Source organism: Rhamphochromis longiceps, linkage group LG7, assembly GCF_057381845.1.
Source record: "Rhamphochromis longiceps isolate RC_006_pf linkage group LG7, R_longiceps_female_GT1.1, whole genome shotgun sequence".
Taxonomy (NCBI): domain Eukaryota; kingdom Metazoa; phylum Chordata; class Actinopteri; order Cichliformes; family Cichlidae; genus Rhamphochromis; species Rhamphochromis longiceps.
Genome location: NC_140563.1, coordinates 32,296,387 through 32,540,179, shown reverse-complemented (window position 1 = coordinate 32,540,179; position 243,793 = coordinate 32,296,387). Strand labels below are relative to the sequence as shown.

General features: G+C 40.3%; 10 protein-coding genes, 1 long non-coding RNA gene and 1 pseudogene across 19 annotated transcripts; 5 read left to right on the top strand and 7 right to left on the bottom strand.

The window, feature by feature from the left end:
* Positions 1 to 292: 292 nt before the first annotated feature.
* Positions 293 to 9,419, bottom strand: sowahb (sosondowah ankyrin repeat domain family member B). Its single transcript, XM_085413389.1, has 5 exons — positions 7,661 to 9,419; positions 5,320 to 5,556; positions 4,702 to 5,081; positions 4,330 to 4,517; positions 293 to 4,117 (listed from the first exon to the last, which is right to left on the bottom strand). Exons 1-5 carry the CDS (start codon positions 9,180 to 9,182, stop codon positions 3,661 to 3,663), a joined length of 2,784 nt encoding a protein of 927 aa, XP_085269515.1. The 5' UTR covers positions 9,183 to 9,419; the 3' UTR covers positions 293 to 3,660.
* A 202-nt stretch (positions 9,420 to 9,621) lies between these two features.
* Positions 9,622 to 92,449, bottom strand: shroom3 (shroom family member 3). Of its 3 annotated transcripts, none has more exons than XM_085413385.1 (26): positions 91,841 to 92,449; positions 85,344 to 85,498; positions 52,048 to 52,236; positions 38,765 to 38,890; positions 34,636 to 34,848; positions 32,925 to 33,250; positions 32,600 to 32,828; positions 31,354 to 31,403; positions 30,812 to 31,214; positions 30,015 to 30,248; positions 29,508 to 29,901; positions 29,267 to 29,406; positions 29,033 to 29,182; positions 28,470 to 28,945; positions 28,117 to 28,344; positions 27,789 to 27,987; positions 27,371 to 27,674; positions 24,522 to 24,598; positions 21,775 to 21,860; positions 20,925 to 21,642; positions 20,588 to 20,816; positions 19,586 to 19,731; positions 16,846 to 16,945; positions 16,494 to 16,659; positions 16,084 to 16,205; positions 9,622 to 13,727 (listed from the first exon to the last, which is right to left on the bottom strand). In XM_085413385.1, exons 1-26 carry the CDS (start codon positions 91,997 to 91,999, stop codon positions 13,341 to 13,343), a joined length of 6,006 nt encoding a protein of 2,001 aa, XP_085269511.1. In that variant the 5' UTR covers positions 92,000 to 92,449; the 3' UTR covers positions 9,622 to 13,340. The 3 variants fall into 3 exon arrangements, with proteins under 3 accessions (XP_085269511.1, XP_085269512.1, XP_085269513.1); XM_085413386.1 differs by having other exon boundaries at positions 32,925 to 33,184; XM_085413387.1 differs by lacking the exons at positions 52,048 to 52,236; positions 85,344 to 85,498; positions 91,841 to 92,449 and adding an exon at positions 43,533 to 46,981.
* On the bottom strand, positions 67,551 to 68,717 carry LOC146665667 (uncharacterized; annotated as a pseudogene).
* A 5,268-nt stretch (positions 92,450 to 97,717) lies between the features above and the next one.
* On the bottom strand, positions 97,718 to 104,176 carry LOC146665665 (uncharacterized). 2 transcript variants are annotated; one of them, XM_085413383.1, is made up of 7 exons: positions 104,041 to 104,176; positions 102,995 to 103,114; positions 101,537 to 101,911; positions 101,284 to 101,397; positions 99,192 to 99,767; positions 98,805 to 98,921; positions 97,718 to 98,719 (listed from the first exon to the last, which is right to left on the bottom strand). In XM_085413383.1, the coding sequence occupies exons 1-7, from the start codon at positions 104,120 to 104,122 to the stop codon at positions 98,118 to 98,120; spliced, it is 1,986 nt and encodes a 661-aa protein (XP_085269509.1). In that variant the 5' UTR covers positions 104,123 to 104,176; the 3' UTR covers positions 97,718 to 98,117. The 2 variants fall into 2 exon arrangements, with proteins under 2 accessions (XP_085269509.1, XP_085269510.1); XM_085413384.1 differs by lacking the exon at positions 104,041 to 104,176 and having other exon boundaries at positions 101,537 to 101,864; positions 102,995 to 103,113.
* Positions 104,177 to 104,937: 761 nt separating this feature from the next.
* On the bottom strand, positions 104,938 to 123,495 carry slc71a2a (solute carrier family 71 member 2a). Its single transcript, XM_085413382.1, has 12 exons — positions 123,185 to 123,495; positions 117,046 to 117,144; positions 114,483 to 114,545; positions 114,094 to 114,221; positions 113,523 to 113,637; positions 113,116 to 113,334; positions 111,367 to 111,480; positions 110,063 to 110,134; positions 109,652 to 109,764; positions 109,417 to 109,514; positions 109,103 to 109,266; positions 104,938 to 108,175 (listed from the first exon to the last, which is right to left on the bottom strand). The coding sequence occupies exons 1-12, from the start codon at positions 123,200 to 123,202 to the stop codon at positions 107,903 to 107,905; spliced, it is 1,476 nt and encodes a 491-aa protein (XP_085269508.1). The 5' UTR covers positions 123,203 to 123,495; the 3' UTR covers positions 104,938 to 107,902.
* A 9,250-nt stretch (positions 123,496 to 132,745) lies between these two features.
* Positions 132,746 to 148,846, top strand: LOC146665663 (uncharacterized). Of its 4 annotated transcripts, none has more exons than XM_085413378.1 (19): positions 132,746 to 132,837; positions 134,564 to 134,636; positions 134,748 to 134,790; positions 135,460 to 135,537; positions 135,644 to 135,722; positions 137,044 to 137,132; positions 137,417 to 137,563; positions 137,692 to 137,743; positions 138,647 to 138,747; positions 139,113 to 139,198; positions 142,371 to 142,452; positions 142,542 to 142,627; positions 142,729 to 142,816; positions 146,119 to 146,167; positions 146,318 to 146,408; positions 146,546 to 146,646; positions 146,817 to 146,901; positions 148,171 to 148,275; positions 148,641 to 148,846. In XM_085413378.1, the coding sequence occupies exons 1-19, from the start codon at positions 132,776 to 132,778 to the stop codon at positions 148,743 to 148,745; spliced, it is 1,602 nt and encodes a 533-aa protein (XP_085269504.1). In that variant the 5' UTR covers positions 132,746 to 132,775; the 3' UTR covers positions 148,746 to 148,846. The 4 variants fall into 4 exon arrangements, with proteins under 4 accessions (XP_085269504.1, XP_085269505.1, XP_085269506.1 ...); XM_085413380.1 differs by lacking the exon at positions 132,746 to 132,837 and adding an exon at positions 134,090 to 134,408 and having other exon boundaries at positions 148,641 to 148,844; XM_085413379.1 differs by lacking the exon at positions 135,460 to 135,537 and having other exon boundaries at positions 148,641 to 148,844.
* A 3,450-nt stretch (positions 148,847 to 152,296) lies between these two features.
* On the top strand, positions 152,297 to 153,373 carry LOC146665662 (uncharacterized). Its single transcript, XR_014912403.1, has 2 exons — positions 152,297 to 152,500; positions 153,116 to 153,373. It is a non-coding gene; the product is annotated as an uncharacterized LOC146665662 (long non-coding RNA).
* Positions 153,374 to 155,775: 2,402 nt separating this feature from the next.
* Positions 155,776 to 171,430, top strand: LOC146665661 (spindlin-1-like). Of its 3 annotated transcripts, XM_085413376.1 has the most exons (8): positions 155,780 to 155,929; positions 161,536 to 161,639; positions 163,140 to 163,235; positions 166,280 to 166,328; positions 166,438 to 166,573; positions 167,407 to 167,524; positions 167,633 to 167,866; positions 169,393 to 171,430. In XM_085413376.1, exons 3-8 carry the CDS (start codon positions 163,196 to 163,198, stop codon positions 169,590 to 169,592), a joined length of 777 nt encoding a protein of 258 aa, XP_085269502.1. In that variant the 5' UTR covers positions 155,780 to 155,929; positions 161,536 to 161,639; positions 163,140 to 163,195; the 3' UTR covers positions 169,593 to 171,430. The 3 variants fall into 3 exon arrangements, with proteins under 3 accessions (XP_085269501.1, XP_085269502.1, XP_085269503.1); XM_085413375.1 differs by lacking the exon at positions 161,536 to 161,639 and having other exon boundaries at positions 155,776 to 155,929; XM_085413377.1 differs by lacking the exons at positions 155,780 to 155,929; positions 161,536 to 161,639 and adding an exon at positions 156,076 to 156,240.
* A 4,168-nt stretch (positions 171,431 to 175,598) lies between these two features.
* On the bottom strand, positions 175,599 to 180,745 carry dnajc25 (DnaJ (Hsp40) homolog, subfamily C, member 25). The gene is made up of 5 exons (XM_085413374.1): positions 180,341 to 180,745; positions 177,997 to 178,149; positions 177,546 to 177,916; positions 177,359 to 177,458; positions 175,599 to 176,491 (listed from the first exon to the last, which is right to left on the bottom strand). The coding sequence occupies exons 1-5, from the start codon at positions 180,728 to 180,730 to the stop codon at positions 176,369 to 176,371; spliced, it is 1,137 nt and encodes a 378-aa protein (XP_085269500.1). The 5' UTR covers positions 180,731 to 180,745; the 3' UTR covers positions 175,599 to 176,368.
* Positions 180,746 to 186,916: 6,171 nt separating this feature from the next.
* On the bottom strand, positions 186,917 to 188,670 carry LOC146665659 (GTPase IMAP family member 5-like). The gene is made up of 3 exons (XM_085410952.1): positions 188,605 to 188,670; positions 188,143 to 188,217; positions 186,917 to 187,558 (listed from the first exon to the last, which is right to left on the bottom strand). The coding sequence occupies exons 1-3, from the start codon at positions 188,668 to 188,670 to the stop codon at positions 186,917 to 186,919; spliced, it is 783 nt and encodes a 260-aa protein (XP_085267078.1).
* A 45,912-nt stretch (positions 188,671 to 234,582) lies between these two features.
* LOC146665658 (GTPase IMAP family member 7-like) lies at positions 234,583 to 235,498 on the top strand. The gene is made up of 2 exons (XM_085411186.1): positions 234,583 to 234,610; positions 234,684 to 235,498. Exons 1-2 carry the CDS (start codon positions 234,583 to 234,585, stop codon positions 235,424 to 235,426), a joined length of 771 nt encoding a protein of 256 aa, XP_085267312.1. The 3' UTR covers positions 235,427 to 235,498.
* A 6,312-nt stretch (positions 235,499 to 241,810) lies between these two features.
* On the top strand, positions 241,811 to 242,953 carry LOC146665657 (GTPase IMAP family member 7-like). Its single transcript, XM_085411184.1, has 2 exons — positions 241,811 to 241,922; positions 242,077 to 242,953. Exons 1-2 carry the CDS (start codon positions 241,895 to 241,897, stop codon positions 242,793 to 242,795), a joined length of 747 nt encoding a protein of 248 aa, XP_085267310.1. The 5' UTR covers positions 241,811 to 241,894; the 3' UTR covers positions 242,796 to 242,953.
* Positions 242,954 to 243,793: the final 840 nt, after the last annotated feature.

Genomic DNA, 243,793 nt, shown 5'->3' with positions numbered 1-243,793 from the left:
CAAGCTGTTGAATCATGGGGTGTGCTTCATTTTTCACAGGTTAGGTTTACTGTAAGGATTTGGCACTTCACTGAGGGTTAAACTTTGGGCTGAAAAGCTTGGGAATGCATTAATGTCAAAGAAGAAACATGCCTGTGAGTTTATTTTGTCAAAATAAAAGTACCACTGATCCAAATGATGTCAATCTTAGCACCAAACTTACTCAAGTCCCCACCAACACACTTGCTGAGTTTAAATTTGGATAAACAGGAATGACGTAGGGAAGGACAAATGGAGCATGATTTCACAAATTTATAGTAAATAACTTTGGCAATAACATATCCCAGCTGGGTGTATTATGAGACACTGAAATGGAGTGGAATAATGCTACAGGTCAGACCGGTTATATAGGAAGGGACTTTCTGCTGCTGAGCTTGTTCAGACAAAAACCACACATACACTTACATACACACTTCTTTCTACTGAAATACCCACATTACATAATCTAAAAGTCATGTTTTGAATCCTCAAAGAGGATTTAAAAAAAAATTGCCTTTACAGCTACAAGAACAGCAGCACCCTGAACCCTGACTAATATTAATTTCCTTTAAGTCCGCATAATGTGACTGTTAAGCAGGTTTCAAGTCCCCATTACAGTCATACCCACCCAAACACAACAAAAACACAACAAATCAGGATTGAACATGCCCACAAGCATGAAGAACAGTCTTGAAACACAGAAACAGAAACCCTCACACCAATGTTTCACAAACACACTCCAGCATGCGATCTGACTTGCAGAATTTATATTTAATTGCAACATTTCAGACTCGACCTTCATCAGGCCTTTCAAATATAGATACAAAAAACATATATCCAACTGTGAAACATATTTAATATTCAGTGGCATTAAAAATATAATGTGCATCTGTCAAAGTAAACAACAGACAAATTTACAAACAAAACAGTCAAATGTAATGTACCCTGGTGGTTGTGAAAGGATAATACTTGTGCTTTTACATGTTTTACACCGCCTCAACTTCAAATTCCTCCTCAGCATTTTACAAATTCTCCATCAGTTTTTTTTTTAAATTTCTTGAATAGTTTCTTGAGTTCCTCTGGAAGGTCTGCTAAGAAGCATTTAAAAAGGGTGTAACACAAAGTGTTTATGAGAGAAATTGTGATACTTGGTGGTGGTGCACATATAGCAAAATGTCAAAGATGTCCAGTACAAATTTTACATGTTTACTTGATAATTGTAAACTTTTTTTTCACATTTAACATTCACTCATTCATACAATCTGTTTTTTTGTAACGTTACATATTCACGATAGAAATTGGGTAAAATAATAATCAGTCTCACTTTGACAACTGATAAACTGAAAAGAAACAAAGTGGTGACATTGATTATAATTTGTCACAGTAATTAATATAAAAAATAATAATAATAATAATTTTGTCCCCTATCCACCAGCTACAACTTCAGTTCAACTGTGACAAAAGTATAAACAAATGCAGAAAAGTGTAAATTTAGATAAAAGTACAACTTTTCAAAGCTTTTCAGGGACTGTAGGAGAGAAAGTTAGCTAATGTTAACTGTTATTGACTACTTCAGGCTAATGAATATATGAGCAAGTATTAGCCATCTGAAGCTAATGGTCGCATCAAACCCTGGGGTCAGCCAAAATTAGCTCAACTAGTAGTAGTAGTCAGCTCAAGCAAATAGTTATATCAGGCTAGCAGCTGAAGTTAGCTGACAACAGCTACTATTAGCCACCTCAAGTTAATGTCATGCTAGACTAGTATCCAAAATTAACAGACATTGAATAGCAATAACAATTTCAAGCTAATGGTCATTACTAGGCTAGTAATCAAAATGACCTGATAATAGCCAATTTTAACCTTTTCAACCAAATATAACACTAAGCTAACAGCCAAAGTTAGCTGACATTAAATAGCCTTACCCACCTCAAGCCAGTGGTCATGTTAGACTAGCATTAGCAAGTGACATTAGTAATTTAAATTGACTACCAGTAGCTATGTCAAGCCAATGGTCACCAGTCAAAATTGGCAACCACTGAAAACCAAACTGCAGATGTTGACAACAACATAACATGAAAACAGTCAAATTAAAAAGGTGGAAAAAATAATGCAAATGTTAATTAAATGTGTAGATTATTGGCACTCAGAAAATACAGACAAAGTTGTAAGCTAAAGGAAGAATTTGACATTTTGGTATATGTGCTTATTTTTGTTAAACATTATTATGGGTTCATATCAACAACACAAATGCATACTCCCTAGGAGGCAGTTAATTTGTGCCAATCTAATTCACAAGTTGTTTTCCGAGTGACTTTAATTCTTGATTTGTCTACAATATCTTTATGAAGTCACACTAAACACTGGTTAAAAGAAAGAGGAGGGGGGGGGGGGGGGGGAAATCACTGAACAAACTGATGGATGATGTGTAAACAGCAGGAGGAATGTAAAACAGACATTAACAAAGCAGCGGTGTGTACTCCAAACTCTAAATAAGTATCAGTAAATGAATCACGGCTGAAACTGGAACTGTCTCTCCTGTTAGCCTGCAGCTTGTAAACGTACACCTTGTATGTTCTCCTGTCACAACTGCAAGATAATAAAGTCATGCTGAAAACCAGTCAAGCGCTCGCAGATCAGATCCCCGCTTAAACAATCGCATTCTTTAGATCATATTTCAGCTTCTTTGTGATACAATCTCTTGTTAGGCATTCAAAGTCTGCCATGGAAACTCATGATTCTCTTTATTGCAGTTGTTTGGCCTGAGCTCAAGGTTTTGGCCTTCAAAAAACTAATCTCTCTTTTGTTATAATAAGAAGTGGTGAAATATTATACGGCATATTTATCCAGTTGGAGAGGCTTCCAACAATCAACAGCAGAAAAGGACCTACAAATGAGGCTTTAAAAGCAAAGCTCACAGCTGCTGTTGAAAGAGCTGATTTATCTGTTTATAGGGTTTTATAGTTCAGAAAGGTCTTCACAGAGGAGAGAGGAGGCAGTCAAGTCCTACATACCCTGAAAATGTGCAGTTCTATATATCCACTGTGAAGAAATCCTGTTTATCCTGTTGCATATTTTCAGTTTCACTGAAAGAAAGGGCGATTATTGGTATGCCACTGCTCTTTATGTAAAACAAGATCATTCTTAAAAATGCGTGTTTAGGAACTACCAGCATTACCACCAGAGGGTGTGTTGAGTTTTTTTCTCCAAAAGAGGTTTAACCGCTCCCCAGGCAGGTATTGAGGTTTTTTCACATGATGTCATGCAGTCATTGTCATGTCATTGTGTCTATTTAATACTTGTTTCTGTGTTAAATAGCTAGATAATTAATAAGGTGGTAACATTGACTGCTACTGTGAACACTGTAAAGTTATATTAAAGTGAATTATGCAGTGGCCTAATCAGCATGGCTTGTTCTTTTAATAGTTTCTGGCAGTTTTTGCTGGTTTCAGGAAAGGAAATATTTTTCACTACTGTATGAGAATCACTGCTGGTGCCCAAGCATATGACAAAGGAACAAGTGTGACAAACAGTTAGCTGCTTCTTAATCTCTGTCTTGGTAGTTTTTAAGACCCGCGGACCAGCTAGCTGTTCTGACTATTCCATGTTGCAAGACTCTTGAAACAAGCTTAACCCTGAAGTTTAAGCTGAGGAGTTCACCTGATTTGCTTGAAATCGTATTAACGATTTGTGTTTAAGCAACGCAGCGAGTGAGGTTGCCCGTTTCACCTTCGTTCTACTCGCAATTGTCAGCGGGCTCTCTCTTGAAGCTGAGGAGGCATGGTGACGCAGGTGGCGGCTTTGCTTCTGCTGCTGCTCCCAGCTGGTGTTTGCCATCTCGACACCTTTCTTTCCTGACATAACGTCCTGCATCGGCGCTGCGAGCAAGTGGAACATTTCCAGTGGCGCGTCGAGGCTCAGGTACTGCCATGGTCTCTTACCTGCCATGTCTCTCTGCTTCACATTAGCTTGGAACTTCTTGATTAGCAACCGAATGATGTTTTTGTGACCATGCATGACAGCAATGTGGAGAGGCGTGTGACCGCTGTTAGACCTGGCGTTTACGTCGAAGGTAAGAGAGTGCTTTTCAATTCCATACCTGAAACCGAAAATGGATGATGGATGAGTGCCATTTATCATCTATAAACAATAAACACATTAAAGATTTTATAACGCTGCTGTCAACACAAGAGAGTCATGAGTGGGTCACTGGTCTACCTTCCACTATTAAACCTGAGCAGACAAAACTAGCACTAATCCGCACAAGTACTTCAGACGTTCCTAATTATAGGTCACAAGTTTGCTGCGTACCCTAGAGTGTTGAGGACTCGGTGGTCGCCGTGTTTGGCAATCCAGTGCAGTACAGTGAAGCCTGAGATGAAGTCTTTTTTGTTGAGGAGGGACGGTTCCTCTCTGAAGAGGGTGTAGATTTCCGGCCAGTTGCCCGCCGCCGCCTTAACCAGCCAGGTATGTTCCCTCGGCTCCAAAGGAACCAGCGACTGATGACAGGAGCACATAATTTTAATTAATGAAGCCTCATCATGTATTATATGATATGTGTGGGGCAAAAGGAGAGTATAGGTTTAATAACCTATGCTGAAAGCATGTAACCTATGAACAGGTGAACAGTAATTAATACTTGTGATTATGTTAATCACAGTTGTTAGTTTTAATAAGTCTTACATGTCGACCGTGGTTGTCACGGTGGTTGGAGGAGGGCGAGGCTTCTGTAGATAGATTCATCTTTTCTCCTTTTGGCTCGTCCAGACTGGCGAGGCTGTGGCTTCGAGGCGGCGTGGAACAGGATGATAATGAGGAGCACGACAGATTGTGGCGGAGGCTGAGCGAGGAAGAAATCCGGTGGAGGCGGCTCCTCCGAGCCTCCTCGGTTCCTCTTCCTTCCCTTGCCTCCCCCTGAAGAATCTGGTCCAGGTCGGCTCCCATGCTGAGGGACATCCTTTGTTTGGTGCTCATCCGGTTGGTGGCACCAGGGCGTTGCCGCAGGTAAGGTGAAGAGACGGAGTCATCGCTTGACACTGCGTCTTCACGATCACAGAGATCACCTTTTAGACAGAGGGAAGCGTTCAGTGTGGTATAAATCATCGATTCCCACCCAGCGATAAAGGACACCAGGCGATGGTTATGGTGCAGGTGGGAAAGTAAAGGCAAGTTTGAAAAGATGTTACTTAAAATTTTGTTCCAATTAACCAATTTGAACATGAAAAACAGGGCTGATAAAGGACAGAAACTGCTGTTTTAAATGCTTAGAAGTGAATAGGGAACTTAAACTTCGGGTCAGACCTGTGGAAAGATAAAACGGCGCCACTCGGCCCGGAGAGGATTGGTTCTCGTTGAGCTGGTCAGTGGAGCGACGTAGCGGTGACGAACGAGCTGAGGGCTCCTGCTCGTCATAGAGCTGACCGGTGGAGCGATGCCAAGGCACTATTTTAGTGTCAGCACGACTCATCATGGAGTCCGACATACCCTCTTTGGTTTGTTTGACAGTTCCCTGGATTCTGGGCACGCCTACAGGCACACCTGTTTTCACGGAAATGTTACAGAGACAAGTCAACAGCTGGATTACCACTTTTGCTTAATGAACCTCGGGCAGAGGTGCATACACAGGAAACCCAAACTAAGGACGCCAGCTTATTTAAGTACATACTGTTCATTATGTGTCAGGCATGAGTTGGACTCTATTACTGAGATGAACTTTGACGTAGCTAAAATGTATGGAGGACCAAAACTGACAAAAATCTGTCATTCATAAATATAATAAATGTAATCATTTTCTTATCAATTTGCGAAAATGTACTATTAAAAGCCCCATAAGTGTGTCTCAGGCTATAATCACTTATTTTATGTTTTAAGTTTTAAATAAATAAAAGACTGTTGGATTAAATAAATAAAGCTTTAAAAAAAATTAAGTATCACTTCTGACTATTAAGCTGATCATTTTTTTAAATTTCTTTTTAAATTTACTCTTCTCCTACCAATTGAACAGTATGGAGGACCACAACTGTCAGAATCTTAAATGGCCTAAATGAATGACTAGCTCAGGAGTCTTTACTTAATTAAAAAAAAATAAAACATCCCCTTGTGATTATGGTAAATGATATAGATCAAATATGATTTGTATAGTAACATTTTGTAACAAATAGAAGGACAATCTATCATTTTCACTTGTTTGTGTTAATATACTCTTCGGCCACTTTGTCAGGCACACTTGTTTAACTGCTTGTTAATACAAACATCTAATCAGTCAATCAAGTACAGCATGTAACATGTTTAAGCATGTAGAAACGGTAAAGTCGAGCTGTTGAAGATGAAACTGAGGATCAGAATGAGAAACAAAGGTGACTTAAGCGACTTTGAACGAGGCCGGTCTGAGTATTTCAATAACTGCTGATCTAGTGGGAGTAAATATCCAGTGAGCGGCGGTTCTCTGGGTGAAAATGCCTCGTTGATACCAGAGGTGAGAGGAGAATGACCAGAGTGTTTCAAGCTGATAGGAGGGCAACAGTAAGTCAGATAACAGCATGTTACAACCCAAGTATGCAGTATGCAGACACGTCAAACCTTGAAGCAGCGGCAGAACCAGAGTCATTCCCATCAGCTAAGAAAAAAAGAAACTTCACACAGGCACACTAAAATAGGATGAAATTAGAGGGGGATATCTTCCTGGCACAGTTAGGGCTCCTTAGTACCAACTGATTTTCATTTAAACCCTATGCCCTACCTGAGCATTGCTTGCCCTTCCCTTTATCACCACAATGTTCTTATCTTCTGATGGATACTTCCAGCAGGATAATGGACCGTGTCACAAAACTCATTTTCTAATATATAACTGTACTCAAATTGCCTCACTCATCACCAGACCAATCCAACAGAGAACCTTTGGGATGCGGTGAAATCGGAAATTCACATCATGGATGTGCAACTGACAGTTCTGCAGCAACTGTGTGATGTCATCATGCCAGTGTGAACTGAAATCTCTGAGGAAAGTTTGCAGCACCTTTTTCGATCTCAGCCATTAAAAATTCAAGCAGCTCTGAAGGGTCTGGCCCAGGTGTACCTAATAAAGTGGCCGTGAGTAATTTTACAATAATAATTTCTAAAATGTAACAAACAAAAGCAAATGTATTAGGTAATGAAATAAATTAAACATCAATAAATGAATAAATACACAGATCTAGATGCTTGTTTACATACATATAAGTTTTTCATGTGTCACATAAGAGCTTGACTTTTTCATCCAGTGAAAATTCATAATGTAATTAAATGCACCAAAATTAATATTAAAAATAAATAGAGGCAATAATCTATAAACTGTGACATAAGTTGATATTTCTTTATTTTATTTTGTATTGAACTTTCAGCTATATTGATTTTTAAACTGATTTAGTAGTCATTTATTTTGACATATTCATTTAATTTCATTTACTTTCTGCATTAGTTTCCACATTTCTGCCTGTGTATGACAGTGAGGAGGTTCTCCTGAGAACATTTATCGCTGACAAAGTCAGGGGGAGTCATTGAGACCGGGGAAAGAGTGATTTTGATGGGGGACCATTTTCAGTGGTGGATTAATACTGACAAGCTTCTAACCAGCTAACATTAACAAAAAGACCTGCTAGCGTACCTGCTCTGATCTGCAGATCCGAGGAGCTGCTGGTCCATCCCAATTCTCTGGTGGAGTTAGATGGCGGCCACTTGGTGCTGTGGAAGCCGCCAGCGGACGAGGGCGAGTAGATGCTGCTGTGGCTGGACGACATCAACGGTCCGTCGCTCTGATTGGTCCCTGGTTTGGGTTCCCTTGAGAGTGGTGAGTATTGGTGGCCCTGCTGGATGTTGTGGTGGAGTGCCGTCTCCAAAGGCAGGCTGCGTCTGGTGGTCTCGCCCAGTTCCAGCCTAGGGCCTGCAGTTTCCTCCCTCAAACCTAGATAGTGAGGGCTGAGCTTTTCCCCTTCAGCGCCCTGGATGTAAATCTGTGGGACAGATGAAGGTGCAGGCGTGTCTATGATGCATGGCGATGAGGAAGACATGGCCCTCACTGTGTCACCGAGCGGCACATTCAGTGGCCACGCTCCTCCTCCTGAACCTCGCCTCATGGGGACCTCCTCTACGTCATCTTCATCATAACTCACAGCAGTTTTATAGCTCTGTCTGTGCTTCAAACGCCTTTGGGTGAGCTGTGGAGGCACAGGAGGCTCCTGATGAAGACCACCTTCTGGAGGCTGGGGCCCCCTTCTGAGGGCCTCAGTACCCTGAATGTAACTCCTCTGGACTGAAGAAGGAGCAGGCGTGACCCTCCCCGGGGCATTGAGCAGAGCGCTCGGGGGCCGCGTTCCTCCTGCTGAAATCTGCGTCACTGTGATCTCCTCCTCTTTCTCCTCTTCATCATCTTGGCTCACAGCAGTTTTGTAGCTTGGCCTGTTTCCCGCCCGTCGGGGGGCACGCTGAGCATGAACACCCACTTCTGGCTGCCTCTGCCCTGTGAGGACCTCTGACCCTGGGCTGGTTGCTCTGTGAGGAGGTGCAGGTGTGACACCAGGAGGTGGACCAAAACCCACTCTCCGCTGCCCCTGCCCCACTTTAGAAGCCTGATCGAGAGCAGGAGGCGTGGGCAGACTTGGTGTCTTCAGCTGTGGTGTCTGTGGGCTGTGACTCACTACCTGTGCTGTCACTGGTTGTATAGACTGGTGTACCTGCTGCTGCCTCAGGTTTAAATTCTCCTGCACGCTGTTGTTGTTGGTCAGGACGAGGCCAGCCACAGGTAGGATTGTTTTCGTTGCAGTTTCTCCCGACGGGGCGGGTGCAGTCGCTTCTTTCTGCTGCGGTTTCTGTCGCAGCTTGTTAGGAGCGGCAGTTTCGGCGTTCTTCCCGACCGGGACGCACGGAGGGTCGGAGGAGCCCACTTCATCCCCCTTACCTGGGACATATCCTCTGAACTTCTTCCTGAGGATCACATGAGACACTCCGTCCAGCTGTTTGACGGTGGCCACGGAGTTGACGAACTTCTTGAAGAGCTCTCGGTTTCGGTCCTGGTCCGCATGATCCCGAATGAAGTTTTTGAAGTGCAGAACCAGGTCGGAGTTTTTCACTGTGCCTCCGCGGCTCTGGAGGAACACCAGCACCGCGTCCTGAGTGAACTCCGAGGCCATTGCGCTCCGATTAGTGCCTTATGCAGCTCCTCTCTTTCTCTCCCGCCCTGTTAGTCCCAAAGGTCAGGAGCTGTTTCTGTCAGACCAGAATAAACTCCGCCCACCCCAGGTATTTAACCGCATTCTCACCTGCTGCATCCCCGCAGGTAACCCGGATGTGTGTTGAGGATCTAAATGAAGTGAAGATGTGAGCTCCTATTTCAGGAAGCAAATGTGCAGTAAAGCCGTGATAATAATCATGTGTTTATAGCACTGCAGACAGGGAAGCGCTAAAACTTCAGCAGGTTTCTGTAAAAGGTCCGAGAGCTCGCCTGCTGCTGTTTTACATCATTTAAATATCCCGATTCTTTCTAACTTTATTTCCACTGCAGTGATGATATTCATCTATATGTGTGTGCGTGTGTGCAGGTCAACAGGATGAGAAGAAAGAGTCTGATAGTATTTACAAAAACATTTATTTAGCAAAAAAAAAGTTGTTACTTTTTATTTATTGTTCTTAAGTCTTTCAGAAAACAAACATTGAATTTCATTCAACAATAAACCAGAATCTTTTCGAGATATTCTTTAGTGCCTCTGAAAATAAACAGTAATCAACAGTACAACTGGGGTTATAGAGGAGGGCATGCGGCAGTGTGTGTGTGTTGTACTGCTTGGAGAATATTTAAAAGGTGCTCTCAAAACTAAACACGTAGGCGTGGAATAAAAGTCAAAAACCTTCCACTGATCAGAAGCAAATAAATATCATATACTGCAGAAATGAAACCATTCGGAGTCTGTATGAAGGGACGGGAAGCCAAATGGTGCCTGTTATACAGCAAGGTGAGAAAAGTTTATAAACCTGATCCTCCAATGAGTCACAGAGGACCTATGGAAGCCTAGATATGACAAAAATGTATCAAACAAAGAAAAAATTTAAGGATTAAAAATAAAAAGGTCACCATTTTGCACTTGTTTCCTTTTGTACTTTACTCACCTGACAACACATTTTCTGTGTTTAAAAAAAAAAAATTACCTAAATTTATTTAAGTAAGAAGTCAGTGGGGTCAACTGAAACAGAATTAAAGGGACACACCACCAATTTTAAGTCAGTTTTACCACCATAATGTTTTAAATCTGAACATCTCTGTTCAGGTACGTGTGTAAACACAGCTTGAGAAATAATCTCAGTGAGTAACCAAACTCATATTTCAAATTTTTCCAGGGACGCCTGGCTTCAAAGGCCAAAAAAGTTCAGGTCCTACATCCTGACAGTTTTAGATTAACAATTAAAAAAAAACAGCCACCAGTTGAATTTGTGTCAAAACGTCAGCACAGGGATGTTGGATTCGACACAGAGTAAGGCTACGGGTATTTTCAGTATCAGGCAGAGAGGGAGAAAGAGCTGAGGTTAAATGACATACTACGATGCCTCCTCCACCTAAATGAGGTGTTTTATGTTATGTCCAACTGCGAGGAGGCCTGGTTCAGACCCGGGATGCACTGGAGAGATTAGATGTCTTGGCTAATAGAAGAGCTGGAGGAGGGGGCTAGGGAGAGGAGAGCTCAGACTGCTACTCCCACAGCCTGCACTCAGATAAGTGGCAGAAAACGAATGAATGGATGGATAAGAGAAGAAACTGATGCACAGGCAAATCTGGCATCTAAAGGTTTTACAGTGTGGGTCTTTCTTTTCTCTGAGAGAGCTGGACTGAAAGGAGTTTAAAAATATGTTTCTCAGTTTTCTATGAAACTGAAAGTCGTTCTGAAAGAAGGATAATTAAAATAAAATGTCATGTTACATAGTGGGAAACATATTGTTAATTTAAAGGTTTCCTGGAACTGAAAATGTTTCTATAAATGATCCGAAAGTTAGAACATTACAACCTCTCAACTGTAAAGGTTTGCTTCTTCTCAGCACCACAAAGTTAAATATCTTTGGGTTATTTTTCCGATTATTCTTTTTTAAGTTGATATCTGTTGGAAATCAGTGGATTTTAAGGTGACTACTGTAGCTGGCAACATTTCTGACATAAAAACCCCCTCCAAAGTCCAAAATTGAACCAAGATGAAATCTGGAAGAAATCTCAGCCTGTGAAAGTCTTTGGAATCGTGAAGCGTCAGACTTGATGAGAGGCATACGACAGTGTTTATGGGTCAGTGTGATTTCTGCTGCAAACAGCAGTGGGACTGCTACAAAGTGCTACAAGCTGCAGATGTGCAGACAGCAGTGGCAGTAGTTGTGTTACAGTTTAACATGACAGTGACGATTACAGTTCGTCTTCAGGATTTTTTTGCTTTCTGTCCAGTGAAACGAGATCATAGTCCCTCTGATTTTGGTGTTCATTAAGGTTAAGGTGATGTGAGAGTGAGGCAGGCTCTGTGGAAAGATGGAGAAGATGATGATCTTTTAAAGATGGTGGTGCTTTCTCTTTGGGAGATAACTGCTCACGTGCACCAGCTATCAGATAGAAAGACCTCATGGAGGAAGGTCTGAATGTTTGAGGCTCCTGAAAGTATCACCAGTCAGTTAAAGGACAATTCCAGTGTAGTAATATTTAATTTACCTCCATATGATTTATTCTTGGGCTCTACTAGAGTAGCTTTGCATAATTCACAGTTTAAAATAATCTTTATTTGTCTTATACTGGGGCAACTCTGCCTGTAACAAGTGGATTTAGCTCTTTCTCTTGCAACAACTGCAGGTGGTGGAGTTTAAGCCCATCTAAACAAAGGATAACACCCTTTACAGAGAAGCAGCTGAATGAAATCAGAATAGAAAAGCAAGGAGATTGTCCACTAATAACTATACCATGGATGGTATATTAACTATACTAACCCTAACCTGAGTACACATAGTCTACAGGGTTTTTCATTGCTCTATTTTGTGCATTCTCCTCCTGCCCTGACCTGGAAATCAGTCTAACAGAACCATCTTGAAGAATGTCCCAGTTTCTAAAAAACATCTGGAGGTCAGAGCAGAGTGAGGATACACAAGTGTTTTATGCCTGAAAGCTCCACACTGAAGCATTCATTCATAAATCCAGCGTGTTATTTTCCTGTTCTTTCTATGTGTTTCTGCTTCAGTGTTCTTTATGTAATTGGCTATGACCCGTTTTCTGTAGCCACCGTGGTGTCACATGTTTTGAAGCTTTGATTTTTTTTTTGACTGAGCCCATAAACTCATCAGGAAAATGTTTACACAGGTCTCAGCAGTTTTAAGGCACTTGTGTGTTGACATTACTTTTTAAACCTGGAAGCTACGTCTGTCTTTTGTGTGTCTTTGTGTGTCTCGTTGTGGTTTTACTTCCACTTTTGAGATTGCCTGCCCTGCACTCATGAGTTTCACCTGTGTGTGACTGTTCCCACCTGTGCCTCAGGACTATATACATTTGAGTGTGTATAAATAGTCCTGTTTGTCTCTTCATCTACCTCGCATTACTTGCACTTCCAGCACTCCTTCTTTTGTGGATTTTTTTTGATAAGAAAATGAAGGCTTGCTGTGTAAAATACATCAGTATGAACTATATGCCACATTTCATGTGTAACGCTTTAAAGCAGCAGTGCCTCATTTTGTTCTTCCCCTTTCTTTGTGTCTCTTCCTCACTTTCTCTTTTCGGTTCTCTGGTGGAAGGAACTAAAATGCAAGAAGAAGAGGTGAGGAAGTACAAACTGAGAAATGGGTAAGAAGGATATGTGTGGGAAACACTGGGTATCCCGTCTTTATGACACCATACAGATCCCAGAGTAGAAAAACCTATGTGAAAGTGAAACTTTGGCCATGTTTAATCCATCACTGAAGCAGGATATATATAACAAGACCCCCCCCCCCAAAAAAAAAAAGCAGAAGAGGTCTAAGTGTTTAAAAAAATGGAGAAAATCATCCACCATGCTGGAAATGTCCTTTGAAGGATTTGATGATAAACTTTCCTGGTAATCCTCTGACCTTAAAATCACTCAACCAGCAGAGTGTGGTTAGAAATATTGTCTAGTTGCTGGCGTTGAGGTGAACAGAGGCCTAATGTGCAGTCAGGCGTGAACAGAAAGAGGCACATTAAAGGCTTTTCTTCATGTGTGAAGTCTGCATAGTCAATTCAAAATGGGCGGAGCCTGTTTTGGGGCATCCTTCGTGTAAAGCTCCTTCAGTTTTTATGGTGCTACCTGTCCTTCGTGTTCATGATGTCACAGTGATGTCACAGTGGTAGATCTGACCACGTGGCTAGGGCTTATAATTGCAGCGGGTGGAAGCAGTGGTGGAAACAAAGAAGAGCAGGGCACGGGGCTTGCTGCGGGCCAGCCGTTGGCCTCTGCCAGCTCTGCTGGTAGGCTCTCGGCCAATCGCGTCAGCTGCTCCTCTCCCCGTCGTATGAGGTCGTCCAGGTGTCGCTGGCGGATCAGAAGGGAGGGCTTGGTGCTGACGAAGCGCCGGTAGTCTTGGAGTTGGGGTTCGCTGAGGTAACTGGACAGGATGGCGTGGACCACGCGCTGCCGCCGGTCCAGGTTCTCCTTCAGCTCTCGAGCGTCTTCGGTTTGGCGAAGGAGGAGAGAGCGCTTGTGATTAAGGGAGTCCTGAGGAAGAGGAAAACAAACACATATATCAAACACATACATCTATATATCTTCTTTGAAGGCTAGCTCTGTGGTCGGCATGAAGCTGGACACTCTGGTGACAGTGGCAGAGAAAAGGACACTAAAGAAACTGATGGACATTATGAACAATGCTGGGCATCCTCTGCACACGGCCATAAACAATCAGAAGAGTCTGTTCAGTGACAGGTTGCTTCTCCCCAAGACAAGAACTAACAGACTTAAAAACTCCTTTGTCCCACACGCCATCAAACTGTTTAACTCCTCTCTGGAGGGGAGAGGGAGGGGAAACAGGAGGACAAAGGAGGGGGGAACAACTAAGCTGTAGTGCCTCTTCACCTCACTGTACAATACCTTGTGCAATACTTTTTGTAAATAGTCAACAGTGCAATAGACTCAATACTTGAAATGTGCAATTCACTTGTATTTTTATTTTTTATTCCTATTTATTCTATTTATCCCCTTTGTATATTTTATTTATATTTGTCTCTGTATTTATATATGTGTGTGTGTGTGTGTGTGTGTGTGTGTGTGTGTGTGTGTGTGTGTGTGTGTGTGTGTGTGTGTATGTATATATATATATAACAATTCTGTAACTGTAACTTCGGTCGTTGCTGTGCTTTTTTTGGAAGTCGAATTTCCCAGAGGAACCCACCCGAGGGATTAATAAAGTTCTATCTTATCTTATCTTATCTTATCTTATCTTGTTTATATATTTCAAAATCACATGCCAATAATGCTCGTCCTCGCTCTCCTGTAGCTTGCATTTTTTCCTGTTTATTTGTTGCCTCTCCACAAGGAAGGGAGTTCTTTCTCCCTACAGTCCCCAAGTGCTTGCTCACAGTGGATCTCCTGATTATTGGGGTTTTCTTTCCAGTGTTGCAGTCTTTACCTTATCTTTACCAAATGCTTTGAGAGGACTGTTGTTATACAAAGAAATTGTCTCTAATAACTGCTGTGTTTGTGTTACCTGGGGAAATGAACTTAATGCAATAAGACATTGCGACTTAATTCTTTAAATCACTACCATGTACTTTATAACAGTGGCACTGGGTAAACAAGTGGATAGTACTTCAGCTCCCCCTTGTGGCTACAGATGGGAAAACTTCTTTCTTTTACAAAGTGTTCTTAAACGTGACTGCAAAAAAAAAAAAAAAAAGCTCATTAAAGTATTCATAAACAACCGATAAGATGTATAAAATCAACTGTTTGATCTTCTTAAAAAAACAACCACTGAACACAACTGACTGCTTTTATAACACATTTACCAGAATTGGTCTGAGTTTGAGGCCAGGGCAGCAGATAACCACGAGGTAAAAGTTAATATGTCATCTTTGAGTTGACTCAAAAGTTTAGACCTATTATGTCGTCGGGTGAGAGCAGATAAAGATACAGCAAACATTAACAGAGTCAAACATCGATTGTCTTCACTGATTCAAGCTCATTTTTTTTCCTGTGTGCTCCTTTGTTCAGAAAAAGGGGTTGAAATAAACTCTCATATATCAAAATATTTGGGACTGAAATCTTTGTTGGGACTATTTTTAATATCTGAGATGATACAGACACAGCTTAAGTCATACAGCAGAACTGCACACTATTGAGATCAGGGTTATTAAACACAATTATTCACAGACCTTCCAAAAAAATGAAGAAACTTTTTTTTATATATAATTTGGACTGTCTTCCTTTGACTATTGAATTTGAAAGCATGCAGGTAAAGGGAAACAAATAATAAGGAAAACAGCAGGGAGGCAGATAGTGTGGTGCAAAAGTTAAAGTCCCTTTCACTGTCAGTTTTGGTCCTATAGAGGACCAAAACTGACAATATCAGGATTCTGATAAATATTTATATGTATTTAAAATAGTCAAAAATGTAAATAAATATAGAAATTAATTCATAAAATCTGGCAGAAATTTACCATCTTGTTTCAGTTTAGCTTTGTGTTACTTTTCCCATTTGCTTACTTAATTTTCTGTTTTATTTTAGTCATTTCACCTCTTCTGGAATTTATCCATATTTATTTCCCCAAATCTAATTCTCTATTATTCTTTTCACACATGCCTACATATACTTCTAATAAATCACATAACTCAGTCTGAGATGGTTTGACCCCCAAGAACCTTGATCTGGATATCAGGCACTTAGTATAAAGACACTTCAGACACTGAAGTGTCAATGTGCCAAAGACATTAAAGGTATATGGAGGAAAACTGTCACCGTATGAAGGGCAAAACTAAACCTAAAATGAATTGAATTTAGTTACTGTCCCATTTGTTTTACTGCCTGAATCACAGAACTGCAGGTGTGATGCAGGCAGGTGGACTCTGCATGTCTCACCCTCTCTTCAGCCGCTTCTTCTGGCGACAGCCCGTCTCTCTGCAGAGCGAGCAGAGATCTGTCAATCCTCGACAGCCGGCTGCACAGAGACAGCAGCAAGTTCACGATCCTCTCCAGATCACCTGCAAACAACAAACAGGTCAAAGACATTTTTCTTACCTTTTAGAAAGAACCTATTTCCTTGTCTGCAGCTCATATTACCTGCGGTGTTCCACAAGGCTCGATTTTAGGTCCTATTATATTTTTTTTATATTTGTTTATTTATTCTCCAAGGTCATTAAGCCTCTTTCCACTAAAGATAGAAATACTTACGTCTGAAACTTGGGGTCCCTTAAAGCCTATCTGCTGTGGAAGTGTAATGAAAATGACATATTTCTGCTTTTTGTCACAGCATCACTCTGATGTCATACCGATGAACACGCTGTACTTGTCCTTCTCGTTGGTTTTGAGGTGGTCCTGCACCATTGTGTCGATGCTATCCCCCAGCGCCTTGTGATGCTTCTGCTCCTCACACAGCGCCTCTTTCTCCCGCTTCAGAGCCACCACGCTGCTCCTAAGAGCTTCACACAGCTCCACCTGGTGGACAGCAGGAGAAATGTGAAAACAGTTGGCAGTTTTACCTTCTGCTGCTGGGATTTTAGGCAAATATTTAAAAATAAGACTCATTTACAGATTTATTGGTTTGTGCACCTACATTATATCTTAACACTGTTAATTATTCACATTTTAACGAGAAATTATTATTTTTATTTTTTATTTTACCTTCCTGGTGTTGAGATCCTTCTCTTCTTCATCCAGATTGGGCTCCTTCTTTTGATCTGCCGCCGTGCTCTGAGCAGGATCGCAGATGCCAGCCTGGGTCCTACAAAGATGACAATACTATTTAAAAACAGATATTTTTGATGTGACAGCCCTGTATTTTATCCATTTTAAAGCATTTGAAAGAACAGAAACACTTTTTCAAGGTCGATTTAAAAACCAGGCTGATGAAGTGGAGGCTCACATTAAAGAAAAAGCTATTTTACTGACCAGATACAGTCTGTTATGCCAGCAACACAGTACCACTAGGTGTCAGTGTTGCTGCAGGAATAAGCCTGAAGGGCTGATTAGATGGAAAATGTAAAAAAGTTGTTTTATTCCTACTTGTGGCCTTTCCATTAAAACAATATAATCAGATAAAATATGAAGAGCTCTTTTGGATCAGAGAGATGCAAGAGTTTATAAAACAGGCAAAAGAAACCCCACCTTCATCAGCTCTAGCAGTTCATCCTCTGGGTGAACTCATTAGTAATAATAATCCAGTATTAAGACACATTTTAGGTACATTTTTTGCACTGTGTCAAAGTGTATTTTCATATTGCAGATTTCTGAACTTTCTAAATGTAAATAGCGATGAACACACTCTTTGTTTCACAGAGTTTAAAAAGTCACATGCATTAGGTTCATTTTTCTACCTGTATGACCATCCTGGTTATTAAATAACATTAAAAGGCACATGCAGTCCCTCAGTTTGGTAAAACTGCACCAATATGGAAATGCCAGATTCCAGACAGCAGGAATGAAGAAGTTCCTTTTCCTCTGATGAAATCAGGCTAGGGAGGGGCAGCCCTGCCCCAAGTGGTTGGGGGTAAGTGGGTGACTATCGATTTGTAAGTCATAGCACACCACTATACAACTCATTTTGAGTTTTTTTGGGCGTCCTTTCAAGTCCACTAAAAGTATAAAAAAAAACAGCTGCTTGGTTTTCTTAGTTGTGAAATCCCTTTTAAACCTTGCACTTAACTCACTGTCCTTTTTAAAAATATATATTTTTAGCCCCTATACATACCATCCCATTCAGGTAATGATGTTTAAGAAATTCTCATGTAGGTTGACAACGCTGTCCAAACTGTGCTGCTCTTAATCAGGTTTGTCTGGTCTCACCTGTCTGACTTTGACACTCAGTCAGCAAAGGAAGCTGATTTTGAACCCGCAGGTTACCTCATCCACTCGAGCAGGGTTAAAGACCTCGAGAAATCGAAATAAATTCGATGCCGGGTTCACTCATGACCCCTAAGAGTACTTCACAAGGAGTGTGGCAGCAGAGAAAATCAAAGAGGTTCAAAAGCACAACCTCTACAATAACGGCTGTTTGTCTTCTCATTCTTTCTGTGAACAACGCGTTCGCCAGCGAACCAAAACACACTTGAGATGTCACTGACATCACAGGCTGTGACTTGCAGGGACAGCTGAGGCTCCCAATGTTCCTCCTTTGCTTTGACAGCAGCAGATAAGAGGAAGGAGGCTGTCAGCATACACAGCAAGGGTGATAAATGCTGGTTTACAGGAAGTCCATTACCCCCAAAAATGTTCGTGTCGTGCTTCAGTCCCATAAAAGTCACTCTGTGCAATTTTGCTCTTGAGGCTAAATAAACAGAGTCATTGTGGAGGCCTTTAGTTTTGCCTTACATAAAGCACTTTAAACAGCATCACCAGACTGTTTAGTGCACTCCAGTCTTGTAATTATCCAACTGTTTGGAACCAACTATCTTTGATTGTAAGCCTTTGTTTGTTCTGTGTAAGTGGATGTATCAGAGTGGGAATGATTCTGAGTGAATCCGCCGACACAATAAACAAACTAGAAAGGTTACACCAGCGCGCTGTACTATGAAGCAAGTTCTACATACCCATTTTCATAATTGGCTTAACATACACCGATATTGGGCTAAGTGGTCACATGAAGTTGATTATCAACTTTATATGCCAACCCAGTCTTTCTTAATCTAGCTAGGAGCCCATTCACGTGAATAGATGATTTGACAGCATGTGACCAATCAAAGACATGGTTATTAAAGACATTATAAAAACTCAAAGCACTTAGAGTGTGCTGTCATTATGCAGATGTGCACAGATCCTGAAGTAGAAAGCCTGAGTAAATAAAATAAATAAAGAGAACAAGCAACATTGTGAGATCCATTATGAATCAGATTTTTAGGTTTTGTCAAACCAGCTAATGCAACAAAAGCTTACATATGTGGGACCCTCTCAATATTCAGAAATAAGAAATCCATTGTTGGTTTATGATAAAACTCAGTTGAATGACCTCAAGGACGAGTCTTGAGTCATGTTAGCTGAGAAGTGTGACTTTTGTATCAAAGAGGGAGGCAGCTGTTGTGTCTGGAAAGTGCCTTAAACCTGCATTCTTTTAGATGACCAGCAGGGGGCAGCTACTCTGCCTGTCAGATTATATAGACATCTCTTAGAAATTGAGCCTCCTTCTCCTTTGATCTATGACCTCAGTAAACACTTTCCTGATGAGTTTATGGCCTTGATAGGTAGTTTCAAGTCTAATTTAATAGAGTTTGGTTTTCTTTTTGTACACTTGGGTCCAATTTAGAGTCAAATAGATGATAAAGCAGGCTTTGCTTTAGGGCGCGACCGCCCTCAACCCTGATTCTGTACAAACTCACTCCCCAAAAGAACAAATTAGAAAATGCAGCCAGAAATAAAAGGGTTTGCTTACCTGTCATCCTCTTGGCTGCTGCCTCTGTGGGTCCATTGTGATTTCCCAATCAGTTTGCTGTTTGGAAAGATCTCCTCCAATAGCTCTATAGTGGATTTACCTCCCCACGTGTCCAAGAGGGGCGCTAGAGAGGGGTCCTGCAACACCTGGAAAAAAGAAAAGAATAAAAACTAAGCACAAAAAGAAAGGTAGTCAAAATTAAACAATTTCTTGTAGTTCAAAATCAGTCATAGCATTGCACTGGAAAAGAGGGGAAAGGAGTTGCAGTTGAAGACCATAAACAGTGCAGTGAACTCCAGACCCAGGAATAAATACTGGCTGTACCTTTTTACACTGAAGAGAAACATTTTCTGACAAAGACAAACTTAGATGTATTGTTGAATTTTTTGCACTTGTGTTTCTTATATAAAAAATCTCAGAGATTAAAAGTGTAGTTAAATTTCTTTACACTGACAAAAAGGGGAGTTAAACTGCTCTGGCCCACTTAAGATCAAAGTGCACTCTATGTGGGCCATAATGTGAAATGAGTTGGACATCCCCACTCTAACCCTTTAGAGAAAAGTGAAGAGGACTTGTGTGTGTGTTGGTTAGAAAGATTATTTTCTTTGTCTTGTGATTGCCATTGTAGAACAATTTAAAAACAGAGTCATATTCCGCTTGCCTAGGGTTAGGTTTGAGGTTGTCACTGATGCTATTAAGTTATGCAACTTTTTACATTTGTAAAACCCTTTTTATCAGGTAAAGCTACCACATCACAAGCCTGCCAAAACTATTCCATGTCATTTGGGAGGCTAGGTTGGTATCTTTGAAGAAAAGTCAAACAGTTCCTAGTAAATGTCCAATTGTATATTTACTTGAAATCTCATCCCTATTAAAAAATGGGAACTCTTGAAGTAGATTTCCCCTGTTCTCTGTCTGCTAAGCCCCAAATATCTGATGATTCCTCCACACACAAAGTCCCGAGACTCTCCAGCAAGATACAAATTGACTTCAGACACTCACCAACTGCTGAGCCAGAGCCTCCACTCTCAGCTCTTCAGATGTCTTCTCCCTTTTGGGCAGCGGCTGGTACTCAAGGCTTAGGTTGTCCTCTGTGGTGGCAGATGTGGTGGTTGGAGTGATGGTGGAGGGTTGCATTGAAGGAAGTTGACTGGGCACAGAAGAAGAGCTGACTGGTAAAAACTGGGGGGAAGACTTTCTTGTGGAAATGGTGGAGAACTCCGAAGTGGAACTAAAGTTGGAGAAATGGGAAAATTAACGGAAGAAGAAAATAATTTTTAAAAATCAAAACAACAGTAATGACATTTCAAATAAAACACACAGATATTGTAAAACAAACCTTCCCACTGTCTCCTCCTTAGCCTCCAGCTCCAGCTCCACAGGAGGAGGTGGAGGAGGGAAATCCTCAGTGATGTTTGTCTCCCTGATTGGAGGAGAAAAAGGTGGAGAAGGAGGTGGTGCAGGATTTTGGAGGAAGACCTCATCATAGTCCTCCAGTGGTGTGCCTGTGGAAGTTTTGGGAGGTTGCTGTTGGCTGACGGAGCCAAAGAGGCTGGTCTCTGAGATTCGCAGTGAGGACAGGTGGACAGTCGGATGGGAGAACGGCAGAGGAGAGGATGTGCTGCTTCCGCTACCCTTCCTTTTAGGTGAGGTTGGTGTCACTGGGGAAACTGGTTTTACATTTTCTTCAGAAAGTCCGCCTCTTATCTCTAAACTGGAGGCTCTGCCTCTGTAAGTGTGCTTTGCGGTGTCCTGTAACAGGGTGGCGTCACTCAAACTGTGTCTACTCTGTTTTTCACGTTCAACACCAGAAATGTTACTTTCTTCACCACTGCCTACGCTCACTTGCTGGATGCCAGGGAAAGTGATGCCATCCAGATTGGCCTGGCTCAACCTCTCGCTTGATTGCCACTCATCGCTGCCTCTTTCCTGAGTCCTGGGTGTTGACAATGGGTAGGGCAGGCCAACAGAGGCTGCCAAGGTGGAGGTGCTTTGGGCACGCTGGCGCTCGCTGTTCCTCTGCCGTTCCTTACGAATGACCGGTGTTTGGGAGAAGCCTGGGATTTAAAAACAAGGAGGCTAGTGAGTTAAATTCAGTGAATCCTGGAGTGTGTCATAATTGAATAATAATTAAAAAGGCTGCAAATTTCACACTTTTTAATGTTGTTTTTTTTTTAAATTTCACTCACCTGTAGAGGGTCCTATGGGCTGAGAGGTGTTCATGCTGTTCTGGGATGGAGAGATGAAGCCTTCTGGTACATGGACGTTTGCAGGTCTTAAAGGAAAACATGAAGAAAAGAATAAAGAAAGTGAGGAAAACAGTGGTACTGAAAATATATCTACAACTAAGCACATTTTGTTGGTTTAAAATTTGGACAGCAATGGGATATCTTATTATCTGACAATAAGTGGCTCCTGGTTAGCGTTCAGCTCTAGTAGGTCAACTGACCGTCATCGATTCCGTTCATTATAGAAAGAATTTCTAGGTATAGCCCGGAGCTTCCGGTTCAGTGGCCTCAGGATAATATATTTGCTTTTCGTGTATATATTGGAACCTGCGGATGTTGAGCGCGGATACAGAAGGCAGAAATGAGTTTCATCTGAAGGGTGTTTCGGACCACTGTTAGATAGGAAGAGAAGCGCAGTCATTTGGGAGGGATTCCAACTAAAGATGCTTCTACTTCACATCAAAAGGAATTGGTGATGTGGTTCAGCATCTCACTACAATGCTTTCTTGACTCCTCCTACATGGGATGGAGGACCCTACAGAAGAGCGAGGCAAACGTGAGAGACTATGTTTCTTGCCTGGGTGGGGAATGCCTTGGTGTTGAACTGGAGGAGGTGGGTCAGGAGAGGGAGGTCTAAGTAACTCTGACTGCAGAAGTCTGGGTCGCAGAGGCAGACTCTGCGACCCAGACACAGGTAAGTGGTAGAAAAGCATTGCATGGATGATCTCATGATTTAATTATTATTTTATCATTTTATGTCATTCCTATTCCCCAGAGAGTAAACCATAGATTATTATGAAAACTGGATGCCAAACTCACTGATGTTGGATTCACGGAATTTGCATTAGTGGGTTTTTTAATTTGACAAAACTTCTTGCAGACATAAAGTAATCGACTTTAATTAAAGTTCCAGGTCGACTGAAGACCATTAGAGAAAATTCTTCTCGGTCTGCAGTGGTTTATAGCTGCAACATTGTTTCTGGCAGCTGGTCAGAGTATTGACTTGTGTGTGTTTCATGTTTTCTTAAAGCATGTATGTGGGTATGTGATCAGGATGCCTCTTGGGCGTCTTCAATTGGAGGTTTTCCAGGCACTTTTAACTGGTAGGAGAGTCCTGGCTTAGACTGAGAACATGCTGGAGAGACTATAGATCACACTGGCCTAAAAATGCCTCGAGTTGACCTGAAATAACTCGCTTAGCTGGCTGGAACTGTGACCCCAGATAACCACAAGACAAATGGATGGAAACTAGTACTGCTGCTTTAGGAGATGTTACTGGCTGTCAATCCATAAAGTAATATAAAATATATGCAAAGTGTTGTTTTCAGGTTTAAATAAAGTGCTATTGACCTTTAGTTGTTCCTAACATCCAGTGTCCTAACTGTGATCTAAACTACTTTTGATCTTATCAGCTGTTTGTGCTCAGTTATCTGGATTTCTGCCCTCGTGTTCCTGGTTATATCCAGACACCAGACTGATCTGTGTAAACACACACTCAGAATTCCTCAGATTGACTTTTCACCTTCACATTTTAAGGGCAAACATATTTAAATGTCTGTAACTAATAAATCCCTGCAGACAAGAGTTGGTATTCTGTTTATTTTTCCCTCTCAGTGCCAGGGAGTTTTTCCTGCTTCTTAAAAACTCCTCATTCCTCCCTTATTTAACTCCTTCTTCTCTTTCTTTCTCCACCCTGAACTCCGAGAAGGCCAATCTTCTGCCTCATTTTGTAACTTTATACCCTTTCTTCCCTCCTCTCAACTTTAAATACTATACCTCCCCTTGCCTGTTCTCATTTCATATAACAGATACTCCCTTCTTTTTCTCTAAAAGCTTTTCAGAAAGCTGCCTGGAGTTTCATTTCTAAAGAACAGAAGAAGTAAAGCTGTAAAACCTTCTTACACCCTCCTTCCTCTTTTTTTTTAAACTTTTACTGGTTCTCAGTTGCTCCTCTTCTTTCCTTCTTACCACCACCTTCCGTATTCATCCTTTTCAACTCTTGCATGTCATCTGTTCCTCCTTTCACCCATATCTCCTTTCACCTTCTCCTTTAGCTCTGTGTCTCCTTTAGCTGTTGCCCCTGTGCCTCCATCACCCCCAATCCCTTATATCCTTTATATCCAGTCCTCCTTTCCTTCTTTCTCCCCCTAAATGTGTCCTTCTCTCCGTGATGCCAACAGCTGGGCACAAGATGATTTTAAAATAGCAAAGAGCCTAAAGCAAGCACAGTCTGAGAGTCCACAGCCTTTTATGGAAGAGAGCTAAAATACCGCATTCAGCAATGAACCTGAATTCCCACGATCCCTCAGTCCTTAGTCACATTTTAAACCTTATCTACTAAACTGAACGAATCGCCAGAGAAAAGGCTCTGCAGAGAGACGTTCAGGATCTTAACTTTTGTTGATTATGCATCGATGAAGACTGATTAAACTTTCAGACACTTCAAATAGCAGAATTCTTGTCTTAGCAGAATTCTTTTTACTCATTTACAAGCAAAGTTAGGTTATTATGCTTTTGTTTTACTGATTGTCTGACCCACTTGAGCTCACACTGGGCTGTATGAGGACCAAGAAATCACTTGCATGGTGCTGTACTTGTAAATAAAGTTATGGATCCTTGATGGTCATATGACAGGAAGATAGTAATGAAGGACCAGAAGAACCCACCAGGTGAAACCCAGACATGGTGGTCATAGAAACGCGGCGTACCTGTCGGCAGCCAGAGCACAGCGTTCATGTTCCGAGATGAAGACGCCAAACATCCGGACATCGTCTGGAAGGAAGTCCTGAAACACAAAGAGAGAAAGTGGAATAATCAATTTCTTGTAGTTTCATACATATTAATGTATGTATGTTTAGCCAAATCAAAGCTTATAACCTCTAAAAACCCTTGGCACATTAAGGTCAAGTACAAGAAGTCAGTTTTACTTCTTGATATCCAAGGAGTCACTGGCACCTTAATGTCAAAATAACCTTTTATATATTATAGATTTTTCCACTTTTAGGGTCACCCAAATGGAAATATTTGAAAACAGAGAATGCAAAAGCAAAAAAGCAAAAATGAAATTTTCTAGTTTCTATGTGGGTAAAACCTAACCTTAAAGCAGGCCCCTGGTGACCTGGTGGAACTTAAGACATTAAAATTCCAGAAGATGCTTTCTGCAATTTCTTTCTATGATTATCCAGGTTTAGATGCAGATGGAGATGATAAATTAAAGGGTTCTGCCTTGATCTGGTTGCTGAATAATAATAATAATAATAATAATAATAAACTTGTGGCATGGTCTGCGGTGCCACTGCAGGAGAGGCGGAGGCACCCGAGCGGCATCTGCAATCACGCATCACTGGCAGAAAGAGTCCTGTCCGGTGTTGTTGTTGGTGATGTGTGTTCGGCTGGTGGCTGGAAGCTGCTGTGAACAGCAAACGTGTGTGTAGTAATAAAGAATTCTGAAAAGCATGGAAATGTCATTGAGTCTGCCATGGTTTAGTTACAAAACTGATTACTGCAGTCGCAGTAACCAGGTGTAATGTGTAATCACTTTATTTACTTTAATGAAATCATTCTGTTCTTATAAATCACAGTGTGTGTACAGTAGAATTATCCTTATCTGAATCAAGGGGTTTCTCTCATGTTTAACGCCATTCTTTGAGCTCTTGGGCTTTATAAATCAAGACTAGCAAGAAACACTAAATACTCCTGTTCCTGTGTCTCTGAGCTGTTTGAAAAACCCAGACAGCGCCATCAGCGATCACAAGTCTGACCACAGACCTTATCACACATTAAGACCACATGCACTGATGTCTCTCCAGCAAGCCGACTTTGACCTGTAAACTCTCCTTTGGCATGTTTCGGCAACGATCCGGGAACATAAAGTTCTTAAATTTAACCCCTTAACATCCACCACTTAAAGGCAGGATTTAGGGTTAGGTTGCATTTTAGCCTCTAGCTTCAGTAATTAGAAGATGTTACATTTCAGATCCAGCCTTTGGCTGTCATTAAAAGATTTCTGGAAAAAAAGAGGTAAATTTAACTCAAACCCTCAACTTGGACTGAGCTGTAATGATGTTTATGTGACACGGGCAGGTCTGATTACTGAAGGAGATAAAGGATGAATTTATCCGTTACAGCATTCCTTTAAGATGCATGTAAGCACGTGTGTGTGTGTTTGTGTTTCTTATCATCTGCATCAGACAGCGCCCAGTCACCATCCCGGCTCACTGGCACCTCACAGGAAACCCTGAGGATTTGGGCTATTTCCTGTGTGACTCTGGTGCAAATGTGATCAAATAAGTGGAAATACAAACAGGTCCATGAATGCCTCTTTAGGCCAAAGTGGAGGAAGGGAACGAAGTGACAGACTCATGAAGGTTTATCAGACACCAAAACACTGCAGTGTTTTATTATCGCGGCGTGAATTATCTTATCTTTCACTGTGACAATCTAAAAGTAAGCTGCAGAAATACTCAGTTTACATTACAAAGTAATGCACTCCTGTTTCATTGGCTTCTGCAGCACCGGGCTGGGTCACATGACGCTGAAGTCTCTGTTGGCAAAGGCTGAGCTGCTTGTTTTCCCAAACCCTTTTTTATATTTGGATTATAGCGTGCTCTCTGAGTCGCTGGAACACAAAAACCTCTCTAGGACAGACGCTGATTATAGCTATATTATTTGTATCATCTGCAAACATTGACTTAAACAATTCTAAGTAAAAATGGCTTTGTTTCTCTGTTTCCTAATAGTTATGTAACCAAAATAACAGACAGTTTCACTCCTGTTTGGGAAATATTATTATTTCTATTTTGACATATTGGATTAATATAATGTTTGACATATGGACCTTCAACACTTCACTTACAGTTTAATTATCCTTACACTACATTTTCAAATCACTATCTCACAATGGGTTAAGTTGGCAGCTGCTGCCTTTTGAATCTTGAAGTTTGAAAATAAAACTTTGTTTTATTGTGATGTCACAGCTGGTGGCTGCATGCAGGGCGCTTGATGTGCATCTTCTGATCTTTTTAACCTGACGCTTGATGGTCGGCATGATCGACAGAGTGATGGGAAAAAGCTGGAAAAGGTGAGATGCTGTGTTATTTGTTATTTCTAAAGTCCCAATGTTATTAGCATATAACTGCAAGATCCTTCCTATTACAGAAATGACAATCAATCTCTAAAATGATAATTTTTTAAGATATACTTATTACTGTAATTTTATTTATTATATGTTCATTATAGTTAATTAAGGACCACCATATAAATAAACAGGGAAGGCATAAAGAAAGGAAAGGAAGACCTCCCATACAGAACCGAGCAGGAAGCAGATACGACAGATAGCTCATGAAGAGGAGGAGGTAGGGTGGAGGTGGCTTGTAGATGCACTGCAGCTTCCTATGTGAGATTTGGCAAATGGATGAGTAGAAGGCTATCTGAACTAGAAGCTGGTGTGCTGGCACGAGATTGGCTGCTTTTTCCTTGTCTGCCTGAAAGAATGATTTCTTGCCTCTACATTCACGACAATAACCGCTGTGAGCACCGCAGCGGAGCAGAGCGTTACCTCATTTAGTCTCTCCATGATGGGGGATGAACGAGAGCGAAAGTGCTGAGGGGGGGCTCGCGTGTCCTCGGATCGCTCCAGGAGATTCTCAGCTGAGGCTGACTTCCCTGTTTTGTGAACTGACCCAGCCTTCTGCAGAGCAACATTGAGCTGCTTAGACAGTCCCCGGTTGACTTGAGGCTCTGCAACTTGCTGTTCACGGCCCAGGCTCGGCTCTCTGATGGATGACTGGCTGTGTCTCCTGAGCTCTGCTTCAGGAACAAGATCCTGGTAGATCTGATCAAGAGTTGAGCCAGAAGGAGTGCTAAGAGAAGAAAGCAGGAGAAGATTTAACGTTTTATAAAATCGGGAGCCACCAAAGTGTCCTAAACAATGCTACTAAGAGAATTAGATTCAGCTGGGGCCTGTTCTTGCATACCTTGATGGTGGGTGAGCTGGTCGCCTCGGTGTGGTGACCCTGCCTGGGTAGAAGAAGTTAGACTGGTGGCTCCGCAGGTCAGGAAGAAGAGTTGAGTTGGGGTGCTTCTCCCCCTGAGGAGAAGCTGGACATGGGTCTTGGAGGGAGAGCAGGCTGGAAGCGGAGGAGAGGCTGAGGGAGTCTGAGTAACAGGAGGAGGCTGAAGACAAAGGAAAGGAGGAAAAGTGATTTGCCTTATACCTCTCACTTAAACCTTTCATTTATCCATGTATCAAACCTCACTGCTCCACCTTTCTGCCTGGATACTTTACCAGGCACCTGCACCCACCTGCATGGTTAACATTTTCAGGCTGAAAATAAGCACTGCGAGGCCTCGAGATGCTCCTCTGTCCTCCCTCATCTTTCCTCACGCCTCTCTTCCTCTCTATGTACTTAGCGAGAGCTTCTTGCTGCACTTGTCGCAGGTCGGGCCTTGATATGGCATTCTGAGAAACTCCACTCCCAACAGAACCTGCAGCAGGTTCAAACACCTTCCGACGGTCTGCCACACTGGTTTCTGGAAGAGAAAGAAAAAAATGGATTTCAGCATTTCCAGCAAAGTAACTAAACTGGAATCATTTGAATAATTTGTTTACCACACAAGGGCAAAAGGAGTTTGCTTTTAAAAATTGGAAATCTTACCTCCTCCACGCCGGAATAAGGACATGGTCTCTGGGTCAGAAATCCCAACCTCATTCATGTTCTCTGGTTCTGAGTATGAGCGCTTCTTCTGGTCTGCCGTCAAACGCTTGCGGCCACAAATCCGCCGTGAAGGAGGCTGTCCAACGGGTGGGACGCTGGGGAGGGGTGGTGGGCTAGAGCCTCGAACATCGGGAGTAACAACGTGCCTCTCCTTGGGTGTGTGAGCGGAAGTGACCAGAGGTTGTGACTGTGGCGTGATGACAATGCCCCGTGGCTTTGGCATGGTCGTGGGGCCTTTTTTCTCCAGTGAGTGGTATTTGGGAGGGACGGGTGGAGGCTGCTGGCTGCCAGGGGAGGAGACAGAAGGAGGAGCTGGAGCAGGCTGGGCACTGCCCGATGAGGTGAGGTCCCTCCGTCTGAAGGAGGTGGATCGTAGGACTTTAGACTGGGCGTCTTTCAAGGAGTCCCTGTAAGATCTGTTTGGAGAGACATTTCTTGGATCAGGATCATCACACTGAGCTGTTGGATGTTGGATGTGCCATTGTGATGACTTGTTAAAGGACCTGTTTGTGGATGTGTCCTGCATTGGGGCCATGATCTCTTGGATTTCCTGTCTCCAGGGTAAGTTCTTGCTGCTGTCCTCCTCCTTGGATCCATCTAGATGGAAGCTGCTGCGACTCCTCTGCAGGGCTGAAACTGTATCTGTTGGAGTTCTGAACATCACACGGAAATTTAACCAACACTTTTTAGACCAGTAGTTAGTTATATACTCATCTGTATTTTCAGAATTACTCTACCTGTGTTTCATATGCTCACTGCTGCCTCCTCTGTAGCTCGGAGTCCTTTGGACTTTGATGCCCTTGGTGCTTCTCTCCAGCATGTTTCTGAGGTCCTCTGTTCCACAAGGAGCGCTGCGGCCTTTGTCTGTGATCTGATTCTGAATAAGGAAGCATAAAGTATTGAAAGAAGCTAAGCATAAGGAAGCCTTTTCACTTCTGAGATCATCAGAAGAAATATTTTAATCTTGTTTGCAGTTACCCGTAGATGGGCCTTGTTGTGTGAGGTGCTGTGACTGCGCTGCTTTCCGTTGCGTTGTTGACGTTCGAAGCGACTGACTTTCTCCAAAACAGAGAGGCTGCGAGCGGGCCCTTGGGGGGCATTGCTTTCAGGGCTGCCGCACCGCTGGACCTCGGCAAGGGCGAGCTCCAGGCGGGTCAGTGGGTGCTCTTTGTCTTTGTCCTGCTCTCCGTGGTCCCAGTTCTGGTAGTGCAGAGCGGATGAGTCGCTGAGGTGCTGGGGAGAATGGTGTGAGGCAGAAGAGGGTGGAGCCTGAGGCTGGGCCTGACCAGGTGAGTGGTTGGGTGGAACCTGTCCAAGGGTGAGCCTGGAAGATGCTACAGGCTCTGAATGAATGCTGGACTGGTCTACTGATCTGAAAAGAGATCAAAAGACATCACAGGCGTGAAGCGGCCATTGATTTGAAATCAGACTCTGATCTCTTGAACAATCATGAACTTTCGCAGACCCCACCCACTCTAACTGTACCTGTTTTGGTCTCCCAAGGACTGGACAGCTGCGTAGGGGTCGCTCCTCTCCTGTGATGATGCGCGCCTGACTTCAGGGGCTGAGTAATTTTGGGGAATATGGAAATCCTGTTTCTGCTCTTGGATGCTCTGATGATTCTGGGCTCTTTGGACCACTGTCTCGCTCTCTGTTCCCCCTCCAATAGTTTTGATGCGTGGGTTGTAGGGTCCAAAGCTGGACTCTTCCTGTTGATGCCTATCAAAAGCATGAGACTGAATTACCACCAAAAGCATTTTAATGCTGGTTCTATCCAAAAACTGCAGTTCTTCTGAGCACCAAAATCTGGCTCCAAAAGACTCACAAAAAGGTCCAAATTAGATGTTCATAGCCTGGTACAAAGATCAGCTAATTTCCCCCTTCATTCCTGTACAGAAGGGCCACCTGTTTGGATTTCAGTAAGGTTTAAAGTTAGGGGCGTGGGTGCTGTAGAGTGCACCTCCACTACTGCATCCACTGAGCTGGATCATGATGGATGCAGTTTGATAACCAAGCTGAACATTAAGGCCCCCGCCTCGAGCTAAATATGGTTACTTCTGACTTAATGCAATAAATGCTAATGTTGCTTCAAAACTACCAGAAAGAAATGCATGATGTCTATGACTTTGGCAAAACATGACTGTTGTGGATGTATTGGGAAAAACAAAACGATTAAAAGAGGGGGTTATTTCTCTGAGAAGCAAGAACAGTTTTGCTAACATTTTTTAGATGTTAGCTAAATAGAAAGAAAAAGAAACACAGAAGCCTAAACAAACCATCACCTGTCTGTTGGGTAAGAGCTGTGGGGGTAGGATGAAGTGTTAGTTTGGTATCCATTTTCTGTGGCTGACATCCTTCCATCTCTCTGCCCCTCTGTTGCTCCTTCATGTTGCGTTTGCCGGTTGCTCTCCTTGGCCAAGGCTGGGTAGACTCCACAGGGGCCTGGGCTGGGGGAGTTGGGCATCTGTGCATAGTGTGGCTCAGGCTGGGGAACAGGGTAAATGCTGGTAGGAAGGATAAACCGGCTGGCCTGTGGCGTGGGGCCTGCAGATCCAGAGGAAGGCCCGGTAGGGGACGGGGGTTGAGGAAAGCCTCCACCCTGACGGGGCCTTGTGGTGGGGCTGCTCTCTGGACTCTTCTCCATCACCGTGTGGAGCTGACCCTCAGCACCATACGAGCCTTTAGCTGAATCAACAGTCAGAGTTAGTCAGTTTTCTCATCTATACAGTATAAAGCTACTAAAAAGTCATGTCATATATCATTGTCTTTGTTTGAACCTGTGTCTACATGTTTAATTCTCGGAGCACGTAAATGCAGTCATTACCTAAGGCAACGTTACCACTGGAGTGATGCCAGGAGCCTTTCTGCAGAGAACTAAGAGAGATTGAAAAACTTTTGATTAGATAAAATAGTTTAAGTGACTTACCAATTTACACAAGTAGAAAATATTTCACAACTAAAGTACACTACTGCATCGGATATGGCTGCTTTACAAACACATGGCGCCATTCTGCACACTGTCTGTATTATACAGTATTACATAATAACACTCTGCATTATATTGACTCATACTGCAGCTTATAGTGCAGCACCAATCTATTGTGTTGTACCAGGATGTGCTATATAAAAAGCAGATGGTTCTTGGGTACAGCATGTTGAATTGTAGAGTTGTATATTTTAATATGTTGTACTGAATATCATAAAGCATGGTATCATATTGCGTTGTATCACTCCATGTCAGTTATTTTAGATTATTCTAGATTTAGATAAATTATATCACATTGCATTACACATTATTGTATCATAACAAAGCACACCATGTTACCATTACGTAGCATATGATATCACATTGTAATCACAATGTATGAACACAGTACTGTAGTGTGGCAAGTTGGATTTTATAATGTTGTGTCATAACATAACATATCATATTGTGACACATGTTTAGTTCATCTTTTCCCACTGCAAACTGCAAGTTATTGTAAAGCATTGTAAAATCAAAATAATTAAATTCTTACTTGGCAAAGCTTCAAAGAAAAACACTTCTCAATAACTTGGTGCCCCAAGTTCAAAGGAAAAAAAAAGTGAAAGTGAAATGGACTTATTCTATCCAGTAAGCCACATGGCTTGATACAATATTGTATTAAATAGAAATATTGTGCAATATAGTAAATTATTATACTGAAATAAAAGATGATGACACTGGATTTCTCTGAGAAGTCAGAAATTAATCAAGCACACCACTAAGCCACTAAAACTATTTTTTTCTGTTCAGGAATGCAAGTAAGTAACTGTAATTTGACATTTTAATCAAAAAATGTGATTTTTTTTTATTTGCTAAAGCAATACATTTGAACATGCATTATTAAGAACAATAACTGTATTTTAACATTAAAAACAACATTTTCATTAAAGAGCCTTCTCATGCTGCTGGATTAACCATTAAAATGACCAATACGGTTAATTTAGGGTTGCTGTGTCATAAACCATACATTGGGTGTCGCTCAAATAAATTTGTGAAGCACTGAATGAGAATCAATGTTCACTCTAACTTCATGGAACCTGGTTACCGTAGTGATCTGGCGTGCTCCAGACTGGACCAGGAGTTTGGTCTCTCGTGGCTCCTGATAACGGCATAGCTATCACTGCGCCTTGGTGGAGCAGGCGCCCCCTTCAGGTTCTCATAGGAGCTGCGGTTGGCTGCCGGGGCCCATATTGGTCCTACACTGTGTCTGTTTGATGCCGGTGCACCACCGCTGCTGCTGCTGCTGCCACGGTAACAAACCCCGCTAACTGAACCTGAAACCAAGAGTACCATGGACAAACAATGACGTTACTGAATCAAAGTTACCATACCTGAAAACATGAAAAACATTCCAGTAACAGAAACTTTACCTTCCAGATCTCGAACTATCCCTGACCTGGCTCCGCCCCCACTTCTGGAGTCGCTGTTACGTAAGAACACGGCAGAGTTGGAGCTCAGCTCGCGCTCCTGAAAGATGCCCTGCTGGGTGTCGTAAACTGACGGGGCGTAACGCATGTCAGCCTGGTGCGTCTCGCCACTTCCCCCTGCTCTCTGAGGGACGGTGTCCAGTGAACTGGAGCGCTCTGTGCTGATTGAGGGGGTGGAGGCGTGGTATTCTTGGATGCTGGAGCTAGTGGAGAAAGAGTAATAGGCAGAGTCTCTCTTGCTGTGCAAGTGTTCAATGCTGTTGGACGACCTGGAACACAACAAGTAGTTCAAGACTGTGACACTAGTCCCGATCTCACTGATTAAGGTTTAGTTCAAAGGATAAGCATACAGAGATTTAATGTAATATCCATCAGGTTGTCAGTAACATGTTTAGAGTTAGGGAATATTTCTGGAACTTTTTTTTCCCCATTTAATATACCCAGACAGAGCTTTTAACCCAACTGCACACCAAATCCCTGTAACTTGATTTGAAAGGCATTATCTTCTACTTTCTGGAACTAGGCTGGTTTACCAAGTGGCTTAAATGTAACCTAAGTTTAATTGGTTCAAAGACAACCTCTTTAAAACCACCAGGCCATCAGTGACTGAACCAGGGACAGGTCCAGGTTTAGGGTTAAGTTCTATTTGGGCAACATGCTAAGCAGGTAAATTTTGAAGACCTAGCTATTCAGTTTCAAAAGACCTCTAAGGCTACGTTCACACTGCAGGTGAAAGCGCATCAATCCAACTTTTTTGACGATATGCGACCCATATCCGATCATGGTATGACAGTGTGAACAGCACAAATCCGATATTTTCAAATCCGATCTGGGTCACTTTTGTATGTGGTACTGAATCTGATACATATCTGATGTTTTAGAAAGCGACTGCTGTTTGAACGGTCAGGTCGCATTAAATCCGTCTTTTACGTCACTGACACAAGACAGACGCCAATTATCAGCGCCGGAGAAGCGCCCGAGAAGACATCGTGAACGCTTCCTGGGCATCCAGTGTAGATGTTACTGAAACTGTTTGGAAGACAATGTTGGAGAAACGTGAACATTTTATTTGTACTGTATAATCTGCAGATTCTGACAGAAATCTGCAACTATCCTTTGAAGCACCGCTCCTCTCTAAAACAGCAATAAGGATAATTATTAGGCCATATGTAAATAACAAAATAACTTTACGTTTCCCAATTTTGCTTTAAGTTGTAAAGTCCGAAACAAGTCTTTATAGTAAGGGACATCAGTCAAACAATACTGTTTGGTCTGGGTCTAAAACAGAGCACGTGTGTGACGTCTTCTTTTACGTATGCGGGCCACTTTGAGGGTTCACACTAGAGCGCATTTGCTGTCACATTTTATTTGTAGTATGAACAAGCAGACAAAAAAAATCGGATTTGATCAAAAAATCCGAATTGAGCATTAAGACCTGCAGTGTGGCATTAGTCTCACATTTGGATGTTTCAAATAAGTAAAAATATATAAAAAGGGCTGGATGCCTCTCTTTGTGCCTTCAATGTAACGTCAGTTTTACATTCTGAAGGTAAAACTGACAAATGATTTATATACAAATTAGTATTGGAGTTGCTGTTAGACTGACTTTTCAGCTTATACCTAACAATTGCTGAGGAGTGTTTGGTTTATGCACCTGGCTGAGGACAGCTGGTGGCAGGAGGAGTAGGCCGGGTGGGGTCCACTGAGTCTGTGGTGGGCCAGTGAGTGCTGGTGCTGAGCTCCAGAGTGAAGCTGGGAGGACTGGGGATGGTCCAGACTGTCCATGCTGCCCCTGGAGCTGTACTGGTCCGGACTCTTCCTCAGGTAGCCAGAGTCGAATCCGCCGGAGAGATCGTTGGTCGAGACACTGAGAGACAACAACTCTTACATTTAGTGCTTCATTTCAGTAAAATCTAATTAGAACCAATCACAAAGGACAGCTGAGGCTGGGGAGATGTTGCTAGTTTGTAGCTATTTTGTCAAAATTTCCCTTAGTGGGACAATGACGATGACTTTGAACCATGAAGGGCATTTTAGACATCCCAGCCTCAACATCTGGACACCGCATTACATCTCAATTTCTTTTTTATGCACAAGAGTCACCACTCCAGTGGTCAATAACATGCTTCCATCTCCTTATGAGACACTTTCACACAGTCCAACAAATGGGCTTGCTGCCTCTGATTCAGCACTGTTTGTAGTGAAGCCAAGCCTCTCTTTGAAGAGATGTTTGATTTCCAAGTGTCTTTTTAGCTTTCTTGGTGTCATGTTTGCCTTAAACAACTGTGGAAAGATGACTCACTCGGGCTCACGCTTTCATGACATGGTCTCCTGACAGTTTTGTCTTTCCTAACCACCAGTGCAGCTGTGGATTAACTGGATCAGCTGCGCTGGTGGTTAGCTGTGGCTTGATGTGCCACAGTTGTATGATTCGCACCATCTGCCTACTGCAGAATTAGACTTTTTCTTAAAGGACTTTCTGGGAGAAATCATATAGTAAGGGGAGATATACTGTATAGTGCTGTAGTAATATACTGATGCATGTAACTACTACTAATGAGATAAAGAGTGAGTTTAAAGGAAATTATCCCAACAAGAACAAATGTTTTCTCACAGAATGCATGAATCTCTTCAAGTATAAGAGACTGTCCCCCCTCACAGTGGCGTGGATCATCATTTATTTTTTTAGAAACATATAGAAAGAGAAGATGGTGTTGATAACGTTGGAAATCTCATTGAATGGCTCTTGGTAACGATACATTTCTGTGATGGTTGGATTGTTGTTGAAGGTGAGATGAAAGCTTTTTTTCTCCCCTCCCCCATATCATCCATTCTAGAGCTTTAGTTACTGCTTATATTATAGATAAAGTTACCCAGTTGTACATACGTGATTAAATCAACTCCAAATGCTACATTAGAGTGACATAAACATTAATAAATCAATAACTGTGATCTATGTTAATGATTCTGTGTAATGAGCACTTTTGCTTTAAGTATATTTTGAAGCAGAAAGGTTTGTTTCACCACTTTGCAAAATACTTGAAAAAACTTTCCAGTAACATAAACTCTACTCTGCAGATCTTGCAAACTTTCCAAAAGTGGCACTGCAAAACATTCACTGTATGAGTGCACCCAGCTGCACAAGCCTGAAAACGTTGGCCTGTGTTTTCTACACCAGATTTCTACCCTGAATTTATTTAGGATCAAATATTCTGATTTCCCGTGCTCCCCTTACTTTGTTCGTGCCACCCCACATAAAAAAAAGCATCCTGAAGAAGCCCCTGTTGCACAGCACAAATGTTCGGTCTTATGCTCGAGTGGAGAGCTGACACACTGCTCAGACTGGCATTGTAGCATCTCTTTGAAAGTGACTCAGGCTCTTAGAGAAAAAAAGGGCCAGAACGCCGACATGATGAGGTGTGCGTTCTTTACAACCAGCAGTTGTAAAGCTGGTGATCCGCAGCCGAATGCACCGCTACCTCACTCTGAATGACTGACTGGAATGTAAATGTGCATTGACGTCACAGTTTGACCCACCAAGTCCTTCAACCGAACACAATGCGATTACGACTGTGGAAAAAGAGGACAGCGTCTGGTTGTGTTCACGGACTTCTGTGAGTCTAACTTCACTTTCAGCATCCATCTCTTCGTCAGCTGGATGTCTCATTCTCTGTGTTTTAATCCCACCTCTACTCAGGGGATTAAGGAATGCAAAAAATATTATGCTACATCAGGACAACCAAGTGTGTGAGTGTATGTGGGTTTGTGTTTGTGTGGGTGGATGAGTAGGGGTTTCCATGGGACCTAAAAGAGGGGGGAGGTGGGCTTAAGGAACGCCAATGCTCCGTTCTCCCTCACAGCCACATCAGAGGCTTTTATTTTCCCTCTCACTGGTGCTTCAAAGAATCAGTGATGTAACTTCCTTTGACCAGCAGGTCCACTTCACATAAAACATGTAAAGTTAACTGGCCATGGTGCCTGTGACCTCCAGTGTCAACTGTGATAGGCTCCAGCCAAAGGGCAACCTCTGGGGGATGAAAAATTCAGCCAATGTGAAAGTGGCAGTGCTGGCTTCAAATGTGAGTCTCATGTTAAAATGTCCAAGTTCAGCCATGTCAGCTACTATCACCATTCTTCAGAAAGGACTAAAGTGGATCCAAGTATGCAGACAGATGGAGAAAGGTGGATGAAAAAGAAGGAACTTTATTACTCATAAACACCCTGCATGATGAGGCAGGCTGTTGCTAATACAGTAAATGATATAAAACAACAAAAATGCAAAAGAAGGGAATCAGGGTTAGTAGAGACCACCACTTGGTAAAGACTGAGGGGAAACATAATAATTAAATACACAGCAGTGAAAGAAGGATAATAAGAAACAGGTGAACTCAGGATAGGAAAAAAAAACCCCAAATAAAACAAACAAAGGAAGAAGTAAAAATACAGAAAGCCACGTGAGGCTCTAACTTTCAAAATAAAACAAGAACTGAAGGACAACGTTCTGTTTTGAAGCCTCAAGCTTCAAAATGTCTTTTTTCTCCATCTGCTTGTCAATGGCAAGTCATTCATCACTGAACACACCTCATATAATTCTCCTTTAGAAACCTCAGGGTTAACCAAAATTTACCAAATACGCAATGCTTTATTCACTATGACCCGAAATGAGTGACTGAGCCCATGAACTCATTAGGAAAGTGTCGACCGAGCTCAAGTCCAAATGTTGCATAGGTTTCTACTACACATTTCAGAGTGTAGTAGATCATTAAGCATGGATATAAAAGGAACTTCAGAGGCCGCTAGTGGTGCAGACAAACTGGCTTTTAGACACTCCAGGATTCAGGGGGTCAAAGTTCACATCCTTTGTGAGACAGCAATAAGCAGCTGTGTCTCTTGTCTGTTCTGTTATGCACCACAGGGTCTTAAACATTAAGTTGGTCATGACAAAAAAAGAAACACCAACATTCTAAGGCAAAATTTATAAATAACATTTTGTAAAATAAGATTAGCTTTTAAATAACACAAAAATGAAGGAAGCGTGGCTGTATCACACGGGGTCTTTAGACTAGACTATGCATGTATATTGGCCTGAGATGAGACACAAGACATCACGTGAGTGTCTGCAACCATGAACTTTGACCTTCTGAGTGACTTACAGATAGTGGTGTTGAGTAAACCTACAATCCAGACTTCTAAACATGTCCTCAGACTGTGCTGGAAATGTTTGAGGTCAGGCAGGTCTCAGGCTCTTATTTTGACAGCAGATCGATAAGTGCTATTACCTGCAGGGTGCGCCTGTAAGGAGGGTTATTTGCCACAGCTGCTGGTTGTAAACGCAGTTCTAAAGCTGATGATCAGCAGCTCAAGTGCTGTTATCGCATTTACTGGAATGAGCATAAATGTGTATATGTGTTAATTACCACAATATTATTGCCTTCCTACCTCCAAGAACAAGCATCCACTGAATCTACAAGTCAAGTTATCTTTGACTCTACTGACTTCTCCAGTTATTAACTTCTTTAATGTCTGGATGTTTGAAATGTTAAAAGAAAGGAGATTTACTTTTTTCATATGTAGTGATGACCAGATATCTGAGGCCAGTAATGAAGATGCATTTGTTTGAAACAGGAGGATGTTTGGTTTAATGACATATCCCAGCATGAACTGACAATATTCAATTAAAAATCAAAACTTGAGCAAAATCTCACTCAGGAAATGGTGAAAATGATAATATACTGAACATCAGGGGCTTAGATAATCATTAGATATATATAAGAAACACTAACCTGGCGTGGTAGTTGTGGTGCCACGTGCTGCTCATGCTGTCCATTGCTCCCGGGTCCAGCTCCTGCTGGCCTTCATCGAGCTTCGATGAATGCCATGAATGAGGACGAGATGCCGGCTCAGTGCGTCTGTAGGGTGAAAACAGAGAGAGGGATTTAGAGTGTGTGAAGTACTGGACAGTGTGACCTCCATTTCTAAATGCTGTGATTAAGAGTGTGTTTTCAGGGTTTAGTTAGCTGTGAAGGATAGTGCAGGGTAAGCCAGCCTCACCTCTATTTCTGACCAGACTTTAACATCATCAGCCACTATCATCCAAACCCATTCCAACCCAAACCCAGGTATCCCAATCCAAGCCAGACTCCAAGACTTATCCGCAAATCCAGATTGGCCATTATCATCTACACTCACCCCAACCCAAACCCATCTGTAATCCAAGCCGATCCTAATCCAGGGTCCAAATGTAAGATAAAGCTAAAGATAAAACCTAACCAAAGTTCCAGCTCAGCCGCTATCAACCAAACCAAAAACTATTCTAACTTAAAACCCAACCCACCGCAACATTCAACCTCAGACCCGATTGTGACCTAAATTCCGATCCAATCCGAGCAAAGCCCTCAAATTCAATATAAACCCAATCCTAATCTAACCCCCAGTCCAAGATAAAGCTAAGCACAAAGCCTAATTTAACCCAGTTCCAGGTCAACCACTATCATCAAAAATCTAACCCAGCTGTTACCCAAAACCCCTCAAATCTTAACCAAACTCCAGTCCAATCCAAGCCTAATGTACGAATTCAGGTAAGACACCATTATCAAAATCCAGCCCAACCCTAATCTAAATCTAACTCAGACCAATCTTAACCAACCATAACCTGAGCCCAACCTCCCTGTGGGTAATGCATTTAAAAGCAACACAATACAGGAATCACATTACATTTCACTCTAATCAAACAATGAATCAGCTGCTCAGCTGCTTGTTACACATGTGTTACACACGTTTTTCAAGCATCTGCAAAATGGACAGAACAAAAAGCTTTCTTTTCATACGTTCTTGCACAACAATCGTCTTGCTGTATGGAGGATTAAATGTTCTTTTTCAAAAAAAGAAAAAAAAGAAACATCATATGATTGAGAAATTCTTCCAAAAAGTCATGACAGATAGGCAAAACAGGCAACTCCCTCGGGGCTCTTGTTTATATGATATCATAATTTGATTTGTAGCATCATATTTAACCAATCAACTAAATATTTCAGCAGTTCAGTTGGTTTCTGGATTCTTGAGGATCATGAATCACTGGAAGGTTAACAATGATCCAAAACAGCACATTTTTTGCCCAATTTTCTCTGAGAAAGTTGAATCAGCTATGGATAAACTGATGGATAAAACCAGAATATTTCTTTTTCTTTTTTTTTTTGTTGCTTGGGGGGCCTGTTAAACATTTCTTGGTTCTGTTGAGTGAATCTGAATTTTGGTTCTTCTGTAGCGGTTTCACTTCATGCGACACTGTTAGGCTGACCTCAGACAAAGTTGACAAATTCATCTGTACTTTGAGCTAAACAGATGTTGGTGTACTCACACTAACTGCAATTTTTTTTTCTAAAACTTTAATTTTAATGTAGCACAGTGACAGTTCTTATGTAATTCTCATATACATGCTGTGTATTAGGTAGTAGTGAGGATTTTTACAAAAAGCTGCACCACATACAACATTAAACCACATTCCCAGTTTATAATTTAACCATATCTGTCCCCTTTCACTCTGCACATATCTTCATTCATAGAGCCATTAGATGCTTCAAATCACTGCAGGGATTCAACCCCTGAAAAGAGATTATTATCAGAGATGGAACCCCCCCCGATCAATTCAGCATTAAATATTATCCCACTGCGTCCTCCCACATGCGCACACAGCTGCACGGCCTCATTCCACTGAGATCTGACTCACCTTCTGCCTATCTCTGCCTCTTTCTTCCATTTCCAAGGAAGGAAAAAAGTTACTGAAGTGTTTCAATGAATGGACGACAACACCAGGAAATTTAATAATACACATAAAAAGTAATAATCACAATGAAATGCTTTAAGACACAGCTTCCAAGTGGTCATTCATTACAGTGTTTTAATGTTTAACAATCCAGTAGGTGACTAGCTCTCTAATATGTGTAGTCACATTGTTATAACTTCTAGATAAGATATTCAATTTAGCATTCCTTTTTAGGATTAAGTTTGGGATAATTTCTGTCCTCCTATGATATTTTAAGTATATTTCAAACCGAAAGGAAAATCTTGGAAGAACTGTTAGATCAAATAACACAGGACTTTATTTGACAGGCAGCACCTTTCTAACATGTGGCTAAATGCAAGCTTAACAATACCTTGGGTGGTTGTTTAGAGGTTAACGCTCTGGGCTCAGATCAGTGGCAGTACCTATGATGACTTGTTTTATGTTAGACAGAGTCAAACTGAATTAAGAACAAGTGAAAACTAAAGTTATGTGGATGTTTCATGATGGCACAATCTTTCATTTTAGTAGATTTCGTTAGCAAAGTAATCTTTTCTGCATCTACATTTATTTTAAAGCTTTGCATACCTGTTACCTGGAGGTTACAATATTAATAGTTAAGTTTGAAATGAGAGCAGTTAAAACAGCCACAGAGTCAAAATAAAAGTTTAGCTCCTCAGTAGCATATAAAGTAGTTAAGGTTGAAAAATGCTATAATGGACTCCATCACAAGCCAGAATGTAAAAATTATAAACCGGTGTCTTTACTGTCGTGATTTCCCACAACTTATTTTTGAATCTCACATGCAAACACACTAAATCGGGGTAAATATTGAAGCTGGTTAGAAAAAACACAGATATTGTTTCAGGGATAATTATCATATTTTTGTTTGCAGGGCTAAACGTTATCACATCACCATCATCATACTCTGAACGTGTTGGCAGACGAGTTATGATTACAGGGATACTGACGTTAAAATAATTTCCACCGATACTCATATTTGACATATCCTCCTGCTCTGTATTTATGCTCACAGATAAACAGGAAATGATTTTATCTGACTAAGTAGGAGACAGAGACATGAAAGCCTGTATGTCTCTGAACCACAGGAACCTGGATAATGACAGGACATGACTGGAATACCTCAACACTTTATCATCACCGATGTACATATACACATTTACACCCTTTCTATTAGCTCTGCAGAGAATGTACTGTTTACTCTTTCTGTGAAGGTTCTCAGTCATCCAGGTCATCGTAGTCAAAGGAGCTTGCAAAGAAAAGCGTCTGGACTTCTTTAAGTTACTTGAAGACGTTTCACCTCTCATCCGAGAAGCTTCTTCAGTTCTAAGGTCAAATGGTGGGGAGTCCCAGATATAAACCTAGTGGGAGTATCCCCCCCACCATTTGACCTTAGAACTGAAGAAGCTTCTCGGATGAGAGGTGAAACGTCTTCAAGTAACTTAAAGAAGTCCAGACGCTTTTCTTTGCAAGCTCCTTTGACTACTGTTCACTCTGATTCTAAAGTATAACAAAGTGTATTTTTATCTTCATTTTGGCCCTGTGTTCACAGTAAGACGGTATCATCCTTGTCCCATACAATTTACAAAGTCAGTTGCAGTTAATTGGAAGATTCAAAGCTCACACACCAAACATTATTTAACAAATCCCAATATTAGGTTTAAAACCTCAGGAAAGACATTCTAGTTTAGTCGTAGCTTAGAGAAGGTCCTGCTGGTTTTGACTTATGGTTCTCATTTTAGTTGGTCTTGATAGATTTGACTTGTTGGTGGGGGCTTCCTTTGGGATGTGACTGTGACACTAAGCATGAATGCTCCACAAAATAAAAGCATTGATACAGTTACCTATTTTCCTCATATTTGTGACCATTTTTAACCAGAAATGATGACCATCATTAATTAAATTAAACTCCAATAAGAGACCAGATAAAATAACTCCATTACTATGTTACTGAACAGGGAGGTTTTCTTTTTAGGGTGGGTTCCACCAACAATTTCTGTATGCAGGAATTCAGATGGAAAATCTCCAAAAGGAAGATTCTGAGACCCTAAAAAGGTCACTGGTGAGGTCGTCAATGTTACTGCAAGTCATAAACATTTCGACAGAGGGTCTAAAATTTGAAAATCTGGCTGCAACCTTTATCCAAATTATCGATGCGTAGCCCTGATTGTTTGTTTGATTTCTGAGATTCTCTGGGCTGTGGCTAAAGGTGGCTACAGTTTTCTTAGATTTATCAGCAATTAACAATTCAGGCTTCCTGCAACTTAACACAAGTTAGATTAATGACTTTTCTCTTGTCTTCTAAGTCACTGCGTTTTTAAGAATTTTTATAGATGGATTAAGATGTTCTAATATTAGTTAAGGTTTTATTTTACAGTTGTCAACTTCAATATTTTTGAATAAGCAGCACAGCAATATGAACCTAAGTTTATCACAATCTCTCAGATGCACTTCCTGTTCTTTCTCCTCAGTTTCCTGTCTGTTTTCACTGCCACGCAATCCAATAAAGCCAAAAAATTCCAGAAAACAATCTTTAAAAATATCCATTCATCCTCTTTGACTATTGATTGTGGTTTGCAAGTACTGTGTACGTGCAAAGCTTGAATTTTGTTTAAACTATACAAACTTTTAACACAAGTCTTTTAGCAAACCGCAACCATTCCTAACCTCAAACAAACCAAATTCTGGCCTGTTTTCATTAACCTGTCTTTCATCTTTGAGGACATAAATTACTCATGTCCCTGTTTTACCTGGAGGTGAATCTGAGGACTTTGGAGATGAGGCCGGTCGCCAGGCTGTTGACGCTGGCCTCCGACGGTGACCGACACAGGGCCCCGTCTGACCGGCCCAGCTCCGTTTTCTTCTGCTTCTTCCTGAGCTTCCTTCGATAGAATGCCTCCAGCAGCTCCATGGCTTCGACTTACAGTCCAGGTTATTCTAGTTTCTTCTCTATTGCTTTCTCCTTAAAACTTCCCGAGGTTCTTCTTTTTCTTTTAGAAAGTCCCGAGAAGATCCATTTCCAGACAGTTTATCCTTTGCTCCTTGGAACTCTTTGATGTGTTCCCTTCTAAAAAACGTCTTTCTAAAAACCAATTTCTACTGAACTCCACTCAACTTCAACTACATGCTTTGCAAGACTGGCAAAATGCCATATTCCGTACAGAAATCTACTCTCAACTAAAATCTACTTTACTGAACTTTAATTCATTACTCCAACTATTGGTTGTCCTCTCCTGACATACTTTTCTTTAACTTCTAAAGTACTTTTTAGCTTTTTCCACCTTTTACCTCCATTCTACCTTGCTTCTATTCATAACTAACAAAAATAAATTTTTTCAGTGTAATCTGTGTGTTTAAAAAAGCTGCAACATAAATCTATCCAACGGCTCTGTTTTGGAGGGTTTTTTTGCTCCTGTTTTCCATCTAAACTCCTGCAAAAAGTCTTGCGTCTACTGTCTCTATTGCCTGTCTGTCCCACTCTCAGATCTGCCTCTTCGCTCAACTTTCAGTTTGATGATGGCAGATCAGGTCGAGTCCGGCTGTGTCGGCCCCCGGCTCCCAGCTCGTTAAGCAAATGAAGCAATTATGCGTCATTAGGCTGCCGTATGATAAAAGCATGAAATAAACATCCCTGGCAAAGCTCGGTCTGGACAGTAGCTGTTGATGTGGTATGAATAGAGAGACACTGAGAATCTGAGAAGAGACAGAGACAGAGAAAGAGAGAGAAGGGAGGGAGGAAAAGGGAGAGGAAGGCTGAGAAACGGCGAGATGGAACGAGTAGCAAAATGGGAGGGAGGATGGAGAGAGATAAAGTTTGGTTAGACCATCAGGGTGGAGGCAGTAGGTATGAAAACGAACTGATAGGAGAAAGAGGGCTAGTGAGCCAGATAAGTAGGGAGTTTTGGCAGAGTCAAAGGCAGGAAATAAAGGATAATAAAATTAGGAGCAAGTCTGGGACTGAGAAATAAACAATAACAAGTCCAAAGGTGAGAGAGGAAGGGAAGAGGAGCAGAACAGTGAGGAAGAGGATAAAGAAAGGCGAGGAGACATAAACAGAAAAAGAGAGAATTATTGAAAACAGTCAATTGCTGAGAAACGGATTTTGAAGCCGCAGGGAGAAAGATGTCTCATGATGCTGCATGTGGTCCTAATGTGAACAATAAACCGATTATTGTTGACTGCTCGGGGGACCACTTTCAGAAGGACTGGTGACGTACTGAAAAAGGTTAAGGATCACCAATCGGAGGTTAGGGAAAGTTAAAAACATAAAAGACTTTTTTTCCCCCCATTAAGCATGTTATCACACAACAGGTTTGTTAATGTTTCAGCCTTGCAAGCTGAAACATTAACAAATACTTCACCAATCCAAACTGGGTGAGGTAAAACAGTAATAACTCTGACGTACGCAGACATATGTTGGCGTTTCCGGTCCAGTCATAATCTCTTAAAAGGAATGAAATATTCATAATGTTACTGCAGTAAAAGAAAATGCACATATTTGTTTTTGTAATGCTATATTTATGCATTTCTTGCATTGTTACACTGTCACATCCACTAACTCTTTGCTCCTGATGGTGATGGAGCTTGGTGAGTTACTTCACGAGGATAAAAATGGAGGTTGCCAGTTTCTGTCTCCCTTCTGGGGAATTATGCTGAGTTTGTTAATTTTCTCAGGAGGATAATATTTCAAGGATAATATAATTACCGTACAAAAACCTGGCATTTTGTTTTATCCTTGGGATTTAAATGCTAAATAACAAGTGTTAACAGTAGTTGTAGCAGTAATTTCTTTTAAGACCAGTGAGACTTCTTTATAGACATTTGACGGATTATTGATGACCTAGGAAGGTGACCTTCCCTGCACTATTGCAAATACGTGTTTGTTTCGGATCCCTGATGTCATTCTGTATATTGTTGATTTAGCTTTCATATCTAAAAGATGAGTATAAGCTGCTGCAGGTTTAACCAAAAGGTGAAAGTGTAGCTCCTCCCACTTCAGTAGCAGATGCCTACAGCTGGGTTTCCTGGGAGTCATGTGTCATCGGAATGGCATTAAATGTATCTGAGATCACAGAGAGAAAGGGACGATGAGGCGGCGAGGAAATCCTCTCTCTTTGTCTGAATCAGGTGCCGAGGATGGTCTGACCTGCAGCTCTGTTCTAGAAAAATTAACTCACCTTTCTGTCCTAATGCTGCAGAGCTGTGTGCATGAGAGAAGCTACTTGTATTATGGAAATCTTCAGTGATATCTGTATATTTCACCAGTGCTTCAGATTCATATGTTCAGTAATAAGCCATTCCATACGTATAAAAAGGTCAGTCAATCAGAAAGTAGTGGAATTCAGCTCCTCACGAGTAGTTATTCATACAAAGATAGAATATAAAGCAGACATGAGCTTGAAATCATATTTAAAATTGTATTTTAGATATAGTTTGGATCAGTAATACAGCATATAGTTTTATCAAGATAGCAAAACTGACTGTACCACACACTACATGGCTATTGCCTCACTAGAACCTGTGGGGGCTGCGTACCTAAATATAAATGTCTTGTGTGCATCAGGATCTAGGTGCTAAACTAACGGTTTAAAATATAAGCTAAATAAAAATAAAAACTGAATCAAGCTAACTTATATAAAAGCAACTTTAAGATTTAGAGAAAAATCTAATAAAAAAAAGATGTCAACTTTTATCTAACAAGCACTCTATAATTTTAACCAAATGGAACCAAGAAGCTAATTCTAAGCTATTAAGATAAGCTAAGCTAACTTTAATAAGACCTAAAAGCTAACCATACGGTAATTAAAAAGAAAAAAAGAAAGAAGCTAAATCTAAGCTACTATGACAAATAAACCAATTTAAAACTGTGAGGATCCAAGCTAACGGGATGTGCAAGCTAATTCTAAGGTTATGGGCCCAAAGACTCAAATGTAGCATATTCAAGAGGCCATAGTAACACTGGTTTAGGCAATCTATATGTCATTAAGCTAAAGCAGAGGCCCGGATTTAATCCATCCCAGAGGCCATTTACTGCACTTCTTTACCTAGTCTTCCTCTGAGCTTTTTTATCTTTTGTCCACTTCCCTATCACAGTGATGGTTAAAAAGAAGCCGTGGTTATAAGACCGTTTATAACTAAACTGTGTGTTTGAGGAAGGAAAAATGAAACAGATAATTTAGCAAGTGCTCTGATTCCACAATTTATTTACTTAGCTAAGTTTAGCTTAGCTCAAATATAGAAATGGAGGGAAAACTGTTAGTTGGTACCATCCCCCCATTCCCCACTCTGAAATAATTATAATACTATGTGATTAAGTAAATACTAATATGTTCGCCAACCATAGCTTGAAGGATAGACTACAGGCAGGTACATTTTTAAAAGTCCAGTCTTATAAAAGACTGAAAAGTTCAATCAGTTTGCAGTATATATTAGATCTGTTCACTTAAAACTACTAGAAAAGCATCTGTTTGGTGTAGAACAAATAAATGTTTAATTTTCTCTTGTGCTTTTCTGTTGTCGTGGGAAACTGTTCCAGCCCATAATTATCTGTCTCCCTTGCCCAAAATCCAAAATTGGTTTGTGTTACTAGTGTGTTTGTGTCAAAACACAGTTGTGACACACACACACACACACACACACACACACACACACACACACACACACACACACACACACACACACACACACACCTTAAACATATGTGTGTGTTAAATATATATCTTCTTTATTCATCTTTAAAATCAACAATTTAATCACTGTTATTTAATCAAAATACTGCAAACCACAGAGTAAGAATAGCAGTACACAATATCTCACCAGTTAATGTGCTCACTCAGGGACCACTGGAGCTCCTTCCATTGTTTTGGGTATGTCCCTATAGACTATTAGACCCCTAAAAACTATTCCAGTGTCTGTTTAAACTGTATAACTGAACACACTATGCAAGAAAAACAATAATACGGGTTTCCACTCAGCTGAGGTGCGTTTGAGCCTATTAGAACACCTGAAACCTACTCAGAGATTGGTTTGATGCCTCTGAATTAACGCCATGCCAGTTCAAGTTATGGATAAGGAAAATCTGCCCTAGGTTTAAAAAAAGTTCAGTTTGCTTAAGTTGCATTTTCAGTTTAACCCCTTGAGGTGTAAGTCATTATCAATCAGTGATGATACCAGTCCTAATCCTATATTTCAGAGAAAGGCAAAAACAGGGTTAGAGAGGATACGGGTCATCACCAATAAAGTCCTCACAGGTTAATAATGTGATGGTGGATGCTATTTACACAAGTCTGCTGTATCCCAAAGATGCCTTATACCTTCTTCACACCTTTTCTTTACTCCCTTGGTGCTTTCCATTGAAGCTAAGGTAAAGTGATGAGGAAAACGAGTTATGAGGGTTTGCTTTTATTTTTTTTATTCAACCACAGCAATAGACAGAGTCAAAGACAGGTGTAGTTCTCAGGCCTGAAGACTGAAGCCCACATTTAAACCTTCTATGGGACCTCAGTAAACACTTCTCTGATGAATTAATGAGCTTAGTCGCTATCTTTGTGTCAGATGTGAAGTCCATTTTGTAAATTTTAGCTTATCGAGCTTATCGAAAGGAAGATAGACTACACAGTCAGATCGCCCCCTGGTTCATCCAATCGTCATAAACACTCATCACGAGGCTTCAGAATAAGACTGCATGACATCATGGTAGACCAACCAAAGATTTCTATTCAGGATGCTTTGAGTGCTGTGTCTCTTCCTTATAATGCCTTATTGTAATCCCCAGCAGTTAACCTAAGTAAAGTAAACCAGAGTGAAGCCAAATGGAGATTAGGAGGTATGATTAATCCTCAAATCGATTGATCGAGGTGAACGCATGCACTGACTGGCCTGCTCGGTTTGTGTTTGAGCTGTGCCTGAGAGGGAGTTGTTTGTGTTAGAGTAGTGTATGTGAGTAACTATGTGATGATGTTGCTTCAGAAAAATGTGGTGATTCAACTAAAGAAACATTCTGAGGAGGAAAAAGGAGTGAAGAGAAAGGGAAAGATTGTAGGAGAGATGAGGGAAAGAGGGATGAAGAAGGCATAGAAGAGCCTGTGTGTTTATAAATCATTCTGTCTGTCCTCTCCAGATTAACACCCAGCCTCATGGGACTCTGATGGCCCACTTCCTGTTTCTGGATGACCAATAAGACACGAGCACCACTCAGTGGCATCTGATAACCACCCAGGGCCCAGGGAATTGTGGAAGAATGGAGTCACTCTGCTTGTTTATTTGGCTCCTTGAGACTACTGCTGGAGTACATTTTAATGACCGTGTTGTTGCAGGCACCATGCTCAAAAGCATGTGCAGGAAGTTCGCTGTGGAGCCCCAGCCACCCTTTCCCAATGAAAGTCTTGGATATGTCGTGAAGTTATGAGTTTCACACGTTGCAAGGCAAAAAGAGAGAGAGAGGGAAAAGCAGTTTGGTGCGCAGGCTTGTGCTTAGTCACACTAGCACCCCCTTGAGTCTGTGACGTTAATTACAGACACACAAACCCTTCCAGAACATGAGCTGAGCTCTGTATTAGGATGAACCCCTGGTGCAGTGGTGTTAGCATTTATAGACTTTGTCGCGAGAGACTGATGGATGTCCACACCGCAGATAATTCATCATTTCTTTAGTTTACCTCAGACTAAACTAAACACCTTTGACTGCAGAGCTAAATAACACTAAAACAATGAGGCAGTTTCAGCGTCAAAGGTCCTTGAGGTCTGCAAATGAAAAATTTAAGAGATAAATCTATTTTTGTATCGGATTGTGAAATCAATCCCCAATTATTTTTTTATCATATAGAAATAAACCAAATGATTATTATTTGATTCATAAGTGATATATAAATGGGCAGGAGGTTAGCACTGTTGCTTCACAGCAAGATGGTCATGGGTTCAAATCCAACACTCAGACCAGGACTTTCTGCATGTTCTCTCTGTGTTTGTGTTCTTTCCTGGTACTCCGCTTCCTCCAACAGTCCAAACACATGTAGTTAGGGAATCTAAATTGCCCATATAGGTGTGAATATTGGAATATCTGTGTGTGCTATCCCTGTGACAGACTGGCATCCTGCCCAATGTCTACCCCGACTTTTACTCTATAACAGCTGGGATAGGCTTCACGCAATCCTGAATTGGATACGCGGAAGTAAATAGATGGATGATATTAAGTTCAGCTTATCTTAGAAGTTGTTCCTGCAGATTGAATTCAAGTTCCAAAGAAATTAAAATCCTGTAAGAATCAGGAACATCGTTTCAAGTGTTTATTGTAAATGAGCTCTTCAACACTGTCTGAATTTTGGGGAAAAAAAACAAAAAACGGTCAAAGCTGATGACATCACAGAGTTTACGCAAATTACAGGAAGCTATAAAGATGATGCTGCTGATGAAGTCACTGGTTGGTGGTTACCATAACAACACAGTTTTATTTCCTGTTGAGCTGAGCTTGATTTTTAAGGTCACAAACACACAACAGGACATCGCAATAAATATCACACCCAAAGGAAACACATGCAGGACATCCTAACACCGGTGCCGAAGACATCCTCAGCTGACCGCCAACATCACTTCCTGTTTTAACCTGCATGGCATAAACCCAACTGACATTTAGGAAAATAAAGGGAGAATTATTGACTCTGGAAGGAATTGTTAATGAATAGTTGGCAGGAAATCCCAGTGAGCAACACAATGGCTGTAACCATAATTACATGCACACTGTCATCCTCTCTTTTTATGGCCCTCTTTGTTTAAATGTGTATGATGTCATTTACATACTGACATTAAAAAGCTTCTTATTCTAAATTTCTGCATTTAAAAATAGTTTCCAAAGTTAACCAAAGCCATCAGCTCTAACATGTCCTTGTATTATGTTGAAGAGATATCAACAGAAGTTAAACTTCGTCCAGACTGTACTACAATATAGTACCAATTTCTGCCACAAGATGCAGCACTGAGTCAAGTTAACCTTTATTTAACCAGGCAAAAGAAAACATTCTTGCTTACAATGGAGGTGTCCAAATTCATAGGCTGCATCCTCCTGAGGCCGGATTTATAGACCAATTACATCACAGCAGCGCGATGAAGGCTGTCCAAATTCGTAGACTCCGACAAATGCAGCCGACAAATGCATCCTCCTTTTCCCCAGATTCGAAGGATGGGTCGGGTGTATCCTTCATGGCCCACTATATCCCAAAGTTCATAGCACGGCCCAGCCAGTTCTAGTTTCCAACAATGGCGGCAGCTACTTAGGTTTAATATTACTCTTATTACTCTTTCTGGGTCTGTTACCCACCAGCTCAATAGCTAGCCGAAGCAAAAACAGCGAACTCCCAGCACAGTGTTTTCAAACGCCCCGCAGTCTTTTAAACATGGTTAAACATGGTATATAAGTTACTTAGATAAAATAAAAATGGATTGTTTTTTTGTTTTTTAGTGTTTTATTTGTTCATGAGTAAATCGATTTGGCTGAGATTACAGCTGAATAAACGTCAACTGAAAAATCGATTAAACAGAAGCGTTAGATGATCGAGAATTTACTCCAGTGTCCTGTTATATTTTCGATAGCAAGGAGCAGGCGGCCTAGTTTATTAAACTCCACCGAGACAGCTGGTGACGCAAAACTGAAAGTTAGACCGTCCAGGTTCACAGCCCCTCACTTCTGGCCTACCCGGCCTTCGGAGGACCTGGCCCACGTAGACCACGAAGGCTGGGTCCTCAGGAGGATGCAGCCTCTGGATTTGGACCCCTAATGACAAACAAACACCAGCACATATCTAAGGCAACACAACACACCCAGTGGTAAAACGTTGCCCCTAGTGGTGAAAATTTGATCTTTTCCTGCAGTAGGTAATTACAAAAAGTACCTTTAAATATATCTTATAAATTAAGTTTCTTAGTAATTTTAATGCAACTGATTTTAAAAAGTGAGAGCTTGTGTTAAAGTACCTTTTTTGTCTCTCAAACAGCTCCTGATCCTAAGAGCTTGAGCAAAAAATCCTAAAATGTAATCGATGGCACGCTAATTTTAGCCAATTATATCATAACCACATGAACACAAACTCTTCTCCATGGTTATATTTCTTGCCTAGAAAGGCAGAAAAAAGAAACCACGATCTAAAACCCTTGTATACTACAGCCGCATGTGGAGAACTCCAAAGACAGACAGGTGGCAAGAAATGATTGGATAACTGCCATTTGAGGACACAACTGATTGGAAGGTGATACAGGCTTTCAGCCACCTCCTACCGGTTTCTGATGCGTAGTTGGACTGCCGAACATGGTGGGCTGTGATGTAATGACCGGTGCGTCTTTTGTTCCTGTTGTTCTTGTGGTGGTGGCGGCGATGGAAAGGAAGAAGGAGGAGGAGGAGCAGGAAGAGCAGAAAGAGAAACCGTTGAAGGCATAAACTCTTCGATGTATCCCGGATCAAGCTCCCTGAGGAAAAACGTAGACAGAAAATTAAAGTTAAACAAAATTTTTGTTTCATCCATCTGCAGCTGAACAAGGAAGCCAATACGGAACTGCAGTTCTTCTAATGGCCACTTGAGGCTGGCTCAAAAAGTGAGGCAGCCTTCACAGACTCCAATGCTAAAGTGTTCAACTCTACATTAGAAATAAAAAGGATTAAAACCTGCTATGAAAAATAAGTTGGTCTCTATGATTAGTTTCCTGCTTTAGAGAAAATTTTCAGGGGAATTTTCTAAATAATCGGTCACTTACTTAGATTTTGTAAAGGCTTAGAATTTGGGGGTTGATTTGATTAACAGGAGTAGAGGCACAGAGAGCTGTAGGCCTCACCTCCTCTAATTAAAATCACCGAAATTCCTAGTCTTGGTTTTTGGGCCATTTTTAATGGAATTATCGGACATATAATAAGGCTTGTTTTGTCATACAGCATCCAACTTAGCACACCACCCTCTTATCCAAATATGGTTACTTTGGGCTCCAGAAACCATACAAGGCAGCGGCTAATAAAAAAAAAAAAAAAAAAAAAAAAAAAAAAAAAAAAAGGCCACTGGTTGATCCACATCCATATATAAAACCAGTCTATGATCCTTTCAGAGATGCTCATTTCAAAGAGCTGCCTTTATGACCACCTTCATGTGATGAATTAAATGGAACTCTGGAATTTGTAGCTCTAAAAAAAAACTAGAATGTGCATTTTCTGAAGAAACTGCAGTGTGAATGCTTGAATCTGAATGTATGCACTGAAATGAATTAATTGCTGAATTCTAAGTTAAAAATGTTGAATGAGATGAAAAATACAGAAATTTGCACCTGAAAACACAAGTGCTGAAGTGCTAAAAGCTGACGTTTACACAGAAGAAGAAGTTGGAAAATAGCTGAAAATGTTTTAAAGGTAAATTAGAAAAACCTAAGTAATGAGAAAAGAAAATTTAGAGTCAGAAAACATCTGAATGAATATTAAAAGTTCATATTCTTTGAATCACTGAATGACTAAAATGTGATCCCTCCACTTGGATCAACACAATTTAAAAAGTTTACATCTCTGAGCTTTGAAAGACACAGTGTTGGAAAGAGAACAATAATGGCGACATTTTGAGGGTAAAATGATGGCTATAACACTGTGGACACAGCAGCAGTTGAAAGAGAAGTGTTTAAGATGAATCTTGGCAGAGTGAGAGAGAGCTCGTTAGGCAGGCAGGTGTCAGCCTGGTTGCTATAGAGCAGGGGTCACCAACACGGTGCCCGCGGGCACCAGGTCGCCCGCAAGGACCACATGAGTCGCCCGCGGGCCTGTTCTAAAAATAGCTCACCATAACAACTTACCAGTAAGCTGCATCTATTTTTATTTTTTCTTGCTATTTTTTTTTAATCACAATTGCATTGGTGTTAATTTGTTAGAGATAATATATTAAAAAAAAGTTTATTATTAAATATTAGATCATGATCTAATATTTAGTGCTAGCTGGTCTCCACGGAAACAGTTGCCGTGAAGACCAGCAAAGGCAAAGGTGAGGAGATGAGGAAAACATGGCGGAAAAAAGGAAGAAAACATATAATTTTCACAGTGAATGGGAGGAAGAGTTCTTTTTTACCACTGTGAAAGATTCATGCATGTGTCTCATTTGCGGGGCAACTGTGGCAACGGCAAAGCGGCACAACGTGGAGAGACATTTCCGAACGTGTCACACAAGCTACCATGCTAAATACCCAAAGGGCAGCACACTGCGAGCGGAAAAGGCCCGCGAATTAAAGGCAGGTTTGAGCAAACAGCAGTCTTTTTTCACGAGACCGGTGAAAAACTCTCAAAAAGCAACCGAAGCCTCATTTAGAGCTACACATTTCATGATTTAGAAAAAGAAGGCATTTTTAGACGGGGAGTATTTCAAAGAAGCAATGATGATAATTGCAAAAACTGTGCTTAAAGACGAGAAATATGGAAACGATGTAATCTCCACTCTCTCTGATGTCCAGCTGGGGGCAACTACAATTGTTAGAAGAGTGTCGGCTATGTCCAGGAACTTGGCCGATCAGTTGGATCAGGATCTGGCAAAGTGCAGTTGGTTTAGCATCCAGTGTGACGAGTCCGTCGACAGCAGCAGTACAGCACAGCTGGTGGTCTTTATCCGGATGGTATTTGATGGTTTCTCCACAAAAGAAGAACTTCTGACACTCCTGCCGCTAAAGACAACTACGAAGGGAGTTGACATCTATAACGCGGTGAAGGAGTTTTTCGCGAAGAAAAAGGTACCGTTGGAAAAGCTGGTATCAGTGACTACCGACGGGGCTCCTGCTATGATCGGCCGACATACGGGATTCATCGCTCACTGTAAAGGTGACACAGAGTTCCCAAACTTCATGCATTACCACTGCATCATTCACCAGCAGGCGTTATGCGCAAAGGTGATCGGCTTCGAGCACGTCATGACTCCCGTCGTGAAGATCATAAACAGCATCCGCTCCAGAGCTAAACAGCACAGAACATTCAAGGTGCTATTGGAGGAGCTGTCAGCTGAATATGGTGACCTGCTACTACATACGGAAATCCAATGGCTCAGCAGGGGACAGATTTTGCTTCGTTTTTTGTCACTTTTGGGTGAAATCAAGGAGTTCATGCAATCCAAAGGGGAAGACACATCTCTGCTGGAGGACACTGAGTGGACACTTGACCTTGCGTTTTTAACAGACATTACTGGGAAACTGAACCATTTGAACTGTGAGCTGCAAGGCAAAGGTAAGACTGTTGCTGACATGATAAGTGCTTTAAATGGATTTAAAGCCCAGATGAGCATCTTCTCTGTGCATTTACAGAGAAAAAAGGTGCTGCACTTTCTCTCTGTGCAGATGGTGCTGAAAGACAATGCTTCTGCATCTGAGACTTTTGACAAAGTTGCAGAAAAGTACACTCAAGTCATAAACCGACTTGGTCAAGAGTTTGAGAACAGGTTTTGTGACCTTGATCAGCTTGAGCCATGTGTCTCATTTGTTTCCAATCCTTTCATGAATGTGGACACAACATGCATTGCTGAGCAACTAAGTTCAATGTTCAGCTTGGATGCTGGACAGGTGGAAATCGAAATTGTAACATTGCAAAATGACGTCCACCTCAAAGCCTATCTGGGTGCACCAAACTTTTGGTGCCTTGTTGACACAGAAAAGTACAGTGGTGTGTGCACAGCAGCTATGAAGGTTGCCAGCCTGTTTGGTTCAACCTATCTTTGTGAATCAGCCTTTTCTGACATGAACTTCATCAAGAACAAACACAGAACACGCCTCTCCGATGCACATCTGCAAGACTCACTCAGAGTTGCAGTGTCAAGTTATACCCCAGATTACAACACACTGGTGAACAGCATGCAATGCCAGGTTTCCCACTAACAGACAAAGAAAGCCATATTAGATGTTCTCAGTGGCAACATTACAGTGTCATGTCAAAGTTGAATTTAATTATTGAAAAACAAATGTGTTTGTTAAGTGTAACATGTGACAATTTGCTTTAAAATGCTGCCAATTTGGTGAAAAGTTCTGTAAAATTTGAAAGTTGATTTTTTGTATGTTACATACATACAAAAATAATGTATGTAACAGTGCATGATTTGTTAAAATTTGTTAGTGGTAAGTGAAAATGTTGTAGAAGTGATCACTTCAAAATGTAAATACTTGCAGAGATATATAGAAATAAAGCGTTGCATATTGATATTTATGTTTCCTACCTTGTTTCCTACTTGCATTCTTTATAATTATGGTGAAAAATAATTAACATAATTAGTGTCCGTACATAGATGAATATCATTAATTATTAATGATAACACATAATTAAGTTAAACTGAGGAAATTTGTTATTTGAGAAGTGTGTGTCAAACTGGTAGCCCTTCACATTAATCGGTACCCAAGAAGTGGCTCTCACTTTCAAAAAGGTTGGTGACCCCTGCTGTTGGAAAGGCTGTCAGCTGTGTGTGTGTGTGTGTGTGTGGGGGGGGGGCCCTTGTGGCGAGAGAGCACAGTTGCACTATTGAGCACATGTTCCAGTGATCAGAGTTGGAGCTAACACATAGCAAGAGCCGGCTGGCAGACTGACTCTGCAGGGGATGTCTACACACGGTGGGAGTTGTGTGCGTCGCTAAAGAACTACCACACACACGCACCCACACCCCTCACCACTCTGTAAGCCTGCGGTTGCATTACTGTGTTGCTGTACTGTGCTGTTAAGCTGAGGAATCACAGTAAAGACGGTATAACCTTTATCTGTGCGTCCTGTGTGTTCTGACCGACACCCCAAGGTGAACACCACTGCTATTCAGCCAACGCCTATACAGTCCTGGGTTCAACCCAAATTAACATTGGTCCTTCGAGCCGGATGGTGCTTTCCTTGGATCCTAGAGATGCAGCCTAGTTTCTTCTCCAGTGAAGATGTCTCAGAATCAACTCGCCCAAGGCGCCAAGTACAACCTCCCCCCTACCTTGCAGACTATGAGGTGAGCTTGGTGGGCCACCAACGAGACATGACACCCTACCGTCACTCGTACACAGCACAGTATGCACCCGGGCTAGAAGAGCGAAAGCAGTACGCTCCATCGGCAGTGTCTGTACAGACCTCCCGCTCGTCTAGCCCAACAAGTCAGCCTGGATGGGAACACACCGTGGATGAATGGACCGCTTCTCCGAATGATCTGCAGGATATGCGGCAGCATGTGCCCGGTAGGGATGGCCTGAACCATCAGCCTCCTTCTCCTTTCCATCGACCATGGGAAATGTCTGCAGTTTCGGGTTCGCAGTATGGTATGAATGGCAGACCTCAGCCTTACGCCCAAACACATGAACCAGACAGAGGTGGTTACCTGTCGGAGCAACAGGACCAGAGATCACCCCCAACACATGTACCCCCTCTGTCTTCCTCCCAACGTATGCAGCCCATCAGTGTCCCCACAATTAGTTCCCATACACATAGAATAGATGCACGAACGAGTCCATGGCCGCAGTATGACAATAGGCAGGACATCCATGCTCAACAAGAATACCAAAGGCCATACTTTCACCCACCAACAGCTCAGAGTATTCCACCCAAGGATACTACAATGATTGATACATTGGATAGGATGATGGGTGAACTACAGCTGTTAAAGGAGCAGACACTGACAGCTAGTCGGCCAACCCCGCCATTCCCCAACAGTGCACCTTCCTTTCAGTTTGAACATCCACCTATCATTCAGCAACATTTGAAGCCTCCTTGGCAGGAGCAGTTTTCTGCTAGGGCTTATCCCAGCTTCCAGAGTCAAGCCCCCACCAACATCTGGAGCCAGCAGCCCGTCACCGAGGTACCAAGACCTATCACAACATCATCGCAATATAAACCTCATCCATCCCCAGCCTACCAGCCACCACATGTAATGGCACAAGAGAAAACATACAGGGGTCCAATTCCGAGTATTCCTGATCTCATTAAGAAGGACCCAAGCGAGTTTGCCCGGTTAAAGATGGCACTTGACAATCTGCTGCCACCGGATGGGACAGAGCTTTTCAAGTTTCAGATACTGATGGATCATTTGAAACTAGATGAAGCCCGTCTCATAGCTGATGCATATCTCAATTCTCCATCCCCCTATACTGACACTATGGCAGCCCTATCGGAGAAGTTTGGTCAGCCCCACCAGTTAGCCCTCAGGAAGATTGCCGGTGTTATGGATGCACCGGACATTCGTCGCGGAGATGTGGAGGCTTTTGAAAGATTCGCACTGCAGATTCGGGCTCTCGTTGGTATGCTGAAGACCCTTGGTCCGGATGGCGAAGTGGAACTGAAATGTGGCTCTCACGTGGCACGGCTCCTCAGTAAGCTGCCAGCTGAAATGAGGTCTGAGTTCCGGAGACACATGTGTCGCCATCCAGGGGTAGTATACAACCTAACAGACTTTTCAGACTGGTTACAGCTGGAAACATGGTGCCAAGATAGCAGTACCCAGCTTGGGGCTACAGGGCAGAAGGAGAGGGCCATCCAGAAACCAGAGCGCCTGAGAGAGGCGAAGTCAGTAAAGCGCATGGCCACTATCCTGCATGGCTCAGAGAATCTGCCGACGAAGCAGCCTGTCGAGTCGGTGAGCAGCAAACCAGCTGTCCATAGCAAGAAGAAAGGCCCGCTGAAAGCTTACTGCCCCTACTGTGATACGGAGGACCATTATCTGAGTCAGTGCCCTGTATTCCAGTCTTTTGATAAGGCTCAAATCATAGACTGGATTAAGACAAACCAGCGTTGTTGGCGATGTGGCAGATCACATCAAGCAGCACAGTGCAATCTAAAGAAAGCTTGCAGCCTATGTCAAGGCAAACACCTTCAGATCCTGCATGAGGTCAACGTCAAGAGTGTGAAGGAAGGTACTTGCCTGGTGAGCTCTGCAACTGAAATACTCCACCTAGATAAACCTTCAGATCCTACCCGTGTTCTGCTTAAAGTGATTAGAGTTCTCCTGAGAAATGGTGACAAAACTCTGGACACTTATGCCATCCTGGATGATGGCTCTGACCGCACCATGCTGCTCTCCTCTGCAGCTAGCAACTGGGCCTAACAGGCACACCTGAAGACCTCGCCTTGAGAACTATCCGTCAGGATATCCAAACGTTACATGGGGCCTGCGTTTCATTCACACTGTCCCCTATCATGCAGCCCCAGAAATCCTTCCACATAGCTAATGCTTTCACTGCTCAGCGGCTTGGCTTAGCTGAGCATTCATATCCAGTTACTATGCTCAAGAGAAGGTACAGGCATCTGAAGGACTTGCCCCTACAAACCTTCAGCAGAGTTTCGCCCCTGTTGCTAATTGGGGCTGATCACCCACATCTCATAAACCCTATAGAGCCTGTGCGCTTTGGATCACCAGGAGGGCCAGCTGCGATGCGAACCCGACTAGGATGGACTCTGCAAGGGCCTGCAAAGTCGCTTGAGTCACAGTTACAGTCTCAACAGTGTCTGTATACCTCCTGCAGCCCCCTATCTGTTGAACTCCAGAGGAATGTGGAGAAGCTGTGGCAAGTGGATGTTCTACCATATAAGAGTGAAAAGGAGGTGACAAGGTCGAGGGAGGATCATGAAGCCCTTCAGATATTGGAGGCCAGAACAAGGCACGTGGAGGTTAAGGGAGTGCTCCGGTATGCCACACCCTTATTGAGGAGGAAGGATGCACCACTTTTTCAGGCCACCCAAGAAGCGACACTGCCCAGCCTGAGGAGTATGGAGAGACGTCTGAGCAAAGACCCGGTTAGGGCTGCTGCATATATGGACGAGATTGAAAGGTTGGTGACCTCTGGGTTTGTAGCCAAACTGCAACCGGAGGTTGCCTCTCAGAGCCAAGAGAGTTGGTACATACCTCATCACATGGTCCAGCACAATGGCAAGAATAGAGTGGTCTTTAATTGCTCTTTTCGACACAAGGGACTTAACCTGAACGAGTCCCTATTGCCTGGCCCTGTCCTGAGCCCTTCTCTGGTTGGAGTGCTCCTGCGCTTCAGAGAACACAGCATTGCCATCAGTGGTGACATAAAAGGGATGTTTCACCAGGTGTGCCTACTCCCGGAAGACAAACCGCTCCTGAGGTTTCTTTGGCGCAATATGAATCGGGATGAGCCCCCTCACAGCTATGAATGGCAAGTCCTTCCCTTTGGGACAACATGTAGTCCCTGCTGTGCCTCCTTTGCGCTACAGCGGCATGTCCTCCTGCATAGTGAACCAGGAGAGGAGGTGAGGTTCTCCATCGAACGGTGCTTCTATGTGGACAACTGTTTACAGAGTGTTCCATCGATTGAAGAAGCCCAGCAGTTGGTCAAGAAACTACGGCAGCTTCTGGCTTCCGGGGGCTTTGAAATTCGGCAGTGGGCTAGTAATAGGCCAGAAGTGATTAGTCATCTGCCATCCGAGGCACGGTCAGACAAACTGGAACTCTGGCTGTCACAGGACCGACAAGAAGCGCATGAATCAACCCTGGGACTGAACTGGAACTGTGAGACGGACACCCTCAGCCTCAAGCACCGACCCATTGACTATGAAGAGCCCACTATGAGGAACATATATCGAACCCTGGCTAGTCAGTACGACCCACTTGGGTTCATCATTCCCTTCACCACCAGGGCCAAGATTATTGTACAGCAACTCTGGGACAAGCATCGAGATTGGGATGACCCCCAGTTACCTCATGATTTGCTGCACCAGTGGAAGACATGGAAGGGGGAGTTGGTGCATTTATCAGAGTTAACATTGCCACGATGTTACACACTGCCGCACATGGATCTGTCTGACGTTGCAAGAGAGGTACATATCTTTTGCGATTCATCAGAGCGAGCCTATGGCTCTGTGGCTTACCTGAGATCAGAAGATCATTATGGTAATGCGCAGCTGTCATTCCTCATGGCCAGATCACGGGTTGCTCCAAGGAAGCAGATATCTATTCCCAGACTCGAACTCTGCGCTGCACTCACTGGAGCCCAGCTCGCAAAGCTACTTCAGACTGAGCTAACGTTCAAGGTGACCACATGTACGCTGTGGTCTGATTCAACCACTGTCCTCAACTGGTTGCATTCGACATCCTGCCATTTCAAGGTGTTTGTTGGCACCAGGATTACAGAAATTCAAGAGCTTACTAACCCCAATGACTGGCGATATGTGGATTCTACAAGAAACCCAGCTGATGACATCACAAGGGGCAAAAGTCTCACTGAACTGGCCAGCCCAAATAGGTGGACTCAAGGACCAGATTTCCTCCTCCTACCTCCTGACCGGTGGCCCTCCTGCCCATCGTTGGGTACATCAGACCCAGAGGATGGCACCGAGCTAAAACGCTCTGCCATATGTCATATGGCTAACACGACCCCGGGTAATCAAACCCCAGAGGCCCAGCGATTCAACACATGGGCAGAATTAGTAGAAGCCACAGCTAAGGAGATTCAAAATGCAGCGATGCAGGGTGACCCAGCTGGGAGTAACTCACCTACTGCAGGGGCCTACACCGAGGCAGAGCAACGGATCTTGAGACAGATTCAGATGGACTGTTTCCCAGAGGACTACCACCTACTACAGGCAGGCAAATCTATACCGGCTAACAGTCGGCTGCTATGCCTAGCACCGCAGTATGATGCCAATCATAGACTGATCCGGGTCGGTGGCAGGCTGCGGCGAGCAGAGAGCCTTGATCTGTCTGTTGTACACCCTGTGGTCCTGGGTCCCACCCATGTGTATACCAGACTACTTATTCAAGATGTGGATGCACGTCTCGGTCATCCTGGCCCAGAGAGAGTATTCGCTGAGCTTCGGCGGACTGTATGGATCCTGCGAGGTAGAGAGGCCGTTAAGCGGCACCAACATAGTTGCATGGATTGCCGTAGGTGGAGGGCAAACCCAGCTTCCCAGCAAATGGCTGACCTGCCGCCTGCCCGCCTCAGGCTGTTCAAACCTGCCTTCTATTCGACTGGTATGGACTGCTTTGGTCCTTTCTGGATCAAGATCGGCAGACGCAGGGAGAAGCGATGGGGCATTTTGTTTAAGTGCCTCACTACTCGGGCCGTCCATATAGACCTCCTGACATCCATCGACACTGACTCCTTTTTGATGGCCTTCCGAAGGTTCCTTGCGAGAAGAGGGAAACCAGCAGAAGTTTACTCAGATCAGGGGACAAACTTCAAAGGAGGGGAAAAGGAGCTCCAGCAGGCGTTCTCCATCATGAGTCCAGACCTCCAGCAGAAACTGGCTAAGCAGCAGGTTCGTTTCCGCTTCAACCCACCTGCAGCACCCCACTTCGGAGGCACTTGGGAAAGAGAAATCCGCTCTATCAAAAACGCCTTATACACCTCTGTTGGCTCTCAAACAGTGAGTGAGGAAGTACTCAGGACCGTTCTTACGGAAATCGAGGGTATCCTGAATGCCAAACCCCTAGGTTATGTTTCTGCGGATGTGGCTGACATCGATCCAGTGACCCCTAACTACTTGCTCATGGGGCGGCCTGACAGCTCCCTACCTCAGGTAGTGTATCCCGCAGACGAAGCGCTAGGGAGGCGAAGATGGAGACATTCGCAGATCCTGGTGGACAGATTCTGGTCATCTTTCATCAGACACTATTTGCCTAATCTCCAAACTCGCATGAAGTGGCAGAGACCCATGGAGGACATAACAGAGGGAGCAGTTGTTCTGCTGGTGGATCCACAGCTACCCAGAGCATCATGGCAGATTGGGAGAGTGACGAAGATTCTTACTGGTTCTGATGGCCACACCCGAACAGCAGAGGTGAAGATACGTGACAAAACATACACCCGGCCTATAGTACGTCTGATTGTGCTTCCGGCGATCAAGGATGAGGATGACCAGGTGGGGGAGCCCTCGTCTGTATAAACAGCCTTTCCATGGGGCCAATTTGCACCGCAAATTGGGGGGCGGCTATGTTGGAAAGGCTGTCAGCTGTGTGTGGGGGGGGGGGGGGGGGGGGGCCCTTGTGGCGAGAGAGCACAGTTGCACTATTGAGCACATGTTCCAGTGATCAGAGTTGGAGCTAACACATAGCAAGAGCCGGCTGGCAGACTGACTCTGCAGGGGATGTCTACACACGGTGGGAGTTGTGTGCGTCGCTAAAGAACTACCACACACACGCACCCACACCCCTCACCACTCTGTAAGCCTGCGGTTGCATTACTGTGTTGCTGTACTGTGCTGTTAAGCTGAGGAATCACAGTAAAGACGGTATAACCTTTATCTGTGCGTCCTGTGTGTTCTGACCGACACCCCAAGGTGAACACCACTGCTATTCAGCCAACGCCTATACAGTCCTGGGTTCAACCCAAATTAACACCTGCTATAGAGACTGCACCCAATGGCTCCATACACACGCACACAGACATGCACCTCACTTTTGCTCCTTAAAATGAACAGTCAGCCCAAAACAAATCGTTCCCAAAAGAAAACGACAACTTGTATTGACAAAATTCTTTCACCGTGAATGCCAGCAATGTCCAGTCTACCAAATTCTCAGTTTTCATGCCTGTGGAGTTTATTATATGGACGTGGTGACAGTGTAAAGACAGCCTGTACTTCTGGTTTTCAAACAAACCTTCTGAGCCATTTTAACAGAGTCTATGGAAGAGTTGGAGGGAGGAGGCTGTGCATTGGTGACATTTATGAAAGAACCATAACACATATTACAATAGTAAACACATTGGATGAAAGAGGACAGCGATGGCTATGTTTTGAGGGTAAAATGATGGCTGTAGAGCAAACGCTGCGGACACAGCAGCAGTTTTAAAAAAAGATTTTAAGATAAATTCCCCCCCTCCTCTCACTCTAGCAGTTGAGCTGTCTCACTCTAGCGGCAACATTCCGTCCCATACACACCCATTATAAACTCTGAAATGGGTGGAAAAAAAGTATGAAACTTAAACTGGAACTGAAGAAAAAGTATAATAGATATTGAAAAGATAAATACAAGTTGAATAGTTGAAAGTCTTGTCTTCGTTTTAAAGTTTGAATGGTGGCTCTATGTCAATGTATGTGGAAGTATATACAGTTTAAAGAGGAGGAAGTTGAATGAGAATTTGAAGGGTCTCTCCATTGAAATACATGGGAAATATTTGTTGAAAAAACTTGAATAATTTTAAAAATATAAATGTTAAAAATGAGAAAAGTAGAAGCAGTCATGTCCAAAAGAAGAGGAATCTAACGGTGTTTGAACGGTTTTTCTAAGTTGAATGGTTTTGATGGAGTTAGATGCCAAAAAGCATTCACACTAATAAAGATTAGAAGGACAATACTGTGAATGCTTTTCAAGCATTCACACTAATAAATCTATTTTAGCTGCTTCCTCATTCATAAACTGTAACTGATTGTCTGATTTGGCAGGTTTTTTTATACCCTTCTTTCTCAAGAAGGGATTTTTGCATCTTCCTGGGTTGAATCCAAGAGATCTGGCTTGCACTTACACCAAGGAGCCAGTTGTACATATAAAAAAAATAACCTGGCATATTCTGTGCCCTAACAGGCTCTGAACCAATAGCATTGTTAGAAAACAAAAGATGAATATTTGAGTGATCTGTTGCGGCACAGCTACTTAAACCATCAAACAAAGACCAATCCCTGATAAAGCTGGGTAATAAACAATGAAGAGACACTATGAGTCATGTCATAATCACTGCTCTGCTGTTCTAAGGTACTATTTTTAATGCCACAACTGCCACACACGATCCATTCACTGCCTTTTTCAGTCACTTATTGATCTCTGTTGGGTTACCTTTAGTAACCTTTATATTTCACAATAAAAACCTCCCATGAAAGGGAAATGGGAAGAGTTATATCTTTTTGAGTTAGCAAAGGAGAAGTGAAAGTGTCAAAAATGCATTTAAAGTTTTTTTTTTTTAGTTTTCTGACCTTGTTATTTTTGACCTGAACCGAGTTATGCTGTGCTGACTTTCTCCCCCAGAGCAGATCTGGCTAATCTGCAATGAATCAAAACTTGACGGCTAAAATAAACCAAACCCCACTGTGTTCAGGTCCAACAGGTTCAGACAGGACGGTTTGCATGCCTCTTCTCTGTTCTGATCACATTCACAATTCAGACATTCATCAAACGCCACAAGGGGTCGGACAACAATAAGAGAGCACGCTCAATGAGCTGCAGTTTAAAGGGTCAGCTGTGGCGTTAACAACAGTGGGGAGGTCGGAGGTCACATGATCTTGGAAGATGAAATACTCCTGTGAGTCCTTTTGTTATCTGAACAAAGAGAACACAGAAAATGAGTTTCTGTTTTTACTCTGTGGGCCAGTGAATCATCCATCTGCTCTCACACACAGACACACAAATGGGAGCCACAGATGAACCATCACGACTGTTTATTTGTACATCTGTACTTAAACAAAGTCCAGTATTTAACGTCTGCTATCATTTCAATAAGAGTTCAATAAAGAGACAAAAACAAAGAATAAAAGTCTTTATCAGAAGAGAAAATCACTCACCTGACCTCTCTTCCTCTCTAACGTTTGCTGTAGATGTGTGATGCAGAAATAAAAATGCAAAAATAAGACTGTGATTTTGTGACAAGCTTCCCTCTTAGCCAAAGACATAACTAGACTGATAAACTAAAAATTTGGAACCACTTCGTTTTCAACTCTGGGTTTATTTTGTATTTTACCCAAAATAACTATGAGTGTTTAGCTTAAATGAGGCCGCATTCATCTATCCATCCATCCAACTCTTTCCCCAGCATAGAATCAGAATCTCTGCTGTGTATCCTGGGTCTGCCTCATGGTCTGTTCCAAATATTGATTTTCAAGCTCATTAGAACTGTAAAAACTTGCTTTTTACCTTATATAGTGTATTTCCATGTACGCTTGCATATGTTTCAATAAAATTATGTACCTATTTTCCCATTTTCCTAGCAAAATATAAAGTAATGGCATATGGCTCATGATGTTTGCATCGTTCTGAATGTTTGGCCTAAATCTGGACCCTTTGTAGTTTTCTTAGGTTCATCTGACTCGGGGTGAGTGTGTTTGCCTTATATGGGCCAAATATAAGTATGTTGTGGTATTTAGGACACATATGGCCTACAAAATCTCAACACAACTAAATTCCAGTGTAGCTCATGACCACCTGTGGTAGATGCAACACTTCTCCATACAGTAAGTGTTAAAAGCAGCACACATTAGATGTGTCTGCTATCTGGAGTATCTGTCTTGTACTGATATACTCCTGACTGCAGCAATGATTCTCTCTGATTTAGAAAAAAACAACTCAACTCAATTCCACAGGGAATCATTTTAACCCTCTGATGCATGAATTATGAAAGCCTTGGTCAAGCTTTTTTTTTTTTTAATTGCTTTTATTCTTCTCAGGACATGAAAAAAAATGTTCAACTCTTTTTTTCCCAAAAATATATAAAGTTATAAACTTGTCCACTCCAGTGGACTACATGCGCCCCAGCACTTAGCATGAAATGCTGTGAATTTACTATAAAAATGAATTATCTTGTGTTCTATTGTAAATATACAAACCCTTGTTTGCTTGTATCCTTTGAAAAACACCTCAGCAATTTTTTGGAACTTTCAACTCATATAACCCCAATGTTTAGATGTAAATAATAAAACCAATCAACAGTCCTAGCTGTGACTCCTACACCTGAATATGGCAAACTATCTCCAACAAGAAAATTTTTTGAGTCTACACAGTTCTATAACGATGCAGGACAGTATTACCAAGCCCTTATTAGCATGCTGGAAGAAAACACAAACTGACATCTTAGTCTCTGCATCTTCTATGTTCATCACACCTAGGCTGTGCGAAAGTTTGCAAAGCATCCAGGGCACAATGGCACACAGGTATATACCACCTCTTGTTTCGACGTCTGTGGGGGTACATTGCCAGACATTGGTCAACAAGATCAACCCCACCCATGTGTTGATTAAAAAGGGCCACGGAGAAGGGCTTTTGGATCATCGTCATCTTTTTTTCCTTCTTGACCCATCTGTTGGCAACATCTTCAGGGGATTGGCCAGCACAGGACGAGATCATGTGGATGACAGAACTGTCGAACCATATAGCCTGTCATAAAGCCTAAGGTTCCTGCTCTCACCCATACCTTCACTCTCCAGGGTTTGGGCTTTTTTGGTATGAATTGCTTGATGGACAGTAGGCCTTTGAAAGGAATTATCTGCTCATCAACTGACTGAAATTCCTCAGGGTCTGCTGCTGCCTTGAATGTCTCCTGAAGAGCACGTATGTCAATGGAAAATTGTATTTAGTAGTCAGTATAATCTTTTAGTGATATAAGTTTGCTTATGGTAGGATGCTGTTTGTAGTTATTTGTATTAGGAAATGTTTAACCATGTATACTTAGAGGCATATAATCAATTGTGTAGTGACAAGATGTGTGATCTCTAGCAGGCTGCAGGCTTGGTTCACCCCACATCCTGGGAGCGTGGGAGAGGTCGCACCTTGTTTTATTGTTTTAACGTAGCTATGTCTGTTTTAGTTTAAGTGCTTTAACTGCTGGACTTCCTCACCGTGCCATCTAGGGTGGGGGAGACTACCCTCTTTATGACCAAGGATGTACCTTTTGTGTTTGTATGTTATATGACCCTTTTGATCAGCAGTGACACACACACACACACACACACACCATACACACACACATACGCTCAAGAGTATAAATAAAGATCAGGGCAGTTCTCTCGCGGGAGTCTCTCAGTGTGGAGACTGCCCTTGCTAGCAAGAACTTCTGTGTTTCTCTTCTCTGAGTCTTTACTGAAGAAGTGTTTTAGAACATTTTCCCTAACAACGTATGATTGGTCTTATTTTGAAGAGCCTGTCTGTGTTTGGTGGCTGGTAAGTCAAGTTATCCACAAAGTGCAGGTATCTCAGGATTCGCTCATATCTGCTTACAGACATGGCATTTGCAATTATTCCAAGACGAAGACCGTCCTCACTAGACCAGTACATTCGTGCCCTAGGATACCGAATGTACCCCATAATCAGTTTGATCCCTAAAAAAACCTGCATCTCTTCTCCTGTTACTGACAGTTCTTTCCCTTTTTGTAGAGCATACAAGTTGGTGTTGTATGTTATATTATCAATTAGATCTGCCATGTACCCATCTCCCACAGCTCCCTGATAACGCTGACCTTCCTCTTCATCCTGCCCCGTTCTCACTTTCTGCATCCTGACTGTCTGTGTCTTCATCATCCGTAGCGCCTATGTCTCTGTTCTGCTCTGGCAGCCACTCATCATCACTGCACTCATCAATGAAATCATCATCACTGGAGCTGGATGGAATTTCCTGGACTATTCTTTACGCTGCCTTATTCTTTGCTGCATTTGAAGTCTACAAAATATGATAAAATAATTATTATAGTAACTCAAACTACAGCTGATCTGCACAAAAATATATATTTTAAATATATATATATATATATATATAATATTTGAGTAGCTTATAAATGTAACAATTATACGCTTACTTATAACCAAAACAGTCCCAAAAAACAGTGAGACAATTTATGACTTATGTTAAAAAAATATAGTGGGTAATGCATGATGTCCACTTCATTGGACACATGGTTAATCGTAGTTTTCTACATATTAGACATAACAATTTCTTATTCCAAACAGATAATATCCTTCCCTAGATGTTACTGCATATCATCTTTTTTTTTTTTTTACCTGCTGGGCTCTTTTAGCAGGATATGCAAGCAGTGGTCGGCAGGGGTGACAGTTTGTCTGCCATCTTTGATTCAGAGGAAATTTACTTGCAGTTGCACTAACTGAACACTGAACTGACCTCAATGGAGCATGGCAGCAGAGAGCACTCTAGACACTCTAGAGGCTAATATGCAGTTCCACCATAGAAACCAATGCATTAAAGAGATATGTACGTTTTAGTAGCTGTCCACTCCAGTGACCACTATGCATCAGAGGGTTAAAATCTTAATTTTAATCATCAGACTTTCATGTTAAAATATCTAAATTTACAGCAAAAATACAGATGCTTACAGCCTGTTAAGGTCTAGTTAACTATCCCCATTTAATATTGTATATATTAGACAGCATTAACTCTGAGGTATCTGTGCCTGTGTGCAGTTCATGCTAACTAGATTTTGATTAATTTATTGTTGTCCCACAAGATATGAAACCTCACCATAAAACCCATCTGAACATTATTTATCGTTTAGTAAGGATAAATAAGTAAGTAGTGTGTGTTGAATATGGAGCTGCCAGGCAGGAGGAAAAGAGAAAGACCAGAGAGAAGATTCATGGATGTAGTGAAGGAGAACATGCAGAGGGCTGGTGTGACAGATGAGGAAGCTAGGGTCAAAGTCAAGGTTCAAGGGATTGTTTTTTGCTGGGTACAGGGAGGAGGTAGAGCTCTGATAATGTGTTCTTGTCCAATATTTTCACAATGCTGATGTGTGTTTATATATATATAATATTAATAAATACATTTATAATAATAATAATAATAATAATAATAATAATAATAATAGTAATAATAATAAGACATGTAACTTATGATGTAATTGTAATGAGGTATTTCTGATTTCTGTAGTGTATTGATAACTAAATAGTGGAAAGGGTGTGGGTCAGACGGGCCTGGACATGCACTGGCTTCAGCAGCGGAACACGTCTGGCACTGCGGGATTTGATTCCCTGCCGTTGTAGTGTGTTACTGATGGTGACCTTTGTTACTTTGGTCCCAGCTCTCTGCAGGTCATTCACCAGGTCCCCCCGTGTGGTTCTGGGATCTTTGCTCACCGTTCTCATGATCATTTTGACCCCACGGGATGAGATCTTGCGTGGAGCCCCAGATATAGGGAGATTATCAGTGGTCTTGTATGTCTTCCATTTTCTGATGATTGCTCCCACAGTTGATTTTTTCACACCAAGCTGCTTGCCTATTGTAGATTCACTCTTCCCAGTCTGGTGCAGGTCTACAATACTTTTCCTGGTGTCCTTCGAAAGCTCTTCGGTCTTGGCCATGGCGGAGTTTGGAGTCTGACTGTTTGAGGCTGTGGACAGGTGTCTTTTATACAGATGATGAGTTCAAACAGGTGCCATTCATACAGGTAATGAGTGGGGGACAGAAAAGCTTCTTACAGAAGACGTTACAGGTCTGTGAGAGCCAGAGATTGTCCTTGTTTGAGGTGACCAAATACTTATTTTCCACCCTGATTTACGAATAAATTCTTTACAAATCCTACCATGTGAATTCATGGATTTTTTTTCACATTCTGTCTCTCACAGTTGAAGTGTACCTCTGGTGCAAATTACTGACCTCTGTCATCATTTTAAGTGGGGGAACTTGCACAATCGGTGGCTGACTAAATACTTTTTTGCCCCACTGTATTTGTGGTTGCTTTGTTTTCCATTTGTTTTGCTTCATTTGTTTGTCTCTTTTATTTCTATGTGGTTGTATTTTTTAACATGTTCAAAATTAAGATTCAATTCAATTCAAAGTTGAGATGGGGGCAAATGATTTGATTAAAACTGTGCTGGGAGACATGGCAAACCTTCTAGCAATAGCACACGTTGAGGTACCATCCTGTGGGAGTTGGACTACCTGTGTAACCTCTGTAGGGGTCCAGGGTCACGCTACCAGTAGTGACACCACCCTTGCTAAATGGAAAGCTAGTGAAAAAACCTTATTCTGAGCAGTGTATTCTGATTGAAAATCAAATCAAAGGCAGTTCTCCATCGTTCCTCCACCCAGCAGAGCCATTTATATCTACAACCCCTTTAAAAACAGAGAGAGAGCACAAAACACAACACACCCAGGGTTACACTATGAACTGCGGACATTCCACCACTGCATTATCAGAAACACACACACACACACACACACACACACACACACACACACACACACACACACACACACACACACACACACAGGTGCATAGATAAAGGCCCATTAAAATAAAACCTGTTGGGCTGGTCAGAGGAATGCAAGGCAGCCACAAACACCCAGAAATCACCAGAACAGGAGGGACTGCGTTGTCACATTCCACTTTCCATCTCATCACACACACACACACACACACACACACACACACACACACACACACACACACACACAGCATTTTGGCCCTGACCTCACCTGAGTTCATCAAGTTCAATAGCAGTGTGAGTCACAAATAAAGATGAAAAAATCAATAAAAAACACCATAAACAGTAGTTTTATTTGAAATTGGAGATGGTCTAATAACATTTCTCAAAAAAGTACCAAATCTGTCTGAATATGACTGAAGTGGAGGAAATATATTTTGAAATCATTCACAGGAGAGGAAACAATCAGTCCACAAACTGGTTTTATGTCACACTTCAATCATTAGAGGTAAAAATGACTCATCCAGCAGGTGAAGATCAGGTAAGGATCTCTGCTGTTTCTGGGTTACAAACAGTGGTGTTAAAGCACACAGAGATACACAAGAAAATGTTAAGTAAGTAAATCATCACTAAGTTAAACTTGCCTTATGTCCAACTTATCTGTTTCTGAAGCTTTTATTTTGAAACCTTCCTCAGCAGAAATGTTTTACCAAGCTGCCATGGAGACAGTTTAGTGTCATGTGACCTGCGTGTGGAATTTTGTCACATGATATGGTTGCATGCACGTGTAGAGAAGGGTGAGATGTGAGAGGTTACATTCACTCCATTACATGAACTAAAGTTACTGATTTATTGAGTAAAAATACTCAGTGGAGGGGTTTTTATGCATTTGAAACAGAAATTTTACTTGCTGGGTAAATTTTAATTTGACATTTTAATGTTTTGACATTTATAGCTAAGTTAAAATGAACATCAGTACTTTAAATCAAATAGAATCATGTTACTTGTTTCCTGTTTAACAAAACAAGGCTCATTGTGCTATCTTATTTATTCTTTGCAAACTCCAGGCCAATAGAAATAATAATAATAGCCCTGGAATTTACGCTATTGAGCTAATTACACTCTTTCTAGATCAAAATATGTGTGAAAAGATTCAGATTTTATAAAAAAGTGAAAATATTGTGCATTTACATCATAATAAGGGCTGTAACTCAAAATAGTTGGGATTTCCTTCAAAGAGTTAACAAATGTCTTTGGAGACCTTTTAAAAAAAATATTGTAACGGAACCAAACTGGGTTTTGTGTGAACTCAGAGTGATTTTTTTGTGTTGTTAAAAGTGTCCATATGGGTCCCCACAAAGTCACTGTGCACACACACACACACACACACACACGCACACGCACACGCACACACACACGGGTTGCCTGGGAAACTCTATTGAGGCGGTTCATCCCTGTAATGACTTCCTCCTCGTCTTTTTTTGAGCAGAGAAACTCAAACATTCATTCAGCTCGATTACGTCAACTGACAACAAAAGAGCACAAAGACAGAGAGTCAGCAGAGATGAATGGATGAAGACAAAGAGAGAGAGGGACTGGGAGAAAAGAGGCGGAGGGGACACCTACAGACAGCTACGCAACTATGATCGAATGTTTTCAAATTCCTCTTGGCCTCCTTTTGTCATCAAGTTTCAAATTCAGTCCATCTGATTTTATTTACTTTGTAACTGCAGTGATCAAGAAACCTGAAAGAAAAACAGTTTATCATCATTTACCCAGAGGTCAGAGCACCTAAAAACCTAAATCTGAATATTTACATGTTTTAATCTTTAATATCAGAGCTTTGGTCTTACACTGAGAGTGACTGAGCTGGATGATGACTCAGCAGTGGGGCTACTGGTTAATGTGCCAATTTTCTGGGTGAATGTACACATTATATTAAAGGACTGCAGTTCCTCTAATAGCCACTTGAGGCTGCCTCTAAATATGAGCCAATCCCATAGACTCCCACGTTTAAATGTCCAGCTTCACAGCAGAAATAAACATGATTGCAATAATCCGGTCTTTAAGCGATGACATATGAACTCTGCTTCCGGGTCCAAACTACTCTGCCTTTATTAAGGGTGTTGTATTTTTAACATGTTTAATGCTTTGTATTTTGTTCTATTTAATTTGAACAAGTCCCTAAAAAAGGCAGTGATCAGCTCAGTTTTTAAAACCTTATGATGTAACTACAGCCCAGCCCATGCAGCAGTAAATTAATGACTAACCTCACATTGTGGATGGATTATCTCAGTTGTTCTCCTGGCTGAAGTTTGGTCCTTTTACAGCATCCTGCCATGCGATTACATTTGTCCCTAACCATCAGGAACCTTCACGCTAACTTTTATCGAGTGGAAAAAAGTTAGCGTTCATCCTCCAGCTTCACTGTTTATGTTATGCTAACATAGCTGTGTAGCTAGCGATTGCGTAGCACATCATTATATATCAGCTAGCCCAACTTCAGTAACCCTACAAACGTCATTTCTGTTTAGTTTTCTGTCTTAATTTATGTTGGAAGTGATAGCAGAGCTGTACGTTTGAATCTTTCAGAAATCTCTCAGTCATGCTATATCATGTTTAGGTGAAAACTAGTGAGCTAACTTCTAACTCCGCTAAATTTAATACATTCTGTTTTCATGGATGCCTGGATGTTAAACTTAATTGTTACACCTGGTAGAGCAGCCACACTGATCATTTTATTAAAGATGAAAGAATTTAGACAGTTTGTAACTCTCAGTGATGCTGCAGTGTTCATTTGACTTTGGGACCTGAAGCGGTGTTTGGACCTGGAAACAGCTAATGACATCAGACTTAAAGACTGGATAGGCATCCCGGTTTTAACTGGGCAGTGTTCTGAAAATGTACTCAAAATTTGCTCAAAATGAATTGGAATAATGAAAATGGACTGGAATTTATCTATTGCTCTCAGATTTTAACCCCTGTCTCATTTATCTATTATTTTATACAGTTTAACCTTTTGAGCTGGACATTATAGAATCAAGAGCTAACTGATGTGTCTGGACTGTGGGAGGAAGTCGGAAAAACACATGCAGGAAAAGAAAAGGGAGGACATGCAAACTCCAGCAGGTCTGAACCTCAAACCTTAAAAGTGTGAAATAAACATTAATCATTGTACCACAGAAAGAATGGTATGATCTATGAGCGGGAGCATGGGCGCAGCTTTTTAAATGAGGTGTTGAGGAGTTGCGGGGAGGCAGGCAATGGACGAAACCAATGGGAGGCATATGAGGCAGATTTTTTTTAACTTAAATTTACAAATGTGTTAAAAATGTAGAATATTATTACAATATTTCACGTTATAAAAACCTGGATGCAGGAACACCCTAAACCCCCCTTTAAACACGCCTCTGCTGCTATCATTTCAGTGAAAAATAATATCATATATGCTAGAACTACTACGGACAAAATTATTTAAAATCAAACAAAAGTTTTGATTTAGACAATCATCAGTGTTTGTTAAATTCAGGGGAGCTCTGTTGTCAATGTAAGAAAAAAAAAAGTAAGTTAGGAACCATCACTCCACCCCGATCTCCTCCCTACATACACTTTCTCTGCTCTCATAAAACCAGCCCTTTCATCCCTCCATGTGAAGTGACAATAAAGACATGCAGGACAAATAAACGCTATTAAAAACTAGAGGTACTGACGTAAATTACTGGACGTAAATTACTGGATCGGATATCGGAGAAAAATAAAAAAAATGTAATCCAATCCATTAAATATCAAAAAAGCACCTCACAAAACTTGCGACATGGCGTAACTCTGCTCATAACCATAGCAGATCGCAGCAGTACGGGTCACGTGATAGAGCGGCTGTGTGTATTTGTAGCCTCGCTAGCAACCTGGCATTTCATCTCCGAGGAAGTTATCCCAGAGAGAAGTAAAGCAAGTGTGTAAGTTCATCTCTGAATGTTTGTAAAGCATTCCAGCGTTAAGCTTAACAACCGATATATGGAGCGACTGCCTCTTCTCTCTCCCTCCCTCTCCTGCTGTTACTTCAATCATGAAACTGATCAATGATCAGCTAATCGGCTTTTCTGTCGCGAGTCTGTCTCTCTTGTTTGTTTATCGCCCACTTCGCGCCAGAAAGAAGAAACCAGCGGCTGAACGACAGCAGCACGTTTAACCTTGATAAGCTGTTGTTAGAATTTATTTATTATTACTTTCTACACCAGGATCCTTTTCTAGGTAGCTGACGGCTGGTAACTGTGCAGGGGCGGATCTAGCAAAGTTTAGCCAGGGGGGCCGATAGGGCATGAACAGGGAAAAGGGGGCACAAAGACATACTTTTCTTTCTTATTGTCATTTTAAATGTCTAGCTTTTAATAAACAATTATCTGAATCTTACACCCAAAGTTTTAATCTGATGTAAAATGTATAGAAGTCTATTACTGTATATAGTAACTATTAAGTCCAATATACCCTAGTAAGCTATAGTACTTTTTCCTTTGGAAAGATACCATTTCAATCTGCAATTTTGCTGAAGAACGATGTTGAATCCATTTAATTATTCTTGAAAAATAATTGATTTCTGTGTATTTTTTCCCCCACACTGCATCAAATTATAGTTGATTACGTCAATTAAGCATCATGAGGAGGAGGGTGGGTGGTTCCCTAATTATTTTTTTTTTGCTGGGAGCTTTAGAACCCTATTAGTTAGGTTGCTTAATATTTCTGCTAAGTTCTCTTTAAAATACCAGAATAGGAAGGATGAAGTAGGTTTAAGTTTATTAGATTGATCAGTATTGCTGAACTATGAAATATTTTGGGTGCAGTGTATTTTTTGCATGTAGGTATAACAGAATAGGTTTAGTGTTTTGTTTTTTTTACTTGAGTATAAACTTATACAAAAAGCAGCAAGATATTAAAAAAACTGTTTTATTGATTAAAAAATACACTATATTGGATTCATATCGGTATCGGCAGATATCCAAATTTATGATACCGGTATCGGTATCGGACATAAAAAAGTGGTATTGTGCCATCTCTATTAAAAACACAACAAGCAAAAGGCTGTTGCAGATTTTATTATCTCGTGTTCTGGTTTATGTCCCTCCCAGAAGAGCAGGATTTTGTTTTTCTCCATCGGTTTTGAATTCAGTCTAAGAGACTCAATCAGCACGAAACAAAGCACATGCAAATATTACAGAGAACAACAGGAAGAGACTGTGGCCAAACCTGCTCAACAAAGCACCGACCAACTGCAGCGTATGCACCAAGGAAGACACTGCCAGAACAAACGCATACAGAAAATACACACTCATCCACACCGGTGCTGTCACTGATAACACTGAATCAGCTCTGATAGTATCAGGACTGAGAATCGAGCACCATGTTATCCCCCTGAATGGATTCTGCTGTGCAGCATAAAGGCCCTTTCACAACGGACGCGGCATGCGCTGCGCTCACCGCTAACTCAGAGCGAAGGATGCAAAGTTAGTTGCGCTGGCCGCAGAGCTCTGTCATTATTTTGCGGCACCTCTGTGTGTACTAGATGCGCCTGCTTCTTGTCGTTTCAAAAGATGTACATCTCTGGCTTTATATCCTCTACAAGAGTTTGTGTTGAATTTTGTTCAAATGTTCAATAAAAACATATCACGTATCACTCATTCAGAACGAAGAAAGCTTTATAACTATCCCGACTAGTGAAGAGTGTTTCATTTCCACAACACTGCTGTCCCCCTGATGTCCACAGATCTGTTGAAAAGGCTCTGGAGGTCCCTGTATAAGCACGTAAACCTGTGACAAAGAAAATCACCGAACTCAGACACGCACAGACTGTTTTCCTGTGTGGTGATGAAGGAAAACGCTGGCACGTGAAAGGGCATTTACCCTTCCAGGTCCTGAAGCTCAGTAAAACGCCCCTCCGACAGCCAAACGCATCTGTTCTCAGATTGGATTGTTACACTTGTGATTGACATGACATTGACCAATCAGCTGAAAGGAAGAAAAATCTGGTCAAATTCGTTCTTGCAAGTTGAAACTCACACACAAGCGAGGGAACTTGAGCGCATAGTTTTACAAAGAGTTTTTCGCTTTGTATCTGTAACCAGAACTTAACAAAAAATAAATAAATTGTAACTTGTGTAAATATTTTTTACAAACACACAAACTTTCATCGATAGATGCACAAACATAAAATTTTCAGATTTCTGGTTTACAAGGTTACAAAACTCAGTTCACAACTACGCATTTGATTTACGAGTACAGAATATTTATGACCACAATTTGAGTCCACAGGAAACTGCAGAAACTATTGGATGTGAAGACATGTACAAAAAGTGGAAAAGCTTAATAGACAAAAGAAGAAAAGAATAAAGCAAAAGGCCACAACAAAAAGCGGGGACCCAGCGGGGGGAAAAGTTCCAGGTTTTTATTGTTTCTGTCGTGGCTGCCAATGTGTACAAAACACTACGACACAACCACAAGGTAATTAACACCATCAACTACCATGAATGCTGGCAACAGTGTTGACCACTTACAAGGGTCACATCGCAGGCTCTACAAAGACTTACCGCAGAGGTAAATCAGCCGTGAAGTCTAAACCTCAGAAAGACAGGCCTGACGGTCTAAGGCTATGAACCAAAAAACTGTGGTTGGGTTAAAATACACTAAACTAAAGCCCTTCATGTAGACTGGCAGCGTGAGACAAGCAGGTGGGACAGATGCCGAATCAGCAAGGCCCAGGCAGTATTTGTAAGGTCTGGCCTTACAAATCTGGCCTTAATAATAAGCAGCATTAAGTTGTGGCAGCAGATCTTGAGAAGGAGATGGGGGCAGCTCAGTTATACCACGAGAAAGCCAACAACCAACATTACAATACAGGCTCTGACCTGGAACCCACAAGGAGAAATAACAAAGGAGACGACCACAAAGTACCTGGAGTCACAAAGACGTTGCAGACATTAAAGCAACAGGACGGACAGTAAAGGCGGCTCAGGACAGACACAGCACTGCTGGGTCGTTGTCCAAGAGTACCCAACTGTCTAACAAGAGTAACCATGCATGTTAATGCTAAGGACGGCTTCATCATTAACACTGCAGCAAAAGGAAAAATCATGAGTGATCATGATTCTTCCTCTGGCCAATGCAGAGAACAACTTCATTCATATCTATCTATCTATCTATCTATCTATCTATCTATCTATGTTAGTTATCTTATAAAAGAGACTTTAAGGACATTGCAGTTTGTTATATTTAGCTTTAACTGTAATTTAAAATATCAGCTATGTAATCAGTTCCTTTAAAAGTACTCCAATCTATTAAGTCTGTGTTTCTCTGATGTTTTCTGGCAGACAATGATGGAAAATATGCTCAACTTTATGCCAAGAAAAAAAAAAATCATCACAGAGCTGCCACTAGGCTGTAGATTATTAATCCTGTTGGAGAAGCACAGATTTGGCATTTTCCTGAATTTTCCACAGAGTAAAGATTATTTTAGGAAAAGCAGCCATAGAAAAAGACACACCTGCAGTGGCCTTGACATTGTAGCATCCAGCAGGAATGCAACTAAACAGTGACTAGAGTTTTTTTCCCCCTTTCTGAAAAAGCCCTGAACATGATCGATGCACTTCACCCAGCAAGCGCCTCCTGTATGCACTCTGTGTTTTTTTTGGTTTTTTGCCTAAGGGGAAATAAAAGCTTTTCCTCATGTGTAATGTAACACTGCTTAAGTGCACGCCGCTGCTTACTGGAGATTAGAAGACAAAACGCAGGTACAGCAGCTGCAAGACGTAAGGGGAGTAGTAGTAAAGGTAATACAGGTAACACACACACATAAACACACACAGCAGGGGTAAGCCCCGATAATATTACCTTACTCATGAGGAAAGCAAGTGTCAGGTATCAATTAAAAGAAGAACAAAAAATATCTACACACTCGCTACACACATGCTCCACTGTGGATGCACACGCACAATAAGGAAGTTCATTAAGAAAAAACCTTTGAGTGGCCAGTGTCACAACCTTCACAACCCACAACCCAAAGTTGCTTGTCCAATCCAAACTCAATCCAAGAGCAGAACAAGCTCCTCTGGGTTTAATGTGTGGAGACATTAAACTTCCTGGGAAGCTAAACTAGCTCCTTTTCTACACAAAACTATAAAGGAAAATGACAAAAATGACACAAGGCTAAGAATTTTTACAGTGTCTATGTGTCAAATACACAATAGGAGTCAAGCGAGCTCAGCATAAAGACTGGAATTAGGGGGACGTTAAGAAAATCAACTTAATTAACAGACAAATTGTCACGTATTCAGCCAAACGTCCATTTTTTAAATAGAGTCTACTAGAGGTACACGCTGGCACTATGTGTCGACAAACACCAACATATTCACCCGCTCAGCACATTGGTGCAGTTCGTTTCCCAGCAACCCAGTGGTGATGACAAGACTCTGTGATGTCACTAGACCCATCTGTTGTTTGCTGAGAAATACTTGAAGTACCTCCCTCTGAGAAGCGCTACATGTGGCAGTTTCGTACGGCCTGGACCCAGCTCGCATTCAGTCTGATCTACATCAGTTTGCATCCAGGGGCCCAACATAGAGGAGGACCCTCACGTGTAAACGAAACTGTAGAAAACAAATCTTAACAAAAACAGCCCAGTCACCACAATGCACCATTTCACTGGTATATTCAAACAAACCTGTTAAGATTAGCCCTTTTTTCTTTCATGTATATCTATACTGTTGCATTGATGGCTGTTCATATTAGGCATGGTCAAAGATTCAGTTAATAACATCAGCATATATGCAAGTGATCCCATTTAGAAGCAATTCCTGCCACTCTAGACAGTGATTCTGACACCAAAATGAATATTTTGATGAATAAGGAGAGAGTCAACTCCCCCAAATCTGTAATCACCAGTAAAATGTGACAGAAAAATGCTTAAAAATCGATGACTTTGACTTATATCCCTGCAGGTTATACTTCTATATGCGTAATTTAAGAGAATCCAGAGTTCTGAGTCAGCAACCAATGACCTTAACAATAATTCGTAAGTTTTTAGACATAGAAGTTAAGCTTTTGGAAAGACTGTGGATCTTCTGCAAAACTACCACTAGATTCCTTCTAACATTATCTCTCATCTACTGTTTGTGGAAATTTACAAGAAGAAAAGCTGTTGAATAAACTGTTGCATGTATGCAACAGTTCACACAGCTCAGGAAGAAACAGAGAATACATCGCACTGACTGAGAGACCAGAGAGACAAACACTCCAGTTGGTTGTTGGTAATGTTCACATAATCGAATGTCACTATCTGCATGAACCAAGACAAAAAACAAAACAAAACGATAAAGCAAAAAGAATATTTGGAGACAAGTCCCAAGTGCTACTAGTGTCAACCATGGCAACTTGCTAGCAACCAAAGCAATTGTCACCAAGCAGTCAGGAAATTCTTCCAGAGGTCACCAACTGGTCTCAAAGCCTGCATAAATGAGGCCTCAGCAACTGATTTCATAGCAATTACCTCTGGCAACCACTTGCTAACTGTTGCTAAATAGTTTTCCCTATTGATCAGTGGTTGCCAACGAGTCTCTAGGCCTCACGAAGGCCTACGTGTGAACAAAAAAAGAACATAAAACAGGAACTGACAAATACAACACAGGTGAGGCTGTCCCAAGAAAACTACCAAGTGAAGAACCAATGAATAGAAAATAAAACAGGAAATAACCGAACAGACACTTCACATCATGACAAAAAGATTTTTCTCAAAGATCTCTACTCACGATTCTTTACTTGCCCGTATTACCCACATCTGGATTCCAGGTACTCTCTAATAATTTAACTACAACTTTCACCACTAGGGGCAACATTTTACTAGCAAGATGTCTATGGATGTTTGCTGCTGTTTAACATTCATTATCTCTTTTTAGCCCCACCCATTTGACTCGCTGCACCATCTTGTGGTTCAAATTGGTATTGCACTAATGTGCAGTACAGCCCTGCTTTGACTTCAGGGGTTATCTCTTCGATACAACAAACATATTTTGCATAGGTAGCTTTCGATTGCTTTAGTTAGTATCAGCAGGTTTTAAACTATTTTTAAACACAACAATGTACAAGAAAGTACCTTTAATCTGAGAAATCTCCCAGAGCCAAAAAACATTCCACTGAAAACAAACACCCTCCAGGCATTTAAAGGCTTTTCAAGTTTCCAAGTACAATAATCTGGAATGGGCGTTACCTACTGAAGCCTGTCAGACTGAAAAACAATTAAGTGTTGTCTAATCATGTTCCCCAAAGCTTGGAGAACATGACACTATAACTAAGGAGTTAAACTACATGGATTTAAATTAAACCCTCATATGCTGGCTTTATATCACAATAGTCACATTGAAACTCTAAAGTTTGAAATGACATCAGCCATCTTTACTTAAATACAAATTTAACTTAAAGTCTGCTTCATTTGTTCTCACTACTTATAGAAAACACACTTACATACACTTACAGCTCTGATGGGCAGCTCCTCTGAAATTCTTCTGCTTTGTTTTCAGCTTGTTGTGAGTACACTAATGGCATGATTCCCTCTGAATGTCTGTGCTTCTGAGTGTGTGTTTGCGTGTGTGTCTCTCTTTGCTTTTATGTCTCCAAGCCAATCAGGGCTCACCTGAAGGCACCAATCAGATCGAGCACAGTCAGGTATGGAGGAGAGAAAGTCGTAAGGAGAGACAAAGAAGGCGTGGTCTGACAGGTGCGTTTGGTGTCGACATCATGCGCCTTTTGTCTGACTGACACCAAGGATGGAAGACACACACACACAATACCAACAATAAAAGCAGCTAATACCCGCTAAAGTCACACACATAGTTTTATAATGCCTTCCGGATAAAGGACACGCATACACACAAACAGAGACTTTGGTCTTCTGCGGTAATAACCATCAGTTCAGCTCAATAAATCTTTATTACCCCACCGAGAGGCTGTTGCTTTGCAGCTGGAGACGATGGAGGAGCTGCAGGAGGAGGTGATGAATGCTTCTCCCAAAACAAGACAAACCCTAATCCTAGTGTTAGGCTGAGAAAGAATACACATTCAAACTTTTCTTTCCTTGGATCAACATTACGGGAAGTAACACAAAGAAAGAAACCTACACAAGTCATGGCAAAAGGTAAAGGTGAAAAGTACCAACCCCCCCCCCCTCCCCCGAAAAACGTGTCCAAAATCTGCAGTTCCTCTAATGTCCACTTGAGGCTGACTCAAGGTAGGCTTCACCTGCTCTGATGAAAATCACTTTAGTAGGTTTTTCAGTAAAGTTTAAGGTGCTAGACCATTTTTTATGGGATTATCATTCAATCCCTTGTCTCTAAATATGGTCACTAATGGTTCCAGAAACCTGGCAGCAGCCAGAAGGCCGGTGTTGAGGCTTCAAAACTGGTTGGCATCACAGTAATCCAAGTAACTGGACTGGATTTCTGGACTGTGTTTTAATGCAATTATATGAAAAATATTATAGCTTTGTGTCATATAACACCGTTAGCAGCTATGTGTCTGTTTTGCCAGCTTGCTAACTAAACTTCCCAGTAGTTAGATGATAACCACCATTTTGTGGTGATAATGTTGAGGCTTCAAAACAGAGACTCCCATAAGACAGAAAAGTTCTAAAATGATACAGCTCCTTCAGACTTTATTACATTATTAGACTAAAACTCCTGACACCTGCAGAACCAGCGAACTTTAACACTTCTCAGGCCTATAGCCAGAACAGCCAAGACTCAGGTGGGTCCATCTGACGTAAACGCACAGTCCCAGCCTTTTATCTATTTTTGATTTGTGTTTCTGGGCATGACTTTTTTGCATCTCTGGATGACATTTTTCTTCTGTTTGAGCTCAGATGTACTGATTTGTGTCCACATATAAAGGTTGAAGGGAGTGATGGTGGAGGGGTCATATCAGAGACCCAAGTTTGGCTCTGTTTGGTTGCTGCGGCTGCCTAGATAACCCTCTAATGTATTTAGTACCCTGTCATGTGTCAATCACCAGTCTCATCGGTAGCTCCTGTTGCATTAAAGTTAAGAAAAACCTTTTTGGGCCTGCTGATTTAGCATTCCCAGTGTGGGAAGGGTTGCCTATAGTTGCTTAAAGTCACTGAAGTCCATTGATTCGTAAGAATGACTTTGGTTTGGTTTGGAACAGATCATAGTCTGGGTAAAAGTAGAACAGTCAAAACTTGTTTTACACTTTCTTGCTTTCTGTGGACAAAATACAAGCTGCAAACATGAATATGCTTCGTGCCAAAGCAGAGCACTTTCAGAGCTGTGCTCGTGAAAAAAACGTGACAAATTGTGTCTGTGGTATCAAATGGATTGCTGGGCTGATCCATGACACTAAAAAGCATCTAAAAAAAACAAAACGCTGACTGCACATCAACATGCAAACCAGGGTCCAATGTTCAAACCTTCTAGTTTGCCTCCGTACAGCCCCATCACAATAGAGTAGAGCAGAACAGAATCGAATAAGGACTAGAAATGAAATGTTGAACCTGTGCAGTGTCCAACTTTTACAGTTTCAGATCCAAACAGGAAGAAAATCAGACCAAAACACACACACAGCCTTCCCTTGTCACCACGCCTTCCACAGTCCTGTGTGTGTGTCTTTACACCTGTCCCACAGAGTGTGTGTGTGTGTGTCTAAAGTCTAAAGTCCTGCATTGTGTTTGGCGTCTCACGCGTCTTCCAGTAAACAGAAGTTGCAGTAGCGACAGTGGCCTCGCTCACAGTCACACCCCAAACACATACCTGGCAGTGCATCAACCTCAACACTGATGCTGGGTGGCACGACACGCCCTCTGCTGAGGTCTCCTGCTCCTTATTTTACGATTAAATGGGTGATTGTTGTTTGCTTCTTAGCAGTCTTATGTTTTAATACAGCCTAACCTCAAAACCGACTTAGCTTTAAAACGCTGGACAAAGTCTGAACATCAGCGCTAATCACACAATGAGTGCTGAAGTTGGCACCCGGGCATGTCAGAGGTCATAAATGGGTCTAATCAGCATGTGATCCTGGTCTGATGAACCTTTAACCGGATGTGAAGAAGTGTTTGATGCCTTCAGGAGATTGTAGAAGCTTCACCTACAGGACCCAGGAACAGGCTAGTTTAACCACTCCAGTACTGTCATAGCTTCAAATGCGTCACTCTGATACATATTTGAAACAAGACTCCTTAAGAAAACAAACTGCAATTTCAACAAGACTTCTGTTTTCCCACATCTGCTCAGTACACTGCTTCTCCTTTTCATTAAATGTTTATGTCATATCTTTATGATCTAAAAATCTAGAGCTCTAGAAGTAATCCAAAAACAAATTTCTATATATTTTCCCTACTTTACGGTCATACAGGTATCACAACAACGGGAGTACGCTGAGCCTCAGGTTCAGCTCAGATTTGGAGCCAGATGTGTTGCACCAGCCCAAACTGGATTCAGGCATAAAAAAAAAGTACTGTCAGGTATTTAAAAAGAGAACCCAGTGACAGGATTGCCTGTGAGAGAAGGGAACCTTTTGCAACTGACTCTGTTGCATATTTCTGGAGGTGCAAAATACCCCAACCATATTTAAATGTGGTTGAATCGATTTATCTTCATTTGGCATGTCAAAAACATGAAATGATGACATTTGTTTCCCAAATAAGAACAAATAGAATAAACAGAATAAACCTTAGCGGTCAACATAATTATAACATGCAGTTTACTGCTAAATATGTCAATATTTAACGTCAAAGAAAACAAGCATGTCTTATTTTTGTGCTTGATATTTGAATGAGCTTGCAGACCCTCGTGTTGAGAAAATGGGGCAACTTTTATACATTGCCCATAAAAATAACCACACCTATGAGAGCTATTTAAGGTGTGCGCTCACGTGCTATTTTGCCCTTTTGTTTGGCCCTTGGTTTGGTAGTTAGGTGAGTCTTTCATCCTCATTTTGGTTTGAGTATAAGAATGTTGTAATTAAGCTTCCTGAAGTTTGCACTCTGGAGGTGTATGGAAGCAAAATGACAAAATGTGTCCTTGGCCAATAACTTATGAACCTCACTGTAAGTGTAATACAACATAATACAACATAATAAATAATCAGCACGACATGAATGACGGCTCCTAGAACACAGGCTGCACTTTGGGCTAAAATCCTATCCCCAAATCAAACTGTGTGCTGGGCACGCTGGACTCAGCTGTTACTCCCAAAACATCTATACCGGACATCCAGTAATATCATTAAAGTGAATTCTATTAATCGCTGACATGGTGACAGCCTTTAATAACACACAGTCAACTGAGTCAAATCCCCAGCCAGTCTGTGCTTGTCTGAACTGTTATTATCATAGATAATAATTAATTATTTAGGGTAAAAGTCTAGACGTGGGCAACAGATTGCGCTCACTCCAACCTTGTACTACACTGTTGGTCACTCATTCCAGATTTTCTTTAATTTAATAAACTACTGCACTGAAAACTCACAGCTGAAACCAAGTGCTGGAATAAAACCAACATTTACAGCAAGTAAAGCTACACTCCAAACACACTCACCCACCGCCTGCTGGGATTATCAGGTTTCAGGCTGTTGCTAGAAAGAGAAATATCCACCCTGCGTGCTTGCAGAAAGCTCTGAGTCGGTCTCAGAAACAGACGTTTGTGGTCCGTTTGCCTCAGTTTTGTTGGTTTGAGCTTTAACAACTGGCGTGTGTACCTGCGGACGGTGAGATGCAGAGTCTTGTACGATCCTTTTATCAGAGCGACGGCCTCCTGACGGTACCCGGTCAGCTCAATGTCGTTGATGATGACAATCTCATCGCCCACCCGCAGAGGCTGCTCCAAACTGTCCGCCTTGCCGCCCTCCTCGACCTGTACAAACAAACACACAACATCAGCTAATGCAGTCCAAACATGCGGCTGCAAAGTGTGAGTTCCTAGCACCCGAGTTTGTGGGGCAGCAGCTCGTTACGCAAGGCTGCTCCTGGTACTGACCTCCAAATGAAAGGTCTGAGAGCTGAAAGGGGCCAAGGTTTAAGAGGTTTGTAAGATCCAAGACCTTGAACTTCGACTGGTGTCTGTGCTGAGTTAGGCTGAACATACAAAATGATGAAACATGTTGGGCTACACTTCCTCTGGCAGCTGCTATCAGGCCATCTATTGTTCTGGCAGGACTCGCTCCCGTGTGTGTGTGTGTGTGTGTGTGTGTGTGTGTGTGTGTGTGTGTGTGTGTGTTATGGACAGGGTCACTGCAGGGAAGAGCAGGAGGTCTTGGGTGTTTGTGATCCTTACATCCTGTATGTCTCTCAATTCTTCATAGGTTTCCTTCCTCTAGACGTCAGAGTTCTCATAGTTTTGTCATTTCTAATCAGTTTTTATTCCTATTTCATTTGTTTTGCTTTTATTTCCTTAAGACGGAAATATTCTAAAATGATCCTAAACTAGTCTAAAATAATAAAGTACTTATATTTAGAAGGGAATCAGCACTAATGACACAAAAACAGATTAGATGAGTGTTAACAGGAAATGCTGTTGTTGAGGTTCTTTTTGTAAGTGAAGTTTGGTTGAGTCTCTGAATGAAGCATCAGTGTTTTAATCCTCTCAGTCTGAGTGCTGCATACTGGAAACTGCATACGTGTTTGGAAAGCCTGACAGGGGTAGCAGTAAGCAGGGGAAGAACTTGGCATTTTACCAGCTGCATACAATACATTTTTCATGTCATAGCACACTGAAGTAAACCTTCACTTTAATTACAGCACAAATCAAAATCAGAGCAAACCCAAATGTGACTCGAATGTCTCTGATCACTCCCACACGCTCCTTCTCTAACACACACACATACACACACACTGTAAATATCAGTGTGACCCTGCTACTTTATCATTGCTGACAGTGATGACCCTTAGCAGCCTGTCACTGTGTGTGCATCAGTATCACAGCACACGACTGCCTGTTTATCAGTGTGTGTGTGTGTTTCCTCTTAAAGTCACATCATCTTGTTCAGCACAAGATAAACTCAATCAAATCCTGAGCTGCTCATCAACATATTTCTGGACAAGCGTCATCTGGTCAAAGTGCACTGATTGATTAGAAGTAGTGCACAGTTACAGAGGACGAGCGTTCTGGTACTGAAAGCTTCTGAAAGTTTCCCTTTGTTATCCTATAGGTACACGGTGCATGTGGTGATCAGGAAGAGAACTGGGTTTGCCTAAATGTAATCTTAAAACCCCTGCTTGTCATCTGAAGACCATTTTGATTTTTATTAGCTGCATTTCTAAACTTTAGGTGATACACGGAACAGGAAACAGGCACCGGTCCACTTGCTCCCGAGGCTAAAACCAGCAGTGTAACTAGTGAGTTCCCAGATGGGAAAGATGCATTATTGATAAGATAAGATGCCTTATTGTCCTGTTGATTCCTGTTTTAGATCGTAATAAGTAAGCATTAGAGATGTCACAGCAACATTTACTATAACATTTGGATATCAGGCATGAAGTGAGCAGCAGTAGACATTTTTTAGAGCCTAAACTCAGCAGAGTTGTTTTGGAAAACATATCTCATCAGTTTGGTCCTGTTGAGGCTGCTAAGCTTTGCACTTGGAAAGGTCAGATTAACCACGATGGGTAAAAAACACACGAGAATGACTCTGTTTGTTTTGCACATATTTTCCTGTGATCGACAAAAGTGTCTTGCTCTGTTCTGAAACAATAAACCCCACCCACCTGGGACTCTTTAAGTTTTAAAACCACTGCCAAAAATGTCTTGCAGGGAGTGTCTGAAGCTCTTCTGAATTACAACACGTGTTACTTCTCAACAAAAACATGATGCGTCTTCACCCACATGCTGCAACTGCAGCATCGGGAAAATACAAAGTTTTGATGAACATGTACCATCTGCGCTAGGCGACTTGAATCACCGACTCTGAGGAGATAAACATTAGTGCGCGGTTGCAGGTGTTTATCTAAACTAGTGCTGATTAACACAAAGGAGTAGTATCTAATGAGCGTTACTGATGTGAGGGAAAAGAAACATCCTCTCAGAGCTGTGAAGGAAAACTGTGTTAAAGCATTCCCGAGCTCTGCAGAACGATGCACATGCCTGCACTGTTTGCCTTTTTCAGGAATAAATATACCCAAATAAGGCCCACAGAATCACTCAGTAACTCCACGAGTGTGTGTGTGTGTCAGTGACTGTGGTATTCCAGCTGAAATTCATTATCCTGCAGACCGAGATATCTAAACAGAGTGGCTCAGCCCGCTCATACCGTGACTGAAACAACATACCTCCTCTAATCAATAAAGACTGTGTGATTTGGGAAAATATCCTCTGAGAGCGATGGGGGGCCTCGGCCAAGGAAAAGCACTCTCTCTCTAAACTAGAGCTGGACTCAGGTTCACTGCCTCTCTAGCTTGTGAAAACCTGAAGTTTCCATACTTTTGACCTCTCATTAGAGGTTAAAGATTAGGCATGTGCTCTTTATTTATTAATCTGAGGGATATTTAGAGGTGATTATAGCCAGTGTTTAAAAAAAAAAAGAACACAAATAAAACATCCTGAAGATATAATATGCTGACTTTTAGTTCCAGGATTAAAGGATACAGGAGTGTAATATAAACGGGTAAGCCAGTTCACTGTAATTGCATGAAGCTGGTGTACTCCCAAGAGACATATTTAAAAAGAATTATGAGGATATCCTGATGCTTTAACTCTAAAACACTGGATCCTACATTTACCACAGTGGGATACTACAACATCTATTCATCAAGGACTTCTCACCTCTTTATTCACATTTCCAGCTTTTAACACTGTGGTTCTGAAATAAATCGAATAGCCATCATTATGACATATTCGAGGTTATGTTCTCATGCTTCAAAACCGATACTGAACCTGTTTAAAAGAACCAGTGGACTAGTGTGACACTTAATACACACCATTAACTGGTGTGTATTTTGCTTGGCCACAACCAGCATAACCCTTTAGATTATAGATTATAATATATAAATCTTCAGCCCTGAGCTGGGTCTAAATGAGTCCACTGGTCTTTGCTTTTCTGGAAAATCTCAATATCATGTCATCTAGGTTGTTTTGTTCAACAGCTGCGAGACTGGTGAAAACACTGTGAGTGTAAAGGAGGCTTATCAGCAGATTAGAATTGACGGTAAAAACACATCTTTGCATCACCAGATTAATACATGCATATTCCTGTGATTCACTGGGTGGTTTTTAAAAGTTATATGGCTTAAAAACTGGGACATATGAAACACATCCGACCAGCAATCATCAAAACAGGCTGTAAATAAAAGAATCAGTGAAAACATGGCACTTTCAAATGATCTCAAACCAAAACGCTGAACATAACCTGCATTTGACCAAGTTATGTGTTCAGCCTGTTACCATGGTGAATTAGCCAGGTAAAAAAAAAGAGCAACTTTCATGACACAGAAAACTCTGACTATTACCTTGACACAGATTGCCAAAAATGTAATATCCTTTTGGAGTACAGGCCTCAGATTTTGCTTAAGGTTAGCAACCAAAGTGCAGTTAGCCAGTTTATCAAATTATCCAGGCAGGTTTGTGACCTTAATGGCAAGTTTGGTTGAATTGCCCGACTTATTCTTTCAAAACAGTATTTTGTGTAAGCTAGGTAGCTTGTTAGCTACCTTTAGCTCAAACAAAGCTAGCTTTGATCCTAAAAGTGCACTTAAAATGTTTGAGTCTTTTATAAAAAACAAAGTTTTAAATTAAATCATAATAATAAATTTTCAATAAATAGCATTTTAAAAGATGCACAACGCAAAACTAAATAAAGCCCTGGATCTTTTTCAGGTTGAGTAAACATTTCAGTCCCAGCAAAGACTTTGTTCACCTTTACACTGATGGTGTAACTCTGGCACACACACAGGTCATGAGACCTTCAGATTAAAACTCATTAAGTTTTAATCTGAAGGTTTAACTTTCCTAGAGCCATCGCTGTGACCTCTGACCCCAGTTCAGCACAGCGTTGATACAAAACAAGCAAAGTGTGCCAGGTCTCTTTTACGGTTGGTTGGCGGAAAAAAGAAGAGAATGAGTGAGACACACAAACAGAAAAGGAGACAGGACATAAAGAGAGACGCAAAAAAACTGAAGCGCGACATCATGCTGGTGTTGGGGTCAAACATGGAGAACTGTGCTAACGCCAGCCAAAGTACAGCACAAAATAAAAGCATGATTGTATTCAAAAGCAACCAGGAAAACACATTATTCACATTCTTGTCCTATTTTACAGTGTTTGGCCTCCATCCCAGAATAACCTTCACAGAAAGACACACACACACACACGCACGCACGCACGTACCAGCCTGGCGATTTGCATTTTAATAAAATGAGGCCAGGATGGTGGCTGTAAGGATGGAAGTGGTCATCTACTAATGATGATATCAAAGGTTTTGGGCTTTTTTCTTGGCTTTAAAAAGAAGAAGAATTAAAAATCCATCACAGATTTCACTGACTCTTTGGCCAAAGTGTGGCTCAAACCTACAGCTTTCATTGGGCCATATTTGATGGTGTTGACTCAGGCTGACTCAACTTACCCAGAGGTCCATCTTATATGAGCTAGAGGTCAAGTATGTTGTGATGTCTGGCTCACACAATACTAACCAGTGCCATAACTAAGCCATGACTGCCAAAAGTAGCCAAACTTGGGCCCATATTTCTCTGCCGTCTGGGATGATTCTGGGCAATGAAGCGGCTGGTAAAGAGTAACACTTTCATTACTGACATAGTTATAGGGGTTACTGATTATTGGCGCATCGAGTGATTTATTTATTTTGAATTTGTTTAAGGCAAAAAGCCTCAAAGACAGTGAAGCTTGAAAGCAAAGACTACATGTGAATGGATATAGTCACCAGTAAAGTCTTGATTTTGAAGCCTCAAGCCAAGTGTTTTCTTTCCTTTTCTGTTTTTTGCTCAGGTTTTCCCCAACACAGGTTGCACAAGTTTATTTTGCAATCCTTCTCATCTCATGTTTCATATACTCTTGCTGGTCAGGTTTCTGCTCTAGCAGCCGATGATGTCACTTTGCAGTTTCTAGTCTCGGTTCTGGGGGTCAGACAGACTTTAACTCCACTTCACAGACTGCAGCTGGGAGCAGGCAGCGGTTATTGTTCTGCAGCAGAGTTAAAAGCCCATCCAAGAGATGAGGAAGCTACTGAAGAGGCAGCTGATTATTGCTCCTGAATATATCGTTTTATCTGTTTGTTTATTTTATAAAAGCAAAACGCACATACGCGTGTCTGTACAAACATAATCATTCTCAGTCCATGAGAAAAACTGCCCACATGGCCTTCTTGATGTTTTGAAACCAGACACAATGAGTGAGATGTGGATCACACCATTTTATGAGCCTGTTACAGATGTATGTGTTTATTTTGTCCTGCCTCATCCTCCTTTCTGCCTTTAATGGGACCATAATTTATCAAATGAACATCATAATCTATTTAATAAAACTTAAAACGAGCAAATGAAACCATAAAATCATCAGTAAAGTGTGTATTCAGATCATAAATCATTCGAGAATTAGGCTCAATTACCCACAGACTTCTATACAAACCGACTTCAAACCAGAGTTGTCGCCCCCTGTTGGTCATTAGAAAAAGAAAATGCAGAATTAAAGCTCTTCCACATTGGCTTCATCTTCCAAACCTCTGTGGTGTCTTTTAAAGCCTGCCCCGTGCTAGGATGTAAAAATCAGAAGATCTCGGCCTCACCTCCATAGACATTGTCCTTCTGTTTCATGCAGCACATTAAATTAGAGGCAAGTGCTACTAAAAGGCCTGACTGCCCCTTTGAACTGCAATCTGTGTTGATCAGGTGTTCGCAACAACAACAACTTTAATAACTTTTCTGCATATATTTAAAATACATTTAAACTTCTGCCACTGATATGCTGTAGTTACAGATTAGATTTGTGCTGTGTGTTTTATTATTAATGTATTTTATGTATTTCTGTTTTATATTACTGTGAAGCACTTTGTGGTTTTTATCCTGTGAAAGGTGCTATATAAATAAATTGATTTGATTTGATTTACAGTTTAGAAATAATAGTATTCACTGATTCATGCAAAATCAATCGATATGATTGGAATAATTATTCACTCTTTCCCTGTTTCCGGCTTCCCGTCATGCGCAGAACAGGTCACAAACACAGCAGGCCTCACACGTCCTGTCTCCTACCTTGGAGATGATGAGCGGCTCTCCGTGCTCCAGGCCACCCTGCAGGGTGAAGCCCCACGGCGCTCCTCCATGCAGCCGGGCCTCCACCAACACCCAGCCGCCTCCTTCTCCTCCACCGCCCGCCGCCTGCTGGAGCCCCGCCCGGCCACCGCTCTCCATGCCTGGCCAGGGGGAGCGCACACTCCCGGCTCCTATGTCCTCAGCCTGAGGAGGATAAAGTGGAGGTAGAGAGGGGACCGGTGTGAAGAAAACGAGCTGTCCTTCACGAGTGCATTGCCGTCATTCATTTATAACTCCTCGTTAAGAGCGAAGAGAGCAGGAGGTGTCCGTGCGTTTCCTGCAAAGTGCATTCCTGGAGCGCGCAGAGCGGCGGTTCCTCCGCCGGAGAAACTCCTAAAAAACACCCCGTAGGAGTCTGAAAGGAGTCCTAAAAGTTTACGGAGAGGAGAAGGCCATCAAATTTCCACATGAACGAGAGGCAGCCCGAATCAGATCTGCTCAAACACAAATCCAAACCTACTCTCCCTCTCTCTCTCCCTCTCTCTCTCTCTTTCTGTGTCTCGTCCAAAAATCAGTTTAGCATCACAATAGAATTTACTGCGACTCACTGAGCGAGGAGAAAGGAAAGAGACAGGGGGAGGGGGGAGAGAGGGAGGGACAGGAGAGGTAGAAGAGGAAACAGAAACTCTGAGAGAAAGGAGAGAGTTTTAAAAAAGGTGTGAATTAAAAAAGGACACTGGGATAAAAAGCTGAGTGTTTCCTCTGTGTGTGTGTGTGTGTGTGTGTGTGTGTGTGTGTGTGTGTGTGTGTGTGTGTGTGTGTGTGTGTGTGTGTGTGTGTGTGTGTGTTGATGAGCAACAATCCAATCCTTCGCAACTGAATCTGAATCCTTTCTATTCACACTGGAGCCAGATTACTGGATTTAAACTGGATTAAACTTCCTGGTGGATCAAATCGTTTACACGCTGAACAGTAAACTGACAAAAAGCCAGAATATAAGCTTAGTTTATTTATCCCCCAAAAGTTGGGGGATTCCTTTCTTAAAACACATTAAAAACATACCATACGGCTTAAAATACAAACAAAAATTAAGATAATCTATATTTTCTCCCCAAGTCTGTAAACTTCTTTGTTACAGCAGTTAAAAAAATTAAACACAACAGTGTAAGAGTAAGACAGAACAAATGTCCCAGCGAGGTATAAAACCAACATGGACTGAATGGACTTCTTATATAGTGCTTTTATACTTAAATGCTCAAATCTCACATTCACACATTCACACCAGCACTTTTGCTTAAGTGCTCTCTATCTAGCATTCACACTCCCATGGATGCTTTGGGTTCAATATCTCGCCAAAGGATACTTTGGCATGCAGACTGGAACAGCCAGGGATCAAACCACAAACCCTCTGATGACCTACTCTACCTCCTGAGCTACAAACACCCCTAAAATAAATACAATAAGGAAGGGGGGGACTTTAACAGAAACTTCACAAACTTGCAAAGTCATATATACTTCATTGGTATCACGATCACGGTTTTGTGTTTTGTGGATGATGTGGTGTTTTTTTTGGCTTCATTGAGTGGTATCCTCCAAGTCTGAGGTCATGGTTCTGAGCCAGCAAAGGGTGGTGTTCCCACTCTGAGTGGGGCAGAAGTTGCTGTCCCAAGTGGAGGAGCGTCTTTGTGTCTGTCCTTCTTCTTCTTGGGGTGTCTGCAGTGAAATGCGTTCTTTGCAGCTTTGTTGCAGTGAGTAGACAGCTGTTGATTTACTCGTCAGCATATATTCCTACCCTCATCTGTGACCACGAGCTGTGGATTGAAGTCGCAGAAGTCGCTTCTTCTAAAGGGTGCCTGGGTTTGGGACATAGAGGAGGTTGTTCACTAATCGGAAGGTTGCTTGGCTGTTCTAGTCTGCATGCCAACGTATCCAAGGTAGCTAACTCCAAATTGCTTTCATTCATCATAGTATGATGAATGTTAGCTAAAAAGAATCTGCACAAAGTAAATCAAGCCCTTATTATTTGGTTTACTGCTCTTTTTGAGCATTTTTTTTCTAATGAGCTAATTCAGTGGCTTGTGATACTAAAAAATAACACATTTGAAACGTTTGAACGTCATTAGCAAAGTTGTTATGATGCCATAAATCTATCCTGTCAGTCCATGAAAGGGATTTCACAAAGACACTTTTGTGTTCCACATTTTGTTTTCTCTCACTTTTATTTGTTGATTACATTTTAATCACTAAAAAATTACAAATTTCAGTCACCTCTCACATCATTAACACCACATGTTGAAAAACGATGTATCCAACGTGTTTAAATGTGACGCCAAATGGTCCTTTATGTCCATATGTTTGTGAGTTGGTGGGTGGAGAGCTTTGGCTTGAGCTGGGTGTGTTAGCACTTAGGAATGCGGTTTCAGTGAATATCATCAAGTGTATCATCTAACAAAGGGTTAGAGGTTACAGGGTTACTATCGAGAGTAGAGAATGAAAAGGCTTTAGGTGACACAGTGACGTTTTTCACCTGAAGCTCAGCCTGCAGGTCAAACAGGTGGCAGGTGAGTCAGACACAGGTGTCAGTATGACTCTGTCCTGCTTCATTCGCAGGTAAATCTTTTAAATTCGAGGGTATTGGATACTATTTAGTGTTTGCATTGTACAAATACTGTGTAATACATTCAGGACAAACTCCACAGGAAGAGACTATCATCCAAACAGTTGTAGTTTCTGAGGCATGACAGATATATGGAAACTGAGGCCGGTGCTGAGGAGGCTGCAGTATGTTAAGAGATTGCCATCTAGTGGATGGCAAGAGATTTACAACCAAAAGGCTGTAAAATACCAGCGTCATTTGACCTTTTTTTCCCTTATCAATCTTGATAGTATGGATTGGGCATCCATCCATCCATTCGCTTCCGCTTATCCTTTTCAGGGTCGCAGGGGGTGCTAGAGCCTATCCCAGCTGTCATAAGGCGAGAGACGGGGTACACCCTGGACAGGTCGCCAGTCTGTATGGATCGGGCAAAATAACTGCCCATGAACTGAGAAAAGTCAAGCGTGCAGCTGCCAAGATGCCACTTGCCACCAGTTTGGCCATATTTCAGAGCTGCAACATCACTGGAGTGCCCAAAAGCACAAGGTGTGCAATACTCAGAGACATGGCCAAGGTAAGAAAGGCTGAAAGACGACCACCACTGAACAAGACACACAAGCTGAAACGTCAAGACTGGGCCAAGAAATATCTCAAGACTGGTTTTTCTAAGGTTTTATGGACTGATGAAATGAGAGTGAGTCTTGATGGGCCAGATGGATGGGCCCGTGGCTGGATTGGTAAAGGGCAGAGAGCTCCAGTCCGACTCAGACACCAGCAAGGTGGAGGTGGAGTACTGGTTTGGGCTGGTATCATCAAAGATGAGCTTGTGGGGCCTTTTCGGGTTGAGGATGGAGTCAAGCTCAACTCCCAGTCCTACTGCCAGTTTCTGGAAGACACCTTCTTCAAGCAGTGGTACAGGAAGAAGTCTGCATCCTTCAAGAAAAACATGATTTTCATGCAGGACAATGCTCCATCACACACGTCCAAGTACTCCACAGCGTGGCTGGCAAGAAAGGGTATAAAAGAAGAAAAACTAATGACATGGCCTCCTTGTTCACCTGATCTGAACCCCATTGAGAACCTGTGGTCCATCATCAAATGTGAGATTTACAAGGAGGGAAAACAGTACACTTCTCTGAACAGTGTCTGGGAGGCTGTGGTTGCTGCTGCACGCAATGTTGATGGTGAACAGATCAAAACACTGACAGAATCCATGGATGGCAGGCTTCTGAGTGTCCTTGCAAAGGAAGGTGGCTATATTGGTCGCTGATTTGTTTTTGTTTTGTTTTTGAATGTCAGAAATGTATATTTGTGAATGTGGAGATGTTATATTGGTTTCACTGGTAAAAATAAATAATTGAAATGGGTATATATTTGTTTTTTGTTAAGTTGCCTAATAATTATGCACAGTAATAGTCACCTGCACACAGATATCCCCCTAAAATAGCTAAAACTAAAAACAACTTCCAAAAACATTCAGCTTTGATATTAATGAGTTTTTTGGGTTCATTGAGAACATGGTTGTTGTTCAATAATAAAATTATCCCTCAAAAATACAACTTGCCTAATAATTCTGCACTCCCTGTATAAAAAAGATCTGGTAGCTGATAGTAGATAGTGAAAACTGGAACTTTTCTGTTTGTTATTTATCTCTTATTTAATTACTTTGGTGTAGTATGAATGTCATTTGGAGATCTTAATCAGTAGGAAATTCTGTGAAACTTATGAAAATACAGCTAAAAGTCCGAAATCTCATTCAGGCTGATTGTGGCCCCTGGGCCTTGTATTGACGATGGCATGATGTTTTTGCTTCAATCGTGTTCCAATAAATATTTACTAATTACATTTTTTTTTCCAGCTGCATCTTTAAAAATGTTTTTGTGTTGCTTTGAGCCCAGTGCTTCCTGACTGTTATAACTCCAAAACCTCTTCTTATAAACTGCTTGAGCTCATTTTAAAATGAATATGGACTGCTTGGCTTAAATGTACTTTTATAAAAAGCTACTTAACAGCAATATATTTCAAATTAAAGTAGGTCTTAAACACATCCCTTGGATGGGAATCGCTGCCAAGTTGAAAGGTCGACTGTAACTTGTAATATCGTGTTGTTCAAATCAGAGCTCAAGTTAAACCAGGTTTGATGTGTCAAAGAACAAAATGAATAAAGGTTTGTAAATGTAGGTTTATTTGAACAAGAACGTTCAGTTACTGTGATTCTGATAAGGCACTGAATCGAATTTAAACAAACGCCAGCCAAAAAGAAAAGTAATTACATAATAATAATAAAAATAATAATAATAATGATAACTAAACTGTTAGTTATAGCATGTGCTGCAATTGTTCAGTATTGCATCAAAACCATTTATACTTTCCAAAAGGGAAAAAAAAGTGTTTTTTTTAACTCTTTACATGTTGACATTTTTTCATTTTAAGATAAGTTTATACAATTTTAACAAAAGTAACAATTCTGGCTTTGTAAAAAAAAAGAAGCAGCAAATTATTTAAATATTATGACACAATAGGATTAGAACAAGTTAAATAAAGAGGACACACATGAAAAGTTTGATTACATTTCTACAGGATCTGTGGTCAGTCACTGCCAACAGCGCAGCTCTTTAAGATGTCGGTTTGTTGACAAAGTGCTGAACCCATCTTTTCCTTTGGCACTTTCAAAAGGACTCTTGATCAATAAAGTCTTTATACGTGAATGTCACAACCAAGTCTGAAATTACACAGCACTGAGCGTAGTTTCACTGTATCTCTGTAAACACTGAATATGGGCCTGGTGATGCTGATTTTAAGTGGTGGATGTACCAGTTTGGGATGAACCTCATTACTTTGGGATAAATCTGTACACAAGAAAGACGCCTCAGCTTGCTGTAGTGTTCTCAAACTATTTGTAAATAAAACTCAGTTTGCTGTTATCTATGACATCCGTGCATAATCTGCAAGAAGGGCTTGCAAAATTTCAATAAAGTGCAGAATTAGGGAGCCAGGAAGTGAATTATATACATTTAATTAGTGTTTATATAGTATCTGTTCACAAATCTGTGTTTTTGTTTAGAAATTTTCAGGACTTTGTCCTTTGCATAAAATGCTTAAAAGTGTTCCTGTCACATTAATGCTTATCAGCTATATTGCTGCTTTCAGTGTATGTTACAGTATTACTTACATAGTTAAGTTTTCCCCCCAGAAATGTGGGGTCATGTGTTTATTGTTAGTTTTCTTTTGGGGGGGGGGGGGGGGGAACGACTTTATAAGTTTTCTTGCTGACATATTCATCATGTTTGTGATGACAGCGTTCAAGACAGTTCTGAATTGCGGTGAAACAGTTTTCTGTGACTTTTAGGTCACTTTATGTCACAGCATCTACGTCTACATTGAATCTAAAGCCGAATGCCACAAGTGTTTTATTTAATCTACATTATCAATGCTGTGTTTTGATAAGCATGAAATGTGGGTTTCTCACTATTTAAGCTGTTTAGCTCAGTTCATTTCTATTCTGCATGATGTGGATGAACAGGAAGTGGAACAGCTCCACGTTGGAAGAGCCCCTGAAAACTGAAATCGTGGTTATTATGATCATTGTACCGAAGTTTTGAGATTAAAGAGTCACAGCTATTAGAAGAGATGATCATGAGATCTAGACTCGGGCTGAAATGAAATGAATGAATAAGCACACTAAACATCCTCCGACATGCTGTGAATCGTCTCTATTATCTTCTTCTTCAGCTTCCTCGCTTTGTCAGGCGGCGTCTCATTCAGACACTCCTCCACATACCTCAGGAACCCTGCGTGTGGGGACGCTGCTTGAGTCTGACATAGTGTCCTCATGAGGTCCAGCACCTCGGTGGTGGTTGCCCGGTGGCTCGCGCGCTTGCGTCCAGATACTCTGCTGTCTGTGTGGGAGGAAGATGTGGAAGGGGAGGGGGACGAGGAAGGGGAGGAGTGCTGGGAGTCTGGGGGTGTAGGTGAGGGGGGGGCTTTGAGACCCCGCGTGTTCAGCTTGGAGACAGTTTGGTTGGTGGCACGGTAGTGTAAGGGGGGAGGTGGGGCTTGGCTGACCATATGGAGGAGACCGGTGTCCTGCAGCTGGCAGAAGTGGACGTCCTCGGGCTGCTCATCCTCGTCGCAGGAGTCGCAGAGGAACATGAGGTCACGGTAGTGCTTCCACTTTGGGAGGTAGAAGTCCTCCGAGCCGCACGTTTTGTTGGAGCTCACCGCCTTGTGTTCACGCTGGAAGATGGTTCGCAGGTTCCTGAACTTCGTCTTTATGTCTTCCACTAAAGGATGAGAAATGACAGAGATGCTGTGAGTTCAGATTAAAGGCTCCGTGTGGTGACAACATTAAGGCGGCAGGAGTGTTACCTGTGAATGAGACCGGCTCGTTGTTTGACAGGATGCTGCTCAGTGTCTCCAGCAGGCTCTGTCTCAGCAGACGGTTCCTGTAACTCTCAGATTTGTGGTTCCACAAACAGCTGTGCTCTGGAACAGAAGAAAACCATCAATTCTCACATCAAACCTGGTCGTGCAACTTTTTTAACCATGCATGGCAGTGGCTGAGATGTACAGCGACTCTCTCAGCTGCCTCTAACAGCTGATGACCACCATAACCAAACACGCAGCTCCCAGCACATCACTACAAACACAACAGAGGAACAAAAATCTAACATCTCTCTGTTGCAGTGATAGATGTAACATCCAGGGGGTAAGTCTAAAGGGTAACAAGCATTCATGATGAGTGGTGCCACCTACTGGAGTAAAATGAGATGAGCTGCTGAACTTTGGCCTCGCTCCAGAGGCAGCGGGTGTCAGCACTCAGTCTGTTGTCTGGCTGAGCCGAACTGGCTGTAGAGAAATTTAAAGGGGAGGGGTTGGTACAGGATCTGGTGTCTGGCAGTGAACTGGATGGAGAAGTTGGCAGCGTGGAAGTGGCTGATTGGCTGCCTAGTCTGAGGTTATCCGGAGCTGCAGGGAGGAACATTTGGTACCCTGCGCTTGTTTTGGCGTCGCTCTGAGTGGAGCTGGAGGGGGTAGAGGCGGTGCTGAGTTTGATGCTGCTGGTTTGGTTGGAGCTGGAGGAGAAACTGCTCAGGGTGGAGGACGGGGTCTGGTTTCCGTGCTCCCGATCCTTGTCTTCTTGCGGCGTCAGGATCTGCAGATCTTCAGAGCCGTCGTCTTCGTCGCAGGACTCGCAGAGAAAAAGCAGCTGCTGGTAATGTTTCCATTTGGACACGTAGGGTTTGTCAGACGCCCTGCTTGCCTGGACCGCCTTGAACTCGCGGTTAAAAACAGTTCGTAGGTTCTTGAACTTGCACTTTATATCTTCAACTGCAAAAACAGCAACACAGCATCACTTTATGCTGGAAAACTGAAACATTTAGCAGCTCAGAGCTTCTGGAGATTGAAGAACACAAACATGACTTTATTATTTTGAAAAAAATGTATTTTTCTTTCATTTTCTATGCAGACATCTAACTGTATGAAATCACTGTGTGTGTATATTTCAGCTTATGTTAAAATAACGTAAACATATATAAAGGAACAGTTTCACAATTGAGCTGTGGAGAGTGATAATTAGTATTTCCCAAAGATTTACAGTCTGTGCTTTGGATGAGTGGTACTCATACTGTTAAATTGCTCCAGTGCAAATCTTTTAATTACAGAGTACTTTGAGACACACAAACTATGGAGAGGTATGATAAGCACAGCTCACAGGGCTATAACTGCTGGGAATGGTGGTCCATTTCAGTAGAGCAAGAGTACATCCTGTGAGCAGGGGAATGGCATTTTCTCTCAATAACGGCAGAGAATAGGGTAAAAATAACACTATTAAACAAAAAGACCAACATTTGTCCAAACGGAAATAAAACAACATTTATATCCTTCAGTTTTTCCTATGGTGAAGCTATAAGAAAAGTAAACAGCACATTTCTTATAATCAGCACTGACTGGTCAGTTAAGGATTTACAATGGGACGTTCTGTCCTGACGGTGCCACTTTCCAAACATTAACTAGTGGTTAGAAGGATAGTTAAATCACAGCAGAGACCTGCATGGTTTATAGGAAGCTGCTGGTAGTTGAAGGTGTCTGACTTTCTGCCATAAAGGTTTATAAGGTGCTGTAGCGTCACTAATGCACACAGAAAGAATTTTTACTACAATCAAATCCTCTAAAATTCCCCAAACTGAACTCTATTGTTCATGTCATCATGTCTATCAATAACATGGTGGAAATTTCCATAGAGCCTCATTCACTCTTTACGAACTGCAGCCATTTCTGTACAATGGGTTTAACAGGATGTGGAATAACTCTCCTCGACTGACTGAAAGCCCAATCCAGGAGAGCCATTCAAGGTTTATAAAGAAATCTTACCAAAATATTGAATTATTCCTTTAAAAGCTTCCAAAATAACTAAACTTATCAAGAGAATGTGAAGAAGAAACTGCCATTCAAAAAAAGTGATGTTGAGGAGACATTAGCTGAAGCTGAACTGGGATTGGGCTCTGCTTTCATGTAATACCAGTTTGTACCACAAGATGGGGCAGCCAGTCAATGTAACCTTTATTTAACCTGTCAAATTTCTTAAAGAGGAAAGGGCAAGGCTGAAAAGAACTACCACACATCAGAAAACAATACAGCCACCAGTAAACCGCCCCCTAGTGGTGGAAGTTTTAGCCTAAATTCACATACACTAAATAAAAAAATAGCTTTAAAGCAGGGACTGTTCAACTGGGGGACAACAAGCCCTCAAACAGTCTGAGGTATGCAATTAGGTGAAGAATCCTGAGTTTGCTACTTCTGTAAGAAAACAACAGAAAAAAAAGTGAAAAACGGTGATGCTTACCTGAGAACAACACTGTGTGGTCAGACAGCTGGCTCCTCAGCGCCTCCAACAGCCTCAGTCTGAGCTGACGGTTGTTGTGGTTTTCAGACTTCTTGTTCCAGAGACAGTTGTGCTCTGTGGAAAAAAACACACAGGAATCCCGTCAGCTATGAAACTACTTAAAACGTTACTTAATCTGAGGTTTTTGTCTACGTATGTACTGCTCTTCAGTAAAAACACATGATTTTGAAGATGAAAAAGATCTTTTGTTTACCACAATAGAAAGAAATCAGAGCTCGCTCCCTCTCTTCAGTCCAGTAACATTTAATCATGACACTGGAGGGAACACAGGTGGACGAGGAGGAGGCAGACGAGGTGGACGGGGTGGGGAGGAAGGAGATGATGAGTCCTGGGGAGGTGAGGACAGGCTGGCCCTCTTCCTGCAGAGGGTTCAGTGGTGACAGCGGCGGCTCACCGGCGGCGGGGTCGTCCTGGTCCCAGCAGCCCTGCAGGAACATGAGCTGATGGTAGTGCTTCCACTGCGGCACAAACTCGTCGTCCGGGTTGCACGCCTTACTTGCTTTAACCATTTTGTACTGACGCTGAAAAGTCGTACGGAGATTCTTGAACTTGTTTTTGATGTCTTCCACTTGGGAAAAAAACCCATATAAATTAGTTAAAGGGTACATCTGACTGTCAAACCTCACACTCGTCAGCTGATGAGCACACCCCGGATCATGTTTTCTCACTTTTAGAATAGCAATAATTTGAAATAATGGACTTAATATTTTACTAAAAATATTCGACTAATGACTGAGCCATCAGGAAAGTGGTTACTGAGGCCACAGAGACTCACACAGAAGCTTGAATGGGCTTATCCTCAGCCCAGTGCTACAAAGCGAACTCAACATACCCACTGACAAGCAGCATAAGCGGTTACACAAAGCTGGTTAACAACTTGTTAAGTTTACCCAGGGCTTCCCCTGTGTGTACACATGAAAGGGGTGCTGGCAGTGCCTGACCACAATTACTGATAAGTGTACTGGTAACAGAGCAGCTGATTTTTCAAAGTAAGATGAAACTTGTACTATGAGACGATATGAAGAGGTTAACCACACAATACAGACTGAAAGAAACAGCAGTGTGTGCAAGAGAGGAAAAGCACGATACAGTAATATCGTATTAATGGTCTGTACTTAAAGTGCTTTGATCAGTAAGACTGGAAAAGAGCAGCTATCTGACACCATGTTTAAATGGTTTCATTCTTTCAGCTGCAGTTCAACAGCCAGGGTAAACAATAAATATAAAAACAGAATTTAAACTTAGGCTGAGACTAAGTGGAAATAAACCCGGAATGTACAAACAGCTGTCAAAGCTGTCACATATCAAAAATTATATATAGTTTTGTCAAAAATCATCTAGCCTTTTTTATTCTTTTCAGATGCTGCCATCACCACCCTTTCATGAGAACGTCCTCTTAGCTCAATAAAGCCGGTGTTAACTTACCGACTTGATAACCACCTGTGTTACTGCTCTGCCTGATTGCCGTTGTTAGGATAAATGAAGCCAGATAACCAAAATATATCCTGGGAATTGCTGAGCTTGGTTCCTAGTACTGGGCACAGAAATTCCCCTGCTAGCCATTAATGAGAATGCAGGTTTATGGTTTTACTTTTATTACACACATAGTCTATGAGTTTGACAGATTTGGTTTATTTTCCTGCTGATTTACCTGTGAATGGGACTGGAGGTGGGAGAGTTGACAGCAGGATCCTCAGTGTTTCCAGGGTTTTCCATCGCAGCTGCCGGTTCTTATAACCCTCAGACTTGTGGTTCCACAGGCAGCTATGCTCTGAGAAATGAAACAAAGAAGATATAGCTAAAATACCTGCAGCTTCACAGGGTCTAGAGTGTGATAAATTAGAATAAAATCAAAACGAACTTGTACTCTTAGTGTGCCTCTGTCTAAGGGACCAAACCAGGCAGGAAAAATGTAAAACAACATTTGCAAGGTCCAAAAATTTTAATTTTTCCTTTAATTTGGCACCTATCCCAGTAACATACACATCAATGTTGCGTTCAATTTCATCACTGTGGTTGTTGTTTAGCTCTTGTGGTGCTATCTAGTCTCTATTAAAGTTAGTTGTTTTTCTTTGGCCATGTTATATACACGATAACAGTATTTTAAAGATATTCCTATGTGGAAAACTGTGGGAACATCTGGAGACATTATTCATTACTTCAAGAAGGATATTTCATTCACCAATTTAATTATTCTAACAACCTGTAATTATTAACAGCTACACACTTATTAATAACAGCCATTTTTAAAATATGTTTAAAGCTGTTATTCACTATGATAAACGCTACAGATCTAAAAAACAAAACAAAACAAAAAAAACCCCCACTGGAGTAATGTTAGATACAGATTAAATATAAAAGTCTGCTCTTCTCATTTAAATTAAATCAATTGGCTAAAAGTATGTTTTTATTTAGTTTTTTTTTATTGAATTGTGCAGAAAATAGCTCATAAAAACATGCAGAGAACTGATTTTTTTTTCAGCCGATTTCAGTTGAAAAACAGCTAACTTGACTTCAGTTGCTGGTCGCCATTGCTCGTCTCTTTCTGCTGTCGCTCATTGCTAACAGCCGTTGGTCTCGTCCAGCAACCGTTGCCCACAAATGTTGCAGCTTCCGACACATCAACGAAAAGGGCAACTTTTAAAAACGTCTTTACACGCGGTGTGAAAAGAGTCCGCCAAGGAGAGTGGCACTTACTGGAGAAAAACGCTATAAGCGCCCTCTCTTTCTCCTCCGTCCAGTACCTCTCCGGAGTGAAGCTGAACGGGGACACCTCCATGTTTGATGTTGCCGTTTGCTCCTTCTTCTACGCGGCTGCACGGTCACGTGATACAGAATCCGATTGCCGATTGGACGATTTCTAGAGATTCCTGAATAAATAGCCATATTGCCCGGTAGAGGTCGCTGTCGGTTAGTGTTGTTTTCCTTCAACAAACAAAAACACTATTTTATGTATTTTATTCATTTTTCAAGTTTAATTAAAATTGCTGAGCTTAGTGATTAAAATCAAGACGACTGACTTTTAAAAAATAATTTAAATACATTTATAGTAATTCATTATAACTCTTTAAAAGTAACATTAAAAGGTAAAGTTAAGTTAAAATATTAATTAATTCTCACCTTATAGCAAAGGCAGCCAAACACTAAAAACTGCCAATAGCCATAGAGCTTCAATATGGTGGAAACCTGAAAAATATAGCCTAAAAAAGAAATCAAACTGAAAAATTATTACATAGACGCTCAAATCACATTGGAGAAAAATGGGGAAAAAGGATGTGGACAAAAAAGCTGCATATGATAATAAAAAAAATGCTCAATTAAATAGAATTAAATTAAATAAGATAGAACAATGAGCTCAGTAAGTAAAATAATAAGTAAAATTAATTCCAAACTGCTGTTATACTCTTAACAGCTGACTACAATAATAAATCTATTAAATCACTGGTCTGGGTGAAATATCCAGTCATTTAAAAAGAAATTTTAAAATGATGAGCTGCAGCTGATTGGGGTAAAGAGAAGCAGTTATATGGCTCTTGGGAAAACAAATGACAGCTGGTGTGAGTATGGAGAAAGGACTAAGAAACAAAGTGTTGTTGAACTGCTTTTATTTCCAATAACCAACGACTGGCTTGTACACTTCCAGACAAGACGATAGACAATGTGTATTTACAGTGTACGACCCATGTACACGTGTCCTGTCCATGTACAATATTTACACTGTAGAGTCAGCTGGACTGCTGGTGAAGGAACTGAGTGTATGCAGTGGAGGATCAATTAAACCTCAGTGTTCACATACACACTAATATCCTGGCTAGGATCTGGGCTCTGTTTGTACTTGAAACTCAGTCACCCTGAAATGAATTTTAGAGTTCATTTAATGAAGAAGGCTAAAAAAAATAGCAGATAAGGTAGCTTTTATCCAGCACCATTTGATTTCATTAAGGTGGACCTATTCTGCTTTTCTGTTCTTCCAAGTGACAAATGTTTAGAATAAATAAAGCCAAATTCTCAAACATTGAGGTACAAACATTGTATGTACAAGCAATTTTAAACGGCTCTAAGTGTTTGGTACATATGTTTTTTTCTGCTCTTCGCTCTGTATGATGTCAAAGAGAGGGTCCTTATATGGTTATCAGCATAGAAGCCCCACCCACGTGCTGGTCAAGTTTTTGTTAGTGAGGGGAAGCCAATCAGAAAAAGGCTGGCTCGCTCAAAGACCTTGGTAAAAATAAGAAAAATGATTGGACTTCCCAATACGATTTAGCCATAAGTTTGGCTAAGATTTAAAGTAAAATATCAACTTAGCTGCACAAAGGCCTCGTATAAGATAAACAGGGACTATTTTGACCCATGAATCATGCAAAACTGAAGTTGAAGAGTAATACATACAGAGCTGGAAATGAGTAGAACAGGCTCAGGTAAAATAGATGCTTCATGGTCTAAAAATGACCAAATATATGCTTAATGGGAAAGTGCGAGTTTTATCTGTTTCACACTCGATGCCATGAGAGGAAGAAAATACTTATCCTTGCAATGTAAAAATATTTCAGCTTTAAGAAAAAATATGTTTGATCCCAATAAGCTGACTTTCTCCTGTAGGGTGAGGACATTAGCCAGAAATGGAAGACAAGCTTATTGTTAGCAGAGACAGAACAAAAAAAAAAAAAAAATAGGAGCAAGGACTTCCTGGTAGATTCAGAAAATGTGCCATTTTAACTCCACTCCAGGTACTGGTCGTACTCCTCTTCCTAACTTCTGCTGTTTGGGTGAATATTTGTGCCTTCGTGTGTGTGTGTGTGTGTGTGTGTGTGTGTGTGTGTGTAGGGGGGGTTTACGCATAAGAATGACTGGTCTGCAGTGGTTAAGGCAAAAAGTCAGTTTTACTTTTCTTAACAGGAAGTACTTCCTGTTAATTTTAAGTTTGAGTAAATTAAAAGCTGATGTGTTTTTGGGTTGGTTTTTTTTGCAGAAAGTCAAAACCTGTTTGGTGGGTGAAACTTTGAGTTTCACATAAATACTGATCATTGGGATACTAGTGTGCAGGTAAATATACTCAGGTGTAAGAACGAGAAAATGGACTGGTTGTCCGTGTGACCTGAATGAATTTAAAAATGACTGTTGGTCTTGTGTAACAGTTAAGCTGCGTAGTCGAACCACCCCACCCTCATCCCACTGAGCTACCACACAACCACAACAAGCAAGCCAATCCCACAGCTCAGTGACAATATATACAAACCATAATATCTTTCACATGTACATTTACATTTTAAGGTCATAAAGCCAGTCACTATGTACACTCTGTGCCATTTATACACTTTTAAACTCCTCAGCATACGTTGGAAATCTTCTCTAAAGCTCTTGTAGAATCTCTCTCCGGTGCTTCAAGTATAAGTTCATTCACAGGAATTATCACTGCTGCCAGGGGAAACACATACACCTCGTGTCGGCAGTATTTTTGCAAGTTAAAAGTAAAACTTGCATGAAAATACAGGGAGGCAAAGCACCCAGTTGAAGAGAAGAAGACAGGCAAAGACACTGGGTGGCCACAGGTACAGCTGTGTGAGGATGTTCCCACTGCCAGCAGCCAGCAGCACTTTTATAAAGTGACTTTGAAAGATAAAAAAATAAAACACAAGTGATGGAAGATAAGAAAAACAAGGTTGATTGTGAGGTAGAGTCACAAACTGGTACACTAAAGTGGGAAAAATAAAGGTAAAATCTATGTGGTGAAGAGGCTCTGTTGAGAATAAAAAGTTTTTAAAAAATTATCTGCATCTTTTGGATCGCCTGAGCTTTAGTTTTGCTCTGGTTTACATTTAAAGAAGGAAAGAAACAAAAAGATTAAATTGATATTTCAGGTGGTTGACTCGTCTCTCAGCTTGTCACATTCACACCTCAGTTAGCACTCTTAGTTCATAGCAAGTAAGATACTGTACAATTAAAAAAAATTTAAAAAATAGCATTACCTGTAACTAAAAAAGAAACCTTAACAACAACAACAATAAAAAGAGAGAGTATAAATCAACACAGATGTTTTGGCTGCCTTAAATACGATGCAGACGTGTTTCTTTTGTACGAGAACCAGAGAAAAACACAGCGTCAGAATGATACAGCTAAAAGGTAAAAACACCTTTTCTTAAAGATTAAAGATAAACAAAAACCCTTCAGTGAAAACTTCAAATATACTTTCTGTTAAAGTGGGCAGATCCTAAACCAGCCACGCCTCCTTCTCCATTAAAAAACCCCCAAAAAACCAAAAAACTACACAAAACTTGGTCCCTCCTCTTGTTTCCTGTCAGGCAACTAATCGTCTTTGATTCCTCTCTCCGATCGCATGATGACATCTTGTCCGCAGCTCTTTGACGAATCATTACCTCACTGGTCACATGATGTCACAGATCTGTGAATAAAAATGTTAGTCCCACCTTCCAGCAAATAGCTCCCTCCAGCCAATCAGTAAAAGTACACTTAGTTCTGCCGGACGGCAAAAAAATGTGTTCTTTGTTACAAAGCGTCACTCGATCAAACCACGCCTTTAGCCCCGCCCTCCACCTGTCCATCAAACGATGCTGTCGTGCAGCAGCGGCTCAAAGTCCGCGTCGCAGGCTGCGGGCGGGCTCTCCTCATCGCTGCCTGGCAGCGGCGTGTTGATGTGGACACCGGCCAGCGAGGACATGGACTCTTTACTGTCAGGGTGGGGCTTGTCATTGAGGGACAGCTGGGAGGAAGAGGAGGAGCAAGAGGTTTTCTCAGGGATGAAGAGAGCGACAAGGAAAGCGATGACCACGGTGCATGCCCCTAACAGGAAGGGCGGGCCTGGGATTAGCGCTCGCTAGGAGAAAGGGAGAAAAATAAAGCTAATTTCAACAACAAAGCACATTTAAGTGCAGTTAATTACTGACATGAGGATGGAGTCACCTGCTAATTTTAAGCCTAAAATAGCCAATCGTGTGAATTACAAAAAAAATAAAAATCACTGTAAAATTGGTATGAAGTGAGACACTATCCTTACAGACCAAAACCACTTCTCTGTAGCAGACTGTAAACTTGTTTACTTTTGCTGTAAAGTTGCATTTTGCAAGCCGCCTCAAGTGGCCATTAGAGGAACTGCAGTTTCTGGCATATTCAGTTTACAGCCCTTAAGACTTCTCCTTGGCTTGTGTTACTTTTAAATTGTTGTGGAAAACACATCTAAAAACAATCAATGACTCCATGACATCACCGGAACCTAAATAAAGGTTCAATAGGAAGAAAATGTCTTTATTTATTTCAAATGGCTGTATGGAATTAAGTTCCTTCATCCCGCACTTTTCCTGTGAATGTTGAAGGTGACCACATCCCAGTTTTAAAGCCCCAACTTTATAAGATGAGTAAGGTCATTTTCTCATTGGCTTCTTTGCAGTCAGACTTCTTATTGGGACCATATAAGGCTCACCCTGCTGGCTACTAAAGATAATGCTGATTTAAGGCACTACAGCACAGACCTGGAAGCCATAACTGTTCCAAAAGCGACAGGCTTCTCCAGTAGTACCTACTTGACTTGACTGTTCCCAGTTTTGGTGACAACAATAGAGAATGTCGAGGAGATGGTGTACCTGTTGCTCTGTCTATGGCTTTTTGTCAGACTCAGGGACCACAATGCTGTTTTTTTCAAAAATGCTGGTTTTGAATTTTTTTTCCAGTAGTCACTAGTCACTAGAAGTAAGTAGGCACTAGCGAAAAAGAGGCATTACTGTCAGGATTGGAGTGCATGCTGTACCTCAGTGGGACTGTCCAGTGGCAGGGGGTCGATGTTGTAGTCTCCCTGGATGGGGTCCATGGAATTAAACTCGACGTTGAAGAGAAAGAAGATGAATCCATACAGAGCTGGGCCGAGGCCGTTACACAGACCTCTGATGCCTGTGATCATCCCCTGCACCACGCCTGCAACAGGGCGGAAGAAGAAAGGTCATGAAGGCGCAGCAATGCAAGAGTTATTTTACTTCCTGGTTAAGTAACAAAAACCACAATCTGAAACATCTATTACACAACAGTGACCTACTGAAGTGAGAGAGGACAGATTTTATTTGTCACCTTGTTTATCGGGATCAGCAGACTGTGACACCAAAGCAGAAACTGCTGGGAAGGTGATGGAGGACATCGCTGCTACAGCACCAGCAGCCCACATCATCCTGTTGCAAATATACATATTTATACTTGGTTAAAGATGTGCATATCTGGTCTTTTTGTGAGTTGGAACTTAAAGCAAATACCAAAATGTAGTGTAAATAATTGCCTGCTACACAAGCACACACTCAGCAACTCTCACCATGGCTCTGATCCAAAGCCGTACCAGGCCAGCTGAAGGATCTGGAAGCCCAAACCTAACAGAACAGTGTTTTTAGTACCCAGAGTTCTCATCAGCAGAGTGAGGAAGAGAGTCTGTGGGCAAAGAGGAGACGAGAATTTACAATTATTTAACAGTTCACTAGAATTTATTAACATCTCTTATCGTAATAAGCAGTGTAAGTATAAAGTTGACAGAGAACAAGTCACCCAAGTGTGTATGTTAACTATCAGCCTAAATATTTACTGATGCACTGCTTATGAGGGTGAGTTGTTCTTCTTGTTTATGGAAACTAAAATAAAACAGCGATTTTTTTCAATTATATCCTAATGTGTGTGTAAAATAGGCTTATATTTAAAAGGAGTAATAAATAGCCTCTAACGTGTTGGTTACCTGAGCTACAATGGACAGAATGCCCACAACTCCTATAAAAACAGCGAGGGTCGTTGAGGAGAAGTTTATGACCTGGAAAGAGACAAGAAATAATTTTTATTGATACTATATAAGACAACATAATTTTGTTCCACATTTTTAATTGATAAAACAAGAGAATTGCAGCTCAACATGGGTCAAGTGGGTAGTGAATTAATTCTGAACATATAGTTAAGATCAAAGTAAGCAGGTATTCACACATCAAAAGAGTTGCAGCTTCATGCCCTGCCAAGAGCTCCACTTAATAAATAAGATGATATCATCTGCATAAAAACTAACATTGCAATGTTCAGTTGAAAAGTAAATATTTATGTACAGAGGAAATTGCAAAGGCCCTGATCTAGGCCCACAAATCTATGATTCGTTAATTTTGTCTTACCTAAATTTGTTTGTACTCTATGAATTCATTTATGACTCCCTCAGAACATGAAGGTCTAGCTGACTTAGAAAATTAATTCACACAACATTCAACTAACTACTGCTTATAATGATTATGATTATTTTTGCAGTTTGGTCATTTACAATTTTCCAAAACACCATAAGCCATAAAGTCTCAGAATTAGAATTAAATGCATAAAATAAGACATAAAATATACATAAAGAAAACCTATTCTTACAGGCGTTATCCAATCCTATCTTCTTCATTCATTAAAAACTTCCATCCTTGCTGGATGTCATCACTTATAGTCAGATTTCAGTGAATTTCTAACAGATCAGTTGCGCCTATTCTGGCATCCTCCTCGGACACTATTGTTCCAGTTTATTCAGTCAGGTTTTCTCCTGGTTTTTTAGCTCAGCGTGTGGTCTTCTGTCTTATATCGCCACCTCTTTCTCAATTTCACCTCAAGGTAAACACGTCTCAATGTGAAGAGACATGTAAGTGTGCAGATTGCACATCGGGTTTCCACGAGTTCACTGATTTCAAATAATTCACTAATATATGCACGGTAGAATAAACAAAAATGGCCTGTGAAAGGTTTATGAATCTGTCAGTTACTTTGCACATATACTTATTTTTTGTGCAGGTAAGAACATTTTTACACACATATTTCAGAATGAGGAAGATTTAATGTAAAGACAGACACAAAAGAATGGCTGACCGTCGATGCAGCAATGTGATCCGTGGCTTAAGTGTTTCACGCTACAGCTAATGACCCTGTCTGCTGTGTGACTGTTGGTAGATTCGTGGTAATAGTATTCTTAACAACATCAATACCAGCATTGACGCTAATATTCTTGGAAAATGAGTGCGTCAGGTGGCTCACCTGTCTCAGGTAAAGGAAAAAACTGGAGTACTGTCCGGCCTCAGGTAGGTAAGACAGGAACACGGTGATACAGATCAGTAAGACTGTGGAGTCCTGGCCCACCTTCCTCAGAGACTGAAGGAGAGAGATAAAGAAAGAGAGAGGGAGAGAGAGACAGGAAATACAACACCGAGGCTGTCAGATGATCAGTTAGTCTTCAGTTAGTGTCTGGGATTCAAAGGGTCAATGTTACAGGTTCTGACGTGCAAATGACTTGCATCTCATTTCTCTTTATTCCCCCCCCCCCCTAACAGAAATGAGCTGTCATGCATTATATAATGTTATAGCATCATTAAATTATTAAAATAAAGTTACTGCGTTGAGGAACATTTACATACTGTGTCCGAAAACAGAGAAGAGAGTCAAATCACTGAGGAAAGGCTTCATGCAACTACAAAATACACTATGACTTAGGGCTGGGCGATATGGCCTAAAATCCATATCACGGTATAATTTGAAGCACGTGCAGTAACGATATATATCGCGATATATTCTTTTCTTCTGTATAACGTATTTTCCACACTATAAGGCACACTTAAAATCCTTTAATTTTCTCAAAAATCGAGAGTGTGCCTTATGTATGAATTCTGGTTGTGGTTACTGACCTCGAACCAATTTGGGCGTGCAGAAATCTGTTAAAAAATGTTTTAGTACAACTTTGGTAAGCTGCACTGCTTGATGGATTGTCAGAGCATTACGGCTGCCATAGTGAAGAGCTTCGGAGTAATCTGGGTCAAAAACTCCGTCCTGTTCAGATCCCAAAGTCAAACGAACAGAGTTAAAAATGGTCTAAATTCTTTCATCTTTAATAAAATCATCAACGTTGCTGCTTTTCCAGGTGTAACAATTGAGTTTAACATCCAGGCATCCATGAAAACAGATTTATTAAATTTAATGGAGTTAGCAGGTTAAGTTAACAGGAAGTTAGCTCGCTAGTACCACTTAAACATAACAGACCATGTTCTGACTGAGAGATTTTTGAAACGAATTAAAACGTACAGCTCTGCTACCACTTCCAACATAAGTGAAGACAGAAAACGAAACAGCAGTGGCGTTTGCAGGGTTACTGAAGTTGGACTACCTGGTATATAATGTTGTGCTACGTGATTGCTAGCGACACAGCTATGTTAGCATAACATTAGCACAGTGAAGCTGGAGGATGAACGCCAACTTTTTTTTCCACTCCATAAAAGTTAACGTGAGGGATTCTGGTGGTTAGGGACAAATACAATCACATAGCAGGATGCTATACACGGGCCAAACTTCAGTCAGGAGAATAACTGAGATTATTCATCCACAATACGAGGTTTGTCATTAATATACTGCAACAACATGGGAATAGAGCAGCTGCGAGAGAATTCAACATTAATGAATCAATGTTACAGAAGTGGAGGAAGCGCAGTTTTTGGCTTTCCCCATATTTCAAAAGTGCTTCATCTCTTTGCTATGACTGTCGCTCGCCATAATTTGCAGAGGATAATGGTTGTAGCCGCTGCGATGCTTTCGACCAAAACAGGCGCAGCTTGATGACATCATCAACATGCGCTATCACGGTAGAGCGGTATAGTCAAAATCTCGATCGTTGGCCAAATTTATATCATTTCTATCGTATATAGTTTTTATCGCCCACCCCTAACCAGAGTAATCTGATTTGAGCTCATTATTTAACCAGCTAATCAAATATGGTTCTGTAAACGATTAGTTACTGACAGCAAATGGGTCGGCCTGCTCCCAGGAAATGGGCGTCCCCCAGCTGCTGAGCCTCATCTTGTCAGGCAAAGACTCGGGCACGGCCAGCAGGATGAAGCAGATGTCAGCCAGAGCGATCAGCGTGGCCACCAGAACCACCAGATTGTCCCCGTACCAGGCAGAAAGGTACGCTCCGATGGCCGGGCTCGTCACCAGGCTGGCTGCAAAGGTGGCCGACACCTGAAGGGATGAATTTCAACAGAGCACAGCTCAGGTATTTTTCTGTCCTGAGTCATGTCTGCACACAGATTAAGCTGATCTGTCAGTTTCTTTTCGTGTAAGATTCAGTTTCAGGAATTCAATACCATCAACAGTCTGTCTGCCTGATGCACTGTTTGATTTTAGGGGTGTACATTAGGACTCCTTACCAGACCATAGGCTGTACTCCTCTCTCTCTCATCCGTAACATCGGCAACGTAGGCGAAGATGACTGAGAAAGTCACGGAGAAAGCTCCAGACATGGAGATCATGGCGAAGTACCACCTGGAGGAAGTGAAAAATAGATTCAGTTTCAAGAAGACTGATACGAGAATTTAAACTTCTCTGACTCTCTAATTGACTGAAATCCAGCAGTGAATTGATTTTTGACAGGCACACTGAAATATTTCATTAAAAGATTGACTATTTCACTCAGGTCGGATCCATTAGAGCAGCAGTTCCTAACCTTTTACATCTGATGTAACTGCCCAGCAACACTGTTTATGTTCAACTGCATAATGCTGTACACATTTTAAACTCAATATCAACTAGTTTGAACTCTTTGTGTCTCAGTTTAATCAACAATGTTACTTAAGATTCTAACTCACATTTCAATTGCTTGAAATCTTGCTATTTCAACTATTAATTTGTGTTAGCTCAGAAGGTAAATGCTAGCCATACTTTCCGATGTAACCTTTTTTAGTCATAATATTGTTGCAACAGAGAATATTAGAGTCCTACCAGGGGCTGAGCCTCATCAGAGGGATTGGAGCACAGGTGAAGAAGACGGTGACCAAAAGGAAGGACCGCCTGCCCCATACATCTGACAACGCACCAATCAGAGGCGCAGACATGAATGACAGCAGACCCTAGAAAGGCGGAGTCAATGATAAAAACTGTTTAAAAAAGTTGCAGCAACAGTGAAATATATCTGTGTGGTCATGCCATGCTTGATTCATCTTTTATTCATGACGGTTTTCTGTCATTATTACTTATCACGCCTAAAGTCTAGATATCGTTCAAAAATGACCCATTTCATTGTAGCTATTTTCCTAAATCACTGTTACACCCGTTTAATCTGTATAGCATCAACAGAATGAGTCACAAAATGGAAAAGTTGAGTTTCTTACCTTCACGCCCTGAATGAGTCCATTCATCAGGAATGTGTGCTGGGGAAATGTTTCATGCAAAACCTAAGAAAAAAGATACAACACCATCACGGATGAAACAGTATGAAGCAAGGTACAGAATGTATGCAGTTAGAGCTGGAAAGTCTTGGACAACTTTCACAATTTTTCATTAAAAACTATTAAAAATAAAACAATCAAGCCACTGGAAATAAGGCTGTGTATAAAAATAACAGTAATTTCTCATTGGTTAATGCAAAGGTTTTTTTTAACCCCTCAAATTACATCTTATGATCTATACTTCATTCACACTCTGACATCCCTGGACTCGCACCAGTTTGCATACAGGGAGAACTGGTCAACCGAGGATGCGATCGCCACAGTGCTGCACACATTACTGAAGCACTTGGAACACAGGAACACCTATGCACGGCTCCTCTTTGTAGACTACAGCTCGGCTTTTAATACCATCCGGCCATACAAACTCCGTCCCAAACTCCACCAACTGGGACTTAACTCCTCTCTGTGCAACTGGATTGTGGACTTCCTCACTAACCGTAGACAGAGTGTCAGAGTGGGTAAGAACACCTCTTCCACCCTTGTGGTCAACACCGGTGCCCCTCAGGGGTGTGTTCTGAGCCCTCTGCTATACACTCTCTTCACCCATGACTGTATTTCCTCCTGCGCGTCCAATCTCATTGTTAAGTTTGCAGATGACACTACAGTGCTCGGACTTATATCCAACAATGATGAGACAAACTATAGGACAGAGGCGCAACAACTAGAGTCATGGTGCCACGACAATAACTTGGTCTTAAACACCAAAAAGACCAAGGAGATCATTGTAGATTTCCGGAAGAGGGGTCATAACAACCATCTGCCTCTCTTCATTGGCAGTGAGGCGGTGGAGAGGGTGAGCAGTTTTAAATTCTTGGGGGTAACTGTGACCGAGGACCTGTCCTGGGGCAACCATATCACCTCAGTTGTACGGAAGGCCCAACAGCGCCTCTACTACCTGAGGAGACTGCGGAGCGCACACATTCCCAGATCTCTGATGTTGAACTTCTACAACTGTGCCATCAGCAGCGTTCTGACGTATGGATTTCTAGTGTGGTTCCCCAGCTGCACCAAGGCCGATCAGCAAGCACTCCAGCGGGTGGTGAAAGAAGCTGGCAGAATTATTGGAACAAGTCTGCCAGAGATCAGTAATATCTTCCCCACTCGCTGTCTGAGGAGGGTGCACAGTATCCTGCGGGACCAACATCACCCTGCGCGCCACCTTTTCCATCTGCTGCCCTCAGGGAGAAGGTACAGGTCTATACAGGCCAGAACATCCAGACTGGCCAACAGCCTGTATCCACAGGCTGTGAGGCTCCTGAACTCTCTGCCCCCCTCTCACGGACAATAACCATATCCAACTTCTTAATAGCAATGAACTGGTCTGCATTGGTGCATCATATCTTTATTCTCTTCCCCCTCCTGCCCCCCCCCCCCTCTTTCTTAAATAGATAACTATCATATCTGATATCATATCTCACAGTACAATAATATTGAATGGGTTGCATTGTTGTATTTTGTCATGTTTCTCAGGTCTTTGTCTGAATTTATACGAACATTATTGCTAAGGATTGTCTTATTGCATTGGAGTCACACTGGGTTAAATATGTACACTTGGGTTTTAAGGGGTATTTATTATTTTCTTCTTTTTTTTGGGTTGTATGGAAGCCCCAAACGCAATTTCATTGTTCTTGACAATGACAATAAATAAATAAATACTAAAAAAAAAAAAATACATATTTAATTTCCAAAGTTTAAAATTTAACTCATCTTGATCTGCAACATATATTTTTGTACTTTGGAACACAAAGGACTAAGATACACCTGCTGATCTTACAAACAATCACAGCCAAATTTCCCAGATTAAGGTTTAAGTCTAGTCCCAAACTTAAAGAAAGACTCAGTGGAGATGTCCACTGAAAATATTTATGGTCTAGGACTGGGAAACACACATAATCAAAACACATAAAATTACTCTGATATTCTTTTACCATATTTAGATTTGTATTATTTTAATGCTTTCAAATGCATGTAGATGAGATTTGTTAATACAAAATCACTACTTTTTCTAATGCTTTACATTTTGACAAACCTACATTCACAAAACCAAACCCTCTTCCAGAGAACAGAATAAAGACTGGATTACTACCAAAGGGTTCATTTTGGTTGTAATAGGGGTTTTGTCCCATATTGATGTAAAATAGCCATATAGTGCCAGTCAGATTTGAGAAGGACAATCCAATAATATAGATTTTTCAACATCTTCTTCTAACTATAAACAATATAGCTCAGTCTTAATTCAGTAAGTGCTAAATCCATTGTAAAATGCAAAGCAGACCTGGAAAAACGGACTAACAGTGAAAAGGACACTGACATCATCTCTGCAATAATGCTGCCTACACAGCATGACTAATTTTCATTTCTTGTTCGGTCTTATTCACACGGAGGCTTTGAATGAACCGGGGTAGTTATATAGATGTTAATGTAAAAACCAATCGGTGTTACTCACAGTGAGCATGGGTGTGGTGAGTAAACCCCAGGAGAAAAACTCCAGGAAGATCACCACCACGGCATGATACACGCTGGGCCTGCCAATGCCCTGCTGGAGCTGAAACGAAAGAGAAACAACACAGACATGTGTCATATGATCATGAATGGATTTTAAGGTGGTATTTCAGCAGGACTTTAAACAATCATCCATTGAGTTTTAATGGTTTCCCTTCGTTCCAGGCCCTTATTTTGTGTTTTTTGGTACAAAAAGTCAACTTTCACAGACAGACGCTGGTTACCTGCCATTTTTTGTCTCAACATGACATTATCATCATCACATGGTAATGTTGTTGAGAGCGGGGACTGTTTCCAACATTGTCCCCTAGGGTCTGACATCTAGGATTTGCCAGTGAATACTGAAATTATTGACACACCAAGTCAGAATTTATGTGCAAAATATTTGCAAAAATTCATGGAAAATCTTTTGTTTCTTCTTGCGTTCCAGAGCTAAAACGTCACATGATAAAAAAATGATTCTCGTGTCTTCCAAAATTAGGTTTTACTAATAAATCCGTGTCTACTTAATAAGGTTGCAACATGCCGGTGAGAGACAGCAGCCTACGATTGTCATCTTTTCTCCACCTACCTGGTACCCCTCTTATTTAGCGAATTATGTGAGCCATCACCACAGGTTGAGGCCACCATTACAACAAATGCCACCAGATAAAGGTGAACCACTGGAACACAAACGAATCTTCGTCGCACTCATACGAACCAAAGATTTTGCGTTCCTGCAAACAAATAACAGCGTTACAATCCTTCCTCAAACACAGTACCAGCCGCGGCCATTTTCTTCTCGCTTCGCCAAGGCTGCATGGCCAGAAGCATGAAAAGCAAATCATCATTGTTGTCGTTAAAGCTTGGACCAGCGTGACTATGAACCAGACTTGGTGTGAGGCAAGATTTACATTTGTTTTTAACTGGATTTCAGTGTTTTAGAAGCATAAACCGAGGTAATGGTTTTTTGGAAGGGATAAACACATAGGGTTAAATAAGACACTTTTTATGGCAGACAGGTAAAACTGCAGTCTCAACTGAACCCATTTTCTAACACGTTTTAAAGATGATTAAAACACAGCGAGTATTAAAACTGGAGCACAGCACATGAAGTGATTACCAGCCGGCTGACACAGATACACAGGATTTAGGTGGCAAATTGGACCATTTTCTATATTTAGTTTGACTAAAAGCAGGTTTCACTAGCACACATTAGAACCACATAGATTATGTGTTACTCTTGGCTGTCCTTCTGTACAAATAATTTTCACAAGAGCAGGAGTGATGTGGAAAAGATTCCTGTACGACCAAATACAACATTCTTCTTTAGTGACTCCATAAAATGACACGATTAAGAAATTATATTTGCATAATTTAAAATTATGGGTAATAACTTTTGTTTGTTTGTTTTTTGCAGGAATTAGCCAATTTGTGTGGCAGGTGTTGTGGGAAATAAATACTTCTAATTACCACACTAACATGTACATCATGGTTATTTGTCTTTTTAGTGTTTGTGCACAAAATATTGGAAATATTACAAAACTATAAAACTAATATCCCCCATGTGTTATGTTTATTTAAATGTTGTTGTATTTCATTTATATTACGGTGTTAAAATCATACTAGAATACCCTAAATACATAACTCATTTAATAATTCTTTTATTTTTTATAGTATTATTGAAACAAATAAAAAAATTTTTTAAGTACTAACAGGAGACAATTGTCTACATAAATGTAATGTTTGTACAATTTGTGTTTAAAAAAATTATAAACAGAAATGAATGAAAAGTATAAATAATGAGATTAGAACATGTCAGAAAAGTTGTCATATATCACCATCTGAGGGCAGCTGGAGCTGAATGGTTCAACTGCATTTTTATAGAGAGAAATAGAAGAAGGCTTGGAGAAAATTGAGCAAAAATATTTTATGATTTTATGGTAAATTCTGCATGACACAAACCATAAATTGTCTATGGTAAATAGACAATAAATGATCAAACAGTAACTAAATATGAAGCTAATGCTGAGCCCAGCTTTTTGGACTTGCCTGGACTTTGTCAGCATCCTGAAGTGATAAAAGGTTTAGTTTGAGGCTTTGCAGAAAGATCTCTGCTGAAGCCAAAGCACATTTACTCCATAATGCTATATTATTACACAACGCACTTAACCACCTACCTGAGCATTACACAGTGGGGCTGTGTTTTTACAGATTTACTAGAGAGGTTGTAATGCATGTACCCAGATGAGCTGCAGAGCTGCAAAGCTGCCACTAGTGCTGTTGTCCTAAAGGCATTTACAGGCAGTTTCTACTAGACATGCATTAACTATGTACCGTACAACCATGCTTTCACCTTTCGCTACAATTAAATATTAAGTGACGCTTTTAAACTGCATTTGCTGACCACATTAACAAACAACCCATTACTAAAAAAGCTATTGGTCTCTTTTAGTCTTGCTACCTTTGTTTATCTAGTTCCTGCTGTGATTTAAGTTAAATATAAAATTTAATTCCCGCCTCTCCTGTTTCCCCCATATCTTATTGTTAAGCTCTGTCACTGTGTTAGGTGTTCCTCTTTTATTTTGGTAGTCTTTATCTTTTGTATTTAGTTTTACTTCCTCTGTTATCATTGATTCGTTTCAGCTGTCTTCCAGGTGTTTCCCCTTCCCTTGATTAGCCCCAGTGTGTCCTGTGAATATGTAAGCTTCAGTTTCTTTTTGTCCTTTGTCATATTGTCTGCTGTATTGTTTGCTCTAACGACTAGTTAGCAAAGTGCTCTAACAGTTACTTTGCTGATGACCTCATGGTCTTAGTGGCTAGTTTTAAGTTTTTAATAGAACAAGATGTTCTTTTGGTAGATTTTGGTCACTTTCAGAGAGAAACAGATCATAAAGCTACATATGCTTTACACTATAGTTACCACATGTTTAATGTCACTTCACCTCCTCACTTGTTTTTCTTGCAAGTTCAATTTAAGCCTCTTACCAATTTAGTTTTCCATTTAATTGTAATTGTAGCAAATGATAGATGCATTTTGTATGTTCCCCAGGAATGTGTTACCTAATGCTTGCACTAGCATAAAATCAGTTCAATATTAGGCTGGGTATTTTGCAGACATTTTAAGTGACAAACATGACACTTCAAATAATCCAAAACTGAAACCACTATGAAAATTTGCTACAGCAAAAATAGTGGCAGAAATATAACTTAATATAACTTAATCTTAACTTGGGGCAAATTCCGCAAAATATGTAAGTAAATAAGTAGACAAGTGTCCTAACCAATCAAATTTGAGTTCACGTAGACCAGAGGCTCCGAAAGTGTGGGGGGATGCACAGCCAATATTGTGGGGGGGGAGTGCGGTATGAAAGGAAAAAAAAACAAAAAACACATCGGGAGCAGCGCTGGGCTCTCCAAATCACAGACAAACAGTATCCCACATTCTTGATTTTTAGTTCACAAACACTTGTTGTAATGACTAACTACTCCTGACATTTTGGAGATGTTAGCTCTTTATACAGGAAAGTTACAGTGAGATACAAATAATATCAGGCTGATCCTGCCACGATTTGTTCCCCTGGTTCAAATCACAGACAAACATTATCCAACAGCTGTTTATGTTTTTAAACCCATTTTGCACAGAGAGGCATTTTTTGAAAAATGTATTGATAGCAATGTTGAATATTATTACACAGGAAAAAACAACTACATGTAAAATAATCACACCGTGACGCCTCTGCCTTTCTAAATGGAGGACCAGTAAATCTGTGTGTATATGTAAGTGTGTAAAACCTGAAGATAGTCAGATTGTTGTATGTTGTCTCTATCTGCCATTCATCTCATGTAAACAATAACGTGGCGCACAGCATGACGTGAAAAAAGGCACATACCTTTGACGAACTCTGTATTCCTCGTCATGTAATACAGACGTAAACGCAAAAACTGAGTTTTAAACAATCTCAATTTTCGGTGATTCGAAAACGCCGTTTACGTGTGGACGAAAGGCCCAAACGCATAGAAACAGCTGCGTTTTCAAAAATACCCGTGTAGGTGTACCCGCGATCATTTTTTCAAAAAAAGTTTGGGAACCACTGACTTAGACAATGACTTAAAATAACTAAATAAATAGGTGCCCTGAGGCAATTGAAGATGGCAGCCGATTTGCAAGACTTGTTTCTAGAAGGTCTCGGGGTCATTTTTGTGAGAAGAAAATCATAGAGGACTGACTCTGTTTGCTCCATCTCTCCAAAACTTGGGAATTTCTTTGAGTTAGGTCTCCCACAACTGCTCCCGTTGATGTCAGTGGTTTCACCTTTGGACTCAGCAATTTAATTTTTTTTTTTTTTTTTGAGTAAGGCAGCAGGGATGTGCAGCTTTATTGGCTGAAAATTGGCTATGTTGACTGCTGTCAGCTTATAGGAAAAAAATATTCGTATTTTGTACCACATATCTTGGATTCAACTTAATGAACTTGATAGTGATTATTCAAAGATACCGATTATTAACAAGGTTAGGATTACGACAGTTATTAATTATAACAAAGACTTCTTTGTCTCACTCTGGAATAAACAACAAAAAACCCCAATAAACTAACAACAAATTTTCTCTCATGACAAAACCGTCATTTGAAACAACCCCTTAATGAAGCAATCTTAGCTAATCTTGTGCACCACATACATTTAGTCGTTTCAGTGATTTCCACTGAGAAGCAATTTAATCATTCAGCTTGTTAAATATGAAAAAATAGTGGAAAATTATACTGTCAATTATAGGTGACGCATTCAAGCGAAAAGCTTAAATCCAAAAAGATTATTTCCACTTAATGGTACCAGTTTAAATTAAACTCATTTATTATTGTCTATTATTGTTTGTGTTCAGAGACACTTTGGTGATAAACCACTAAGAAACATATTTATGAGGATCGCTTTATTTGCTTGAGATAAATAGTAACAAACAAATTGTAGTCTGAAATATCTGTGAAGGCAGATGCTTTTTCCCTTTAAGGCAGAGGTCCTTCTGGCCTCTCAGTACTCTTAATTTTGGCACACCTTGATCACCATACTTCAAACAATTATTCCCATTGATTAAACTTTAATCACCTGGCCAGGAAAATATCAGAAAACAGTGAATGTGCTGTCCATCACAGGTGATGTATTTATGCACCAAACAATACTACTGCTGTTTTATTCCTGGTTTATTATTGTCTTAAATCTTCTCATCAGATTTCTCCCAGATATCTTCTTTCCCTACTAAATCTGAAGATATTCATTTCACCGAGGAAGAAAAGCAGCAAATCTCAGAAAATTGTTCACACTTGCATCACAATCACTGGTGGCTATGGTGGGGGTCTTCAGCTTCTGTAAATGCCTGACTCGTCTTCATGAGGGATGTTAAAATGGACGCTGAGGCTGCGGAGCGATGAGTCTGCAGTGTGCGCCCTCCCCGGGTGAATTTCACGCATGGAGCTGTTATGTAACAGCTGATGGATCCGTCCTGACCACAGCAGCATGCACTAAGCTGCAGCCGTCTGTGTGCCACATTAAACCTGCCCTGTCCTCTCCCCGTTACTGTGCACTCACCTCCAGCCATTTTGGACCAGACCTGCTCTGTCACGGCTGATTATTATTATTAATATTATTATTGCTATTATTATTTTTAAAATAACAACACTGTCACTACTCAAACATCCCATTTTTGCCTTTTCCCCTTTTAGATTTGTTACGTTTTAGGTTTTTAATCATTTGAACAGTAAACACAGTAAAGTATAAATGATTTAAGCAGAAATTTCCACGTTTTCTTGGCATTTTGCTGTGAAAAACACTAAAAACAATCTTTTTAAAGCTGCACTGATTTGATAAACCAGCCTTACGTCATGTGTTTAATTCCCTGTTATGTCATAAACATACAGCCCTTTAATTGTTTATTTATTTGCTGAGAATTGAGTATTATTATGGTTGCGTGGGTGATTGAACTGGACTGAATACACACGTCATTTATTGTCATTGATTATCAATATCTAAAAACACCTGCTGGACAAACAGAGCTGTGCGTTTATAAATGAGCAATAAAATACGAGTAAAAATGGCGGGTCGTGCACCCACCCCAGCTCCGTCCTTCATGATGATCTTCTTGACCAACAGCACTCGGCCGGTGGCTGCCGCCGGTTCTCCCGACGTCTCTTCGCACCTGCCGCGGGTCACGAAGCATCCGTGCCGCGTGGATATCCGCGGTTCTCCGGGCGCTTCCAGGGTGTCTACTTAATGAGTCCCCACGCAGAAGCTAAAACCGAGCTAACGGAGGATAACGATTACAGAAACGGTGACCGGTAATATCCACAGCACCTCTTTCTCTGGATCCTCCGTTCTCTTCAGCACCGAAACGTCCGCAGCAGCTCGGAGACGACGTCACTGACACTCAACACCCAGAGGACTTCCGGCTGGTGCTCTTTTCACAATAAAAGCCGAACATAGTCACGTCATTCCATAGACTGTATATAAAAGATTGAGCCCTCACTGTAATGTCATAAAGTTCGCATTTTGGAGCCTAAACGGCAGAGGTGGGTAGTAACGAGTTACATTTACTGAGTTACATTTACTTGAGTAAGTTTTTGAAAAAAAGTTACTTTTAAAGTACCTTTTTTGCACAATACTTTTTACTTTTACTTGAGTAAATTTGTGAAGGAGAAACAATACTTTTACTCCACTACATTTGCAAAATTCAACTCGTTACTTTTTAAAAAAGAATTCGTTTAACACATTAGATAACATCCGCCAGTGGAGTTTCCAGTAACTCTTTTACCAATCAGATGTGGCCATGCAGTCACATGACCAGTTTGAAACTGTGGAAGGCAGAGCGGGCCAAGCGTTTCAAAGTAGCGGACACACGGAAAGAAACACATGAAAACATGGCATGCGATTTTTTTTTCAGTCGCGTTATTCAGCTCCTGCTCAAACTGTACAATTGAATCTCAGGGGTTAGAAGTTCAAAGGTCACGATGCAGGGTCTCGCACTATACGGCCTGATGCTCTGATGCGACTTGAGTGCTCAAACTGTGCGTCCATAACATGAAGCTTATCATACAAAATCTGTCTCTCGCTCTCCCTCTCTGTCTTTCACTCACACAGACACACACCACCACCATCAACTTTGCTAAATTACTAATGAAACACATTGACCAGGCAGCTGCAATTGAGCAGCAATGTCCATCCAACTCTTTTCATGGAATACGGAAGCGTAGTACGGATGCGTAGAGCTGCCACCCAGGCAAAAGAAAAATAGAGCTATATCACGTTATAACGTGAAAAGTATATTGTTCTAACAACATTATTACAATATACATAATTATCACGTTCGTACAATATAAATATTATATTGTACGAACGTACAATATAATATTGTACGTTTGAACAATATATGTTTGAACAATATCAATAACGTGATATTGTTCAAACATGAAAGGTATATTGCACTAACATGAAAAATATATTGTTAGAACAATAAACTTTTCACGTTATAACGTGATATAGCTCTATTTTTCTTTTGCCTGGGTGGCAGCTCTACGCTTCCGTACTCGGATGAGCTTGCCACAGTTCTACAAGTTGTGCCTCCATCTCATGTCCACTGCCATGCTGCTCCGCCTTTTCACTTTCATTTCTGCTTGTGCGTGCGCAGTGTGAGAGGCTGCGTTGAGGGGCGACAGGATTTCAAACAGGTTTGATTTTCTTGCGACCATACGATTGATGATTTGGAGCTGGTCGTGAGGTGTTAATCGCTTTTCGTTACCCCATGTATACTACATGATGCATGACACACAATTAAGGCGAAACTCGGGCCGATCCCCAAAAAACGGTTGCGCGACTGAAAAATCGGCTCAAAATGGGCCAAAAAAATTGCACAGTGTATGCCCAGCTTTTGGAGGCTAGCTTCATCCAACTCCCTACCCTGTGGTTGGAAGGGGTGTTTTTCATAATTTTGCAGCCACGCAGACTGAGGTGTTTATCTTCTCAGGAGGGCCATGGAGAGATTAGAGGCTACATCGCAGCTCCAGTCATGGCCAGGGCTGGACTGGGACAAAAAATCGGTCCGGGCATTTTGACTAGAGACCGGCCCACCAGGTATTAGGCTATAGGAAAAGCCATAAAGCCTTTGAATGAAAACAGATGCTGTTGTGACAGTGATGTACACTGTCTTGTTGGTATATGTATGATTTCTATACATTTTACGTCAGATAAAAACTTTTTAAATGAGAATAAGAAAGAAAAGTATTTCTTTGTGCCCCCCTTTCCCTGATAATGCCCTACCTGGCCCCCCTGGGAAAACTTTGCTAGACCCGGCCCTGTACAGTTACCAGCTGTTAGATACTAAAAAAGGATCCTGGTGTTATTTGTCTCTCAGAAACAGTTCATAGCTTCCCTTCAACTCATTCCTGTCACCTAAAAGGTAAACCTGTTTCTCCATCACCTGTTCAGCTCTGATGATTCAGTAAGAACATCTCCTGGTTTCATCTTCATGTTTCCCTCTCACCAGATAACCAAACCGACATCATGACCAGCAGCTTTTACAGCCCTGGCTCCAGCAAACATCAGCTGATACTCGAAATTAATATTAAATAAATGCTAACAACAGCTGATCAAGCGCAACATCTTTCTGGCACAAAGTGGGTGATAAACAAGAGAGAAAAGCCGATCAGCTGATCATTGATCAGTTTCATGATTGAAGTAGCAACAGGAGAGGGAGGGGGAGAGAATGAGAGGAGAAGAGGCAGCTGGCAGCGTAAAGACAGAATAACTCCAGCTTTGTGTCTTTTTCCATTGTAGCTGAAGTACAGGACAAACTCTGTTTGTTTTCAGCTCAATACGAAACGCGTAATATTTTTTCTGAATGCGGGACGATTCTGTTTGTACAGGATGGTTGGAAACTCTACTAACCTTATGAATAAAATAAAGTTCACTATCAGTAACATCATAGCACCCACCAGCTGTATAGAAACTCTGTCATGCTAGCTAGTAAGAGTTATTGTAACTGACTGTAAAAAGTCAGCACAACGAAAATAAACTACACCTGAACTTGGTTTATATCTGACCCAGATAGACTGCAGGTCATAACTTCTTACCTGAAGTTCATTTCACCTGCAGCCGCCTCGGGTCTCTCCTCCTCTGGCCTCACCTTTCCCTCATCCACCTGCTGGCTTCTGTGGAAGCTCCGCCATAGCCACCACCAAACAATTGAGTTATTTTTTACACATGACCAGCATCTGGCCAATCCACCACCTCTCATTGTTTATACTCTTACAAAAAAAAAAAATCATCGGCCCATAAAAACGAAAAATTACCCGGTGGGCCGATGGCCAGTCCAGCAATGGTCACGGCTTCCATCACTGTCTTTCCCCAGAGTAACAGCCAAACAGTGCAAGGAGGATCTATTGGTTCTTATTTTAAACTTAATCTGGAATTCATTGCAAACTGTTTGTGTGGGATATGAATGACAAGATTTTGTTTTTCAACAGGAGTTAGTAAAAAACATCTCCAGTGTGATCAAATGTTCTTGCCAAACATCTGCAGCTTGGCAGTGTATACATTACTATAATGACCAGACCTAATTCTTTTGAAAACCATACATCTTTCCACAGGTCTCAACTTCATCAGACATCACCTAGACACAGAGATGGATGAGTCCAGCACAAACAGCAGCCTAACTGGCTAAGATGATGGGTCCATGGGGTCAGGAAAGCCAGAAGCAGGGGAGCTGGAGAGGTACCTTTCATGCCCATTCACTGGAGGTGTGGATCTATTGCATGGCTTTCCTCACATCAAGAAGCTTTCGATCAAAATCAGTACAGCTCTTCCTGCATCTGGAGCTTGTGAAGGACTTCTCAGTCATGCAGGACCCCTGTTCACTGCTAAACAGTTACAGCTTCACAGAAAGAACCTTGAGAGCAAACTGCTGCTGAAGCTTAACCATCACTTCACTGAGTGAAGAAATGGCCCGTTTTTGCTAAATATGCAGTAATAGATGCACACCCACACAATTTATGGTAAACTGAGCTGCCTTGTATGGACATATGTTGAAGATGCCTCGTTCTAATGGTTTCTCTGAGGCTGCTGTGCCATTTGGAGCAAAAGTGAATGTAAAGTTTACAGCATATCTTGTCACTGGAAATTGTTTGCACTGTTTATATTATTTACTGTAGGCATTGGTGAAAAAAGCCTTATGTTGTGAAAAACTGAAATCTGGAAATTAGAATTGTTGTGCCTTATTCTGTTGATGTTTTTACATATATTCCTTTTGAAAATACAAAAATTTGTATATTTATTTATTTTTGTTTGTCTGATAGCATTTATTTAAAAAATAAATCGGACATTTCAAACAGTTACTCACTGAGTAGTCTTTTCTCCAAGTACTTTTTTACTCTTACTTGAGTAACTTTTTTGAACACTACTTTTCACTGTTACTTGAGTAATAATATTTTAAAGTAATGCTACTCTTACTTGAGTACAATTTTTGGATACTCGACCCACCTCTGCTAAACGATTCAGATATTTTTCTTCACAAGCAAAGGGAAAGTTAACAGATTACATTTCAACAGTATGGCTCAGTTTTCCTACCATTACCTTTTCAGTAATACAGTAACATAATGGATTACTGTACTAACTATTAGGGCTGGGCCATATCATACCGTTCATGGTAATACCGGTATAATGTTGGGCAATGATAAGAAAATGAAATATTGCAATAGAATATCGGTAAAACGCGCATGCGCAGTGCCTTTGTTTTCATATGCACATGGCCGAAAAAGCATGGTTGCGGTGACGGAGAATGAGAAGGGCGAAAGCGGATCGTTATTTTTGGTAGAGCATGCTAGCGAGCCGTCGTTATTACCGTGTTTTTTGGAAAATACGGCACACTTAAAATCAATCCTTTGATTGTTCTGAAAATCGACAGTGCCCCTTATAATCCCGTGTGCCTTATGTATGAATTCTGGTTTTGTTTACTGACCTCGAAACGATTTTATGTCGTACACGGCGCTCGAAAATCTGTCAAATGTTTCAGTACGACTTTGCTAAGCTACGAAGCCGCACCGCTTGATGGATTGTTGGAGCATTATGGCTACCGTAGGCAGGAGCCTCGCGGAGTGATATGTACTGTGCTTCAACATAATATTACAGTATTGTGTGTGTATAACCTCTTTTTAAGTTTTGTGGATATTATACATGGTTATGCTGAGGATATGTCGGCCAGTTTCCACTGGAAATGTCTTTTGGTTAAAGTGTCAGCAAGGAATTTACATTCGCACTGTTACGTTTTTATATAACTTTAATGCAGATTAAAAAAAACAGCTGCTTGTTTAAGTGAAAATACATTAATGTTTTTTTTTTGCACTAATAAAGTTGTGGAGTTGTAAAGTATTTTGTCTAGTGTCAATTATATCGTCAGTTATATCGTTATCGCAAATTTTCAAATGTATATCGTGATAAATATTTTTGGTCATATCGTCCTGCTCTACTAACTATAGTTACAACTATGCTGTTACTCTCATATCAAAGAAGAAAAAAAATGCTCTTCAGTCGAGTGGATGCAGACTCAGCATCAAAGAAGGGTTACTGAGGCACTATGTCTTTTGGTAACGTTTATTCTTGGAGCATATCAACTCATAAGTCATCCACAGCCAGTCACAGTTAAATACCAGGCCTGGGTTTGCAGTCAGTCAACTTCTATGACAAAGTAATTACCCCTAGAGACTGCTAGAATTAAAAAGGCAAGGGGCATAAATTTCTAAACAATTATACACAAACTAAACTGAAGTGTATTATTAGAGCAATAATACAAAAGTATCTGAAAAACAAACAAACAAACCTAGATTTATAATACATCACAATAAAATAAGCCGCAATTGAAATATTAAAATGGACATACTCATGTACAGTACAGAAAAGCAATAAGCAATTGTGTTTTCCTAGCTAATATCTAAAACACAGGACAGAGTTAGCTACTACAAAGAGAAAATGAACATTAACAGCCTTAGAGCATCTAGCATGCCTGGATAAAATCCTCAAAAATTTAAAAAAGAACTACAAGAGAATTAATTATTGTTTTTAAGCTAAAAAGACCCAAAGAAATACAAATGTTTATTTCCACATTTCACTAACAGAAACTAATCGGTAATTTCTTTTACTTTGAAAGCCGAACTCTATTTCCTGTCTGATAAACTAAACTTGACTGATGATCAGTTGAGTACGGTTCGGTCCATTGGAGATATTTGTGTCTTAGAGCCTCCCTGAGCCTGACGGGGCCAGAACAGAAACCGGACCATCTATTTGATTTAAGCCATGAAGAAAGGGACTGAAAAAGGACTGTGAGAGCGTCTGCTTGGCCAGGACCCCCATGGATAAGCACGTTTTCAAGTCAAGTTGGGACAATAAGGTCTTATATAAGGCAGAACAATAACACAAGACCGGATATAATCCTTTCACAATAAAAGTGCTGCTAAAAGTGAAGAGGCGGAATAGAAAAAAAAAGAAAAATCAAAGAATCAGTTTTTATTCGCAACATTTAATTAATTAAAGATTTAAATACATAATTTATTCAAATCAGTAGATTTTCATCAGCCTTAAGACCAGTACTGAGAAATTGGGGGAACGTGTGTGTATTATTTTGAAAACGAGGCTGGACCCCGGTTGGTTTTGACAGTGGCAGACGGAGGTGAAAAAACGAGAGACTCACGTGTCTGTGGCTGTGGTCGTTATGTATGTGTGTGTGTTACTGTCTGTATGAATAAAACATGACAAAAAAAGAGTGGTGACGGTGGGATACGTGACCGGCCGACTCGCATCATCAATCAGGAGAGAAGCAGACGCAGATTGAAACATTTAAAGTGATCACCATCTTATTTTAGAAGCATTATTCTGCCTCCACACATAAAGGATAGCCGTGATTACACTTTTTTAGTGCCTTAATCTACCCAGTGAGGCCAAAAAGATCATAAGAATGATGTACACGGACATGAAGAGCCTCAGAGGCAGAGATGAGCTGTGATCATGCTCCAAAAAAGAAAACAGATGTGAGGCAGTGTCTGGAGAAATGAAATCAAAGATTTTCTCTCTGGCCCTGTGTTTACCTGCAGCAGCTGGTGCACTGAGGAGAAACCAGGCATCTTGGAGCTTCCACCAGTTAAAAGCAAATCATATTTCCATGGATACATTTGAAAGAACACATATTTATACACTCCGGAGATAAATGCAGGTGACTCAGCGTCTCTCTGGCAAAAACACATGTATGTACCATTTGATCTGTTTTCAAGTCACCAGAAGCCCAAATCTTTGGCTTTGGGCAATTTAAAGGACATGCTGTATTTACAGAAGCCTTTAATCTTTCATTTAGACCTTTAAACGGAAACCACATCCATGTGGAATTCCTCATTGCCAGCCAATGCAAGAACACTTTTGCAATCAAGAATTAAATGATTAACTGATCAGAGTTGGTTGAACTTCATGGGTATTAGTTGGTTCAGAAACAGAGACCAGTGAGAGTCCATTTCATCTGCTGTGCTGAAAATCAAAGCGACAGACCCCACTCCAGACTCTCTCACATCTGCCACATGTGTTCAGTGTGAACCTGTTAAGAAAACAGGGCACCAGTGGCTGACCTGCCAGTTCTGCTGTTCTTTGGTGACTCCCAGCTGATCTGGTGTGCTGGTCCGTCACAGAGTCTGTCTCTGACATGCTCATAAGTGATGTGGTGCAGGTCGTTTTGCTGTGAACTTCCTGTTCCATGGAGCCCAGAGTTGTGTTTTTTGGTTAGAAAATGCCTAAAATACTGAAATGATCAAAGTTATAAAACCTTCAATGGCCCAAATTCAGCCTGAGTGGAAATTCAGGCAGTCTGTTTTAAATAACAAGCAGATTTTGGACCAAATTTAGTGAAGTACATAATTCAAACAACATAAGCCACGTTAACACACCAAACAACAGGACTGACAGGCCCTTACTCTGTAGTAAGTATGGATAAAGTAGTTTATCTTTTCTCTGCAGTGAGGCAATAAATGTGATCAGTTATTACCCCGTGAGTGCCAATGACAGGCTATTGCATTAATTTTTCCTTTAGCCTGAACACACATTTGAGCATATACAGCAAATAAACACTAAACATTCAAGCCTGCATTTTTATTATCAGTAATAGATAACAGAAAGGTAACAAAGGCTAAAAATGTCTGTGGATTTCTCACTTTCAGCCCTTCTCCACCTCCTGTCATCTTTACTTCTTTGTGAGTTTGTCGCCCCCTGTCTCTCCTCACTTCTAATTGCATGTCTGCACGTTAGATACAGTTAGATTTATACTGCAGCTGAAGGTCTTTATAAAAACACATTTACAATTTAATACTGTGCTCGGTTAGAAGTTAGTGCAGCTTTTAAGGGGCTGAAATTTGAAGCACCTGGAAACAAATCAAAGATAAAGTTGGCACACTGCTGCTGTGTTTCATGTTTAATGTAAACAAACCTGTCTCAGAAAAAGTAAGACTTCAGCTAAAGATGGTCAGGTTGCACCAACTGGTTTATTTTAACTGTGCATTACTTAACTATGCATTGAATATAAGTCACATGGACTTAATTTTAAGTTCAATCCATTTCATGTTATATTCATTTAGAAAAATATAGTCAACATTCATAAAAGTAACTTTAAAGAGTTTTAAAAACATAAAGTCATGAGTTTTTGTTGCACTACTGTGTCTCATACACTGCAGTTATGGAAAAAAGTGGAAAACCAGACAGAAAAACGTAGATAGTAAACTCAAATACAATAAGTGAGCGCCACCTACTGTACAGAAGCTGTTATAAGAAAGAATATTAAAGCAAAGTGTAGAACATGAGTGGATTTCGTGTTACGTGTATATTAAAGAGTGTTTTCCTCACTTTTTTCTGCACTTTGCTCTCACTCTCATCCTGTTAAATGCTGACCTGCTTGGCTCGGCTCTGTGTTTGGAGGTGTTGCTGGGTAACGGTCTACCTGCAGAGGGAAGTGTAGCTTACCTGTAAGCTGAGACTCAAAGAGCAGCTGTCAGACTGTGGAGCTGAGATGACTCATCTGTGGGCTTAATCCAGCATCAATAAAACAACGAAATAACAGGGAAGAAGCCGATTTCCTGGCAGACACAAACACCTCCACAGGTGGGTTTTATTCCGCTGCTGCTGTTGGTGTTCGTAACTGGAGCTACAAAAAGGCACGTTTTGAGATTACCTTGCATCTGTGGCACCACCTGCAGGGGAAACTGCATGAAAATTTAAGGTTTGGTCACCATTAAGAATTGAATTTTGCAAGAACCACAATTTGTTTTGAGTAAGGATATATTATGTGCACACCTGGAAGAATTTTGTATAGAGAATATGAGTATGAAATATCAGACTGTATTAACAATGACAATCCTCATAATATGTTTTCGAAAACGAGTAAAAACTTCGGCTGCGTTATTTCACTTTTTAGGGCTTATGAGCAAAAATTGGTGTGATGCTCTTTAACAACACATTGGTACCTGTGCCTTTATTAGCAGCTGTTACTTGTTCTTACAGATTCAGTAACTTTCAGTTAGAAAAATTACATATTTTCATGATTGAAAAACAAACTATGTGCTTGTTACAGCTGTTACCCCAATAAAGCAAAACTGTGTGTGAGACAGAGACGGAGACACCGTAGGTGTGAAGATGGCATTGGCCAGCGGTCACTGGTTGGAGAAGGAGATAAAAGGAAAAGCCCCAAGTCCTAGGTGAGTGCGCCAACCTAAATAATATAAAGGTGGTGCTCTGATGCAGTATATACCACAAATAAACAGGTAACAATCACTCTTGAAAGATTAGTGTATAAATGCTAACATATGATAATATATTGTAGGAGTAGTATATTGTGACATTGTTATAGTGAAGATTGTTTTACACGATACGATCAGGTCAGTAGACCATTAAAGTAATGAAATAAACTGAGTTTAATCACGTTAAAACCTTAAACCTGCAACTCCTCTGGTAGCAAAAGTAAGTTTGGTTGGATAGAAGTTTATGGGAAGCCCCCAGTTCCATTGCTGCATGTCTTTTAAATAGTTTAGTGACTTTATTGGCTTGTTGAAGTGTTCCAGGTTCCTTGGTCAGCTTGGTTGTCCTGAGGTTTCTCGACATGGACAGATGGAGACCCAACAACCGAGTCATTCCTGTTGGAATTCGAGAACATGCCTAATTGGTGCATTGAAATTCACATTCTCTGTGGGGGAAACCACAAAACAGGCTTGTCACCGTCTGATGACAAAATTTATGTCAACTCATGGATGTTGAAAGTATAATTTAGGCATTAGGGTACTTCAGTGGATATCAGTGGATGATGTCACTCATGGCTACGTCAGTTTATATACCATAAGTCCAGTCCAGTGATTTTAGATGGCGTGGGCCGCAAGAGGTCATTTTTTCAATTTGTAATTTAATTTTTATCACCATAAAAACAGAAATATTACATAACACAAACTTAAAAGATTTAAAAATGAAACATTACCACAAATTTTACATTATTCTTGATTTCTGGCTTATTTTGGCTCCTGATCTCTTTACTATAGCTCATTAGTGTAAGAGCTAAAATGCAGCACTATTGGCCAAAGTAAAGCTGTTGATAAAGAATCTGCCTCAAACCAAACATCAGAAGATCAAAAGGAATCAATGACAACATGAAGCAGAAAATATGTCTTCTTATGCTAATGTGAATAAAGACTTTGGTGGGCTATAGAAGATTTTTTACATTTCAAAATGAGCTTGTAATAAGTAAAAGTCTTAAGTTTAGGAATGCCCAACTTAATGCTGTGCCAACATTTTCATCCACCTCATCATAATTCATTCTTGTAATAATTGTGCTCAAAATGGACTCAGTGAGCAGACTCAAACAGCTATTGGCAGTTTTTTGTAGCTTATTACAGTTGGCAATGGTTATTGATGACTGCCAGTGGGACTGAGAGAGAGAGACTTTATAACAACAATGTGCAGACGAGCTCTGCTGGAAATGAGTTGCATTAACTGTAGTTCCAAAGGAGAAGGAATATGACTGTGAGTATTCTGAGTCTGGACCTTTGCCTTACATATCTCAGAGGTGGTTTTGGGGCTAAGAGGAGCATCAGCTCAACAGGGGGAAATTCAGACACTCTGGGAATGAACAGCGGGCAGGCAAGTTTGCTGAGGTCTTTCCCTTACAGGTTAATCGGCATTGCTGGGAGTGTCTACAGTCCACGGGCAGGTGAGTCTCCAAACAGAAATGTTTCCAGGAAAGGGTCCAAAAAGGTAACTAGGAGAGAGACAGAGACAATGGGTAAGATGACATTAAAGACTAAGGTTCAAAGGCGGCCTAAAGTTCATCATATTGGTAAAAAACAACCTGGTGAAGAACTGCTGCACACATAATACTAAGCTCAGTGAAGATGATGTCTGACCCGCTTCTATTTCTGTGTTTCTTTAAATCCACAGACACGGCCATGCTTTAGCCGTGGCTGGAGACGTTGCCTTTCTTTTCGGAGGTGCCTGCAGCATCAGTCAAGAGGTGAGACCACTGTTTATTTTTCTTTTTTATTCAGTCACAGTGAAACATGAGTGAAGCATGGAGCCTGGGTGGTCTGTGCTTCTGCTAATCAGTCTTTTCTGGTTGATTCAGGAGGGCAGTGTTGTTTACTTCAGTGACTTCTACATGCTAACAGGTACAACATGCAGCTGTAGTCCTGATGTGCTTTTTCTCGCATGCATTTTTGGAGGTTTGGACTTCTGCAAGTGGTATTGAGCAAAGTTTTAGGATGTTAATAATGCTGAATTTAAAACCCATTTACTGAACTCAATTTTAAGTTCACACACAGCCCAGTTCAATTAAAAAGCCACGACAAAAAAAATCTTCTTCTTTAAATTGTACCATGATGATTAAAAACAGGAAAACAACCTAAAAAGCACCATAAGCTTTAGAAAACTGGGAGTAAAAAAAGCTACAATAAATAAATAAAAAGAAAGAAAGTTATTATATTTTTCCAGTGGTTTGGAATAATTATCGCATCTGATTAAAATTATCAGTATGTCCATTTACAGTGGCAAGGTCAGTTTTATTTACGCTATATAAAATATCATGAATACCAAAATAAAAGCCTCGCAGGGTTTTTTCTAAATACTTTTTGGCAAAAGCAAATTTATTTCTAATGTGTTTAAAACAGAAGATTAAAAACATACAAAGTGGTTTAGCTTTACAACGAAACAGCAAAATAAAACGTTACAAAGAAGTAAAACACAAGTTAACATACACACACGCACAGCCACACACAGACACCGAGTGTAGATTTGTGAGAACTAAAAGGCTTCAAGTCTATTTTTGAATGTATGCACAGATGTAACTGACCTCGGGTCGTCAGCAGGCAGCTCGTTCCAAAGAAACATGACCACAGTAACTGAAAGCACCCTCACAGGTCACAGCACGTTTTTATGACCTCTTAACTTACTAACTGGTTTTAAATGACATTATCAGATCAGTTATTTTGGCCTTTGCATTTGATGTTTTGATGTTGTTTGTAGTGACTCCTGAAGATGTGACCTGGGAGGAGATTCCTCAGAGCGGCGACGTTCCCTCGGCCAGAGAAGGGCACACTCTGTGGTAAAATACAGCACTGACTCTGAACTCTAATTATTGATAGTTTAAAACATTTTGAAATCAGTCAGTGTCAGAAAGAAATAGACATTTTTTTAAATAACGTTACATAAATTCTTTTCACATTTAGCATATTCTCCATTGAATCGAGACAGATAACAATAAATGAGGTGACTATCTTCAGAATTCAAAGCAATCAAGTGGACTTTGTGTGTCCTTCTCCTGCACACTTGCTCTGAACACCACCCAAAACCAAAGAGTTTCTAGTGGTGAGATGCCTTTTCTCCTGCTGTGTGCTATAGTTAGAAAAAAAGGTGTCATGGTTTTGGGTCTTCGACCCAGTTTTTATTTGTTATGTTCTAGCCCTATATTGGTGTTTCTTGAGCTCAGTCTTCCCTAGTCTCATCCCTGTGTTTCTCAGCCTTCCCAGTCATGTACCCATGTCTGTTTTCTCCCCAGTCGCTCTGTCAAGCCCATGTATCTTAGTCTCGATCTCATTCTTTCTACTTCTTGTTTATTTTAATAGTCTTATGTTTCATGTGTATTATGCTCAATTTTGCTTTCGTTGTCTTGTCAGTCAGATTAGTGTCAGCTGTGTTCCCACCTGTGGCCTGTTCCCTCGTTATCCTCCTTGTGCATATGTTGTCTGTGCTTCCCTATTGATTGGTCAATAAGATCTAGAGGAGGTGGAGTTCCTGATAAGGTTTCTCCGGCTGGACTTGAAGAAGGCTCATTAATGGTTGCACAGGATCTCTCACCTGGTTCACGTTTGGTTACTTGAGTTATTTGTTGATTGTTAGCTTCGGTCTCCATCGCTTTCCATGTATTATGTAAATCTGCCTCCAAGCCCTTTGGTGCTCTATCTGCACACATAGACATGTCATGGTGGCAACTGGAACCAGCAACTGGTTTTCCAAGACAAGCTTTATTGTCAAAAACAAACTCCATCTTATGATGAAGCCTCCATCGTAATTTATTCATTTGTGTTTCTCTTGAATTATATTCAAAGCTCAAGGAACTCTCCTGTAAAAAGACAGTTTTTTAAGTTCAGTGATAGCACAATGACTGTAATGTTCCCCTATCCGTGTGCATGTTTTCTTCTCACTGAGCTTCTCCCACCATTATAAAAGCCCAAGACAGACAGACTAATGTGATCTGTCTTGGGCCAGGACACTCACATTAGGCTATGTTATAATAAATAGTTCTGTTGAATATTCAAGGTTACAAATGTTGAGCAAAATAGTCATAATTACAGTTGTAGCTCTTGCAATGCTGCAACACACTGATGCATTTTTACTGTAAACACCATGTTTTGTTTCCTTCTCAGTGTTGTGAAAGGAAGGCTGTATCTGTTTGGAGGAGCGTCCAGTCCTGAAGCCACTGAGTGTCTCCCAGGAGTCTACAGCTTTGATATAGGTGAGGATGTACAGCAGCTAGAAGAAACAATGAACTAGTTTAGTTTGATTTGTGTTGTGTGTGGGTCATATAAAACATGACCAAAGTTTCAAATAGTGAGGTTAGGGTCTGCACAAGTAATGACTGAGCCAAAAAGTCAGACACTTTTTTTTTCTACTCTTGGCTTTGTATGATGTCATAGAGTGTGTATATACCTAAATGGGCTTCTCAGGTACAGAAGTCGCACGCAGAATGGGCCCCCCATAGTGACGCCCATACTTCATTAGGTTTCCATGTCCTGACAGTGACTCTGACCTGGGAGTGCTTAGCGGTTGGGGGTGTGGCCCTCAGAGCTCTAAGACACTGCTCTGCTGCTGGTGGCGAAAACATCTACGTGTACGGAGGTGCTGTGGAGGGGAATCCAACTGATGACCTCATGGTGTTCAACACAGGTTACAAAAAAAAACAAAAAACTTATGCAGCTTTCAGCTTCCTTCTTCTTCTTCTTCTTAATAAAAACAAATCACCCTATTTATGTTTTTACAGTTTAGATTCTGATGTCCTTTCTGCTCTGTTTCAGTGTCTCTCACCTGGACACCGGTCAAAACGAGTGGATCTCTGCCTCCTGCCCTGTGAGACTTCTTCTCTGACACACTGTCACCAAAAACTGTAGTTCAAGCTTCACAATCATGACTCAGTGAAGGAATTTAGCATCAGATGTCATGATTTGGAGACACAAAGACAGCATTCAGAAACAAAAAGCAAGCTGTTTATTTAGCTAATAAAAAGCCAACACGTAAATTTAAAGCTGAGGCAAAATAACAAAATCCAAACACCTCAGAGAAATGTGAGAGGAAAGCTACATGTACAGGGCTCAGCTGAAAGATTTACAAACACAGGAACACAGCGAGGGGTACCGTGGGCAGAGGAAACAGCTGGGTGACAAGAAACAGGTGGAACTGAACAAGGATAACGAGAGAGAAGCAATGCAGTGTTATGAAAAAGCATTTCCCAGTTTTTAAGTTTAAGTTTTTTTTGCATATTTCTCACACTTAGATGTTTCAGATTGTGAAACTAATTTTAATATTATAAAAAGATAACCTGACTAAATACAGATAGGTTTGCATAGCTTTCATCCTTTAATAGATGAAATCATCATTTAAAATCTCAGCTATCTTTGTACAATATGAAAAATTTGTTGGCTGAACATGTAAGTGTGACAAATATGAAAAAAAAAAAAGAAATCAAGAAGGGGGCAAATACTTTTTATGTTAAAAGCAGAGCACAAAAGAGATGGATTTACCAAAATAAAACAGGAAGTGACTAACTGAACACTGAGATAAACCGTTACCACACTCAGGAGCAGGAACATGATAATAAAAATGTCGAATCTAAATAATACTTTAGGCCCCAAAACTTCAAGGTCCAGGACCACGACTATCAGATTTTTATAAAAACAATGACAATTCTATTTTGGCAGCATACTAATCTATGAAACCCAAAGAATCTGACAGATGTCCTTTTTCTGTGTGTAGATGGGGTCAGAGTTGTGCTCTGGTTGGAGATCAGGTGTTCATGTTTGGAGGTTATGGAGCAGGAGGAGAGTTCTGTAAAGACCTCTATGTTCTCAATACAGGTAAGAGCCAAGCTGAGGCATTTTCCAGTTAGTTTTACATAGCACATAATAATTACACTTGGTGGGAGATGGAGATGATCATAGAGATCGACTAAATATTAGTGCAGCTTTGAATTACTCTCTTTAAAATGACCAGATAGATTTATTTATGCAACTTTATTTCTTGCACACGATCAAACAAAAAGTTTCTATTTACACAAATGTCAGAGATTTAAACAGTGTATGTTGAACTGCATCAGAAATCACAGGTGTATCTAGAAAAGATCATTCATGCTTATATATACAGCAAATATACAAATTAAGTCAAACACATAACTCTTATGACTTCATCTGACCTTTGACCTTTATGTCCTTTGGGTTTTAAGAGAACCTGCAGTGGCAGAAAATGGAGGTGAAAGGAGAATCACCTGCAGCCTGCAGCGGACAAACACTGACTGCACACCATGATAAAGTACACACACACACACACACACACACACACACACACACACACACACACACACACACACACACACACACACACACAAACACTGAAATGAACTATATGAATGTACTAGTAGCAGTAGCAGAGGTGCTGGAAAAAAAAAACACTATTATATATTTTACTTATTATTGAATTGGTGTGATTATAATTCATTTGTTTCTACCTATGCCATGCTTTGGAGAACCAGCTGTACTAAAATTAATATTACCATAATATTAATATTTTTATCCATCCAACCATCCATTTTTCTGCAGTTTATCTAGGCAACAGTCTGAAATACCCAGGCCTTCCTTTCTCTGGCTGCTTGGGCCTTAATATTAAAAGAAAAAAACAACACATAAAAAATATAGTGTTAGAGAGGTGGGAAGAGTAAAGGGTAAGGTCTTATAGGGAGTTGTGAGGCTGGACAGTAAGGAAGTAGAAAGGGACTTGTTAGTGATTGACTACTAAGAAGTCAAGCTGGAAAGGATGTGCAACGTGGCAGAGTGATTAATGGCAGAGATGGAAATGAACTAACAAGTAAAAAGACTGTGTTGAGAAGATGGAAGGAGTACTTTCAGGATCTCATGAATGTAGGATACAGTGGGGCAAAAAAGTATTTAGTCAGCCACCGATTGTGCAAGTTCCCCCACTTAAAATGATGACAGAGGTCAGTAATTTGCACCAGAGGTACACTTCAACTGTGAGAGACAGAATGTGAAAAAAAAATCCATGAATCCACATGGTAGGATTTGTAAAGAATTTATTTGTAAATTAGGGTGGAAAATAAGTATTTGGTCACCTCAAACAAGGACAATCTCTGGCTCTCACAGACCTGTAACGTCTTCTGTAAGAAGCTTTTCTGTCCCCCACTCGTTACCTGTATGAATGGCACCTGTTTGAACTCATCATCTGTATAAAAGACACCTGTCCACAGCCTCAAACAGTCAGACTCCAAACTCCGCCATGGCCAAGACCAAAGAGCTTTTGAAGGACACCAGGAAAAGTATTGTAGACCTGCACCAGACTGGGAAGAGTGAATCTACAATAGGCAAGCAGCTTGGTGTGAAAAAATCAACTGTGGGAGCAATCATCAGAAAATGGAAGACATACAAGACCACTGATAATCTCCCTCGATCTGGGGCTCCACGCAAGATCTCATCCCGTGGGGTCAAAATGATCATGAGAACGGTGAGCAAAGATCCCAGAACCACACGGGGGGACCTGGTGAATGACCTGCAGAGAGCTGGGACCAAAGTAACAAAGGTCACCATCAGTAACACACTACAACGGCAGGGAATCAAATCCCGCAGTGCCAGACGTGTTCCGCTGCTGAAGCCAGTGCATGTCCAGGCCCGTCTGAAGTTTGCCAGAGAGCACATGGATGATACAGCAGAGGATTGGGAGAATGTCATGTGGTCAGATGAAACCAAAGTAGAACTTTTTGGTATAAACTCAACTCGTCGTGTTTGGAGGAAGAAGAATACTGAGTTGCATCCCAAGAACACCATACCTACTGTGAAGCATGGGGGTGGAAACATCATGCTATGGGGCTGTTTTTCTGCCAAGGGGACAGGACGACTGATCCGTGTTAAGGACAGAATGAATGGGGCCATGTATCGTGAGATTTTGAGCCAAAACCTCCTTCCATCAGTGAGAACTTTGAAGATGAAACGAGGCTGGGTCTTCCAACATGACAATGATCCAAAACACACCGCCCGGGCAACAAAGGAGTGGCTCCGTAAGAAGCATTTGAAAGTCCTGGAGTGGCCTAGCCAGTCTCCAGACCTCAACCCCATAGAAAATCTGTGGCGGGAGTTGAAAGTCCGTGTTGCTCGGCGACAGCCCCAAAACATCACTGCTCTCGAGAAGATCTGCATGGAGGAATGGGCCAAAATACCAGCTACTGTGTGTGCAAACCTGGTAAAGACCTATAGTAAACGTTTGACCTCTGTTATTGTAACATAACCTTTGTTGGCAAAGTATTGAGTTGTATTTTTGTTATTGACCAAATACTTATTTTCCACCCTGATTTACGAATAAATTCTTTACAAATCCTACCATGTGGATTCATGGATTTTTTTTCACATTCTGTCTCTCACAGTTGAAGTGTACCTCTGGTGCAAATTACTGACCTCTGTCATCATTTTAGGTGGGGGAACTTGCACAATCGGTGGCTGACTAAATACTTTTTTGCCCCACTGTACATGAGAGAGCTGGACAGTTGCCACCTCTCTCAAGTGGAAGGGAGGGCAGCTGTGGAAAGGTACTTGGTCCAGTTGACATATCTGTGGAGGTATGGAGATGTCCAGGAGAAAAGACAGTGGACTTTTAAACAGAATACTTAATATAACCTTGGAAAATGAGGATGCCTGAGGACTGGAGAAGTATACTGCTACTGATTTTTAAGAACAAGTCTGGTATAGAGAAGGTGTAACAGTGAAGCTGCAAGGAGCAGAAATAGTGACGGTAGATGAGGATGGAGTCATCCTTCTAAAGCAACAGACAGTGCAGTGAATTTGTGCCCATTATAGAAGCAAGAAATGCAACAAATTTTTAACTTTATTCAGTTTGCATGTGTGCATATAATTACATTAGAGGACCTCCGTTTTCATGCTCACAGCAATATATAATAGTCCCTTTAGGTTCTGGATCAGCCATGGTTAAATATTTTTTATCATCCATCCACCCTGACCTGACTGTATGCCTCCATGAGCTCACCGTCCTTCTTTTTTCCCCCTGTCATAATTATTCTGACCACTAGAGGGTGTTGCCACAAAGTCTTTATTTTTCTTTATTGTTATTTATAGTGAATCTTTTCTCAGTGTTTTTAAAAACACTGAAATAAAGTAGCTTTATTTAGCTACTGAAAACTGATACTTGCTATATGCGAGCCTCTATAGCCGCTATATCCTTAAAGCTGTATAAAAATAACAGTATAAAAACAAGTAGGATATTATTTTTTAAATCACAAGAAAAATGGACAAAACAAAATAAACAAAAAAGCTGTTAAGACAGAAATATACAATTATCAAAATATATTATTTGTAAAGCAAAATAACTGTAGCTTTAAATAACAGTCACGTTGACTCCTGAATACAATGTTTTGTTTTTGTATTTATTTTTTGTTGTTTATTACTTTTGGAAAAATCTCATGTAGGACATCTACCTGTTTGGTGGCAAAAGCACCAATGAGGATGGCACAGTGACGTTGTCCAGTGAAATCCACAAGCTCAGTATTGGTGGGTTGGATGCTGCAGAGAAGTTAAAACTGACTCGTGTAATTCTGAAGAGTTAAAGTGTGTAAATACTTCACACTGTGTGTCTGCAGCGAAGACGAAGTGGAAGGTCCCGCTCTACGTCGGGATTCCTCCAACACGTCGGCATGGACACACCGCCTTCATCCTTCACAGCCATGTCAGCAAAAATAAAATATATTATCATCGAGGTTTTTTTTTTATTATTACTGTGATGTGATGTGAAATAAAGTGTTCTTTTTGTGCCTACTTGATTGGCAGCTGTATGTGTTTGGAGGGAAGAACGAAGAGCAGAATTTCAATGACCTAAAGGTGATGAAGCTCATTAACCCATCAGAGAGGCAACCAGGTACGTTATAGTGTATTACAGTTTTTTCTGATTGCTTAAGCACATTTTTGGTAACTATTGGCTATTTTTGCAAAACTCTACACACAAATAAGAAAACCTGTCACCCAATTATCAAAACATTGTAGTTCTCTTGCAAAAGCAAACACAGCTAGATTAACTCTTCACACCTTCGTAAAAATGGTGTTTCCGTATCAAACAGTACACACAAGCCATCATCTACCAAGCACACAATGCGCCAACTGCACACTGATGGTATGAATACAAAACACATCTCAATTTGAGGTCACACCTTTGTCATAGTGTCATGTAAACATACAAGGATCCAAACTTCAAGTATTGGTGTTTATTCACACTCATCAAAACCAAGACAAAGTCAGAACACAAAATAGGAATTTCACAAAAAAAAAAAAAGGAAAAAAAAAAAAAAGACAATCAGCCTACATCATGTCGTCTTTCTGGGTCCGGCCACAAAATTTCGTCCACATCGCATGCGATATCCTCCAGTCCAAGGCACCGGGGAAAATATCTCCTTGAATGCCATATCCAGGTCTGACATGATGCCTGGTCAATATCTCCACATGCCTCCTCCATTGCCTGTAAAAGGGCTACCTGTTGATGAGGATGACGGTCATACACTTTCCAGCGCCAGGCAGAGAAGAACTCCTCGATGGGATTCAAGAATGGAGAGTATGGAGGGAGGTTGAGTGCCACGAAGGATGGGTGGTCTGTAAACCAGTTGCGGACCAAAGCAGCCCTATGGAAACTAACATTGTCCCATATGATGACATATCGGGTCATAGCTGCACACATGGTTATGTTACCACCACGTTGTCCTGGGACATTGATGATGGCACGGTGTCCAGTAATGTTCCTGCCACGTCTCCTGGTTTTACTGAGGTTAAAACCGGCCTCATCTACAAAAAGTAGCTCATGTCCCATTGCATCTGCTTCTAGTTCCATCACTCTCTGGACAAGACAAAACAAATGCAACACATCAGGCCCATGCACAGCACTATAGTATGCACTTCCAAATTCAGAACCAATGACACTAGCTTACCTGCACATAGTCATATCGCAGTTGCTTTACACGTTCTGTGTTTCTGTCGAAAGGAACTCTGTAAATTTGCTTCATTCTTATTCTGTGGCGCGCGCAAGTACACGACTTAGTGCAGAAATGCTTGCACTGTGTATATTTTGAAAGATGGTGTCATTATCAATTATGCGCTGCTGTATTTCGCGCAGTCTTATTACATTATTGGCAATCACCATGTTCACTATATGGGTCTCTTGCTCTGGAGCGAACATTCTGCCTCTGCCCCCAACATCTGGACGTCTAGCAATTCTGTAAAGTAACAATTTCAGTATTTTTGCATGTATGGTACTGTTGTGTTTCTCATTAGAGTATGGCAGTGCTACAAAGTACTTACCGATTCTCATTTTGAAATGTCCTAATGATGCTTGCCACAGTGTAGCGGCTCAGTTTAGACTGAACACGTTGGCCAGCTTCCCTTAGGGTCATCCCATGGTTGATGACATGGTCCACTATTGTAGCTCTGATGTCATCAGTTATTCTGTTTCTTACTCTTCTTACCCTTCCTCTTTCCCCTCCTCGTCCTCTTCTTGCTCCTCCTTGTCCTCTTCCTCTAACATCCTCTAACCCTCTTGCTTCTTCACCTCCACGTCCTCTTCCTCCAACTTCTTCACCTCCACGTCCTCTTCCTCCAACTTCTTCACCTCCACGTCCTCTTCCTCCAACTTCTTCACCTCCACGTCCACCCCCTCGGCCTCCTCTGATTCTCACTCTTCTCACTCTTACTGCTCCTTCCATTGTACTCCACATAGACAGCTTACCTGTGGCCTGTATTATAGTACTTAGGCTGATTGCAAAGTGGACTAATTATCTAAAACTGTTTTCACATGTGAAAGTGTGCCAGACAGTTGGCAAAATAGTGTTAATGATAGCCATACATGTGTATAATTTTGCTAGGAGTGTGTTGGAAATTTGGTAATTGAGTGTAAGCAGTGTTTAAAGTTCTGCAAAAAGAGTGTTGTGCAGTGAATTGTGCCTACAGTTTTGCAAAGTGTGTGTTACAAAATTGCAAACTGAGTGCAAAGCAGTGTTTGTGCTTTTAGTTTTGCAAACTCAGTGAGTGGTTTTGCTATAAGCATTAATACTTTTAGGAATTGTGCTATAGGAATCACAGTTAGGGTTAAAGCCATCAGAAAAAACTGTAAAGGCAAACATATTTGGCTCTTGTTAAAGAGCACAGGAGCTGCAGTGGCAAAGCTGTCCACAGGATGGTGCTAGAGGAGAGGTCAATGGTCATTTAAATAGGCACAACAGGAATGGATTCTGTTTTTACACACTTTCTTGTGCACTGCAGTACTTTTAAATTTTAAGTTGATAAATTTAAAATCAAAAGTACTGCTTTTTTTTTTAAACGTCACATCAAACTCATTCCAGAAAGACAAAGAAAGAAAAGTTTTTCAATTTCACACATCCCCCACAACCACAGTATGTCGTCTTCTACATTAAATGCAGCTTTTGGGACTAAAGTCACAGTAGCTGTTTCTTTAGATTCTTTTCAAGCCATTTTTTAAACACAGGAATTAACAATGAGTAGTTATAATAAAATGTAAAAAAAAAAAAGTCTTTGTGCTCTCTGAGTTCTTTAAAAGCCATCTGGTTACCTCTCCATAGTGGAGACAATTCAACCTTGCTTCAGTCAAGGAGTGCTGCTAAAATTGTTTCTTGATCTCGCTGACCAAGTAACTCCTTATTTACTGAGTTTGGACAGGTGTTCCTAACAAAGTGTCCTAGTGGTTACAAACTTCCTCCACTTTACAAATACTAACATCCTTGTGTTTCTGAGAACACTCAGAGCTTCAGACATGGTTTTTCTGAACTGTTTGCTACTCATTTAAATTAGCACAGATGGACTCCAAGTTAGAGATACATATCGAGGATATTTAAAACAGACAAGATGCACTGCTCACAGTTTGGAGCCACAGCAAAAGGCTGGATTATTTTTTTTAAATGGAAGATTTTAGTTTTTCATTTAATACACTGAAATACAAGTTTTCAATCATGAAGTCTTAATGATTAATGAAACTGCCAATTAAAATTAAGCATACAACAAAGAAGAGCGCGCATAAACTGAGGGGAATCTATTTTATTATCATTATGTGAGTTTAATAGCTCTCATTACATTTACATCATTTACAGCACTGCACTTGCTCCATGAGAACTCACAGATGAACTTTGTGTCAGACTGAAAAACAAAAAACTTCTGTCTCCACAGTGATGAAGGAGATTCTGTCAGAGTTTGGTCTCCAGGGTATCAGCCACAGGTCAGCAGCTGCTGTCTGTGTGTGCACACCGGCTCTCTTTAATGCGTGTGCGTGTGTGTGTGTGCCATTTGAGCCTCTTGTCATGCTCTGTTTGAGTCTCATATCTCGGTTTTAACTCACTGGTTTCATTCTGGTTTTGACCGTTAACAGCTTCACTCCCACAAAAGTTCCCAACGTCCGCTACGAGCTGAGCGAGGCAGCTCCATCCGTCCAGCAGAAGAACACGATGGTGAATCCACAGGTGTCAACATAATACACTCGCCTTCATTCATTCTTTTCAAATGGTGGTAAAAAGTCATGCAGATTCAGAGGGTTGGAAGACCAGGGTGAAACTCTGGTTACTAAGCAACGCAGATAAAATTGCATTTCCTGCTGCAGGTGTTTGTCCACAGAGACTTCAGCGCAGTGCGTGATCAGGCAATGACAATGATCCAAACAGCATTCACACTGCTGGACCAGGAGTTCCACAAACTAGATCGGTACATGCACATCTTCATTTACACATTTAACTACAACTCAAAGGGCAAGAACATGCATGAGGTGACCCACTGTAGGAGCTCATCAGGCTAAAGGTTTAACTGCCTCACCTCTAAACATCGTATTTCCTGTGCTCATCCTGAATGGCTGAATGTGTTTTTTTTTCTTTCAGAGAGAAGTCAGAGCTGACTAAAGCTGCAGCTGCTCTGCAAAGAGAGAAAGATGCTCATGAAGCACATAGACAACAACAACAACAGGTTCAACAGCCTTCTAACATCCACCAAGTCAACAGTGAAGTCCCCGGGGGCTGGGGCAGGTTTAGGCTGCATGCTACATGAGTATAGTTTCAGAAACCTTGTAGATATATAGTCTTTACAGTTATTCTGTACTCCTGGTATAAGGATGGTGCTATTAATGTGTAAAAGCTCCAGATAAAGGGGTCAATGTGAATGTAATCTAAGCTGAAACTGGTAACTAACTATTATTTACAAAGACTATTTACAGAAACTTGGGATACACAAGACAAGGGTGCAGATTGTAAAATCAAAAAAGAGGAAAAACAATACTGTTTAAAATATACAGCAGATTATTTAAACGGATAAATACAAGAAGGGCAATAAAATCGAGTAAACTCCGGAAAGAATGAGATGGAAAAGAGGTCAGTGACTCTGCTGACCTGCCTCTCTCTTTAGATTTACATGTACAGGCTTCAGGCCTCAAACCTGAACCTTTCACCTCTCATCCTCCTTGAATGGAGTGACCTCATGCTGCTGCCGAGCCAAATTATGGATCCGCTGCTTTGATCTGCTTGTGCAGAAATGTTACGAAAACGACCCAAGAAGGCGAGGTCATCGTATGTGCAGTTTGGCATCAAGCTCTAAAGCAACAAGAGGGCAGGAAGTGAACACAGGACCACTAGTGACTCCTGTTTTAGTCCTGTGAATCCCCCTGAGTGGACCACCTGTGATTGGTGTATTCTAAGTTTCTGCTTGTGATCCCAAAATGCTGGAACAGTATTTGAGGACTAAATTTAAGCTGCTCAGACCCAAAAGTTAAAACACCTTTCAAAGTTTAACAGTAAAAACTGGAAATGAATTTAAAAACAAATCAGGAACTTTATCCTGGTTCTTGTTACATTAAGTTCATTTAATCCTAATCTAACCCATTAACCTCTTACACACTCTAACCCATTAATCTAATCTACCATGAATCCATTACATTTTTATCTGATCACTAACATAATTCAATGCATGAGAGGAAGTCAGTAAATGTAGTGCAATCCCGTATGATCTCGTTATTTAAACCTAATCACATGTTAATCAGTGATATATTGTTTCTAATATTTTTTGTAAGATGTTTTAATCTGTTTTATGATTTATTTTACTTAATAGAGCAATTTTATTGTGCAATTCTGCTTTCGTCTGCCATGTTCATATTTCAGGTGTTTAGACCCAGGATATACTTTATTTACACAAGTGTGTGTGTGTGTGTGTGTGTGTGTGTGTGTGTGTGTGTGTGTGTGTCAGGAGCTGCAGGAGATGCTGGACAGACATCGCTCTCAGAATGAAGCTTGGCTTCGAGCGAGAGCTGAGGAGAATGACCGAGAGAGGAGGGAGCTCTGCAGACTCAGAGTCAGTAAAACAAGCAAACACACTAACACACATGCACACTCTGCTTCACTAACATATTTTTGCATTTCATGCATGTAAACAGGAAACAAGACAGTCATTAAACAAATAAAATAAGTTTTCTAACTTCCTGGTTTACGTCCACACTGTGCTGCACATCACAGCTTCACTGTTTCCAGCGCTGGCTTTGGGAAACGATCAGAATGTGAAATCACTGATGTTATTTTCAGTTTAAGGTGTCTTTATGACAGCTTAGCAGACAAAAATCCATGGTAAACTGTTGTACATGCAGTCCTGTTCATCAGTTAGTCATTATTTGAGATACGTGGGAGTGTTAAATTTGATGTGTGTGATGTGTCTCTCCTCAGGAGGAGGTGTTACAGGAGCAGGAGAGACTGAAGGAGGAGCAGAGCAACATCCAGAAACGCAGCGAACACCTCCTCTCCATCATGCAGCAGTTCAAAGGAATGTGAGATAGATGGATAGATTGATGGAAAGAGAGAAATAAACAATTTTTACGATCATAAGTCGAAAATTTGTGTCATCATCTACAATTTTGTATTCGGTATCTAAAACTTTTAACTTACTAACTCAAAACGTCTAAGAAAATAATTAAACATTTTGAATGGCAACCCCCCCCCAGCAACATAAACAGCCTTCCATAAGAATAAAAAAAATGGCCTCACTTGCAGCAGCGTCTGATGGTTAGTCCCAGTGTTTATTAGCCTGATGTGTGGATGGATGCAACCATGATGTTTCTGATATTTTGAAGCCTTGACTCTAAATTTATGGTCACTGACATTTTCATTTTTTTTTCTTAAGTTTTGGTTAGTTTTTGTTTCTTTGGAGCCAGAGGTAATCATACTTAGACAAGAGGGTCGAGTGCTGCATTATTAGAAAAATACAGTTTTCTTAGCAAGCTACACCCATAACTGCCCACACAGATACCTGCTGAGTAGTGCTAAATGACAGACTGATGAAAAAGTAGAATTGCACTGACTCTGGAGCATGAAATTCTCAGATGGTCTGTCCCTCACAGAAAGCCATTTTTTTTTTCTGTCAGATAATCTGACTAAAGATCTCCAAAAGGCATCTGTGAAGGTTCTCAGTCATCCAGGTCATCGTAGTCTAAGGAGCTTGGAAAGAAAAGCGTCTGGACTTCTTTCGGTTGCTTGAAGACGTTTCACCTCTCATCCGAGAAGCTTCTTCAGTTCTAAGGTCAAATGGTGGAGAGTCCCAGATTTAAACCCAGTGGGAGTATCCCCCCACAGAGGGACAAAAGGACCCCTGATGATCCTCTAATCACATGAGCCGAGGTGTGAAACTGGGTGTGGGTCCCAATCAGCTAGGGTTTCGGGTGAGCTCATTGTGAAACCTAGCCCCACCTTATCATGCGAATTCCTGAGGTCAGATGGCCCAGGATGTGAGTGGGCGTTAAGGCGTCTGGGAAGGGATCTCAAAACTGGATTATAGATGGCAGACAGTTGGTGTCGTAACCACTGCCTCTGTTCAAAGATGGTCGCTCACAGTGGACATAGATGGCTTCTTTCACTCCTCTTTCAAACCATCTGTCCTCTCTGTCCAAAATGTGAACATTGGCATCTTCGAAAGAGTGTCCTTTATCCTTAAGATGCAGATGGACTGCTGAGTCTTGTCCTGTGGAGGTGGCTCTTCTATGTTGTGCCATGCGCTTGTGAAGTGGCTGTTTGGTCTCTCCAATGTAGAGGTATGGACATTCCTCGCTACACTGTACAGCATACACCACATTGTTAAGTTTGTGTACACACAAACTTAACAATGTTGAAGTCCAGACGCTTTTCTTTCCAAGCTCCTTAGATATCCAAAATTCACAAATGCCATGAAATACTTGAGCTATTGAGTTCCAGTGACTCTATTTAGACAAAGGGAGAACTTAAGAGGCCAGAACTGTTTTGTAAACATGTTTATTTCTGCTGTAAAGCTGAATATTTTAACTCTATGGAGATTGACTCACTTTTGGTTCCTCTGGTGGACACTGGAGGAACTGCAGCTCACACTTGTTTTCTTGTTTTATTTGTTTGCTGGGAAAAGTAGACACCATCTGAGTGTTCACAAGAAGACAATAACCAGTTTCAGGGTGATTTTTTTCTTTTTTGTCGTCTGTCTGTACACAAATTGCTGAACCATGACGAGCTCCAGAACAGCTGCGTGATTCACAGCAGAATTACTGGAAGCACAGTAAAAAGGCACCTGTAGAACATTTTGTTTATCTGATGAAACCGTGGATATGAAGTCTTTTATTCTACTTTAAAGGGGGAAGTTCAAGCTGTTCCACATAAACACCCATCAATCCATCCACCCATGGGCTGGAGCTTATCGCAGCAAAAATGTCACAGGGCAAAAACTGTTTCATAATTTGGATTGTTTAAAGCAGTCAGTATTTCTCTTGAGTGCATGAAGTAGTCACTTGTAATGGTTAAAGAAAATCCACGTTATAATTTAAGATGAAAGTTAGTAATTCCCAGTAAGTGTATATTTGTGCTGGACAAATATGCACTTACAGGCTGTTCACACAGGAACACAGATGAGACAAAAGATGAAGGTAACCTTGACTGATTGATGAATGAGGGGAAGAGAAGAAAGAAGCCAGCAGCATAAAGAGACCACAGACCTTGGATGAAACCTTCCTGGTGGAACCGCTGCAAAGAAACCACTACAATCCTTTTAACACAGCCGAACTAAACCAAGCTGAGATGGTTTGGCATGCAGACGTGGGAACTCCTTCCAAGCTGCTGGAGGAGCTCCAGTGGTGCAAAGCCGCTATCAAAGCAAAGAGGGGGCGACTGTGAAGAATCAGGAGAATCTTAAATATGAAACCCAGTTTGTTTTCCATTTTCTGTTGTTCGGTACAAACATTTGTTATCCCACTGACTTCAGTTCTGTACTGCACTGTGGAAAAAAGAGTCAAAATAAAGTGATGAATGAGTAGATGGGCTTGAACTTGTGACAAGTTCTACAGCAGGATCTTGTAATCATTTTAACTGTGTGATAGCGAGCTCTAATTATAAGTGGTTATCTCTGTTTTCTATATGATTTTATTTGGTAGCTGCCACATATCATGAGTACATGTGATATTTTTTCATAAAGCCCATTTGTAATTTTTTGATGGTAATCAGTATAGATGGTGACACCAGCTAGAAAATATTATTTTTTGAAGACAAAGTCAACTAGAATTCTTACTTGTTCGACTGTTCGATGTCTGAAATGACTCTTTATACCAGTGGTGTCAAACATAAGGTCCAGGGGCCATAATCAGCTTGGGAAAGACTTAAATCTGGCCCTCTGGACAGTTTTAAAAAATGTGACGGAAAGAAGGCATCAATTTTGTACTCTCAACTGTATTTTCATAAGTTTTACACTACTAACAAAACACTTTCATGGCCATTCATACAACACCAAGGTAATCATGTAACAGATAACAATTAAATGCCAGATGTTCCTTTTTTTTTTTATTTCTCATTACAGAAATGTGACTTTTTTTTTTTAACAGTGGGTCCATATTTAAAAGGAATTTTCGTTTTCTTTGAATTAACTCTTTTAAATGTATTATTAAATTAGAAAGAGTGTGATTAGTGTCACCAGCATTTCTTTATCGTGTAGAAGAAGAAGCACATTGTTGAACTTGTGCTCATCACACAGATTAAATGTGAAGTTAAACTTTGCTACCCTGACAGAAACAGGAGATTCACTGGCTCAGCCCACTCAAAGCAGGTTGCATGTGGCCCACAATGTAAAATGAGTTTCACATCCCTGCTTTATACTGTATATAAATGATGACATACTGTATATCATTTTCTGTTGCTTAGGAGTGTAGTAGTAGAGGTAGTACTTTTGTTTAATCTCCTACACAGCAAATTCAAAAGTGTTAAATTTTTTGGTGTTAATAGTCTTCTTGCAAAAGTAGAGTTAATTTCACTCTAAGCAGAATCACATTCTTTTAATGTAACTCTGAGGCGTAAAATGATAGTAGTTAAAATAGAGTGTTAAAAATGAGTGTTTCTCTGTCAAATCTGGAGGTGTTACAATGGAAACATTAACTCTTGACCTCTTAACTCTGAACTCCTAGAGGGGCTATGACACCAATAGAGTAAATTCACAGACTCCGCCCCCAGCACGGCTCCAATCGAAGCTGAAGTGAAGCCGTTTCAGAACATTTTGCTCTACATATTTGAGTTGTTTGCCATGCTTGGTAAGTCATTTTTTCAAAGATTGTTTCAATTATTATTATGAGCTTTTACTTCTGTGGCTCTTTGGAGTTGAGACAAAGCTGTGTGGAAGGCATTAGCCATGTTGCTCGCTGATAGCATAATATTCTGTTTTAGCTAGCTGAAAGGTATTGTTTGCGGGCAAATACCACAGCCTTGAAAAAAAGCTTGCATGTGAATTTTCAGTCAAACTTTTGGTCAAATACACCTAAAACAATGTCTAGAATGTGAAATGTTGGTATAATGGTGCTACTTGAAGCCTGAAAACGATCGCCCATAAAAAATAAATAAATAAATAAAATTAAAAAAAAAACACGAGCAAACAGCAGTAGCAGACGTCCTGACTGGATTCTACGTTAGCATAGATCCCTCCAGAGTTTTGTGCACACGGTTTAGGTAAAAATGAAAAAGGTTGAGGTTTTACATTTAGTTCAGTATTACCTGTTGCCTGTGTCCTTGTCTTTTGGGAAAATACTTTACACAAGTAATGGCTCAAAGAGGATTCCTTTTTTTTTTATTTTTTACTGTGCTGCAATTGTTTACTGGATTATTTGTGCCATTAATTAATGTCAACTAATTTTTATTCGATCTCCGCACAGGATATGCTTGTGAAGATGGAATATGGGGGAGAGCAGAAGTGCGTTGAAGTTCCACAAAGGGATGAATGAAGGACATGCATATTGTATTGAAGAAATAAGTGATGAGAATGCTGTTATTTGCATTTACCAGCTCACCTATGTCAGACCTTTTGATAAACAAAATTCTAATGAAAGTGAGAACATGTATACTGTTACATCTTTCAGAAAATGTTTTGAAATTGTGGTGCACAGTTCAGAATAAATGTTTTTCAAAAACCATTGCGTCTTTTTAGTAAATGTTTATTTCCAAAAGAAATTTCTAGAAGTTCAGAACAGTAAAATTCCCGCTTTTTAGAATGAATTAGAAGATAACTCTTACGTAGTTAAACTAAAATACTCTTTGAGAGTTAATATATAAACTCTTAACACCAAGTGTTAAATTATCAACTCCAGACAGATTTGGTGTTTAACACTAAATCAGAGTTAACGTACCAACTCTCCAAAAAGAGTTAAATTAACACTCTCTGGTGTGGACCCATATAGACACTTTAATAGTGTTGAAATCAAATCCGACAGTGTTAATTTGGACATGCTGGATTTGCTGTGTAGCACTTCTTACCAAATCTCTCCTTTGGCTCCAAGAAGCATCCTGTCCACAGCTTTGACTGCACACTGCCTTTTTAAAATGCTTTTCTGATGGTTTGATCTCTTGCTAATCCAGTGCACATGTTAAAGTGTCCTCAGGTGATCAGCAGGCCATCCTAAATTGCCTCGATTGGATTGGAAGCGTGTGCCACTGAGCTGGACCTCTCCACTGTGTGCTGTTGGAGCTTTTTGGAGCATTTTAATGGCATGATCAAATTCTGTGTGGTACAGACTGTCTAGGGCTCCAGTTTTAGAAAGGGAAACTTCAGTATTTTATAAGTCTGTTACTCATTAGCACTCATTAACAGATCTGTGTTTAGGCTTTGCACTGCTACACAAAACTCTCATCCAATTACAGTCACTTCTGGCTCCAAACAGCAAACATGGTGGAGTCAGTGGGTGCCAGCAGCTGTCAAATTCAGGTTTGTGAAACAGGTTGCTGTGACTTAGTGGTGTGGGAGATCTCTTATCTGAGCGCATGCTGGATTCAATATTAGCTGCCTTAATGTGGACCAAATTGTCCATGACGGTGTACAAGACATAGTTTTTGGATTGCACACTGGTGAATTTGACACCCTGTCGTTCCATATCATTAAAAAAAAAACTCACATTGTTACCTTTCAGACTTCAGTGGTCAGTGAGTTTATTACAGCTGCAGGACTGTCAGCAGACATTAAAATGGACTTTTTAAATTAACCCATCAAAATGAGCACAACAAACTCCACTGACAGACAGAGCAACATAGTCCAGACAGGAAGGGCAGAACAAGCCAGTTTATTGGTCTGTCTGTCCGTTTGTCCTTCCTGCTTGTCCCTGTTTCTGGCTGTCTCTGTCTGTCTCCTCCACTGTCGCATTCAACAGAAGGACGGATCACTATTAAGCAGGGAAAAACAGCGTAATGCGCCAGTCGGTGTACTTGAATTTCCTCTCGGTTGCACTATTTGGCAAAAGAGTGAGGGGCGGGGAGAGAGAGTGAGAAGAGTGAAGGCAGCAGCAATACTGCCGGAAGTGTGGCTCTGGAGTACAATAAAGGCTTTATTCTCGCCTGTATGACTATTAAGTTAAATTAAATAAATTGATAGGAAATTAGATTTTTTTTTACATATGAAAATTAAGAAAAAAATACCTTTGTGAAATAAATATAGAAGGACTATGAGTAACAGCTTCTCCTTTCTTTAAATGCTTTTGATATGATTTGAATTTGCTGGTGTTGTAATAATATTTTGTATGATTCAAGTTCAATATGTGAGTTCTTTCCTATGCAACCTCAGAAAATAAAGAATATCATGTCTATGTCTTGCAAAGTTAACTATAACTTTTATCTATAAATTTACCTTTTCTTTTTTTCTGACTATTTTTTTCTTAGAAAATTTACGTTTTTTCACCATAAAGTTGCAATTTCTTCCTTGCACATTTTCCTGTTTTTTCCCCTTAAACTTTGTCATGAATTTACTTAGTTTTTTTTCTCAAGTTACCAATTTTCTTTCATCAATTTGGCAGATTTCTTTTCTTATGAATTTTCCTGTTTAGTTCTTGTAAATGTGGCAGTTGTTTTCTTGCAAATTTTCTTGCTTTTCCTCATACATTTGTCTGTGTTTTGTTGTCAACGGGTTTCTCATTAATGTATCATTCTTCTAATAAGTTTGCAGATTACTTGTAAATGTCCCCCTTTTTTGACACGTTTCCACATTCATATTCCTACATTTTCTCCCTAGTGTGTCAATTTCTTTTACTTCTCTTATAAATTGGCCTTTTCTCATAAATGTGGCTGTTTTTTCCTGCAAATGTGCTTATTTTTCTTATACATGACCCAAACACAATTCATGAAAATTTGTTTTTTTCTACTAACTTTTCCAGCTTGGTCTCTACTTGTCCAGCCCCTAATTTTTAGCTATTTATTTATTTTTAATTCCTCCAGTGGCACCAATAACTTCGTCACAAAACAGCTGCTTGTTCGTTCGTGTGGTTAAAGTTTTGCACGTCTTTCTTTTGGGCGCTTTTATTATGGAAGGCTTGACCGGAAACATGGCGCCTGGTCGCCTTTAGCTTATCTCTTCGTGGTGAGATGGCCGTGGAGTCTCAGAGGTTCCTGTGAAGTCGAAACGGGCTCTGTGGACAGACAGCAGGAGGCGAGAGAAAGTCCCTCGTTAACGGTCCTCTTCGGCCTCCGTGTTTTAAATGATATCAACGGTAAGACGGAAACAAACATGCACGTGTCTGCTAGCTAGCTAGCTAGTTAGCGCGCAGGTAAACAAGCAGAAACAAAAACACCGTGAGCGCTCGTTTTGTTGGTTACGTGCTCCCGCCGAGGGGGAGGGGCGGGGGGAGCATCAGCAGCGGCAGACTGGGTTAGGTCCGTCTGCCGCTGCTGCTGCTGCCTTTCTGTCTGGGACACTGCTGCCTTTTCCGTAGAAATGCCTTTCCCGGACGCCCCCTTGTCTTCCGCAACTCTGAGGCCCCTATCCGCCCCTTTCCCCTCTCATCTGGAGCTGTAAATAATAGTGAGTATAAAAGAAACCGAGCAACATGGCTGACGCTGGCCCTGCAGAACCTGCTTGGTCGTTTTGTCAGTGCAGATGATGACTGTATGATGATTATTGTGTACATATTTTTTCTAACTGAGCAGATTTGCTCGATGCTCATCAGACTCCCTTGCAGAGAATAAAGGAAGAGGTGTGGGGGCTCGTGCTGCTGCTGCCATGCTGCAGATTAAAAACAGTGTGTGTAAGTCAGCCTCTGGGTTTGCTGCATTGTCTCAGTCAAATGCAGCCAATAAAGTAATTGGTTTTGCATGTTACTGGAAGCGGATTTAAATCCTCCAGCCTGATGGTAGCTACGCCCCCTGTGCCAACTTGTAACCAAAGCAAAGGTCACCTGGAGGCTGGTCCCCCAGGTGAAGCTGTAGCTTACCTGCTGTTGCTTCCCTCACTGAACAGAAAATCAGTAAGGTTTGGGAGTGAATGTGTATTTTTGTCTTTGTCTTTTTGTTTTCTTAGCACCCCAGTGAATGTTAAATATTTGATTTTCCAGTCCTGCTTTTTTGTGTAACCTGAAGGTGACACCGACTCTACCTTTTAGTTTCTCTATTTCTATTTTAATTTTAGCCTACCTGTGTGTCTCTCCTGTTGTTTATCTGCTCTGATGTATTTTTGCACTAGTAAGCCAGTCACTGCACCTCCTCCTCCCTCTTCCTTTTCTATTTTATGTCAGGGTCCAGACCTCCAGTGCTGAAAAATGAAGCAAAAAAACAAACAAAACAACAACCCTGCAGTTCCTCTAATGGCCACTAGAGGCTCCAACAGTTGTTAAAGCTGTTAAAATGGCCAACTTTACAGTTTACAAATTTTCTTGAAGCCAGTAGTGTCGTGGTTACTTTGTGCACTTAGCAAGTGAAAGGTTGCTAAGCTCAAAGCTAATATGCTTTAATGTTGCTACAGTCACCTGTTTCAGCATTCACCTGTCCGTCAAAGAGGCCATGCCCCTAACTTTAAACCTCAGCAAAATCACAACAGGTGACTTATATAAACGTTATGTAGACTGTATAGTTGCCATGCAGGTGGAAAATATCCATAAAGACCAAAACTGTTTTATCAGGTTGCAAACATTTTAACATGATGGTCTATGAGGACTGACTCTGTTGTAACCAGCCTCTAGTGGGCATTAGAGGAATTGCAGTTTTTGACACTTCCACGTTACATCATTGTTATCATGGACAATGATGTCCCATTGTCCATGGGACATCATTGTCAGTGATGCCTGTAGTCTGTAACACAAGCTGACAGAGGTCAGTGATGATCATACAGTCGCCCTTCTGGTGTTTATTAATGAAAGAAAACCATTTAAAAAAACATGAAGAAAATGAATAAATTATATAAAGTCAGCATGATAAGAATCTAAATGAGTGGCTATGCCGTCAAAGACACCAGAACACCAAACCTGCCAGAAACCTTTTTGAGCTCAGTGTTACACTGTTTAAAAGCACATGTTAGGGAAACTCTAGATTTATTTTACTTTCTGAATCACGACCCTGAAGAACAGTTTGGGCAGTGCTGGGACTTGATGTAATCCAGATGTTTTGGGAGGTGAAAGAACCCCAGAATTCCTCCATAGATTTTTCTAGTCTGGGTTTCCTTACGGTACCCCTACAGAGTGTGTGAGTACTCGTATTACTGTTGTTGTGGAGACGGATCTGTTCACGCAGTCACATTGCGGGGATGTGCAGCTCTTTCCAGTCCCCGTGAGCTCAGGTGTTAAATCTTTAAGGTTCACACTTGGTTACGGGTTAAGCTCGGGAATGTTGTCAGCCCTGATGGGGTAATTCTCCAGGAAATGAATGCAAGTGAGCTATTAGTTGGACCGATTGACGCTGATTCGTTGCTGTCCAGATTTCCTCTTCCCCTCAGGACGGCAGATGACTAATCCTGTGTTGCTCCAGGCAACGAGAGGAAAATCATCACCAGCTGCAGCCAAGCACTGCAGAGCGTCTCTGGTGTTTCTGGTGGGTTAGTCTCCTCTGCAGGTGAGCGGGAGCGTGTTTGAACATCTGCTCTGCTGATAAAACCATCAGAAAACCCGTTTTTCTTTCCTCGCTAGTTCTGCTGCCCAGCACCAAACCATTTGCTCTTTTATTGTGAAACGTGTGCTGATGGATCAACCCAACGAGTGAGCAATCAGTAGTGAAGGAAACATACAGCCTCTGAGGCCGGTTTCACAAAGATGGAGCTTGATTATGGTTGATTTAAAACGAATAGAATACCTTCATACTGAAAGAACACATCCAGCTGCTTACCCCAGTAGAAAATGTTGGTTAGAAGAAGAGGAAGCTCACAGGGAACGCTTAAAACGATTAAAAATGGTGCTGAGGTTATGTGGTGGGGGTTTTTATTTTTTTGTTTCTGTGGATAGATCGTGAACAGGATGTCAGCAGTCAGATTCGGGCAGTTTAGTAGTAAATCATGGCATTTTTGCTAAAGTGGGCGTTTATAGAGATTCACAATGGCTCATTCTTCTGCAGAAGTATACAGTGTGGAAACGTTGGGCAATGTTAAATAAAATGTAGTATAAAATCAGACTGCTGTTTTTAAACAAAGTCAACATCTGGCTTGTTAGCTTGTTAGCTCGTTAGCTTTCACGCGTCTGTTATTTCACTGATGGCCTCAAAATTATTTGAAATTTCAAGGAAATTTGCGATAATGATGTAAATAGGTAAAAACAAATACTGAACAATATTTTTGTGTGATTGCAGCTTGCAGGCAGCAGCGTTACTGTGTTATAGCAGTGATGAAGCATAAGTCAAATAACAGTCAAGAACAGAAGTTGCCTATGTTGCGTTTTCAATGGAAACTTTAAGTAAAAGTATAGTAAAACTGCTTAATACTGCTTAATAATAATAATTCAGGTAGTGTAACCTTCACATAATGAAACTGAAAAATATTTTGTACCTGGGATGTTTCCTGTTAACCAGTTACTTAAAGCCCTCCTTTTCTACCATGCAACTGCATCAGTAATTTGGTCCAGCAAGCGAGTGCTCCGTTGTTTATTATTAGTCATTTGTTTATGCTAATAACACAAACAAATGTTATTAGCATTTATTTATGGAGGCTGAGACGCTGCTCTCGCTCTCACGGATGTCTGAAGTTTCGTTTTATGTTTAAGGGAACATAAACTCATACCACCTTTATATTATATGACCTTTTTGTAATCACTTTAAAATTTATAGCAGTATTATTGTAGACTGCATCATGTGTCACAGCCCTAATTTTTATTCATTTATTTATTAACCTTTATTTAACCAGGAAGATCCCATTGAGATTAAAAACCTCTTTTTCAAGGGAGGCCTGGCCAAGATAGGCAGCAGCAGATGTCTCACAGTTACAGAAATTACTCAAACACAGGCAGCAACAACACACATGCAACAATAAGTAAAAGAATACAAATAAAATAAAATAAAATTTAATAAAATTCAAATAAAAATAAAAAAGTCAGTTAAAAGGACAATCAATCTAATTGAAACACTTGCAAGTTATGGACTTGGCCTCAAGGATTCGTAGTTTGGATTTAAAAGCACTTAATGAAATGAATTCAGTCATTTTCCATTCCTTCTGCAGTTTGTTCCAAGCCGAGGGGGCTAAATGGACAAAAGCTCTTTTACCAAGTTCAGTTCGGGCAAATGGAATCACCATAATCCAGCACAGGCAAGAATGTTGCAGCAACAAGCCGCTTCTTTGTATTAAAAGAGAAACACAACTTATTTTGAAAATCAAATCTCAATTAGCAGTCACTTCAATTGCTCGCCTCAAAGCAGGGAAAAGTTCATGTCACAACCAGTTATTTTGCAGCTCAACCACCAGGCCTGAAGTAGATTCGAAAAATCGTTGTCAAGATCGATGAAGAAGCGAGGGATGGACAGACGTACAGAGATTTCCCACGTTGTTGGGAAGATGGCAGTGGAGTTCAGTCGGGGCAAGTCTTGAAGGTGTAGGTTTGAAGTCTTGAGCACAGCAGACAGTGAGCAGTTAGGGGGTCAGATGTGATACGTAACAACCCGCATACAGTTAAATAATACACTGCAGGCCTTCCTCCCAGGCTCCACTGATTAATAATTGAAGTCTCATGTTCAGGACATGAAACCTGCTCTCTCTTTTCCAACGTGAGATACAAGGTGCAGCGTGGCCTGTTGCCAGTTAGGAAAAAATATGTAATATTCAAGGAAAAGCTTTTGTAGTGCATGTATAGAGGTAGGTCTTTAATTCTAATTACTGATTTGACCAGTTCCCGCCTGATGGTGGATAAATGAGCACTTGTGTTGTCAGTTTTCAGATCAGGATATTGACTACAGATTTCACGATCTTTCGTCATCTTCAAGTGTTTGACAGTCAGGCGGCGTGCCGTGTCTAATTTAGGCATGTCTGTGAGCAAGGCGGTTATCCACCCACTGGTTGTTCTGGCAGAAACAGCGTTTGTGTGTTGGTTCAAGCTCCCGTCTGATGAATAAAACAAAGTTAAGAGGGTCTGATAAATATTGCAGCCTGCGATCAGAGTTCAGGGCCGATGCTCAGTTTGGATGGCAGATTCATCTCTCTGTCCCTTAAACCTGTTCTGAATATCCTGTCCCTCACCTGGAATTTGCTATAAATCAATAAAATCTGAGGGAACAGGTGTGCTTTGAAGATGGCTGTCAAATGGAAGACTTCTAGTAACTACCAAATTTACAAAACTTTCACTGGTGGATTTTAATTACGTGTTTAAGTAAAATTGTCACAGTTTATCACAGAAAATTAGTTTGAAGTGCCGACTTACTATAATCATGTAAGTCAAGATCCATTGACAAGCTTCTTTTTATTTAATATTTTAGGGTTTTGTGGCTGTTTATTTTTCTTTGAAGGCGGTATTGAGATTGTTCGTGGGTCAGCTCTGGCTCTTGGGTGTGTCCCGATGCTTTTGCCTGAATGTAATCTTCCATATTTTGTCTAGATTTCACTTTTTAAGGTTTTTCTACTTTGTTATTTGTTTTTATTCGCGATATTCTGCAGTCATGCAGATGTTGTTGGGTCTGTTGTGGTAAACTAAGAGCCGAGCCCGAAGGCAACGCCGTCAATTTACTGGTCGATCTGTCAGACCTTAACAGAGAGAGAATTTAAATATGAAGATGTTATTGTGATGTGATCACAGCATGGAACTTCATTATGACACATGTCATTTACTGTAACATCAAAAACATTTAGGGTTATTTTCTGAGTAATACGAGAAAGCCATCGGTGCTGAATAATTGTTTAATGAAATGATTTCTGTCACAGGTTTGAATCTGGTTTTGCTGAAGAGGGTTGAGCAAAACGAGCTCCAGGTCCTAGAAAGCGACCTGCTGAACCGCTCATCAACTGTGCTGAATACTGCAGACCGGGTAACCACTGCACAGCCTCATTAACCGCCTCAGTTTGTCTCTACTTTTAGATAAAATTGGTGTAATTTTAAAGCCATTATGTGATGATAATTATAACACTAATTTTTTGTTGGGTCTTTGTGGATTGATGATGCACATTCAGTCGTGTGTGAAAGAAAGTTTCCACAGGACTCTCTGCAGCTCTGTGAAAAACTAAGTGTGTCCTGTGATTCAGAGGCTTGTAGACTCACCTTTAGCAGGAGTAACCTGAAGTAATGTTTGACTATCAGTCCCTCATGTTCTTGTGGAGGAATTTTGACCCACACTTCTTGTGACGTTGCTTCAGTTTATTGATGTTTGCAGGCATTTGTTGTTTCACAGCTCTCTGAAGGTCCCACCACAGCATTTCAGTCAGGTTGAGGTCTGGACTTTAACTGGGCCATTGCATCACCTCGATTCTTTTTCGGCCATTTTATTGTTGATTTGTTCCTGTGCACACTTGAGTGCTCCAGACCAGAAAACTTACAAAATATCCAGTTTTGGACCATTCTGTTTTTGATTAACAACACCTTGATGCTACTTACCCTCCTAATTCCTATGCAAGCACTTAGGGTGAATTTAGTTTTTCACAGGACTGTAAAACTGGCTGACATCCAGCAAAGACAACAAGTTAATCTTACGGTATTTAACAGAAATGAGTGTTTTTTTTGTCATTTCTGACATTTGTCAGAAAAATCTCTCTTAATCCTAAGGAAATGAAACCCCAATTTAATAAAGCTTGTCACCAATCATATTGGTGATTTGAAGTTTCTATTTAGTAGAAAGTGGGATGTTATTTCATAGATTTGGACCACACTCATCCTCAGCTTCACATGTAAGAATACTTTAGTTGTGTCCCATCATCTTTCTGATTCTTACGTCTGGGATCTGGTTGCATAATTGTGTGCTTATTAAACATTTTGTCTTCCGTGAACAATACAAATGAAAACAGTCACGGTATCAAGGTGCCGAGCCTCTAGGTGTAAGTGTGTGCACCATAGATAAAGAGCTTAAGGAAGGAAGAAAAGACTGAGGCTGTGTGCAAGTGGGTGTGTGATTGGATGAAGTGTATAGTGATTTGAGCTGAAGGAAAAAGTTCAGTATAAAAATGTCACTTCACCTCTTCCTCCCAGTGCACATAATATTTGATACCAACATGTTCTATGTATGTAAAGATATGTGCATGTATTATACAGGCAATAGTAGTTAGCGCAGCTTGATCAAGGAGTATTATATTTAGTATTAAAATACTTAAGCAGTTAAATGGGGTCAGAGTTGTTGAGTTCCCCCCCCCTGCATCTGGTCTTTGTGCCCCACCAAGCTCTACTTGTGTTGGACCTGTTTGAATGGAAAATTCCCAAAACAGAAAGGCTCTGACATCATGTTTTGTTGATCATGTACAAACATTTTCCACCACTAGATGTCAGTAAAGTCACAGATAATAACTCCTCTGTGTTTTGTTTTGTTTTTTGTCCTTGGCAGGTTTGAGCTGTAGCTGTGTGGCCGGGCAGCCTGGCTGCCCCCCTGCCTCCAGATGAATGAAGAACACTCCGGGACACAGAGACACAGCTGATACAGGTCAGGACGCCCTCACTGCCCCGACACACACTGCTGCACAGAAATAGTGTTTGTTTTCTGTTGCATTTCCAGTCAAGTCCAGTGTGTTAGAAATGAATACAGATAGTTGACCAGTCTTAATCATACCTCGTAAGACCTGTCATTCAAATCCAAAGATGGTTGTAGTGGTGACTTAGAGATACTGACAACTGCAAGCAGCAGTGATGAGTAGAAATTCCTGTTGTACTTTTAATGAAGTCAGCCTGAGTGGTGCATGCATTGCTGCTGCACTGTGGTACAAAGTCTCTGTGGGCCACGCAGCCACAAAGAAATTGACAGTCATGCAGAAGTGCATGACGGTGAACTCACTGTGAAATGATGAAGTTCATGAAACTTAGAGACTCACAGAAACTATAACACGCCTCTTTGGGTTAGGCGTGTTTGGATCTCAGAGGGTTCATTCATTTAAAATCTCCTTGAAACTTGCTGCAAAGAGAGAGTCCAACATAACCAAGTGTTTACTTTTGAAGCCCTAAGCTTTGGTCACTGTGTTTAAATGTCTCAGCGTTCACAAATTAAAGGCTAATGTAGCCACTGAAGAACACAGGCTGAGCCTAAATATTCAGTTTGGACTGTATATGAGACTCAAATTAAAGCAGGTGAATATTTTAAATGAATTATAAACTTCATCCGTCTTTCCAGTTTCTTAACTATTTATCTGTCTTGAGGTTGGGGGGGGGGGGGGGGGTCAAAACTTACACAGGGCAGACGGCAGAGTAGTAAGCTGACAGTCACAGTGCTAACAGAGACAACCACATGTTGACAACCACACACTGTCAAATCCACTGCAATGGCCAGTCTAGATTCGCTCAGTGATATAAGATGCATAATTTTGGATTGTGGGAGGAAGGCGAAGTATCTAGAAAGAATCTGAAGAAACGACCCGGTGGCAAGCTTTGAGGTGACATCATATCACAGTTTGAAACAGCAGTGTTGAAGGGTTAGCAAAGACTTTACCATGTAAAAGCAGTTTAGGAATCTAGCCTACTTAAATTAGGGAACAAAGGTGGAGCGCTATCAGCTGAACATGAGTGATCATCACATCTTCTTCTTTAGGCTACGTCCACACGTACACGGGTATTTTTGAAAGCGCAGATTTTTCTATACGTAAATGCCATTTTGGGTCACTGAAAACAGAATTTTTTAAAAACTCCTGCCAGGCTGGAGATTTTCAAAAACTGTTTTTGCGTTTACGTGTGGACGAGGAATACGGAGATTCAGTCACACAATGTCAAAGGTGTGCGCCGTTTTTCACGTCACAGCGTGCGCGTAATTGTTTACATGAGATGAATTTCTTCAATGGCGGACATAAACAAAATACTGTTGCTGTTAATCTTACTATCTGCAGTTTCACACGCTTACATACAAAAACGCAGTTACTGCCCCTCCAGTTAGAAAGACAGAGGTGAACTGTCTTTCTAACAGAGTGAACTTCGGACGTGGCTTCTACATTCAACACAGACGCTCTCACAACCCAAATCCTGGTGCTGGTTTTGAATAAATTAAATTTAAAAAAAAGAATACAATCTATGTATGCTGTATGCATTTTGCTCTTTCCTAAGTTGTGAGTCCACACAACACTCAAAATACTGTCTTTAGTTATTAATATTTGAAATGATGAAGGCACTTGAAAAGTAACACCTAATTAGCTGCCTTTCCAGAAAAACAAAAACTTTTCGTTAGTACTTAAGGTTTTGTGAGGGTACAAAACCCTGTTTACTCTTTCCCTGCCAGGCTTCTAGACTTCTGATTGGCCAACATTTTGTTTTTAGTGTTTACATGTGAATGGAGATATGGAGGGAAAAAAAAAAACGAAAACAGAAAATCTCAGTTTTCAAAAAGAAATAAAAAAATACACCTTTACAGATAGATAGGGCTGTGCGATATGACCAAAATCTCATATCCCGATATTAAGACATCTATCGTCCCGATAACGATTTAAATCACAAAAATGTAACATTTTCTGTAAATTCTGTGAATCTCGGGCAGCTCGACTTGCATGAAGTGTTTCCAGCTGCAAGTCATGTAGCTGGAGTCGAGTGTTTTAACCGACGCATGAAACGATACATTTTTAGACATAAGTTGTAACGGCCGCCGTTTTCTTTGTGAGTATTTATTACACGGCGTGCTGCGGGGAAAAGCCTGTTCTAACGTTTGAGTCTAAGGTTTAGTTTTTAGCACCTGCCGGCTCTTTTTTACTTCTCATCTGTAAATAATCTGCTCTTTCACATGATTCAGTTTCTTTTGAAAAATCTCAACAGGATCTTGAGCTTTATTGTGAAAGGTTTATGTGGAACATAAACAAGCGGACACGCGATGGTGCTACCGTTGTTGTTGCTAACGACAACGCATAAAAACAGGTGCTTGTCCGTCCGTAGTGTGGTTATATAAAATATAAGAGAAAGAGAGAACTTTAAGAAATGAATATAGCCGCTACAGTGACCATCAAAACGGTGAAAAAAATATTGCCGTAAACAGTTTATTTTGTGACACCACGAAACAAACGATAGCGTAAAATGAAATGACAGACGTTTTTATATCGTCATCTGATATATATCGTTATATCCAACAGCCCTACAGATAGATATGCCTTTTGTATTGTTGGTTTGCCCTCTTCTGGCTATAAATGCAGCCTTTGGATGGTTCAGTTCTAATCGAATGTGATTTTGTTGTTGTTGTTTTTTTTGTCCAGTTTTAAAAGCATTAGAGCAGAAACACCAGTTTTCTTTCAGAGGAGGTTGATGAATGCTCAGAGCTGGTAATAACTGTGGCTTCCCGAATTACATCAGAAGACGTGCTGTTTGTTACAAAGTGATGCAGCAGTATGTGAGTCAGTGCCTGGGCGTTTTTCCACCTTAATTCAAATGTCTCTAATAAAGGCGAGCAGTAACAGGAAATATCCAGGACTTGGAGTAAATAGGCTGGAACACATAAAACCATCACCATTTTATATGAGCAGGAAGCTGCCGTTTGGTAAATGATCTGTATCGTGTGTTTCTCCTCAGGGCATGCAGGTGTTTCTGCCAATATGATGAAGAAAAAGAACCCGCACAAGTGAGTAAAGACGTGCTGCGGCTCATTTATTTTTATCCGGCCTGAATATTTGCTCTCGTGTGCAACTTTTTAAGGGCAGGGAGCATTGATTGTATTGTTTTGCATAAAGGAAGCATAAGAGCAGCCTCGGCCCGCCCACCAAAGTCCTGTCGCAGCCTCGACGCAACATCGTTGGCTGCCGGATCCAACACGTCTGGAAGGAAGGAGGAGGACATGTGATCTGGAAAGGAACTGTACTCGACCAGGTAACCAAAGGTTTCTATAAACTGTCCAATCATATGTCACTCCATTCTGTCTGTATACACCTGAGCTCACTTTCTTCTGTGTTAAAGATATAAAAGAACAATGTGACCACTGATACCACCACTTTTGAAGCTTCAGTGTTAACGTTTTGGCAGCTGCCATGTTATTTTTTTTGATAGCCAGAATTGACTTTAACTGGAGCTAATGCTGGCTTGCTTGGTTAGCATTGCACAGAGAGATGCCTGCAAATGAAATACTTGGATTTCACTCACCAAAACTAGAGCACACTAATGGGTGGTCTGTTTGTTATTTATTGTTGCTACTTACTTCTGAGGTAACTGCGAGACAGAAACTACACACCCTATAGAGAGGTGTATTTCAGTGACTTGAATTACTTAAGACAGGGGTGGGCAACTCCAGGCCTCAAGGGCCAGTGTCCTGCATGTTTTAGATCTCACCCTGGGTCAACACACCTGAATCAAATGATTAGTTCATTACCAGGCCTCTGGAGAACTTCAAGACATGCTGAGGAGCTAATTTAGCCCTTTGAATCAGCTGTGTTGGATTAAGGGCACATCTAAAACCTGCAGGACATGGACCCTTGAGGCCTGGAGTTGCCTATACCTGACTTAAGGTAAAGCTCAACAGAGTGGTAAAGCATTTCCTAACTTACATAATTAATTAGTAAACTATTTAAAAAACTGCAGTTTTAGGCACTTGGCCTTAATTTTTCTGTTGCTGTCATATTATTAAATATTATTATTATGTTACTGTTGCATTAATTTATGAGGTTGTGTGGACACAAGCACAAAAATTGGGTATTTGTGTCCCACAGGTGCCTGTGAACCCGTCTCTCTATCTGATAAAGTATGATGGATTTGACTGTGTTTATGGTTTGGAGCTTCATAAAGATGAGAGGGTTCAGGGGCTGGAAGTGCTCCCCGACAGACTTGGTAAGGCTGAACATAATTTAAACCCTTTTATTTTTCTTCTTCGTCTAAAGGACACAGCAGACATGTAAACAAGTAACATGAGTCGTGATTTCATTTTGACCCCATCAGCTAAGTCCCGTCTGACAGACGTCAACCTGGCCGACGCCATGATAGGTAAAGCGGTGGAGCACATGTTTGAGACGGAGGAGGGTCCGAAGGAGGAGTGGAGGGGTATGGTGCTGGCCCGGGCTCCCATCATGACCAGCTGGTTCTACATCACCTACGAGAAAGACCCTGTCCTGTACATGTACCAGCTGCTGGACGACTACAAAGAAGGAGACCTGCGCATCATGCCCGACTCTAGTGAGTGAAATAAATTTTTAAAGAGACTTTGCCGAGCATTTGGATCATATTTGCATATGTTGTCCACATTAAAGGCCATTTTCTGTTTAAACAAAATGAAAGTTGATGTGCTTTCTATGTGGTAAGGATCGTATTCTAAATGAACTATTCTATATTTTCTAATATTTCTGCTTTTAATTTCGTCTAAAAGTTGTGCTGCACAGTCTCACCTCCATGCATTATATATACATTGGTTAGCTGCAGTTGTTGGGCAGCAATTGGCTTTTGGGAGAAATCGTCCATCCCCATTCACGCTGTTCTTATTCATGGACTGTAGAAAAAATGCACTTTTATCAAAGCTGCTTGCGTACAACTAGTTTTTGTAAAGTAATCTTGAAGGATTACTTGTGTAAAGGGTCAGATTTACCCCTAACAGTAACCTAACCAAGCACAGTACTGTGCAGAAGTCTTGCTTCAACCCTAATTTATTTATTTATTATTTTTAACTACATGGCTTTTAAGGAGGCAGACTTTCTTTTGATTTTTGAAAAAGCGGTTTTCAGCAGTAGTTCTTCATCATGAGGCTTTTTGGAAATCTTTCAGGTTTTCTTTTGACATTGGAAACTTCTTCAAATATCTGAAAAAGACTATAGACACGAGATAAACAGTAACTGAACATCATGTCCTTGAGGAATAAAATCCAGCAAAGACCTGACACATGATGTTAGAGATGTATCTGGAGCTTCAGGTGTTTCATCTATTGTTTACTGAAGCCTCATCAGAATTGATTTAAGTGGAAGGATGGCTGTTAAGAAGCCATTCTTACTGAAGGGAAACGGGGAGACACATTACACAACAACTGAACTGAAAATCAGTTGCAACAGCTCTGACGGAGTGATGAATCTAAATTTGAAATATTTTGGTTCAACTTATTGTCAGTGTGTACAGAGGAGGTTGGGAGAGGTACAACAGTGAGCCATGTAAAGCATGGTGGAGCCTCTGTCATAGTTTGTAACTGGACATTATGGAATCATGAATCCAGACAAATACCATTAGATTTTGAATCACCATGCAATACCATCTGAAAAGCAATGATCCCAAATACACTGCCAATGCAGTAAAAGGATTGGCACATGGATAGAGAAACACACAAAGGAACATAATGAGTCACTATCAGGCCTTCCATAGAGCCCGGCCTAAACCTGACCCAAAGAGTAAGTGAGAATAAAAAGCCCATAGAAATGAAACTATACAGCAGATGGAGAAAAAATAAAACTAAGTGCAAAAATAAATGTCCAAATAGACTTCATGTTCACCCCTATTAGCGGGAGTTTGTAGGTCTTTAAAGTGGAACAGTACTTTCTGTCTCAGTGTTAGGACCGATTTAAAACGATAAACTGTGAGTTATGGGTGCAACCTCAACATTGCAAAATGGGCTAAAACCTTAAAATGCAAACATGTTGGTGAATCTGTAACATTTTTACCTATTTAAGAAAACAAACAAACACACACATCTGTTTTAGCACCTGTCTCACTTTCTCCTGCAGATGACAGCGTCCCAACAGAGAGGGAGCCAGGCGAGGTGGTGGACAGTCTGGTGGGTAAACAGGTCGAGTACGCCAAAGAGGACGGCGGCAAACGAACAGGCATGGTCATCCACCAGGTAGAGGCCAAGCCGTCCGTCTACTTCATCAAGTTTGATGATGACTTCCTCATTTATGTGTATGACCTGGTCAAAACTTCGTAAGACTCTGTGGATTTCCTGAAGCCCACCCAAACCCAGTGAGATGGAAAGAAAATGCAGCACACGTCAAGACATCTGAAGCATTTAACCCGGACTTGTTCTTCGGACCATCAAAGATGAAAATAAAGACTGAAAAGAAGATTTTTCACAGCGGGAAATTAGAACAAAGGCTGTTTTTGCGAGTCAACTTGTTTCTCTGCAGGAAGGTTTAAAATGGAAAAAAGACCTTCTTTAAACCCTTAAAATAATAGGAAAAAGTTACCTTTTAATAGGTCTAAAAGCTTTTGAAGCCCTGTATTACATTTCTGGAAAAAAAGAAAGTTATGTAAAAGATCAATTTTAGATTAGAAAATAATACAACATGGATTAGATTCAAGAAGAGGCTTCCTTTTTTTTTTTTTTTTGTACTAAACAGCGATCTTGTGAATAGATCAATAGTAGTCATCTCTTTTTTGCTTGAGCATTTAGAGATTCTTCTGGAAAGATTTCTGTGTCATGTTTTCTACTGAAGCTCACCTGGCCACAGAAAAACAAGCAGACTCCCAGTGAAGAAATGTAGCCTGAAGCCGGTTGTTGGAAGGGACTTGACTAGAAATCAACAAATCAAACAGACTAGAAGATGAAGATGATGATTATGATGAAGATGATAAAGCAGAAGAAGGATTCTTGGACTGGAACATTTCTAGTCACGATGAAGGAGGAGTTGGTGTTTGGACTCAGACGCCACATCTCAGTGTTGACGATAACTTCTCCATCTGCCTAGCATTACCATGTATGGAAGCTCATTTCTGCCATGATTAAAAAATACTCATGCTAAAGGCAGTATTACAATATTTCTAAGTAAAAATTATGACGCCCTAAATCCGAATAATCAGATAGTTTTGAAGGGTAGCTAGATGCGCCGTTTGGTATACGCGTCACTGAATCATGAATTCATACATTTGCATTTCTGTGTGAATATGCAGAATTTGTAGTTCAGGCTCTGTTGGCCAGTAACGAAGGTAAACAGAGCAAAGCAAGTGAGGATTGTCTGACAGTGATTTAGAACATGACAGCCAGAAATGCTGGTTGTTCCCAGGGGTTAATTCAGCAAATACGTCCACAAACATCCAATCATTTTCACAATTTTACAAGTTTAGTTAGTTTAGTTGTTCAAAGAAAATGATAGGGGAAAAAAAAAATCAGAATCTTGACTATTTTTTTAGATTCATTTCCGACATCAGTTTTATTTAATATTACAAACTTTTACAAACAAAGCCAAAAGTATTCACTTATTATGTTGATGTTGAACTAAGTAAACAGTATTTCATTTTAAGATCAGATTAAATAATACTTTGACTTGCTAGCTAATATTTAAACTAATGATATACAATCCTTGCTCAGTGAGATAAAATCTTTGACTTTAAAACAGGGTCATGTTTCATAAGTCTGACTAAGCAAGGCTTTTATTGTTGGTTAGTTTTTGTTGTATTTAAATGGTCATTTTTTTCTTGGTACAAATGGGCTTCCATACAACAGAACTCCATAAGACAGGAAGTGAAACAAACTGGTTCCATTTTGACAGTTTAATGTCAAAGCTGGACTTTGTAAAGCCCTGGAAACTGTTGGCCCAAACTTCATCCAAGCCGGGTGGTTTGGTGACATCTCTCTGAAAAAGGAACTGTTGAAAACATCAAAATGACCTTTGGAAATATCCTAAACGCCAATTTGTGGCCCATCTGATTGGATGAAGGAAAAACTACATTTTTTGTTTGGCTCTTGTACAGAGAAAACCAAGCTTATTTTCATCACATTGTGTGCTACTCACACAGACCCCATGTTTAAAAAAAACAAAAACAAAACTCCAGCAGTTCCAAACTGTGATTTTAAAAAAAAGAAAAGAAAAAAAGTTTTTGTTCTTTTTTTGCTTTCGTCTTTGCCAAAATCCCCCCTTCTTGTCGTGAAGTTGTTTGATGTTAAAGATGATTGCTTTTTGTTTTCTGTTTTTTCTCGTGATTTCACTAAAGCCTTTGGATTTACTCTCGTGTTGTCTTTTCTAAGTCGTCAAAAAAAAAAGAAGGAAAAATGGGGCCGAGAAAACGAAACTGAACCATGGCCAAAGCCCTTTCTGTCCTTTTGGAGTTTGTTTAAAAAAAAACAACAAAAAACAACAACAAAAAAAAACTTGTCATGGATAGCAGGCAAACACCTGGCTGTGTCACTATTCATGGAAAAACAGACTTTGAGAGCAGAAAGCCTGACTTAATGCTCCTTAAACCTGAAAGGATGGAGGCATGAAGAATGCTTCCTGGACACTTTGTATTGTGTGTTGGACTTTTGAAGTCACTAGAACGCACAAGGACAGACAGATTTGCTGTAGCGCTACAGTCATGTTTCCAACCTTGAAACCATTGGTGAGACCTGAAACTTCTGTCAAGAGCGCTGGGAGCCTAAATCCGGTTCACTTCCATGTTTGGCTTGATAACATTATAACTGAAAATATCCCAGTTTGTATTTACACACAAACCAAAAGATCACAGACTCTTCGTGGGCAGATCGGATCTTCTCCTGGACGTCTTGGAAAGAGCTTCTGTGGGTGCTCACGAGGTGATCCGGTCTGCTTCACAGCATGTATGCAGTAAGAGAGGACACAGTTGGTCGTGTTTAGTATATAAAGAGATTAACAGCCAGTGAAGGTTTGAATTTGTTTTGTCACAGATGTACTTTTTATTTTATTTGGATTTACTCCAGACTGAAGGTTTTCTAAAAACTGTTTATTGTACTTATTTGAACTTAAGTTAAAGGGAACCTATTCTGTTTATTGCTACTGGAGTCACTTTGTGTGATTCAGAATTATAAAATAATCCCTAAAAAGCAAGCAAACATCATTTATACTGCAGATTTCCCTCCACGAGGATGTACTGGTTCTTGCCAAACCTCTGTACAGGCTGTGAATTTTAGCATGGGAAAAGAAAAACTGAGCAACAATAGCATAGTAAAAAATTATGAAACTCATAAGCTAATTCCATAACATACAGATTCAATAAAATAATTGAAAGCTTAAAATAAAGCATAATAATAATCAACTCTGCTTATCTGAAACAAACAGTTTTAGCTCCTCCCCTTTTGTTCTGAATTGCCACTCTCCCTATACAGGTGGTTGGAGCTTCTGTTGTCAGATGACCATATTAGGGATATCCACTCTCTCTGACTTCATGCAGAGCCAAGAGTAGAAAAAAAACTGAGTTTAAAGCAGTCTGAAGTTTAAACTTTTGCCTCAGATTTATAAACAATAATGGTTTTGATAAGAAGTGCCACAATATAACACTACTGAACTGATAATGATCATAATCAGTATTTAAAAATAGTATTTAAAAATAGCATTTTTATTGCATCACAAATGCACATATGATATTATCACACACACACACACACACACACACACACACACACACACACACACACACACACACACACACGAAAACCTCCCAAAATCAGACTGAGTCACTCCAGAGTCAAATCCTGAGGTGGTTTCTCAGGATTTGACCTTCTGCCAGCTGCTCCGTGAGCGTCTGTGTGTCTGATCGAGTCTGTGCAGTTTGGTGCTGAATTGTAGGTGTACACCTGTGATGGGGAAAAAAAAAAAAAAAAGGAAAAACATAATAGGTTCTTTTTAAAATACTTGAGTCTGTTCTGAGTCAGTGTTTTGTCATTCGTCTACATTTGTGGGATAAACTGGGATCTCCTACAGGCTGCTGTCAAAGCCGGTGAACTCCAAACACGAGGGCAGCCAGCTGACTTGATTGCACTGTTCAGGCTGTTTGTGACGGTGGAAATGTGCTTGGATGCTTTGGCTGAATCGATGTACAGAACAGTTTTTCTTTGTGAAGCCTTCAGTGTGTGTACTTCCTGTAATGTAGTTAGTTGCAAAGGCAGATTAAAGCTCTTATTATTATAACCGTTCTTTAAAAAAAGAAAAAAGAAGACAGACCCTCTGTGAGGTCTGTAAGTCTCTGCACTTGTGTATCTGTTTTGTTTTTCATTGAAAAAGAAGTATGATTGTGATCATCTCAGCTGGCACTATTTTAATCAGTTAACTAAATAACGCGTCGTTGCTAAGACTCGACTCCCAGCCAGGTTATGTTGGTTCCTTTTTGCTCTTATTATGATACCAGATTATTGTGGTTAATGTTGGAATGACATGGGCCTTCTATCATCCTTTTGCCTTGTATTGTTTGTTTTTGTATGTTTAAAAAAATGTATGTTAATAATTTTTATTGTTAATGGAAAACCTGACATGGTGTGCGTCGTCTTCTTTCTACCATCGTTCATTTTCCGGTGATTTAGAGCTCAGACTGAGCAATGAAGGTGTAGTGCTCACATGCTCCCGTGTGATTTAATTATAGTTCAAACAAAAGCAGAGCAATGTTTACCCAGAGAGCCACATCGCCATTTCATATATTTTTAAATGATTTTATTTTATATTTTTCACTCTGAAACATCAAATAGTCTAGCTCTTCAGATTGAACACAGAATGGTTCGTGACGCTTGGTAAGTCACAAGAGATGTTATAGTTTTCTTCTCAGTTTCTGATTTTAGATCAGTTTAGTTTTTTGTTTTAAAGCTTTAAGTGGTTGTTTTAGTTTTCGCATTATATGGAGGTCTGTGAAGGATATTAAAATATATTAATTTATATGCTCACCATAAACTTATAGTACACCTTGCAAGTACTGGATCGAAGCCCACTTGCCTCCAGAATTGTCTTAATTCTTCATGGCAGATTCAGCAAAGTGCTGGAAACCTTCCTCAGAAATCTGTCCATATTGACATGATGGTGTCACATGACTGCTAAACAGCCATGGTGTGAATCTCCTTTTCCACCCAAAGGTGCTCTACTTGAGTACACAGAGCTATATGTCATATTCCAGAATCCAGTAACTGGGATCATTAAGGGATGGATCTGGTCAGTAATAACACTCAAGCAGGCTGTACTAATGGGCCCAAAGTGTACCAAGAAAACATCACCATCACAGCACTAACACCAGCCTTAACTGTTGATACAAGGCAGGATGGATCCATGTTTAAGTTTTTTATGCCAAAGTTTCCTGTTCTTTGGTGACAGGAGTGGCACCCAGTGTGGTCTTCAGCTGCTGTAGTCCAGAGATGCTCTTCTGCATACCATGGTTGTAATGAGTGGTTGTTTGAGTTGCCATTGTCTTCTGGTCTCTGGTATCAAGAAGACATTTTTAAACGCTCGATATTTTCTGTTTTTCTGACCGTTCTCTGTAAACCTTGGAGATGTTTTTGGGGGAAAATCCCAGCAGGTCAGCAGCTTCTGATATATTCAGACAGCCTGTGTGACACCAACAAAGATGCAAGTCAGGTAAATCACCTCTCTTCACTCTGATGCTCGATTTGAACTTCAGCACCTTGTCTTCACCATGACCAAATGCCTGACATTGACTGATAATTATATCTGGGTTAACAAGTAGCTGAGGTTTGAATCAGGACTCGTCCTTGGTATGCGGTGGCAGTGCTAATTGGTACTACATATCCAACCAATCATGCTGTTGTTTTCAAGGCAGAAATTAATTTCAGAACAGTTTTTTTTTTTAGTATCAAGTTATAAACATGTTTGTTTTAACTGTGGACTCATTCACTTTTGGAGCCAGCCTCCAGTGGACATTAGAGGAACTGCAGTTCTGGTACTTCTATTAAACAGCAGCTGCTTTACTTCAGGCTTGAGGGTTTAAAGCTCCACCCCTCTGACATGTGAAAGAGGAAACAAGTGTTTCCGTTAAAGTTTGAAAAAGAGAGCAAGCCAGCATGACTTGAACTGAATTTGTGGTTAATGAAGCAACTTCATTAACCACAAATTACTTAAAATAACCAGACACTCTTTAACTCATGATGAGTCAAATAGAGTAGAGATGTATCTGAATATAGCATGACAATTTTATGCATTCTCCTTGCAGTGTTTGATTAGCTCTCAGAAAACTTGTGTTCATACACCAAAAACCACAGGGCAGGTTAATTTCAGAGTGACTTTAATTTCGCTAAAACGAAACGTGGAAACAATAAATAACACAGAGCAAAATCAACCTCTGAAATGCAGTAAACAGTAAGCAGCCACCTGAACTTCTGAGGAGAGCGATGATGAAAAAGAGTCAGCGGGTGACAAAGATCAGCTGTTGTGAAACCGCAGCTGTGACTTTGGTTTCCATTTACACAAATGTATACCAAAACACCACGTCTCATTTTCTTCAGATTAAAAAAAGCTTCAGCAGCACATCAGAGACAGAAAAGCCCTGGAAGAAATAACGTACTGAAGCTGTTTCTTATGCGCTCAAACAGCTTCTGATTGATGTTTCTAACCGTCGCTGTCTTACCAAAGGACACTTTGGTATAATAACCAGCAGCGGCCTGGTTATTCATCCAACAGAAAATCACTTAATAACACTTCGGGCTCCAAAAGTCACTCAGTGTTTTTACCAGCAGGAGAAAACCAAAAATACTAATAAAAAAATTACTGAATCATTATTAAACTTCCCTCTACTTAGTTTGGAAAACAAAAACATAATAAAAAATAGCCATGATATAAAAAAAATTACTGAAAATCTCAAGCTTCAGCTCACAGTTTATTCCCTCCGTCGTCCTGTCAGAGGCCCGAATGCTATGAAAATATCTCTGCTATATAATCTTTCTGTACAGGTACGTTTCTCACACAGCGTGGCGTCCCTCTGTGTGTGTGTTGGCACCGAGGCAGGCGTGTCTGTCATCGAGGATGCTTTCTGTGCCGCTCAGTCGTCGATGAAGGTCAGCCGGCCCGGCCCCTCGTTCTTCATCCAGCGGCGGTACCGCTTCATCCTCGTGTCGGTTGCCATCTTCACCTTCATCTCCTCCTCCTGCTCTTTTCTGTACACCTGAAAGACAAAGACATTTTAAGATAATGTATGGAACTGAACAAATATTTGCTAAATTAATTCAGCACAGCGAAAATAGGATAAAAATAAAAAAACGGAATGGCACAAAATGTCCCACTAGGATCCTCGAAGGGCTAATATATTGACAGAGGACGCAGTATCTGAAACCATAAGGCTGTACCAAAGCTCTTCCATCACAGCTATTGGGTCTAAGAATTCTGATTCTGCACGGGCAAACGAGGTGAAGCTGGAAGCAGGAGCTACAGGTAGGTTTGTTTCTGACTGGTCAGGAGTAACTGCTGAAAGATGCTGACTACACGACAACAACATGACTGACTTCTGGAAAGCTGCCACACTCTTAAGGTATTTACACATCAGACACGTAAAAGACACTCACACAGACATCATAATTTTATTGGATGAATTTGCAGCGATCTGAATAAACTACTCTGACCAATCACCGGTATGCAATGGCCTTTACTTTGAAAGTCCAGTCTGGCTAGTTCCATTCCTTTCTGTCAGGTGATTCCCTGATATCATTAAACTGTTTCAAATCTTTCATCTCACAGTTTGGATGTAGAGCACCACTGTCTTAGACTGCAGCTGCTGACTGTAGTCTGAACCTGGCCCTGCTATGCAGAGTTTACTGAGGCTGCAGAAAAGGACAAGGTCCATCATCACCAGCTGCAAGTCTGTGCAACACCTGAAAGACCTGTGGTCAAACTAACACCAGCTGCCTTTAAAGGATGGAGCTGGAGCTTTATCCATGAAGTAAGTAAGGCCAAAGACACTAAAAACGTACCAGGAATATCCAAGGAGGAGGCTGTAGGAGGGAAGAAGCAAAAGAAAGAATTGACTGCGACCAACCTCGAAGTTTTCTTTGATCCAGAGCTGTTTGTCCAGGAAGGTCCGCTTGGTGCTTTCCTCCAGGCGGTCAAACTGAGTCTGGGACAGCTTCATGTACCTCCTGAGGATAAAGCAAGGTGAGAAACTTCTAAACATGTTTCATGTCATTCATCCCGGCATTCATATTGTTGCTTAAGCTTGAGCTGACCTGATGATGTAGAGCTTCTCCTCATCTCCATACTCCTCTCTGCAGATGGTGAAGCGGTACACCCAGGACGCGTACCACGCCACGTAGTAGGTCAGGTAGTACGGGAAGAGCACGATCTGACACAGCAGGATGTCCGACAGGTTGGGCTTCTGGTAACCCCCTTTGATGTCTATCTTGTTTTTGATGATGTCGCGGATCACCTCTTCCTCCTGCTCCCGGATCTCCTCCTTGGAGCGTCGGTTCTTGCCTTTTTCCTTGGTGCGGTTGAGGAGGCCTTGCTGCTTGGCGATCTCCGTGGCCTGGATGCGGTACTTGGGAACGGTCATCAGGTAGTTGATGGCCTCGTTGTAGCTGCTGTGCCAGCTGTAGTACTGCAGAGAGATGGGAACAGGTTTGTAAATAAGTCAGATGATGTTCAGCAAACCATGGCTTACTCAGTGTGCGGTCTTACCTGGAAGATTGAGATGGCACAAATGGTGACCAGGACGACGACCCGGACGTCCACTTTGGGAGCGAGCCGTCTGCGGTAGTAGGCATAGTAGTGCTGGTAGTACTCCTCAGGGTGGTCCAGCATGTAGTCGTAGTCCCGCCGCGTGTCCTCATCCTGCACACACAAAGATCAGCAGGTTTTAATTCCTCCAAGAATTAAAACACCTATGAGAACTGAGTTTGTTAATCCGGAGTGAGGAAAACACTGGTTTTCTGTCTTAGGAGAGCTAACAAGCTCTGAGTCAAATACTGGTTTCCACTCATCCTACTTCTCTCATGCTGCATTTCATTTTCTCTGCCAGTCAATATAAAGCATATATTAGAGCACATTAACTGGCAGAAATTGCTTTTATAATTTTATAATCTGACAGATCACTGGACACTAAATGTGTTTCTTTCAAATAAAATAAAGCTACAGTATCCGTCCTTCTAACTCTTTATCAGCCAGTTCCCCTGCACTGAAAAATTTACTGTAACAATCAACTCTAATTCATCACAAAAGTGTTTTGTCAGGTGGAGGTCTGGACTCTGCGAGGGGCAGTCAAGTTCTTCCACATCAACCTTGCTTTATGCACTGGTGCGAAGTCAGCGCTGAAGCATTGAGGGTCCCTTTCACTTGCATCCCACGGTTTGCATCATGCTGGGTGATGTTAGGCTTGGATGAGGCTGCTCAGCCATGGAAACCTATTCCATGAAGTTCTCTACACACTGTTCATGAGTTAATCTGAAGACCACATGAAGTTTGAAGGTCTGCAGCGTTTGATGCTACAGTAAGTTGTTGATCTCTCTGAACTGTCCGCCTCAACATCCATTGACATGGCAACAACTGGAACACTTGAATTCAATGATTTGGATGCGGGACTTTTGGCAATAGAGCATACGTCAGTGGATAGAGTATAACATGGAACAAATGATTAGTTCTTAAAGAATTACATTTTTCGTTAAAAGCAACACTGAGGTCAATTACAGAAATAATTTTAAACTGTTCAACACATTTTATTTTATTCTATTTTTTTCTTCTTCTTTTTTTTTTTTACTGAACTTTATGCAATTGATTGTGATTATTAAACTTTACCTGCAACTCTAGACTCTGGTTGAATGTAAATGACAAAGGTGTTGAATTTAAGATTAAGTACTTTATCTCTATAGTAACTACCAATAAAATGAACAGCCGGATGATGAAATGTCAGGCCTTTCAGCTCACAACTTATTAATAACAAAGTCAAGATGAACACGAGTCCTAAAAATACACGTATGTGCGGAAACTTTTAAAGTTTTGAACATGGGTGTAAATCAGCTATGAAATACATCATGTTTATGCATGTGTCAGCTCTGATAATATTTAATGAGAAAAGTAAACAATATTCATGTTCATGTGACTCATTGACGTGAAAATGACAGAATGCCTGCATTATACTTATTTTTTTTTTTTAATTTGACAAGTGGTGTCTAATTTTTGTGTTTTCCTTTACCCAAAGAAATATATTTTTCATAAATTTGTACATGGATGCATAAATCTGTACAAATTGCTGCACAAAAATTCACCAGAATACAAGAAATACAGAGTCTGACACTCAGAATACTCAAAGACGACCTCTGTAAGCCCCAGTTTTGATAAAATCTGTTATCAGAAAATATCAGTGCTTGTATTGCATGCATTTAATTTGTTTGTGCTCCTCGCCCAGCTGTCTGAAGCTTTTTACCACGTTATTACTTTAAAACCTGTCATGTTTTAAAGATTTATTTTGTTTAAACATGTTTTTGTAATGGGTTTAAAAGGGAAACTTCTGCTTATAGGTTTGAATATATCCCAACTCTAAAGCGCAAGTCTCTACCCCTCTGCAGACTTCTGGAAGCTGGCCAATCAGAGGAAAGTTAGATTTTTGAACAAATGGCCTTAAAGAGACAGCTCTTTGCTTACAGAATGAACTGACCAGCACAAAGGCCCAGTTTTTGGAGTATGAATCATGCAAGGTTACTCTAGAAAAGTTCAAGGTTACAAATATGGAAATAAAAATAACTTAAAAATAGTGGAGCGCTATTAAGATGGTCAAATATCAGAGGATATATTACAGGATCGGAAGCACAAGCTGACTTCATGTCTATTTTAGGACTATCAGAGCAGTGAAGACTTAAACCTGCAGCACAGTTTGAGGTAATCCAAGATTGGATCAAGTAGACATGATGGCACAAATAGTTTCCGGGTGGATATTACAACAAATGAAACTTTTATGAGGAAATTAAAAACCAAAACAAAACAAAAAAACACTGTAAAGCTTTCAAACTTCCCACACTCTCGGACGAACCTTTAACGTCTCGTACGCGGTCGCGATGAGCAGGAACTTGGTGTGTGCAGATTCCTGGGTCTCCCCCTCCAAGCCCGGCTCCCCCGGCCTGAACCGGTCCGGGTGGTACCGCCGGGCCAGTTGACGGTAAGCCCGGGCGATATCCGACTTGGAGGTCTCCCGAGTGACACCGAGCACGTCGTAGCACACCTCCTTCCCACAGTACAGACCCTCCACCAACGCCGAGACCGCCGGCAGGGAGGACACGGAGAGGAGAAGCACCGCGAGGCGCCACCACGACTTCACCGCCCGCGGACAGCCGGTGCTCTGTCCGCCACCGCTCCGCTCCCCGGGAGCAGCCATCTCTGCCGTCTGCCTGCCTGCTGTCCCGTCGCTCACTGCTGACGACATCAAAACGAGCCGGAGCGGAAGGATGACAATCGAAGATCGTTTGGTAGAAAGATGAAGCCTCCTTCATTTCTTTGATTAGTCCATTTAAGTTTTTATTTTTTGTTTTTTATTGGTTTTATTTTTCGGTTCCAGCCTATAATGTTCCAGTTCTCTAAATTAAAATGCACAAATATATGAAATACTGTTTTTTTCTTCCCTTTTTTTGTTAAGTAGCTACAACACTGTCATCTTCATAAACCTCATAGTTTAATGGTTCTGGGACTGTCAACTGCTGCTGGTACGTCATGGATTTCCAGGTGAAAATATTGAGTGAAATTACAGTGAAATTATTATTTGTTGAAACAAATATCCAAAAATGAATTTGTTGACGCTCTTGTGTGGATGATGTGTATCTTTATTTCACATGGAATCCCTTTTTATTGTTTTTATAACTGATAAAACTGCAGGATACAAGATATTTTTTTCAGCCCCTGAGGTGCAGCATATCATAAAATGTTTCAGATCTACAGTGGCTGGCCTAACCAAATTATAGCCTACTTTGCAGTCAGATTTAGCACAAATAAATAAACAATACATGTAATTTTGCCCTAACATTTCATCAAAAGCATGGTGGCATTGACAAGACTATTCAGGGAACATTCTGGTGAAAGGTTTGATGGATCAGGAAAAAAAAAGAAGAAGAAGTTTATTGTCACATGCTGTGAATTTCTTTTCTAGAGTAGTGCACACTACAGGCTCTTAATCAGTGTGATATTACTGGTGCATTGCTCTTGTTTCTGTAGTTAATTATGTTCCACTCACATAGATTTAGTGTTTGGCTGCCTCTGTTGACGCCGGCCATGATGACTGAAAATTCCCCACTTACTTGTGATAAAGATCACTTTCTTTATTCTAGTTACTCAGATATTCCAAGACTGTTTCCCACAGAAAAATGCAGATGTGTTCAACATTTGGGTCAAACATTAACTTCTAAATATTTATAGGAAATAACTTACTGCAATTACAGTTTTAAAACGACAAAATCTATAAAGAGAAAGTTGAAAAATAATTAAATAAATTATCGGAGTGATCCGTCTTCTATCATGAATAATCTTTGAATTGAGACTGAACGATGACGCGGCATCAAGCGACAGGCTTCCCGTCGCCTTCTGGTGGTTGATTTAACAGTTGCAGTGAAGCAGTTCAGATAAAGCTTCACACAGATATCAACTCTTTTAAAGCTTTCCCAGTTTCCCCCTCTTATTTTAGTCATTTTTTAAATCTCCTTTTAAAATGATGATAAATGTTACTTCTGCTGTTTTAATCTTTCATATGATTTTCATGATCTGCTAGTATGGAGGTATGGAAGCCCGTTTCTGCCACAAAAAAAAAAAAAGGATCCAAAACTCGAAATTTCGAGTCATGGATGCTTTTTTTTAAAAAAAATAATTTTTTTTAAATAACTTAAAATTTCTAGTTATTTTCTCAAAATTTCGACTTACTTTTCTTGAAATTTCACGTTAATAACTCAAAACTTTGACTGACTTTTCTCAAAATTTTGAGTTATTAATTCGAAATTTCGAGTTCGTCATTTCCTTGTTACCCGGAAGCTGAAGCCCTCAGCTACAAATGCTACAGCTAAGCTACCAGTATTACAGCCAGTCATGAATGCAGAAATTGCTGATTATTTTCAGTGTGGCTTCACAACTGATGAAATCCTTGTGTTATTAGCTGAATCACATGGCGTTAATATCACCAAACGTACTCTCGAAAGCGCCAATTTGTTGCGATCCAGTTTTGAGTGTGCTTTCCATGTAGATTACTGATTGGCAGAAGTAACTTGAAATTTTGAGTTACTTTTCTCGAAATTTCGACTTATTAACTCAAAACTTTACATTTTTTTGTGTGGTGGAAACGGGCTTCCATATTTGTTTGTCTTGTGTAAATCACTTTGTAAAAATGCTTTGTAAATCATCTGTTTTCTACTTGAGCGCCCTCGTGTGGCAGTTTGTGGTAACAACAAATTCCGGATTTCCTGAGCACACGTTCCGTGGTAAGTACTGTAACAGTTCTGTGATTATTTCAAATACTGATATGTAAAATGAATAGATCCATGATTTCATGCATTTACACCAAACTATGACCCTGCCATCCAAACGTTCCAGCAAAAATTGCGATTCATCAGGCCAGGCAACATTTTTCCAAACCTCTATTGTCAAATTTTTGTGAGCCTGTGTGAATTGTAGCAGTTTCCTGTTCTTAGCTGTCAGGAGTGGCACCCAATCTGGTCTTCTGCTGCTGTAACCCATCTGCTTCAACGTTTGACATATTGTGCATTCAGAGATGCTCTTGAGGATACTTCAGTTGTAACAAGTTGTTGTTTCATTACGGTCAGCTCCAAAAGTTTGGGCATTCTACCCTGACCTCTGTTATGAAAAACCATGCCACATTTAAAGTGTCTTAAATCACCAATCTCCCCCGATCCCGAGTGGCTGACTAGATATTTGCGTTAATGAGAAATAACCTAACCATTTACTCATGGATATATGAGTAAATGTTATTTGTATTGTAAAATTTCATTTTTGGTTTTATCAGAAATTCCACTTTCTGGGGAGCAGTGAATAACTGAATGATCTCAAAGACATCTATTATGTAATTACATGTAAATCGCATTAATTTAATTTTACAATTTCTAATTGTAACATCTACTATTACCAGTAGCAGTTTATAAAGATTTAAAATTAATACCGAGCGGAACTGAGTGCAGCATATTGGTCCCAACAATCCCAGTTTCTCATGGGAAAATTAATTGCCCACCACTCATGTTCTGTTAAGTGAGGAGTGAGTGATTTCAGACACAGTTGATATTGGTGGGAGCAAGGCAGGGGCACATGCCCACTTAAAAACAAACAAACCTTAACAAATTAAACCATATATGAAAAACAAATCAGCTGCATCTGGTAAGTTACTTGTACAGAGAAGTGAAATACTGTCCTGTGGCCCAGTTTCTGAATGAAGGGAATAAGGGAAGGAAGAATACTCTGCTTCAGTACATGTCACATTACATGTTGGCATTCATGGTTCCCTCAACTAACTGTAGATCCTCAGTGCCAACATTACTCATGCAGCCCCAAACAATGACATCCCACCACCATGCTTGACTGTAGGCAAGACACACTTGTCTTTGTACTCCTCACCTGTTTGCCACCACACACCCTGACACCATCTGAACCAAATCAGTTTATCTTGGTCTCATCAGGCCACAGCTAATCCATGTTCTTAGTCTGCTTGTCTTCAGCAAACTGTTTGCAGGCTTTCTTGTGCATTATCTTTAGAAGACACTTCCTTCATGGACGACAGCCATGTGATGCAGTGTGCGGCATATGGTCTGAGCGCTGACAGGCTGACCCTCCACACCTTCAACCTCGGCAGTAATGCTGGCAGCACTCATACACCTATCTTACAAAAGACAACCTCTGGGTATGACACTGAGCATGTGCACTCAACTTCTTTGGTCGACCATGATGAGGTTTGTTCTGAGTGGAACCTGTCCTGTTAAACTGCATGGTTTTGGCCACTGTGCTGCAGCTCAGTTTCAGAGTTTTGGCAATATTCTCATAGCCTAGGTCATCTTTATGTAGAGTAACAATCCTTTTTTCAGATCCTCAGAGAATTATTTGCCACTATGTGCCGTGTTAGACTTCACATGACACCAGAAGTGAAAATGGCTAATTGGGCACAATTAGCCATTTTCACTTAGGGGTGTACTCAGTTTTGTACAGTGTTATACAAGCTGTACACTGACTACTTTACATTGTATCAAAGTGTCATATTTTCAATGTTTTGTTATGAAAAGATATAACAAAAATGTGAGGGGTATACTTGTACTCACTTTTGTGAGATACTGTATGTACTTCACTCAGACCCATCACCACCAGGTGTCGCCCTTGTTCTCTTAACAAATGGTGTTTGTTTTTTTAAAGCTGACTATTGTTTGTACTTAGCCTTGTAGTTTATATAAAAGGGTAAGTTATGCATTCATTATTAAGTAATAGTAAAGTTATGATTATGTTTGTTTAAGAAATAATTCATTACCTAAAATTACTTTTAGACAAATTATATTTATACCTAATATCCAGGTGTTCCCACAAAATTAAGTCTGTGGCCTATTGAAGCTTCCTCATTATCAGTAAACTGTTTCTGAGATGCACTTTCATCAGTAACTCAGAGCCACTGCCTATTGTTGTTATTTCAGTATTAGCAGGAAGCAGTATCTGCTCTCTATGACTTGGCGCGGCCATTGAGCAACACTATCTTTACCACATATGTTTCTGAAATTGTCAAACTAACCTACTGTGTTGAAAGAAATGTTGAAAGAAATAGCAAACACCTAAGAAATTGTACAGTGAACATTCCAGTTGGCTGAGACTAATCCAGACAGATGGTTTACTAACTTAGAAGCATATTCTATTTTCTTGCTATGCATAATATCAGGATCGATTTGGTTTCATCAGCTGTTTATGCAACATTTTTTATTAGGTAAAAAAACATAATTTCAACCATTGCTTTCTGACAAATATAACAAAGACTTTAAAGTGTTGGCTAATAATGGTCTATTATTTTATAGCTAGCTGATGATGTGATGTTTGATTAACTTTTGCAAATATTCTTTTTTCTAGTTCAGGCACTCCTTCTGACAGTTTTAGCAAAATATTCATACACAGTTACATGTCCATTGCAAAATAAAGCAGTACGGTTAACAGTACCTTTTCACTGATGGTAGTAGTAATCATAAATGAATGTGTTCATGAGCAAGAGTACAGGTAGCAGTGGCAGTTTATTGCACAGAAACAAGAAAAAAAAAAGAACAGTGAGAAAATTAATGCCAAATGATAATGTATATATTGATGACTTTTTTTCTACAATATTACATTCATTGCACATTCAGAGGAGAAACTGAATGTATGTTTAAATTGACAAACACCTGCAAATTACAAACGGCCACGTGTCACCTTTGTCCTCTGAATAATAACTTTTATTTGTGTTTAGCCTATTTATTCTGTATGCTATTGGTACATTTATTGTTTTGTAAAACAAGCTATCATTAGAATACCAGATGCCCATGCATTTTTAGAAGGCGGCTTTGGCCTGAAAGATCCATTTAGGGACTAGAGAGGAATTCACTGAGCTAGAGAAAAAGCACTGAGGTAGATGTGATATTGGGGTGATCGTGGCTCAAGAGTTGGGAGTTCGCCTTGTAATTGGAAGGTTGCCGGTTCGAGCCCCAGCTTGGACAGTCTCGGTCGTTGTGTCCTTGGGCAAGACACTTCACCCGTTGCCTACTGGTTGGTTGTCAGAGGGCTCGGTGGCGCCAGTGTCCGGCAGCCTCGCCTCTGTCAGTGCGCCCCAGGGTGGCTGTGGCTACAATGTAGCTTGCCATCACCAGTGTGTGAATGTGTGTGTGAATGGGTGGATGACTGGATATGTAAAGTGCTTTGGGGTCCTTAGGGACTAGAAAAGCGCTATATAAATACACGCCATATGGAAGGGATAACAGTCAGATCTAATGAAATTTGAATTATCAGGCTCCAAACATAAAAAGCTGCAACTTTTCATATGATGATACAGTGGAAAGTAGAAGTTTGAAGCTTCTATTTTTTCAGTTTGTTTTCACTTCCCCAATGCGCATTTCAGCAAAAACTCGAGAACACACTAATGAGCCAGTAATGGAATAAGTAGAATATATTATAGCTTTAACATGTGTTAAGGCTATGTGAGTGTGTTGTATAATTTATTTTTCACTGCATTTCCTGTTTGAAGTCTTTTGTGTTGTCCAAACATCAGTCACAGAAAAAAATAGGTAAATAAAATCAAAAATGTATTCAATTTATTCATAAACATTTAATCTGTATGTTGCTTAGGAACCACTTTAATTTCACAGCAAGCTCTCCTCAGCATGTTTCTAAGTCTTTTAAAGTTAGTCTTTATAACTGACTGCACTATTTCATATACATACATAAGAGCTAGAGGTTGTATCACCAACTTTGGCAGTCTGATGAAAAATTATAAATTGTTTACTAATGTCCTTTCAGTTTGGCTAAATATTCAAGATGAAACAAAATGGCAAATCATGATATCTAGGTTTAATGTAAAATTAGTTCACATGCCAGCAGAAAATTGCACTTCACACCCCTGAATCAGCAGTAGCTAGAATAAAGGGCACTGTGAATGTGGTTTTGAGTTTAAAAAGCTTTCTTCACGAAATTTATCAAAGAGCTCCCTGACTTGTTTAGTATCCTTGGAGTTGTTATTGAATACATGGTAACGATTGTTACAAGATTTCACAATGTGCTTGAGACAACTCCTGTTGCCGATAAACTGATCCACTGTGCCTTTCAAATCATCTCCATGTGTAAATAGGACAATTGTGTTTTTCCTGATTTTCCAGCCAAGCTTGTCTTCCAGTTTCTCTAATATTCCTATTTCACCATCTGTGAACCTGCCCAACTGTATCACAAGTAACACTACACACTGCCCTTCCTGACAGTACCTCTTACACTCTTCTACTTGTGCCTCCTCTATAGGTTTATCTTCATAAAAGAAGTCTGGGGTGTCGACCAGTCTAACTTTTGTTCCACATATCTCGATTATTTTGTCCTTACACTTGGTGGTGATTGGTATGGAGCTTGGCTTGGCTTCAAAACCCTGGCCTTTGTCCTTGTGGTGCTTCCCAGCAGCCAGGATGGTGTTTGCAGTCGCACTCTTCCCAGTCCCAGTTTGTCCCAGCAGAATGATGTTAAATATGATGTCTTCCTTTGCATCACTGCCCCTCTCAACTGAAAGTAAATGCTAGATTATTTCATCAATAGTTTCCAATAGTGTTGGTTTTCAACCTCTGGGTGCCAATATGTCAGCTTTAAATAAAATGCAGAAAATTTAGATCTCCAAGCTTTGTTATGTTTAAGTTGTCTTACTTATGACCACTTTAAAATTAGATTTTTTTTAACTGTATTTTCTAAAACAATATACATCAAATATCAGTTTATATGATCTCACTTTCAGAATTAGATGTAGTTTTCTGAAGCACACCCTTGTTTCTTCCAGGTCCTTTTCCTCTTGGCCGGTCAGTCTGCTCTGAGATGGATGTACTGTGATTCCTGGCTCCTGATTGATTGGTATTTTATCATGAAAGCAAGTTTATCTTGTCTAAACATATCACATATGATGAAAAAATTGCACTTATTTACACAGGGTGATCACAAGTTCTCAAAAAGACATAAAATGTCTTATAAAAGTATTAAATTACTCAATTTATTATTATTCAATTTAAATGTAATTAAAATGTTTTTAGTCATGTTGTGCAAATATTATTTAAATGGCCTCTTGTTTCTTTCATTTTGAGATGATATGTTTCGTGGATTTCTGAGGCATACCCTTTTCTTGTACAGCTGCTTCTTCTGCAGGTAGGACAGTCTGTTCTGAGCTGGATGTACTTTGATTACTGACTCCTGAAGAAAAGAAGATACTTTTATCTTATTGCAACATTATGTTCAGAAACCTCAACATACTCGTTATTCACAAACAGACATGTTTGGTAATGTAAGTTATTTAAAAAGTATGAGAACATCATGAACTATAGATAATAAAATAAAGACGACTAGCTGGACTTAAATGGCTTAACATAGGTTGGCTGTAGGATCTTCAAAACTTAAAACATCTCAACTACACATTTACTAACAAACATCAATATGAGATTTTTTTGTCACTGAGAATTATAGATAACACAACAGATACAGTTTATGGTGAAAAAATAGTAGTGTTATACAAAATAAAGAGCAAACTACTCACTTCCTATTATTTTGAGATTAAATATATTGTTTTTGTTTTAAGCATACCCTTTTCTTGCACAAGTGCCTTTTCTGCTGGTTTGGTAGTCTGCTCTGAGCTGGGTGTATTTTCATTATTTGCTCCTGAGGAAAAAGTGGATAATACATACTTCTATCACAGTACAATATGTTCAGAATCTCAGCACATTTGTTATTTCTAAGCAGGTTTGGTAACATTAGCTACACATGCACATAAGGTTTTCACACAGTCATTTTATAAATAAAATAAAGAGATATTTTATACATATAATTAAAAACATTTAAATGGCTTACACAGTAAGTGTTAAAAATGTAACAAAAGCATTAAATTGTCTGGAATTTGTTTACATTGGTCATAAACGTGTTAGTCATGTACAGATATTTAAATTGACTCATTTTCTGTCATTTTGAGATAAAATGTTTTGTGGATTTCTGAAGCATACCCTTCTCTTGTACAGTTGCTTCTTCTGCAGTTGGGACAGTCTGTTCTGAACTGGATGTACTTTGAGTACTGACTCCTGAAGAACAGTGGATAATGCATACTTTTGTCTTATTACAACAATATGTTCAGAAACCTCCGCGTACCTGTTATTCATAAACAGATATGTTTGTTCATGTAAGTTAATTATAAATATCAGAAGGTTTCTACATCATAAAAAATAGAGATGAGCAGCTGTCCTTAAGTGGCTTATATAGGATAATTGTACGTTCCTCAATACTTACAAATCTGGACTACACATTTACTAAAAAACACAAGTATGAAAAGGTTTTGTCATTGGGAATTGTATATAACACAACAGATATGCAACCCAAATTCCTGAACCTCTTTAAATTTGAACAAAATGAAAACTAAGATTCTTTCAAATTACACGAACCAGTATGATGAAAAAAGTCTCTTTTTCAAACTTGTTTTATTAAGTGTGCCTATGCCAAAAGGCACACTTATTACTATTGCTCGGATTTATTATTAAGTGTGCCTATGCAAAGGCACACTTATTACTATTGCTCGGATTTATTAAGTGTGCCTATGCGAAGGCACACTTATTACTATTGCTCGGATTTATTATTATTATTATTCTTTTTCCGCCTGAAATTTTGGACCGTAACTCATCCCACAGTTTTGACACAAGCTTCATATATGTTATATCATTTTGTGCGGCTGGATCAGGAATGAGTTGCTATGCCTTTTGGTGTTTATTACTTCTATAGTTTTTTAAATATGAATATTTTAATGCAAGTTTTTGCCCATTGGAATGAATGGGAACGAACGAAAGTGAAACTTAACTTACTTTGTGGTGTGTTTGCTCACTCACTTAATTTGTGGTGTGTTGGCTCACTCTAGTGGTATGTCCCCGTATTTGGATTACCATAATGACGACAATATCAACGGCGCGCACAGCGTCGGTGCTTTCAGGAACCATTGGAATTCTTAAGGTTGCACGAAGCATTGAATAGTTACGGTAACGGCAAGGGTGTATGCTTGGTGGAAAACTGCATATCCCACAATTCAAAGCACGCCTCTACCAGTCAAACAATGGCGGCTGCCACTTGGTTTAATATATTCCTCTTATTTGTGTTTCTAGGTCACAAAGTAAACTTTTAAGATATTTTCAGGTGAGAATGTGGGTGTGTAAACGTCAAATATCTGCTCGTTTTGTCAAAACATCCCATATTGGCAACAGATTTTTCACGATGTTGCGCCGCTTCACTCAAAAGCACCCAGGCTTGGCTTTCAGTGAGGCGTCTCTAACTCCTTTCATCCCCGATAGCTCCGCAAACAGTCTTTGTCTTAGCTGGACTTATTTTTCGTTTATATGGGCCGATGATGCTGGTCGATGAGGAAAAACTAACTGAGTTGTTTGGTGGTGGCTAACGCGGAGCTAGCTAGCCACCGGTATGTGTCTCTTTCCCCTCATATGTGGGGAAAGAAACATGCGAGGCGGCCGCCGATCGACCGGTTTTCAGGTGAGAATGTAGGTGTGTAAACGTCAAATATCTGCTCGTTTTGTCAAAACATCCCATATTAGCAACAGATTTCTCACGATGTTGCTGCTAGCCGGCTAGCTAGTTCGGCCGGCCGGCTAGCCGGCTAGCTAGCTCGGCTAGCTAGCGCCGCTTCGCTCAAAAGCACCCAGGCTTGGCTTTCAGTGAGGCGTCTCTAACTCCTTTCACCCCCGATCGCTCCGCAAACAGTCTTTGTATTAGCTGGACTTATTTTTCGTTTATATGGGCCGATGATGCTGGTCGATGTGGAAAAAATAACTGAGTTGTTCATATACCGGTGGCTAGCTAGCTCCGCGTTAGCCACCGGTATATGTCTCTTCCCCTCGTATGCGGGGAAAGAAACACCGATCGACCGGTGGTGGCTAACGCGGAGCTCAATCGTGGATAAGGGAAACCCAATGCAGGAGAAGCAGGCGGCTGGTGAACTGAATTTCAGGTAAGACGTTATTAACTGCACTCTATTTGGGTCAGATATAAACCGAGTTTAGGTGTAGTTTATTTTCGTTGTGCTGACAGTTACAATAACTGTACTGCGTGCTAGCTAGCACGACGGAGTTTCTATACAGCTGTGCGCGCTAAGTTACTGATTTTGAACTTTATGACAGCCTCCCCTATTTTCAGGCGAGAATATAGGGGTGTAAACTTCAAATATCTGCTCGTTTTATCAAGAAGTCCCATATTTTATCAAGAAGTCCCATATCTCTCACGATGTTACTGCTAGCGCCGCATGGCAGCTAGCTGGCTAGGGCGGCTTGGCTGACACCTAGGCCGGGCTGACTGATACCCAGGCCGGCTCACGCTCTCGTTTCACCGCCGCATGGCGGCTAGCTGGCTAGCGCGGCTTGGCTGACACCCAGGCTGGGCTGGCTGACACCCAGGCCCGCTCACGCTGTCGTGTCACCCCTAGTCTTTCGTGATGACTCTTGGTTGGCTGCTGGACTTATTTTTCATTTATATGGGCTGGTGATTCAGTATGAGTGTCCGGTGAACTGAATGTCAGGTAAGACGTTATGTATATGTAAGGTAGTGACTGGAATAAGTCACAAGGTGTCGCTGTTGAGCTGCATATATGTTGTAAATTTTAGCAATTTTGACCATTTGTCCTCTGCAGGACACCGTAGTTCAGATTTCTCGTTCGCGTGGGCGCCATCTTGGTTCAGTGTTTACTGTGATGTGCAAAGGTAAGCACTGTCAGTGGCGAACTGCATTGGTTTTGTTTAAAAATAAGTGTTCCACTGTGTAAAATAGCGGTTTGTCATTTAAGCTGAGCAAATATTTTGTTTATTGAGAGGTTCATGTATTGTCTGATGAGAGTATGAGACAAAGATATACTTTTCTTTCTTACTCTCATATAAAATATTTATCTTTTATTAAATAGTTATCTGAATCTTACAACCAAAGTTTGTATAATAATACACAAGATTGGCTGTAGACCATTGTTAATCATTCAGAACACTGTGTAAAAAGTGAATGAAAAGTGCATAAATATTTATTTTACGTGTTTGATGTGTGTGGCAGGGCGTGGTCTGCAGTGCCGCTGCAGGGGAGGTGGACCCACCTCAGCGGCATCTGCAATCACGCCTCTCAGGTGTAAAGTCTGTGCTCTCTCTGCTTTTGTTTTTTTTTTTGGTTTTTTTTGTGTATGTGTCGGGCTAAGAGATGAAAAGCTACAGCCGGCTGTGTGGGTACAGCAACTATGTGTGAAAAGTGGTCCATAACGTAATGCTTCAAAGTGTGTTCATGCAAACATTGTCGGGTCTGCTTATGAACCTCTGCGCACAGCGTCTACAAATTGGGGCTGTACGAAGTCACCTCATCTTTACACAAAACTGTAAGCTGTCATCTGTGAGGCGCGAGCGGTGTTTGGTTTTACCATAGTTCATGGTGGAGAATGGCTGCTCCGGTGAGTTTTGCTCTCTGTAGCCGTTTGAATGGCAAACTATACTGATTAGCGGCGGCATAGGCACACTTAAAATTTCTTCAGAAATTTTCGCTTTCTAGTTATTATTAAGTGTGCCTATGCGAAGGCACACTTATTACTATTGCTCGGATTTATTAAGTGTGCCTATGCGAAGGCACACTTATTACTATTGCTCGGATTTATTATTATTATTATTATTATTATTATTATTCTTTTTCCGCCTGAAATTTTGGACCTTAACTCGCCCCACAGTTTTGAGACAAGGTTCACATATGATATATCATTGTGTGCGGCTGGAGCTGGAATGAGTTGCTATGACTTTTGGTGTTTATTACTTCTATAGTTTTTTAAATATGAATATTTTAATGCAAGTTTTTTCCCATTGAAATGAATGGAGAACAAGAAAACTTCATTTGTGGTGTGCTGGCTCACTCTAGTGGTATGTCGGGAGTAATGCGAGGCGGCCACTGTGTCCCTGTGGACGCTTTTATTTTATATAACTACCGGAAGTAGTTCCTGTGTACTGACGCTAGCTGGGTAGCTAGCGCCGCGTCGCTTAAAAAGCAGCCGGGCTTGTCTTAAACTTAAGAGGCTGACACTCGCTAAACCACCCGATCGCTCGCCAAGCGACTGTTTCACACTGGACTTATTTTTCGTTTATATGGGCCGATGATGCTGGTCGATGAAGAAAAACTAACTGAGTTGTTTGGTGGTGGCTAACGCGGAGCTAGCTAGCCACCGGTATGTGTCTCTTTCCCCTCATATGTGGGGAAAGAAACATGTGAGGCGGCCGCCGATCGACCGGTTTTCAGGTGAGAATGTAGGTGTGTAAACGTCAAATATCTGTTCGTTTTGTCAAAACATCCCATATTAGCAACAGATTTCTCACGATGTTGCTGCTAGCCGGCTAGCTAGCGCCGCTTTGCTCAAAAGCACCCAGGCTTGGCTTTCAGTGAGGCGTCTCTAACTCCTTTCACCCCCGATCGCTCCGCAAACAGTCTTTGTCTTAGCTGGACTTATTTTTCGTTTATATGGGCCGATGATGCTGGTCGATGTGGAAAAAAAAATTTCTTTCTTACTCTCATATAAAATATTTAGCTTTTATTAAATAGTTATCTGAATCTTACAACCAAAGTTTGTATAATAATACACAAGATTGGCTGTAGACCATTGTTAATCATTCAGAACACTGTGTAAAAATAACAAAAAACAAAAAGTGAATGAAAAGTGCATAAATATTTATTTTACGTGTTTGATGTGTGTGGCAGGGCGTGGTCTGCAGTGCCGCTGCAGGGGAGGTGGACCCACCTCAGCGGCATCTGCAATCACGCCTCTCAGGCGTAAAGTCTGTGCTCTCTCTGCTTTTGTTTTTTTTTTTTTTTTTTTTTTGTGTATGTGTCGGGCTATGAGATGAAAAGCTACAGCCGGCTGTGTGGGTACAGCAACTATGTGTGAAAAGTGGTCCATAACGTAATGCTTCAAAGTGTGTTCATGCAAACATTGTCGGGTCTGCTTATGAACCTCTGCGCACAGCGTCTACAAATTGGGGCTGTACGAAGTCACCTCATCTTTACACAAAACTGTAAGCTGTCATCTGTGAGGCGCGAGCGGTGTTTGGTTTTACCATAGTTCATGGTGGAGAATGGCTGCTCCGGTGAGTTTTGCTCTCTGTAGCCGTTTGAATGGCAAACTATACTGATTAGCGGCGGCATAGGCACACTTAAAATTTCTTCAGAAATTTTCGCTTTCTAGTTAAGTGTGCCTATGCGAAGGCACACTTATTACTATTGCTCGGATTTATTATTATTATTATTATTATTATTATTCTTTTTCCGCCTGAAATTTTGGACCTTAACTCGCCCCACAGTTTTGAGACAAGGTTCACATATGATATATCATTGTGTGCGGCTGGAGCTGGAATGAGTTGCTATGACTTTTGGTGTTTATTACTTCTATAGTTTTTTAAATATGAATATTTTAATGCAAGTTTTTTCCCATTGAAATGAATGGAGAACAAGAAAACTTCATTTGTGGTGTGCTGGCTCACTCTAGTGGTATGTCGGGAGTAATGCGAGGCGGCCACTGTGTCCCTGTGGACGCTTTTATTTTGTATAACTACCGGAAGTAGTTCCTGTGTACTGACGCTAGCTGGGTAGCTAGCGCCGCGTCGCTTAAAAAGCAGCCGGGCTTGTCTTAAACTTAAGAGGCTGACACTCGCGAAACCACCCGATCGCTCGCCAAGCGACTGTTTCACACTGGACTTATTTTTCGTTTATATGGGCCGATGATGCTGGTCGATGAGGAAAAACTAACTGAGTTGTTTGGTGGTGGCTAACGCGGAGCTACCTAGCCACCGGTATGTGTCTCTTTCCCCTCATATGTGGGGAAAGAAACATGTGAGGCGGCCGCCGATCGACCGGTTTTCAGGTGAGAATGTAGGTGTGTAAACGTCAAATATCTGCTCGTTTTGTCAAAACATCCCATATTAGCAACAGATTTCTCACGATGTTGCTGCTAGCCGGCTAGCTAGTTTGGCCGGCCGGCTAGCCGGCTAGCTAGCTCGGCTAGCTAGCGCCGCTTCGCTCAAAAGCACCCAGGCTTGGCTTTCAGTGAGGCGTCTCTAACTCCTTTCACCCCCGATCGCTCCGCAAACAGTCTTTGTCTTAGCTGGACTTATTTTTCGTTTATATGGGCCGATGATGCTGGTCGATGTGGAAAAAATAACTGAGTTGTTCATATACCGGTGGCTAGCTAGCTCCGCGTTAGCCACCGGTATATGTCTCTTCCCCTCGTATGCGGGGAAAGAAACACCGATCGACCGGTGGTGGCTAACGCGGAGCTCAATCGTGGATAAGGGAAACCCAATGCAGGAGAAGCAGGTGGCTGGTGAACTGAATTTCAGGTAAGACGTTATTAACTGCACTCTATTTGGGTCAGATATAAACCGAGTTTAGGTGTAGTTTATTTTCGTTGTGCTGACAGTTACAATAACTGTACTGCGTGCTAGCTGGCACGACGGAGTTTCTATACAGCTGTGCGCGCTAAGTTACTGATTTTGAACTTTATGACAGCCTCCCCTATTTTCAGGCGAGAATGTAGGGGTGTAAACTTCAAATATCTGCTCGTTTTATCAAGAAGTGCCATATTTTATCAAGAAGTCCCATATCTCTCACGATGTTACTGCTAGCGCCGCATGGCAGCTAGCTGGCTAGGGCGGCTTGGCTGACACCTAGGCCGGGCTGACTGATACCCAGGCCGGCTCACGCTCTCGTTTCACCGCCGCATGGCGGCTAGCTGGCTAGCGCGGCTTGGCTGCCACCCAGGTCGGGCTGGCTGACACCCAGGCCCGCTCACGCTGTCGTGTCACCCCTAGTCTTTCGTGATGACTCTTGGTTGGCTGCTGGACTTATTTTTCATTTATATGGGCTGGTGATTCAGTATGAGTGTCCGGTGAACTGAATGTCAGGTAAGACGTTATGTATATGTAAGGTAGTGACTGGAATAAGTCACAAGGTGTCGCTGTTGAGCTGCATATATGTTGTAAATTTTAGCAATTTTGACCATTTGTCCTCTGCAGGACACCGTAGTTCAGATTTCTCGTTCGCGTGGGCGCCATCTTGGTTCAGTGTTTACTGTGATGTGCAAAGGTAAGCACTGTCAGTGGCGAACTGCATTGGTTTTGTTTAAAAATAAGTGTTCCACTGTGTAAAATAGCGGTTTGTCATTTAAGCCGAGCAAATATTTTGTTTATTGAGAGGTTCATGTATTGTCTGATGAGAGTATGAGACAAAGATATACTTTTCTTTCTTACTCTCATATAAAATATTTAGCTTTTATTAAATAGTTATCTGAATCTTACAACCAAAGTTTGTATAATAATACACAAGATTGGCTGTAGACCATTGTTAATCATTCAGAACACTGTGTAAAAATAACAAAAAACAAAAAGTGAATGAAAAGTGCATTAAATATTTATTTTACGTGTTTGATGTGTGTGGCAGGGCGTGGTCTGCAGTGCCGCTGCAGGGGAGGTGGACCCACCTCAGCGGCATCTGCAATCACGCCTCTCAGGTGTAAAGTCTGTGCTCTCTCTGCTTTTTTTTTTTTTTTTTTTTTTTTTTTTGTGTGTATGTGTCGGGCTATGAGATGAAAAGCTACAGCCGGCTGTGTGGGTACAGCATCTATGTGTGAAAAGTGGTCCATAACGTAATGCTTCAAAGTGTGTTCATGCAAACATTGTCGGGTCTGCTTATGAACCTCTGCGCACAGCGTCTACAAATTGGGGCTGTACGAAGTCACCTCATCTTTACACAAAACTGTAAGCTGTCATCTGTGAGGCGCGAGCGGTGTTTGGTTTTACCATAGTTCATGGTGGAGAATGGCTGCTCCGGTGAGTTTTGCTCTCTGTAGCCGTTTGAATGGCAAACTATACTGATTAGCGGCGGCATAGGCACACTTAAAATTTCTTCAGAAATTTTCGCTTTCTAGTTAAGTGTGCCTATGCGAAGGCACACTTATTACTATTGCTCGGATTTATTATTATTATTATTATTATTATTATTATTCTTTTTCCGCCTGAAATTTTGGACCTTAACTCGCCCCACAGTTTTGAGACAAGGTTCACATATGATATATCATTGTGTGCGGCTGGAGCTGGAATGAGTTGCTATGACTTTTGGTGTTTATTACTTCTATAGTTTTTTAAATATGAATATTTTAATGCAAGTTTTTTCCCATTGAAATGAATGGAGAACAAGAAAACTTCATTTGTGGTGTGCTGGCTCACTCTAGTGGTATGTCGGGAGTAATGCGAGGCGGCCACTGTGTCCCTGTGGACGCTTTTATTTTATATAACTACCGGAAGTAGTTCCTGTGTACTGACGCTAGCTGGGTAGCTAGCGCCGCGTCGCTTAAAAAGCAGCCGGGCTTGTCTTAAACTTAAGAGGCTGACACTCGCTAAACCACCCGATCGCTCGCCAAGCGACTGTTTCACACTGGACTTATTTTTCGTTTATATGGGCCGATGATGCTGGTCGATGAAGAAAAACTAACTGAGTTGTTTGGTGGTGGCTAACGCGGAGCTAGCTAGCCACCGGTATGTGTCTCTTTCCCCTCATATGTGGGGAAAGAAACATGTGAGGCGGCCGCCGATCGACCGGTTTTCAGGTGAGAATGTAGGTGTGTAAACGTCAAATATCTGTTCGTTTTGTCAAAACATCCCATATTAGCAACAGATTTCTCACGATGTTGCTGCTAGCCGGCTAGCTAGTTTGGCCGGCCGGCTAGCTAGCTCGGCTAGCTAGCGCCGCTTTGCTCAAAAGCACCCAGGCTTGGCTTTCAGTGAGGCGTCTCTAACTCCTTTCACCCCCGATCGCTCCGCAAACAGTCTTTGTCTTAGCTGGACTTATTTTTCGTTTATATGGGCCGATGATGCTGGTCGATGTGGAAAAAAAAATTTCTTTCTTACTCTCATATAAAATATTTAGCTTTTATTAAATAGTTATCTGAATCTTACAACCAAAGTTTGTATAATAATACACAAGATTGGCTGTAGACCATTGTTAATCATTCAGAACACTGTGTAAAAATAACAAAAAACAAAAAGTGAATGAAAAGTGCATAAATATTTATTTTACGTGTTTGATGTGTGTGGCAGGGCGTGGTCTGCAGTGCCGCTGCAGGGGAGGTGGACCCACCTCAGCGGCATCTGCAATCACGCCTCTCAGGCGTAAAGTCTGTGCTCTCTCTGCTTTTGTTTTTTTTTTTTTTTTTTTTTTGTGTATGTGTCGGGCTATGAGATGAAAAGCTACAGCCGGCTGTGTGGGTACAGCAACTATGTGTGAAAAGTGGTCCATAACGTAATGCTTCAAAGTGTGTTCATGCAAACATTGTCGGGTCTGCTTATGAACCTCTGCGCACAGCGTCTACAAATTGGGGCTGTACGAAGTCACCTCATCTTTACACAAAACTGTAAGCTGTCATCTGTGAGGCGCGAGCGGTGTTTGGTTTTACCATAGTTCATGGTGGAGAATGGCTGCTCCGGTGAGTTTTGCTCTCTGTAGCCGTTTGAATGGCAAACTATACTGATTAGCGGCGGCATAGGCACACTTAAAATTTCTTCAGAAATTTTCGCTTTCTAGTTATTATTATTATTATTATTCTTTTTCCGCCTGAAATTTTGGACCTTAACTCGCCCCACAGTTTTGAGACAAGGTTCACATATGATATATCATTGTGTGCGGCTGGAGCTGGAATGAGTTGCTATGACTTTTGGTGTTTATTACTTCTATAGTTTTTTAAATATGAATATTTTAATGCAAGTTTTTTCCCATTGAAATGAATGGAGAACAAGAAAACTTCATTTGTGGTGTGCTGGCTCACTCTAGTGGTATGTCGGGAGTAATGCGAGGCGGCCGCTGTGTCCCTGTGGTTGGCCTACTTGTCAGATATCGACAAATCCTACACTACAGACCAGTTGACAGCGTGCAATAACCCAGCCGATTCATTCGTCTTTACACTACCTCACAATCGACTCAACGGTGAGTTATTTGTTTGTTTTGTTTTCTCACAATTAATGTAAAGCCAAGGTATATATCAACGGCGCGCACAGCGGAAGTATGGCGTCCCGCTTGCCCTTCACAATAAGAGCATTATAGCGGATTATAATGGGGGCGCTTTTATTTTGTATAACTACCGGAAGTAGTTCCTGTGTACTGACGCTAGCTGGGTAGCTAGCGCCGCGTCGCTTAAAAAGCAGCCGGGCTTGTCTTAAACTTAAGAGGCTGACACTCGCTAAACCACCCGATCGCTCGCCAAGCGACTGTTTCACACTGGACTTATTTTTCGTTTATATGGGCCGATGATGCTGGTCGATGAGGAAAAACTAACTGAGTTGTTTGGTGGTGGCTAACGCGGAGCTAGCTAGCCACCGGTATGTGTCTCTTTCCCCTCATATGTGGGGAAAGAAACATGTGAGGCGGCCGCCGATCGACCGGTTTTCAGGTGAGAATGTAGGTGTGTAAACGTCAAATATCTGCTCGTTTTGTCAAAACATCCCATATTAGCAACAGATTTCTCACGATGTTGCTGCTAGCCGGCTAGCTAGTTTGGCCGGCCGGCTAGCCGGCTAGCTAGCTCGGCTAGCTAGCGCCGCTTCGCTCAAAAGCACCCAGGCTTGGCTTTCAGTGAGGCGTCTCTAACTCCTTTCACCCCCGATCGCTCCGCAAACAGTCTTTGTCTTAGCTGGACTTATTTTTCGTTTATATGGGCCGATGATGCTGGTCGATGTGGAAAAAATAACTGAGTTGTTCATATACCGGTGGCTAGCTAGCTCCGCGTTAGCCACTGGTATATGTCTCTTCCCCTCGTATGCGGGGAAAGAAACACCGATCGACCGGTGGTGGCTAACGCGGAGCTCAATCGTGGATAAGGGAAACCCAATGCAGGAGAAGCAGGCGGCTGGTGAACTGAATTTCAGGTAAGACGTTATTAACTGCACTCTATTTGGGTCAGATATAAACCGAGTTTAGGTGTAGTTTATTTTCGTTGTGCTGACAGTTACAATAACTGTACTGCGTGCTAGCTAGCACGACGGAGTTTCTATACAGCTGTGCGCGCTAAGTTACTGATTTTGAACTTTATGACAGCCTCCCCTATTTTCAGGCGAGAATGTAGGGGTGTAAACTTCAAATATCTGCTCGTTTTATCAAGAAGTCCCATATTTTATCAAGAAGTCCCATATCTCTCACGATGTTACTGCTAGCGCCGCATGGCAGCTAGCTGGCTAGGGCGGCTTGGCTGACACCTAGGCCGGGCTGACTGATACCCAGGCCGGCTCACGCTCTCGTTTCACCGCCGCATGGCGGCTAGCTGGCTAGCGCGGCTTGGCTGCCACCCAGGTCGGGCTGGCTGACACCCAGGCTGGGCTGGCTGACACCCAGGCCCGCTCACGCTGTCGTGTTATTTTTCATTTATATGGGCTGGTGATTCAGTATGAGTGTCCGGTGAACTGAATGTCAGGTAAGACGTTATGTATATGTAAGGTAGTGACTGGAATAAGTCACAAGGTGTCGCTGTTGAGCTGCATATATGTTGTAAATTTTAGCAATTTTTACCATTTGTCCTCTGCAGTACACCGTAGTTCAGATTTCTCGTTCGCGTGGGCGCCATCTTGGTTCAGTGTTTACTGTGATGTGCAAAGGTAAGCACTGTCAGTGGCGAACTGCATTGGTTTTGTTTAAAAATAAGTGTTCCACTGTGTAAAATAGCGGTTTGTCATTTAAGCCGAGCATATATTTTGTTTATTGAGAGGTTCATGTATTGTCTGATGAGAGTATGAGACAAAGATATACTTTTCTTTCTTACTCTCATATAAAATATTTAGCTTTTATTAAATAGTTATCTGAATCTTACAACCAAAGTTTGTATAATAATACACAAGATTGGCTGTAGACCATTGTTAATCATTCAGAACACTGTGTAAAAATAACAAAAAACAAAAAGTGAATGAAAAGTGCATAAATATTTATTTTACGTGTTTGATGTGTGTGGCAGGGCGTGGTCTGCAGTGCCGCTGCAGGGGAGGTGGACCCACCTCAGCGGCATCTGCAATCACGCCTCTCAGGTGTAAAGTCTGTGCTCTCTCTGCTTTTTTTTTTTTTTTTTTTTTTTTTTTTTTGTGTATGTGTCGGGCTATGAGATGAAAAGCTACAGCCGGCTGTGTGGGTACAGCAACTATGTGTGAAAAGTGGTCCATAACGTAATGCTTCAAAGTGTGTTCATGCAAACATTGTCGGGTCTGCTTATGAACCTCTGCGCACAGCGTCTACAAATTGGGGCTGTACGAAGTCACCTCATCTTTACACAAAACCGTAAGCTGTCATCTGTGAGGCGCGAGCGGTGTTTGGTTTTACCATAGTTCATGGTGGAGAATGGCTGCTCTGGTGAGTTTTGCTCTCTGTAGCCGTTTGAATGGCAAACTATACTGATTAGCGGCGGCATAGGCACACTTAAAATTTCTTCAGAAATTTTCGCTTTCTAGTTATTATTGTGTGGATGCTTTAAGCATCCACACTATTGAGTTCCTGTTTCTCTTTATTGTGTGGATGCTTTAAGCATCCACACTATTGAGTTCCTCTTGGGACTTCCGTACACTTTTTGGCACTTAACTACTTCCACAATTTTCAGTCGATTTTCACCGTTCAAATTTTAAACTATTCTGCTATTTCTGCTAATGTGTGCTATGTCTTTTGGTATTTTTCACTATTATACTTTTTAAAATATTAAGCTTAATTTGTCCCATTGAAATGAATGGGAAACTTCTGCAATTCTGCTAAAATTTGCTTGTTTTCGAAACTTAACTACTTCCTCATATTTTCACGTAGAACAACCATTCAAACTTTAAAATGTTCTCAAATTATTGGGCTATTCAGGTATAAATCAGCTTTTTCAAATCTTTTACCGTTTTACTTTTATGCCTCTTAAAGTTTTCAGTTGCAAAATTGTGATTTTTCACAAAATACATGCGTTGTTATGGTTGCTATGCACTTGGCTTCCAGTGTGCCACTGAAGGTTTTGCAGTCTTCTCTTCATGTCCGAACAACTTCTTGCTACTTGCTCAATTTTCACTCAACTTCCACAAATTATACATCAAAACGTAGGTATTTTTGCTGGCTTTCCGAAAATGTCACTATCATTGTTGTGGGATTTATAGAATTTTGGCAAATCTCCTCAGACCAACACAAAGTCGCAAAACTCTCCATAGAAAGTCAATGGAGAGCTTGTTCAAAATCACCGCTTGATTTCTGTAATGAGAGGCATATTCGAATCGTCATATCTCCTTAACGAAGCAAAGTTAAGACATAAGGCTTGTCCCAGTATATCTTCAGACACTCCTGACGCTCACAATTCAAGAATTTTTTTTCTCACCTATTGCCGTTCTGAAATGAGTTAGACTTGTTTGAGAGTAGGAAATTTGTCCTTCGCTCAGATTTCTTCAGATTTCAAACTCTGGAAATGAACCACTTTTTTCTCTCGTCATATCTTTTTAATGGATTTCCACAGAGACCTGAAAATTTCCATGATTGTTCACCAAAGCCTGCTGTCTCTTACGGTGAAAGAATGATATCGATACTCCAAATAGATTTAGAGTTAGAAAGCGTTGTTTGAGGGCAAGTCAAGGCAGTTTTTGCTTTGCTCTACTCAGTTATGGTGCATTAGAAGTCAAATATCTTTAATAATTCATATTTTAATGATAAATTGTCAACACTTTAAGATTCCCCCATCTCTTCTGAACAAAACGGTGTAAGAATGACCGTTCTAGCCCCTACGGTTTGGAAATTATGGTCATTTGTTTGAGGGGAGTCGTCATTACGAGAAATAGACTGCAAAAATCCTGTGTCTCTTTGTGCTGCGTGCACCTGTTTTGGCGGGAAAAAGTGCACAGGCTCTCTGATTGGTGGATTCAAATTCAGCAGCTCCCAGGCTGCTTGACTGAGCATGAAACTTGCTTCTCTCTCCCTGTGTGTGTGTGTGTGTGTGTGTGTGTGTGTGTGTGTGTGTGTGTGTGAGACAGAGAGAGAGAGAAAGCCTTTTTATGGGATGATCTCATTGTAAGATTCAAATTCAATATATTTAGACTGGTTGACTGAATTGGATCTTGTGTGTGTGTGAGAGAGAGAGAGAGAGAGAGAGAGAGAGAGAGAGAGAGAGAGAGAGACCCTCTTTAGGGCAGCATCTCATTGTTGGAAAAAATATAATATATTCAGACTGGTTGACTGGCATAGACCCTCTGTGTGTGTCTCTCTCTCTGTGCATTTGTGTATACATATTTGATTTTGTGTGTATCTGTTGGCTGTTCCTTCTTGTTTTTTAAATTTATTTTTATTTCTTTATTTTTTTTTCACAGGTGAATAACAATTAGTTTTGAGGGAACTTAACCATGTTCCGTTTTTTTTTCAGCTTGTCATCTTACATTTTCCAGTATTTTCACTTAAGTTATTACTATTCTGTTCAATCATAGTATTTGTTCTAAATCATTGTTATTATGCTATATTGTAGTATTTCTGCTAAATCATACTATTTCTACTATACTATATTTTTCTTTCTAAATATAGCATTTCTGCTATATAATTGTATTTCTGCTATGTTATAATATTTGTGCTAAACCAGAGTATTTGTGCTGAAACATATTTCTGCCAAATTATAGTATTTCTGTCAAATTATAGTATTTGTGCTGAAACATAGTATTGATTTAAAATTACAATATTCATAGTTCAACACAGTGTCTCTGGTAAATCACAGTATTTCTGCTCTGTTGTACTATTTTTCTAAATCATAGTGTTTCTGTAATGCTTAAGTATTTTTGGCTAAATACATTCTTTCTGTTATCTTATATTATTTCTCCTAAATTCTTGTATTTTTGAGAAGTTATCATGTTTCTGGTAAGTTACAATATTTCTGCTAAGTTCTGGTATGCTATTGTATTTCTGCCAAGTATTATGTTTCCTCTAAGATATTGCAGTTCTGCTAAGTTATTCCATTTTAGCAAAGTTCCTTTGCTTCTGCAAAGTTTTTACAATTTCTGCAACTTTTCAGCCTTTTCAGCTAGTTTTTGCATACAGCTTCAGCTTTAAAGCATCCACACTGCATTTTCGCAGGAAATGCTAATTTTTCTAGTTCTTTATTGTGTGGATGCTTTAAGCATCCACACTATTGAGTTCCTGTTTCTCTTTATTAAGTGTGCCTATGCGAAGGCACACTTATTACTATTGCTCGGATTTATTATTATTAAGTGTGCCTATGCGAAGGCACACTTATTACTATTGCTCGGATTTATTATTATTATTATTATTATTATTATTATTCTTTTTCCGCCTGAAATTTTGGACCTTAACTCGCCCCACAGTTTTGAGACAAGGTTCACATATGATATATCATTGTGTGCGGCTGGAGCTGGAATGAGTTGCTATGACTTTTGGTGTTTATTACTTCTATAGTTTTTTAAATATGAATATTTTAATGCAAGTTTTTTCCCATTGAAATGAATGGAGAACAAGAAAACTTCATTTGTGGTGTGCTGGCTCACTCTAGTGGTATGTCGGGAGTAATGCGAGGCGGCCACTGTGTCCCTGTGGACGCTTTTATTTTATATAACTACCGGAAGTAGTTCCTGTGTACTGACGCTAGCTGGGTAGCTAGCGCCGCGTCGCTTAAAAAGCAGCCGGGCTTGTCTTAAACTTAAGAGGCTGACACTCGCTAAACCACCCGATCGCTCGCCAAGCGACTGTTTCACACTGGACTTATTTTTCGTTTATATGGGCCGATGATGCTGGTCGATGAAGAAAAACTAACTGAGTTGTTTGGTGGTGGCTAACGCGGAGCTAGCTAGCCACCGGTATGTGTCTCTTTCCCCTCATATGTGGGGAAAGAAACATGTGAGGCGGCCGCCGATCGACCGGTTTTCAGGTGAGAATGTAGGTGTGTAAACGTCAAATATCTGTTCGTTTTGTCAAAACATCCCATATTAGCAACAGATTTCTCACGATGTTGCTGCTAGCCGGCTAGCTAGCGCCGCTTTGCTCAAAAGCACCCAGGCTTGGCTTTCAGTGAGGCGTCTCTAACTCCTTTCACCCCCGATCGCTCCGCAAACAGTCTTTGTCTTAGCTGGACTTATTTTTCGTTTATATGGGCCGATGATGCTGGTCGATGTGGAAAAAAAAATTTCTTTCTTACTCTCATATAAAATATTTAGCTTTTATTAAATAGTTATCTGAATCTTACAACCAAAGTTTGTATAATAATACACAAGATTGGCTGTAGACCATTGTTAATCATTCAGAACACTGTGTAAAAATAACAAAAAACAAAAAGTGAATGAAAAGTGCATAAATATTTATTTTACGTGTTTGATGTGTGTGGCAGGGCGTGGTCTGCAGTGCCGCTGCAGGGGAGGTGGACCCACCTCAGCGGCATCTGCAATCACGCCTCTCAGGCGTAAAGTCTGTGCTCTCTCTGCTTTTGTTTTTTTTTTTTTTTTTTTTTTGTGTATGTGTCGGGCTATGAGATGAAAAGCTACAGCCGGCTGTGTGGGTACAGCAACTATGTGTGAAAAGTGGTCCATAACGTAATGCTTCAAAGTGTGTTCATGCAAACATTGTCGGGTCTGCTTATGAACCTCTGCGCACAGCGTCTACAAATTGGGGCTGTACGAAGTCACCTCATCTTTACACAAAACTGTAAGCTGTCATCTGTGAGGCGCGAGCGGTGTTTGGTTTTACCATAGTTCATGGTGGAGAATGGCTGCTCCGGTGAGTTTTGCTCTCTGTAGCCGTTTGAATGGCAAACTATACTGATTAGCGGCGGCATAGGCACACTTAAAATTTCTTCAGAAATTTTCGCTTTCTAGTTATTATTATTCTTTTTCCGCCTGAAATTTTGGACCTTAACTCGCCCCACAGTTTTGAGACAAGGTTCACATATGATATATCATTGTGTGCAGCTGGAGCTGGAATGAGTTGCTATGACTTTTGGTGTTTATTACTTCTATAGTTTTTTAAATATGAATATTTTAATGCAAGTTTTTTCCCATTGAAATGAATGGAGAACAAGAAAACTTCATTTGTGGTGTGCTGGCTCACTCTAGTGGTATGTCGGGAGTAATGCGAGGCGGCCGCTGTGTCCCTGTGGACGCTTTTATTTTGTATAACTACCGGAAGTAGTTCCTGTGTACTGACGCTAGCTGGGTAGCTAGCGCCGCGTCGCTTAAAAAGCAGCCGGGCTTGTCTTAAACTTAAGAGGCTGACACTCGCTAAACCACCCGATCGCTCGCCAAGCGACTGTTTCACACTGGACTTATTTTTCGTTTATATGGGCCGATGATGCTGGTCGATGAGGAAAAACTAACTGAGTTGTTTGGTGGTGGCTAACGCGGAGCTAGCTAGCCACCGGTATGTGTCTCTTTCCCCTCATATGTGGGGAAAGAAACATGTGAGGCGGCCGCCGATCGACCGGTTTTCAGGTGAGAATGTAGGTGTGTAAACGTCAAATATCTGCTCGTTTTGTCAAAACATCCCATATTAGCAACAGATTTCTCACGATGTTGCTGCTAGCCGGCTAGCTAGTTTGGCCGGCCGGCTAGCTAGCTCGGCTAGCTAGCGCCGCTTCGCTCAAAAGCACCCAGGCTTGGCTTTCAGTGAGGCGTCTCTAACTCCTTTCACCCCCGATCGCTCCGCAAACAGTCTTTGTCTTAGCTGGACTTATTTTTCGTTTATATGGGCCGATGATGCTGGTCGATGTGGAAAAAATAACTGAGTTGTTCATATACCGGTGGCTAGCTAGCTCCGCGTTAGCCACCGGTATATGTCTCTTCCCCTCGTATGCGGGGAAAGAAACACCGATCGACCGGTGGTGGCTAACGCGGAGCTCAATCGTGGATAAGGGAAACCCAATGCAGGAGAAGCAGGCGGCTGGTGAACTGAATTTCAGGTAAGACGTTATTAACTGCACTCTATTTGGGTCAGATATAAACCGAGTTTAGGTGTAGTTTATTTTCGTTGTGCTGACAGTTACAATAACTGTACTGCGTGCTAGCTAGCACGACGGAGTTTCTATACAGCTGTGCGCGCTAAGTTACTGATTTTGAACTTTATGACAGCCTCCCCTATTTTCAGGCGAGAATGTAGGGGTGTAAACTTCAAATATCTGCTCGTTTTATCAAGAAGTCCCATATTTTATCAAGAAGTCCCATATCTCTCACGATGTTACTGCTAGCGCCGCATGGCAGCTAGCTGGCTAGGGCGGCTTGGCTGACACCTAGGCCGGGCTGACTGATACCCAGGCCGGCTCACGCTCTCGTTTCACCGCCGCATGGCGGCTAGCTGGCTAGCGCGGCTTGGCTGCCACCCAGGTCGGGCTGGCTGACACCCAGGCTGGGCTGGCTGACACCCAGGCCCGCTCACGCTGTCGTGTAACCCCTAGTCTTTCGTGATGACTCTTGGTTGGCTGCTGGACTTATTTTTCATTTATATGGGCTGGTGATTCAGTATGAGTGTCCGGTGAACTGAATGTCAGGTAAGACGTTATGTATATGTAAGGTAGTGACTGGAATAAGTCACAAGGTGTCGCTGTTGAGCTGCATATATGTTGTAAATTTTAGCAATTTTGACCATTTGTCCTCTGCAGGACACCGTAGTTCAGATTTCTCGTTCGCGTGGGCGCCATCTTGGTTCAGTGTTTACTGTGATGTGCAAAGGTAAGCACTGTCAGTGGCGAACTGCATTGGTTTTGTTTAAAAATAAGTGTTCCACTGTGTAAAATAGCGGTTTGTCATTTAAGCTGAGCAAATATTTTGTTTATTGAGAGGTTCATGTATTGTCTGATGAGAGTATGAGACAAAGATATACTTTTCTTTCTTACTCTCATATAAAATATTTAGCTTTTATTAAATAGTTATCTGAATCTTACAACCAAAGTTTGTATAATAATACACAAGATTGGCTGTAGACCATTGTTAATCATTCAGAACACTGTGTAAAAATAACAAAAAACAAAAAGTGAATGAAAAGTGCATAAATATTTATTTTACGTGTTTGATGTGTGTGGCAGGGCGTGGTCTGCAGTGCCGCTGCAGGGGAGGTGGACCCACCTCAGCGTTTTTTTTTTTTTTTTTTTTGTGTATGTGTCGGGCTATGAGATGAAAAGCTACAGCCGGCTGTGTGGGTACAGCAACTATGTGTGAAAAGTGGTCCATAACGTAATGCTTCAAAGTGTGTTCATGCAAACATTGTCGGGTCTGCTTATGAACCTCTGCGCACAGCGTCTACAAATTGGGGCTGTACGAAGTCACCTCATCTTTACACAAAACTGTAAGCTGTCATCTGTGAGGCGCGAGCGGTGTTTGGTTTTACCATAGTTCATGGTGGAGAATGGCTGCTCCGGTGAGTTTTGCTCTCTGTAGCCGTTTGAATGGCAAACTATACTGATTAGCGGCGGCATAGGCACACTTAAAATTTCTTCAGAAATTTTCGCTTTCTAGTTCTTTATTATTATTCTTCAAGTTGCTCGTTTTTCGTCCGCTAACTACTTCCACAATTTTTGTGCTATTTTCACCGTTCAAATTTTAAACTATTCTGCTATTTCTGCTAATGTGTGCTATGACTTTTGGTATTTTCTGCTATTATACTTTTTAAAATATTAAGCTTTTTTCCTTTAATTTGTCCCATTGAAATGAATGGGAAACTTCTGCAAACTTCTGCAATTCTGTTAAATTTAGCTTGTTTTTGAAACTTAACTACTTCCTCATACTTTCGCCTAGAAAAACCATTCAAACTTTAAAATGTTCACAAATTATTGGGCTATTTATGTATGATTCAGCTTTTTCAAATCTTTTACCGTTTTACTTTTATGCCTCTTAAAGTTTTCAGTTGCAAAATTGTGATTTTTCACAAAATACATGCGCTGTTATGGTTGCTATGCTCTTGGCTTCCAGTGTGACACTGAAGCTTTTGCAGTCTTCTCTTCATGTCCGAACAACTTCTTGCTACTTGCTCATTTTTCACTCAACTTCCACAAATTATACATCAAAACGTAGGTATTTTTGCTGGCTTTCAGAACATGTCACTATCATTGTTGTGGGATTTATAGAATTTTGGCAAATCTCCTCAGACCAACACAAGGTCTCAAAACTCTCCATATAAAGTCAATGGAGAGCTTGTTCAAAATCACCGCTGCATTTCTGTAATGAGAGGCATATTCGAATCGTCATATCTCCTTAACGAAGCAAAGTTAAGACATGAGGCTTGTCCCGGTATATCTTCAGACACTCCTGACGCTCACAATTCAAGAATTTCTTTCTCACCTATTACCGTTCTGAAATGAGTTGGACTTGTTTGAGGGTAGGAAATTCGTCCTTCGCTCAGATTTCTTCAGATTTCAAACTGTGGAAATGAACCACTTTTTTCTCTCGTCATAACTTTTTGTTGGATTTCCACAGAGACCTGAAAATTTCCATGACTGTTCACCAACGCCTGCTGTCTCTTACGGTGAAAGAATGATATCGATACTCCACATAGATTTCAAGTCACAAAGCGTTGTTTGAGGGCAAGTCAAGGCAGTTTTTGCTTCGCTCTACTCAGTTATGGTGCATTAGAAGTCAAATATCTTTAATAATTCATATTTTAATGATAAATTGTAAACACTGGAAGATTCCCCCATCTCTTCTGAACAAAACGGTGTAAGAATGACCGCTCTAGCCCCTACAGTTTGGAAATTATGGTCATTTGTTTGAGGGGAGTCCTCACTATGAGAAATAGGCTGCAATAATCCTGTGCCTCTCTGTGCTGCGTGTGTAAAAAGATGCACATGTTTTGGCGGGAAAAAGTACACAGGCTCTCTGATTGGTGGATTCAAATTCACCAGCTCCCAGGCTGACCTAGAAACTTACTTCTCTCTCCCTCTGTGTGTGTGTGTGTGTGTGTGTGTGTGTGTGTGTGTGTGTGTGTGTATGTGTGTGTGTGTGTGTTTGTGTGTGTGTGTGACAGAGAGAGAGAGAGAGAGAGAGAAAGCCTTTTAATGGGATGATCCCATTGTAAGATTCAAATTCAATATATTTAGACTGGTTGACTGAATTGGATCTTGTGTGTGTGTCTCTCTGTGCATGTGTGTTTCCTCATGTGTACATATTTGTAATTGTGTGGCTGTCATAAATTTTTTTGCTGATTTTTGTCATTTAACAAGTATATTTGAGGGAACCTCAGCATGTTCAGCATTTTTTCAGCTGTCCATTTTGCTTTTCCAATTTTTCTGTTTAACTTATTACTATTGTGCTAAATCACACTATTTCTGCTATTTTATAAGATTTGTGCTTAATATACTATTTCTGCTTTTATAGGATTTGTGCTTAATATAGTATTTCTGCTTTTTATAAGATTTGTGCTTAATATAGTATTTCTGCTAAATGTAGTATTTATGTTTAATCATACTATTTCTGCTTTTCATAGGATTTGTGCTTAATATAGTATTTCTGCTAAATTTAGTATTTCTGATTAATTATAGTCTTTCTACTAAATCATAGTACAGTATTTCTGCTTTTTATGGGATTTGTGCTAAAACAAAGTATTTCTACTAAATGTAGTATTTATGCTTAATCATACCATTTCTGCTTTTTATAGGATTTGTGCTTAATATAGTATTTCTGCTAAATTATAGTATTTCTGCCAAATTATAATATTTGTGCTAAAACATAGTCTTAATTTAAAATTACAATATTCATAGTTCATCACAGTGTCTCTGGTAAATCACAATATTTCTGCTCTGTTGTACTATTTTTCTAAATCATAGTGTTTCTGTAATGTTTAAGTATTTTTGGCTAAATATATTCTTTCTGTTATCTTATACTATTTCTCCTAAATTCTTGTATTTTTGAGAAGTTATCATGTTTCTGGTAAGTTACAATATTTCTGCTAAATTCTGCTATGCTATTGTATTTCTGCCAAGTATTATGTTTCCTCTAAGTTATTCCATTTTAGCAAACTTCTTTTGCTTCTGCAAAGTTTTTACAATTTCTGCAACTTTTCAGCTTTTTCAGCTACTTTTTGCATGCAGCTTCAGCTTTAAGCATCCACACTGCATTTTCGCAGGAAATGCAAATTTTTCTAGTTGTGTGGATGCTTTAAGCATCCACACTATTGAGTTCCTGTTTCTCTTTATTCTTTATTATTATTATTATTATTCTAGTTGCTTCCGTACACTTTTTGGCACTTAACTACTTCCACAATTTTCAGCCGATTTTCACCGTTCAAATTTTAAACTATTCTGCTATTTCTGCTAATTTACGCTACGATTTTTGCTATTTTTAACTATTATACTTTTTAAAATATTAAGCTTTTTTCCTTTAATTTGTCCCATTGAAATGAATGGGAAACTTCTGCAATTCTGCTAAAATTTGCTTGTTTTTGAAACTTAACTACTTCCTCATATTTTCACCTAGAACAACCATTCAAACTTTAAAATGTTCACAAATTATTGGGCTATTCAGGTATGATTCAGCTTTTTCAAATGTTTTACTGTTTTACTTTTATGCCTCTTAAAGTTTTGAGTTGCAAAATTGTGATTTTTCACAAAATACATGCGTTGTTATGGTTGCTATGCTCTTGGCTTCCAGTGTGCCACTGAAGGTTTTGCAATTTTCACTTCATGTCCGAACAACTTCTTGCTACTTGCTCAATTTTCACTCAACTTCCACAAATTATACATCAAAACGTAGGTATTTTTGCTGGCTTTCAGAAAATGTCACTATCATTGTTGTGGGATTTATAGAATTTTTGCAAATCTCCTCAGACCAACACAAGGTCTCAAAACTCTCCATATAAAGTCAATGGAGAGCTTGTTCAAAATCATCGCTGGATTTCTGTAATGAGAGGCATATTCGAATCGTCATATCTCCTTAACGAAGCGACTTTAAGACATGAGGCTTGTCCCCGAATATTTTCAGACACCCCTGACGCTCACAATTCAAGAATTTCTTTCTCACCTATTACCGTTCTGAAATGAGTTGGACTTGTTTGAGGGTAGGAAATTCGTCCTTCGCTCAGATTTCTTCAGATTTAAAACTCTGGAAATGAACCACTTTTTTCTCTCGTCATAATTTTTTTTTGGATTTCCACAGAGACCTGAAAATTTCCATGACTGTTCACCAAAGCCTGCTGTCTCTTACGGTGAAAGAATGATATCGATACTCCAAATAGATTTCGAGTTACAAAGCGTTGTTTGAGGGCAAGTCAAGGCAGTTTTTGCTTCGCTCTACTCAGTTATGGTGCATTACAAGTCAAATATCTTTAATAATTCATATTTTAATGATAAATTGTAAACACTGGAAGATTCCCCCATCTCTTCTGAACAAAACGGTGTAAGAATGACCGCTCTAGCCCCTACGGTTTGGGAATTATGGTCATTTGTTTGAGGGGAGTCCTCACTATGAGAAATAGGCTGCAATAATCCTGTGCCTCTCTGTGCTGCGTGTGTAAAAAGAGGCACATGTTTTGGCGGGAAAAAGTACACAGGCTCTCTGATTGGTGGATTCAAATTCAGCAGCTCCCAGGCTGACCTAGAAACTTACTTCTCTCTCCCTGTGCATTTTTTTGCTGATTTTTTCATTTAACAAGTATATTTGAGGGACCCTCAGCATGTTCAGCATTTTTTCAGCTGTCCATTTTGCTTTTCCAATTTTTCTGTTTAACTTATTACTATTGTGCTAAATCATACTGTTTCTGCTATTTTATAAGATTTGTGCCTAATATAGTATTTCTGCTAAATTACAGTATTTCTGCTTTTTATACTATTTGTGCTAAAACATAGTATTTCTACTAAATGTAGTATTTATGCTTAATCATACTATTTCTGCTTTTTATGGGATTTGTGCCTAATATAGTATTTCTGCTTTTTATAGGATTTTTGCTCAAACATAATATTTCTACTAAATGTAGTGTTTATGCTTAATCATCCTATTTCTGCTTTTTATAGGATTTGTGCTTAATATAGTATTTCTGCTAAATTATAGTATTTCTGCTTTTTATAGTATTTGTGCTAAAACATAGTATTTCTACTAAATGTAGTATTTATGCTTAATCATAGTATTTCTATATATTTCTATATATTTCTGCCAGGTCCCCAGGCAGCCAATCCTCTGTGAGGACTTAGACATTCAAATTTTCAAATCAGGGCCTGCACGGTTTCCCAGCCAATCATATATGTGTCCTGAGGCATTCAAATTTGCATATTGGGGCCTTCGTGGCTTCTAAGCCAGCCAATCATATCTGAGGGCTGAGGAATTCAAATCCACAAATCAGGGCCTGCACAGCTTCCCAGCCAGCCAATCATGTATGTGGGCTCCAGGTATTCAAATTTGCATATTGGGGAATTCGTGGCTTCTAAGTCAACAAGTCATCCATGTCATATATCTCTAAAAATTCATATTTTAATGATAAATTGTCAACACTTGAAGATTCCCCCATCTCTTCTGAACAAAACGGTGTAAGAATGACCGCTCTAGCCCCTATGGTTAGGAAATTATGGTCATTTGTTTGAGGGGAATCCTCACTATGTGAAATAAACTGAAAGAAGCAGGTCTATGTCTCTGTGCTGCGTGTGTAAAAAGATGCACCTGTTTTGGCGGGAAAACGTAAACAGCCTCTCTGATTGGTGGATTCAAATTCAGCAGCTCCCAGGCTGACCTAGAAACTTAGTCCTCTCTCCCTGTGTGTGTGTGTGTGTGTGTGTGTTTAGTGGGAGAGAGAGGACCCTGCCCTTATTTGGCAGCATGTCATTGTAGGATTTAAATTGAATATAGTTAGACTGGTTGACTGGATTAGAGCCTGTGTTTGTGTGTCCCTCTGTGCATTTGTGTTTCAATAAGTTATTACTATTCTGCTAAATCATAGTATTTCTGGTACTTTTCGGTACTTGTGCTAAATACAGTATTTCTGCTAAATCATACTATTTCTGCTTTTCAAAGGATTTATGCCTAATATAGTATTTCTGCTAAATTATAGTATTTCTGCTTTTTATAGTATTTGTGCCTAACATAGTATTTCTGCCAAATTATAGTATTTCTGCTTTTTATACTATTTGTTCTAAATTATAGTATTTCTGCTTTTTATAGGATTTGTGCTTAATATAGTATTTCTGCTAAATTATAGTTTTTCTTCTTTTTATAGTATTTGTGCTAAAACATAGTATTTCTACTAAATGTAGTATTTATGCTTAATAATAGTATTTCTATATATTTCTGCCAGGTCCCCAGGCAGCCAATCCTCTGTGAGGACTGAGACATTCAAATTTTCAAATCAGGGCCTGCACAGTTTCCCAGCCAATCAAATAAGTGTCCTGAGGCATTCAAATTTGCATATTGGGGCCTTCGTGGCTTCTAAGCCAGCCAATCATATCTGAGGGCTGAGGAATTCAAATCCACAAATCAGGGCCTGCACGGCTTCCCAGCCAGCCAATCACATATGTGGTCTCAGGCATTCAAATTTGCATATTGGGGAATTCGTGGCTTCTAAGTCAACAAGTCATCCATGTCACATATCTCTAAAAATTCATATTTTAATATTAAATTGTCAACACTTGAAGATTCCCCCATCTCTTCTGAACAAAACGGTGTAAGAATGACCGTTCTAGCCCCTACGGTTAGGAAATTACGGTCATTTGTTTGAGGGGAGTCGTCACTATGAGAAATAGACTGCAAAAATCCTGTGTCTCTCTGTGCTGCTGCGTGTGTAAACAGATGCACCTGTTTTGGTGGGGAAAAGTGCACAGCCTCTCTGATTGGTGGATTCAAATTCACCAGCTCCCAGGCTGACCTAGAAACTTACTTCTCTCTCCCTGTGTGTGTGTGTGTGTTTGTGTGTGTGTGTGACAGAGAGAGAGAGAGAGAGAGAGAGAGAGAAAGGCTTTTAATGGGATGATCTCATTCTAAGATTTAAATTCAATATATTTAGACTGGTTGACTGAATTGGATCTTGTGTGTGGGTCTCTCTGTGCATGTGTGTTTCCTCATGTGTACATATTTGTGATTGTGTGGCTGTAATAAATTTTTTTGCAGATTTTTGTCATTTAACAAGTATATTTGAGGGACCCTCAGCATGTTCAGCATTTTTTCAGCTGTCCATTTTGCTTTTCCAATTTTTCTGTTTAACTTATTACTATTGTGCTAAATCATACTATTTCTGCTATTTTATAAGATTTGTGCTTAATATAGTATTTCTGCTAAATGTAGTATTTATGCTTAATCATACTATTTCTGCTATTTTATAAGATTTGTGCTTAATATAGTATTTCTGCTAAATTTAGTATTTCTGATTAATTATAGTTTTTCTACTAAATCATAGTACAGTATTTCTGCTTTTTATGGGATTTGTGCTAAAACAAAGTATTTCTACTAAATGTAGTATTTGTGCTTAATCATACCATTTCTGCTTTTTATAGGATTTGTGCTTAATATAGTATTTCTGCTAAATTATAGTATTTCTGCCAAATTAATATTTGTGCTAAAACATAGTCTCAATTTAAAATTACAATATTCATAGTTCATCACAGTGTCTCTGGTAAATCACAATATTTCTGCTCTGTTGTACTATTTTTCTAAATCATAGTGTTTCTGTAATGTTTAAGTATTTTTGGCTAAATATATTCTTTCTGTTATCTTATACTATTTCTCCTAAATTCTTGTATTTTTGAGAAGTTATCATGTTTCTGGTAAGTTACAATATTTCTGCTAAATTCTGCTATGCTATTGTATTTCTGCCAAGTATTATGTTTCCTCTAAGATATTGCAGTTCTGCTAAGTTATTCCATTTTAGCAAACTTCTTTTGCTTCTGCAAAGTTTTTACAATTTCTGCAACTTTTCAGCTTTTTCAGCTACTTTTTGCATACAGCTTCAGCTTTAAGCATCCACACTGCATTTTCGCAGGAAATGCAAATTTTTCTAGTTATTATTCTAGTTGCTTCCGTACACTTTTTGGCACTTAACTACTTCCACAATTTTCAGCCGATTTTCACCGTTCAAATTTTAAACTATTCTGCTATTTCTGCTAATGTGCGCTATGACTTTTGGTATTTTTTGCTATTATACTTTTTAAAATATTAAGCTTTTTTCCTTTAATTTGTCCCATTGAAATGAATGGGAAACTTCTGCAATTCTGCTAAATTTTGCTTGTTTTTGAAACTTAACTACTTCCTCATACTTTCACCTAGAACAACCATTCAAATTTTAAAATGTTCACAAATTATTGGGCTATTCAGGTATGATTCAGCTTTTTCAAATGTTTTACTGTTTTACTTTTATGCCTCTTAAAGTTTTGAGTTGCAAAATTGTGATTTTTCACAAAATACATGCGTTGTTATGGTTGCTATGCTCTTGGCTTCCAGTGCGACACTGAAGCTTTTGCAGTCTTCTCTTCATGTCCGAACAACTGTTTGCTACTTGCTCAATTTTCACTCAACTTCCACAAATTATACATCAAAACGTAGGTATTTTTGCTGGCTTTCAGGAAATGTCACTATTATTGTTGTGGGATTTATAGAATTTTCGCAAATCTCCTCAGACCAACACAATGTCAGAAAACTCTCCATATAAAGTGAATGGAGAGCTTGTTCAAAATCACCGCTGGATTTCTGTAATGAGAGGCATATTCGAATCGTCATATCTCCTTAACGAAGCAAAGTTAAGACATGAGGCTTGTCCCCGAATATCTTCAGACACCCCTGACGCTCACAATTCAAGAATTTCTTTCTCACCTATTACCGTTCTGAAATGAGTTGGACTTGTTTGAGGGTAGGAAATTCGTCCTTCGCTCAGATTTCTTCAGATTTCAAACTGTGGAAATGAACCACTTTTTTCTCTCGTCATAACTTTTTGTTGGATTTCCACAGAGACCTGAAAATTTCCATGATTGTTCACCAAAGCCTGCTGTCTCTTACGGTGAAAGAATGATATCGATACTCCAAATAGATTTCAAGTCACAAAGCGTTGTTTGAGGGCAAGTCAAGGCAGTTTTTGCTTCGCTCTACTCAGTTATGGTGCATTAGAAGTCAAATATCTTTAATAATTCATATTTTAATGATAAATTGTAAACACTGGAAGATTCCCCCATCTCTTCTGAACAAAACGGTGTAAGAATGACCGCTCTAGCCCCTACGGTTTGGAAATTATGGTCATTTGTTTGAGGGGAGTCCTCACTATGAGAAATAGGCTGCAATAATCCTGTGCCTCTCTGTGCTGCGTGTGTAAAAAGAGGCACATGTTTTGGCGGGAAAAAGTACACAGGCTCTCTGATTGGTGGATTCAAATTCAGCAGCTCCCAGGCTGACCTAGAAACTTACTTCTCTCTCCCTGTGCATTTTTTTGCTGATTTTTTCATTTAACAAGTATATTTGAGGGACCCTCAGCATGTTCAGCATTTTTTCAGCTGTCCATTTTGCTTTTCCAATTTTTCTGTTTAACTTATTACTATTGTGCTAAATCATACTGTTTCTGCTATTTTATAAGAATTGTGCTTAATATAGTATTTCTGCTTTTAATAGGATTTGTGCTTAATATAGTATTTCTGCTTTTTATAGAATTTGTGCTTAATATAGTATTTCTGCTTTTTATAGAATTTGTGCTTAATATAGTATTTCTGCTTTTTATAGGATTTGTGCTTAATATAGTATTTCTGCTAAATTATAGTATTTCTGCTTTTTATAGTATTTGTGCTAAAACATAGTATTTCTACTAAATGTAGTATTTATGCTTAATCATAGTATTTCTATATATTTCTGCCAGGTCCCCAGGCAGCCAATCCTCTGTGAGGACTTAGACATTCAAATTTTCAAATCAGGGCCTGCACAGTTTCCCAGCCAATCATATATGTGTCCTGAGGCATTCAAATTTGCATATTGGGGCCTTCATGGCTTCTAAGCCAGCCAATCATATCTGAGGGCTGAGGAATTCAAATCCACAAATCAGGGCCTGCACGGCTTCCCAGCCAGCCAATCATATATGTGGCCTCAGGCATTCAAATTTGCATATTGGGGGAATTCGTGGCTTCTAAGTCAACAAGTCATCCATGTCGTATATCTCTAAAAATTCACATTTTAATGATAAATTGTTAACACTGGAAGATTCCCCCATCTCTTCTGAACAAAACGGTGTAAAAATGACCGCTCTAGCCCCTACGGTTAGGAAATTATGGTCATTTGTTTGAGGGGAGTCCTCACTATGAGAAATAGGCTGCAATAATCCTGTGCCTCTCTCTGTGCTGCGTGTGTAAAAAGGATGCACCTGTTTTGGCGGGAAAAAGTACACAGGCTCTCTGATTGGTGGATTCAAATTCACCAGCTCCCAGGCTGACCTAGAAACTTACTTCTCTCTCCCTGTGTGTGTGTGTGTGTGTGTGTGTGTGTGTGTGTGTGTGTCTGTGTGTGACAGGGAGAGAGAGAGAGAGAGAGAGAGAGAGAGAGAGAGAGAGAGAGAGAGAAAGCCTTTTAATGGGATGATCTCATTGTAAGATTCAAATTCAATATATTTAGACTGGGTGACTGAATTTGATCTTGTGTGTGTGTCTCTCTGTGCATGTGTGTTTCCTTATGTGTACATATTTGTGATTGTGTGGCTGTTTTAGATTTTTTTGCTGATTTTTTTCATTTAACAAGTATAGTTGAGGGACCTTCAGCATGTTCAGCATTTTTTCAGCTGTCCATTTTGCTTTTCCAATTTTTCTGTTTAACTTATTACTATTGTGCTAAATCATACTATTTCTGCTATTTCATAAGATTTCTGCTTAATATAGTATTTCTGCTTTTAATAGGATTTGTGCTTAATATACTATTTCTGCTTTTTATAGGATTTGTGCTTAATATACTATTTCTGCTTTTTATAGGATTTATGCTTAATCATACTATTTCTATATATTTCTGCCAGGTCCCCAGGCAGCCAATCCTCTGTGAGGACTCAGACATTCAAATTTTCAAATCAGGGCCTGCACGGCTTCCCAGCCAATCATATATTGGTCCTGAGTCATTCAAATTTGCATATTGGGGCCTTCATGGCTTCTAAGTCAACAAGTCATCCATGTCATATATCTCTAAAAATTCACATTTTCATGATAAATTGTCAACACTTGAAGATTCCCCCATCTCTTCTGATCAAAACGGTGTAAGAATGACCGTTCTAGCCCCTACAGTTAGGAAATTATGGTCATTTGTTTGAGGGGAGTCCTCACTATGAGAAATAGACTGCAATAATCCTGTGCCTCTCTGTGCCGCGTGTGTAAAAAGATGCACCTGTTTTGGCGGGAAAACATAAACAGCCACTCTGATTGGTGGATTCAAATTCAGCAGCTCCCAGGCTGACCTAGAAACTTACTTCTCTCTCCCTGTGTGTGTGTGTGTGTGTGTGTGTGTGTGTGTGTGTGTGTGTGTGTGTGTGTGTGTGTGTGTGTGTGTGTTTGTGTGTGTGTGTGACAGAGAGAGAGAGAGAGAGAGAGAGAGAAAGCCTTTTAATGGGATGATCCCATTGTAAGATTCAAATTCAATATATTTAGACTGGTTGACTGAATTGGATCTTGTGTGTGTGTCTCTCTGTGCATGTGTGTTTCCTCATGTGTACATATTTGTAATTGTGTGGCTGTCATAAATTTTTTTGCAGATTTTTGTCATTTAACAAGTATATTTGAGGGAACCTCAGCATGTTCAGCATTTTTTCAGCTGTCCATTTTGCTTTTCCAATTTTTCTGTTTAACTTATTACTATTGTGCTAAATCACACTATTTCTGCTATTTTATAAGATTTGTGCTTAATATAGTATTTCTGCTTTTATAGGATTTGTGCTTAATATAGTATTTCTGCTTTTTATAAGATTTGTGCTTAATATAGTATTTCTGCTAAATTTAGTATTTCTGATTAATTATAGTTTTTCTACTAAATCATAGTACAGTATTTCTGCTTTTTATGGGATTTGTGCTAAAACAAAGTATTTCTACTAAATGTAGTATTTATGCTTAATCATACCATTTCTGCTTTTTATAGGATTTGTGCTTAATATAGTATTTCTGCTAAATTATAGTATTTCTGCCAAATTATATTTGTGCTAAAACAGTCTTAATTTAAAATTACAATATTCATAGTTCATCACAGTGTCTCTGGTAAATCACAATATTTCTGCTCTGTTGTACTATTTTTCTAAATCATAGTGTTTCTGTAATGTTTAAGTATTTTTGGCTAAATATATTCTTTCTGTTATCTTATACTATTTCTCCTAAATTCTTGTATTTTTGAGAAGTTATCATATTTCTGGTAAGTTACAATATTTCTGCTAAATTCTGCTATGCTATTGTATTTCTGCCAAGTATTATGTTTCCTCTAAGATATTGCAGTTCTGCTAAGTTATTCCATTTTAGCAAACTTCTTTTGCTTCTGCAAAGTTTTTACAATTTCTGCAACTTTTCAGCTTTTTCAGCTACTTTTTGCATACAGCTTCAGCTTTAAGCATCCACACTGCATTTTCGCAGGAAATGCAAATTTTTCTAGTTATTATTATTATTCTAGTTGCCACTTTTTGTGCTTTCTTTGGCACTTAACTACTTCCACAATTTTTATGCTATTTTCACCGTTCAAATTTTATACTATTCTGCTATTTCTGCTAAACATCGCTATGATTTTTGCTATTTTTTGCTATTATACTTTTTAAAATATTAAGCTTTTTTCCTTTAATTTGTCCCATTGAAATGAATGGGAAACTTCCAAAATTCTGCTAAATTTTGCTTGTTTTTGAAACTTAACTACTTCCTCATACGTTCACCTAGAACAACCATTCAAACTTTAAAATGTTCACAAATTATTGGGCTATTCAGGTATGATTCATCTTTTTCAAATCTTTTACCGTTTTACTTTTATGCCTCTTAAAGTTTTGAGTTGCACAATTGTGATTTTTCACAAAATACATGCGTTGTTATGGTTGCTATGCTCTTGGCTTCCAGTGTGTCACTGAAGGTTTTGCAATTTTCACTTCATGTCCGAACAACTTCTTGCTACTTGCTCAATTTTCACTCAACTTCCACAAATTATACATCAAAACGTAGGTATTTTTGCTGGCTTTCAGAAAATGTCACTATCATTGTTGTGGGATTTATAGAATTTTGGCAAATCTCCTTAGACCAACACAAGGTCTCAAAACTCTCCATATAAAGTCAATGGAGAGCTTGTTCAAAATCACCGCTGGCTTTCTGTAATTAGAGGCATATTCGAATCGTCATATCTCCTTAACGAAGCAAAGTTAAGACATGAGGCTTGTCCCCGAATATCTTCAGACACCCCTGACGCTCACAATTCAAGAATTTCTTTCTCACCTATTACCGTTCTGAAATGAGTTGGACTTGTTTGAGGGTAGGAAATTTGTCCTTCGCTCAGATTTCTTCAGATTTCAAACCCTGGAAATGAACCACTTTTTTCTCTCGTCATAACTTTTTGTTGGATTTCCACAGAGACCTGAAAATTTCCATGACTGTTCACCAAAGCCTGCTGTCTCTTACGGTGAAAGAATGATATCTATACTCCAAATAGATTTCGAGTTACAAAGCGTTGTTTGAGGGCAAGTCAAGGCAGTTTTTGCTTCGCTCTACTCAGTTATGGTGCATTAGAAGTCAAATATCTTTAATAATTCATATTTTAATGATATATTGTTAACACTGGAAGATTCCCCCATCTCTTCTGAACAAAACGGTGTAAGAATGACCGTTCTAGTCCCTACGGTTAGGAAATTATGGTCATTTGTTTGAGGGGAGTCGTCACTATGAGAAATAGACTGCAATAATCCTGTGCCTCTCCTTGCTGCGTGTGTAAAAAGATGCACCTGTTTTGGCGGGAAAGCGTAAACAGCCACTCTGATTGGTGGATTTAAATTCGGCAGCTCTCTCCCTGTGTGTGTGTGTGTGTGTGTTTGTGTTTAGTGGGAGAGAGAGGACCCTGCCCTTATTTGGCAGCATGTCATTGTAGGATTTAAATTGAATATAGTTAGACTGGTTGACTGGATTAGAGCCTGTGTTTGTGTGTCCCTCTGTGCATTTGTGTTTCAATATGCCTCCATATTTGTAATTTTGTAAGTTATTACTATTCTGCTAAATCATACTATTTCTGCTTTTCATAAGATTTGTGCCTAATATAGTATTTCTGCTAAATTATAGTATTTATTCTTTTTATAGGATTTGTGCCTAACATAGTATTTCAGCTAAATTATAGTATTTCTGCTTTTTATAGGATTTGTGCTTAATATAGTATTTCTGCTAAATTATAGTATTTCTGCTTTTTATAGGATTTGTGCTAAAACATAGTATTTCTACTAAATGTAGTATTTATGCTTAATCATAGTATTTCTATATATTTCTGCCAGGTCCCCAGGCAGCCAATCCTCTGTGAGGACTGAGACATTCAAATTTTCAAATCAGGGCCTGCACGGTTTCCCAGCCAATCATATATGTGGTCTGAGGAATACAAATTTGCATATTGGGGCCTTCATGGCTTCTAAGCCAGCCAATCATATCTGAGGGCTGAGGAATTCAAATCCACAAATCAGGGCCTGCACAGCTTCCCAGCCAGCCAATCATGTATGTGGGCTCCAGGCATTCAAATTTGCATATTGGGGAATTCATGGCTTCTAAGTCAACAAGTCATCCATGTCATATATCTCTAAAAATTCATATTTTAATGATAAATTGTCAACACTTGAAGATTCCCCCATCTCTTCTGAACAAAACGGTGTAAGAATGACCGTTCTAGCCCCTACGGTTAGGAAATTATGGTCATTTGTTTGAGGGGAGTCGTCACTATGAGAAATAGACTGCAAAAATCCTGTGTCTCTCTCTGTGCTGCGTGTGTAAACAGAGGCACCTGTTTTGGCGGGAAAAAGTGCACAGGCTCTCTGATTGGTGGATTCAAATTCAGCAGCTCCCAGGCTGACCTAGAAACTTACTTCTCTCTCCCTGTGTGTGTGTGTGTGTGTGTGTGTGTGTGTGTGTGTGACAGAAAGAGGGAGAGAGAGAGAAAGGCTTTCAATGGGATGACCTCATTCTAAGCTTCAAATTCAATATATTTAGACTGGTTGACTGAATTGGATCTTGTGTGTGTGTCTCTCTGTGCATGTGTGTTTCCTTATGTGTACATATTTCTGATTGTGTGGCTGTTATATATTTTTCTTGCAGATTTTTTTCATTTAACAAGTATATTTGAGGGACCCTCAGCATGTTCAGCATTTTTTCAGCTGTCCATTTTGCTTTTCCGATTTTTCTGTTTAACTTATTACTATTGTGCTAAATCATACTATTTCTGCTTTTAATAGGATTTGTGCTTAATATAGTATTTCTGCTTTTTATAGGATTTGTGCTTAATATACTCATTCTGCTTTTTATAGGATTTGTGCTTACTATAGTATTTCTGCTAAATGTAGTATTTATGCTTAATCATACTATTTCTATATATTTCTGCCAGGCAGCCAATCCTCTGTGAGGACTCAGACACATATCACATATCAGGGCCTGCACGGCCTCCCAGCCAGCCAATCATATCTGAGGTTTTCCGTTTCCTCTCTCGTCATATCTCAGCGACGGATGTACATAGAGCAATGAAAATCGCAGTCAAAGTACACCAAAGTCCGCTGATTCACCCAGTACAAGAATTATGCTTCTAGTCCACCTAGTTTTTGAGTTACACAACGTTTTGTAACTCCAAAAAACGGCGTTTTTCGCCTCTCACCGCGATCTAATTCTGACTGCTCATCACCCTGTTTTTCAAAGCGGCTGCTCTCTTTCCCAGTGGTGCAGTTGGCAATGACACGGGTCTGCAAGCCAAAGATCGTGGGTTCGATTCCACCTTGGTCAACATGTTTTTTTCCTACAAATTAATACACTGTCACAGACCAGTAATTCATATTCATCATTTATTACAATTCTGCAAACTTTTATGATTTTACCAGCTTTTCTAATATGGACCTCCCATTCTTGTTAACACTACATGGCACAAATACTCTTCCCTTTAGGCTATTTCTCCCATTTTAAAGTATTACTCCTCCATAATTGTAATTCTGTTAAATCAAAGTACTTTTACTAAATCTTAGTACTTCTGCTCAATCATAGTATTTCTGCTAAATCATAGTATTTCTGCTACTTTTTGGTACTTGTGCTAAATACAGTATTTCTGCTATATTATATTTTTCTTTCTAAATATAGCATTTCTGCTATATAATTGTATTTCTGCTATGTTATAATATTTGTGCTAAACCAGAGTATTTGTGCTGAAACAGTATTTCTGCCAAATGATAGTATTTCTGTCAAATTATAGTATTTGTGCTAAAACATAGTATTAATTTAAAATTACAATATTCATAGTTCATCACAGTGTCTCCTGTAAATCACAGTATTTCTGCTATGTTGTATTATTTTTCTAAATCATAGTGTTTCTGTAATGTTTAAGTATTTTTGGCTAAATATATTCTTTCTGTTATCTTATACTATTTCTCCTAAATTCTTGTATTTTTGAGAAGTTATCATGTTTCTGGTAAGTTACAATATTTCTGCTAAGTTCTGCTATGCTATTGTATTTCTGCCAAGTATTATGTTTCCTCTAAGATATTGCAGTTCTGCTAAATTATTACATTTTAGCAATGTTCCTTTGCTTCTGCAAAGTTTTTACAATTTCTGCAACTTTTCAGCTTTTTCAGCTACTTTTTGCATACAGCTTCAGCTTTAAGCATCCACACTGCATTTTCGCAGGAAATGCAAATTTTTCTAGTTATTATTATTCTTTTTCCGCCTGAAATTTTGGACCGTAACTTGCCCCACAGTTTTGAGACAAGGTTCACATATGATATATCATTGTGTGCGGCTGGAGCTGGAATGAGTTGCTATGACTTTTGGTGGTTATTACTTCTATAGTTTTTTAAATATTAATATTTTAGTGAAAATTTTCCCACGCTTATGTGCCGCACAGTTTTGACACAAGGGTTACATATTTTACATCATTTTGTGCGGCTGGGTCTGGACTACTATGCTATGACTTTTGGTGTTCATAACTTTTATAGTTTTGTAAATATTTACATTTTAGTGCAAATTTGCCTTAAAACTCAAAATCCCACAATGCAAAGCACGCCTCTACCGAGTGAAACAATGGCGGCCACCATTTCGTTTAATATATTGCTCTTATTCGTGTTTCTAGGTCACAAAGTAAACTTTTAAGATATTTTCAGGTGAGAATGTAGGTGTGTAATCGTCAAATATCTGCTCGTTTTGTCAAAACATCCCATATTAGCAAGAGATTTCTCACGATGTTGCTGCTAGCCGCGGCTAGCTAGCGAACGTAGTTTGACCGGAAGTATGGCGTCCCGCTTGCCCTTCACAATAAGAGCATTATAGCGGATTATAATGGGGGACGCTTTTATTTTGTATAACTACCGGAAGTAGTTCCTGTGTACTGACGGTTGCTTAACCTCGCACTAATGCTATTTAGTTGCATAGTGTGAGCAGTTTGAAGTGTATTATATATTTCTGATCTTTATATTTGATTATGTTAACTATGTTGTATTATGTTTATATTTGAGTATTTGACTTGTCTATTCTCTTTATTTAGTGTTATAAGAGATGCTAAGCACTAACTTTAAAATGGATATTACCAACTCACAACTGAACCGCGTCCATGCTTACTGATGTTACTGATTCATTTTAGTAATTGACTAAGATGAAGCATTAGCTTTTCAGCTGCAGTTTGCTGGTAATCCTGCTATGTTAGTTTTGTGTCATACTCATTCCTGAGACCGTGGAATTTTGTAAAAACATGATTATTTTTGCTTAATGTGTTTTTTTTATATATATGTTGTTGTATTTTACTATGTTGATAATCACGCAGTGTTTACTGTGATGTGCAAAGGGCCAGCAGCAGAGTTGGAGTGGTGTTTGCCCCAGCATCTGAATAAACGGAACAGTCCGAGCCACAAATTGAACGCCTGGTTGAATTGAACTACCTGGGGCCAGGTAGGGCATTAACAGGGAGAGGGGGACACAAAGATATACTTTTCTTTCTTACTCTCATATAAAATATTTAGCTTTTATTAAATAGTGATCTGAATCTTACAACCAAAGTTTGTATAATAATACACAAGATTGGCTGTAGACTATGTTAATCATTCAGAACACTGTGTAAAAATAACAAAAAACAAAAAGTGAATGCAAAAGTGCATAAATATTTATTTTACGTGTTTGATGTGTGTGGCAGGGCGTGGTCTGCAGTGCCGCTGCAGGGGAGGTGGACCCACCTCAGGGGCATCTGCAATCACGCCTCTCAGGTGTAAAGTCTGTGCTCTCTCTGCTTTTTGTTTTTTTGTATGTGTCGGGCTGTGAGAGGAAAAGCTACAGCCAGCTGTTTGGGTACAGCAACTATGTGTGAAAAGTGGTCCATAACGTAATGCTTCACAGCGTGTTCATGCAAACATTGTCGGGTCTGCTTATGAACCTCTGCGCACAGCGTCTACAAATCGGGGCTGTACGAAGTCACCTCATCTTTACACAAAACTGTAAGCTGTCATCTGTGAGGTGCGAGCGGTGTTTGGGTTTTATCATAGTTCATGGTGGAGAATGGCTGCTCTGCTGAGTTTTGCTCTCTGTAGCCGTTTGAATGGCAAACTACACTCATTGGCGGCGGCATAGGCACACTTAAAATTTCTTCAGAAATTTTCGCTTTCTAGTTAGTTTTAATCTTTTAACTTTATGCATCAAGAAAAATTGAAATTATAGGCAACAGTCTTTGACTTGAAGAATTTGTTTAACATTTAAACCTATATTTGCTGCATATTCCAGCATATAAAATAAAAACAGTGTTTTGTGTTTATACTCACTCTTTCAAATAGATGCAAGTAAAACACAGCAGTAAATAAATAAAATCAAAGATTCATTAAATCTATTTTCACCTGTTTAGCAGGAGTGGGGCGGGTGGAGGTTTGCCTGGGGTTGCAGTGGTTATGTCAGTGGGGGATCCGGAGTTTCTCTGTGAATTTCACATTCCCGTGGCAGCGTGCCCGGTACTTGCTCAGATTTGAAGTTTCATTTTTTGCTGCAGAAAGAAGTTTTCTTCCCACGCAGAGTGTACAGCGGATGTTAATGTCCCTTTTTACGAAATTAAACTCAAAGTAATGTCAGTACTTCCAAGCTTAAACGCTGCATGGTCGTACTCTCTCCCGCACTCCGTATCATCCATTGTTGATCTACACATGTCTATTGCTGCCACGGACGTTGCACGTTCGTACATCATTGTCATGAAACACTCTCACAAACAAAATCACGGTTTAGTAACGCAGCATGCTTACGGAAAAGTAAGAGTATTTTAACCTCCTAGGACCTGACGTTCACGTACAGTGGGGCAAAAAAGTATTTAGTCAGCCACCGATTGTGCAAGTTCCCCCACTTAAAATGATGACAGAGGTCAGTAATTTGCACCAGAGGTACACTTCAACTGTGAGAGACAGAATTTGAAAAAAAAATCCATGAATTCACATGCTAGGATTTGTAAAGAATTTATTCGTAAATTAGGGTGGAAAATAAGTATTTGGTCACCTCAAACAAGGAAAATCTCTGGCTCTCACAGACCTGTAACGTCTTCTGTAAGAAGCTTTTCTGTCCCCCACTCGTTACCTGTATGAATGGCACCTGTTTGAACTCATCATCTGTATAAAAGACACCTGTCCACAGCCTCAAACAGTCAGACTCCAAACTCCGCCATGGCCAAGACCAAGGAGCTTTCGAAGGACACCAGGAAAAGTATTGTAGACCTGCACCAGACTGGGAAGAGTGAATCTACAATAGGCAAGCAGCTTGGTGTGAAAAAAAATCAACTGTGGGAGCAATCATCAGAAAATGGAAGACATACAAGACCACTGATAATCTCCCTCGATCTGGGGCTCCACACAAGATCTCATCCCGTGGGGTCAAAATGATCATGAGAACGGTGAGCAAAGATCCCAGAACCACACGGGGGGACCTGGTGAATGACCTGCAGAGAGCTGGGACCAAAGTAACAAAGGTCACCATCAGTAACACACTACAATGGCAGGGAATCAAATCCCGCAGTGCCAGACGTGTTCCGCTGCTGAAGCCAGTGCATGTCCAGGCCCGTCTGAAGTTTGCCAGAGAGCACATGGATGATACAGCAGAGGATTGGGAGAATGTCATGTGGTCAGATGAAACCAAAGTAGAACTTTTTGGTATAAACTCAACTCGTCGTGTTTGGAGGAAGAAGAATACTGAGTTGCATCCCAAGAACACCATACCTACTGTGAAGCATGGGGGTGGAAACATCATGCTATGGGGCTGTTTTTCTGCCAAGGGGACAGGACGACTGATCCGTGTTAAGGACAGAATGAATGGGGCCATGTATCGTGAGATTTTGAGCCAAAACCTCCTTCCATCAGTGAGAACTTTGAAGATGAAACGAGGCTGGGTCTTCCAACATGACAATGATCCAAAACACACCGCCCGGGCAACAAAGGAGTGGCTCCGTAAGAAGCATTTGAAAGTCCTGGAGTGGCCTAGCCAGTCTCCAGACCTCAACCCCATAGAAAATCTGTGGCGGGAGTTGAAAGTCCGTGTTGCTCGGCGACAGCCCCAAAACATCACTGCTCTCGAGAAGATCTGCATGGAGGAATGGGCCAAAATACCAGCTACTGTGTGTGCAAACCTGGTAAAGACCTATAGTAAACGTTTGACCTCTGTTATTGCCAACAAAGGTTATGTTACAAAGTATTGAGTTGTATTTTTGTTATTGACCAAATACTTATTTTCCACCCTGATTTACGAATAAATTCTTTACAAATCCTACCATGTGGATTCATGGATTTTTTTTTTTTTTTCACATTCTGTCTCTCACAGTTGAAGTGTACCTCTGGTGCAAATTACTGACCTCTGTCATCATTTTAGGTGGGGGAACTTGCACAATCGGTGGCTGACTAAATACTTTTTTGCCCCACTGTATGTGGACATCACATTTTGGGTTATTTAGACCAAAATACTCAATTTTGCTCTACAAGGACCTGATATCCACTTACGAGGACATTATACAGCTACTGTTATATCGACATTTTAAATGAATATCCTGATATGTGGATCTCATTTTTCTTAGAAACAAAAATCAGGTAAAAAAAAATTCTGGTAATTCTTTGTTTTTACATTCATCGGGCCCCAATATGGCCAAATATCAAAAAGAAATTAAAAATGCATGCTGTGGAAGAGTTCAGGTCTTAATTTCTTTTTTGAAATAGTAATCCTTTAGTATACTCATTAAAAAAGTAATCGTATTACAGTAATGTGTTACTTTTAATGCATTACGGCCCATCTCTGTTCACAACAGAACATAAATAACATAAAGGTTTAAACTGAGAAATTGTACAACTTTATCCAACAAATGAGGTCATTTCAGAAGCCTGCTACATCTCCCAAAAATGTTGGCATGGGGCAAAAAATGGCTGACAAGTCAAGGAAGTTCAAAAAGGTCTAAGGAGCTTGGACAGAAAAGCGTCTGGATTTCAAGTTTCTTGAGGACGTTTCACCTCTCATCCTTCTTCAGTTCTGAAGTTCAAATAGATTAAACTGGGAGAATACCTAGCAAGTAATTAACTTAACTGATATCAGGTAACATGTAATATGATTAGTTATAAGGGATGTCTTAGGGCAGAGGCTCCAGTCTGTCAAATAGTGCTTGTAAAGATTGTGGATACTTCAAAAACAATGCTCCTCAACATCAAATTGGAAAGGCTTTGCAAGTCTCACTCTCATGCAGTACATAATATAATCAAAAGATTTAGAGAAACTGGATTTCTCTAAGGGACAAGGCCAGAGACTATTGAATGCCTGTGGTCTTCGGGCCCTAAAACAACACTACATCACATCATTTCTTTGCAAGCTCCTTTGACTACATCACTCATCGGCATGTGTGTCACTGACATTACTAAATGGGCCCAGGAATGCTTCCAGAAACCACTGTCAGTTAACAAAATCCGCCGTGCCATCTACACATGCCAACTTAAGCTCTATCACGCAAAAAGGAAGCCATATTCAAACATAGTCCGGAAGCATTGCATGTCCTGTGGGTCCAGAGTCATTTGAAATGGACTGTTTCAAAGTTTGCTTTGGTTAGACGAGTCCATTTGACATGCTTGTTGGTAATCACCAGCATGTCCTCTGGGCTAAAGAGGAGGGAGACCTTCCAGTATGTTATTAGCACTGAGTTCAAAAGTCAGCAACTCTGATGTTGTGGGGGTGCATAAGTTCATATGATATGAGCAGGTTGGATGTATTGGAAGGAACTAGGAATGCAAAAAGATACATAGGTTTTAGAGCAACATATGCTCCCCTCGAGATGACATCTATTTCAGAGAAAGCCTTGTGTATTTTAGCAGGACAAATGCAATGCAATGCAAAAGTGCATACTGCAGCTATTACAACACCATGGCTTCGTCGGAGAAGAGTCCGAGTGTGGAATTGGCCTGCCAACAGTTCAGACCTTTCTACTCTAGACAACATTTGCCGCATCACTAAATGAAAAATAAAGATGACCAGAAACTCTTTAGCAGCTGAAACCTACACTACGAGTCAAAGGTGTTAGAACAACCCAATTTCTTTTTTTTTTTTATTGAAAATTATGCAGTTTAATGTCTCATTGCACTCTGAAATGAAATAATAGTACAAATAAACAATTGGAGTTGTGAAAAAAGAAATCATGGAATCAATTTATAAACAAAATGTATTCTAAACCTTTCACTTATCAAAGTCGCCACCTGTGGCACCCTGGATCCAGACCATCACACTTCCTCTTCCATGTTTGACAGATGATGCCATACAATGTGGAACCATCCTTTCTCCTACTCAAATGCTTACAAAGATCCTGTGTGATGAACCGAAGATTTCAAATTTTTATTCATCAGTCCATATTACCTTGTTGCAGTCCTCAGTGGTCCAATGGTGGTGTTTCATTGCCCAGGCAAGCCTCTTTGTCTTATTCTGATGTCTTAGCAATGGCTTTCTTGCTGCAGCTCGTCCTGTCAAACCTGCAGCTCTTCTCTTCATAGTTCAAACTGAGACTTGGTTACTATGACCACACAACTTCAACTGTGCTTTAAGTTGTTGTCCTGTGAGCTGCCTATCTCACAAGCTGTTAACTCTCAGAAACTTGTCTTCTAATTGAGTTGTGGCTTTGGGTCTGCCAGACCTCTTCCTGTCAGAGTTTGCCCTACTTTCTGAGAGCCTTTTGATGGTGAAGAGGAAACTGTACTCACTGACACCTTGACTGTATTTGCAATTTTTCTGTAGGAAAGACCTACATTTTCAAATGTTATGATGGTCTGTCTCTCTTCCACTGTTATTGCCATTTTGTGCTCACTGAAAAAGGCCTTTTTGTATAATTCTGAAATGTACATTATTTTTCAGTTTTGGGTAACCTTGAACGACTTGAATTGCAATAAATTAATAACTGCAATAACTGGAAAAATTGGGGTGTTCTAAAACGTTTGACCAGTAGTGTATATCAGACAAAAATGGGACCCAACACCAAAACTCATAACCTCGATGCCCAGACGTCTTCAAACTTTTGAAAAGAAGAGAAGATGCTACACCATGGTAATAATGCCCCTGTCCCAACTGTGGCAAGTATCAAATTTGAAATTAGCAAATTTTGTGCATAAAATTGTAAAACTAAACAGTTTGAACATTTATTATGTTACTTATGTTCTGTTACACAACTTCCCAGCTTTTCTGGAATTTAGGTTATAGTTTATGGTGAAAAACTAAAACTGTTACCCAAAGTAAAGAACAAACTGTCAGTCTCACTTCCTATTACTTTGAGGTTAAATATATTGTGGTTTTCTGAAGCATACCTTTGTCTTGTACATGTGCTTTTTCTGCCGGTGTGGTAGGCTGCTCTGAGCTGGGTGTATTCTGATTAGTTGCTCCTGAGGAAAAATGAATAATGCTTACTTTTGTCATAGTACAACAATATGTTCAGAAACCTCAGTGTACCCTCAGTGTATTCTTTTGCAGAATGTTTGATAGTTAATTATAAATATGAGAAGGTTTTGTCGTCATGAACAGTAGATAATAAACTAGAGATCACTAGCTGGACTTAAATGGTTCACATAGGACAATTTGTAGGATCTTCAATACTTTAAAAATCTAAACTACACAGCCATCCATCATCCATGCACCCATTCTCTTCCGCTTATCCTTGTCAGGGTTGTGGAGGAGCTGGGGCCTATCCTGGATACCATAGGGTGGGAGTTGTAGATGACGCAACAGATATAGCTTATGCTGAAAAAATGCGGCAGGTGAGGCAGTCTGCTCTGAGCTGGTGTATTTTGATGAGTTGCTCCAGAGGAAAAGTGGGTAATATGTGGAAAAGTGGATAAAATTATATCACAGTACAACAATATGTTGAGGGCCTCAGCTGACTTGGTATTAATAAGCAGACATATTTGGCAATGTTAGCTAAACATACACATAATGTTTGTAATAAAAATAAATATGAAAAAAAATGAAACTTTGATATTGTGGTCTACAATACAATAGAAGTGTCGTACAAGAACGCATATAATTAAAACGGCTCTGAAAATGTCTTATGCAGAGTGAGCACTGGTTCTTAAAAAGCCACAAAAATAGCACTAAACTGTCTTTAACTCAGTTCCCGATCTCACATCTTGCCTTTCATACCTTTGTCCTGTCCAGGTGCCTCTGCTGGTGGGGCAGTCTGCTCTGAGATGGATGTGCTTTGATTCCTGGCTTCTGAGGAAAAATTCATAATGCATAATTTTTAAAGCATCACATTATGAAACATATTTAAATAATGTTTTGAAATCTAACCAAATACTTTTTTTTCTAATTCACTCTGAAAAAAATCTATTTTATTTAACTTTCATTATACCGGTATACCTGTTGCAAAAATAAGAAAATTAGTACTATGACTGTTTTCAATAGTCAGTAATAGAATGGATTGATTACTTTGTGAGTGTACTTTCACTTTATAATTTAATAAAAACAAGTCAGTTTTATAACATATATTGAATTTACAAACTCACCTTTGCTCCCAGGATTATAAGGTAGAACCTTTGTGTTTCTGGAAGAGTAATTGTGACCATTGTATTTACAAAGCAAATGACAAAACATAAAAAATATATTTGCGTATAATCACACTTCACCATGTCATTTCAGAGCATGTAGTGTGGACTAATAAAACACCTAATCCTTGACCAGAACCATTTTAATGTTAAATGAAAAGAACAAAATTTAAATGCAATGCAGAAAATCTGCCTGAAGTGTCATAGTATTGTGTCATTATATTATGTAAGCTGGAAACACCACCAAACCTCAGCAGTGCAAGAAATGGATGAGACTTGTTTAACATAACCCAAAGTATGTTTTATATTTTATTATTTTAACATTATGGCATTTCAACTAAATAAAAATGATTTCGTGACTTCTTCCACCTTTGATGGATACCCTCATTAGAGGAAACAGAAGCTAACTGTTAATACAATTAGACTTGTTATTCAAATGCAGTATATTACAGATAGGAAGAAAATGAAGTTTTTACCTTGTGTGTTTCAGATCATTTTTCCGCTGTTCCACAACATCCTTACTGCAGCTTTTGTAGTCAAACCGGAATGACTTGCGGCATAAACACCATTTTTCATCTACAATTTCCATCTGGATATAGAACATTTGTTTCACATTCTCCAGTAAACCACGGCTCTTTTGGTTTTCTAAGATTATAACTAAACTTTGTGTGACATTGGCTCCAAAGATATCTTGAAGTTTAAGTATTTGAGCCCGAACATTATCTTCTTGGTCGTTTTCTGCATCGATTGCCAGTATGAACAGATCAGGCCCAGGATCAGAAAGTGCCATGAAATCAATAATCAGCTTGTCGTGTTGATGACATTTTTCAAAAAAATCAGGAGTGCTGATGATTCTGTACAAGTCATTCTCTCTCTCAACAAAGTTGTTCACATTTGTCATTGCAGGGTTGGTTCCTTTGAGAATTATATTATCAATCTTTCTCACAAAATCAGCTTTCTCTCCAAACAGAGCGATGGTAAATTTGTCAGGACATTCTGTAGGAAAACAGAACAAATAAGTTACTCTTAAAACACTGCAAAAATGCAGGAACGGTTAAATCTGTTTGTGTTTTATGTTATTTTCAAATAAACACGTGATACTTGGTCCCAATACGGGTATCTCAAGGTCAGAAATTCATTATCACATTATTACACCAGCAAATGATTCATAAATGTGATGAACTTTGACAAGAAGTAATAAACTAAATAACTGTCACTTACGAGAAGGCTCAGGAGAATTCATCTTGGCAAATATTTAATGAAGAGTGCTGTGGGTTTCAGCAGCGTCTCTCAACTTGCTTTGAAATAGGTCAGACTCATGCTGATATAGGCTGAGAATTAGCTCCACCCTCTGGGCGGAGTGCACACTAAAACTGTGGAGTGCTGCTTCAATTTCATTCTCCAAACACACTAGAGATGGGCAACAGCGACTCAATCCCTAAAGGTGTAAAAGATGCTTTAAATGAGATTTTCAACTAAATTTGGGTTTCTAACTAAACATTTTTTTCTTTCTGCAGGTGATCCTCTGAGGATAGTGATCATTGGGAAAACTGGTGTTGGGAAAAGTGCTGCTGCCAACACGATTGTGGGAAAAGAGCTTTTTGAGTCTGAAGTGAGTTCAGAGTCGGTGACGGCGACCTGTGCAAGAGAACGAGTTAAACACTGCAAGAGAGTGATCCATGTGGTCGATACCCCTGGCTTTCTGGATACATCTAAACGTGCAGATGACATAAAGAAAGAAATTGCAAAATCCATTCAGATGAGCTCTCCAGGCCCTCATGTTTTCCTGCTGGTCCTTCAGATTGGCCGGTTTACCAAAGAAGAAAACAACTGTGTGCAAGCCCTGGAGGAACTCTTTGGACCTGAGGCATCAAACTACATGATGATTCTGTTTACTCATGGTGATGACCTGACTCACGAGAAAACAACCATACATCAGTATTTGACAAGAAACAGCCATCCTAAACTCAAAGAGTTGCTGAATCGATGTGGTAATAGATACCATGTTTTCAACAACATGAATAAGAAGAGAACTCAGGTGGTTGAGCTGATCAAGAAGATTGATGACATGGTGGCAGCAAATGGAGGATCACACTACACTGATGAAATGTTTGAGAAGGCACAGACGATTCTGCAGCAAGAAGATAAAGACACACCTGAAAAGCTTTTAAAGAACGCTCCCTTCATGTTGGAACTGCAGCGAAAAGTCCTCCTGTTTCAGAAAGTGTTGGCTAATGCAAAGGGCTGGGCTGATGACTAGGACCATGCTAGCTATTCTTGTGAGTTGATAATATGTCTGTAAGGTGAACAAACAGCTCTTAATTCCCATCTTTAGTAATCACAGTGGCTTTTTTTGCACAGCAAAATTGAATAAGCTGTGAGATTTAAGGTGACATGCTGTCTTATGCCTTTTATTCTCTGTATAATAGTGTTTGCACATCTGGCATATTTTCTTTCCTCTTGATGTCATTGTTGTTCCACATCATTGCATTTTGTTTTTTTCTTAAATTTTACACACTGTCCCAAAATTTATTTTGAATTAGGGTTGAAAGTAAAATGTCAGTTAAATTGCAAAAGGCCTCCTGTCTTACTTTTTTACCTACACACACAAACAAATGTGGCCAATAAACAAGAGATGAAACTATGAAATCAGTATGCTTTAAGAATGGGGAGTTTTGTTTCTGAAATTGTACAAGCCGGTATAGGAAAATCTCAATTTAATTTTATTTCCAAAACAAAAGCCTCCAGTTATTTTAAAGAAACTAACAGGATGCTCTGAAATATCTCAGATACCTGCCATTTATGCCAGGTCTGGTGAGGCACATGGCATGGCAGGAGGAGATTGAGGGCCCAAATGCAGGCACACGGAGATGAGGGTGGATGATAACAAAAAACAAGCTTTTATTGCCAGCTGTACAAAACCTACAAACAGGAGGAACTGAGGAAACTAACTAAAACCTGGGCAGGGAAAATAAGCATAAACACATAACCTGAGGATAGAGACCCGAAGCAAGGGACAAGGTACCAGGAAACGCAGGGAAAGCTGATGGAGGAAACACAGGGGCAACACGGAGGAAGGCACACAAACGGTCCGATGAGGAACAGGGAGAAGCACACATTATAAATACACACAGAGGGACGCGAGGACGGAGCAAACAGGAGCAATACTCAAAACACTGAACACAGGACACGAGACTATCAAAGTCAAACATCAAATACATGAACATAGAGACAAGGATGACAAGAGCCACAGAAATACCTAAACACTAGAAATCATAACCAATAACCAGAACTTACCTAATGCGATGAATATTAAATAATCAGTATCAAAAACTTTTTTTTTTTTTAGCCAAGGTCTTTAAATGTAACTTTTTAGCATCAAGCAATAAACAGTTTCCTATTCTCCAGAAATGTAATTGGATTGATCACAACATGATTACTAACTAGAATAAACTATTGCTATTAAGAGAACTGTGCTACCTTTGGAGTTCCACAGAGTTTTGTGGGACTGGATATGTTCCTCGGTAAACATAATTTCCATGGGACTATTTTAGGAAACTCTGTATACACTTCAGTAGCTATTCAGATGAAAGCAAATTATATTTATCTACATAGAAAAATCACAAATGAGCAGAGTTTTGCATTTGGACCCCAAAACTATATTTTTAGCCATTTAGCCATCCAGATTAAAGCAATATTTTAGTCTGGATGGCATTAGCTTGGATTCCAGTAAAACGGAGAGGAATCTCAGCCGTCATAGGGTCAATAGCACAGGAAGTGCTGACTATGTTTTATGAAATAAACCCTTTACGTCCTGGGTTATTTCATTTTTCTTTCAGGAGGAATTTCCCCAAATCCGATCAGTAACAACTATTATTCAATCCGGTAAACGAGCAAACCTTACATCTCCCTTTGCTTTCTAGTGTGTGATTTCTGAGTGTGATTTTAAAAACAGATTTTAAAGGATTTGAAAATTGTGATTCTGTTTAATTGTTTATGTAAATAACAGAGTAAATAACAGAGTAAATAACATAATAATAGTAATAATAATAATAATAATAATAATAATAATAATAATAACAACAACAACAACAAAAGTTATAAAGTTTTTATTTGTGACTTTACCAAATTCAATGCAACAAAACTGAAGTAGCATAAATCTATGTCCATTTTAGTCCTCGTAATGGAGGTTTCCAGTAGTAGTAGTTGTACATGAATTTTCAATTTACCTCTATCTGGGAATCTCAAAAAACCCCCAAAACAATTCACTCTCTCAACACACCCTCTCACTATTACAACAAAGTAAGGTCCAAGAGAAAAACATGATGGTTAATACGGTGGTTTTATATGTACCGATCTGTTATCTGGAACTTAGTTTGCTACATGTTTGTAGTAACCTAGTAAGAACTGAATCTCACTTCTAACCCTCAGAAAAACTCAGGATTACCTCACTAATCCCCAATATTGCTTCATCATGCAGACTTGATGAGGCTAAGTGTGGCTGTGTTTTTTTTCTAACAACTTCTGAAGTAACAAACTCATTATTCAGAATGTTCAGTCTTTCATCTTTCTTTTCAAACTTCTGAAAACTGCAAGAAGAAGCTAAAACAGGACGAGACATGAAGTGACCGTTTAAAATCAGTTAATTTACACGAGGACAGCAAGTCCAGGCAACTCACAGGCCTGTTCCCTGTGGTAGATTAAGTTGTCTCATTGGAAGGTTGGAGCTCCAATCCCTGGCTGCTACAGTCTGCATGCTCAATATCCTTGGGCAAGATATTGAACCCCAAGTGGCTCTCTGATGCTTCCATGGGTGTGTGAATGTTAGATAGAAAACACTTAGAAAAAGCACGTAGAAAAAGCATAAAAATGGGCTTGTATGAAATGATGTGAATGAGGCAAGTTGTATAAAGTGCCTTGAGTGCTCAGGTAGAGCAGAAAAACGTTATATAAGAACCAGTCCAATTAGATAAAAGTAGATCCAAAAGTAGATCCAAAATAGTGTTTCAGCTGCAGAAGTCTGTTGTTACAGTTTAACTTTTTTTACAGTTAGATGGAAACCACTAAGACTTTGATCTCTGAATAAAAAAACAAAACTGTTCTCAGTTGATTGATTGTTCACCAGGGTGCTTAGTCTTACTGCAATAAATTAAATATGGCACTATGATAAAATTACCTGACTACCACTTTTTTATGAGACTTTATGAGACTTCTTGCTTATCTTTATTACTGTCAAAGAGAGAAGTAAAGGTAATCAGTACAAGAGTATGACAACAACAGAGCGTGTCATGTTTTTATATTCAAGTCAGAGTCTCTTTGGCATCTATCCACATGGAGGTAAAAGTTAACGGGAAATATTACCAGAACTCATTGCAAAAATGTTTTTTACTAGTACTTTTTAGAAGAAACATGCCTTATGAAAACAAACTCAAAACCAAATGTAAAATATGTACCAATGGGCTTTTTAAAGAAAAAAAAAATTGTAAGACAAATTAATATCTACTTCATTTCCATTTCTAGTCCTTTAACATCTAATGACTTTTAATGTTTAATGTTTCCTTATCACCATTTTGCTTTTTGGAACCCACTGCCTGTTGTCTCAGTACTTATCGTATAGAGACAATGGCCAACGTTTCACTTTGGCTTAAAAATCTGATCCAGTTGTTTAAAAATCTGATCTCTTGCCAGATGATGGCATGTGTAATAATGACGAAAGTCTGAAAGAAGGAGGAAACTCTTGTAACATACATAAGCATACTATTCATAAGGCACTATGGTGCAAACCATAAGCATATGACTTAGTTTTTTACTGATTCATAAATATCAAAACCCATCTTTTTTCCTTTAAATCCTGCTCTTATGCTCTTCTCTAACTCCTTTCTGACTCTTTCAGGATTGTTAAGAGTTTTGAACAATGAACGATGTCTGGAATGGACTAAAACTCAGGCCTCATGGCAGACAGTTGATGGCAGACAGTTGATGGCAGACAGTTGGTGTTGCAGCAAGTACTCTAGTCTGAGCTCTGTGGACCAACAGCTGATGTCGTTCCATCATGATGTCTGTTATGGTTTTATGGTTTTATTCCTTAGTCTCATGAATGCAAAAAAGCAGCCATAAGATGGTGGTATGAGAAGATTGGTCAGAATTTAAGTTGCTATCAGCTATAAAATGCTTCCAATTTATTGAATAACAATTAACAGGTAAAAATCAGAAGAAGACTGAAAATTCCAAAGGAAAATAAACTGAAAAACAAGTAAGTGGATAATTTTGATTTAAAAAAATGGATGCTTTAACCATAATATTAATAAAAAGCCTAAAACCGATGAGCTTGCATGTAGCTGGACGTCTCTATATGGAGTATGTAATAAAGGTTTATCACTTTTATTCCTGTAAAATCAAAAGTCTCTTTGGTTTCCATCCAGCTACAGATAAAAACCAGGAAACAGAACTTACAGTAAAGCATTTTGATAAAGTCAACTTCCTTCTGAAAAAACATTTCATTGGAAGAGAAACTCAGAAGCAACTAAGTTTAGCTCAAAAAGAGCTTATTTTATATTATATGTGTGATTGTCACTTAACTGTGGAATGAGATTGGAACGGAACCTGTTACATCTGTACCAGCATAAAAGGCAGATATGAGTAAGATACGGCAAACAATTAGCTGATGAAAAATATCCTTGATAATTGGTATTACTATTGAAGTTGCACTGATGTTCATTTGAAAACATTTTTTGTTTTTGACATGCTACTGATGATCTGAATCTTGTGTTCAGTTGCTTGTACAGTGTGACAGTCTTATTTTTTGTGATTGTTACAATGCTATAATCTAAATACCAGTGGCAAATTTAAACTCAATATGAGCTATACAAACATTTCCCTCACAAAAATTGCCACTGTACATACACTTTTCCTGCATTTTCCAGTTGTTTGCTTAAAGCAAATCTAAAGGAGGGATTTGGAAATGCCCCTATTTTTACTATTGCCCCCAGCAGCCATATTAGACAAAGTGTGCTTCTTCCACGATGCTGTGATGTTTTCCTTCAAATATTCCTACAAACAAATAAGTCTGAATCTTTAGTCTTTAAATATAAAGTTTTAAATGAGCTGGACTAGATATGTTACGTATTTTTAAATGTGTGGTGAACTGCTGTAAAACAGCCTGTTTCAGTTTAAGAGTTGTTTTCAACAGATTGCATGCTCAAAAAGAATATGTTTTGTCTCACTCCCATTTCTTCCCAACCTTGTTTTGATTTTTTTGATTGAGTTTGATTTTGATTTTTTGTTGATTTTTTGTTGTTGCCATTTTTCAAGTGATCTTAAACTTTTGATTGGGACTGTATGCTGGCTTATATTTTGATCAGATTTAGGTGATTGTCCAACTGTATTACCATCAGTAACCCCATATAAATCATGGTTCTGTGTTTAACAAGTACAACAATATTGTTGTTGTAATCATCATACACATATTTAACATTATGTGTATGATGAATTGACAACACAGTTTTTATCTTTCTGCATTCCTTCAGACACACACAAAACTGGGTTGAAGGTTGAAGCTAGCTCATGTGCACAAACACACCACCACAAAACTCAGACATTAGAACAATCATTTCTACTGCTCAAAATACATTTCTCATTCATATATTGATCAAACTTATATTTTGATTAGTCTTTGATTAAGAATTAAAATGCTTTATTATTAGGAACTAGAGAAAAGCTCTGTTTTAGCACTTTGATCATATTTAGTCACATAAGGCTGGATATCAAGACCTTTTAACCTCTCTTAGCTGTGCAGAGATAGCGAGGGGGGACTTCAATCTCTTTCTACCCCAGGTCTCAAGACAGTTATTATAATTGTCGTTGTCCCAGATTTTAATGACATTTCCTCTTGTGGTATTAATAAAGGTATCTTATCTTATCTTTAAGGCCTATTAGGAGTGTCCATAAGAGGGTCTTGGCTTTGGAGTTGATGTCACACCGCAGTGCATTGTGGGATCGCGCCGCCATGTTAGAAGGCCACGAATCAAAACAAACACACTTGGAAGCTGGACTGCCAGAACCATGCTTAAAATCAGCACAAAAGACAAAGGGCTGTATCGCGACCGATTGCGCCCAGATGCCAAGAGATGGTACTTGGAAAAAATAGCGTGCATCGGTAATGTGGACTCGTATGAAAAAAGGCAGTGGAGTGGAAACCCAGACGACCTACCGCCATTGTCCTATCCCGATATCTTCGCGTACCTTGTCTGTGGAGTCAGCGCATACACGGCGAATCTTGTTTTGAAAAACCAAAAGTTGTATCCAAGATGGCCGACTTCTAAATGGCCACCATGGTCACCACCCATCTTGAGGAGTTTGCCCCCTCACATACTAATGTGCCACAAACAGGACTTTAATATCACCAACCATTCCCATGTTATTATGGTGTATCCATATAAATGGCCCACCCTGTAGATTTATAGATATGTAAATGTGCGTATATGTAAAACTTTCATGGATTAAATATGATGAACTTTGCCAAGTAGTAATAAAATTATATAACAGTCACGCGAAGGCTCAGCAGAACTGTTTAATGATGAACCCTACAGGCTTCCCCCTCTGAACTAGCTTTCAAATAGCTCATGCTGATAAAGGCCGAGAGATTAGATCCACCCTGTGGGCAGACTGCTATAATCTTCTTCACACTAAGAGGAATCCTGCTTCCTTTCATTCTCCAAACAGAGAAGAGATGGGCAACAGCGAGTCATTCTCTGAAGGTGAAGCTGAAACTTTAATTTAGACCTCCAGCTAAAATTTAGATTGCTAACCAAATGAAATGACGCAGAATGTATGAAATGATACAACTATTGTAATTTGCTGTTAAAATATTTTCAACCTATCATGAGTATAACAGAGTTTTTATTTCTACAGGTGATCCTCTGAGGATTGTGATGATTGGGAAAACTGGTGTTGGGAAGAGTGCTGTTGGTAACACCATTATTGGCAAAGAGGTTTTTCAGTCTTTAGTGAGTTCAGAGTCAGTGACCGAGACTTGTGAAATAGAACGAGTTAGAGATTGCAAAAGAAAGATCCAAGTGGTCGATACCCCCGGCATTCTGGATACGTCTAAAAATACAGACATCATAAATAAAGAGATTGCAAAATGCATTCACATGACCACTCCTGGGCCTCACGTCTTCCTGCTGGTTCTTCAGATTGGCAGGTTTACCCAAGAAGAAAACAACTCTGTGCGAGCTCTGGAGAAACTCTTTGGACCTGAGGCAACAAACTACACGATCATCCTGTTCACTCACGGTGACAAGCTAACTAAAGAGAAGACAACCATACAAGAGTATTTGAGAACTGGCCAACCTAAACTCAGACAGTTGTTGGCTAGGTGTGGTGAAAGATATCATGTCTTCGATAACAAAGATAAAAACAGAATTCAGGTGGCTCATCTGATCAAGAAGATCGATCACATGGTGGGAAAAAATGGAGGATGTCACTACACAGATAAAATGTTTGAGAAAGCGCAGGAGCAATTAAAAACATCAGGACAGCTTTTAAATGAGGCCTTCATGGCAGAGCTGCGGCAAAAAGTCATCCTGTTTCAGCAAATATTGGCTAATCCAGAGGGCTGGACTAGCTAGGACTACACTTGCCAGTCTTCTGAGTCAATAATGGATCCTTAATCTGATGTAAACGGCCATTAGTTTCCAATTTTGTAATCACAGTAGCTTAAAAAACTGCTTAATGTTTTTAGTTGATATGCTGTCTTATGTCTATTATTATGTGTATAATAGTGTTGTCTGAGAACAAATGTATAAATAATTTAAGTCTGTATGTCTGGTATGTAACCTACATTACATTTATTTTTATGTTCACTAGTAAATATTTTGAGCAGTATATACAAATTCAAGATCTGCTGTAATTAAATAAAACATGAATTGAAAAAAAAGTTTTTTTTCACCTTTTTTGTTTCACTATCAACCATAAAAGTTGATACATCAATCGCGATTTGGTCAAAATTCAGTGACTAATTGAAAACGATCTATTTACTATTTTGGTATCATATCATAATTTGAGGAAGAGGTCAGAGCATCGATCTGAGTTTTACTTATATTGTACCAAATTGCGGCACTACTTGCCTCAGAATACTTCATACTGTTAGGTAAAGAGTTTACATTGTTAGAGACATCAACAAATAGTCCCGTAGGAGTAAGAACTAAGTGAATGTGGGCAGGGAAAGCTTCTTTTTAACAAAATCTCTGGAATCTCCAGAGAAAGAGAAAATTTAGGGAGAAGGAAAACAAGGACAAAGTATAGATGATGGGAGAGAGGAGACAAAATTACATGAGGCAGTAGTTATAAACCCCCGGGGAATGAAAAGAGGTAATAGGGAATCAATGCTCAGTGTATAGAAGTTTTATATAAAAGTTTTAGATTTATATTTTTACAGTAACTTGATAACAGCAAAACTACAGACAGACCACAGGACTCATTTTCAAAATACAATGACAGTAACTTTATATTTGCACTAGTTTTATGTGTCATATTGAAATATTCAAATTAGTGTTTCACCTGTTGTTACATTTTAACCTTTATCTAAAGCTGTTTGGAAACTACTAAGATTTCTGAACATAATAAA

What these genes read in the sequence shown, in the direction of transcription:
- LOC146665659 (XM_085410952.1), bottom strand. Translation starts at nt 188,670, where the DNA reads ATGAAAATACACCCAGCTCAGAGCAGACTACCAAACCAGCAGAAAAGG. An exon ending in GGCACTTGTGCAAGAAAAGG is followed by an intron (nt 188,218 to 188,604) that starts GTATGCTTAAAA and finishes TCTTTTCTTCAG; the next exon opens with GAGTCAGTAATCAAAGTACA. An exon ending in AGCAGCTGTACAAGAAAAGG is followed by an intron (nt 187,559 to 188,142) that starts GTATGCCTCAGA and finishes GAAATAATCTAG; the next exon opens with CATTTACTTTCAGTTGAGAG.
- shroom3 (XM_085413385.1), bottom strand. Translation starts at nt 91,999, where the DNA reads ATGGAGAGCGGTGGCCGGGCGGGGCTCCAGCAGGCGGCGGGCGGTGGA. An exon ending in GAGCACGCCAGATCACTACG is followed by an intron (nt 31,404 to 32,599) that starts GTAACCAGGTTC and finishes AATCTCTCTTAG; the next exon opens with TTCTCTGCAGAAAGGCTCCT. An exon ending in CAGGACACATCCACAAACAG is followed by an intron (nt 28,946 to 29,032) that starts GTCCTTTAACAA and finishes CTCTCCAAACAG; the next exon opens with ATCTTACAGGGACTCCTTGA.
- LOC146665657 (XM_085411184.1), top strand. Translation starts at nt 241,895, where the DNA reads ATGGGCAACAGCGAGTCATTCTCTGAAG. An exon ending in CAGCGAGTCATTCTCTGAAG is followed by an intron (nt 241,923 to 242,076) that starts GTGAAGCTGAAA and finishes TTATTTCTACAG; the next exon opens with GTGATCCTCTGAGGATTGTG.
- LOC146665658 (XM_085411186.1), top strand. Translation starts at nt 234,583, where the DNA reads ATGGGCAACAGCGACTCAATCCCTAAAG. An exon ending in CAGCGACTCAATCCCTAAAG is followed by an intron (nt 234,611 to 234,683) that starts GTGTAAAAGATG and finishes TTCTTTCTGCAG; the next exon opens with GTGATCCTCTGAGGATAGTG.
- slc71a2a (XM_085413382.1), bottom strand. An exon ending in TCACCACACCCATGCTCACT is followed by an intron (nt 114,546 to 117,045) that starts GTGAGTAACACC and finishes CTTTTTTCTTAG; the next exon opens with GTTTTGCATGAAACATTTCC. An exon ending in TTCTGTCCATTGTAGCTCAG is followed by an intron (nt 109,765 to 110,062) that starts GTAACCAACACG and finishes CTTTGCCCACAG; the next exon opens with ACTCTCTTCCTCACTCTGCT.
- sowahb (XM_085413389.1), bottom strand. Translation starts at nt 9,182, where the DNA reads ATGGCCTCGGAGTTCACTCAGGACGCGGTGCTGGTGTTCCTCCAGAGC. An exon ending in GCCGTTTTATCTTTCCACAG is followed by an intron (nt 5,082 to 5,319) that starts GTCTGACCCGAA and finishes TCTGTCTAAAAG; the next exon opens with GTGATCTCTGTGATCGTGAA. An exon ending in CGAGTCCTCAACACTCTAGG is followed by an intron (nt 4,118 to 4,329) that starts GTACGCAGCAAA and finishes TTTCGGTTTCAG; the next exon opens with GTATGGAATTGAAAAGCACT.
- LOC146665665 (XM_085413383.1), bottom strand. Translation starts at nt 104,122, where the DNA reads ATGGAGGTGTCCCCGTTCAGCTTCACTCCGGAGAGGTACTGGACGGAG. An exon ending in GCTTATAGCGTTTTTCTCCA is followed by an intron (nt 103,115 to 104,040) that starts GTAAGTGCCACT and finishes TTCATTTCTCAG; the next exon opens with AGCATAGCTGCCTGTGGAAC. An exon ending in GCTCATCTCATTTTACTCCA is followed by an intron (nt 98,922 to 99,191) that starts GTAGGTGGCACC and finishes CTTCTGTTCCAG; the next exon opens with AGCACAGCTGTTTGTGGAAC.
- LOC146665661 (XM_085413375.1), top strand. Translation starts at nt 163,196, where the DNA reads ATGAAGAACACTCCGGGACACAGAGACACAGCTGATACAG. An exon ending in CAGAGACACAGCTGATACAG is followed by an intron (nt 163,236 to 166,279) that starts GTCAGGACGCCC and finishes GTTTCTCCTCAG; the next exon opens with GGCATGCAGGTGTTTCTGCC. An exon ending in AAGGAACTGTACTCGACCAG is followed by an intron (nt 166,574 to 167,406) that starts GTAACCAAAGGT and finishes TGTGTCCCACAG; the next exon opens with GTGCCTGTGAACCCGTCTCT.
- dnajc25 (XM_085413374.1), bottom strand. Translation starts at nt 180,730, where the DNA reads ATGTCGTCAGCAGTGAGCGACGGGACAGCAGGCAGGCAGACGGCAGAG. An exon ending in CCGCGTACGAGACGTTAAAG is followed by an intron (nt 178,150 to 180,340) that starts GTTCGTCCGAGA and finishes TTGTGTGTGCAG; the next exon opens with GATGAGGACACGCGGCGGGA. An exon ending in GAGAAGCTCTACATCATCAG is followed by an intron (nt 177,459 to 177,545) that starts GTCAGCTCAAGC and finishes CTTTATCCTCAG; the next exon opens with GAGGTACATGAAGCTGTCCC.
- LOC146665663 (XM_085413378.1), top strand. Translation starts at nt 132,776, where the DNA reads ATGGCATTGGCCAGCGGTCACTGGTTGGAGAAGGAGATAAAAGGAAAA. An exon ending in AATCCACAAGCTCAGTATTG is followed by an intron (nt 142,453 to 142,541) that starts GTGGGTTGGATG and finishes GTGTGTCTGCAG; the next exon opens with CGAAGACGAAGTGGAAGGTC. An exon ending in GAGTTCCACAAACTAGATCG is followed by an intron (nt 146,647 to 146,816) that starts GTACATGCACAT and finishes TTTTTCTTTCAG; the next exon opens with AGAGAAGTCAGAGCTGACTA.